This window comes from Sciurus vulgaris, assembly GCF_902686455.1.
Source record: "Sciurus vulgaris genome assembly, chromosome: 2".
NCBI lineage: Eukaryota > Metazoa > Chordata > Mammalia > Rodentia > Sciuridae > Sciurus > Sciurus vulgaris.
This window is the reverse complement of record NC_136462.1, coordinates 14,701,702-14,908,663: the sequence shown is the minus strand read 5'-3', so window position 1 is coordinate 14,908,663 and position 206,962 is coordinate 14,701,702. Positions and strand designations below refer to the sequence as shown.

Sequence of the window (206,962 nt, the reverse complement as noted above, 5' to 3'; positions counted from 1 at the left end):
GAGGAGACGTACAAATAACAAATTTCAGGGTATAGCCAACACTGGGGAAGACAGGGAGAACAAAATCAGAGAGGGTTATTTAGTGCATTTCTAGGGAACTTGTAAGGTCCTATTTCTTTATTATTTTTATTTAAATTGTATAAATAATTTATATGCCATTTGTATACACTTTACGTGTTAAATATGTAAAGAAAAGGGTACTTTATATACAAAGAAAAATAATATAGATGTATGAATTGTGTTTTATAGAAAAAAAAGATGGATGAATCTAAGAAAAGCAGAAGAAAATAAAGTTAACCCTTGAAAATAATTTTAAAAATTGTTGAAACAAACAAAACCAAAAAAATCTTAGGGAATCGGCCAGGCATGGTGGCACACCCCTGTATCGCAGCAGCTCTGGAGGCTGAGGCAGGAGGATTACATGTTTAAAGTCAGCCTCAGCAACACTGAGGCATTAAGCAACTCAGCGAGACCCTGTCTCTAAATAAAATACAAAATAGGGCTGGGGATGTGGCTCAGCGGTCGGGTGCCCCTGAGTACAATCCCCAGTACCAAAAAAAAAAAAAAAAAAACTTAAGGAAAGAGACCAGCAATGATCCCTTCCAGGAAAAACTACCATATGGGGCCTGAGTGTTCTAGGTGAGCTCAGTAACAGCTTGCCTAAGAAGATGACCAGGCTGGGAAAGAGAGAAGCCACTGCTGCAGCAAAGGAAGGCGGTCCGTGGGCCTAGCCAGGCCTCCTGACACAGGCCTCCACCCTGAACCATGTGGAAGTCCTGAGCAGGCACAGATCCATGTCTCACGTCTGGGTCTCCTGCTCTTTCCTTCTTCCCAGCCAGGTAAGGACCAGGACTTGGCCTGCCTTGACACGGTGACAGGGAGCTGCTGGAGAGAATGAACAGTTTGCCACATGCCAAGGTTTACAGGGATCAAGCCGAATCCTCACAGCCCCCAATGGAGCTGGTCTTATTAACCCTATCTTACTGATGGGAAAGGCAGGCTCAGAGAGGTAAAGCAACTGGCCGAGGTCACCTAGTCAGCTACAGGCAAGTTCCGATATTAGCTCAGATGTCAAATCATTGTACTTCAGGCAGGGCAGTGAATTCACCTTTGGGGGCTGGAGGGTGACATTCTGGTGAAAGAGGGCAGCTGAGACTGTCCTTCCAGGGGCTGGGACCCCCTCTTAGTCACCCAGAAGCCATGAGTGGTTCTCTGTCTTCACCCCTGGATCCCTGGGCGGCTCTGCACTCCAGCCACAGCATTCAGGCTTCTTGGTGCCCACAGAGCCCCTGGACGCTGGGCCAGGGGTGGGTCCTGACTCCCAAGCTGGGGAGGGTCTGAAAGTCTGCACTCCTCACATGTTCCAGGTGACGCACACGTGGCGGGTCCACAAATCAGGTAGCCAGAGCCTAGTCCTGGGCAGAAGCCCTGGCAGCCCCTCGGCCCCCAGGCCAGCTCTTTCTCACAGGGACTCACCAGGGCCTGGCTCAGAGCCAGCTACCACACATTTGGAGTTTCTAAAATAGAATGGATAAAATGGTGACTAGGGTGGGGAATGAGGCAGAAAACAGATTTCCCGGGTTCTGTTTCCAACTTGGCATTTGCCCTTTTCTTCCTTATTCATCTCTTGGCAAAACGTCTAAACCAGCTCACTTTGAAAGTGTCCACTGCTTGGAGTCCCTGATGGGAAGGGGTTGCAGAGTCCCCTCTCAGAGAAGCCAGAGCCTTAACCATGGCCACGAGGCCCCACAGGATCTGCCCCCTCAAGTTCCCTCCCTAGAACGCACTTCTCCAGCCCCCTCTGGTCTTACCTCGGGAGCTGCCTTCTCCATGTGCCTTCCTGGGCCACTCTGGTGAACCCTAGTTTACTATGTAACTAGTTGTCCCTGTGTCCCGCCCCTACCCTACTCCCAAAGCACCTTTTCCCTTCCCGCTTTATTCTTCTGACAGCACTCGCCACAACCAGGCAACCTACACACAAAACGATCCTATTCTGCATCCACACCCCTGCCCTTCCCCACGAGAAAGTGGGCTTCACACGGGATGGGTTCCGTCATTTTTGTCTGTCTTGCTCACTGGTACATCCCCAGGGCTTAGAACAGTGGATGGCCACAGCAGGGGCTCAATACTGGTCGAAGGAATGCATGACGGGCTCCTTTAATCTTCACAATCCCACAAGGTAAATCTGCTAATCCTCATTCTAAAACACGGAAACTGAGGTTCAAGTAGTTAGGTGATTTGAGCAAGGTCACAGTGTCAAGAAGCGGCAGGTGCAGGGCTCAGGCCCAGGCTGGCTGGTTCCAAAGACTGAGCTCCCTTCTGCCTGTGGCTGCCCTCAAGGTAACCGTCTTAGTTCCAGTAACATGACATGAACTTGCTTTCCTTATTCCAAGCAGCAATTGCTTTACCTTAAGGATTCTGACAAGTCTGCCCAGAACTTGTGCCACTGCATCTAAAGGGGTCTAAGGAAGAGCCAGGAGGCCTGGGGCCAGGAAGCAGTACCAACACCAGCCCAAGGGAGCCCCCATGGCCAAAGGAAGGTGTGTCAGCCACCCTCAGGCACCTGACACCTAAAGGAGACCACAATAACCCTGTTTGCCTTTCATTTTTTTTTTTTTTGTTCCTTTTCTTTTTTCTTTTCTTTTTTTTTTTTTTTTTTTTTTTTTTTTTTCCTGTGCAATCTCTTTGACCTTTTCAAGTCTTGGTGACCTTTTATCATCAAGGGCTACTGCTCACTATGTGAGCCTCTGGGACAAAAATCTATCTCCTATGAGTTTCCCAAATCTGAACCTGCACCCAGACCCATGAACCACAATGTCCTGCTGCTCACCCCACCCCACTCCACCCCACCCCAAGCGCTACTAATGAAACAGGCTCTGGAGAGGGAGCCCAGGCCAGCTGGGAGTATGAAGGCACGTAAGACAGGGCAATGCCACCAAAAGCCCATCTCCTCTCATTCCAGGGCCCTCCGTGGCTTGAGTGCCCACTTGTGCTCCCACTCGTCATTCTCAATCATGTTAACTTGCCTGTTTCTTTAAATCGCTTCTTACTACCTGAAGCTACCTTGCTTATTTACTCCCAAATGAGCAGACTCCCCAGAGGACAGTCAGCACACGGAGGCAGGGCTTGGTCAATGCTGTTCCCCATGGTTCTGTGACTGGCACAGGTGGGGCATGCGCGTATTGGTCAAGTGAATGAGCCAAAAGACCAGGAAGCAAGTGGATTGGGAGGAAAACAGGAAAGGAGAAGGGTGAGGAAAGCCAGTGACCCTAACGAGGAGGGCAAGGTCAAGCTGCCTTTGAGGCTCCAGGGACTGAACACTGGAGGAAGAGGTTCCCTACCAGGCCCACATAACTGACAAGTCAGTGTTTCCCACCAAGCTGAGCGCAGGAGGGATCTGGGTTTCTTCCACACCCAGCGCCATCACGGCCCCTTCATATACTCAGAACACACCCGCCCAAACTAAGGTACCATAGTTGAGAGTGTCCAAACCCAAGTTCTTATTCCAAGGCACTAATACCATACATGACAAACACAACCTATCCTTGAAAAAGAAATGGGACATCACCCTCCATTTCTGGGTAGTCTGAGGCAAGAAGGTTCAAAATGGTGCAGATATCCCTTCCTGGATGAGCAGCGACATTCATTCATTCATTCATTCACTTTCATGCTTTTGTTCAGCTACATGCATCTCTGGCTTTGGGAAGCCAGAGATGAAGCAGGACAAAACCTCTGCCCTCTTGTCAGTCTACTGGTGCCTGCGGTTTTGGCGGGTACTAAAAGACAAGTAAATATTAAAGATACTTGCTTCCAAAACAAATAAGGCCACGTGGAGCTGTGCTCTGGAATGGGATTTTGGCTGCAATTTTAATTCGATTAGTTGGAAGAACCGATTCAATCACCGGGGTCATGGACCAACTCCAGGCACCGGGCTCCTACCCAGTCCCCTGCTCTTCTAGGCACCAAGCCCCTCACCCACCCAACTCCATTTCCCAACATTCTAGCCTCTCTTGAGCAGGTTCTCTCTCCTGACTCCGCTGACTCAACTTCCCCCATATTCCTATATTACATTCCCACCCTGACTTCTCCAAGTCTGCATCCTCGGCATCCTACTCTGAACCCTAGGACATGCACCCCAACCTGTCACGGTCACCCCCCCATACGCTCCAAGTCTGAGCTTCCCCATGGGGCCCTGGATCACCATATGTTGACAACACCCTGGTTCTCGGGACCCCTGAGCGCACGGTACACACACTCTGGTGGCCCGCCATCGGCTCACGCGGTGACCTGAGGATGCGCCCCCGCATCACCTCCAACTTCTCAAAGCCCAGGCCCGGGTGGCCCCGGGTGCCGGCACCCGGCGACTCTGGAGCCGATGCGCCCAGACTCCGCCGACGCCCGCCCTGCGCGCCCAACTCCGGGCGCCGGCACGACCCCTCGCCCCACCCCGCGCGACCCCGGGACCCCAGCTGCCCGGGACCCCCCGCGCGCGTACCCCGGGCCTGCGCCGGCCGCCCGGCCGCGCCCCGCGCCCGCCGCGCCGGGGGGCCCGGCCCGGCCCGGCGGAGGCCGCGTTGCTCCCCGTAGCCCCGGCGGCGCACCCGCGCGTACCGTTGGCGATGAGCTTGGCCGACAGCTGCTTGACGAGCTCGGGGATCCGCTCCCACTGGCACTCGGAGCGGCAGCGCTCGATCTCCGTCTCCAGCCGCGAGCCCGCCTTCTTGGTCGCCATCGCGGCCTGGCCGGGCCCCGCCGCCCGCAGGCCCCGCAGGCCCCGCAGGCCCGCCGCCGCCGGGCGCCCCCTCGCCGCCGCCCGCTGCCGCCGCGGGCTCGGGCTCCGGCTCCCGGCTCGGCGGCGAAACGGGAGCGCCGGCCGGGGAAGGGGCGGGGAGGCGGGCGGCGGCGGCGGGCGCGGCGGGGCCCCGGGCGCCGCGAGGAGCGGCCCCTGCCGGCCAGGGCCGGAGCCGCAGCGCGGGCCGGGGTCGCGCGGGCCGGGGCGCAAGGAAGGGCGGGAGCCGGCCGAGGCCTGGCGGCCGGCGGGTGCGAGCGGGACCGCGCGGAGGAGGCGGCCCGGCCGGGCGCCCGGGGCCGGCCGCTGGGCGCGGAGAGGGTCACGAGCCGCACGCAGAGGCCGGCGGCCCCGGGACAGGGCCGCGCGCAGCGGCGGCCCGGGAAGGTCACGGCCGGGCTGCACCGGGGCGCCAGGGTCCCGGCCCCAGCGGGTGCGAGGCGAGGCCTGCCCGAGCCCGCGCGGCCATCTCGGTCACCCGGGGGCCCCTCTGTGCCCGCGCTGGCCTGTGCCCTTTACTGGGATGCCCGCTGCCCAGGCTGCCCTGGCCGCCATCCGGCCAGAGGTGGGCGGAGACTCCTCCCTCGGCACCTGCCGGAGGTTCCCCAGGGCCGGTCCGAACCGAGCCAGGAAGGGAGCACTAGGAGGAGATCGCCGCCACCGGTGGGCTTTCCTTGCCTCGACCCCTGTCGTCGGAGAGCCAGGGGCAGGTGTCTCAGCTGTGCGTTTATGCCACAATTACAGGGGGTCTTCCGCTATTTTAGGTGCGGGGATGCGGCCCTGAACGGAAAAGACCAAACTCCTGTCAGGGTGGAGCTGCCATTTCAGTTAGAGGAATGAAGAATTAAGCAAAATAAACTAGTAAGTTAGAAGGTTAAAACGGAGTGCTGGGGCTGGGGCTCAGTGGAGAGCCGCCTGACACGTGAAGGGCCCTGGGCCTTAGCCCCAGCACCTGCAATAAATAAATGAAAATAAGTTAAAGTTTAACAAATGGTTGTTTGAAAAAACAGAACAGAATCCAGTGGAGGATACAGAGTGAGGGGGTGAGAGCTGTGATTTTTTTTTTAATGGGATGGTCAGAGATGGCCTCATCACACTGATATTTGGCAGAGTCTTGCTAGAGCCATGAGGATATGGCCATGAGGACATGTGTGGGGGAAGAGGGTTCCAGGCAGGGGGAACAGCCAGTGCAAAGGTCTTGGGGTTACAGCATATTTCACGGTCTGGAGAAACAGCAGAGGCCAGGAGGGCTTCTCACCATCTGACATCTGGAGTGGAGAGGAGAGAAGGACAGGGAGTGAAGCAGCAGCTGAGCTCAGAGGTGGGGGGAGGAGTTGTAGTTCCTGTGCCCTGCGGGCTGTTATAAAGACTGTGGCTTTCACCCTGGTGAGGTGGGGCATCCAGGGAGAGCATTTAATAGAAGAGTGTTGTGCCTGTGGTTGCAGACTCGAGAATACTGCCAGCAGTTCAGGAGAGAGATGGTGCTGGTTGGACCAAGAAGTGAGGGTACTCGACTCCAAATACTGCAACTGCGGATGAAGCTGTTGCCTCCATCCCCTCTACCTACAGGTTCCTTTCTCATGCCATCCACAGCCCTGGGGCTTATGAAGAGCGACACTGCGGACCATGTGTTTCCAGTGGGGAACCTTGATAGAAACAGGATGTGAGACAGGAAGATCAGATGTTGTCCAGTGTGACCAGCACAACTTTCGGTTCCTCTGAGATGTTGGACGTTGCACTGATGACCTCAGACACTGGGGACAGCCCAGGGTACAGGGAAGTGGAAAGGTCAAGTTTCTGCAGGGACCCTTTGGCATCCTCTCCCTTTGCCTCCACCGAGAGAGCACCGGAAGGAAGGGAAGGGATGGAGAAGGCGTGTCATGGGAAGTGCTCCCCACCCAACTCCAGCTTAGAAGTCCGGCTCTCCAGATGTTGGCCTGGAATGTTCTCTTCTCTGGCTCAGGAGAGAAATTCCTGTGCAGTCTTCTCAGGTCAGAGGTCACTGAGAGGCCCTTCACCGTCTGACATCTGCTGTGTGAGCCCACAGCACTGCCTGTTTCCCTCTGTGGCAGCACTCCTGATGACAGGCACCAGGGACCAAGGCTTATGCTGCCTCGGTTGTCCCAATGCAAGGTAGATCATCAGCTTCCCCCTCTCCTCCCTCGCTAAGTCGCCTGCCCCATGAGGGCAGTGGCATTTGACCTCGTTCTCTGTTGCTCACCTAAAGCAGCAGCCCCTGGCTGGGCCACGGACAGGATGCAATAAAGGGGAATGGCTATTCTGCAGCTCTGTCCCCCATACCTAGCGCAGGACCTGGCATGATGAGTAAATGAGGCTGGGGAGCTCCAAGGTCTAGAATCAGCCTCCAGACGTCTTTCTTTAGTATTTAAGACAACAAATATATGTGACTTGCTGTGGTTTGGACATGGGTTGAATGTACACGCCTCAGGCTCCTGTGTCAAGAACTTCATTCCTGGTGTGGTGGTGCTGAGAGGTGGGGAGGCCTTTAAGAGGTAGAGGCTGGTAGGAGTTCTTAAGTCATTGTGGGGTGGCCTTCTGCAGGGATCAAGGTAGCTCTCTGTACCCTGAGCTTTTGTGAGTGTGAGAAAGGGAGCTGTTTGCAGATGAAGCCCACCCTGAAGCTCTCTGGCTTCCTGTGTGGCCATCTTTCCCTCTCACAGATGCTCATGTCAAACATAAGGTTCTCACCAGAGCCAGGCTAATGTGGGGGTCACGCTCTTGAATCTTCAGGACCGTAAGCTAAATAAGACTCTTTTCTTTATAAAGGTAGCCTGCCTCCAGTTTTTCATTATAGTTATGACCACATTCCAGGCTTCCACCTCACTGTGGGCTGACACCCATTTGCTTGAGTGCCCAGGTTGCTGGGTATAGGCTTGGGAGCAGAAGCTGACAAACATTGTCAGTATGACCCAACAGAGAGAAAGAACCTTCTGGACCTTCAACCCTGCCATCTCTGGGGTGATTCCCACCTCTGCCATGTTTTGGTCCTTGCCCGCCACTGGTGCTATTCTCGCAGCTGTCACGACAACCCTAGAGAGACACTAGTGGTCTGTGAAGAGAGATTTCCAGAATGGTTTTCCAGGTAGTAATTACCTGCAGGAGGCACTCAGGTAAATTCAGGAGTAGGAAGTCATTCATACTAATAATAGTAATTAAACCAGCATCTTTTTCTTCAGGAATTCAGGTATTACAGGTTTGACAAGGAAGTAAAAAATCCCAACCTGGAGGCAAATCCAGTGCTGAAACCCAGCAGTGCCTGGCAGGAAAGAAGCCAAACAGAGGAGACTTCAGGATAGATCAATGGGGAAGGATGGGTCGCCAGGAGCAGTGGAGATGGGCTGCATGGCCAGACCAAAGGTCAGTGCTAATGGGTAGCCTATGTGGTCTAGAAACCTCCCAAACCCCCAAAACCTCATCTCTCCAGAGCCTGGATCCAGCTAGGATAGGGGAAGAGGTAAGGGGGGAGGGAGAGGCTAGAGAGAGGTAGAGGGAGATTGTGGGTTGGGCTGGGGTAGAGGGAGCTCATGGGAAGGAGACACGGGGCCTCTGCCATTCCCTGGGCCTGGCCTGGTCTGAAGGCTCTTCAGCCAGATACCCACATGGTCCCTCCTCCCTTCCTTGAGGTTACTTACCCCAAGGCCAGGTCCTCAGGCCTTCCTGACCATCCCATCTAAACTCCTTCCCTGCTGTACCCTGACACTATGCCCTTACTATGCCATAGGTTTCTTCTTGTCCCCTTCTGCACTGTATGGATACAGCAGAGATTGTCTCCCCCCACCCCACCCCCACACACACTAGATCAGACTCTCCCTGAGGGCAGGGTTTTTGTATGGTTTTGTCCACTGCTGTGTCCCCAGCCTTGAAGACGGTGCCTGGCACACAGTAAGTGCTCAGTGAACATTTGGTGTGAATGAGTAGAAGGCAGGGCGTGGGCAGGCATGGGACAGGTGCCCTCCAGGTCCGAGCATCCCAGGGGAAACGCCCAAAGGGAAGCGGGAGTCCACTCACTGAAGTGGATGCTTTGGGCTTAAGCGGGAGTTGAAAACCCATAAATAGGAAGAGATGGGGGCCTCCATGTGCTAGCAGAGGGAGCAACTTCTTTTCATCTTCCACCTGGCCCTGCTGGGGCCGCAGCCCTGTCATCTGACTGCCAAAGCCAGGCAGACACTTTGTTTCCCTGGGAGGTGTGACCCCTTGGCAGCGGGTGCTGTGGGCTGTGCTGCCACATTGTCCGCAGGGAGCCTGGAAACCGTACCAGAGCTCGAAGGCCTGGGGCGTGAGTAATGAGGTCACTGTGCCTTTGGCTGGATTTTAATTATGTAATATTTGATGCACACAGAAGCATGTATAATTAAGAGGCTCCTATCGACCAAAACAATAGCTGAACATCAGCAAACTTCTGATTACACCAGAACTGGACTGCTTGTTACGGTACCCTTGCTTTGTTCTATCACTAAATGTGCTTAACACCTCTTATAATAATGCATGTCATGTGGAACCCCATACCTGCTTGTTTGGTTTTGCTTGTTCTGGAACTTTCGAAAATGGTGTCATGTCTGCAGCTTGCTTTTTTGCTCATTGAATTTGCCCTGTTGGTGCACATGGTGGCCCCTCCTTTCCTCTGGTGTGTCATATTCACTGCTGTGGCAATGTCACACCTGAATTATCCTTCCTGCAGCTTTATCAAGACACCAATGTCCACTCCCACTTGAAACCCACGCCAACTCCCATGTACACTGAAAACCACCCCCATTTCCAGACCCAGGAGACCCTGCTTCCAGCATCATGATACATGCAAAGCTGAAACCATTTGTGCTTAGTGGGTGCAAACTTGCAACCAGAGAGGAGAAAGCCTCAAGAAGGTTGCTGTCCTGTCCTGTTGCTGAGCCCAGCTTTCCAGGGGGGAGAATATCAACATGTCACAGTCTGTGTCCACTGCCAGGATGAGGCTGGACAGCCTCATCTCCATTCATGCCAACCTCCCTTTGGCTTTGGATCCCATAACAATCAAGTCGATTCTGGAAGCTTTGTGTTTTTCTCATACTCAGCATCCTGGGGACACTTTCTTGGTCTACCTTCCCCCAGAAAGGCAAAGAGTGAGATTATGACAAAATACCTACCTGTGAGTGTAAAGGAATATCAAAGTAGAGGTCAAAACTATTCAGACATGGGGGAGAAGGTTGTACTGCCAACAGGGAGGAGAGTGCTCCTAAGAGGGGCACTCAGACTGATTTGAGTTTCCTAGAAGCCCAGGCACAGAAGAAAATATACGGAAATTCGGTTTGACTGAATGACACAGCTAGGCTTGGGGGGAGGGCTCAATGGTAGAGTATGTAGTTGTCGTGCACAAGACCCTGGGGTTTGATCCCCAGCATAAGTGTGCATGCACACACACACACACAAACACACAGATGATGTTGATTCACACATCTGGAGTTTTAAAGAGAAATCAGGAACCAGGGAAACAGGAGCCAGGTTGTCCCTTGGAAGTTGTATTAGCAAACATTTTTGAAGTTTTCACTCCAAACACTTGACCACTAAAAGGAGTCTTGGTGACACAGAAGCTGCTTCTGTTAGGAATTGTAAGATCTTCCCCTGCACAAGGCCACTAGCATGCAAGCTTCCCATAGTTCAGTGGGACATTTATTGATCACCTCCTGTGGACCAGAGACAGTGTTAGGCTCTGGAGACACAATATTGTACAGAGTATGCCTCTATCCCTCAAGTCATTCCCAGTCTGGTAGGGGAAAGGAACAAAGTACGCAACAGATCTGCAGTTACTCAAGAGGAGCACTAGGACAGAAGTCTTCCTGGAAGAGGTAACCCCTGAGCTAAGCCTCCAAAATGGATTTCAGGTCTAGTCCTCTCACCAGCTCTCACCATTTAACGGGGTGGTTCTGAGTTCTTAAAAAACCCTGGACTCAAAATAGAGTCTCAGTGTTCACACACATCCAGCCCCAGATCACCCTGTCAATGAGAATAACCCCACAGCTTGGTCACTCTTCCTGCAACTCGCTGTCCCAAACAGTTCTGATGGAGGTATATATGACCCCACCAAGCACACAGCTTTCTATTGTGTAAATACCCCCACAATATTGAATGCTCCCAACACTAAAACAATGCTGATTACAGGGACCTTTCCCTGGGACTAGTAAGGTGTCTCATTCCTTGTGGCTCTTGGGGGTGGGGGGAGGGGTCTTCACCTGATAAGGAAGTTTCGGTCAAGCACTGCTCACCAATTGGTTGATGATGAGGTATATGCCAGTCTCCTCATCGGTCTAGGTTGTCCTGGGCTCCTGCCCATGCTCTGTCCTGTCAGAGTGACAGCTGGTAGGATGCGAGGAGACCCAGGTTACCCATTCTTGTTAGGTGGGGTCTCCCATCCAGCAGAATTCCTATTCTGAGTTCTCAGCAGCACACTGTGTGTACGTGTGTCTGAGACCTGGATTTGATTTTTCTCTCTTTAACGGACCTGCTGGGTGACCTTGTGAAAGTCATATCCCTTCTCTGGAGTCAATTAGTTCCCAGGTTAAAAGTGAGGAGGTGGTGGTTAGCAGCTCACAGTAAGGCCCAGCGAGAAAAATTCACCCACTGAGAAGCAGGAGAACACTCGTTAAGTACAATATTAAAATAAGTAGGAAGTTAACTGATCTGCCAGGTATTAAAGAAAGGCAGGGGCAAGATGAAGGCGCCGGCTCTACTCCACAGCACAGCCGTCGCAGGTCCGCGCAGGAAGCCAGCACTTTGGCTGGTTGCAAGGCAGACTCCGTTCTTTGTCAGAAAGCAGCATCCCCCTCGAAGGCACCCGTTGATGGCGAGCGGCCCTCAAACCCGCAGACCTGCATGCGGAACCCAGCTGCCCTCTGTCCACCCGGCTGGGCTCGCGCAGCTTTCCCAGCTCGGATGGAATGGGCGGGCCCAGTGCAGCGACGCCAGCCAATGAGAGAGTCTGCTGATGAGGTCATGGAGTTCCTCGGCACACCATTGGCGGCTCCTTCGCGGGACTCGGCGCCGGGGCGGACAGCGGGGCCAGGAGCGGGTCCTAGCTTTTTCTCCGCGTTTTTTCACCCGGGAATGGCGAGCGACCTGATGAATCAGACCCGGTCTCTTCCTTCAGAGAGGCATGAAAAATGTCCAGAACGAGGAGTTCTTACCCACCCAAGAGGCAGGGTCGATGTATCTGGGGGCAGCCCCCATTGAGTTTAGATAGATTTATTTTGCTTTGTTTTAATCCGAACATTGATTCATGAATCGCTTCAACCACTTAAAGACACTGAGTAAACTTCCACTGTTTGATCAATCTCTGACTTCCCCATGGAGACCCCCCCACACACACTCAATGTTGGGAACACCCAACACCAGCTTGGTTTTATAGATGGGGACCTGAGATCCAAGGGTCTTGACTGGGTTATGTGGCAGTGGGGACAACAGAGCTGAGCTCAGGGCTTTTGCAACCTCTTGGGACTCACCCCATGACTTTGGGTCACAGCCCGGGACTCTCCCGCCAGCATGGCAGTAGTCAACATGGGGCCTGTTGCCTCCTGTGGCAGGCTTTTAATAAATCAGTTTCATTTTCAAAATACTGCCCAGAATAGTCTGTGGTCAGCAGAAAGAAGCTGACAGCACTGTCTATTCTGGGACATTGTTTTCTGATGAGCTCCAGTGGAAGGAGTTGGTTTGAATGCTTCTTGCTGAGGGCATGACATTGGCCCTCACCCCACCCAAATGTCTTTTGAAAGGTGTATCTAGGTGTGACGGCCTCTCTTTTGCTGCAGTCTGAGGCCGAGAGGAAATAGAGGCCTAAGTACTGTGCACAGACTGGGTGACTGGCTGGCCAGGGAAAGCAGGTAGCGGAAGGCGCAGTGTGAGATGGTCCTATTGCAAGGGGCCAAGTGGCCATTTGTTATGTTTTATGACCTCCTGGTGAAGCCAGAATTGGGAACAGGTAGTTAGTGTAGAAATAGGGGATCGGGTCAAATCGAGGAAATGGAGGCCATAAAGTCATCTGCCTCTGGAAGTTGGAGACTGCCCCTGGAAGAATGGAATGTCAAGGGTCTCCAGAGCCCATTGATTACCAAATTTACCTGCCTTTATCAAGGACTGCAAACAAGGAGCTGCTAATTAATGCCCCCCCTGGGGGGGGGGGGCCCTTGCCTGCCTGAATCACCTTGGCCCTCCCCCTGCCCATGGTTTCTCACTTAATGCAAAACCAGGCCTAGTCACGTAGGCAGGAAGGAGAGATGAGGGGGGAGAGAACTGGAGAACAAAAGAGAATTTAACCTATAAAAGATGTAGGGTGCGCTCACTTCTTGGGATTCTAGAACATCAGCCATGGCCCCCTTCTCCCTGCCGGGAGAAGTCTGTATTATTACCTTTAAATAAAACCTGCTTAACATGCTTGCCTTGGCTGCTTCTCTAGTGTTCAATCTTCAACATTAGAAGGAGCAGAACTCGTCACCGGTAAACGGCGGTATCACTGGCATCTCCAACTTTCCAGCATGTGAGCCCCCGATGCCCCACCACCCAATGAGACAGAAGCCTCCTCCTGGAGAAGCTGAAAGAGCCAGGTGCTTGTTGTGCCAGACTTTCCAGAGAACACGTAGCCTCAGTGCATGAGGCCCACGCCCTCAGAGACCAGGTGCAGGAATGGGCAGCCGTTCTACTCTAGAGGCATCCCGGGCCACCATCGTTCTGAAGACTGCATGGGGGGCGAGGCAGGCAATGCGCCTGGGTGCTCCTGCCCAGCAGGGGGGCCAGCGCTTTATGTCCTTGCCAGTCCTGAACGCAGTGTTTCTGGATGTCAGGACTCTCAGTATGGGCCCCTTCCTCTCAGGGACCTTGAGTCCCTGTGATCAAGTCCTTTCACCTGAATCAGGCAGGGGTAAATTATTGGTGGCTTGTAGCAGACTGGACAGGTGGAGGAGGCTTCCTCTAGGAGAGACAGGCACCAGCTGGGCAGAAGAGGGTACAGGCGCCCCTGCAGAGGGACAGCATCAGGGTAGGGCGTGGGCCGAAGGTGAGGAAGAGCAGACGCGGTCTGGCCACTGCCGCACGGTTTTCCTTTAGACTGTCACAAGTTGGCAGCGGGAAGTGAGTCACAGCTGGGTCAGGCGGGGGCATCCTGCCACTCGGCTCCTCACAGGAGTTAGAGGGTCAGGGGAACTGAGCAGCTGCAGGGCTTTCTTGCAAGTCAGACTTCTTTCCTTTTGCTGCTTTCTGAGCTTTTTGCTCTAGAAACTGGGGTTTTGTCGCCCCCTCAGTGGAAAGGGAGGTTAGGTTTAGCAAAGAGAGAGGCAGGTTTTTCTGGTTTGATTACAAAGCCTCAGGGCGCCTCTCCTTTTGCCTAGAAAGCTGTCCTTCCTCTCCTACTGTTTTAACTAGGGCTAAAAACCTTCCTCCAATGAAAGATGGAGCTTAAGGTGCCCCCTGCTCTACCCCAGCGTGGCTCCCACATCCAGGCCTTCAGTGGACACAACCGATCCAGAGGGACTGGCCCTCACAGCTCTGCACCCTCAGCATGGAGTCAGTCTCAGGAAGAGGCTGATTTCCCATGTGGGAAAGCTCTGCCTGGATATCGGGACCTTTCCTGGGAGCCCAGTTTGGGAGAGCTCCTGGGGACTGAGGAAGAGGCCAAGGATGATGGGAAGTAAGCTGGGGCAGGGCAGGCCGTGACAGTCCTCTCCACCCTCCTCTCCAGTCTCCTTCCCACAGTGCCAACAGCACAGGGATGTACAGGCTCCTGCACCTCAGCCTCGTCAGAATCCCGAGAACAGGACAAAGCCAGCTGGAGAGACTGGGCTGCAGCTCTGTCACCTCCTCCCAAGCCATGGACCTCACACAGTGTGGTACACATGTGCATGTGGACAGGCCCAGAAGGCACCTCACACAGAGTCTGAGGAGCACAATCTGGAAAGAAGGTGAAGCAGGACAAAGCTCTCCAACAGCATTTCCATCCTGAGTGGACAGACCAGCGCCTGTCCCTCACACATTCTGCAGGGAACCCCCTGTCCTCACGCTGGCCGTGAAGCCTGGGGCACCATGGGCCTACCTGTACCTCTCCACAACCCCAGGATGCCCAGTGGCCAGGGCCTGGGCCTTAGCTGGTCCACAGCAGGTACTCAGTCCCAGAGCCCCCAGGGAAGGAGCAAGACATGGTTTCTAGCTTTTTCCTTTCATCATTTTTTGTTGCCCTTTGTGTTTTTACTATAACAAGTGCCCACAGTCCTTCCCCTGCTGGAGGTTTGGGTATATATTTACTTCTCCAAACAGACTAGGTCTGGGTCCCTTTAACTCCCTCACATCATAGGCACGTGGTTGGCACGCCATCCAGCTTTTGAATGAAGGAGCATTTACTGAATGGAAAGGTCATGCAGAGAGGCCCCCACCTCCTACAACACGCTTGGGTAGTATGCTTGAACTGTGTGATGGAAAAAGGTTTATTGAGATATAAAACACATAATGTACAGTTCCCAATGGAAAGTAGACAGTTCAAAAGTTGTCAGTATACAATTCCCAGTAGCAGCCAACCAACCAACAAAAACATTGTCAGTATATTCACGGAGTTGTGCAATCATCACCAGAACCAAATTTAGAGCATTTTGTAAACCCTGAAAGAAAACCCCATGGTCATTAACAGTTGCTCCCTCTTCCCCCGCCCCCCCCCACCCCCCAGGCCTAGGATTGTGTTACTCTGCCAACCATTTTTAAAAAAATGGACTTTGACAGCTGGCTTTTTGACTTAATTTTTTTCAAGTTTCCTCCATGTAGTCGCGTGCATCAGAACGTCATTCAGTTTTATGGCCAAATAATAAAAGATTCCATTATATGGATACCACATGGACTCGTCCTTTCATCAGCCGATCGATACTGGGTTGTTTCCACATTTTTGGTATGTGTGGTACTGATGCTGGGCATGGGGGGCTACTGCCTGATGACAACGGAAATGAAGTTGAGTCAGGGAAGACTCTCACCAGGGCTTCCATTTAGGAAGGGAGGGACAGCTCTGACAGAAGGATCCGCGGCTGGCCCCTGAGGGTAGGAAGGGAGCTCACTGCACTTGTTACCAGCAGGGGCAGGAATGCCGGTTGGCTTCAGGCGTACAGACTCCAGCATTACGCCCCATGCTGAAGATGAGCTACTGCAGCTATTCAGGGAACACATGCAGGGCACCCTGACCTCACCCATGCAAAGCCCGCACTGGTGGCGGGGTGGCCCACACCAAGCCTCCCAGCAGCTACTGGCAGGCACCAGTCCAGGCCCACAGGTACATTTGCACTGTGTTCCTCTGTGGCCCCTGTCTCCACATTGCCCTGAACATATGAAAAAAGAAAATTAGTTGTGGATGACATAATACCTTTGTTTTATTTATTTATTTATTTCTATGCAGTGCTGAGAATTGAACCCGGGGCCTCACACGTGCGAGGCAAGCGCTCCACCACTGAGCCACAACCCCAGCCCCGCCCTGTACACTTGTATACAAGCTTTTGCATAATCACAGTATCGTGTCTGTTAGGCAAGTACGCAGGAGTAGGCTTGCTGGGTCTCAGGGTAACTATACGTTTAAACTTTTGAGGACTTGGCAAACTGTTTTCCCAAACAGCTGCGCCATTTCACATTCTCCCCAGCACTATGTGAGAGACAGTTCCAGTTTCTCCCTCTGCTCTCACACAACAGCCAACACAGGAGACTTCTGTGACTCAAAAGGAGTGGGAGTTCTCCCCACCCGTAAGCGCACAATTCTGAGGTGGCCCCCAGCTGGGTTTCATCTAATGCAATTCAGTTAGGACACTATCCACCTGGAGATAGTATCAGATCCCACAGGTTGTGGGTTCAGTCCCCAAGACTGCCCCCACCAGGCACCAGGATCAAGCCCCGGGTAATTTGACCTGTGCTCTCGACCAACCATCCACAAATCAGGGTTGACAAGCCTGCCTCAGAGTCCATTCATTTGTTGACTGACTCTTAGAACTCAGGGAAGCACATTTACTGGTTTGTTTTAAGAGGTATTGCAAAGGACTTAATACATACAGGGCCATGTATGTGGGAGGAAGCTCCAAGTTCAGCTATCTAGAAGTTCCAGGAAGAACATTCTTCTGTCACTTGCCAACCATCAGTCAACTCATCGACATACAAAAAGACATTTACCACTTGGAAGAGTTCAAGAATTTTAGGTGCTGTTTGCCAGGAAACTGGGATGAAGACCAAATACATATTTCGTAATATCACACTCCATCTTCTGTATCTTTTTGATCCTAGCCATCCTAGCTATGTGAAGTGGTATTTCATTGTGGTTTTGATTTCCATTTTCTTGATGACTAATGACTTGGAGCAACTTTTCATGTGCCCGTTGGCCATCTGCCTATCTTTGGGTAAGTATTTTTGCTCATTTTAAAAAATTAATTAATTAATTTATACATGCCAGATATTAAACCCAGGGGTACTTTACCACTCAGTCCTTTTTAATATTTTATTTTGAGACAGGGTCTTGATGAGTTGCTTGGAGCCTCACTTAAATTGCTGAGGCTGACTTTCAACTCACAATCCTCCTGTCTCAGCCTCCCAAGCTGCTGGGATTATAGGCATGTGCCACTGCACATGGCTCTTTACACATTTTTAAACTGGGTAATTTATTTTTTATTATTGAGTTATGAGAGTTCTTTGTATTTCCTAGATACAAATCCCTGATTGGATATATGATTTGCAAATATCTGCTCCCTTTCTGTGGGTTATCTTTTCACCTTTTTGATAGTGTCCTTTGGAGTACATATATTAATTTTAATGAAGTTTAGTTTATCTAAATTTTTTTCTTCTGTCACCTATGCTTTTGGTGTCTTACTTAAGAAACTATCACCTACTCCAAATCATGACGATTCATGCCTATGTCCTCTAAGAGTTCTGCAGTATTGGTTTTTATGATTAGGTCTATGATCCATTCTGAAATATTTTTCTGTATGGTATGGGGTAAGGATCCAAATTCATTGTTTGACATGTGGATATCCAGTTCTTCCAAGCACATTTATTAAAAAGAGTACTCTTTCCCTTATTGAATAATCTTGATGTCTTTGTCAAAAATCCACTGATGTGGAGAACAGGCTCTGCTCTGCTCTGAGTTCTCCAAGTGTACAGAATGGTAGTTCTCAGGCTGTGCCTGACCCTTTGTTTCTCCATTTTGTGACACAGTAGTTTGCCATGAGCTACTCCATTTTGAGTTTAAGTGTTGAGGTGGAAGGACGCCACACCTTGGTTTGTATAAGTAAACAACTACCATCTGCCTGGCATAACCATAAGGCATAAACTGATAAACTAATCGTGCTAATAAGAATGACCACTGTGAATCTATGAGACTAACCCAAAGCACATGGATGCATGGATGTAGCAAACTCGAATCGGACATACCAGGTCCACAAGCTTACCAAACACCAAACCACCCAGTGAGGCAACCCCCTCACTCAAGACCCATGAAAGGAAGGACAGCCAGAGACTGATAGGGTGGCACCCTGACCCCCACACCTGCTCACGCCTTGCCCAGGAAAGTCAGCACAGCCATGAGCCTCTGAATCTCCAGCCTCAGACTTTAGCAGAGGGCAATTTCTCCAGGCTGCAACGACTACCAAATCAAGAAGCTGGTCATTTCAAGCTGACGCTCCAAACTGACACTGGGAAACTGCCTCCTTGGCCAAAAGAAGGGTCTGCCCGTGGACAGCTCTGAGCCCTGAACGAGTTCTTCAGCTGGTTCCAATCTTATCTGACCACCTACAGGGACTCTGCATTCATATCTGCCTTCCGCTTGGCTCTCAGCCCAGTCTTCTGAACCCTGGTGGCTGCCTTAATTCTTTCTTAGCTTTTCATTGCACAATGAATAATTGTGTCAAATGTGATGTGTGACTTCAGGGTTTTAAATATTAGAAATTAAAATTGGAATAAAAGAACTGTGACTGCCCGTCTTATGACTTGTCAGGTGACCCGCAAGTATTCAGTGAACTGCCACTGTTAAAAGTGGTGCAGCCTGTGAATTTAGAGTTATTCAATAAATTCTGACATTGTGGAAAGATACAAAGGTGATTTGTCTGTTAATGACATAGCTCGTTCATGACAATTGACCACAACTTTTGTGCATCTATGTGACTATGCTTATGTCAGTATCACACTGTCTGGACTGTTGTAGCTTTGTAAAAACCTTGAAATTGGGAAATATGAGTTCTTAATATTTTCTCCTTCTTTTCCTCCTCCTCCTTCTTCTCTTCCTCCTCCTCCTCCCCCTCCTCTTCCTCCTTTTTTTGGTACTGGAGATTGAACCCAGAGGTGCTTAACCACTGAGTCACATCCCCCGCCCTTTTAATTTAAAAAAAAAAAAAAAAATTTGTGGGGACAGGGTCTCACTAAGTTGCTTAGGGTCTTGCTAAGTTGCTGAGGCTGGCTTTGAACTTGCAATCCTCCTGCCTCAGCCTCCCAAGTTGCTGGGATTACAGGAGCACACCATATTTTTCTTCTTTTATATGATCATTTTGACTATTTGGGATTTCTTGCATTCCCATGTTAAAATTTGGATTGGTGTTTTAATTTCTGCAGACACTGGCAGCCATAATTTTGATTGGAATTGAGATGAGTCTGTCAATCCCAATCTGTTTGGGAATTGTTGACATTTTAGGAATATTAAGTCTTATCCTGTCTGCTCCGCTTTGTTCCTTGTCTGGAGCCATGTTGGAAAGAGGCCAAGAGCCAGATTTACTGTCCTGAGGCTTTTGGTTCCTGCAATCAGAGAAGACCTTCGATTCTTCTCTCAGAGACTCTTGGGAATCAGGGCTCAGCCCGCTTCTGGACCATCTCCTGCATGGTAGCCAGTCCTGGACCCCAGACTGGCTCTAATTTCCAGCACTGTCCTGCAAGACCTGACCAGAAAATGCTCCAGTTGAGGCCTCAGACACTTTACCACATTAACAAAGCCTCTCACAGGCCTGCTTTTATACTTACAGGCCATTGAACACAAACAAAAGGCTTCCATCCCAAAGCCTCACCCTTCCTTCCTCCTAAACGTCCTTTTTGTCCCAAAAGACTGGATAAATGCCTATTAACATGCCAAAATGTCTGAAGATAATACCTGAAGTCACTAATTGAGTAGGATCGTTCATAGTAAATGATTTTTATGTTCGTCAGAGTTGAAAAATTTTAGAGAACATGACCAGCACTCAGGGAGACTGATGGAACTGTCCAGAACCCAGACCAGGCTGAGAGATGCTGGCCTTGGGGCCGTGTATACTGAGAACAGAAGCAAGAGTGCCCTGAATACAGATATACAGAGGGTGTGGAAACCTCTGCTTTCTCAGTCAGATTAATAGAGATCTTAGCATCTCTCTCTCTTCCACCCTCCCCCAGCATATTTAGAATAGGGCACAGGGGGACCTGCCCAAGAGAACCTGTGGACAGATTCGGTTCCACAAGGCCCGTGTGCCTCTGAAGGCCCAAGAGTCCGCATGCAGCCCCTGAAACTAAACTTTGCACAGTCCACCAAAGTACCCTGCGGATCATCTGGGTTAAAATGCTAATCCTAGGCGGCCTCGTGTAACCATTTAGTGTGCTTAGGGTGGATCACCTCCAGTACCAGTTGTTCAGGAATGTTCTAGTTTAATGAAGAAATTGATGTGTGGATCTGTTCTCTCTGTAGCTGTTCCTCCTCTCCAGGTTGCATAACCAAGAATTGGCTGCTGTTTGCTGGTGGGACTAGGCCCATGTGGTCTTTTAAAAAGGCATTATGAAATATTCCAGTCATGCGCAAAGGTATTAGGAATACTGTAATAAACACCTGTGTGTTTTCACTAAGCTTAAGAAATAAGACACCAGAAATGTAGTTAGGGCCTCCAGTGAAAATCCTTCCTTAAAGAGCCCCAAAATCTAAATTGGGGTTTTGCAATTTGCTCATGTGAATCAACGGCAATTCAAGGTGATAGAAAATTAAGCACAGGCTGCTGTGTCTGATCTAGTAAGATGTGGGATAGTTATGACATTACTAATAATTATTATCACTCTGACTATAGTTTTTTACATCTCCAATGGGTCACCACCATTAATTGGAGAAGCCCTGCAGATTAAGCTGAGGACTCCCTGCACCCCTCCCCCTTTTTCTTTCTGGTACTGCAGATCGAGCCCAGGCGTGCTCTACCCCAGAGCTAGATCCCCAGCCCTTTTTATTTTTTATTTTGAGACAGTCTTGCTAAGTCACCCAGACTGGCCTTGAACTGGTGATCCTCCAGCCACAACAGCCCCTGGAGAAGCTGGGATCACAGGCATGTGCTCCAGGCTGAGCCAAGGCCCCTGTAGCCCTTTGTCATCCTAACAGTGCCACATTGCAGCAGGAAGGGGTGCAGCCCAGGTGTGAGGTTTGCTGAGGTCACGGACTTCCTTTCTGCATGTCATGCTGGTTCTCCTGCTCAGGACCCCCTGCTAAGCTGCATGGTATAGTACTGACCTTAGACTGCCCCTCATCTATCATAATCTATTCATAGCTATTATAATTTTGGAGCCCTTAAATATATTATGTAAACTTTATATTGTGGACTTATCCCAATAAATTTTCCAATCTTCTGCAGTCTGAGGGCCTATTGCTGAAAGTGACTTAAAGGTAGCCATAATATTATCTCTACTTTACAGATAAGGAAATGGGCCCAAAGATTTGATTTCCAGTGGCCTGAACTCATGTAGTATTGGGCAGGGATGAGGGGTTGGGGGGAAAGGTGAAATTTTAAGACAGTCTTTCCCCCAGTTCTTCTTCCACATGCTGATTCCTGTTTCTTGCCAGGCTGGCCCAGTCATTGTTTCTTCAGTGACTTATAGTTAAGCCAAACTGTCCAATGGAGGGTCTCAGGTCTGTTTCCTGTGGTTTCTTAATGTACATACCGGTACCAGCTGCAGCTTCAAAATATCACTGGGCACAATTTGGAAGGTACTGATGGGTGGTTTTGCTCAGCTGTATCACCTGTGAGTACGCACGTTTGAAAGGATAAATGGTTAATATTTTCTAGAAATATCCATGGATGCTTGGCGTATATTATCTTGACTCAATCTGGTTATGTGGCTCAGCATTCTTTGTGACCCAACATTTTACAAAGTAGATGGGTAACGAGGGCAGCAGCAAGTCAGAGCCACCCCTCTGGGTGACCAGGGGTCTGAGGTTAGCCCCGCCACCCCACACCCGTCTCGGTCCACGGCCTGGGGTTTTGCCTGGTTTTGCCCTGCGGATTACGTCTTTATAAATAGCCAAGCACATGCCTGGGTTAGCTGTTAATCCATGGGGCTGGCTCTGAGACTTCAGAATCATGTCTGCCTCAGTCGGAGCCGACACACACTGAGGAGCCCTCCCCACGCCACCCTGGGTTTACACTAGCCGAAGGGCCAGGACCCCTCCAGTTGTGCCAGAGCCCATGGCTCCTGGCAATTCTTTGTGGTGAAAGGAAATTCTTAACTGGGGCAGGAGATTTCAAGGCCCATGAAGAGGTAGGAGAATGGAACAGGAGTGGAGAGCAAGGACTCAGGAGGCAGGAGGGTGGCTGTGATTTCTAAGTTAGAGCCTGGTGCACAACTGTGATCCCAGCTACTCGGGAGGCTGAGGCAGGAGGATCATAAGTTCAAGGCCGGCCTCTGCCACTTAGTGAGACCCTGTATCAAAATAAAAAAGAGAAAGGGCTGCGGATGTAGCTCAGTGGTACTCAATCCCCAGTACCAAAAAATAAAGAATACAGAGCTGACAGTGCCAGCAGGATGGTGGCAGGAAGTTGAGAGTGAGGCCCAGATGCAACTGAAAGACCCTTGCGCTTTCTATTCTTGCCACTTAAAACGAAGCTCTAGAGAAAACGCCCTGCAGTTCAAACTTGATGCAAAACATAGACAAACAAGTACAGGCCCAGCTGCAGGGAGCCAAGGCTCAGCCAACGAGCGGACGGCACTGTACTCCTGGACGCCTAGCAGCCCCTGTTTGCTGGAGGACACATTTATCTTCCATTCCCCAATTTTTCTCTTAGTTGATTGAGCTCAAGATGGAAATGTCTCGAGGAGAGCTCCCAGGGCCCTGGCCCTACCCTGCCACTTGGGAAGCAGTGGGAAGGAGAAGGAGCAGCCTGGGAGGGCACTGAAAGATAGTCCTGTTTTGCCCCTGGCTGTTGACAGCTGTCTCCTCTGTGTTGCATTCATTTGCATGTGATGTAAAGCTGTGTCCCCAAGAGAAGTTAAAAAAAAAAAAAAAATACAGCTTTGACAAATACAGGGCAATGCCCAGGAGAGAAACAGCAAGGAGAGCACAGTGGAGGGGAGACCCAGAGGTGGGCCTGGCCCTCGCTGCCCAAGCCACGGGTGGACGGAGATGAGGAGGTGGGTGTGCAGTTGCTGTAACAAATCACCACAAACCTAGTGGCTGAAAACAACACAAAGGTATGCCTTTCGAGGTCTTTTTAAAATAGATATATTGAGATATAATTCAATTCACCCACGATTCAATGGTTCTTACTATATTCTCAGACAGGCAGACAGGTACAATCATCATCTCAGCCAATGTATCATAATTTTGTCACCAAAAATAAAAAAGACCCTGTATCCTGTAGTTATTGTTCCCATTCTCCCAAACCCCCAATCCTAAGCAACCACGAAATCTGGGTTCTGAGGGCCGGGGACAGTGGCATGCTTCCCTCCGAGTGACACCTGCCCTGTGAGCTATGTGCTTGGTGGGGTGAGGTGGGCAGTAGCCTTCGGTCTTCTTGGCCTATCTCCAGCAGCTCTGCCTGGAACTTGGGTCCTACACGCCAGGGCAAGGCAGTCGGGGCCCAGTGTTCTTGGTGCCCTGTGCCATCCCGAGGGGTTGCTGCGGGGAAGATGAGGGCTTCTCACCCCTCTCTGCTCTGGCCCAGAACTCAGCCTCAGCAGGAGGGGGGGGGGGTGGAGGTAGGGTGCCCTGCCTATGTCCCGCCTCTCCCGGAAGACGGTCCTCTGACTGCGCCTGGGGCGGGGAGCCTTTGCTCCAGGCTGCACGGTCTGGAGTGGAATCTTCTGAGCTGGGGGGTCAGAGTCCAGAATCAGTCTCACTGGTCAGTCGAGGTGTCAGCAGGCCTGGCTCTTCCTAGAGTGCTGGGGGGAGAGTGCATTGCCCTTTCAGCTTACAGACGCCACTTTGTCCTTAGGCTCGTGGTCTCTTCCACCATCTTCACAGCCAGGAGCGTCTGCTCTGAGCTCCCGACTCCCTCTTGTAAGGACCCCGTGACTACGTCAGCCCACCGGGATAATCCAGCATGGCCTTCTGCCTTGACATCCTTTCCTTAATCCCAGATGCAAGGTCCTTTCTCTAAGGAAGGTGGAATGTCCACAGGCTCTGGGATTTCAATGTGGACATCTTTGGGGACATTATTCTGTCTGCGACAGGGTAGGAAGCACAGAGACAAGTGGAGGCCTCCAGCTGAGAGGTGGGAACTTCACACTAAGGCCCTGTTGCTCATTCCCAGAACTAGGCAGGAGCAGCACAGGACATGGTGACAGGCGAAGCTCCCTGAGCTGAGCGTCCCTCCCCAGCACCCCTCCCTGCCCTGCTGGAGTTGGTGCTGGCCACTCTGTCAGCAGGCTCAGGCCTGGGTGCTCTCCCCTGGGCATGTAAAAACCACCCTGCTCATTAAACCCTGGCAGATATGGTTGTGCTAGGGACTCACACATCATCTTGCATCCAGGTAATTACTCATCGAGGAGTAGTATTTGCATTTTAGAGATGAAGAAACTGACTATCATCACACAGGTGGAGGAGTAAGGATCTGTGGGGCTTTTAAGATATATCTACTCTTTGGGGGGCTGTGGCTGTGGCTAGTGGTAGAGCAGTGGCCTAGCATGTGTGAAGCACTGGGTTCCAGCCTCAGCACCACATAAAAAAATTAATACATGAAATAAAGGTATTGTGTCCATCTACAACTAAATTTTTTTTTAATAAAGTATATCTACTATTTGAATCTTCAGTGTCTAATATTGTGCATTGACCTGCTGTCCTCTTAAAATTTGAGTTGGATGTGAAAGTTTGTTTTGCTTATAATAATGTAATTTATCCTGTTTTCAGATATGAAGATATGTTTTTTGAGGTTATGTATTAAAGATTTATCTTTATACTGCCATTTTTGTAATATAAGTTGATTGCTGGCTAAAAATAAATATGTCTCGAGATTAAAAAAAAAAAGATCTACAATTTCTTTGGTACTCCTCTCTTCAAAAGACGGAGCCTCGCCAGGCACAGTAGTGCAGACCTATAATCCCAGAGACTCAGGAGACTGATGCAGGAGGACCATAAGTTGGAGGCCAGTCTGAGCAACCTAGTCAACCCTGTCTCAAAATAAAATGAAAAGGGTCAGGAATGCAGCTTTGTGGTAGAGCATTCCTGGGTTTAATACCCAGTACCAACAAATAAATAGGTAAGAAAAATAAAAGATGGAGCCTAAGTTTCCTCCCCTAAGCGTGGTTATAATTGGTTGATGGCATCTAAATAACGTAATGTGGTGAGGGGCTGGTCTGTGAGGTCCACCATTCAGTCGAGCCCTCAAAGGATGGCAGCCCTGGCCAACGTCTCCATCCTGACAGCAGCCTGTGGGACTCTGGGCTGGAACCACCTGGGTAAGCTGCTCCTGAATCCATGACCCACTTGAACTGTGAAATAACAAATGCCTCTTATTTTAAGTCACTAAGCTTTGGAGGGTTATGCAGCAATACATCCCTAACACAGGTCCTGAGTCTGTGCTAGTCCATCAGCCAACAAGGCCTCCAGAATAAATTAGGTGACTGTTTCTTTGGGAAACTGAGAGAAGCTGGCCTTGAGGGATCTGTGGAGAGCTTCAGAGGACAACGTGTGAAGGATAAGTGGTCACTGGGGGGCGGAAGGAGGGTGGCCTGAGGAATGAAGATCAGGTGGGTGGGCGTCCTCACAGAGGTGGGAAGCAGGCCACCAAGAACTGTGGCAAGGCAGGCCCAGGTGTTCCCACCCCTCCTGCTCTGCTCAGGGTCTTTTCTCCTGGAAAAGTGATGGATGGAAAACCAGAGGAGACCATCAGAGCACAAGCCCTGGAAGGGTGGCTTCCCGCTGCTCTGAAGGTGCTCTTCAGAGTGGAGCAGGCGAGCGCCCTCCTGGAGCCCCGCCTTCCGTCGTCCACCCGCCATCTTGGTTCAAGCACAGTGGACTCCAGTCTTCTAAGATGTAAAATGACTGATGTGTACTTTTTTTTCTTTCTAGAACGTATTATTTATCTTATTTTATTTTTTAATTTGTTCCAACTAGTTATACATGACAGCAGAATACATTTTTTACTCATGTACACAAATGGATGTGTACTTTTGTATTTCAACAATCTTAGTTCCAAAAACCAACGCACTGCCCCAAGAAACCCCCCATGAATCCAGGTCAGATATCAGGTGTTTATTCAAGGACAGATTTATTCTTTTCTTAAAGCTTGAACAAGTACATCTTTATGCACACAGAAGTTGGTAAAAAGTAAGCCCTTACTGCTTTGTTAAAAATAAAACCCATACATAAAGCTTTCTGGTCAAATTCCCCAGGCAGGAAAATATCATATTTCTATAATACATTCACTTTTTCATTCAAGGGTGTTTTAAAGTCCACATAACTCATTTGGACTTGCTGAACCAGAAGTAAACTGACTTTAAGTCCATGAAGGGAAAAAGTACCTGCCTCTTTGTAACTGCTGAAGTTAAGTAGCTGTGGAATTTTGAACATTCTCAATAAATAGAATATAAAAATCAATTATTTATCAGGGACAGTTTATTTTTAATCAAAGGCTTATCAATTATCATTGGAATAAAGCATTCCAAGGATATTAAAACACCTGCATATCTACAGCAACAAAGGAAACATATTCCATGTACCTCTCCTAAGTAACCCCAGAAGAGGGAAGAAATTCATTATAAATTAATACCTGAAGATTCTAGCCCAGTTAGAATCAATCTACTTTAAAAATCTGCCATAAAGCATATAAATATAGAATTCAGGAAAGCAGGTAAAGAAAAACTACTACTTACTAAATGTTGGTGGTATCAAGCAAAAATTGTCATTGCCTCAGGGCAGGGACAGTTCATACTAATAGAAATAATGGAAGACAGCAGAGAAGAGGAAGAGATGAAATAAACCAATCGTTGATGTGAGAATAATTTTATTCCTTGTAATGTAAGAATGTCTCATATTCTTCTAGAATTAGGGGAAAAAAATGCAAATAAAATTAAGATTCATGCCAGTGGAGTGACTTTGTCAAAGGCTGGGCCCGGAAGGGCTTTCAAAGGGGTCAGAGACCTGTTCTAATTGCCACCCAAAATAAATCCAGCCCCATCTAGAGCACCACAGAATTGCACTTTGTAACACTGCTTTTTGCTTCTTTTTAAAAGACTTGGGGAGGCAGGAGGGGGCAGGGAGAGAGAGAACCTCACCGTGCCAGACAGACCGGGGACATCAGCGAAAGGTCAACGCAATTGACTTCTGCCAACAGCAGCGTCTACCCCACTGACGAGCACAGGTGCATTTTAACAGGAGAACCTGCGCCGGAGGAGGCGGCTTGGTGTCCCAAAACACAGAGGGTCCTTTCAGATTTGGAAACTTTAATTAGCTCCTGCTTATCAGGCAACTAACAGAATCAGCAACCAAAAGGCCATAAAAACACTTTCAGCTGTAGCCCTTGGAAATCAGAAACAAAGTTTTGATTAGAAATAAACAAGCACTCACATGTTTGGTGTTTTAAAAGGGTGCTGGGTACAGATCTTTTTTCTATCAATACATTCATCTGGGTGGCAAATCTTCAGCTGACAAGCCACCTTGGACGGCTATGAGCTGATGTGACTGGAGAAAAAATGATTTAATTAGTTAATTTGGTGGCTATGCACAGGTAATTGCTGCAAAGAGTTTGGGGACTCTGGCAGCTCATCTCAACACTGTTCCATAACCTGGTAGCCTGAACAGAAGCAAGGTCAAGCACAGCTCCCCTTAGGAGGGAGGCAGGAGTGTCACAGTGTGTGTGGTACACATTATTGTACTTTACTTGTTGCTGCTGATTTGGGGTCAGTTAGCAAAACCAGGTATGATCATTTCCCAACAATGGGTAGAGTTTAAACATCAAGGCTAGGTGATGTCCCACCATCTGTCCCACTGAAGGACAATCAACACACTGTTTCCCGGCCTTCTTACCCAGCAGTTGGTGTACGCTAGAACCTGAGTCTCCCTGAACCTAGTGCTGTAGGAGGAGCTACGCTGCTGGATGTTCTGGTGTCGTGACCAAACTCTCGGGTCCGGCGAGGGGCGAAGGGGGATTGGAAAATAAAGATTCACAGACACAGATCTTGAAGATTAAGCTGGGATCCGGTGGAGCTCTGCTCTCTGATGGAGACGCAGATCTGAAGAGTTAGGCCAGCAATCTTTATTCATATATGTCTCATTATCAGGTTAAAGACTATGCAACCATTATTCTTCGTATTCAGGAAAGTTACAGAGACTAGGCCATCTGCGTAGCTTTTCCACAGTTGCAATCCACAGTTCCAAAGTGCAGTAGTGTTAGGAGCTTTGTGCAGCTCTCAGGAAAGTCCATTGTTTAAAGTTACTGTAAGGTGGGCAGGAACAGGAGAAGCAGAGCTGGTGACACGTTGTGGTTGTCTAGCCAAAGAATTCCTTCCTTCTTGGGAGCTGTGTGCCTGAGGTGAAGGTCAGAGCTGGCAGGACTCTCGCACAGGTCTCATGCAGGGCTATGCCACAGCAGCTGAGCATCCTGTGCCCTTGCACGGAAACATTCCCAGGCACTGGGCCTGCCACATTTCATCAGAGATGCCCAATCCCAGTCGCTGCTCTCCCATCCTGTCACTGCTCTCCACATTCTGGCACTTCAACCTGCCCTGGGAAGGAATCTGCTCCCATCTCCAAGGGAGCTCCCAACCTGGATTCCTTTCCCAGAGGTGCTGGCCTGCTTCTCAGGCACTGACCTGGAATGAACCGCTTCTGCCCGTGTTGAGGACTGTTAAGTGAGTGACAGCAACCCATCTAGTTGCCATAGACAGGAACAGCCCACGTCGTGACTGTTCCATTTAAAAACACAAACGCCCCTCCCCCTTGGCTATCATAAACACCAAATGGAAGAGGACACATAAAGAAGAGAATATTTCCAGATTAAGAGAATGGGAAAAACAAAACCGAACCGGACAATATGACATTAACCAGGCCTTTTAAGTAAGGATGGCATTGAAAACAAAATTTAAAATGTTTACATCTTCTAAAATAACACATGGTTACTTCCAAGTATTAGGAAGCTCTAGAACAAACGATGCACTTCTGAGTAGTGAGAAGGCAGCCCCAGCTTTCCAAAAAAGTCTTCCTGGTGAGGTCACCAGGAAGGAGCCCCGCTTCCGCAGGAAACAGCTCTGGGTGAGCGCTAAGGCTCCTAAACGCTTAGATTCTCAGATATGCTAAAATACTGCTATGACTGTGATTTAATATGGCTATTTGTGTAGCCCCCAAAATAAATAAATAAATCTGACTTGAACAAGACATCTACAAATTAGCTGTGTGCATTGGTGTATTTCAAACCCACCACTCAGACCTACAATATACACTATACATTTTTACTAATACTATTTGATTATAATAAATGCAAAAGCTTCTCATTCTCATTTTAGAACTATTTTATTCTGTTTCTGCTTTAAAATGTTAGCCAATAGTTGCACACAGAACCAGGCAAAAACACTTTTTAAATTTACTACATAATAGAAAGTCTGCAGTATTGTATCAACTCTGTGTTCTGTCCATCCTTGTGATCAATGCACATGATCGAGTTTTCTTCCTCTCTTTTAACCGGCCTTCAGCATGCTGGTGAGGTAAGGAAGATCAGGTATAATTATCTCCATTTTTCGGATGAAGAGAGAGGCACAGAGAGGCTGAGCCAGCAGATCTGCAGTCATTCTGGAAATACAGTGCAAACTGCCTTCCAAACTCCTCTTTGCAAAGTCGTATTTTTTAAACGGAAATTTCACCTAAAATGGTTCCTGGGATCTATGGTTCAAAAACTACTAATGTTTAAATACCTTCAAAGGAAGCAAATACTTATGTACTAGTCCAATTGTGTGAAACCCACCATAAGATATAGTTCAAGCCAGGTGTAGTGGCACATCCCTGTAATTCCAGCAACATGCAAGAACCTCGAGCAACTTAACGTGAGACCCTGTCTCAAAAATAAAAAATCAGGGCTGGGGATGTGGCTCAGTGGTAAAGCACCCCTGGGTTTAATCCCTGGTACCAAAAAAAGAAAAAAAAAAAAAAGATATGATGTGAAAATACTTTCAACGTGGAAGAAGTTCCAAGTTTAATAGAAAAACAGCCTATTACATTTGTATACTGTTAGTACAGTTGGCTCAGGTGGCAATGGAGTACTGCTCATTTAGAGTTTGCCATGTGAGACGCAGACATGAGACTTTCATTTTCTCCATTGTTGAAAATACTTATCTTTAAACAAAAGTATATTTCAGTGAGCCTCTGCTGGGAGGAATATTATCAAGTCTGCAAAGCAAGACCAATGAGAGCAAGTCCAGAATGTCTGCAAAGGACTAACTACACTTGCTATTCTATACAGGAAGTGAGTTGTCTATCAAAGCAGAGGAGCGTTCGTTAGAATGCTTTGCTTAATTTGCCTTAATCCAATGTAGGCTTTGAAAAATTTCTCCAAATGAAAGAACTTCACCCAGGTCAGATGTTTTCCTGATAATTTCTACTGCAGAAACTTCTTAGGTTATCAGTCACAAAATAAAACAAACTCCAAAGCCTAGCAGAAAGAACAGACCAATCAAACTAAGGTTTCCCATCAACAAGTTTCATTAACCATAGTGTGGCTAATAAAGTAAGCAACACTTTAAGATGTCTAGACAAAATCAACCAAGCGGATAAACACACTCCTTAACTTCATCTTAAAAAAAACAGAAACAGAAGCAAAGCATCTACTATCCATGGGAGTTTTAAGTACTCAAAATCTAACACTAAATTCTCTGTATCAAATAAAAATCCTGTGTCTTTAAGGTTAAACTAAAATAGTCCTGTGACTCTGGAATATTATCACCTGTTACAGCTATATCAGGTCTTCAGGAAAACTATGAGATGTTATGAGATTGAATTATTTGAGCCCATATCTTTCTTTTTTTTTTTTTTTTTTTTCTTTTAGACAAAGTCTCACTATGTTGCCCAGGCTGGTCTCAAACTCTCCATTCTCCTGTTTTAACCTCCCCAGTTGCTGGGATTGCAAGTGTACGCCACTGCACCTAGCTAACCCATTAGCCATTCTTTTTGTTTAAAAAGAAACTAACATGGATTTCTCATACTCTTTCGGTGGACAGCATTTCAGCACAGGTGGGACTCGCTGGGAGGGTAGACAGTAAATTTAAGGAATGGGTTCTTATTAATTAGACGTTGTAAGGCCCCAAACATGTGTATACACATAAGCAGGTGCATCCATACGTTTCACAACACCAAACTACTACCTATGCAACTAGAAATCAGAATAATATTTTTTTCTTCAAACTAAGGTATGTATTTAGATAGACTATTAATGTAGCCTTATTTTAAGTAATTATAATGCACGGAGCCTGATTTGAAGCATCAAGACTTAATAATTTATAACTTAATAATTCCTAAATTAGCTACCAAATTTAAAACAAAAACCTCTTACTACAGAGCTATAACCAAACATTCAAAAAATTTCATGTGAAACCAGCACAAAACCTAATTTTCTGAAACACCTATATAATAAAGGTTACCTATTAACTCCAATAGTCCTCAATATTTGTCCTTTTAGGTTTCATAATATACATATGGCTTAAATAGCAACTTAAAATCTAATTAGAATTTTTAATAACATTTTTTGCTCAATGTATTCACCATTAGAAAAAAAGTTTTCTGGGTTTTTAGGTGAGCAAGGTTTGGTTATCCTGACATCAGAAAGTCAACACCCAGACTTAGAAGCAAGGACAACAAAATTAAAAAAAAAAAAAAAATCTGGAATATTTTCACAGTATAGACTTTAATCAAATATAAAAAATATATCAAAATCAAAGATATACATAAACTGACTTAACTACAAATGCATCTTTAACTTCCCAGTCCCCAAAAGATCTATCACTAACAATGTAACAAAATACTTACCTGAGTTAATACAGTTTTAGGTGCACTTTGTCTAAACATATTAAGGAAAAAATTTCAACAACTGTTACTATTAAAAATACTTTCAGGGCTGGGGAGATAGCTCAGTTGGTAGAGTGCTTGCCTTGCATGCACAAGGCCCTGGGTTCAATCGCCAGCACTAAAAAAAAAAAAAAAAAACCTTTAAAAATTTATAAAAAGTACTGATTTTATTGTACTGTGGTATATATCCTTCACATTAAGGTGGTGTATATCCTTCACATTAAGGTTTTATGTAAAGCAATTTGTAGTCTGATACGATTCAATTTCATTTGCTATAAAAGCAGTCTGAAGTTTTCAAAGCCTAATTGATTTTCTTCAGTATAGCTCTTCTTTGCTTTTGCTGGGGATAAATGCAGTTTCTTTGATAGAGCTATCCTTCAATCAGTGAATAAAAAGATTTACAAATTTGCCCTGTGTGGATAAAACTTTTGCACTTAATGCATATGCATATAAACTCTTCAGGAAAAAGATATTTTAAATATAACTTTGGTACTGGGAATTGAACTCAGGGGCACTTTACCACTGAGTCACATCCCCAGCCCTATTTTGTATTTTATTTAGAGACAGGGTCCCTCTGAGTTGCTTAGCACCTCACCGTTGCTGAGGCTGGCTTTGAACTCACAATCTTCCTATCTCAGCCTCCCAAGCCACTGGGAGTATAGGCATGTGCCACCGCGCCCAGCTTAACTATATCTTGAAGAGACAATATAGCCTGACTTTAGGAAAATGGAGAAATCATGAGTAGAATTAATTTTATGATATTTCAAAGGTATTGTTTGATTGAAAGACAACTGCTAGAAATGACTTCATGAATACATAAAATATTTCAGTTAGTTGAGCAGATAAGCTTGCTCCTGAGAGAATGTTAATCCAAGTGGGATAAGAGAGATTTTAGGAAAACACTCACCGAAGAAAAGCATGTCTTAAACAAGCCCCCAGTGGTCCTGTTAGTTCAGTAGGACAGAAAGGAAGGGATGAACCTTTAGATCATATGCAGGAAGAAGCTGGATGGGGGCACCATCAAAACACAGCACCTCCAAACCTATCGACAAGTTCCTCAGCATTGGGGGAAAAAGTGACCCAAAGGAGGTTCCTTCTGTGAGGCTGCAACTTTGGTGTTATTTGCAAGAAACAAAATTACTTTGTACCCAAGAACTTCATTTCTGCTTGAAAAGGTTTTCCACCCATGATATCAAGCATGCTTCAAACAGAATTACTGTCAAAGAACAAAGGGCTGGTGGGCTGGGGTTGTGGGGGGCTGGGGTTGTGGCTCAGTGGTACAGAGCTTGCCTAGCATGTGTGAGGCACTAGGTTGGATTCTCAGTGCCACATGTAAATAAGTGAATAATATAAAGCCCCATCAACATCTAAAAAATATTAAAAAAAGAACAGCAGGCTGGGATGGCATGCTTCGAACAGCAGAGTATTAGAAATGAGTTCCTCAAAAGATCTGTAACCTTCCTAGGGTAGTTCTTTTTTGTGTGTATAGTTTTTGGAAAGCTAAGATGACATTCATATACCATTAAATTTATCATCTCTTGCTGGGTTTGATGGGAAGCATAGTGATCCCAGCTACTTTGGAAGCTGAGGCAGGAGGATCATTTGAGCCCAGGAGCTCAAGGCCAGCCTGGGCAACACAGCTTGACCCCCTGATCTCAAAACAAACAAACAAACAAACAAACAAACAAACATTTTAAGTGTGTTCGTGGTTTTTCAGTATGTTTACAATGTTGCACAATTATTACCTCTGTGTAATTCCAGAACATTTTAATCCGCCCCATGCCCCATCACCTGTAGTCAGTCAGCAGTCATTTCCCACTTCCCACTCCTCATTTCCCACTCCCAGCAGCCTGTGGAAACTATGGGTCTTTTCTGTCTCTACAGTTCACCTGTTCTGGGCATTTCATATGAATGGCATAATGCCTTTGTGTCCAGCTTCTTTTAGTTTATCTGGTAGTTCCTGAGCCCGTCCCAAAGGGCTGTAATTCCAAGGACTCCAAACCAAAGGTGCTCCAGGTACTGGATCTGGGTATATTCTAGTATCACTGCAGTTTCCAGACATGATGACAGTTCTTTCCCTATCTTGATAATATGAAAGCAGATTATAATCAGAAGTACAGATTCTCTGCAATCTGTCTTTGGAGTACAAAAATGATCCAATGGACAAAGTTTCTGAAGTGGGAAAGAATATCAAAGGGGTAAAATTTTTGATTTGACTACAGTATTTTCATAGTGATATGTGTCTAGATTACATTTTCTCTTGCTAACAGTGATGTTTAAGATAGTCTGGAAGACTGAGGACACCAGCCATTTTATAGGATCTCAAAGCATCTAATAAGTGCTTAGTTGCCTGTGATATGTTTTTAAAGAACTGAGGTTAAGATGGGAAACCAGAGGTATGCTGATTCTTCACTAGTTCTCACGTTGGCATTCATGGAAAGACTTGATTTCAGAGCTGTTTATTTCCTATAAATCTGTTCCGAGAGCTTTTACTCAAATTGTACAATTGTGCTCCAAAGAGTTTTTCATGCACTGATCTTGTCTATATGATGCTGTGACTCACAGACGTGGAATTAGGCATGTGTTAGCTTTCAAAAGGTAGGACAAGGATGGGTGTATTGTGGGTAAAATGTGAACCGGGTGAAGCTTCATAACACTTTAAAAAAGACTAAAAATGTTGATATAAAGTTAGAAGATGGAATAATCTAAAAAGGTCTCTGTCCCTCATGTAACCCCACAGGAAAAGTCTGTGTTTAATTACTACAGTTTAATTATTAGTCTTTCTATAAACAATTGGCAGTAAGTCCCAAAGTGACGGAGACTTTGTTCTATCACCTGTATCTAGAACAGGACCTGGCATGAGTCAGGCGTGCAAAACTGTTCAATGAAAGAACAAATGCATGACATAGGAGAGGGACCTGGTGGCCTCTGAAAGGCACTTGGGACAACCATGTTATCTCTGCCAGAAGCCACTGTGGGGAAATCAACAATGATGACTGAAAAAGACTGCCACCAGATTTGTGCTTTGATACAATTAGAGTAACCTGTGACTAGGACTCCTCCCCCCGCCACCGAGAGCAAATGGAACAGAAACGTCTTTCACAGGCACCAGGGAGCAAACCAACAGGGCAGAATCCTCGGATCTCACCAAGGGCACCCGGCCAGGACTTCTACTTCTCCGAAGGCACTGCAAGCTCACAGCACCGGGAAAAGCTACCTGGCGGAAAGCAGCAACCCCACTTGGTTGAAGGGACAGAGGTTGGAGCAGGGGCTGTGACAGCAGCTAGGATGTGAGGCGAAGTCCCAGGGAGAGAACACCTCGGGAAGTAAACTCCAAAGTGTTGCTAGGACACCCAATCCGCAACATGCGCACACAGGGTGAGACCCCGAGAGAGCCCGCAGAACAGCAGCTGGGAGCCTCAAGACCTGGGCAGAGGGGTAGCGGCTCTTGGTGCTGAGAAGACCAAGGAGGACATTCGAGGCCACCAAGATGAAGTGGCTCTGATAAAATAATGCAGGCTTTCAGGTGAGAACCCAAAGAGGCCATGTGCTAGGGACAAGAGCAAAACTAGAACACGCAAAAGCCCTGACCAGGTCAGAACCCTCAAGAGGACTGCGGTGACCGGCCTGAGCTTCAGCTGCCCTGCTGAAGAAATCAGCCTTCCCAGGGAGGACCCAGCGTGCAGGCCTCTGCCACCTTCAATACAGGCGCCGGGAACCCAGCCAAACTGAGGAGGCACGCTGAGAAATCAAAGCGAAGACCGAAAACCAGGAGAAAATAGAGGAGAAACAAGCCACTGGCCGCAGTCAGACTTTGGACTTTCCAGACTAGTGTTTTAAAATCATTTTAATATGTTCAAGAAAATAGAGGAAAAGACAGAATTCAGGAGGGACTTGGAGTGTATAAAAGAGTGAATAAATACTTTAGAAGTGAAAATATATAAAATTAAATTTAAATTCATTAGACCTAGCAGAACAGAGAATGAGTTAGAAGACAGGTCAGTAAAATTTACTTACCTTTTTTTTTTTTTTTTAGGTATGGGGGAAATAATGACGGAAAACACGGGGAAAGCTAAGATAAAATGAAACACGGTGAAAGGTTTGGGATAATCCTAAGAAAGAAATGAACTAATTAAGAATTACTAATTAAGAATTCCAATTCTGTTCATCAACAGTAGATTGGATAAGTAAATGTGAAGTACTCATCTGATGGAATACTACACAGCAATAAAAGAACAGCCTACTGTTGCTAGTATGTGCAACAGGTAAATTTCACAGACACCATGTGGATCCAATAAAACCAGACACAGAAGACCTTCTAGGAAAGTCAAGAACAGAGTCAGAAGCCAGAAGAGCTTGAGTACTGCCTGGGAGCCTCATCTGAAGCTGGGTGATGGTGATATGGTGGGAATTCATTGAGCCATACCCGTAAGACCTGTGAACTTGATGTTAGATGCAATGAAAATGGAAAAAACATGATCACTACCTGTATGTAGTTTTGAGTATTCCACTTGGATTTGTCCCTTTGACCATGTTGATAGAGAAACAGAAAAGAGAGGGTTATCCCATGAGCCACCTAGAAGAAAAGGATCACCTTATAAAGCCTACAGAGACATGTTAAATAACTTGTTTTACTCACATAATGGACACAACTTTCCAAAGAAATTTATTTATATGGCCAATGAAACAGTGTTTCTGTAAAGCAGCCCAATGTTCACAGCAAATTTTATTTATATATATATATATATAGATATTTTAGATAGATCCTAACTTATTCATTTATTTATATGCGGTGCTGAGAATCGAACCCAGTGCCTCACACATGCTAGGCGAGTGCACTACCACTGAGCCACCACCCCAGCCCCTCTCAGTGAATGTTTAAAGCTCAAGTTATCAGGCTACTCTCTCCCAAAGCATCATCCCAAACCTTACCCTGCTCTGTCCCAATCAAGTCTTTATTTAGACGACCTTCACTATAATCTATAAATGTTAGTCAGTACATGGACACAGTAAGAAGCAGCGAGTGTAGGAATATATGAATGAATATGGACTCTTTTTCCCAAAGAGAAAAACAACGAGAGAAACAGCACAGGCGCTGAGTATGGAACTGCCAGGCAGGGGAGACGCCGGAAGGGCGTGGGGAGGAGCGGCGCTCTTCCATCTGAGGCTGGGCTATGTTTTTAATAATCACCCACACAGAACAGAAGGAAAACGACATTTTCATCTTTTTATCCTCCACTGGTCTTCTAGTAAGACAAGTTCTTATCTTTATGTACAGCTGTGAAAGAAGAGTTATATAGATTATTGCAGCTTAGATTATTTTCAGCAAGATTCAATTCCGTAACCTATGGACACATATTTTTGACAGAAAAGTACACCAGCTGTACATTTAAATGCCAATCTTAAAAAATTCCTCTAATTATATGTTTATGTGGTTCAGCCTCTTTTTAAAAATTCATGCCAGTGGAGATATTTTTCAAAACTTTAAAACTAAAAGCATTGACTTTTTATGAGATGCAATGTTTTTATATTCCCCTTCTTATTCAGTAAAAGACTGAGCATTATTACTGTACATTTAATTATTCCCTTTACACACATTTATAATCTCAGCAAGTCAGACAGCAGTGGAGTCCCTTAAATAAACTATTATGAATAACCCAGTACCTGTCACAGTCATGGGTCCTTAGTAACTATCACACATCCATTCCAACACAGCACAGCTCATTTTATACCAGCAGCCCCTTACAAAGTTAAATAAAACTGCAGTAACAGGGCTGGGGTGTATATGTTTTCTATGGGTAGAGTGCTTGGCCTGCATGCACTAGGCCCTGGGTTCAATTCCCAGTACCCAAAAAAACCCAAAAAACAAAAAAAATAACAAACAAAAAAACCCACTGCAGTTAAAAATGCCAAGTGCCTCAACTGGATTTTAAAACAAACAAACAAGAGAAACATTGATTTTCCAATCTATCTACAAGCAGAAGTGTCAGAAAATAAAGCCACAGTATTCCATGCATACAACTTCAATTTTCCTTCCAAGTCATGGAATTTCTTTTTTTGTTCTGTTTTCATCATCATCTTCTCTCTCCTTTTTAATACAGGAGGGCTTCAAAACAAATGAAAAGATAAAAATTGCTTACTGGGGGAGTGGCAAGAATACAACCAGATTTTTTTCAGCAGAGACAAATTTTATAGGGCCATAAAAATAAACATGTTATACAAAGGAAAAGAACAATGGAAACAAATAATGCTAGATATTACCCCAGGTGCCTGTGCTCTGGAGACCAGTTGCTATATTAAATACCAATTTTACTCATTTGAAATATTTAATGCTGTACATTGGCCAAGTTGCATTCTAACTAGGAAAATATTACAAAATGTTCTTCCACCTCTCTCAGCAGAAATTCACTAAGAAAATTAAGCCTGATGAATAAACTACCAAGGACTTCTTCTTTTAACTGAGGTCTCCTTCTGAAGGCACAGTGTCAGCTTTGTGCACATGGTCAGAAGTGATGGAGGGAAGGAAAGGGCCTGCGATCAACAGCACCTTCGTGCCTCAGAAGTGACCTTGACACACCTGGGAGCCACTTCTGCTTCTTACTCTTTTTCAGTCTAATTAGGAGAATGTGAAAATATTGGCACTTTATTTCACAAATCGATGAAGCAGCCCTGGGAGGAGGAGAAGCATTTGGAACAGTGATCAACTACTCAACTGCATGCGGCAGAGCCGGGCAAAGAGGAGGGCTTGGAAGAACACAGAAAGCCCCAAGGTTGGCCGAGCTGAAGGCAGGACTGAAGTGAGACTCAGCAGAAGTTCTGAAGAAGACGCCCCCTTGCAGACATGTTTTCTCCCCGGAGAAATAAGATTTAAAGAACTACTCTGAAGGAAAATATTCTCTCTAAAGAATGTCACAATTTAGAGAGAAGTTCACAAGATAGTGGAGAAAACCTTAATGTTGCTGTAGCTGCTTTTTTCTTTGAGCACATTATACTTAAAAATTATTTGCTACATCCTCTGTTAATTTTGGTTTATTAATTTCATTCTTGAGTTTTATGATGACTCATATTTAAATTCCAAATTTCATTAGAGTTTACCACATTCATTTTTGTGCCAGATCAAGTGACAATGGACACTCAAGTGAAGCTTTGTGAATTTTAAAGTACAATTCACTTTACTTTGTACATGTGGGGTGTAATTAAGTAAAGGCCAAAAATTGGGGTGTTACGTTATAAGAGGCCACACATCAGCATCTTAAGAAATTTCATTGTTGGGCTGGGGATGTGGCTCAATTGTAAAGCACTAGCCTAGCATGTGTGAGGCACTGGGTTCCATCCTCAGCACTGCACATAAATACATAAAAATAAATGTCCATCAACAACTAAAAAAAACATTTCAAAAGCCATATATTATTAAAAAAGGATACTTCAGTGCAATGATAATTCCTCCACAAGACAATTATTTTGACATAATGTAAGTGGCACATCACAATTTAACTTGCTTAGATTTTAAGAAGTATTATAAGTGTTACACACATACATCTATCTATTCATGCTATTACTATTGGTCGTTGGGAGAACACAGTAAGCCAAAAATTTAGAATAATTTAGAAATTTTCAACATTGCAAGGTACCTTGTTCTTAAGTAAATATGAGAGTAACAAGCTGGAGGCGTGGCGAACAGTAGCCAATAAATTGTAGACTTTTATGAAGGATCTTGAGTATATACTTAAAAAAACAAAGTAACCAAAGGAACTTCCTTATTTAAAAAAAAAAAAAAAAAAAAACCCAACAACAAACCAATCATCTATCCTGGTAGGATTCCTTAAAATAATTTATAATTAAAATGCAGTCATTTACATACTTATTCAAGAAATTAGCAGTAATCTAAAAACAATTAAAAGGCAGTTTTTCATGGGCAGATGAACTGTAATTCCCAGACAATCATGTTGAAATTAATTCAGAAGACTGATGTTCTATCCCAGTAGATCAGTGGTTTCTTACTTTATAGAGGCTTGGGAGAATTAGTGCATTTCAAAATAGCCAACTTCACTCATTCAGCCACAGGTCTGGCATGGTAATTACAGAAACTGGTCTTAACTTCTTTCCTTCATTACCTTCCTGTCCTTCCTTTCCTCTCAAAGTATTAGATGTACAGTTACAAAATACACGTCCTAGGAGGTATGACGGCATAAAGTACACACGATGCAATCCGCAGGGAAGAAGGGAGGGGTAGATTGGCTCTATCGCCCAATTAATGTCATAAGGAAAATTTAATATATATATATATTTTTAAGATCTACTTCTATTTGACTCAGTATCACCAGAGTCCTTTCATGGTACACTTTTATATAAAGTATTCCTTACCACTGAGTCTTGATGTCACCGGAGGGGAGCTCTGCGACCTGTGCTGCAGTGCAGCATGGGGCGCCATCTCTGGGGGCTGGAAGTCAGGGGAGGGATGATGCCGCCCGACAGGAGCACAGGCTGTGTGCTCTCCGAGGTCTTTTCCAAAGCCCTTCTGGATGACTGAGGCAGGCGCCTCAGCGGATGGAGAGCCCCATCCTTCTCCCCTCCGCCTACTCTGCCCGCCTTCGCTGGTCTCAGTGTCAATCAGGTCCTCCAGGAGAGGATGGAGGGGCAGAAATGAAAGCGAAGCGCGTCCACTCCAGCATCTGCTGTGAGCCAGTCGCGCCGGCAGGCTTAGGGTGTGCTGTTGGACCATTGTTCTGGATCATTTTCTTTTGCAAACACAGTCCCTTTAGTTTCTATTCTACATCTCCTATTTTCTACCAGGACTCATAGTTCAAAAAAATGACTTGAAGAGCTAACTTACGCATTTCCAAATATAAGTATGCCTGATATAAAAATAAATGGACCTTTCTTATGATAAATAAGTGCCTGATGGCATCGCATTTTGTAAATTAGCAATGGTTGGTAATAATTCACCACAAAATTTCCCATCATTACTAGGAATGACTGAATGGAGTATAAAACTTTCATCGACTCTGAGAATTATGTAGCCATTTGGGCCAATGAAAAGCGTAGTTATTCCCCAAAACCATCGTGGACAAAAATGTGAACAGGATAATACAATTTTTTGAAAATATTTTAATATTTGCCATTCTTGTTGCCTGTGCTATTAATATATACATTGATTTAGTAATAAATATGCTACTGATACAGAGTGCAATATTTTTAGTATTTAGAACTGGTTGAAATTAATGCTGTTATTACCTCGGGAAAGGGATAAATAAATATCATGCCCAAATTCCAAACCAATGATCAAGAGGATATCATCAACAAAAACTATAAAACATGTTGGGCATTCTCTTTTTAAGCATGATTCCTGTAAACATGGCAAAGATCACTTTTCTCAGTCCTGACATTTCATGAGATGGCTTTAAAAGAAAACATAACATACAAATCCTGTCACTTAATGATTTTTGCATAGGGAATGAATTAACTGTACTTTTAAATGCAGCAATCTTAATGAAATGTCTTCAGCGCATAGAACTTGTTTTCTGTATGAATTCAGAACTTTTGAGCAATAAAAGTGCTCTGCATAAGTTTATAAAATATGCTTTCTGGATTTAAAATTTAACAGAAAATTTTCAAAACAAGTCATAGGTATGATTCCAAAATATTATGTACATAATATCTGACTACAGGAGGAAGTGTCTCACTGTAGCACAACACAGTGTACAAATATGAAGCACAGTGTTGAGTGTAATTTCCCTTTAGTTTTTCCTCAGATTGGTGCATAAGTGGCTAATGACACATTATACAAAGCACCCCATTCTACTTGTTGCACACAAAGCAGAAGAGGGATGTAAGGACAAGTGTAAGTAGATAATGGAAAAAAAAAAAAACAGCAAAAATACAGTACATATGCTTCCAACAGTGCACTTTATAAAACAGATTGACTTATTCACACTCTTCTACAAAGTGCAATATTACTTAAAACAAAGGGACATGTACTTAATATTCTGCAATAATCTTTAAAATTAATTACCAGGAAAGGCCAGTGCAAAATTAAAAACATACATAGCTTAGCATGCATCTCATGAAGATCCCAAAGACAAAGCATGGGACCTCAAGTTCTAGTAACTTTTTTTTCTAACTTTTTAGAAAAAGATTAATAGCAAGTTATTATCATATATAACCATAAAATAAAAACAATAAGTTAAAATTTTCTCTCTCAAGAAATAAGTATATGCCACACATAAAATTCATTACAGAATATTTTGAAAACAGACCTTTCGCTCTGCTAAATCACTATCCAAAGGACACAAACCTCTTAAAAACCCACCTTGTCCATCAGGCATAGTGAAAGGCATCAAGTCTGACTGGCAGACATCTGAGAAACCCGTGACTTACGCAGTAGGCAGCGTCCGTCCAACCAGTCCCTAGATACCTTTAGGGGAACCTTTGCCTTTTCAAGAACTGTCCTGCTGGCATCATGCTCGGGTGCTAAGGGTATCACGTCTGCTCCATTCACAGTGGCATTCTCTGTTCAGTGCTCTTGCTCAAGGATAACCACACAGGTTTTCCTGAAGAAATTCACGAGGAGCAGATCCCAGTGAGACCAACGGGACAATCTTTAAAGCACAGACCACCACCTCGGGGTCATGCTGAGGGACAGCCAGGTGCCAGGGCCGCGGAGGTCACCCCTGCCATTGGAAGGCCACTCAGTCTGAGAACTGGAAGAGGCTCTCTGGGTTCGCGCTGTCGGCGGCGTGGCTGGGCTGCAGCGTCTTGGTGGGCGTGGTTTTCCCGTGGGAGTGGGAGGAGGAAGAGTGGGAGCTCTCGCTGGAGCTGCTGCGCGTCTCCGTGCTGGTGCTCGTCCTCTTCATTTTCCTCCTCTTAGCCAGCGGGGCCTTATCGACATTCTGAAGGCAAAACCCTTCTCTCTTATATTTGTTAAAGGCCTAGGGGGAGAAACAGGGAAGAAAAAAGTACCGACATTTTCAGAATGGATGGAACTGGAGAATAGCACGCTAAGCGAAATAAGCCGACCCCCAAACCAAAGGCCGAAGGCTGGGTTATGGGGATGCTGACGCAAAACAAGGGAGCAGGGAGGGGAAGAATGAAGTTCATGGGATTAGACAAAGGGGACAAAGGGAAGGGAGGCCGGAGGGGAACAGGAAGGACAGCAGAATTAATCGGACATAACTTTGCCAGCTTTGTATTTGAGTACATGACCAGGGTAACTCCATGTCGTGTACAACCAGGGGAACAGGATCCTGATTAGAATAAGTTATACTCCATGTATGTATAATATGCCAAAATACGTTCTACTGTCACTCATAACTAAAAAGAACAACAAAAAAAGTATCGACGTTTTTATAGTAGATAAGACAGCAGAAGACAACTTTCTGGGGCAACCATAGCTCTAAGCTATGAACAAAACTCTAAAAACTTTTAATACTCAAACCTGCCAGCAGGGGAGAGTAGTTCATGGGGAAAGAATTCTGAAGACGTCATTTGCATCAAACCAGCCAGGCAGTTCGAGTCAGGATTGTATTTATTTATTTATTTATTTGTGGTGCTGGGGTTTGAACTCAGGACCTTGTGCACGCCAGGCAAGGCTCTCTGTCACTGAACTGCACCTCCATTAATTTAATAAATCTCTTTAAGAAGTTAGCATTGAATCAATAAAGAACTCAAAAAACTCTACACCAAGAATGCAAATAATCCAATCAACAAATGGGCAAAGGAAATGAATACACATTTCACAGAAGAAGATCTACAAGCAATCAACAAACATATGGAAAATGTTCAACATCTCTAGTAATAAGAGAAACACAAATCAAAACCACCCTAAGATTCCATCTCACCCCAATTAGAATGGCGATTATCAAGAATACAAGCAATGGGGCTGGGGAGATAGCTCAGTTGGTAGGGTGCTTACCTTGCAAGCACAAGGCCCTGGGTTCGATCCCTAGCACCAAAAAAAAAAAAAAAAAAAAAAAAAAAGAATACAAAGAATACAAGCAACAACAGGTGTTGGCGAGGATGTGGGGAGAAAGGTACACTCATACATTGCTGGTGGGGCTGCAAATTAGTGCAGCCACTCTGGAAAGCAGCGTGGAAAGTCCTTAGAAAACTTGGAATGGACCCACCATTTGACCCAGCTATCCCACTCCTTGGCCTATACCCAAAGGACTTAAAATCAGCATACTACAGAGATACAGCCACATAAATGTTCATAGCTGCTCAATTCACAATAGCCAGATTGTGGAACCAACCTAGATGTCCTTCAATTGATGAATGGATAAAGAAACTGTGGTATATATGTACAATGGACTATTACTCAACCATAAAGAATGATAAAATTATGGCATTTGCAGGCAAATGGATGAAACTAGAGAACATCATGCTAAGTGAGATAAGCCAATCTCAAAAAAAACAAAGGTCGAATGATATCGCTAATAAGTGAATGAGGACACGTAGTGGGGGGAGGGAGGGGTTAGTGTTAGGGTTAGAGTTAGGGTTAGGGAGGGGGGCAAGAATGGAGGAAGGAAGGACTATATAGAGGGAAAAGAGGGGTGGGAGGGGTGGGGGAAGGGAAAAAATAACAGAATGAATCAAATAACATTACCCTATGTAAATTTATGATTACACAAATGGTATGCCTTTACGCCATGTACAAATAGAGAAACAACATGTATCCCATTTGTTTACAATAAAAAAAAAGAAGTTAGCATTACATCTCAGTGAGAAACCGCTGACTAACTAGAAAGTATTGAAGAACATTAGAAATCCAAAGCCACAATCCCCTCCATTACTTTTACTGGTTCCATGTCAAGACTGAAAATTCCAACCACAAAGTTCCAACACAGAGCCGATTCAATCCATTTAAGTCCTTGCTCTGCACACCCAGTGCAATGTCATTTGGCTTATCTTGGTCACTTAATACACACAGAGAATCAAAGTTCCACAAACATCATCCCATCCGGTCTTGACTTTTCTTAGCCTCAATTGTGAGCAATGAATGGTACAGGCACTTGACAAACTCACACATAATCATCACTGAGAAGATCTGGATCACCTGATATGAATGCTTGTAGCTATCCTCTCTACGTCCAACATTTTCTGCTTTATTACTTTTTAAATTTTATTATTATTTTTTTCAGTGCGAGCCATTAATAAGCAAGCACTCCACCTCTGAGTTACATCCCCAGTCCTTTTTATTTTGAGATAGGGTTTTGCTAAGTTACCCAGGTTGGCTTTGAACGTTTGATTTTCTTGCCTTAGTCTCTCAAATAGCTAGGCTTACAGGTGTACACTACTATGTCCAGTTATTACTTTTAAAATTCAATCCTAGTGCTGATGGCTCAACATAATCCCATCAGAGAAAAATTTTCTGCCTCTCTAACCCATTATTTCTTTTTTAAAAAATTTTTCAAACTTTTTTTTTACTCTTTATTTATTTTTATGTGATGCTAGGATCGAACCCAGTGCCTCACACATGCTAGGCAAGCACTCTACCACTGAGCCACAACCCCAGCCCCTCTACCCCATTATTTCTCAAGTTAATTATCTTGATACATTTGTATCTGTTTGATACAAGGGTACATAATGTGGTTATTATCAAGTAGAGTCAGCCTTTTAAGGATACAGTCTATACTTACACAATTAACTCACTTCAAATCCCTCAGTCCTAGACTACGACATGCACTATCAGGTTGCTGAATGAACAGACTTTTGCTTATGCCTTAGTTCCTAGTGTTTAGTTACTATTTTAAAACATGATTTTGTTTGGGGGGGGGAAGGCTTTTTAAAAAATCATGCATGTTGTTTAAGTTGTTTCCATTACTTATTAAAATCTTTCAGCTGTTCCAATATCAGACTACTGTCTCCTCTCACAAACTCATTCTGAACACCAAGTAAGTACTTTGTGGGTGCGCACTGACTCCGACCCCCCATGTAGATTCTATTCATGTGTTTATAGTATGAAGCAGTTTATAAAAATATGCCTAAAATTAAAAGGTAAATATACTGTGAATGTTATCAATGTAGTGCATGTCTCTGAGGCTACCAAATAAGAACATGTGGTTTTGGGTCTGGGGTTGCAGCTCAGTGATAGAGCTCTTGACTAGCATGTGCGAGGCACTGGGTTTGATCCTCAGTATCACATAAATAAATAAATAAATAAATAAACTAAAGGTATTGTGTCCATCTACAACTAAAAAAATTTTTTTTTAAAAGAAATGTGTTTACGATCCCTTTTCAAATCATCCACAGCGTGTGCAGTGCAGAACCTCACATGGAAGGTTGCTTTCACACAGGTGTGCACGGCAGCTCCTGAAGATCCCAGAATGTCTGGAGTCATCAGAGGATTCGAGGACAGCTGACTGCCATCTTGAAGCCATTCATTGTATCTCAAGTCAGACATTTTAAGTCTTTTGTTTGGATCAACTGTGAGAAGTCCTGTGGAAATAAAATATTTTAATTTTAAGGTTTGCCATTTTAAACATGGTTTAAAAATCTATCTTACACATAAATTTCAATTGTGTTCATATGACATGAACAAGTACTTCCTACATGAACAAGGTTTCCTACAAAGATAACTACTTTTTTTTTTTTTTGGTACTGAGGACTGTTGAATCGAGGGGTGCTAAACCACTGAACCACATCCCCAATAATTTTTATTTATTTTGAGACAGGGTCTTAGTAAGTTGTTTAGGGCCTCACTAAGTTGCTGAGGCTGGCTCTGAAGTTGTGATCCTCCTGCCTCAGCCACTCAAGTCACTGGGCTCATAAGCACGTGCCACTGTGTCTGGCAATAATGACATTTTTGTATATATTTAGATCTTCTAGCGGACACTGGATAATGTCACAGTAGCCTATTCTAGGAGACTGTAGGCTAACTAGCTTTTCAATCATAAAAGAAACCCCCAAAACAAAGACTCCCACTGATGACTTGGTAAGCTCCAATGAGGAGAGAACACCTAGATCTATGTCACTCATGTCCCCGACATTTACCAGCATCTGCTACAAGTCAGGGAGGGCAGGAAGGCTCTCATGACTCAAGGAGTGACTAGAAGACAGGGACAAAGAGCAAGCTAGTCCAACAGGTGTGCACAGGGACAGTAGCGAAACACAGGCCCAGTGCTGGAGGCGGGGCAGCCTGGAAGGATCCAGGAATCCAGTGCCTTAGGATGAGGAGAAGAGGGCAAGAGGAAGAGGGTGCTCCACTGTAAAGAAATGGAGACACCTGAGCGTCTCCTACAGCGGCAGAGGAAGCAGGTCCAGGTAATTAGCCAACATACCCGCGTGTAAGGGGTATGATTCCGCTTCAGTCACTATGCACCCCACAGGACACCACGTTTCATGAGATGCTTACCTTGGATCAAATCTTTAGCCTCTTGGGATACATTCTTCCAGGCTTCTCCTTCAAAGGAGAAATCTCCCTTCTTAATTTTCTTCATGATTTCCACTGCACTGGTGCACGTCAAACTTCTGTCATGAGACTGGAATGGAACCTGCCCTGACAACATTGTATACTACCACGGAAGAAAAGTAACAAAGCAGAATGATCGCAGCCCCTCCAGTAATCCTAGTACCAACTTAATCAGCACAACTCACCAGCTATTAGGACTAGCATTATTTGGTTTAAAAGATTACATGACTTCTATCACTGAAGTAAACACATATTTCAAAAACTTGTAAACAAAGTGGCATGAATTTGTATGATACTAAGATTTTAAACCATTTTTATTACTACAGTAGTACCCCTTTATCCAAAGGTATCAACTTGTAATTTTAGTTGATTATCCAGTAATCAACTTCTGTTAAGATTTTCTGTCTGCAGATATTTGCAAATGATGTGGCACAAAGCACAGAGACACATTTATACAAAGATATATAACTATACATGCATGTGTATGTAGAAATATCTCTATTCTTCTGTATATATGTATTATGTCTGTCCATAAACATATGTGTACCATAAATACATGGCGAGAGCACACACACACACACACACACACAAGGAAGAGTCACAGAAAGAAAAAGTAAATGCGGTGAAATGCTAGATGCTCATATTATTATTCTCTTATGTTCTCTAGTTTTGAAATTTTCAAAATAAAATTTTGGGAACAAAATAAAAAACAAAAAACAAAAACCAACGTCTCCAGAATAAAATACTCTAAGAAAATAGGTTTTAAATGGAATTATGTGCTATATCACAGGTATGTTGTATATCCTGTCCTACGTCTCCTAAATCCTTTGTGTTAATGAACTAAATTCATATATTGAAGCCCTTACCCTCAAAGCCACTGTACTTGGAGAACAGAGTTTTTTTTAAGGTAGTTAAGGAGAAATGAAATTATGTGACAGCGTCCTGATCCAACAGGATAAGTATTTTTAGAAGAACAGACACCAGAGAGCTCCGTGTAAGCACGCACCAGTGATAGGCTTTAGCAAGTACGTGGCAAGTAGGTAGCTGTCCGTAACCCAAGGGGAGGGCCAACTCTACTGGTACCTCAATCTTAGAATACCGAGGCTCCAGAACCACAAGAAAATAAATTTCTGCTGTTTAAGTCATCCAGTTTGCGGTATTTTGTGACAGCACAAACCTTAATATGCTGTGTAAGCTCTATTTTAATTAAGCCCTCAGACAGGGAGGGTGCATCCATGGCATATCCTGGGTCGTAATCAAAGCCACATGATATTACAGGATATATTTTCTTCTTTTTTTTTTTTTTTTTTTTTTGGAGTGCTGGGGATCGAACCCAGGGCCTTGTGCTTGCAAGACAAGCACTCTACCGACTGAGCTATCTCCCCAGCCCCAGGATATATTTTCTTAGAGTATTTATTTTACTTAGTGAGGGCAAAATGGTTTCTTTTCATAATAAAATACCCACATTCATATTTATTACACGCAAAATGCAAAAGGGTCATACATTTAAGGTAAATCAGGGGATTCCAAATAAATTTTGTGCTTGCTGTGGGATAATTCAGGCTTTGTATTTTAGATGTCTGGAGATATACGTTCCTTTACGCAAAGCTTTCTCTTTTCTTGACAGTTTAAAGTAGGTGTTAATTTTTTTCATTTTCATCTTGTATCTTTAAAAAGCAAGACTTAAATTTATAACCACAGTACCATTATTATGCTTAAAAAAATTAGCAGTCATTTCTTTGTGCAATCTCATTGTGTTATACTGTATATGTATTTTAATAACATTTGTATGAATTACATTTAGAATTTGAATTCAATAAACAGAATTTAGATTTTGCTTGCATCAGGATTCAAGTAAAATGTGAACATTGTTTCTGAAGTGTCTTTTAACCTGTAGGTTCCCAAATTATCTTTTCTTATAATTTATTGCTTAAGATGTGGACTTCCAAATGTTCTCTCATATGCAATACCAATGTACAACAAGGCAGGAGGGAAGAAGAGAACTTCATTGGATTAGACAAAGGGGAATGAAGGGAAGGGAGGGGGATGAGAATAGGAAAGACAGTGGAATGACATAACTTTTCTAGGTTCATATATGAATACATGACCAGTGTAACTCCACATCATGTACAACCATAAGAATGGGATCCTAATTAGAATAAGTCATACTCCACATATATATATAATGTCAATATATACTCTACTGTCATGTATATCTAAAAAGAAACAAATGAAAAAATTCTAACCCCCAAAATAATAAAAAATTAATAAAAATCAAACAAGTAACTAACCAAATAATCTCATTTCTGAGACACTAACACCTTCTAATCCAGAAACTATGAAAATTATCTGAATAAAGATATTCACTCAAGATTATTTATAACAGTTCATCAGAGCCAATTGGTACAAGCAATCAGACGATATGAGGAATAAGGGCACGGCAAATATTCCCTCATGGGAACGTTAGTAAGCCTTCCTAGCAAGATATGGATCAAATCTAGTATCATGTTAGGTGTGGGCACAATATACAATTGCAGTCATACTCAACTATAACTGTAAAAACATGGATATTAAAAGAAATGGGAACTATAAAAAAAATATGTTAGCTTCTAGAACTGCCCACAGTCTTGACATTTGGACTGTACTCTGGTATCACTTAGCCTGTTTCACATCCCCTGTTTTTCTTGAAATTTGGTAATCAGATCTAGGGGGCAGAACTGCCCATCCATGCCTTTATGGAAAGTTCCTTTCATAGAAGTAACACCTGGGCTCTACTATACCTGTCTGCATGTCTAAGACTCAAACCTTAAGAGCCTGCTGGTCATAATTGGCCTAGATTTAAATGGAAGCTTCTTTAACAATGGAAAAGAAAATTAATACTAAAAATAAAAGACTCTTTTTTATTTACATCAAATTTTTGAAGTCATTGCTACTAATGGAAATGTCATCAATTTAAGTCCATATAACTCCTCCAACCTAGAGTAGTTTTGTTTTCACAGTTGTTTATTTTTACTAAAATAATCCTATTCATAAGTGTTAGATTGAAAATGATAACTGATTTAAAAGTGCTCAGATGAAAATCACATAAAGCTTAAAATAAAGAACCATCCTGTAGGGACAAGTGGCTGCCATTGGAGGAGGACAAGTGACACCAAAATAAATCCCAGATGGAGTGCAGATTGAAGCATAAGAATAAAACAGAGAAATGTGAGGGTAAGTTAGGAGAATACTTCTAAAATCTTGGGTTGAGGGCAGGGATGGAGTGACAGTCTGACATCAAAGCCACATACCACACAGGGAAAGGCTGACATGGCTCAGTACACGGGGAAAAGACCTTCTCTATTTATAAACTCCTCTGAAAACAAAATTAAAATTCCTTATTACTATAAACAAAGTTTTCAAACAAAGGGTAATCCAGAAAAACATCTCCAATATTGATGGCAGACAAAGCATTAAAATCCTTAACAGACCTTTAGGATTAAGTAGGAAAAATCTCCCCACAGGCCAATGAGCAAAGCTCATAAAGAGCAATTCATAACTGAGAAAATACAAATGTCCAAATGCATGAAAAGATGCTGAGAGCGAATATTCATCAAAGAAATGCATGCTAATTATAAGAACAGTGGAATGTAATTTAAGATTGAAACTGAAAGCACCCAGCGTTCCTGCATACAGTTGATGGGAACATAACCTGGTGCATCTTCTAGCAGGGAATCTAGGCATCCATGTTAAAATAAAGATGCAACCCTCCCTAGGAATCCATTCTAAGGAAAAATGGGACAAATGCAAACATGATATATAAAGTACTTATTCCTATAGTTTATAATTACTGAAAAACAGGAAAAATGCTAAGTGGTTAAAGAAATTTCAGAGAATCAAACTACATGTATAATAGAAGCTCATTTGTTAAAAATTCCACATCCACATCCACATATAACAATATGGAAGATACACTGCAGCAGGGGGACAGAGGGCAAGGGGAGCTTGCTCAGCGTCATCTTTGAATGAAAAGGTTAGGAGCGATTTTCACTTTGTTTCTTGCATCTTTCTGTATTATTTCAAAATTTCCCTCTATGATCATGTATGATGAACTACCTGCAGAAAAAGTAATGCTATTTTGAGGTCAAAACATGCTCAGATTTTTTTCCAGCTTAATGTTCATTTTCTGATTATATCATCTAGGCACATTTTGTAAAAAGCAGGCTTACATGATTGCTACAAATTACCATAAGTATTTCTAGTTCAATCTATTAATTTGTTAATTTATCCTAAATGATTTTAATTACATTTTTAGTCTGAAATCTCACATAATTTTTAAAAGTGTTTTTGTATTAATGAGTCACCCTGCTATTTTCACATTATAACTGATATGTCTTATGAAAATACACTCATGCCTCTTTTAAAAAAATACCATATAATTCATTCATATGAAACAGGCAACTTAAACATTTCAAAATAAACCCAAATCTAACATTTTCTCTAATCCAAGTTTTAAGAAAGGGACATATTCTTTGATAGGCCTTCTAATTGGCTGTACAGAAAAGAAACCAATCGGCCATTTTTTTCCCCTCACGAATTGAAGAAAAACAGCAAAGAGAGAAAAGTGCAGAGGACACCTAAGACCTGACCAGGTTCAGTGGCTCTTCTGTGACACTCACCAAGATGACACCCAAGCTCCATAGGTCACAGGACTCATCGTAGCCGTTGTGATTCAAGAGTTCTGGGGCTGCATAATGAAGGGTGAAGCACGGGGTCTTCAGGGGCTGATTGTCAGGCGGCTTGAGGCGTGCAAACCCGAAATCGATAACTTTAATTTCCAAATTATCATTTTCATCAGTGAATAATAAATTCTGCAAGATACCAATACTTCAGTTGGTTTCTCATTGAAATGTCAGAGGATCTGCTGATCCTGTTCATGGAGCATTTCATGCAGAGGGAGAGTCTGACAGGGATGGCGTGGGGGCTGCATGTCAATGTACAGTTGCTCTCTTTTTTTATGCTTTTTTGTCTTATTTCCATTTTACAATGTTGGGAGAGACACTTTTCTACTGCATGTGTCTCTTTTCCTTTGGCTTGAGTCTGTCTGCCACTTCCTCTATGACCTCCTTTCCAAGCCCACCTCCCAACCCAGCCCCCTAGGGAATACCACCCTAACCATTCACCCAACTGAAATGAGAGCTTCTCATGTTTTCTCATCGCCTGGTTTGTTTTTTCTTCCTGGCACTTATCAACTCTGTATTTTCAGTTTAATGTTCTGATACACTAGACCATAATTTCATAAGGGTGGGGACTCTGTGTTCCTAGTCTTAAAGTAGGTGCTTTGGTAAATACAGGCCTTCCTCATTTGATTGTGCTTCATGTTATCGCTCTTGGTGGATACCTCATTCTTTTGTGTTTAAAAGTTTCGGGGCTTTTTTTTGTGTGTGCAGTACTAGAGACTGAACCCAGGTGCCCTCAACCACTAAGCCCTTTAAAAATTTTTAAATTTTGAGACAGGATCTTACCAAGTTGTCCAGGCTGGCTTGGCACTTGCCACCCTCCTGCCTCAGCCTCCTGAGTAGGTGGGATTACAGGTGTGCATTGTTGTGCCTGGCTCAGATAATGCAATTTTCAAAAAATACTTTTTAAGTTATTGATGGGCCTTTATTTTATTTAGTTATATGTGGTGCTGACAATTGAACTCAGGGCCTCACACATGCTAGGTAAGAGCTCTACCACTGAGCTACATTTCAGCCCAGATAATGCATTTTTAACAAAAGAAAGAAAGACCTGTGGCAGCCTTGGGTTGAACAAGTCTCTCAGCACTATTTTTACAACAGTGTGCTTACTTTGTGTCTTTGGGTAATTTTCACAATATTCCAAGCTTTTTCATTATTATTGTATCTGTTACACTGATCAGTCCTCTTTGATGCTGCTATTGTAACTGTCTGGGGGACACCATGAACTACCCATATAAGAAGATGAAGTTAATCAATAAATGTCCTGTGTATTCTGACTGTGCTGTTTCCTGTTTCTCTCCCTTTCCTCAGGCCTCTCTAGTCTCTGAAACACAATAACATTGAAATTAGGTCAATTAATAACCCTGCCATGGCCTCCAAGTGTTCAAGTGAATGGAAAGGTCATGTTTCTCACTTTAAATAAAAAACTAGAAATGATTAAGCTTGGTGAGGAAGACACGTTGAAAGCTGAGATAAGCTCAAAAGTAGGCTTCCTGGGCCAAACAGTCAGCGGGATGTGAATGCACAGAGAAAGTCCTTGAAGTAAATCAGAAGTGTGACACCAGTGCACACACAAACTAGAAAGTGAAACAGCCTTAATACCAACAGGGAGAAAGTTTTAGTGGTTTGGACAGATGATCGACTCAGCCACGACCCTCCCATAAGCCGAAGTCTCATCCAGAGCTGGACCCCAGCGCTCTTCCATGCTCTGAAGACTGAGAAGGCGAGGAAGCTACAGAGGACAAGCATGAAGCTGGAAGTCCTGTTTGTGAGGCTGAAGGAAAAGATCATGTCCATAGGATGAAAGTGCAAAGTCAAACAGCAGGTGCAGTAAGTCACCCAGAGGATCCTGCCCAAATCACTGACGAAGGCAGTGATGCCAAAAACCAGATTTTTAATGCAAACTACAGAGCCTGCTCTTGGAAGAAGATGCCACCTAGGACTCTCACAGCTGAAGAGAGGTTGATGCGTGGCTTCAGAGCTCAAAGCACAGGTGACTCTCTTTGGGGTTGACACAGCTGGTGGCTTGAAGTTGAAGCCACTGCTCATTTATCATGCTGAAAGTTCTGGGTCCTTAAACCTACTCTGCCTGTTCTCCACTTAAGGGACAATGAAGCTGAGTGACAGCACGTCTGTTTACAACACGGCTTACTGAACATCTTAAGCCCACTGTTGAGACCCACTGCTCAGAAAGAGATTCCTCTCAAAATGGTGCTGCCCATCGACGCCGCGTCTGGTCACCCAAGAGCCCTGATGGAGACGCACCGCGAGGTGGTCTCATGCCTATCAGCACACACCCGTCCTGCCTGGGGAACAAGGGGGATTTTGACTTTCGAGTCCCGTTATTTAAGAAACGGATTCTGTGAGGCTCCAGCTGCCATAGGTGGTGATTCCTCTGAGTGATCCGGGCAAAGCAGGCTGGAAACCTTCTGGAAAGGATTCACCGCTCTAGACTCCACTGAGTGCACTCAAACTCCTGGGAGGAGGACAGAACGTGAACCTGAAGAGGAGTTTGGGAGTCGATGCCACATCCTTGAACTTTGAGGGGCTCAAGACTGTGGAGGAAGTAACTGCAGATGTGGAGGAAATAGCAAGGGACTAGAACAGGAAGGGAGCCTGAAGACGTGGCCAAACCGCTGGGACTAGAACAGGAAGGGAGCCTGAAGACGTGACCAAACCGCTGGGACTAGAACAGGAAGGGAGCCTGAAGACGTGGCCAAACCGCTGGGACTAGAACAGGAAGGGAGCCTGAAGACGTGACCAAACCGCTGGGACTAGAACAGGAAGGGAGCCTGAAGATGTGACCAAACCGCTGGGACTAGAACAGGAAGGGAGCCTGAAGACGTGGCCAAACCGCGGCCCTCTCACGACACAACGTGAAGCACAGGAGCTGCTTCCTCTGGATGAGCGGAGAGAGTGGTTTCCGGAGCTGGAATTGGCTCCTGGCGAAGGTGCTGTGAACACCGTTGAAACGACAGCAAAGGGTTTAGAATAAGACACAGCGTGGCTGATAAAGCAGGGGCGGGCTCGAGAAGATGGACTCTGACTTTGAAAGAAGTTCTACTGTGGGCCAAACGCTGTCAAGCAGATCCCACACTACAGAGGAACGTTTCGAGAAAGGAAAAGTTAATCAGTACATCTAACTTCATTGTCATTTTATTTAAGAAACTGCCACAGTGACCTTAACCCTGATTGGCAACAGCTATCGATACCCAGGCAAAACCTTCCACCAGCAAAACTTGATAACTCACTAGTTTAGAAGGCAGTTAAAAATTTTAGCAATAAATTATTTTAAAATTGAGGTATGAATGTTGATTTTTCAGACACAATGCTATTGTACACTTAGTAGACTACAGTGTAGAATAAAAATAACTTTAATATATACTGGGAAACAAAACACCCTGTGATTTGCTTTATTGGGGTAGCCTGCAACCAAACCTCAATATCTCTGAGGTATGCCTATATTTGTTCACTGAATAAAGGTGTAAATAAAACAGTTATATGATATTTAGCTTAGTCTATTAAAGAAAACATGGTGGAGAAACAGGTTCTCCACAACTGTTAATTCAGAAACACTTTCTCCAAAACGGTTAATACTTAAACATATTTAAATGTTCAGATATGCCTCAAATATTCAGAAAACATGGTTATTTGGATCATTACTTCATTAAGTCTTCTACATTGTTAAGGCTTTACTATACCACTTTGGTGCTTGCCACCTGCTTAATAAATGCTGATTTTTCAGACACAATGCTATTGTACACTTAGTAGACTACAGCGTAGAATAAAAATAACTTTAATATACACTGGGAAACAAAACACCCTATGATTTGCTTTACTGGGGTAGCCTGCAACCAAACCTCAATATCTCTGATATTGTTCTAATATGCACATCAAGCTAGTACCTAAAGTGAGTGAATCTGACTCTACTATCTTTAGACATCCTAACAAAATCCACTGTGCCTTTATATTGGTTATATTCTTCCCAGTGCTAGAATGTCATTTGCTTTGCTAATGCTATTCCAGCTGAAAAAGGAGACGTGACAGAAACTTTCACTGATGCAAAGAAAAAGCTTTTAAACCTTTCACTTAGAAGTTGAAAATGAGTAAAGTGGGAATTAAGAAAAACAAAAAATGTAAAGTTCTCTTAAATCTTCTATCAAACAATGCTTAATCTTTGATTGTGACAAGTGAAGTCACAGTTGGGTGTGTGAATATTTGCTTGGGAAAAGTCTTTGGCAAACAACACCTGAGGCCCCCATAGCGCCAGGCACATGCTGCCCAGGGCAGCGAACGTATTGGCCCTCCTAACTGCACTTGCTTGCTGAGTCTCTGGAAGTGACTTGAGTTTATTCCATACTAAGATTGGCAAACGACCTCTCCATTTTAGTTTTAGAAGTGGAGAAAATGAGGGACTGTGGCGTTCACTTTAATTTGATGACTTTAATCCATTCCTCCTAGTCCTGAGCAGGTAGAACTGGAGCACCCTGCTCATCAACTCTCCCACAGCGTTAGAGACAGCTGTGCGTGGGGCGCGTGCAGGGGAGTGTGCGGGTGCGCGATCAGGAAGTAAGCGGCCAATGCCCTTTCAGCCTCATTCCAAGTTCTGCCTGGAACTAACGTGATAGATACAACTTTTCTTAATCTTCCAAGAAGATGGGACCAGTTTGAAAAACACAAAGCAGCCTATGAAGAATGTCAGCGGGCTTCTAAATTTATCTGATTCTCTCTCACCTAGAACTTAGGATTTTCTCTATGCAGAAATGAATGCTCCATCACCATCAACAAAAAGATATACAATCAGATCTTAAAATGCCACATTGGAAAGGGATTAAACTTTTGCTTTGGAAATAATATACTGTGCCATTTAAGAGTCCCAGTGAAAGCTACCTGATTATGAAGATGTTAGTTCAAAGGTACATTTTCATTATTTAAAAATCTAGTTTGATCTTAAGACTATAACTGGTAGAATGTCCTCAATAATCTGACAATTCTGTTTCATTCCAAATGAAAGAAAAAGGCTTATAAAAAATAAGAAAATTAAGCCAGTTGTGGTGGTGCATGCCTGTAACCCCAGCAGCTCAGGAGGCTGAGGCAGGAGGATCTCAAATTCAAAGCCAGCCTCAGCATCTTAGTGAGGCTGTAAGTAACTCAGTGAGACCCTATCTCTAAATAGAATATAAAATAGGGCTGGGGATGTGGCTCAGTGGTTAAGTACCCCCAGATTCATACCCCAGTATAAAAAAAAGTTATCTTTTTATTGAGGAATTAGGAAAGCAACTTTAAATTCTGCTGCAGAGGACCACTGCCTCATTTCAGACTCATGAGATGACAGATGGCCAGTTATCAAAGAATAAAACATGTGAAAATGAATTCTATACAGTCATGGAACAGATCTTCTTTTCCATTAAAAAAACTACATGCTTGTTCCCTGTCTATCAAGAAAACATTTAAGTGGTGTGCTTTCACATTTAAAAATAGACAGCTAATCTCCAATGTACAGAGTACCATATTTTCAGTGGGCGTTGTGTGGGAGGGAGAGAACCAGGATGAGGGGAGCAGAGGGGAGCCTACAGAGTGGCAAGTTCATCAAACACAATGCACTTCGGATTCATCACTAGTAATATGAATGATTAATAGAAGGTACACACAAGTGTAAATACATTAAAGGAACGATCAATTACAGTCACCCCTCCATGTTCACTGAGTTTTTTAAATTGTTTTTTAGTTGTTGATGGATCTTTATTTACTTATTTATATATATGTGGTGCTGAGCATCAAACCCAGTGCCTCACACATGCCAGGCAGGTGCTCCACCACTGAGCCCCAGCCCCAGCCCTGCACTGAGTTTTATAACTTTAGCTTCAATCATCCATGGATCAAGACTTAAAATAAAGTGCAGTGGTACTGAACATGGACAGACTTTTCTTGCCATGTCCACTAAACAGTATCATATAACTATTTGAATAGCACTTACATTGCATTGGGTGTTACAAACAATCTACAGGGGAATTAAGGTATACGGGAGGATGTGTATAACAACATGCAAACAACAGACCATTTTATATAAAGGACTTGAGCACCCCTGGAGTTTGGTGTCTATGGGAGTCCTGGGACTGACTAGTCCTCCACAGAGTCACAAGGATGACTGTATATTTATTTGAATGTACAGATTTCCATTTTTAAGATGGCCTCTTCCTCTAATGATGAAAGATACTTAAATAAAAGGCAAAAACAGTAGTTTTAGGGAAATATTCTTTTGTTGTTAACAAAAAAGAAACAACAAACACATTAATATTTTAAATATATTTGAAAATGCACCCTAATCACATGGATCTAAAAATAAAGATCTGTTTTAGAGAGGCAATATGTATAATTGTGCTCATGGCAAGGGATGATTCACTGTTCCTGTCTTATAAATTACTGGGTTTTATTTTTCAATTTTCATTATTGTTTTGTTGATTTTCAAAAAGGAGTTTTTGTATTTTTGTATTTTTGGTAAAAAGGGATTACTCTGAGTAAGAACCCTCTTTATTAACCTTTTAAAAGAAGAAATATTTTAAAAGCTGCTTCTTTTGCATTGCTACACAGTTCTATAAATATTACAGTCGGAGCACAAAAAGCCCATACAAAGATGGCATAACTTATTAAACCAAAACAATGCTTTATGTGTAAGTATGTACAATAGAATCATATGCACTCCCATTCAGGAACTAATCAGTTTGATCACAAATGGGAAAAATAAGTTTTTAAAATATATTCTTAAAAAACTCTGCAAAATGGAATACATACAGAAGGGATATTATTTTCTGTTACAAAAATTTTCCATTGCTATTTTTAGTCCACAATACTTGCAAAAAGTATTTTTTCCATGAAAGGTTCTCACACTTGCAAATATAACCTCAAGATGATCAGCTGGCCCAAAACCAAACAAACAACTCCCCAAAATCCCACACAAACCAAAACATCAAAAGGACAAATTTATTTCAGACTGACATAGAAAAGACACCCCCCCTTGCCCCTGATATTTTCAAGTATCTACTTAACAACTCTGGGGAAACAAACCCTCCAAATTCCACAACACTTGGGGGATATTTAATAGTGAATGTCAGATGAATTATAAAAACGATTGCACTGGTTTATACCTCGGGTTTCAGGTCGCGGTGCACCACTCCGACGTCATGCATGTGGCTGACAGCTGAAACAAGCTTCCGCATGATGTAGCTGGCTTCCGTCTCACTGAAGTGCTGCTTCTTCTTTATGCGTTCAAACAGTTCTCCCCCATTCAGCAGCTCCATCACCAGAAAAGTATGCAGCTACGAAAGAAAACAGAATAATGTGGAAATTTAATGAAATGGAGAAGTCTATTAGTGTATAAAACATTTATTGACTATTATCTATTATCAGTAAGTATAAGTAATCCCTTATTTAAATAATCACCAGCAAGCAATCTTTGAATTTTAGGGAAAAGATCTGAGGGATAATGTGGCTTTTTTAGAATTCTATTTTGGTAATGGAAAATTTCAAGTACTTCAGGGAAATCTTCATATATCCTTTCCTTGACTAATTCTGTCATTTGAATTCCATTCTAACCCAAGTAATGACAGTAATCTGAAGTCATCTGTTAAAAATAATCTAGAAGATTATCAACTAGGTTTGGTCAACTGTGCACATGAGGCCTGGCACGCCCATTTAATGACACATTTACCTCATAAGAAAGGTACAGTTTGATAATGTTAGGACACAAAAGACTAGCTTCAGGGTTCCTACTGATTTTGTGTTACAAGTATCCATACTCATTTTCTAGGTTTTTTTAAGTAACTGCTTTTGATCTCTACAGAAACATCTTAATTAACTACTTTATAAGTTACACATTTACATGCTCTGCATATATTTCAATAAAGATGAGAGGAAGGACTTACATCAGCTCTCAAACGAACACAAATGGTTTAGGAAAAAACACATCAGTATTCAGATTCAGGCACTATGTACAATAGCACTAATATCACTCAATAAATGCTGCCAGAATTAGCAAACTCATAAAAACTTCTCCATAAAAGTTGCAAGTATATTATTCTGAACATAATAGAAAATTTAAAGTATGTAAAGCACAGATCATAAAGTGAACTATACTGTCACCGTCAAAGGTTGAAGACCCAATCTCACTGCTACCCATCAGTTAGAAAGAAGACCATCTGGTTATGGGGGTGGTCTAGGCAACCACATCATCATCATGGGAAAATCTAAGGTATATTTCAACAACTACACGTTAGAATAATAATGTATTTACACTAGTATATATATGATTATATTATGAGATGATTTATATTCTAGTAACCCTTGAATATAAAAATAGCAAATAATTAACTTCAGACATAAACAGAGAATCATGAATGTGGTTTCTGAGATCCAACATCAGTCTGAAGTCAGAGATCAAATGTCCTGGCTGGGATACAGTTGGGGCACAGATGCAGAATCACTGAGGGAGATTCCTAAGGTCACCCATTGATTCCTTGATCGGTAGGTCTACATTAGCAGATGCTGTCCAGGCTCCATCTCTCCTCCTTGTGGTACTGGGGATTAAATCCAGGGCTTACCCTTGCCTAGGCACTCTAGCCTTAAGCTGTATTCCCAGCCTTTTCATAAATTTTATTTTGAGACAGGGTCTCACTAAACTGCTCAGGTGACCTTGAATTTATGACCTCTTACTTAGTCTCCTGAATAGCTGGGATTGCAGGTGTGCCCCACGCCTGACTCTTAGTTTCTTCTTGTGTAGCTCTAGTGGACGGGGGACTCACTCCCTATTCTAAAATGGAGTAACTCAATGACGTGGGAGGCAGTGGAGAAGCAGGGAGAGCAGTCCCCAAGTCACTGCTTCCAAGGGTTTCCTTTTCTGATTATGAGAACCAAAGAGCAAGTAGAGAGGATAATACCAATTTTGGGTGCTCACTGCCTGACATAAAAACCAGGCTCTTTCTGCCTTCTGTCACGCAGTAGAGTGAAACAATTAACAGCTTGCTGGGCTCTGATGTTGTACGGCTGGACTCAGATCCAGCCTTACCACTTACAAACTCCGACACCCTGTCAGTGAACTGGGAGTCTCTGTGTTCTCACCGCATGGAGTATGGTAAGGACTGACCAAGGTGATACATGTAGAGCACTTGGTGTGGTACCTGGGCCACAGGAAATACGTGATTAGAAATGGCAGCAATCATTACAGTTTTGATAATATGGCTGCTGCTTCCTGAGCTCACTGGGAGGTATCTTTCTTGCCCTGGGTACTTAGGGAATTTCAACGTAGTAGAAACCTGGGTCCTTGCTATTCTAGTCGTGGATGTCACAGATCACAATGAGGAGAGCCCCGAACAGCAGATCAGGTTCTGCCTACTAGATTTTCATTGGACTGTTGTACGATTTTGGTGCAAGTCTCATGATCCTTCAGAACCTCAGTGCCTTCCTTTGTAAAACCAGGGCAAACCATATTTGCGATGGTTTTAGCTGCTGTGCCTCTACGTTGTCTTGAGCAGGACTGTGTCATTCCACCTGGTCTCGGGAAAGAAGACTAATGGGGCAATTTCAGTCACGAGTTGGCAGGGGAAGGGGCTGAGAGGTGACACAAACCCAACACAGTGGTCCCTTCCCATTTCCCAGCTTTCTGTTGGACAGCAAGACTGGGAGTGGACAAGAGGGCAGCATGATCTAGGCTGGGGAGAGCAGAATTTGCCCTCTGAAGTGAGAAGCTGCAGGGAGCAGCCCTGCCCTTCTGCTTATGCTTGCCCTCCGGCTTGCAGGAAGTGGGCTCAAGGCTCTATGCTCTGCTCTAGAAGTGACAAGAAAGCTGAAGTACTGAGAAGCATGCACGGTGGTGGGCGCAGCTGCCCTGGCAACAAGTGCCCTGTGCTTGGGACAGTGCCCTGAGCTGCTGTCCCCATCCTCCTTCCCTGGCACAGGTGGTAATGACAGAGTGAGGAAAGCAACATGGCAGGAGGAACTGTTTTGGGAGTGGGTAAGAGCGTGTGTGGGGTGGGGTGGGGTGGTTTTTCTGCCCTTCCTAGTGGCCAGGTGATGCTCCATACCAATAAAACTGGTGAGAAATGGAACCTTCTATGTGAACTAGGACACAGGAGGAAAAAAAAAAAACACGTGAATACCTGATCATGAAAAACTTCATGCAACTTCACAATATTGGGGTGTCCTTCACAGAGCTTCAGAGCTGTTATTTCTTTCTGAGTATTGGCTTCCATCCTGCAAGATGAAATAGTTAGCATCTACATGATTCTTCAAGCAAGTTTTTATGGCAGTTTTGCTCCAACCCCAATTTTGTTTTTATTTACAGTGCGCTCAGAATACACATATCAAAGTATGAGAATGAGGTTTAATGAAGTTTCCATGAAAGTAATGAATCATACACCCCAGAAAAGTAGGACTTTTTCTGGAGAAAATTATTCTCTTTGAGTCAGAAAAGAGCTAGTCATGCAAAGAAATGGATGCTCTATTTGCCTGACAATTTGGTAATAAAAATAGACAGTCATGAGGGTAATAATCAGTTACTGAAACAACTAGCTGGCTCTTGAAGCTACCAGTAGCTTGCTAAACAATTTCAGAGAAAAGTACTTGAAACATACAACTAATAGAAATAGCATTAGCAGCTGAGATCACTAGGCAAGTTTGACTAAATGTATCACTGTCACAAGAAAGTTTCCCTGTAACAATCTCAAAAGCATATCAGATTATGATTTCTGTCTAAAATGGATTATTTATCAGAAAATATCTATTAGAACTAGAAGTACAATGTATCAACCAATGAGCCATGTAGTTAAGACTGTGGGTAGAAAACCTTAACACACTGTTCATTTCCTTTTCAATAAAAACCTCTTAATTTATAGAACCCACTGACTAGGATCAATACACATGAAAGACAGCTAGAAACGGTCATACCTTTTGCTGATTATTTTGACAGCAAATGCTTGGTTACTTTTTTTGTGCACACACTTTCGACAAATGGAAAAGCTTCCTTCTCCCAAGGGTTTGTCCTTCAGATCTAGGTCATAGTGTTGATAGAATGGAGAGTCCTGATGAGAAACCAACAACATTTAACTTAAGAAAAGGTTAGAAATACCAAGGGATAAGTAAAACCACAGAGCAATATAAAATTATTAACATTCATAAATCTGAATGGAATACATTTGTAATCTAAAATTCATTTTACTTTAACTTGTTTCTATTTTTATCTACAGCATTTACTTAATATACATCATTTTCTAGGGCAAATATTGCTCTCTCCTTTTATTCACGCATTTTCTAAAAGTGTTCTTCAGTCGATGAGTGATTCTGTTCAAGTGAGTGGACTGGAGAACTCTGGTCTCGCTGACCGCTGAGCAGCCACACCCACGCACCTTCATCATGGCACTCCTGGCCACGTTTGTCACGCCAGGACGCTCGACTCCCATCTGAAACTGAAGAGGATCTATGACGGCTGCATTGCGCTTGAACAGGATAGAAGGAGCGACAAAGGAATAGCCCTAGAAAAGAGAAGGGAAGGATAAGGACTGACAATCTGCAGGTTAGTGCAGACTAGAGGACTATGGATTTTTTCTTTAAAAATACTCAAATATTTATTGAGAGGACTCTAACTTTATTTGCAATCCAAAACGCAGGAGTATTTCAATTCACTACGAAAATGCTTTTCAGAAGGAGACAATGCCATCTTCTGGTAGAATTAAGCCAATTCAAAAAAGGTAGAAAAAGACTTCCTCCCTATCCCACCCTGAAATCTGACTCAGATCCATAATTGTTTTGCATTTGCTGATAGAAGTTTGCTTATAAACACAAATAACTTCTCAAGAAAGATATAATCAAGGCATTAAACAATGGTACCAGTACTACTGTGTTTCAAACTAGGACGATCACGAGGTTCCTTAAAATTTATTTCTAATTTGGCCATTATTTGACTCCTATTTATTCAGAATAACTAAATTTAAAATTGAATTTTGGAGGAGGCCAAATCCCATGTCAGAATGACGCGGTGAGCCAGAAGTGATATACCGATGGATGACTAATGTGCTCAAGCTGTAACACTGACTAGCCCATCAACAAACGTCTAAGTGCTCAGTCTGCTAAGAGCTCAGAATGAGCAGGACGCATTCTGGGTGGCCACATGGCCCCACTCCACAAGCAAGTACAGGAGTCAGGGAGGGAAGTGATGGTACCAATGAACAGGCAGAGTATTTTATCTTAAGTCCAATTCAGAACATTTTCTAAACGTAAGTCTCTTCTAAGAGTTGGAAAGTAGTTAAGATTATTCTCTGAAGATGAAGAATCAGATAACACTTGAACTAAAGAATATTTTACATAAATAGAGGGATAAATAGAGTATTGTGATTTTTATAAAAAAGCCTGAACAAAAATGAAATTTCAGGTAAGAAAGAGCTGATACTTATATAAAAAATAAACACACACTATCTGCTCTTGAGCAAATCATAAGCTTCAGTTAGCGATGTGAAATATCTCTGTACTTAATAATCTTGACTAGATTGGAGAACCCTGATTTTAAAATGCCAACAGAACTACTTTAATACGGGGAAACTGGTCTTTTCCTCCAAAGCTCACCCGGCCAGTGTACAGATAGCGCGCACCGCAAGCTTACCTGGAACAGTCGCTCAGAGCTCGGGGGCAGGGCTGCGGGAGAATAGGTGGGGTCCATTTCTGTGAACTCTTCAGCAAAGTTACTCACGTCTAATTCGTCTCGGATGACTGGCTTAAATGGTGCAGGCACTTTTTTGGCAGCTAAGTCATCCCAATTGATTTTCTAAAGAAAAAAGGAAAAAAATTGGTACAAAGTAGAAATCAACAAAGTCAAAATATATTTTCTATGAATAAAAAAATAGATTGGGATTTTAATTACTAGAGAGAGAGGCTTAAAATAAGAGGTTTCAAGTCAGTGATTTTTCTTTAATTGTTTTTTCAAGGAAGAGCCCATTTTCTTCTAACTGCTGCTGCTGAGTCCCAGCAGGCAATGTGGTATCTGAGTGAGCATGTGCCTTCCCTCCCCAGGAGCCCCACAGTGTCCTCTGGGGGCACCGAGACACCCTGCTCTACCCTGGGAGATACCAGAAAAATGACTTGTCTTGAGCCTCTGAGAAAGGAGTTAGGCTCCAAAGAAATGAACAGAAAATAAAACAAAACAATGCATTAGAGGGCTTCAAAATGTTCTCTTTATATGAATATTAACTCTGCGGAATACTCCAGTTCCCTATGCTTCTTTTCCTCCAGATTAAAAAGAAACTTATTTAAAAAAATGTTTTTAGTTGTTGATGTATCTTTTTATTTTATTTATTTTTATATGGTGCTGAGAATTGAACCCAGTGCCTCACACATGCTAGGCGAGTGCTCTACCACTGAGCCCCAGCCCCAGCCCTGAAACTATTTTTTAAAAGGCATGAACAGAAGTTTACTTAGGAGGTAGATACTGTGCTTGTAAGTTTGTATTGTAACACTCATGTGACCACTCTTCTCATCTGACTGTGTTCATACTGCCTCTCATCTCCCCCAAGGGAACATCTGAGTCCCCTTTCTGCCCTTGTCACACTTGCTAATTGACATGTTTTATATCATTCAAATTCAACCCCCTGCTGCTCCTTTATGCTCCTCTGTCACTTAAAACAACCTCAGATAATACACATTGAATTCTACAGATTCTCCTTTTACCTTATTTTTTCAAATCTTAGATGTTATCACTGATACTAAGGTAAACCACTGTTTTAAGTAATTAAGAAAAAAAGCATTATAGATCAGAATAGTAAGATGAGGTTTACTACAAGATGCACACTGATTTTAGTGATGATAAAGGTGAAACCTGTACCTCTTGCTTATGAAATTCATTAAGTTGAATCAATCATATAAAATGTCTTTTTGTTATGCTCCCTATGGAGGCAATGAAAATAAAATCATTAAGTTATAGCTCTTCTGGTTTTTAGCTAGAATGGGTTTTAGAGATCGATTAGTTCATCCTTCTTAAAAAATCTGGAGGGAAACCTAGGCCCAGAAATAAGAACTAACCCTTTTATACAATATGTGGTGGAAGAGTCAGCCTCTTGATTTTCAGTGAGGATTCTTCCCTTGGCGTGGCTGTCAGGTTTTCCACCATACACATGTGATTTGTACTGGCTATTGTACATACATTAAGAAACACTTCTAGAATAAAGGTATGATTTAAAGAAATACGTTGTTGGCAGGAGAATGCTGCAAAACTGATCCACCCTTGTTCCATTTCTGGAGAAGACGACCGTTTAGATGGTTACAAGTAGAGTTCTGGGGCCTGGGGAGATACCTCAGTCAGCAGAGTGCTTGCCTTGTAAGCACAAGGCCCTGGTTCAATCCCCAGCACCGCCCCCCCCCCCCCCAAAAAAAAAAAAAAAAAAAAAAAACCAAAACCAAGTAGAGTTCTGGTCTTTTCCGAAGCATTCCTACCATTTAAAAAGCCAAAGCAATTAAGTAATCTAAAATGATTATTCCAAGCTATCAAAAAAGAGAAATTCCTCTAATATGAAAGAAATGGCAACATTCACAAATACAGGAACGATGGAGAAAAAGATCCTAGGAAAATAGGATCAGGGATATTTTGCTTGAATTGTTTCTTGAATTTTATTCTATTGTTAATTCTGTGTCAAATTTATGAATAAGATATTTGAAATAGCTTTTCAAAGAATAACCTTTTCAAGTCACATGAACTTATGAAATGCATATTATGAGAAGTTCACTTCATTCTAAATGTATTTCTCACGATGCTAATGAATTTCTTTAAGGTGTACAATATTAAATGATTACACTAAGAAACTGAAATAATCATGCTCTTTTCTGAGCACTGAAATGCAGAGGCAGTCTTAATTTTCAGTGAATATTTTTCTATATTTAAAAAGCAATGAGGAACAATATGAAAGCTTACTTGACAGAGTAGTTTTTTCCTTATTTTGGTATGCTCTTTTCATTTGTTTGATAATATAAAAGCCCACAGAATAAAAAAATCTTGAATTGTTCTTTTAGACTATAAATATTTAGGCTATACTTGCTGATATGAGCCTAAGCCTTAAGCTCAGAGTTTTAGAAATCAAGGTACATCATCCAGGATTGACCATTTAGACTGAAACAACTAGCCAGTCAATTTAATTTTTTTCCCAGTTACTTAATATTTTGATGTTTTCCTGTAATAAACTGAGCAAACTACATTTTGCAGCTGGGATGGTCCTCTGTAGAATGGAATTGTTAGTTTTTTTTTTTGTTGTTGTTGTTTTTTAAGAAAGACACAGTCACAGAGACAAAGAATATAAATGAGTAACTGTATGTTGCAGATGTGTAGTTTTTTAATTTTTTAAGATTTCTCCTACGAACAGAGGAAGAGATAAAATCACCACATAAAGGTGAAGTACAGTGGCAATAATAGCTCCCGAACTGAGAAAAGAGCAAGAAATATAACAAGTGTCCTTAGTGCATATACCAGAATCTCAAGGGCATAAATGGAAACCACTACTTAGAAATTCTAATCCATTGGTATGGAGAAAATTGAATGCTATTGTAATTGGTCACTCCTGCTGCACCTGGGGAGGAAAAAGACCATTTAGAATTATGCAAGTAGAATTCTAGTCCTTTGTAAAGGACCTTTGTCATCTTTTTATTTTTAAGGTACCAATGTAGTGATAATAGGTAGAAAGTGACCCCTGAAGAGGGACTGTGTTCACTCCTCCCACCAAGAATGTCAAGCAGCCTGAACACAGTAGGGGTGAGAGTCCATCCATCTGCTCAGTAAACTTCACCTGAAAGAAGAGATGTTCCTTGATTTCATCCGCATCTCGAGGACCACATCCCAATCTCTTCTTGGGATCTTTCATCAGAAGACGCTGAATCAGGTCTTTAGCTAACGCGCTCATCTCCTGTGGATAAGGAGGCTCGCTTTTCAAGATCCTCCTGTAGGCAAATGAAAATTGCTGTTAAACAACCAGAGGATGGAGTCACAGTGATGACATTTTTAGCAAAAACAAGCATGTTCACTTTGAAGCTGAACTACATGAGAAAGATATTTTAAGATGAATCAATAGTATCTCAATAAAGTTGAAGAAATATTTTAAAATGAGATATCATAAAGTCAAATTTCTGAAACCCATAGATGGTTTTTCAGTATAAGTCAATCCTAAGGGAAGGCTACAAATCCAAACATTTTACTGGGGAAGATAAGAAAAAGGGCCTGGACTTTGGGACTAGAATAGACCCTGCACACAGAGACTGGACAGACTCTGATAAAGGACTTTACAACAGAAAGAACTAAACAAATTCAGGCAAGTGAATGCAGCTCTCAGATTCAAAATGAAGGAAGAATTGCCATCCTCTCCACTGGCCTTGAGTGCCAGCCACTGTGAGGGCCAGCAGGAATCCAGAGGGAAGCTGAGCAAGACGGACGAGGCAGAACCACCTGGACATGGGTCAGTTCTGATACCTGAATATGGGCCTGGGGTGGGGGCTTTGCATGGGCAGGAGCACCTGCCTCATTATTTGCTGCTGTAGAGCAGACAGGGCCTTTGAGGCAGCTAGAGCCCAGAGACAGTGAAGTCTATTATGGAAAATTAAAAAGAGATAGAGAGAGAGGGAGAGAGAGAGAGGGAGAGAGAGAGAGGGAGAGAGAGAGAGAGCAACAAAATTTCTCGAGGAGAAATTTATTCTGGTCACAGAAGAAATGAATCTAATTCAAGTGTACCTTTTCCCCTCATAAAGCAAGACCAACCATTTAATTAGAAAAATAAGGGAAGAGACTGATTGAAATGAAAACCTCAGCACAGCATGCATGAAGATGAAGTTACTCCATTATCTGCATGCACAGGATTCCTGTTGTGCATACTAACAACTATCATGGACAAAAGCAGATAATAAATGAGAGTATAGTGTGGGAAGAATTTGGACTTATGAGGCCAAACAAGAGATCCACACTGGCTCTGTTCCTTACTGGTTGTGTGACCTTGAGAAAGTGCAATTTGGTTTTCTAAACTGCAAAATGGGAATAACGGTAGTACTTGCCTAAAATGGGTATTACAAGTTGATATGTACAATGCCTATCACCACACCTTGCACAAAGCAAATGCCTGACACATGTGAGCTACTAACTGCTCTATTCCCTCATTCTAAGGTGCCCATAAAGAAAAAAGACATAGATGCTATATCAAGTACCTACTGAGAATCATTGAATGATAACTATATATATATATTTCCTTTGGGGGTACTGGGGATTGAACTCAGCGATGCTTTACCACTGAACCACATCCCCAGTCCTTTTTATATTTTATTTTGAGACAGGGTCTTGCTGAGTTTCTTAGGGCCTTGCTAAACTGGACTTGAACTTGCAATCCTCCTGCCTCAGCCTCCCAAGCTGCTGGAATTACAGGCATGAGCCACCTGCTGGAATTACAGGCATGAGCCACCATGACCAGCCGGAACTATAATTTTGACAAAAACTTACAACAGAGTTGTTAATATCAAAGTTAATTCTACTTCTAGCCCTCCATGCTGAGAACATAAGGAGATGTTAGTAGAACAAGGAAAGAAAGAAACAATCCCCTCTCCCTGATTCTTTCATATGTCCCCACTGTCCACTGCTGGAGGGTTTTCAGTAGGAGCAGAGACAATCCTCTCCTTAGATCAGATGGATACGAGAAGGAAATTAGAAAGTCTCTTTCTCAGGGAAGAACAAACACAGCCTTTCCCATTTTCTCCTTCACTGTACTTTTCGAAGGACAGAATTCCTTGTGTACAGGAGCAGCTAGAGATAAATGCACCATTGGTGATACTCAGTATTTCTGCATCTACTGCTTCTTAAACCTCGGGAAGGCTGCAGTCTGCACTGGGGGTCTATTCCAAACCCAGCACCAGGGAAAGCAGCAGCCAGGTCTCTGAAGACACACACAGGGAAATGTCCACTTTGGCGAGTTCACCCTTGAGAGGAGGCACACCTGAAAACAGGGACGGCTCTGCTGAGGTGCCACGCCCGGGAAGAGGAGCACACAGACACCATAGCTCAGGGCAGGGACTTGCTAGGTGCACAAACACTACTAGCCTGGAATCGAGGGGACGGCCTGTGCTGGGTGCAGAGGGCCAATGTCTTAGATTCTGATTAGGGAGGGAGCGGTTATGGCATGATATGAGGCGTCCCCCAAAGTTCCTGTTAATGCAGGAATATTTCGAGGTGAAGGGATTGGATTGTGGGTGCTGCAGCCTAGACAGTCCATCTGAGGCCTCACGGAAGGCAGGAGGCGGAGAAGGAGATGGTTCCCTCCCAGGCCTGTCTGGCACACGTGACTCAATCTGCATATGTACTCTTTTTGGGTCTCACTCAGCTGTCTCTTCTTCTTTAAAAGTTTTGCTTGCCCTTGGAGATTTTGAAGATGAAATTTTTGAAAACTTAAGTTTCTTCTAATTTCCTTCAAAATTGGCTTCAAATAAAACCTATTTTACTAGCAATTTGATTCCAAATATTTCTGGAGTAGCAAGCGTTGTAATCCAGCCTCTACCTGAGGCTGGCATTGGTGCCCCTGGTAACACACGTGCTTCTGTGTTACTCTTCTATCCACAATGGGCCTCGGGAGCCATGCACGCAGGCAGCCAGCAAGTAAGAGTTGCTGTGCTGAGCTTCCCATGCTGCCGTGGTCCTCACTCACTGCATGGTCTCATCACTCCTGGCTGAATGTCCTCGTGGGCTGGGAAGCATTGTCAAGGTGGCTGCAAGGGCAATGTACTGATTCCTGCCCCGTGTCCTTCTACAAAGCTGAATGATACTGGTGACAGATTCCAGTCTATTGTGACATATGACTGTGCATATTGATCTGAGCCCCAGGCTGCTGATGGCTCTGCAGAGTGGGCACTGGCAGAGGTGGGCTGACTGAGGAGGGTCTTGTGGGACAAGTGTCGTGTCAACACTAGATAGATCATTTGCAACAAGGTGGCATTTCTTGGCCACTGCTATCACTTCACTTCCTTTAGTGGGCTTGCCTTCCAAATTGGTACTAACCCAAAATTATTTATTTTCTTCCTTCAAAATGGATCTAGGAAACTCCAGAAATGAACGGCAATTATGTAGGCCCAAAAAAATCTTAGAGCCTCCTGTAGAATTAGAACAGGCTCTGAGTTGATACATCACATTCGACATTTCAGGTTATCATTTAACACATACAATGATCTCATTAAAAGCTGCTACTATTATTCCTGTTTGTAGAGGAGAAAATATTCCTTTCTAAAAAGCAGCAAATATAAATATTGCAAGAAGGTATTTTGGAACATGCATGATTCTAATATCGATTTGCAGGAATAAGCACGTGACACAGCTAGAAAAACTCTGAAAAAGGAAACTGGGGATGACATGTACTACAAAACAAAATCGTGAAAGTGAGGCAGTAGCAAAATAAGCCAACAGCCAAATGAAGTTACCAGAAGAGACTTTTAAAAAAATTATTTTGTAGTTTTAGATGGACAGAATGCCTTTATTTTTATGTGGTGCTGAGAATCGATCCCAGTGTCTCACACATGCCAGGCAAGCATGTGCCACTGAGCTACAGCTCCAGCCCCAGAAGAGACTTCTTGAAAGCACCCAGGCATTTATAAAAACGGCACTGTTCTTAAAAAGTAACCAGCTCATAGGAAAAGTCGTTCAACAAACACTTTGAGGACAGAGCTACATGGGAAGTAAACACGCCAGGGCAAGACCCTTGCCTTGCACCACAATCCCAAATAAATTCCAAATGGACTGACAAATGACAAGCAAAACCCCAAATTAAATGAAAAGAAATAAAATAAAATAAAGTCACATAAAAATGAATATAAAATTTCTTCCCATTTGCGAGAGTTCTGTTATCTGAAAACCCCTGTGGTAAAAGAAATTCACAAGTGACTAGCAAGAACTTAGGAAATGAGGGTTAAGGACACCAAGGTTCCAATGAAATCTGCGACGGGAGAGAGGCGGAGAGATGGCAGACAAACCACCAGCAAGACAGCGCGTGGCTCAGCCCACGTGAGCTTGGGACCTCCACTGTAAGCACGTTCAGAGAAAGCGGAGCTATGGAACTTGGTGTGTGTGTTTCTGTGGTCACTGAAACAGACCATAAAGAGCGACCTTGGAGAGGCATCACGACCTTGGGCACAGCTGCCCGCAAGACGGCAGTGCTCATGAGCACGACGGTCTTTGCCCCAGCGCAGCGCCTTGGGAGAGGCAGGCCTAAGCGTTCTTTCCAAGTTAACGGTCCTCCCGTCTTCTTTTACTCTATTTTATTTTTCTTCATGGCATTTATAGCATGTTACCTTCTTGAGTGGCTACTATTTATCACTCCCAACTAAAATGCAAGCCCAAGGGAGTAAGAATTCCCGACGGCTAATCCCCTGCTTCACCACTCACAGGCCTAGGATGCTGCTTGGCATACAGCAAGTTCTCAACAAACAGCTGGTGAATAAACAAATGTCTACTGCTTTCCATTTGCTACACCTCCTTCACTCAGGACCTTCCTTCTCAGTTTCAGTAAGATGCCTGCAAACGATGTCATCGCTTGTTTGCGGACAGTGTATGTTCCTGTGGCTTGTTTGTTTCTCTGTCTTCCATTTAGAAGTCTGCCATGTAGCTCAGTGGCACAGCGCTTGCCTAGAATGTGTGAGGCCCATTCGCCAACTTGCCAGTTGAATGACTTGATGCTGCTGGCTCCCAATTTCTGGTTCCCATGAGGTCCCAGAATTACAGAATTACTTAGACGCTGTTCTGGGTAAGCAAGAGCTTTCAGCAAACTTCACTCATTTTAAAGTTTTTGTCCAACACTAGAGAAATGCTTGTAGGGTATTGGCTCAGCAGTATGCAACAGAGTCACAGGGAACTTATATGTTCACAAAGAGTCCGTAATTAGAGAATGCTTATGAGATAAATCCAAGCAAAAACTGAGAAACATAAAATCAAGTATTATTATTGTCAGCTTTCTCTTTACTCATGTTTTGAGTTGTTATGAACATTACTTTTAGAATAGGAACAATAAAATAAACTTCATTTATAAGATCACAGATGCACTGACAGAACACAGCAAAACAAGGAGGCAAGAAAGTCTAGAACCTTCCATGCGAGTTCCCCCATCCAGTGCTGCCATGTGCTCTTGCCACCATCTGAAAGCCGTCCTGTTCCCCTGCAGCTCCAGCCCACGCTGCACCTCCATCCTGACGCCTGACAACCCGGTCCCCAAGGAACCACACTCCTTCAGGCTTCCACACCATTCTTCTTACCACTCGCACCTGTCAAAGCTCCCTGCCATTATGACTTTTCATGTGTTTCTTTCATATCTTCCCACATACTATGTAAGTTTGCTTAGAACAAGGAGTAAACCCTTTTATTTCTTTTCCTCCTTAGGAGTAAAAAACTACTCAAATACTCCACTGGTCAGAGCAATCAATTCCCCTTATGTGGGCCATTATTTTACAGTCCCTTAACTAAAACACCTGCTGGGTCAGGAAGAACCAGAAGCAGCAAACAAGTGTTCCCCGTGTGGCAGCACCAGACAACCTTCCGGTCACTTTGTACTTGACCCTAGTCCAGTCTCACAGGAGCTCCGAGTCTTGAGGCACGCTGTACCCAGTTTCCACATCTGCACAACAGCAGATGCTGCTCCCACCTGTCGGGATGTAAGGATTCCAGGCTGTAACTTGGTGGCTCTCAGCACAGAGGCCGGCACGCAGTGGTATGCTGGCGAATGGTGCTGTGCGTGCAGTTCCACAGGAGCGTGCCTCCCTCAAGCCACCAGACTGCCTGCCCCAAGGGATAGGGTCTCAGGCCATGGTTTCTCTGGGGTGTTAGGAGTTCTTCTTGGTCCTCATAACCTGTGTTTCCCCTGGCCACACCAGCTGGGTCATTAGAACAGTAAAATCAGATTCTGTGGCCCGAGCCCTACCCTGCTTTGGTGGAATCTGTGACTATTCTAGCAACTCCTAGAGGAGCCCAGGGCATGTCTCTGTGAGCTATAAATACAGTCATGCACTGTGTGGTGATGCTTCTGTCAACCAGGAAACACATATAACCGTGATCCCACAAGATTACACTGCCCACTGGTGGTGTAGCCATCTTGGTTTGTCTTAAGCACTCTGACGCTCACACGGTGAAAGATGCGCTTCTTGGCACATGGTGCCATCATTAAGTTTGTGCGTGGCTGTGCTCCCCATCACACTCCCTGGTACCTGTTTCCCTCTCCCACCCAGCACACTGCCCAGATCTCCTGCCCCCACCATGCAGGAAGTCATGAGAGAGGCACCTACTCCTGTCACCACCCCAAGAGAAAGCTGCTGCTCCTTACAAAGTTAACAGTACCAAAGACACATGCATGATCTGGCAGGCTGTGCTGAAAGGCTTTCTTTTCCTTTCATCTTGATTCTTCTTCCTAGAAGTGGTAGATACCACCCAGAATTGCACTTTCTCCCAATGGCCAAGGCTTCCTTAGTATGCCACGCTGGTGTGACTGGGTCCCGCTCAGATTTTCACACAGGTAGGTTATTGGTAGGATACTCAGAATCAAGGTGGCCTTAAAAAAATGCTGATAAAAGACTGTATAATAAAGACTTGAGATGATAAGAAATCCAAGGAAATAAATTTGATGTCATCTTAAAACAGGACAGAAAATAACGCTACCTATAATTATTCTACACTGTAAATCCAAAAGCCAGACATCTATAAACAGGAAAAATTGTAAAAATGTAAATGAGTAAATTCAAGGTGATAACTGACAAATCAACATGGACAAAATACAAAAACACAACAGAATTACTGTTTTAATTATGTATCCTGAGAAGGTAGCAACTCACACAAAATCAATATATTAATTAAATAAAGAGAAAGACTTCTTGGGAGAACAATAATAAAATCACTTTAACCTGGGTTGGTACTCTTATTCATAAAAGGGCCAATGGTAGATAAGACTTTAAAGATGGCCCCTACTGGTCACTCTGTCCTTATACTCACAGCCTCCTCAGTGTGTGCTGGACTGAGTGTCTTTATTATAAAGAAGACAGAAGGTTGTGCTCATGATCAGGTTATAAAACATTCCATCATTCTGGAAGACTCTTCCTTGCCTTCCCAACAAGCATAGTTTGATGCTGCCAAGGGAGAGAGGCCCATAGGGCAGGGAACCCAAGGTGTTCTTCAGCCAAGAGTTAGCAAGGAACTGAGGCCCCCAGGTTAACCACCCACAGTGAAATGAATCATGTTGCCAACAACCATGTGAACTCAGAAGCAGATCCTTTCCCACTTGAGCCTTGAAATAATCAAAGCCCAGGCTATGAGACCTTTAAGCAGAGGACAGAGCTGAGGCCTAGATTTCTGGCCATAGACACTATAAGAAATGTATGTTGTGGGGCTGGGGCTGGGGCTCAGTGGCAGAGCGCTTGCCTAGCATGTGAGGCACTAGGTTCAATCCTTAACGCCACACAAAAATAAATAAAATAAAGGCATTCTGTCCATCTACAACTACAAAAAAAAAAAAAAAAAAAAAAAAAAAAAAAAAAAAGAAAAGAAAAAGAAAGAAGTATATGTTGTGATTTTTAAGTCACTAAGTCTAAGTTTTGGGGTAACTGGTTACTTGGCAATGGATAATGGAAAACTAACACAGAGTGATGTGGCAAATATTTCATTCTATGCAAGCTGTATGATTTCTGTGGCAGTCATTCAACACTACTACTGCAGCACAAAAGCTGCCAGAGAAAATACACAAATGAATTAATATGACTGTGTTCAAATAAAACTTTATTGATGGTGAACACTGACATTTGAATTTCACACAATTTTCACATCATGAAATACTATTTTTCTTTTGATTTTTTTTTCCAATCATTTAAGAATATAAAAATCATTCTTAGCTCAGAGGATACAACTACAAAAACAAGATAACCCCCAGACAGACAACAGAATGAATCTGGCCTGCAGGCTATAGTATGCTGACCACTGACCTAGACAGTACTAACTAGAGCTCTTTTTAATGCTATTTTGATCACCCATCAGTCTTAGAAGTGGATTGGTCCCAGGACTCTCATGGGCACCAAAATCTGAGGATGCTCAAGCTCCTATATAAAATGACAGTATTTGCATATAACCTGTGCCTGCCTTCTGTACATTTTAAATCACCTCTGGGTTACTTATAATATCTAATACAATGTCAATGCTATGAAGACAGTTGTTACACTGTACTGTTTAGGGAAAGACAAGAAAAAAAGTCTGTACACATTCTATACTGGCACCTCTACAGTAGGCCTAAGCACATGGTAGGAGCACATGACTTGAGATGGACAATGCTCAAACAATGAATGCCAGTGACAGACTAAGAGCTGTGAAGGGGCAGGAAGCCACAGCAGGGTAGGCCCACACATCCCTCCATCTGCGTGGATTCAGCACAGCACTTGATGTGCAGCAAGTCCCCTTTACTATGTGGATCCTTCCCACACACCAGCAGCACATCCCCAGAAGGTCTACCCAGAAAGGCAATAAGAACCAGCAGGATACCCGAGTAAGTAACAAACTCCACACAGCTAGACTGATCCACAGTGGACAGGCTTCCTTGAAAACGCCTCCCGCAGGGCCACGCGACCCAGGGAGTCCCCCAGAGGAAAAGATCCTAACTGCAGGGAGAATGCTGGACTCTCATTCTAAGTTCTTACTATATTTTGAGATTTTGTATATCAGTGAAACGTTTTTATTTTGATTTTAGGCCACCTGTATACAACAATGGCAAGCAGTTAACATGGATAATACATTATTTTAAAGCATCTCAAATAAAAGACACAGGAAGTATGCAGAGTTCAGGGAAAATGATAATTAAAGAATGAAAGAATTCAATAACGAGAAAAAGTCTTAGCTAATCAAGACATCTGAAGACAAGGTAATGATACGTTTATCTAAATGATACATTTTTTAACAAGACTATGAAAGAGTTTATGCCAGGAAAGATAATCAGAATGATTATCTTGAAAGGAAAAGGTAGTGTAGGGTAATTCAGATGCTACACTGTTTGTATATTCCAGTCACACACACAAAAAAATCCCCCATAGGATCACAGGTTAACCACCAAGCGTTAAGCAAAATTATTAACATGATAAAGCAGATAATTAACTGTTTAAAAGGAAGAAATTCTATTTAAATGTTTGAAAAATCTACTTGCTCTTAAAGGTTTCAGACAATCTGATTCAGACTTTCTTTCTCTTCTCCAAACCAGAATGCCAACCAGTTGATATAAAGGGAATAAAAGCAATCTAAATTCTAACATCACTTGGTTCAGAATATTACTGCCACCATGAGCAGTATACTCCTCTCTAGGCCTACAGTGGAAAGGAAGATCATAAAAAGAAGCTGTGCTCGCACGTGGAATCAGAAAGATGGGAACTGGTCAGAGGAGCCTCTATTTAATGTTCTCACGATAAGGTCACCCTTTGCACCTGTACCCTGGTATGACTGAATGGCGTACGAATTTCAGGTCAATGGCCAAGGTTTTCTGTCATTTTGAGTATTTTCAAATGGCCCAAAATTCATTTAACAAAATTGTATTTTCATTTTTCATAAGAGGTTTTAACTCATATTTTTTAAAAAAGTATTTTTGCTCGCTTAACTTTGGTGTTAAGTAATTTGTAATACTGCTAAGTTATTTACATCCTAGCCTATTCTGGAAAAGGCACGTCTTAATTTTGAAAAATAGTCTCATTAAAGTTCAACTGATAAACAATAATACAAATCCCCACACACAGTGTACTGTTTGAAAAGCTCTGACCTATGTCAGTTCCCAGGCAACCTCTCTTCTTCCTGTCACTCCAGGCTGTATTCTGTATTGCCTAGTTTCCTTCACTGAGCATAACTGAGATTCATCAATAGTGTGTGTTAACAGGTCACACATTTTGATTGCTAAGGAGTACACTCCATTTGTATGGATACACCACAACTTGTTTATTACTTGTGTACTTGCTGCAGACCTTTGGCTTATTTCTACTTTTTGGTCATTACAAATAAAGTTACTGTAAACATCTACATACAAGTTTCTGTATGGACATTTTGTACCAAAGGATAATTTCCTTGGGTAATCACTCAGTAGTTGAATGGACAGATCACATGGTAGGTTGTGTTTCACTTCAAGAAACTGCCTGTTTTCTGAAGTCTCTTGCAGTGTGTGACAGTCCCAGTTCCTCCCCAGCTACCCCAGCACCAGGTGTGGCCAGTCTCTCCTCTAACTCCTGCGTGTGTGGTGGCATTCCACTGCAGTTTTGACTCACATTTCCCTAGAGACTGATGCTGATCACCTTCTCCTGTGCTTATTTGTCACACACAGATCATCTCTGGTGAAATGTCTTCTCAAAGCCTTTGCCTATTTTATATAATAAAGAGGTTGTTTGTTCCTTGAGTTTTCAGATTTCTTTCTATATTCTGGATAGCAGTCCTTTACCACATGTATGACTTAAATTTTTATCCTACTAAGTGGCTTATCTTTTCATTCTCTTAATAGTTTTGAAGAGAAGTATTTAATTCTGATGAAGTTATCAGTGTATCTTTTATGGACTATCTTTTTGTGTCACACCAAAGCAATTTTCACTTAATCCAGCATCACAGAGATTTTTTTCCTTTATGTTTTCCTTCAGAAACTTTGCAATTGTAGGTCTTACATTTAGATCTATGATCTATTTGGAGCCAATTTTTTTATATGGTATGAAGTATTGATTGAGGTTCATTCTTTTCCACTGGTACGGGTAGCCAATGGGTCTAGCACCATTTGTTGAAAGACTATTTTTCCTGATGAAGTGACTATGCACCTCTGTCAAAAATCAGTTGCCTGTATATGGGTGTTTCTATTCCTGGACCTTCTGCTATGTTCCATTTATCATCTGTCTCTCCTGATACCAACATCATAGTGTCTTAGTTACTGTAGCTTATGCTAAGCCTTGAAATCAATTTTGTTCTGTTTCTTCAAAGGTGATTTGGCTATTCTACGTCCTCTATTTCAATGTGAATATTTAGAATCAGGCTGTCAATATCTTTTAAAAATAAAAAAAGGGTCTGGGGTCATAGCTCAGTGGTAGAGCACTTGCCTAGCATGTGTGAAGCGCTGGGTTCTATCCTCAGCACCACATAAAAATAAATAAATAAAATAAAGGTACTGTGTCCATCTGTAACTAAAAATATTAAAAATTAAAAAAATAAAAAAGGACTGTTGGTCCTATGATTGTACTGAATCTACAGGTCAATTTGGAGAAAAATTTTACCTTTACTGAGTAGTTCCCTCATTGTATTTATCAGTGCTTGACTGGGTACTTCTGTGAGTCTCCAGACTTCCCTCTGGGCAGCTCTCTCTTCTGAGACACTCTGGCACCTGCAAACGCCAGCTGAACTCTCAGTTCCATCTCAGTTCCCCCAGGGTCGCCCTACCTGTCTTGCAGACTGGGAACTCTCTTAAGGAGTTAACTAGGGCAATCACAGGGCTCACCTCATTCATTTCCCATCTTTCAGGGGTCACTGTCCTTCACTGCCAGACACCCACGTCCTCAAAACTGATGTTTCACTTATTTTGCCTATTGTGAAAATTGTTTCAGGCAAGGAAGATAAAGGGGTCCCTGTTATTCCATCTTCATTGGAAGTGGAATCTCAATTTTTAATTTTTAGTGTCAAATCTGATTACAATATTATAAAATTCAAGTAAAAACAGGCCATAAACACAACTAGTAATTAGTGTAATGTTTATCTTGTTCACTCATTTGTTCATTATCCTGTTTAATTCCACAAATACTTATTTGAATTCCATACATAAGTAATGAGGATGAAAGTCAGACATGCCCCTTGCTCTCACTGTACTTTACATGCAGTGGGACAGACACACACTAATCCAACAACTGCAAACAAAAATACAATTGCAATATCTGCTAAGAATGAACACAACGGAATGATGTTATGAGAACCTGTAAGAGGGCACTTCTATGGTATTCTTTCTACTGAGCCTATATCCATGAGCTGAAAAAATGTCATCATTGTTTCTTTACATTAAAGTCACAGAAATTACATTATATATACAGTGGAAAATAGATCCATTGACCCACTAAGTCTCAATTTTTAATTCTGCAAATATTTCAATGAAATTGGCAAAGATGGATTAAAATAGGTTGGAAATACAATCTAGACCTTATATATTATTATATTAGTATTATATGACATAATTCCATGCTACATGCTATATATCATATAATCATATTATGAATTATACACTATACACTATTATGAATTATACACTATATTTAAGTCTTCATAGGTATTCCACATCTGAGACTATAAGACAATATACAATAGTATGATATACCTAGAGGTATAAGACAATATGCTAAATAATCTGAAGTACATAAAAATCATGACGTTATCCATCTGAGACTTAAGATCTAACCCAGCACATAAAATATAAAGAAATAAGAAGGCTACATATCTATATCCTTATATTGAATATAAACAAAAATTTACCACTTAAACATCATTTTGTCTATTCCTGGTTAAAAAATGTTTTTCATTAGCCTAACTGCAGAAATTTGATAAGCTTCTTTGAGAAAATAATAAATGTGTTTTATATTAAATCTTACCTAGATATCTCAGCTTGGGAATTTTTTTCTCCATCCACAGTGAAAGGAGATGCTCCAGTTAGTAATTCATACATTAGAACACCTAAACTCCACCAGTCAACTGCCTATAAAACAAAAATTTTTATGGAATTATCAACTACAATATATTTCATAAGAAAAAATAAAGCTATATATCTGAAAAATTTTTTTAACAAAAAGATTTTGTACATAACTTTCTGTGCAAGGATTGTTAAGTATGCATGTGCAAGAAAGACAGAGAACAAATACTCAGGTATACTAAACACAGAAAGTGTTTTAGTTATTTCCTAAGCTAGTTACAGTTTTACCTTAACTAATGAAAAAATTTAATCTGAAATGTTTTTAAAATTTTAAGAAGGTAAAATATTTGAATTTATTATAGGGAAAAAGCACCAATCTGCATTTTTATTAAGCATTCAGCTCCAAAGGGCCACAAGAAATTCCTTAGAATAGAGGAGAAAAAAATTTTTAAACTCATCCAATGGTGTTATTTTTTTCATGACCTCCTAAATCAAATTTTCTTAGAACCTATCACATAAATCTGAGAGTCTTCACCGATAGGAAGATTTAAAATAATAAAAAATAAAATGTATTCTAACGTGGAAACCTATTTATGAATGTATTTACCTAAATTGAGAGCACAGTGAATTATACATGGCTTAAAAATTTTCGATAAATTGAAAATTAGTTCTTTCATAATTAGGCATATCAAACTTCCAATAATTGTTGAATATATGAGCTCACACCAATGTGAGACACTAACTGGATGTCGAAGTTTCCAGGTCAGTTTCAGAGAGGTGACACAAAGTTTATAAGCCTAGAGTAACTTCTAAAGAAAATATAGAATACTGACATAAAATAGGATGGGGCAGCTGAAATCATGATTTACTAAATGCTCCTTCTCTATACCTGTCAAGGTGATGAGCATATCTACTAAATAGCTGTACTCTGGACCTTAAGTATGTAGAAATTCTAAAAGTAATATAAGATTTTCTTGTGTGAAAATTAGCTCCATTAGGTCTTAGGCAATAATTTTCATTTTTAATTTCTACCAAATTCCCCCAATAGCTTCCAAGAATACCATGAAGCAAGACACTGCACCAATGAACTCCACACACTCTCTCTCTCTCTTTCTATACACACACACACACACACACACACACACACACACATACACAAAGATATATATATAAAACGAAGGACCAAAAATAGAACATACCTTGTCATGTCCTGAATCTCCCCCTCTGACAATATCTGGTGCCATGTATTCAATAGTTCCACAAAAGGAATATGCTCTTTCAGTCTTGAATAAATAAACAAACAAAAAAGGGATGTGATTTCAAGCCAGCATGACAATATCCAAAGGAGAAAGATAATAATAATGTCGTGGCTGAGATTACTGCGGTATCTAAGCAGGGTTAGCCTCTGCCTGACAGGCCCTCTTCTCAGGACGGACCAACAGCCATACAGCATGAGACATGCATCACTTCTCAGACTTCTCATGCCAAACTCCACCATCATCCATCTGTGCATCCATGAACACATTCAACTCGTGCTTCTTCATTTTTTTTTTTTTTTTTTTTTGCGGGGGGGAGGAGAGACCTGTGGTCTATGCATATTTCAGGCACTGGTTTCCTTACTGTTCTTTCTTTAGGATTACAAACATTCCCAGTAAGATAACATGAAGCATGGAACTCTTTTATAGAGTGACAAGTTCCACACAGGTAAGACTAGAAAACACTAGGCAACTTGAAGGCAGAAAGACCAAATGCTAAGGAAGGGGATAGAGAACCTGAACGTGAAACTAGTAGGAAAAAAAATTCTTCTACCTCCTCATCTGGCACTGCTAATGGTATATGTATATTTACATGATGATGAACAAAACAGTCTCTAAAATAAAGATTGTCTCTTAAAGGTAGACAGGTAATTGTTTCACTTTTATAGAACTTTAAAAATTCAAAAGTGCTCATCGATCAGGCCTGAAAGTTAATTTTAATAACTTAAGTAATTTAAAAAATGATCAATGGACTCATCCCACCATAACAAACTAAATATTAATGCTGTTATACATGAATAAAAGGAAATAATATACAATCACATGATTATATCTGAAAAGTTTTACTCTTCTTCGACCAGCAAGGTTTCAGAAGCCCACATGGACAATGATGTGATACATTCACACACCCTGAAGAAAAATCTACCTCAAATCAATTTTGTGTAGGCTTCTTTGTGGTTTGCCACAGCAAACCAGAAATGACAATGCAGAGAGAGAATGATGTGTGCCATGTAATTCATGTCAACTATTCAACAACATGGTTCTTTTTTCCCTCCAAACTGGTTTATAAAAAGATGAGTTTTGAGGTATTGCTTTTCTAGATATTTATTTATATAGAAGACTGATGTTTTTAGTAAAGAAAAATTTCAATCCCATTTATAGATAGCTTCAAGTCACATTATTTTTAAAAGTATGCATATCTCCTGCTTAGTATGAGGCAGTGATTAAATTTTTTAAGATTAAAGACTCACAATAAAGTTACAAACTGTTTTGGTGCCGACACAGGGAGAGGCAAACAGACAAACAGAATTCAAGGAAGAGCCGAGAAACAGACTTAGAAGTGTGCCTGTGAAAGTGGTTATATGACAGAGCTGACTTCACAGCGCCAGAGAAAGGGTTAACTGCCTACTCAGTGAACACTTACGAAGAGACTGGGCTAGAAATATAAAAAATAAGATTCCCACCTTACTTTATACCCTGAACGTAAGACCTAGAAGTATAAAACTGCTAGAAGAAACTTCATAACATTGAATTTGGCAGATTTCTTGGATATGCTACCCAGAGCACAGTCCACAAAAGCAAAAATAGACAATTAAAAAATCAAAAGAAACAAAAGGAATGAAAAGGGAACCTAAAGAATGGGAGAAAGTATTTCTAAGTTTATATATATATATATATATATGAGATAAAGAGTAATACCCAGGATGAATAAAGGACTCCTAAAAACAACAAAAATAATCTGATTAAAAAATAAGCAAAGAGTTGAATAGGCATTTCTCCTAAGACAATGTACGAATGGCTAACAGAGTATGAAAAAATGTTCAACTTCACTAATCATTAGAGACACACGAATCAAAATCACGAGATATTAGGATGACCATTGTGACAAAAGAGCAAGTGTGGGCAAGGAAATGAAAAACCCAGAACCCTCGTGCATGTTGATGGGAAATCAAAATAGTGTGACTGCTATGGAAAACAGCAGGAGGTTCCTCAAAAAATTAAAAAAAGTTTGCCATATGACCATCGATCCCACTTTTGGGTATATATCCAAAGGAATTCAAAGCAGGATCTTGAAGAGACATTTGAAGACCCATATTTACTACGGCATTGTTTACAGCAACCCAAATGCCTACTAACAGATGAATAAATAAACAAAATGTGGTATATAAGTACCATGGAATATTATTTAGGCTCAATAAAGGAAGTCCTGTCACATGCTACAAGATGGATTAACCCTGACGACATTATCCTGAGTGAAATAAGTCAGTCAAAAAAGGTAACTACTGCATGATTCCACTTACAGGAGGTACCAAAACCAAATCAAACCAGATGCACAGAAACAGAAAGTAAGGACGGTGGCTGCCAAGGGCTGGGGAGAGGAAGAAGGGAGTTGTGTTCTGTGGGCACACAGTTTCAGTTGTGCAAAAGCAAACAGTTTTACAAATAATGCACAAAGCAGACAGCATTAATACTATGAAAAAATAACAAACCTGTAATAGAGAAAAACACAGAAACGAACTGAGGTATACCTCAGTAGGAAAATGGATAAACAAACTGGGTAACTCCTGTAAAAGAATATTATATAGCACTAAAATAAATAAACTGTTTCAACTTGGATAAATTTCAAAAATAAGTCAAACAAAAATAACTTGCAATAGGATATACCATTTTTTTCATATACAATATGCTGTTTTAAAATTTTTTCTAATTAGTTTTACATGACAGTAGACCACACTTCACATCATACATAAATGGAATACAACTTCTCATTCTTCTGGTTGTACACGATGTAGAATCACAACAGTTGTATAATCATATATGCAACTAGGGTCATAATGTCCAATTCATTCTACTATCCTTCCTACCCCCAGGACCCCTTCCTCTCCCTTCACTCCCCTCTGCCTAATCCAAAGTACTCTATTCTTCCCCGGCCCCCTGCCTATTGTGAATTAGCATTTTCATATCTGAGAAAACATTCGGCCTTTGGTTTTTTGGGATTGGCTTATTTTGCTTAGCATGATATTCACGTGTTTTTAAAACAATATAATATATATTATTTATGGATCCATACGCATGAAGGTAAACAAGATTAAGTTCAACCTACCACTCACTCTTCATCTGCACCTCTGCAGAAAACATACAATTAGATTGCCCAACGTCACTGTAAATTCACCATGGTGAACTTCAAGTGGGTCTTCAATGCTGAGCGGCAGAAACACTTGTTTCCTGAACCCATTAGTTTGCATCTTCTCTTTTGTCAAACTTCCAATGTCTCCATCTCCTTCCTTCCTCTCCGAGTAACAGAAGCAATCACCAGAAGTCCTTCACACTCGGCCTTCACTCACGACTCCCCACTGGCTTCCTGTTGTGCAGAGAAGCCACAGTCCCTGCTATGGTCTTCAATGCCCGTATGCTCTGCTCATGTGATCACCTCTAAGTCCTTATTCCCTACTACTCTCACTCTCACTCTGCATACCCACAATGGCCTCCTTGTTGTTCCTGGAACATTCCAGGCAAGATCCCACCTCGGGGCCTCAACACTGGCTGATTCTCCTACCTAGAAATCCCTCTCCTAAGGTGCCACCTGGCTCACCCTCTCACTTCCTTCATGCCCTTACTCAACTGTCACCTTCTTGATAAGGCACTTCTTAACCACTTGATTTCAAAGTGCAACCTCCTGTGTCTCCTGGCAACTTTTTACTTAAAATACTACATACATGTTTTACTTCCTTGCTCATTACTGTGTATTTTTTGTCAGTTCCGCTCATTAGATCCCAACACCGTCCAGAACAGTGCCTGGATCCCAGCAGACATTCAGTCAATCTCCCCACTTAGCTCCCCACTGATCAGTGGGGAAAACTGCAAAGTGTTTATAACTGAAAATGTGAATAGTGAGTACACAGATTCGGTTGTACACTTTTTTATTCTTTTCTTTTGTATGGCACTGGGGACTTAAACCAGGGGTCACTGAATTATGTCTCCAGTCTGTTTTTTAATTTTTTTTTTTTTTTTTTTTGAGACAGGGTCTTGTGCTAAGGTTCCAAGGCTAACCTCAAACTTGTGATCCTTCTGCCGTGGTCTCTGGAGTCACTGGGATTATAGGCATGTGCACTGCACTCAGCTATACTATGTTTTATTTTATTATACTTTACATATTTTATAATATAAAATTTTAAATTAAAAATTATAATATAAAAATGTAAACATTTATTAATCGTACTTACATAATAATATTATTCTAGGTTATCTTCTATTAAATTCTCCCAGGGCTAGATAGTCCCTGACACTTAGCACTGTTTTAAATCATTTTCCTTTTTTAGAAAAGAAAAAAATAATCCGACACACACCAGCCCTTGATGCGAGGGACCAATGGGCCCTCTAGTGGAGACTGGCAGCAACACAGCCGGGAGCCCCTTCTTCCCAGGCAGGCCCCACTGCTGGCCAGCCCCAAGGCAGCACTCTCCCTGGGGAGCCTGTTAGGCTAGTATTCATCAGGATAAAAACCAAAAAAATAAAAAATAAAAAAAAAACCATGATGCTACACATAGTTTTCAAGTAAATAAAACATTTAGCATTATTTAAATGAATGGGTATATAATACTGAGAAGTTTCCATGAAAATAATCCCAATTCACAAATTGTTTGCTCTGTGATGATCGACATTGAATGTGCTTTAAAAATGGTATTATGAAGGGACCTTACCAGAACCAAGTTTCTGCCAGAAGGAAAGCTACAAAGAGATCTGTGAAGTGACTTCAACCCCCACACCAGTCCTGTGGAGGGGAAAAGGTCTGCTGGTCTTTGGGGGGAGAAACCTCACAAACAATGGTTGAGGATAATGTGCTAGTGGCTAAATATTTTGTGATATTGTTTTGAGTTGAAGAAAAATTGGGGCCATAGGAAAATATTTTGGTTTCTAAGTCCCCTACTTTCCCAGTGCCTTCAAGTCAATGTTTACCTTAGAATATCTAAAATTTTGCTAGAGCCACTGATCTTGGTAAGTGCCTGGTAGGGCTTATTAACAGAGACCTAATAGGTTTTCAGGAACATATGAGAGAGAAGGGGGCAAAAAAGGACTACGTATCACTACGTCATCAGGAAAGAGGAGGCGACCACGGGCTGCCTCAGAGAAGGGGTGCCTCACTCCAGTGCAGGCTTTCTGAATCCTGACTCTGACCTGGGTGTCTTGAGACACATACATCATGAGAGCAGAAAGCCAGCAAACAGCATCATTAACTAGGCAGTTATTAGAGAAACATGTGCTTTAAAACTTTCCTATAAACAAGAAAATACAGGAATAATTATTTAAGATTCTCCACTGTATATTTTGATTTGTTCAAAGTAATCTGAAATCTTACTAGTATTTCTTACAAGCAGAAATTGATATTTATATGGTATTTTACATTTTAAAAAGTACTTTCATGAGAATTAATTATAATGGTATAACAATCCTATAAATCAGATCAGTATATTTTAAGTATTATTTTACAGATGAAGAAATTAGGACTCAGGGGTTAATAACCAAGTGACTTGTCCAATGTCAGTGCTAGGAGAAGGGAACAGAAAAAGACCCCTTGACATTACTATGTGTGTGTGTCCACTAAATGCCCCTTATGTAGTCAAAGAATTCATCAATAAGTAACGGTATCTAGATTGAGCAAAGATTATTTATTTTTCTCTTTCTAGAAAGAGAATATAGTCATAAATCCATAGATCATTTTCAGGTAAGTGTAAGTTCTAGGGAAATGGGTTATAATTATTTAGCTACCCTGGTTTTAAATGCAAGGGACACCAAGAAACTAATTGGAGTTTTGTTTATCTACTTGGAGATTTATGTTAATGACCATTACAAAAATTTTCAAATATTCAATGCTAAATTATGAAAACACAGAATGTATATATCATTTTCAAATATAGAGTAATAACATGTGAATGCCTCATTTGTGACATTATTTTATTATTTTATTATAAATAAGGCACAATTTTTCCAAAGCTATCCTCATCCTTTTTTTTTAAATTACATTTTAAGTCTTCAATGATAGAATCAGATATCCAATACAAGGCAGGTAGTCTGCCTAACAGCAAGAACTCAACAATGTTTGGTAAACTGTACTATCAAAAAAAAAAAAAAAAAAAAAAAAAAATCTTGGGCTTGGGTACAGCTCAGTGGTAGAGTGCTTGCCTAGCATGCATAAGGTCCTGGGTACGAATCCCAGTACCTCCCAATATTTAAAAGTGATTTCTTTTATTCTTAGAATCTCAAAAGATTTATCAAGTTTTATGATCAAGAAAAGAACATACCAGTAATAGTATCGAATTATACAAAGTGTGTATTGTTATTATATGAAAGATGTTAAGACTTCTAAAATAAATTTACTATATCTTGTACATAATATAGGTTAGCAAAGTATTATCTAGAAATAGTTATAAGAATATTTGACAGACACCTCTAGAATACAGGCTCACAAGAGCAAGGAATCTGTTATGTTCACCAAGGGTCCACAATAGTACTGGGCACACAGCAATATCCATAAAAATCTTCCAAATTATTAAAACAATGAGTACATAGAGATGATTATTGTACCATGTGCTGAAACATCAGACACACAAAAAGTAAATTCCTAAAAATGAGGAAAACAAATACATTCTCCAGAACAAATGAGGTCAGAATTCAAGCTCTCCAAAACTGGGATACACTGGAGAAGCCGAACCAAGCTGGGAAGCACAGCTCAGTGGGGTTGCTGAGTGAGGAGCCTGAGGAGCCCCTGCATACCCAAGAGGCTGCCTGGGGCCTGGGCCCAGAACAGAGGTCAGGGTCGGCCATAGTACTTGGAATCAGCAGCACGTAGGCAGAGAGGCAGCCAAACAAGGGGAGAGCAGCCAGGACTGAGCTGTGAGAGAGAGTCCAGTAGAGGAGGAAGAGCCTGGAAAAGACAGTGAGAGATGAACTCAGGGCCTTGTTGCCTCTCAGGGTTGAGGCGAAAGACAATCTCCAGTTCAACACTACGAGGCAATCAAGAAAGATGAGGAACAAAAATACTAAAATGGAGTCAACAGCAGAACTGGCCAGAACAATTTCAGTCAAGTGGGAGGGGCTGCAAGCCAAACTGGAGTGGATTAAGGGGTGATGACGTGTTAGTGGAGACGGTGGACAAATACTGACAGGAGAACAACAGGACGGTAGCTAGGAGGGATTCTGAGATTCACTTTTTCTTTTTCTTTCAGTCCATTCATCCATCCATCTCTCCACTTATTAAAGTGTTTAAGACAGTGGAAGTGGCAGGAAAGAAAGAACCCAAATGGAAGAGATGGAGAAGGCACTTAGAGGGAGACGCCGAAGTTGGAAACCCAGGAGGGACTGATATTTGAAACCAGAAAGGAATGTTAGCTAATCAAAACAGAAATGGTTTCATGGGCATGTGTAAAGGTAGAAAGGATCCAAGCAGGGAGAACTGCCCACCAGGTGCTGGGGGATCCAGAAGCAAAGGGCGATGAGATCAAGTTTTGGGGAACTTGGAAAAGGACAATTCCTACCTGATCACTGATAGTTAAAGCTGAAGTCTCATATGACACTGTGTCCTCTAGGCTTAGGAGAATGAGCTGGGAGTCTAAACTTTGAGCAGCCAGACACTTCATAGTTACATAAAACAGAGCTAAGTTGTATTCAGAGAAGTGAACCTACCAGTTACTTCTCTGTCAGTTTGAACCTCAATAGTTCACTTTTGCCCCCAAAGAATTAAGTGCTTAAAGATTATGGATTCTGTTTGGAACCTCCTTCATTCCTTTGAGAGGTGGCTGTTGACATGACCAGCAGAAAACATATTCTTCTCTTTTGAAGAATGACCTGGCTGCTTTAGTCACATAGGATTTCTGACTAACTGTATTACTGTAGTGAGACCTAACAACTTTGATCAGGTTTTTTTTGTTGTTGTTTGTTTGTTTGTTTGTTTAGTCTTGTTTTGGGTTCTAACATTTTGGTATTCCCTAGGGCTCAGGTCTGTTTTTCAGTGATCAGCCACACAGGTCTATAAATACTGATTCTTTTCATTGTTGTATTATCAGAATCTGGCCTAACATCCAACACATAGAAGGCCCTCAACAAATATCGATGGATTCAATGAGCAAATGAATAAATGGTTCCAGGGAGAGAAAAAAGTGACTACCCAGTGTCCTGGTGCAGAGGGAATATTATATGCGTCATGCCAAGGACCATTTTGACAGGCACTGGAGCTGTAGATTGCTTCTGGAAATAAGGTTTGAAAACCCATACCACTACAGAAGTGGCCAGTTATTATGGAATATAAATGTAAACTATGAACAAATTGTGACATCATCACAAACATGCGTCTGTGGCACAGTCTGGGCTTGTCAAGTCGCACAGGCTTTCCTGTAGTCCTGGTGGGGCTCATTCACTTTTTTTTTTTTTTTTTTGTAGTTCTGGGGATTGAACCCAAGGCCTTGTGCATGCAAGGCAAATATTCTACCAACTGAGCAATACCCCAGCCCTGATTCACTTTTAAAATCTCCAACTGATGGAACCTGTAATTTTTTGTTCTTGGTTTCTCAGACAGGAATCTTCTGTACCCCATCTGGGAAGCCACTGTACTCATGGACAAGTTGTGGAAAAAGCCCTGGGCACTGCTGTGTGTGTGTGTGTGTGTGTGTGTGTGTGTGACTTGTCGCTTCCTCCACTGTTTTTCTTAAGGTGTCTTCACCTTAGGTAGACACCATGTCCCTGGACCCAGAGTCTGTCTGTTTGAACTTTTCAGTATTCTCTCGATGAGGAAGTAAGTGGGGGCAGAGATAGGATCCGGGGTTACCTGTTTCATGCAGACTTTCAATGAGTGCTCCTGGGCCCTACGTTACCACCACCTCTAGTTTGAGGGATATCTGTGCCTCTAATTCCTGAGCATTTCTGGGGAGTCGGAAGTACCCAGGAGCAGGCTCTTATACCTCTCACCTTACTGGCTTAATTCAGCTGTTCTGCAGATGTACCAAAATATGGTTGCTAATATGTCCTTTCCCTTCTGAGTATACACCTACCTTATGCTTATGCTTTAGTAGAGTTTATTGAGGAAGCAAATGTGTAATCCAGTACATGTTATGAGGCTGCAACTGAAATTTTTACAAGAGAGTAAAAATGTTCTAAAACTCAAACTTGACAGTAAATTCCTCAAAATTTATCTAATTTATAGCTATGATTTTCTATCAAAGATAATTTATTGTTATTACCACATGAAGGCAGAGATCATCTGCATTTTATGTATCACTATATTGCATAATACAGTAGAGATGATCAATAAATATTAACTGAATAAATATAGATGATTCAAAATTAGGGTCTTGAGTTTTTATGATTTCACCACTTATTTCACTCACAGTTGCCTTGACAATATTTCAAAAAGCAATCAGAAATATATAATACAGATTTATTATCCTTCATCTAAAATTTTGGGAGGAAATTTATGCACATACATATGTATTTATGATAACTTGAGAAATTCATTTATGTTTACCCTATACAGCCTGAAGGTAATCACTCACAATGTTTTAATAATTTGTTGCATGAAACAAAGTTTGTGTACATCACAATTCAGAAGCCAAGGTGTGGCCTTTTGGCCATCTGTGATTGTCTGGTATCCCCATCATTCCCAGGAATTTTCATGTGACCAATGATCATTTTCTTATACTTATTTACACATAAGTGCCTAATAGTAAAAAATATGGCATGACCTTAATACTGTGAAAAACCACGTGTTCAGGGTTACTGAGCAGCAACAGCAGTGTCACTAGAACCTGTGTCGTCCACTAAGCAGTGGTGGCTTCAGTTTCTACCTGCAATGCTGGGTTTTGATGAAAAGATTACTGAGGACTTTATTTTATTTCTTGGTGAGAAGAAACATCAGAAACAGGAAGCAGGTTATCTAGGGAAGAGGATGCATTCTAAGATGTCTCTGCAGGGTCACCCGCCTCCCTGGCAGTGATGTGTCTTAGAAGTCTCCCTGGTTTTCTTGTTCTGTGAACACATACTGCTCTAGTCCCTCAGTAAGACCACTGCGCATTCTCCCCGTTCTCTCCATGTCCCTTTTTCTGCAGTGGTAACACTGTCTCCACTGTCACTATGACATGATCATCTTGATTCAGAACCATTTAAACGACTTTACATCTATCTGTCAATGAACAGTGAGGGCATCATTACTGACGCTGGTTGGGGCTCAGTGGTAGAGCGCTTGCCTACCACGTGTGAGGCCCTGGGTTCGATTCTCAGCACTGCATACAAATAAATAAAGAAAATAAAGGTCCATCAACAACTAAAAATTATATTTGAAAAACTGAAAAAAAAAAAAAAAAAAAACTTATTTGATATTTCTACCAGCCTACGAACAGGCTCTAAAGATACACTTTTTTTTTGGTCTGTGTACAGGCATTCAGACATCTATTTTCTTCTCACTTAACAGATGGAATCTTCAAAGTCACATCTTATTCAACATCACTGAATCCAGTTGCAGACCAGAAGCTGTGCCAGGCGTGCACACTGATGTCTGTAGTCACTGCGTTCTACTTGCTAGCAACAACACGTACAGCTCCTTCATGCTCAGCTCCTGCTGAGAACCTTCCACACTCACACTGCCGCTCACTGCTGCCAGCATGCTGTTTAAGAAAATGTTTTTATATTTATTCTTTAGTTACTTAAGGAATCTCTGGTCACATAGCTAAATTAATCAAGATACATTTAAGGAAAGGACTTGACATAAACATTATTTGTGATAAGTAGTTCGGCAGCAGGATGAACACAGAAGATTTTGCAGTCTTCATTCAGTCCAGCTTCCCTGCAATGAGCAGGAACTGCGGCACAAAACATGAAATCAATACAAAAAGAGGCCCCTAATGGTCTGTGGCTTTTTGCTGGCATAGCAGACCAGCAAGACCTTCCCTCCTTCAAACCTCAGTCCATCACACCACGTTTACACGATGTGTCCCTGCTTCAGTAGAAGGTCCTGGCACAGTTATTCTCTCCTGGGTATCCTTAATTCCTTTGGGGCTGTCTCATCAGCTGTAGCCAGTGACTTTCTGGGCAGTGACGCCCGAACAGTGACGTTTCCTCAGGCTTATAGACTTGTTGTAGTATCAGATTTTTCCCGGTGCTGACCTTGGCAAGCTTGTCCATGAATTTCTCTGATGCTTTGTGATGAGAAAAGATGCTTTATCACCACAAATCTTTAAAAATTTAATGCTGTGTCTCTTTTCAAATTTCTGCAACCAGCCTGTTGGAAGTTCACAGACAACTTCAGTTTTCAGTCCACTGGGATGGATCTCTGACTCACCACCAGCCTCCCATTAAAGGGCACACGTTCACTGCAATGCTAATGGATCCACTCAGTTAACACACAATTGAGATCATTTTTGCCTCTGTGCGGTGCTTTTCTATTTTTGTCAACTTCTTTTTGTCACTTAGAACAGAACTCAAACAGTTCATCCCTCCATTTCTTCAGGTGGTCATGCAGTGGCCACTGCAATCCTGTGTTCTTTGGTAAGACCTTTTGCTCTCACATTGCTATCTAGTTTCTCAGGCAGCTTGACTTCTGTGCTAGAGATAACAAATGTTTCCTCTTTTTCTTATCACCGTTACCCATACACATGTCTACAGCCCTTTTTGACATTTTCAATAATATCTTTATATCACAGAGCAGAGAATAAAAAAAAACACAGTGAATAATGAATGTAGTATGGATGGCATGTGGGGCACGAGGGGCACCTGCCCTTAGTGCGCGGGGCCTACACACGTGCCACATTATCCTCCGTGGGTGGTGGGCATATGTGAAAAGATATATCACCCCTGAAGAGGCTGAGACGGTCTCCTGTTCCTTAGGGACACTGAAGAACTACACTGTGTGCCTGGGTTCTGACTGTGACCCGTGACCTGTCACCAGAGGGCAAGAAGTTTTCACTTGTGGAATCATGTAGGTCCCCAAAAAGTTTTGGATTTTCAGATTAGGGATGCTCAGCCTGTTCCTAATTCAGGAGTCAAGAATGATGTATTATATAAAACAAAGTCCTTCATTACAAAATATTTATTATGATTTTGTACTCTGTGCAAATAATTTCCTGAATAGAAGCACAATCAGCATTCAAATTCACTTAGTTATCATGAATAATTAGTATTGTAAAAATAACATTTTTATTACAACTGCTATCAAATAATATTTAATACGAATGAATACGTATACATTAGCTACATTAGTTCATCCTGAGCAAAAACCAGCAAAATTATCAAAGAATGAAGTCCAGTACATCCTTCTCATTGTTGTCAATTGAATTCAAAGGGACATCACAGCATGTCCTGCTTGGTACGTTGTATATGCTTTGTTTTGTGATTCTTTATTGGCCACCATCTAAGCCATAATACTTCTAAAGGGTCAAAATGGTTAATATATTAGTTTTACTTTACATATTTCATGGGGAAAGGTACACATTGTTTTTCCTCAAACTGGAGAATTCTGATGCATTCATCACAGGTTTACAGCAATCTAACAGTAGTATGGTTCCACAGTAATTTTAAACTGAAAATCTTTATAGTCATTCCTTTGAGCAAAGCTGCATGGAAGTCCATAGTCCATAGGATAGGGTCCTATTAAATGTTTATTCTACAGCTAATAATCCTTGTTTACAGTTTGCTATTACTAACTTCAAATTAAAATATAATACTCACTTCATCAGCCACAAACTCCTTACTCAGACCAAAATCAGTCAGCACCACATGGCCATTAGAATCAAGTAGAATATTCTCAAGTTTAATGTCACGGTATATAATCCCCAACTGTAAAAACAAACAAACATGCATTTTAAAATAATTTCCAAAAAATTAGGACAGTCTTTTTATCAAATTAAAAAAAAAAAAAAAAAGGCATTTCCCTTTTCAGGATCCTGGGGCTCCTCCTGACTCTTGGTCAGGGCTATCTGCTGAGTTCCCTGGACCTGTGCAGCCAATCTTCATTCTCTCTGCAGTGAGGTTCTCCTCCTTTGGACCAGTTTCTTCAGGTCCTCCCTACTGACTGCAGATGATCCTCAGGTGCCTTCTTAGCTGCTCCTTGTCCATTACTTCCTAATGGCTTCAGAAGGCTTCCCCACTAACCAGACCCCTCACTGGTCCTTTCCTTCCTTTTTCATCCTATACCACCTATGCTTATATTGTACTTACCTATACGTGAATAATATTTTCTAGTCTAACTCAGTTTTTCACTTTTTGGTACAATTCCCAGTATCCAGCACAATGTCACATGTCAAACAGAGAGAATAACAGACTCTTAAACATAGAGGTTAAAGACCATAGGTTAATTTTAGTTTATCTTTAGTTCTAAATGTGCAAACAAAACAATTAAGTAACACTTATATAGTCATGCACTGCTTACTGACAGGGAGTTTCATTAGGAGGGCCTGGGAGTGTGTGAACCTTGCAGCATACTCACACAAGCCCAGGTGGTGGGGCCTACTCTACACCTAGACTTTATGACACAGCCTGCTGCTCCTAGGCCATGATGCACAAAACAAAACGCAAAATCAAAATAAGCTCAAGAGAAAATGATTGTATGGTAAACAAGAGATGTAGGAAGCTGAAGCCACTATAACACGGCATGCTGTTTCACAGAAAAGCCTTTTTTAAACAAGTAGGAGTACATTCTCAGTGGTCATTCATTATTGTTACCAAGGAGTTCAGTCCTCTAGTTAATTGTATGTTATACTTTCATACAACTGGCATGCCATGGCTTTGTTTCCACCTGCATCACTGAAGACACTTGAGTAATGAGGTGCATTATGACAGCTATGACGACACCAAGCGATAGGGACTTTTCAGCTCCACTAGGATCTTATGGAACCACTTTACGTATTGTCTGTTGTTGAAATGTTGTTATGTGGCACATCTCTCTGTTCTGTTTTGCATGTGAATTTTATAGTTTCAAGTATTACACATAAATATATCTACCTAAGGTACACAAGAGGTGTCTGATGTGCATGAATGCTCTATTTCATGTTTTCAGTTATGTCAGCCTCGATGAAATGTTTTTAAACTTAGAAATACTGCTTTCCTCAACAAAGTATATGAAAAAAAGCAGACTCTTCCTTAATAGCTCTCAAAATTGAAATCAAAATTACATAAAGAAAAATACTAGGCAATTTTCCTCCAGTTCTTCACTGTTTTACATGAAGGACAGGAAGGAAAACACCTGGAGTCTATATTGAGCAGATATTTCACATAGGCATTATTTGCATCTGACAAGTAGGTTTTTTTTTAAACAACTTTTTTGGAAAAGAGTTTTAGGAACAAATGATTTATTATTCTTTTTATTTTATCACTTTCAAGTAAACTCCCACTTTTGTCTCTTTCTGTGAAACCCATTATTAGTATCTACATAAAAATTAATTAATATTGTTGGTTTTGTGTTATATGAGTCTTTTAAGGTAGTAAAATAAAGATAAAATTAGCTGAGGTCTGATTTACTATATTATTTTATTCCATGTGAATTACATTTAGATCCAATATTCATTATGTTTCTATTTCCATGTTTCTTGCTACTGTTAAACAGTAAAATGAATGTTTGTGGATTTTCCCTTAATAAACAGAAGATGAACAGAATTAAAGTCCCACATAAATTGAAAACTGAATTTCCTAGCTTATTCAATGGGGCTTTGTGTTCTGTTTTTATGCTGGTATTTATGATAAATCTGCCATCATTTTTGTATCATTAAATATGATATCTAATCATAAATATCAAAGATCTTTGAATCCTATTCCTGGGTTTGATTTGTTTCTTGTACAAAAATGTGTTAACTACTTTAAATCACACACAAATAATAAGCAGAAAGCTCGTCACCATACTGAAAATTCTATCGAAGGAAGTACCCATGTCTGTCCAGCGACTTAGCTGGCCCCCACTCTCCGGCTCCTGCTGCCCCCTCCCAGGCTTCCACTTGTCTACTCATCTCATGATTACTGTTCTAGACCACCTTCTTCTGCCTGTCCTTCTTGGTTCTCTTCCTTTCCTGGACCCTGCCTTCTTACCTTAGGTCTTCCAGAATCTTCTCTCAGCCTCTCCTGTCTATTGCCTCCATCTTGCTGCCTGAATCTGCCTACCCCTTTAAAAACTTCCTCCTCCTTCCTCGCCTTTTCGCTTCAGTTCTCTCCTCCTTCCATGCTCTATAAGCAGTACTTCAGTCTCTGTCTGTCCTATGCGAGGGCAGGACCTGAATAGGACAAGACAAAGAAGAGTGGCTTCATGATGCCCCAGCACTGCCATAATTCAGTGGCTCAAGTCACACTGTCTTCTGGGGTCTCCACAGCCTCAGTAAAAATTACTTTCTAGATCTGAGGAAAAACACACAAGCCCCAGCTACATAATGACTATTTGCTTCTTACAGTAATGCTTCCTCATCATTAAAACAAAATTAAGTCAAAATTTCATGGATCAAGATGAATGGCATCTGTAATAACATAAAAAAGGTTCGAGTTGATTTGTCTAAGTTCAAACATGGTCATGGACACAGATTCGTTTCAGAGGATTTAGTAACAGTTCATGCTACATGTAGAAATGCAGGGCAGAAGTAGGAGAGTGGGCTTCAGGGACAAAACCACGGAAAAGACAGCGGTGTGAGACCGGGAGAGAGCTGATCCCCGACCCACGCAGGAAACACACCAACGAGACACAGGCGGAAATGCGATGGAGGAAGTCACAATGGAGGTAGTACAGATTATGACTTGTGGCTTCATTTCATAGGTCATTTTAAGAATTAAAAGCTTTATTCTAGTGATACTTATAATAAAACATTAAGATTTTTTTCACATGTTAAGTAAAGAAATCGTTCAGTTCTTCCCTCCTGATCTGCATCACAGCAACTACAATAGCAAAGGAGATTTTAGAAAGGAACTATGAGAAAGTGGTAATATTCTAGAAGTGTACTCTCAACCTCCACAACAGTGACATGTGAACACACTAGCTGCATCAGTACCTGTTCAAGGGGAAACTCCGGAGATGAAGCGTCTTACCTTATGCAGATGTTCCAGGGCAAGTACAATCTCTCCAACATAGATCTGCACCTCATGCTCTGTGAAACGCTCTCTTTGAGAAAGATGAGTAAAAAGTTCTCCACCATTTATATAATCTAAAAATGAAATATATTTTTTCTTTCTTTGACTTGTATTCATAAATAAAAGGAAGTATTTCCTTTTAATTACTTTGGATTAACCATAAGGCATTGATTTTAACAGACTGGTTTTTGTATGACTCTTAGTGTACAGTACACAGTTTCATTTAGAATATTTCTAAATTCATATAGTAATACAATTTTTATAAGATAGTAATTAAGTCAAATCAACTTTAAAAAGTATCACTATTAAAACTATTTCATAAAACATACATATTTCAATACATTTCCCAAATACAGCATATCAGAAACCTATTCCATCCCTGTACAACAGATATATAACTTACTCTGGAGTGCCAAACATCAGCCCTATGACAAACAAAGCAAAATACAAAACACAAACAAAATCCTAGCTTGTCAGCTGTGACAGTTGCCAGCCACTCTTTTTAAGACCTGTGCACAGAATCCCTACTTTCCAGAATTGTCTATGCACACTTTCAAAATGTGTATTAGGCAGCAGGTAGCCTTCCATTATTTCTTCCAGCCCCAGGGTAAAAGTAATACAACGTGGCTGACCCAAAGCAGCAGAACAGAAAATTCCATTTCCCTTTCAGCTTGCCCTACTTTTCCCAAGGGGAATAATGAAACAGAAAACAAAGTGCTTACAGTAAGAAATAAGTAAGGGGACTAATTTAGGAAACAAACTACACTGATAATTCGCTCTAATTAAGACATTTACTGAAAAACTGGTAAATGAATGTTTATTAGGTTAACAAGTAGAGATTAATGTTAGAAAGATACAAAGTCATACAGAATAATAAACCTGCAAAAAATTTTAAGCTATATTTTCATCAGACACTAACTGCTGCTACATTAACGTACATTTGTGTGTGAGAAACAAGTAACATCTAGAAAAGTCACAAATGCAGTATAAAGCATTTCTCCTGAAAAATCTGAAAAGCTTGTATCCCAAGTATATTCACTTATCAAGTTTACCACAGTTTGATAAAAGACAAAGAAAATTCTTCATGAACTCACAAATTTTTACTTTTATCTTATCCATTCCAGAAAGCAGATGCAACAGAATCACAGAATGCTAACTGCTAATTGTTTTGTAATACATTTTCAAAGCCCATGTCAGCTAAAAGCATTTCCCTTCTAAGGTGTCTGTATTTTGCCAAGGGGTTTTAATTATATCTGAACACAAAGCTAATTAATAAAAAGGTGTAAAAGAACATAGCATTCCTGTGAACTAACAATGAATTTTGTCTCCATTTACTTATTTACTTAAACCTAATACTGGTGTCAATGCATAAATGGTTTTCCTAGTCAGGCAAGGCACCCATCTACCCACTAACAAACTCCTACACAGTTGGAATGTTAATCATTTCATCTTCCGGGGCCACTCCAGCAGAGCTGATCACTTCCTCATAAGTGAAGACTTCCACCACTGCAATTAGGCTGCTGGGACACAGAAAGTGCTTTATATTCCATCTACTGGGAAAACTGAGAAAAAGTAACTATAAATGGAAAGAGACAGACCTATAACAACATCAAGTGACTTACTTTTAGAATAGATTAACCTTCTTCTTACTTTTAGAATAGATTAACCTTGGAGCCCAAGATAAAAACCTGAATTCATAAATTAAGTAATGTTGTTTTCTAGGTATGTGTTATATACTTTTACAAGGTGTCAGCAAACTCTACCCAGGGGGTCCAGGCTGTAACAGTGGCCAAGTGGATGCCAAGGCTGCCAAAGAGACTTAACAGCAGAAGCTATTATGGACATGGAGGGTCGTCAAGAGTAAGTGCTATAAGTAATGGCAGAAATGTGAGAAAAGCACTTGATACTCTGTCTTCATAATTCTGTGGTATATCTCATTATAGTTTTAATTTGCCAGTTTCCTAAATAATGTTACCTAGCATCTTTATATGTCTTATTGAATACTTCCATATCTTCTGTTGTAAAATATCTGCTCAAGTGGTTTTTCTCTCTGTGTGTGTGTGTGAGTGAGTGTCCTTGTGCCTATTTTGGTTTCTCTTTTCTTTGAGATATAGTTCATACACCATGAAATTCACCCACTTTCAGTGTAAAACTCAATGGTGTTTAATTTATTCAGAGCTGTGCAACTACTACCATAGTCAACTACAGAACATTTTTATTACCCACTACACCCCAGAAATTCTAATTCATCTGTCTTCTTTAGTTGTGCTCTTGATGCTATGTGTAAGAAATCATTTTCAAAACCAATGTCATAAAAATTTGCCCCCATGTTTTCTTCTAAGACTTTTATAGTTCTAATTCTTCTCTTTAATCTTTGATACATTTTGAGTTAACTTTTGTTTATGCTGGAAAGTATGGGTCCAATTTTCCAATTGCATGAAGCTATGCAGTTGTTTCAGCACCATTAGTTGAAAAGACCTTTCTTTCTTCTTTTGTCACTCTTGATGAAAAATCATTTAACTGTATAAGTGAGGATTTCTGAACTCATTTCACAGATCTATACTGATCTATATGTCTATTCTTACACCAGCGCCATGCTCTATTACTGCAGTTTTACAGTGAACTCTGAAATAGGAATGAAGTCTTCCAACTTCGTTCTCCCTTTTCAAAACATCTATAAACATATAGATGTTTTTGAGAAAGATTGTGTTAAATCTATAAATCGATATATGAAGTATTGCCATCCTAACAATAGTGTCTTTCAGTACATAAAGATGGGATGACTTTCCATTTATTTATTCTTTCAATCTTCCAACAATGTGTTGTTTTATAGTTTTGTTAAATTTATTCACAAGTGTTTTGTTCTTTTTGATTTTAAAGTAAATGGAAGTGTTTTCTTAATTTCATTTTCAGATTGTTCAATGCAAGTGTATAGAAACTCAATTTTTGCATGTTGATCTTATATGCACAATATAAATTTTCTTCCTTTCCTTCTGTGATCTTTTTTGTCTATGATGTTGAATGAAGTGATAAAAGGGAATATTCTTCCTTTAATTATTCTTTTAATGTTTGGTAACATTCACCAGTGAAGATGTTTGGGTCCTGGCTTTTCTTTGTATGTAGTTTTATTATAAGTAGTAGCAGTGGTAGTAACAGTAGCATAGTAGTCATAATAGTAATGATAATAACAACAGTTCAATATCTTTACTTGTCATAGGTCCACAGTTATATTTCTTCTTGAGTTCAAGTAGTTCATGTTCTTCTAGGAATTTCTTTATATAACATAATTTATCTAACATGAAACACTATGATAAAAACAAATTATCTGTATGTTGTTATACAGTTGTTCATAGTATTCTCTTACAATCCTCGTTAATTTTATAAGGTTTACAGGGATGTCCCCTCTTTCAAGATTTTACCAACTTAAACCTTTTTTCCTTTTTTGAGTAGGCAGTGTCTTCATTTTATCTCATCAAAATATTTTCTGATTAATTCCTTCTTTGGTACATTGCTTATTTAGTGATATGTTGTTTAAATTGCACATAACTGTGGATATTCCAAATTTCCTTTCTAATCCTATTATTTTATGGTGGAAGAATGTAACTCTTTATAATTTTAATCTTCTTGCATTTATTGACTTTTAAAAAATGGTCTGGTGTATGTTCTACCCTAGAGAATATCCCTATCCTAGAGAAAAATAAGTATTCTGCTGTTGTTATTTACCAAGTTATTCTATAGATGTCTGTTACATCTAAGTAGATTTTAGTATTAATCAACTCTTCTCTTTCCTTGTTGATCATTCTCTTACCTAACATTTTAATTCATGTAGTAAATTTTTACTGCATTTTCTTCAGTTATTTTCTTAGTGGCTGTACTATAACTTTCTATATAACATTAACTTAGAAACAGTATAAAATTTATACTAACTTAATTCCAGTGATATATTGGAAATTAATTCTATGTAGCTCTATTCTCTTCCTCCTCTTTGTTCTATTAATGTTAGACACAATGTACAACTACATCCATTGGCCTTCTTTTCTAGGGTTCCATATCCATGGATTTAACCAATTGCAAACAGAAAATATCCAGAAAAAAACTGTCTATATTGACCATGAGCAGACTTTATTTTTCTTGTTACCACTCCCTAAACAAAACAGTATAATGTAGCAATTATAATGTATTAGGTATTATAAGCAACCTAGAGATCACTTAAATTATAAAGGGATGTGTGCATAGTTCATATGCTAATAGAGTAATAGGGCTGCTCTTTTGAATGTGATTCTTGGCAAAATTACCTTTGCCTCCTTCCTTTGCTCTTTTGCAAATTGTTGCCCTTCCCTATTCCTTTTGAAAGAGTGTGCCCCTCTCTCTTTCGCCCTGCATTCTAAATTCTAAGATTAGGTAATTGCTAAATTGTCTATCTTTAGATTTACGGAAGCAAGAACATCTGGTGAACTTGGTAATGCCCCGCTATAGCATGGTGTTCAGTGCATCGACTAACACCCACCATATTAACTGCAGTGAAGTTTAACTTGCAGAAAGTCTCTTAATGTTAGACACAGTTCAACTATACACAGCTGGCCTGCTCTATCTGTGGATTCCACATCCACTGGTTCAACCAATAGCATACTGAAAATAGTAAGCAAAAATTTACTTATTTGTAAATTGCAGGAACTACCCCAAGAGGTTGAGGTCAAAGTAGTTTTGCACCCGAGTTCCCCAAGGTGAAGCTTGGAGGTTGACAGCTCCTCCATCTTCCAAGATGCTGGCCCTTGAATAAACCTGATTCCTTCAACTCATCTCCCACATATTGGCTTTTAAATGGTGAGCTGGTGGGACCTTATTCCAGTAACCAACCTACACCCTTTTATATAGGGACATGGACATCTTTTGTTCATGGACATCTTTTGCTCTAGTTTTCCTTTTTTTTTTTCTTTTTGCGGTGCTGGGGATTGAACCCGGGGCCTTTGCTTGCAAGGCAAGCACTCTACCCACTGAGCTATATCCCCAGCCCTCTAGTTTTCCTTTCTTAAAACAATTTTTTAAAATATATTTCAGTAGTTGATTAACCTTTATTTTATTCATTTATTTATATGCAGTGCTAAGAATTGAACCCAGTGCCTCACGTATGCTAGGCAAGCGCTCTACCACTGAGTCACAAATCCAGTCCTGATTTTCCTTTTTTGTTATTAATTTGAAGGCATTCTTATATATTTTAGATACAAATCCTTTTTGGGTATGTATATGGCAAATATTATCTCTGACTTTGCAACTTAAACATTTTAATTTTTTTTGTGTTCAGAGTGAAGTAGGGCTGGAATTTGCTTTTTTTCCACACTACCCAGTTATTTTACATACATATTTGGTTGTTCCAGGGCAATCTGAAGAAGAAATTTGTTTCACCTTTGAAACTGCTTTGGCACATATGTGAAAAACTGACTGACCACATAAATATGAGTCTATCCAGAATTTCGGTTATACTCTATTGATCCGTGTCATATCATACTATACTACTGTCTCAATTACTGCAACGTTGTAGTAGGTTTTGAAATCAGATTGTTTAATCAGATTGTTTAATTCCCTCTTTATTGTTTTATTATAGAGTCAGCTCTTCAATTTCTGTAGAAAGAAAAGGACTTGGGTTTTGATTTGGGCAATTTTACATTTATAGTTCCTTAGTGGGGGAACTGACCCCTTTAAGCAGCTTTCTGTTACTGTAACAAATACTTGAAATAAATGACTTACAAGGAGGAAAGGTTTATTTTGGTCCATGGTTTTAGAGGTTTTGGTTCATGGTCATTGAACCCTGTCACCTTTGGGCCTATGGTGGGGCAGCACATCATGGCAGGGAACATGCAATGGAGAACATTATTCACCCAGTGGTGGCCATAAAGTGAAAACAGAGGCAGAAGAGGGAATGGTAATAGTGAGGTAAGGTGTCCCAATACCGCACTTTAAGCACACACCCAATGATCTTAAACCTCCCACTAGGTCTCACCACTTCATGTTTTCACCACCTTCCACTAGCATTAGGCTGAGAACTAACCCTTTAACCCACGGGCTTTCGGGGATATTTAAATCCACACCACAGCACTAACATTTTAACAATATTGAATTTATCAACCACGAATATAGTAACTTTCTCCAATAAGCAGGTTTTCTTTAACTTCTCTCAGCAATGTATTCTAAAATAAAGTAAATTTATTCCTAAGTATTCTGTTTTTCAAAATATATACTATAAAGAATATTTGAAAAAAAAAGAATATTTGAAAAGTTTACATTCTAGTTATCTGATGTTAGATCAAAATATAATTGTACCTTTTTGGTTTTTATTTTGAAACAATTGTAAGTTTACAGAAAAGCTGTAAGTAAAGAACATAGAACTTTTTTCTTTTTAAATTTTATTTATTTATTTATTTTTTAGAACATTTTTCATGAACCATTTAAGTCCCTAACTTGGCAGCCCATTATTCACATATACTTGTTGAAGTTCTATTTCAAACCACAACACAATCATTACAAAGTAAGAAAATTAACATGAATATATCATTATCATCTGGGGCTGGGGTTGTGGCTCACTGATGGAGTGCTTGCCTAGCATATGTGAGGCGCTGGATTCGATCCTCAGCGCCACATAAAAATTTAATAATAAAATAAAGTTACTGTATCCGTTTACAACTAAAAAATATTTTTAAAAACATAGCATTATCATCTAATCCTCAGATCTAAACTCAAGTCTCTCAAGTTGTTCCCCAAATATCTTCATAGAAAATGGATCCAATTCAGAACCAAGCATTAACAACTATTTAGTTGACATATTTTGTTTAAATGGTAACAATTCCTTCATCTTTCCTTGACTTCCATAATCTTAACACTTCTGAAGACTCCTCACAATGTGAGTTTGTCTCCTGATGGCCACCACCATATTCAGGTGTGTAACTCTGGGAGGAAAATCATGAAAGTGACACTGTGTCCTTGTTGTGGCACATTCTATTATCAATGGCTTGACTGGGACCAATTGAGTAAGGTGTTGTCTTCTTGGTTCCTCTGCCATCCAGAGTACATATTTCACCTTGTGATTAAAAAGTAATCTGGGAGAGGCAGTTTGAAATTACATAATGGTTCCAAGCCTCGTCAAACATTCGGTTTATTTATTTATATCTGAGTGAATGCATGGTTTTCTATTTTATTCAAGTGGCTGAACTGTTCTACCATCACTCATTTTTATTCTGGGTATGTGCTTCTTACTGCTAAGGCATGGCACTGCTGTAATTTTGATGGAAACCTTATGGTATTTACATCCATGTACCCTGGGAGGAATTTTAACTCCAAACTCCATCTCCCTTGAGGTGAGGAGCTGCTGAGCCTTCCAGCTGTTGCTTTGTGTGGCTCCTGAGATTGTCCTCCCACACGTTCATGCAACTGCTAGGAGAAAATACCGACTCAACACTCCTAGTTCATTGGAACAGGTACTATCTTCCTTCACCAGACCCCAAAGCTCAAGAAATAAAATGTTGTAGGTTCCCCCTCCTCTACAACCTGCAACTACTCCATCCCCCTTACTCCAACTTCTGACTCTTCATCCAGGTAGGACTGCCATTTCAGGACTATATTTTTACTTCTTATTTTGCATATTCTTGGAGAGAAATATTTTCATCTTTAGAAAGGACGGTAATGCGGTCATTAAGAACACAGGTCTTTGATAGCAGGAAGTCCTAAAGGGTAGTCCTAGCTATACCCTTCATCAGTGGATGACTGAGCAAGTTACTTAATCTCTCTGAATCTAAATCCATACTTAAAAGAACCTTCCGAGAGTCTGTTCATTTCATCAATAGCTCTCTGAGCCTTTATTAAGTAAGTCACTCATTGAGGCACTGCATGTACAGCATTGAACAAACAGGTAAAATCTGAGTGAAGCTAGTGAAAAGACAGAATCATAAATAAACCAGACATCATTGGAAGGTCATGATTACGATGAAAAAATAACCCAGATAGAAGGTGGTAGGGAATACCAAGGTAGAGATGAGGAAGGATTCTAAATGAGAGTGGTCAGTACAGGCCTTACCAAGGTGACTTCTGAACAAATACTTTAGGCATATATATGAGCTAAGCAGATATTTTGGGGAAGAAGGTTCCAGGCAGAAGTTACCAACTAATGCAGAGACCCTGAGGAAGGAGCAGAACTGGTATATTCAAAGATCAGAGAGGAGGCCAGTATGGTTATAACAGAACAAAGGAGAGGAGGAGTCGAGGTCACAGAGATAACTGAATTAGGGCAGAGGGACAGGCTGGAAAGGGCCTGGCAGACCATTATTTGGTCTATTCTATATGCCATTATTGCATGACATGCTGTAATCAATGTGAATACAGGGGCCCTGGCCACTGTCAGGATTTCATCACCTACTCTGAATGAAATGGGAGTCTTTGGAAGGTTCTGGAGAGAGAGGAGATTGATGTGACTCGACTCCTTTTTTTTTTTACATGACTCCTAATGGGATCAATGGCTGTGGCTGCTGAGTTGAGAACCGTAAGGGTGGAAGCAGGAAGGTCACTGCAATCAGTAAGGGGAGAGAGGATGGTGGCTAGGAGGAAGCGACAGCTGTGGTGGAGGTAAGGGCAGCCCTGCCTGAGCGACTGGGGTGAAGCCGGTTCACCTGGGAGGGGAAAGCACTGGAAGGCAGGGTGGGGTTCACAGATGTGAGGAATGCACAGTGCTGACAAGAGCAGGGCAGCTGTCACTGTCGTCATGACCACAACTCAGAGTCACACATGCTAAGAGTGGTGAGACAGCTCTATAGGGACCCTCTCAGGAAGGAAGGAAGACTTCTGTGGCCAATTTTATAGTATGAAGAGGAGGTTCCATGAACCAGCCTGAAAGAGCTTCATGTAAATTCCTTGAAATTATGTGGCACTGTTTTGAGTACATGGATGCACATGTGCATTCTTCTAAGAGAGTTCACAACTTTTATAAAATCTCCAAGGATGGACTGGGAGACAGCTAAGTGGTAGAGCATGTGCTTAGCATGAGCGAGGTCCTAGGTTCAACACCTAGAACCATGTAAAAAATAACATTAGATTAAAAACATTTAATGTTTTTATTAGTACATTATAATATTGGGGTTCATTTTGACATAATTATACACGCATGGGATATAATCCACTTCAGTTCCTAGTACTTCCTTTTTCCTTCCCCTCCTCCCCCCCGTACCCCTTCCTCTACATCTTCCTTCTCTTCATAGTTTTTTTTTAAATTGGTGCTTTACAGATATACATAAAGGTGAAATTCACTGTGGTATGTTTATATGTGTACGTGCATAATTTGGTCAATTTCATTCTACTGTTCTTCCCTTTTCCCATTTCTCCTTCCTCCCCCCACCTATCCCCTTCATTTACTCCCCTGATCTCCCTTCTATTTTCATGGAATTCCCTGGCCCCCCCTTTTCCTCATTTTGTTATAGCTTTCACATATGAGAGAAAACATCCTACCTTTGCCTTTCTGAGTCTGGCTGATTTCACTTAACATGACGTTCTTTAGTTTCATCCACTTACCATAAAATAACATAATTTCACTCTTCTTTATGGCTGAATAAAATTCTACTGTGTATATATGTTGATGGGCATCTGGGATGGCTCCATAACTTGGCTACTGTAGCTCGCGTTTCAATAAACATTGATGTGCCTGTATTACACAGTATACTCATCCTAATTCTTTTGGATAAATACCAAGGAGGGAGATAGCTGGGTCATATGGTGGCTCCATTCCTAGTCTTTTGCAGAAACTCCATACTGCTTTCCAAAGTGGGTATACTAATTTGTAGTGTCAACAATGTACGAGTGTATCCTTCCCTGACATCTTTGTGAACTGTTGTTATTGTTTTATTCTTAATGATTGCCATTCTAACTGGAGTGAGATAAAATCTCCATGAGGTTTGGATTTGCAATTCCCTGATCACTGGAGGTGTTGAACATTTTTTCATAGACTGGCTGGTTATTTATTTATTTGTTATTACGTTTTTCTAGTTCTTTATATATTCTGGATATCAATCCTCTTGTCAGAGGAGTAAGGGCAAAGATCTTCTCCCATAAATGTAGGCTCTCTTCACATTCTTAATTGTGTCCTTTGCTGTGCAGAAGTTTTTTAATTTGATGCCACCCAATGATTGATTTTTTTGTTTTATTTCTTGAGCTTTAGGGACTGGTTAAGGAAGATGGCACCTGTTCCAATAAATTAGGAGTGTGGAGTCTATATTTTCTTCTGGCAGTTGCAAAGTTCCTAGTCTAATTCCTAGGTATTTGATTCACTTTGATCTAACTTTTGTGCAGGATTAGAGATAGGGATATAGTTTCAATCTTCTACATATGGATATCCAGTTTTACTAGCACCATTTGTTAAAAAGGCTATCTTTTCTTCTAATGTATGTTTTTGGCATCTTTGTTGTGTATCAGATGACTATTTATGTGGCCATATCTCTGTGTCTTCTATTCCATTCCACTGGTCTTCGTGTCTGTTTTGATGTCGATACCATGCTGTCTTTGTTATTATAGCTCTGTAGTACAATTTGAGATCGGGTATTATGATGTCTCCACCATCACTCTTCTTGTTCAGGATTGCTTTGGCTTTTCTGGGTCTTTTATTTTTTCTAAATGAATTTTAGGATTTTTTTAAAGTTCTGTTAAGAATGTCATTGGTATTTTGCTGGGGGTTGCACTAAATCTGTATAATGCTTTTGGTAGTATGGCTATTTTGACAATATTAATTCTGCATATCTAAGAACATGGAAGGTCTTACCTTCTTCTATCCACTTCAATTTCTTTCTTCCATGTTCTATAGTTTTCATTGTAGAGGTCTTTTACTTCCATGGTTAGATTTATTCCCAAGGTTTTTTTTTTTTGGCAGTTATTATGAATGGGACAGTTTTCCTGATTTCTTTTTCAGCACATTCATTAGGAAAGTGATATTCTCTGTACAACAAACTCAAGGTCAACATCAGACTGAACGGAGAAAAGCTGAAAACATGTACTCTAAAATAAGGAAAAAAACAAGGATGTTCACTCTTACCACTCATATTCAACACAGTTCTTAAAACTCTAGCTAGAGTAATCAAAAAAAATTAAAGGGATATACTAGGAAAAGAAGTCAAATTATCTCTGCTAGCTAATGATATTACCTTGTATCTAGAAGACCCAAGAAAACTCTACCAGAACATTTCTAGAGCTGATCAACAAATTCTGTTAAGTAGCAGGATAGAAGATCAACATAAAAAAAAATTCTTAAATAAGATTCTCCAAGGAATTTTTTAAGCCAAACCAACTACAAAGAGCACCTTAAATACAGTATAACTCTAAATGGAAAAGTTCTAATGAGTTTATTGACTAAGAAACCAGAGCTTGTTGACGGACAGCACGTGGGAACGTCTAGGAGCAAGCAGTCCACTACCACTCTTCCCTAAGTGCCACACAGACGTGGGATCATCGCAGTATTCACACCCAGGGTCACTCGTCCCTGAGTGCTGAGTTTACTTATCCCTGTCTTCACCCCTGCCAGGCACGGCTACCCTAGAGCTTAACTGTAATTAGAATTAGACAGGGGAGGCTGGAAGCTGAAGAAGAGTGAGTTGCAGCAAGGGCTTTTCATTTCCAATAAGCTCTGATGACAGAGGATATTCCAAAGCTGCATCTCTGGTAACTTTACACCTGTCTGTTCATCAGGAGCTGAAGCAAGTGTAGGGAAAGGTCAGGGCTCACCCTGGAAACTCATCAGGCAATGAAATAACCAAGGCAAAACAAGGAAAAGACTGTCTTGGATATTATCAAATTTGAGTTCAATTTTGAAGTTTTTATTCTCTCAAAAGAAGCAACAGAAGCAGAAATACAGGCAAATTCTGGGCCAGAGTCACCAGTGACTTCAAAAAATGGTCAGTAACACCATAAGCTGCTAGATTCTCACTGACATCAAGAAGATGAGTCTTCTCCACTTTATAATTCAAGGAAGCCATTGTCATACCTTTCCAGCTGAACACAAATTACACTGCTTCACATAAAAGATGTATTAAAAAGCTCAGGCTAAATGACCTGAGTGAAAGTTGCCTACAGCTAGAACTATTTAAGGTACAACCTGCCTGGTGGGTTTTTGACCCATGCCAACGCATGTAACCCTGAAGAGCTCATCTGAGAGAATGATGGACCATTTACATTTCTAGAAATTCCTTCTCAAGTTTTTGACATTTTTTTTCCCACAAGTTGCAACTTGATTATTTCTTTTAAATTTTAAACCAATGGTGTTTTTATTCTTTTTGCTATAGAAAAACTGTCAGAAATAGCATGAGGTTGCTCAGTTTTTATTGATATTCCTTAAGCTTTTTGCCTCTGTGGAAAGACAACAAAAATGGACTGAGTAGCACTGTCGATACACCCCTGGGTACTGATGTTTCTTATAGAAGCAGCATCTTCATAACCCCAGAGAGTCAGAGAGGGGGGGAAAGGACTGCTGAAAGAGAAGAACCAAGTAATATTACCAAGGGTTTGGGTTACCCTCCTTAAAATCTGAATCTTAACATACATCCACCACTGCTTCTGAGGCTAGACAAATGATAATATAACTACAGATACCAGGCGTTTATTCTGTGCCTGTTCTATTTCGGCATAATAAATTTGATCCTCATAAACAATGCTATTAAGTAGAAACTATTAAAATAATAAGCTGGGTATGGTGTTGCATGCCCAGAAGGTGGAAGCAGGAGGACCACAAGTTTAAGGCCAGCCTGAGCAACTTAGCAAGACCCTGTCTCAAAAAAAAAAAAAAAAAAAAAAACTTAAAAAGGACTGAGGATGTAGCTCAATGATAAAGTCCCTGGTTCAATTCCTGAACCAGGAAAGAAAAGAAAAGAAATAATAATAGTATAATCCTCAGAGAAAATATGACAATTGCTAGAGAAAAGTAACACTTGGGAGAGGTTAAATAAATGCTCCACAGCTGCACAGTTCACTAACTGGAAGAATAAGGACAGTGACTGGAAGCATCTGACTCCGCCGTGACTTCCCAGGCCCCTTGCGGTTGCTCTTCTCCCCTTCTGACACGACTGCACTGCGGTTATTAAAACACCCTCATCAGGCATTGGTCTTGCTAATCAATGTCAGAAAAAAATGCCTTCAAAGCAATAATTATGTCCTTTGACTCTTTAAATGACTTATAGCCAACATAAAAGATATTTTAAATACATATTTGGTCATATAATTTCACTATCTTAGGGATTTTTCCCAATTAAAGTTTTGAAGACTCATCAGAATATTACAGATCTTGAGAGCAGATGTTTGATTGGGTTCACACTGAGTTGTTGTTTTAATGGCTAGAGTAAACAGTTAGTTTAAACCTTTTCTAGAAATGTGCCAAACTAAAATTATGATTGACAGATTTCATGGCATAGAACTTAAGCAATTTATATAGTGTTGCTGTGTAATCCAGTTATTTTCTTGAGAAAAGGACTTGGCCTTGTCGGCAGAAATATCTACAACTTGCAGAAATCTCCTTAATTTTTACTAAGTTATTTTAATCCACTTGCCCATTAAAGCAGATGAATCTGAATTTATCAACAAAGAACTACATTCATGGTTCTTGCCAAAATTTAGAACCTCAAATGTTCTACAGACCAAATATCATCCAAAATTCAGTTGTGAAAAATAGTGCATACAAAGGGCAATACGGTACTCTACACCCTTCTGAATATACCCTTATGGCTCTGGACAAAGAGCAGCAAAACACCACAAACCTGGACAACACTGTTTTGGAAAAAACTACTCTGTCATCTTGTCCAAAGGCTTCTAGTAGGAAGCCTAAGTAGCGATATGAAAGTGCTATGTTTAGGAAGTCTGGTGAAAGCTGTCCATCACGTCATACAGTGGCTCCTAAAGGAAGCCCTATTAAGACAGTTTCTCCTAGGTCACAATGCTTCACTTAGGGACTTAAAAAAAAAAAAAAAACCTTCTCTTGATATCAAATTCTGAGAAAAATGCAAAGTTCAGTACAAGAAATCCCCATATGCTCATTATGAAGTTCACCAATTGTTTCCATTTTGCTTCTTTTGCCTTAGCATTATCTTTCTCTGTCCCGTTCTGTTTTCACATATGGCACAAACATTTCCTGACCCACATTCCTAACTACCTCAGCATGCATCCCCCAGGATGTGCTCTGACACACCCACAATATCATTATCAATATCAGAGCATTCAACTAGGATAAAAGTACTATTACCTAATCTATACTCCTTTTCAAGTTTTATCATTTGCCTAATAATGCTCTTTGCAGCTACTTTTTTTCAGTCCAGGATCTAGTTAAAGATCATACAATGCATTTGGAATGACATCATTTGTCTGGAACTTTCTTTCCTTCTTTCTTGATTTTGACACTTCTGAAGAAGAGAGGCCTGTTATTTTGTGGACCAACCTTGATTTGGGTTTTGTGTGGTTTCCTCACGATTAGATGCAGGTTGTAGATTCTTGGCTAATACTGATGGAATGATGTTACCCTTCTTAGAACAAATCAGGATTTCTTCTCTCCAACACTGGAGTTACTGGTCACATCAGTAGTGCAGAGTCATGAGAGTGGCATTTGCCAGGCTTCTCCACCATAAAGTCATTATGTTTTCCTTTGTATTTAACTGGCAAATTGGGGGATGATCAATTGAGACTATGTAACAAAATATCCTGCTCCTCAACCAAGGATTGCTCCCTCTTTCTGGCAGGAGCATGGTTGTTGAACTCCATCGCTCCCCTGCCTCTCAGTTGGCTTTCTCCCACGAGGAAGAGCTTTCCCTTCACCCCATTTATTGCTCTTTCCTTTCTAGCACAAGGAGATGTTCTAGTTTCATCTTGTACTCTTCTAGGCTTTATTTTAATACAGCCACCACTGATAGATCGTTATCACTTTACAGCAAAACACTTTACATAGATCATTCCACTTAAGCCAGACGACCGCAGGCAAGTGGGACAGCAAAGGGCCCGAGAGATTAAGTGCTGTGTCTAGGATTCTGCAGCTAGGAAACACTGAAACCCAGAGGTGAACTCAAGCTAGTACTCAAGTAAAAAACACGGAAATAAAAATGCAGGTTAGTAAAGGAGCAAGTAGATTTATTTAAATATGGCATTTGCAGGTAAATGCATGGAACTAGAGAATATTGTGCTAGTGAAATAAGTCACTCCCAAAAAACCAAAGACGTAATGTTTTCTGATAAGGGGATGTTGATCCACAGTGGGGGGTGGGTAGGGGAGAATAAAGGAACTTTGCATTGTATAAAGGGGGTGAGGGGAGGGTGGAGCAGTGGGAGGGGGAGGCTGGTAGATTGAGACAGACATTATCACCCTCTATACATGTATGATTACACTACTGGTGTGACTCTGCATTTAAAAGAATTGAAAAAAAAAAAAGAAAAAAAAAAAGGGAAAAAAAGTAGTTCAGCTTGGCTGGAGCCTGGGTATCAGAGCACAATAGTGGGAGTGTGGCTGGGAAAGACAGGCCGAGACTGGGTCAGACTGTTCTAAGAGCCTGACTGTGCAGTTGAGACTGTCTTGTCAAGTAAACAGAAGTCACTTGGAGATTTAAAGGAGTGGTGTTCCAATTATGACTATGCAGTAAGGAGACTAATTAGTAGTATCTTTAAAGGATGGACTGGAAAGGATTGAGAGAGGTGAAACAAATAGACATTACAACTATTTATGATTTTCAGCTATTAAAAATAAAGTTGCTTCTCCTGACACACCCAGGAAATCAATACCTGTGGCCTGAACTGTGTGCTGAAGTCACGTGGTTCCTCCACCTAATAGCCGTAAGGCCATGGGCACCTTTCACAGAGACCACAATCCATCCCGTGAGTGCTGCATATGAGGAGCGCATGAGATAGGTCTGAAAAACGCCAGGAGTGCTGCCCGATTACAAATACTGAAAAATCTAAAAATTACAGTAAGAAATATTGGCCATCTTCATCTCAAATGGCTCTGTGGTTCTAGACACAGGAATCTAGGATTTTCTGGCCTATAGATAACCTTGATTGAATAATAAAAATAAGAAAATAATGCCACAAGAAATGCCCTGGTGTGTGTGTGTGTGTGTGTGTGTGTGTGTGTGTGTGTGTGTGTGTGTGTACACACACTACATGGGCAGGTATAGAATGGTAGGACGCATTCCTAAAACTGGAATGGCGAGTTACAAAATACCTGCATATTAAATTTTGATAACTGCTGTCAATTTTTAAAAATATTTTTTAAGTTGTCAATGGATCTTTCAATTCATTTATTTATGTGTGGTGCTCAGTAATCAAACCCAGAGCCTCACATGTGCCAGGCATGCGATCTACCACTGAGCCACAACCCCAGGCCTCTGCCGTCAATTTTTGATAAGCACTTTGCTTAAAAAGGTTCAAGTCATTTATATCCCACCCAACAGTGAATGTATGTCTTTTAAAAAGTTCAAACTCTTGCTATTATCAATATCTTTAATATTTGTCAGTCTAATAGGAAATTCCAAGATATTTAAGGTTCAAAATAAAGGAGAGGAAAAGAAAATCTAAGAGTCTGCTGCAGCTGGACTGGATATATTTTCAGTGAGGTAGAAAAAAAATCACCTCTGCCAGAGAGGAAGACAGTGATGGGGCTGTGGGTCCAAGAAGCAAGAAAGGCTGGAAAGTTCCCATGCGGTTCATGAGAGAAGAATAAAACACCTGACAACCTTCCAGGAAGTTCTGTTAAGACCGTCAGCATGGATTTCATGCCAGACCCAAGAGACACATTTTGTTGACATAGAAGGAAAGCTTAGCAACCTGGTATTGGAAATAAGAGATCAAATGTGATCCAAGTTGACAGCAGCGTCAGGCAAGGGGGGAGATCAGAGAGTGAGCAATTTCAGGGTACCAGCAAGGCAGAGTCCAGTTGAGGAAGGGTGCACATGGAACTCAAAGGCAGAAGGGAGAGGAACAGGAAGGTAAGGCAGGGTTCGAGGAGGATTCAGGAGCTGCTTGGGTAATGAGAGAAAGGGGAGAAGGAAGATCATGGCCAGGGAACACATCTGGTTTGACCAAGGCGCAGTGTGGAGCTATACTTGTTTCAGAATGGCTAATGTGAAGTAAAAGGTCAAGGTGGTAGAGATCAAAGATGCCTGTCACGGAGTTGTACTGGTTATCAAGACTGCTACTAGAATTGTGGGAGGTGACAGAAGGAAACTGCTGGCAAAGGAAATCAAGCCTAATGAGCAAGTCGTTGGAAAGGCATGAATGTGTCCCAGGGGTCAGTAAATGACAGAACTGAGGGCAGGGGAGAGAAAGGTGCCCAGGAAAACCAGAACTCCATTGACAATTAACTACTGAAAATGACGTTTAGCCGCCATCACTTCATTGAGTGCAAGGAGCAGAATGGGAGGATGGTCTTCCGTGAAAGGGGCTGCTGGGAAGCAACACTGTTTGAGGACAGAGGTTTTATTTAGGACGAAAGGACAATAAAGCACGCTTGTTAGCGATTCAGGTGCCTGAGCACACAGGGTCACTCACGAAGCACAGGGAAAGGGTTGGTAGAAGATGAGGGACAGAGGATGTGTACATAGGAAAGAACGAAATAAATCAGTAAGTTAAAAAATCTCCAAAGTTCTAAAACAGCAGGTGCACACAAAATGAAGCTTTACAGTGAGTTCACTGTCACATTCATGCCTAATTACACACTTTATATTTTATTCTAAAAGCTGATTTAAATGTATTCTGACAGAAAGTCAAGTTGAAGTTTGGCACTGATGAGACAGGCTTTAAAGTCCTAGGGCAATTTTCCCACTTGCGCACACAGGGGCTGACACTAGCAAATATAAGGTACTAATATTCATTGCAAGAAATGAATAAATGTGCAATAGCCCAATTACTGGCGCTATGCTGCAAAGGAGTCGTAGGGTATATAGTTCATCTAAGGTTTCGCACTGATAAAATACAAAGAAATAATAAGGTGTTGTAATTGCTAAAAACTGCAACCGAAAGGGGCCAGTGGGCAGCGGAAAGGAAGGGGGAAGGAAAAGGGAACCTGTAGTGACACGGTAAGAAAATATTTCCTAACAGCCATGTTCTTATATTCTGATCCCTTCTCCTAAGAAAGTTCAGAATAAATCTTAAGACTTAGTCTGTTTATAACTGAAGAACAAAAGAGGGGCATTAATATTAATAGTCCATCTTCAAGACAATAAATGGACAGGGACAGAGTGCTTGCCTAGCAAGCACAAGGCCCTGAGTTCAATCCCCAGCACCACCAAAACAAAAAACAATAATTAGAAATAAATAGGGAATAAATCTGAATATATCCTCTGAAGATATCAAATTTCATCAATTGTGACTCTTCCAAAAAGCAGTGACCAATTTATAATTACATTGAAATTTATTTGTAGTCCTTAACAGTGGAATACCTCATGTGATCCTTGTATTGATGGTTGGTCCCTTGATTAAACTAAAGGGTATTTCTTTGTTATATGAATGATTATATCTCAATTCTTTCATATTTGTTAAATTGTGTTTTGCAAATAGAATGACTCATATTCTATAGCTGCAAATTATTAATATAAATGCTTCTAATTCCCATGTAATACTGTCATGAGGACTAAACGAGCTATCAAGGATAAAGGCTGGACCAGACATACAGTAGACACTTATTACGTGGCAACTAATAGCTATTGTTATTATTTTGTACACATCAATTATAATTTATAGGATAGAAAAATACTGTCGAGTTTAATTATTATGACTTAAATACAAAAATCAGATTTATGGTACCCAATATAAGCAGAAATTTAAGGCTTATAAATGCTTAATATATATATCAATTACTAGTGTTTAATTAGTTTTAGTTATTGCTAAAAGGGAAATTTTCTTATGTAATTGATTTTTTAGTACAAACCTCAAATTTTAAAATTGTGAAAAAATCTGATTTTTATTCTAGTGCAATTAATTTGTTTTTAAAGACTTTTGTATAGTGGTATTTGGGGTGCCAGATGAAGAATTTTGATACTGTCTCTCTAAACGGCATAAAAATAACACAGAAATCAAACAAATAAAGCGAACCGTGAAAATCACAAAAACTCTTCCACCCTCTCTAAATCCTGCATGTCACATCTTCCCTTTCTTCTTTCTTTTATGGCCAAACTTCTATAAAGGGTGGTCTATGTGGTGGACACTCCTTTCTCACCCAGTATTCACTTCAGAATGCTGCTGTAACAAATTACCTCAGACCTAGTGGTATAAACAATGTAAATTTATTATTTTACCATTTTGGACATTTGAAGTCTAGGGTAGACATCACTGTGCTAAAGCCAATGTCTGAGTGGGCTACATTTCTTCCAAAGGCTCTCTGGAGGCATCTGTGTCCTTGCTTTTCTAGGTTCTAGACAGAGGCTGCCCACATTCCTTGGCTCTGGGCCCCTTTCTCCACCTTCAAAGCCAGCAAAGGCAGTCGAAGGCGCCTCACACCGCATCTCCTGCTTCCCTCTTCTACTGTGAGAATGGTCACAACGGGCCTGCTCAGGCGATTCAGAGTAAACCTCCTAGCTCGCGGAATCTCTCTTCCAAGTATACCTTCTGCCAGTAATCCAGCACAGTGGCAGGGTCTGGGGATGAGGTTGTGGGCACCTTTGGGAGACCATTATTCTGCCTACCATTCCTCTATTCACTCCTTAACACACTACTGTACAACTTCACCTTCATAACACCGCTGTAGTCCAAGGTTAAAAATAACTTCATGTTTCCAAAATCCATGAATACTTTCCAGTACTCATATTACTTAATTTTTCAGATGCACTTTGCAAATCACGGAAAGAATAGATCCAGAAGAGCAAAATGAGACTGGTACAAGAACCGACCTGGTAGATGAGCATTGAGTGGATTTAGCCACTGAATTTTGGGGTAGTCTGTTATGTAGAAAAGGCTAACTAATACCGTAGTAACTTGTAGATCATGCTTAGAATTACTAAGTGACTGTTCAAGATCACACAGGAAGTGAAATTGCCACAATTTAAATCCAAATCCATTTGACTGAAGAATCTGAAGACCCACGTGCTCTGACCGCACCACCAGCTGCCCAGGACTCTGCTGCACTCACCTTGGCCTTTCTGGCAGTTTTCTAATGCTCCACACACTTCCCTGTCTTCGGGCCCTCACTCATGTTGGATGCATCCCTGTGCCTGGAATGTTCTTCCCTATCTCCTCCTTCTGCTCAGTTATGGATTATTCTTGCTCTTAGTCCCAGTTGAAATGTTACTTTTCCCAAGAAGGTCTTCTCTGATAACCCAGATTATATTTAGGACTTTCATTATACACTGTCATTAGTCCCTTTGTGTTTCCCTTCAAGTCCTTATTTCAATGGTGATCACTTAATGGTGTATTAATTTGTTAATGTCTGTCTCCCTTTTAAACTCAGAGGCCCCAAGGACAAGAATTTAGTAGCGTAGGTAGTTTGCTACTAGATGTGAACACCTGGCACAGAGTAACCAGGTAAATATTTGTAGAAGGAATAAAGAGTTTCAATCTGTCAATACCTTGATATATATTGTATCAAAAGGGGCAATATCCCAAAAAGGAAACCTACAAGTATCTGAAGCCATGTATTGTTTCACAGAGGGATCCAACATTTATTCTTCCATGGTTGAGTTACAATGAGTTTCTGAACTGGCTGAGTACAAGGCCCATGGACTGTGAGAAAGGGTTTCTAAAAGTCAGAGTGAAGTTTATATCTAGAGATGTCACAAATGAGAATGTTTAAGACTTCCTAATAAGCAGTAATTTTAGTATTATGACACATTCATATGTTCTTTCAGAAAGTAATTCAAAATTGTAATGTCATAATGCCAGACTGATTTTTCCCCCCGGGGCTGGGGACTGAATCCAGGTACTCTAGCACCGAGCTACATTCCCAGTCTTTTCTTCCTTCCTTTTTTCTTTTTTTTTAAAGTTGCCCAGGAAGGCCTTGAACTGGGATTCCTCCCTGCCGAGTAACTGGGATTACAGGTATGGGCCACCATGCCCAACCCTTTAAAAAAAAAAGTGTGCATAAGTACGTATGTATATGCATTTTTTTCTATGTTAACATAATGATGTTCTTTTAATTCAGGCTAGTCTTGTCATACGAGGGACACAATTTATATTTCATTTTAATGGTAACTAATTGTATACAGAAATTCAACAACAGCAAATAAATTTTACTTTTTGTTACACTGGTACCTCCTCCTTGGATTCAGAATAGTATGGTGTGTGTGTGTGTGTGTGTGTATTGATGGCAGAGAGTGGAAGAGAAAGAAGCAGCCTTTAAACCAGTACATTTGCTTTTTAGAAAATGAACTAATGCTGAGATTTCAAATAGAAGGTCTCCATAAAGTTTCTGAAGAGTCTAGTGATTCCCTCAGACAAAATTATTCATATAATTCTGACAATATCTTACTTATGGGTAAAAGGATACCCATTCTCAAAATTACTACTTTCTAAGCAGAGACTATTTATTAGATTGGCACATTTCAAAACAAAAAGACCAAGTGTTCGAAGGTACAACCTTTGCACCCGCACTATTAGCATCACTGGCGAGAAGCCCTGTATTACTGAACAGGAACAGGCACTGTGACTTCATTAGTTTCAGTTCAAGTCCTCTGCATGCACGTCTTGACTCAATGTCGAACCCAGAAATTTCTCTGCTGTGCTTCAGTCCCCTTGCTTCTACAAGCAGATGGAGAGATTGAAATCCAGTGACAGGGAATTCACTAAGGCTTGACATATCACAGAAACTGGACAAACGGCCTCCACTGCACTATTTGCCACTAAGGACGCAAAAGAACAACCAGGGAGTGAGCTGGTGAGCGTTCCTCAGGCTGCCTCTCACCATGCAGTCTCCTCCTGCAAGCCTGCTGGTGGGAGGGGATGTGGCAGCACTGACAGAGGGCTTTCTAGGAAAGTGTCTATTCTGCTTTCACTCTCCAAACGCCTGCTTAGGGCCCAGCTTTCACTGATCTCTGGTCTTCCAACCTCTCTATCTCAAGGTCTCTCACTTGGAACTTCTCTCATGGTTCCTAATGGTGGCGACACCTCCCAGCTCAGTGAAATCACTGCAAAGCTTTGAGAATATCCACCTACCAGCTTGTGGATTTTTCACATTTACTTAGAAGCCAGGAAGTTCCTTCAGTTACTGTCTGTTCTGTCACACGAGCAACTGCAGTGGATCATGAACATTCCGTTACCATCGCAGCGAGTCCTGTCACCCCTGCAGTTTCTGAGATGAAACGAATACTCAAAAGTGAAACTTCAATGTTTTACATACCTCTTTAATTCCTACTGAAAGAATGACTCATGATAATAGAACTGTCTGCAAGACTGGGTGGCATTCAGTATGGAGAATGATCCCTGGCATCACCTTTATAAATAACTTCGTGGCTTGCTTCTTTAATGCCTTATGAATTCTCCTGATCAATCTGACAGTTTAATACAGTCATAGATCAGCTAGTGTTTTGACAAAATCAACAGACTAGAGAACACCAAAAGAGAAGTTTTTTTCACAGATTATTTTCCACATAGAATTCCCTCCTACTGTTGTTGAAATAAATATGAGTCTTACATGAGAGAGAAAAGATGAAAATACTTTTACCTCACTTGTTGTGACCATGCACAGGTACCAAAAAATTGTAAAGGAGATGTGGTCTTCATGTTTTAAGATTTGGAAAGACAGAAAGAAACGTAAAGGAAAGCTCCATCACATTCATATGATGCCATCAGATACAAATTAAGACAGAGCCTAAAAACATAGATGATGTAGAACTAAAAAAATATGAATCTGACTTACAACAGATGGCTTTAGGTCAGGGGTCATATCGAGCCCACTGCCTTTTGGTAAATAACATTATACTGGAAACCGTTACCCTTATTTGAACTGTTATCTATGGTAAAAAGACCTTGAGGCCTAAGAAGCCTAAAATATTTACCATCTGGCCCTCTACTGGTCAGAAAAGTCCTATCCACTAAGTTAGAGGACCGAACGTAGAATGTAAGAGATGGAAGGCAAGAAGAGGAAGCAAAGCCTATCTTGGGAAACAGTCATCCATGCCCACTTCTGATAGAAATGCTAGTCTTTTGCAGAGGGAACAGGGCAGGATATGAGCACTGTGGGAAGGTGAGAAAATTCGAGAAGGCAGCAGTATATAAAATTAATGTACAAACTTGGTAAGTCAGCTGGAAGATATGGTGGAAGACCCCATTTAGAAAAGCAACAGAAGAGAGAACATCTGAGATTAACTTAACAAGATAGCAAAAAAAAAAAAAAAAAAAACACACTCCTCAAGGTCTCAGAAGTAGAACGTCAATAAGAGAAGACACACTATGTTCTTGAGGTAGAATGAGTAACATCATAAAAATGTTGATTCTGTCTAAATTAATTTTTTTAATTCAAAGCAATCAAAATAAAAAACACCCAACCAAGTTTTTTTTATTTATTTTTTCTACCAGAAAATTAGATTCTAAAGTTCACATTGAAAAATAAAAACCAACAGGCTGGGAGTAGGGGGCACACACCTATAATCCCATCAACTCTGGAGGCTGAGGCAGGAGGATTCCAAGTTCAAGGCCAGCCTCAGCAACTTGGCAAGGCCCTAAGCAACTTAGTGAGGTGCTGTCTCAGAGCACCTCACTGAGGGGAGATGTAGCTCAGTGGTAAACTGCCCCTGAGTTCAATCCTCAGTACCAAAATAAATAAATAAATAATCCAACCAACAGGAAGAGCCCTCCATCATGCTCTGAAAAATAATAATGAAAGACAACACGAGGAACAGGCCAAGCCTTCCCACAGACTAAAATACACTGTAAAGCCTTGGTAAATCAAAGCAATATGGTACCACACCTGAGTCAACAACCCAAACAGCACACAAAGTCAAGAAACAGACCCAAACAGCAGCACCTCAAGCCAGGGTCAACATGGACTTTTTACCCAACAGTGTTGGAGAAACTAAGCAGCTATTTGAAAAAGACTAAACTAGATCCTTAATTCATGTCAGTATCAAAGAAAAAAATCCATTTGAATTAAAGTCCTCCATGCAAAATATAAAACCATTGAAGTATTAACAGAAAAAAAAATCAGTGAGTTCCTTCATAAACTTAGAGGAGGTCTTTTAACTATGAATCAAAATCCATAAGCCATAAATATAAAAAGTAAATTCTGGGGCTGGGGTTGCGGTTCAGTGATAAAGCGCTCACCTAGTATGTGTGACACACTGGGTTCAATTCTCAGCTCCACATAAATAAAAGCAAATAAATAAAAATATTGTATTCATCTACAACAAACAATTTTTTAAAAGAATTCTGCTATACATACATTTAAATTTTTGCATGGATAACAACATAATAAATAAGCCAAAAAACTAATGGAAAAGGAGGAAATATTTACAATGCACATCAAAAAATGGTTACTCTTGCTAGGGGCTCTTAGAAATTAATGAAAAAAATGGGCAAAGGGTACAAATAGGCAATTGTCAGAAATAAGCCAACGGGTCATATGAAAAGAGGCTCAGCCTGGGAGAGGGATGGGGGAGATGGACAAAGCAAATGAACTCTACAGTGAGACAATACTCCTCACCTAAGAGACAGGCACATTAGATGTTTGATAACACACTCTGAGGAGGCACTCTCAGACAGTGCTTGTGGGGCTGTGAAACGGCACAACTTTGCAGGTGCGTGAATGCACACCCGTAATCCCAGCTCCTCAGGAAGCTGAGGGCAGACTGGGCAACTCAGTGAGAACCTGTCTCAAAATAAAAAATGAGGGCTGGGGATGTAGCTCAGAGATAGAGCACTTGCCTAGCATGTGTGAGGCCCTGGGTTCAATCCCTAGTTTTGCAAAAAAAAAAAATGAACAGGACCCAAGAACTTTATGAATTGATATGGAGTTCATGTTATTTTCTGTTATATTATAAACATGTTGTATTTTAAAATTATAAAGTATCAAAACATCACACAGAATATTTTCTAAGGGCAAAAATAAAACATTATAATGACAAAATCAGGCTATCATTTATGTAATGTAATTCTTACATCAAGAACTGTGAATAACTAGATAATAGTTTTCCTCTAATTTGATATTACACATAGTATACAATTTCATCTATGGTATATTCCAGCCCGAAATGTTTAACTTCAATCTATCAAGACTTTAGATTTAACTTCCCAATTATTAGAATTCAGCAGAAGCAAGAATAAAGTAAAAGACACCACAAGGACACAGCCAAATGCATATCCCTGGATTACACAAACCAGCTGCCCAGGCCTGGTGACCTGTACCTGCAGTTTCAGCACTTGAGAGAGTGAGGCAGGAGGATCACCAGAGCCCAGGTGTTTGAGACCAGCCTGGGCAACACGGTGAGACCCCATCTTGGAAAAACAAAACAAACAAACCACCAAAAAAACAACAGTAAGGACGATTCTATGACCATTAGTGAAGTGGGAATGCAGACTTGGTGGCAGATGACCACATCTTTGCAGTTCCCCTCATCAGGACGTGAACCCAGGCTGGTGGTGTTGGCAGGGAGGCTGTGTAAGCTCCAGGACTTGGCCTTGGGAAACCTTGCAGCCTCCACCTTGCCCTCTTGGCAGTCTTCACTGCTGCCCTCAGACTGCCAGCTATGAGGAAGCTGATCTACTGTCCTGGAGGCTGAGGGGTCATGAGGAGAGGTGAGGTGGCTCAGCAAACAGCCACCACCAACTGCCAGGCATGAACATGACTCCATCGTAGCCCTTCAGTCCAGCGAACTCTAAACATGACCTGAGTGAGCCCAGACCAAACCAGCCAGGGCTGCCCTATCCAGCCAACCACAGAATCATGAGAAATAAATCATGATTTAAATTTTAGGTGATTTGTTAAACACCTATAAATAATTTTTGTAATTGGGGATTGAAGGAGATGAAAATTTATTAGTTGGAAAGGTAGACATCGTTAACTGAAAAAACTAATCATAAATAATACATATAGGACATTCTTTTTTTTAATAATGTTTTTGTAATTTTTATACTTTTGTGTTATTTTTTAATTTGTTTACATTTATGTGGTGCTGAGGAGCAAACCCAGTGCCTCACGCATGCTAGGCAAGTGCTCTACCACTGAGCTACAGCCCCAGTCCAACATTCTCTTTTTGATAAATCATGCATGCATAAAGATTCACAAACAAAAAGATCTATTAGGATCTACACTAAATAGTAACAAAGGTATATACACAGATGCTTGGGTTATGACAGGGTTCTGTGCCAATAAACCCACAGTAAATTGAAAATATCATCATGTGGAAAACACAGTTAATATGTCTAACATTCTAAACAACCTGACTTGGCACACAGTGTACTATGGAGTCTGGCTGGTTGACCCTTGTGATCACGAGGTTAACGAGAAACAGGGGCTCACTACCACTGCCCAGCATTGAGAGAGAGAACTGGACCATGTATCACTAGACCAAGAAAAGATCAAAAGTCAAAAATCTGAAGTATGATTTAACCAAATTAATACTGCTTTTGCACCATCCTAGAGTTGAAAAGTGACAAGTCAAACCATCTTAAACCAGGGACGACTGTAATAAGGTAAACTCTCAGTAATGGAGATACACGTTTATTTTCCCATTTTTTCTTTTTCTATCGCTTCTGTATGTGTATGTATTATCTTTGCAGTAACAATATTTTTTCAAATATCAATTTTTTAAAAATTGATCCTTTTAAAAGGATCTATAATGTTTACCAGACTGTCAGATGAAGGTCAGCTGGGTTCCTAAGAAGCTAGACATGTAATTTCTTGCTCTAACCTCACAAAAAGTCCAAATGAAGTCAGTTATCAACTGTAACAGTTATCAATAGATATCAGACTGTTATGGGCTGAATGATATCTCCCCAAAGCTCCTCTATCGAAACGCCAATCCTTGATACCCCAGGATGTGACTGGATTTGAAGTTAAAATGAGGCCTCTAAGGAGGCGCTGTCACAGAAAGAGAAAACTGGGGCATGCAATGAGACTCCAAGGGCACCTGTGCCAAGAGAGATGGCCCTGTGAGGAGACAGCAGAGAGCAGCCCTCTGCAAGCCAAGGACTAGGCCTCAGAGGCACCAACCCTGCTGACACCTTAAGTTCCGGAACTTTAGCCTCCAGAACTGTGAGAAGATAATCTCTGCTGTCTAAGCCACCCAGTCTGTGAGATTTTGTTATGGCAGAAACTAAGTGTTGTAGCTGAATATTTGGAAAATTGACCTAATGTGCATCAGAGCACTGCAAATAATAACTAAACCATAAAAATAACCTTTAAAAGTTCTAAACTTAAAAGTTCTAAATTTCTGAAAGTTCTGTTCTAAATTTCTGAAAGATTTTCATCTTTAAAGTTGAACAACTAAACATGTACAAAAAGAAACTGTGTAAGTAAATCTGTGAGGACAGGGTGTGCTTTCTAATGTACTGCCACTTAGGGAACAAGCACATCGTCTAGTCCATATTCCACTCTTGAAATGGCACAGAAATGGGTCTCCTTGTTTTGTTGTATTTGTTTCTTTATGGGTCACTGACAAAGAGCAAAAATAATGAAAAGCTAACAGCTAAAAAGCAAAATGATCAAGGACTATTGCTTTTTAATCAGATACAAAATATTTCATCTCCTTTTAAATTAAAAACATGATTTACAAAAATGACACTACTCACAATACATAATGAAAAACATGCTGAGTCCAGTTATGATATGAGAACAAAAACAGACGGGAGAGGGAGAAGAGAGAAGAGAGAAGGAGGAGGAGGGCGACAGGCAGGCTGGGGTGCAGCCGCAGGGTCGTGGTACCTGGGCTTACAGTTCCTGGGCTTCCTAGCTCCTGACTCATGAGACCTTAACATGACTTAACTTTTAAGAATATTGTAAAGGGAAAAGCTGGAACAAGAGAGTCATTTCTTAAACAGCCCCCGATGACCCCTCAGCCTTCCTTGGAAACTCTCGTGGGTGAGGAACAGAAATAAACTGGTAGGGCTCGAAGCCCTCAAGCCCACGTTCAAGCACAGCTATTTATTTCTACTTATTTTCCATTTGAATTTCTGTTTTCATTCTGTTTTCCATGCAAAAAATGTTTGAAGCTACTGTATTAAAATGTTCTGTCCCTTAATAACACTGTTACTAATCATGTGGGTAAAGATACTGAAAAATACATAACAAAAAGAATCAGTTAATACGCACATGAGGCAGGGCCAAGGGCCACATGTGTTGACTCACTGGAACAATCAGCAGGTATCACATTAATGGGGACTCTGACAGGACAGGAGAAACTGCGCCATACAGAGAGAAGACTTAAGGTTGTTAGTTGATGGTACTCATTCCACAGGGAGCCTGAAGTCTAACTTCATGGTTGAAAAAGTGAATGCAAATTTAGGTATCATCAATAAAAGTATACTTTCCAAAATGAGAACATTTAATACAAAACCTGTTTGTACAACTAACAACAAAAGAACAGAGACCGTACTATTTGGCCAAGAGAAGAGAGACTTTGGAAGGAGTCAGGGCTGAATCCTAATCTTAATTTTCAAGCTTACACAAGATGTGTAACTTCAGGACATGCATCTTCCAGAACTCTGATGTGGACAGTGAGGGGATCTGGAGGTGCTGTGAGGGCCACTGGCACTATGGAGAATGGCTGTACGGTGGACGTCCAAGAGGCACTCCAGAAACAGCTCACACTTCTAGACAAAGAGACGATGGGAAATTCTGGCTCACCCAGACCTCACTACAGTTCCAGGAGGGACATGTGACGCTTACATGAAATCAGCACACCAGGAGACCTCGCTGAAACAGTCAATGATGGACAAGCATAAAGCCAGAAGCACTGCCATGTACTTTTTGCTGTTAGTAGGAAGAGAAAATAGTGCGACTTTTCTGAAAAGCACACTGGCAACGTGTGCTAAGTGAGGACTTTTCCAAAAGTCAGAAACAACGGTCCAACTCGGAAGGAATACTCAGAAGTTTCCTGTGCCTGTGGTAAACGGGAGTTGCAGGTGAGGGGCTGCTCCTTTATCTGCAGGCTTTCCATTAGGAAATGCAAAGCATCACTAGGACGTTTTCCCTTTCTTTTTAAAATTTCCTTCCTATTATTGGTTTCCATAATTGTCTCCCTGACAGCCCAAATCTACACACTTCTAAGAACTCTGAAAGCAGAAATCAAGGCCCACTTTGCGACTCAGCTCTCCAAATGGAACGGAAGCACACTGGCCAGAAGGGGGTCCTCCTAATGACACCACTGTTTCGTAAGATTACAATGCAGTGCGAGATTGAAGTGTCTAAACTTCTTCCCGCTGGGAAGTCTCAAATCCAGAGGAATCTGTGATGTTCAAGAAATGCACCACAAGGAGAAGAATGACAGTAAAAACACATCCTTGCTTCTAAGTCTGAAGTATGCGGCCCTTTGAGCAAGTTACAACTCAAGGCCTGAGGAAAATGTTCTCATAAAAAGTATGACACCTGACACTTACCTAAAATGAGATGAAGCTTGGTCTCTGTCTGGAAGGCATAGTGCAGCGTCACCAAGAACGGCGACTGTCGGATGTGCTCCAGGACTTGCCGTTCTGTCCTCGTGTGCTCTGTGGTTTTGGCCTTCTGAACGATGGTTGCCTTTTTCAAAACTTTCATGGCATACAGCTTTCCAGTATCATGACCGCTTATTTTACGCACTAGAAATACTTTTCCATAAGCTGAAAATGAAAAGAAAAAAATTAAAATGCTATATAGGCAGAATGGTAATTTATGGAAAATTTTATTTAATGCACACACAATACTCTTTAAAGGAAAAGTATCCTTGGTACTCTTTCAAACAGTTCTTTGATAGAATTCTTCAATTTCATACCTAATAAACTTCTAGGTCTAGCACTCAGTATTATATATCTGGTCAAAGCTGACAAAGTTATGCTTTTACTCTTTAAATGTTATTCTCTCCTCAATATTTTTAGCTGTAGGAAACTGTTATTATGGTCAGTTAACCACAATCCAATTCTGGAACAACTAGGGCACTTTAGACATCAGATAAAATCTCTAAATATATATATGTGTGTGTGTGTGTTACTGATATAGAGAAAGGATGGTAGCTCTTAAGAGAAATCTTATATGCAAACACACAAATCAAAGAACCCCAAATATTCCTAAATACTTACCAAAAAAAAACCCCACAAAAAAAAACATCCTAAAGAAACATAATCTGACATTATAAACAAAGAAGACCTCTAGAGTTAATAAACATACAAAAATCCTAAATTATAAGCAATAAAGAGAGAAGCTCCTTCATATCTCTGGGCGGAAATTCACGTCTTACTGGGTCAACCAGGCCACTTTTCATAAGTAAGGGCTCTCCTGGGCACAGTCAATATGTGATGCCACTCTTCCAGGTGCAGGGCCTGGGGCCCTGGGGGCACTGGGGCTCACAGGCAGAGCAGGTTTCTGTTTTTATCTCACTAGAGAATGGCAGAGGGTAGGAAGCCATGGAAGGAAGAGGGAGGAGAAAGGGCAAGTAAACAACAGCAAACCCAAGAGAGGAGAGTGGGATGTCCCCAATTCGTCCCCTCTCTAGTTAATCCTGTGAAAAATGCAAATGCCTCTTGGAATGGGTAAGCCCAGTTTTGACACAGACCACTGCTTCCATATCCTGTGTTCAAAACTCCAAAATTCTATCACAGTCCACCCGCTGGAATAAGAGAACTTTATAAGAAGTGCTCTTGTCCTCTGTATGCCATGTAGTTCAGCTTTGGGAACTGGATTCGCGCTGACACATGATACACCCTGCATCAGTGCTAGACATGTTAATCCCAAGGAGAAGCAGAGCCAGTACTTGTTATGGACGTGACTGAGCCAAGCTCTGTGCTAAACCCTTTCCACATACTGAATGGCTTAATCCTCACCACAGTCAGCAATCCTGCTTCACAGAGGAGGAAGTGGGTTCAGATAGCCAAGAACTGGCCAAGATTTGGGTAAGAAGGGGTAGAGCTGACTGAGAGCAAGCAGTGTGATTCCTGGGACTACCCTCCCAACTGTACTGAATAAAAGAATAATTCCTCTTGCATGCCAGGAACCTGGATTTTAATAAAACCAGTATCATAAGCATACTGAACATTTTGGAACATAGAGAAAGCTGACAACGGTTTGTGCCTTTTCTCATTGTAAATATATATGATAACTGTACGCTGAGACTTCAGAAAGGCAGAAGTAAACAAAATAAGAAATGACGACTTTTAGAACCCAACAAATCAACTTAAGTATAAAAGTGAAAAAAGTACATCTGTCCAGAAGCAAAGAAAGAAAGCTGGAAAATGCTCTTTTGGTACTATACTTCCCAACAAAGGAAGCCACTACATTATCTAGGGAGAAAGCCAAGTCCTCCAAGCAGCCGCCAAGCTTCTGTGCTCCTCGCATACGCAGGGTACCACCGGATCTCCTGTCCTCCCAGATTGCAGTCTCCAGAGTGCTAAAGTCCCTAGAACTTGTGGAGGCCATCTACCCTCTCAAATATGGCTGTTCTGCTTCTTCCTAGCACTTCACATTTGTCCTTCAGCCCAGATGTCGACCATGTGGCAGATGGCTGGGTGTTGGCACCTAACAACAGAGTACTCAGCAGCCACTTGAGATATATAACTTGTTCCAGTCTTAGAGTATCCCTACAGGTGGTGGGACAATGACATCCATTTCACAGATGAAGAAACTGAAGTGAGGAGAGTTGGCCCACATGCCCAGGATCACACCTGCCACTGAGCCCGTCTCCTGAGTGCCTCTCTTGGCTGAGCTCCAACTACCTCCCTTAAGTGAATGACTTCATCAGCAAAAGGAGCCAGACATTGAAGAGAGGTCCAGCCCAGCTGAAGTATTCTAGAAGGATGGATGCACGAGTGACTACTTTTAAGACAAGAAAGTTTTGCAAAGCAGTCTCATTTTATTGATGGGGGCTTTAAATGTTACAAAATGTTCTTTAATCTTCATCTGTTGGTCCTTCCCTACCCTCTGGACTTACAAAATACAATGTTAACCCTTCTTCCATAAGATCATTTAAAAATGTTTTTAAAAACTATCATGTCATCTCCTTACGCCTTATGCCAATCTCAAAGCAATAAGACTTTGAAACTTCTTGCCATTATTAGGAGGTTCATTGATGTGTTCTGTGGGTAGTGTAATTTTTTTTTCCTTGAATTCTTCTCTACTTCTTTGAAAATTATATTTTATTCCACATAAGCATGAGGTAGTACAGGGTGTTAATGACAATTAGTCAAACAATACAAAATCATCCTTATTACCATGTGTTTTAGTCAGCTTTTCCTTCACTTTGACCAAAGGATCTGACAAGAACAATGTAGAAGAGGAAAAGTTTATTTGGGGGCTCAGGGTCTTAGTCCGCAGATGGCCAACTTCATTGCTCTGGGCCGGAGGTGAGGCAGAACATCATGGCAGACAGGTGGGGTAGAGGAAAGTAGCTCAGGACTTGGCCTCCAAGAAGCAGAGAGAGCTCTGTTCATCAGGGTCAAAATATATATCCCAAAGGTATGTCCATAGTAACGTTCCTCCTCTAACCATACCCCACCTGCCTACAGTGACCACCCAGTTAATCCATTCAAGTGAATCAATGCCCTGATTAGGTTAAGGTTCTCCCAACTCCAGCATTTTACCTGTAAACTTCCTTACAATGTCTCATACATGAGCTTTTGGGGGACACTTTTTATCCATACTATAACACCAAGTTATACTCTACAAAATCTAACAGCATAGTTATCCTCCTTGCCAGCTGATGATGCCCAGAAGTTTCCCAATAATTTAAATTAAAGACCACATCTCAGCCAACACAATTATATTCATCTACCAGAAAATTTCAGGGGGCGGGGGGACTGTGAAGCTCCCAGATCCTCAGCTTTTACTTTTAAGAGTTGCCATAATTAACACTGAAGCTTCAGTACTGCTGAAATGAAATTCAGGGTGTCTTAAAACATTCCCAACAACCAATATTTCAAACAAGGAACTGATTTGGGAGTAGGCCGCACAACTAACACACAGTGGCCCCCAAAGGGACTTGTTTCTGAGGCACCCACAGGCTGCTTATCATATTGCCAAGGGGGAAGAAAATACATCCATCGTTGGAGAGACCTTGAAGCACACACCTCATGTGTTTAAGCTCATTTGCAGCTTGGAGTAGAGGGAGAAAGTGAAATAGTCCTGTTAACAGCCATCCTCCCTTCCAGAACTGCCTACATGTTTTTAATACTGTAAAAAAGACCACCAAACCTGGAATTAGTGGCAATATTATTTCCTTTATTTCTTTTTAATTTGCACCTAGATTACTGTCTGCTTTAAATGCAGCCAACTGCTGGTTTTTATTCATTCTATGTGAGCTGATGTTATTACATAATCCAATTTTGAAAACATCTTTTGGAAACTGCAAAGGCTACTGATGGCAAAAACTCTGCTGGCCAAGAAAAGATAAACAACAGCATTTCCTGCTTGGATGGAGCCCCTAGAAGGATGTTTGGCAGCACATCTGGATTTGCTACTGGGGGTGAAGAGACTGGCTTCATGCCTTAGCGTGACTTTCTAATTTCTGCATTAACATGCAATGATAGCAAATGCTGCACTAGAAATCTTTACAGAAGTCTTGTCCATTGCTGTGAATCTTACCAACTCCATTAGAACTAGGGCCTTTTCATGATACTTGGTCCAGAGCAAAAGAAGATGTGGAATTTACTAATCTTGCGGCTCTTGACTGAACTTGAAGTAGAAGTTCTACTTATTTTGAGATGGAGGGAAAGTACATTCTAAGAAAAAAAATAACAGGAAGAATCACTTCCTGTCTTAGCAGACATCTGTAACCAAATGAATAAGGTAAATCTTTCAATTCAAGGCCGTTCAGACATCATTTTGAATGCTGTAAAAAACCTTTAGCCAAGTAGCCATTTCATAAGATATAATTAGATCAAAAAAACTATATAAATTTCTCAAAACATTGTAGATATGCAAGTAACTTCTGTTCAAGTTGGAGTGTGGCTTTGTACTTCTATTCTGCTTGGTAGAAAAAGGAAATATTGACAAGCTTTGCTGATGATCTTAGTGGCTTAGCGTGACATGGAGAAAATTCTGGTTCCTTGGAGTAGTACTCTTCTTGGTTGCTTTTGCAAATTTGGGACTATTATTCCATTTGTCACAATTACCATTATGAATTAAGTTTTAGCAGTTTTTGCCATTATAGCAACAAAAACATTAAAAAAAAGCAAGAAACTCATGCTGCCATGTCAAAAAACACTACCGATTTCAACTTTAAGCCAAGCAAAAGTAGTCTTTTGTTGAAATTTACTTTGAGCACAACTAAGCTAATGTCTTCCATTTTATCTGGAAAATTTAAATTAAAAATGTTCAAGAAATAGTCTTTAATTTTTGCATTAAAATTATAATGAGGTCAATTTGTTAAAACCTATTTTTACAATCTGCCTAATGAAAGTAATCAATTTACAATGTAAGATAATTAAATGCATGTAAAACTTTGTAATTACACAGCATGTTTGCCTTCATTATTCTGGAGGAAGCAGTCATGGACCAAAAAGGTGAAGAAACATTGTTCAGAAGGCCCTGGTTTATGTTTTTAGAGTGCTCAACTGGGATATGGTGCTCTCACTAGGATCCAAATGATACAACCACCCTGAGACCACTGCTTTCTGTCAAAATTTTGTAAATGCTGTTTTAAAATGTATACACTGTGTGTGTGTGTGTGTGTACTGCTTACTAATCACATCATACTTTGGATTCATACCGAATTTATGATATAAACTACTGCACTTGAATTACTGCTTTAAAGGCAAAAAGCACAGAGATGTTCTCCCAAGACTAAGGAGTGCTCTCCTTTCCCTTCCTGGCTGCACAGGAAGGCTCACAGTGAGCTGGTCCACTCATGTGCTTCTGCCCTCATGCTCTGTACCAGTCACTGATACTTATTGTCCTACAGGCTTATACTTCTCGTACGAGTTATTCTATTACATAATGTAATTAGATATTACATAAGCCAATAAAATGTGAATGTGAAAGAAAAGAGAATAATGAGGTTGAATGCTTTGAAAGGATTAGATAAAAGCAAGGCACTTAAAAGAAAGGAACTGTTGAAAAATGAGGTGTGGGTGAAACAACTAAAAAAGGCCAAGGGGAAAATTGTGGAAATCTAAAAGGATTTTCTACTCAGATTACTTCAAATGTGTCCAGTTCTCACTCAAAAGAATCTGAAACTGTTCATTTTAGAGAGTGCCCTACAGGTGTGGTTTGTGTAAAATAAACCATTGTTAATGAATCTATTCTCAAAGTCTTAAGCCTATATGCCAAGATCGGCATGGAATGTGCATTTGTAAATCAAGGAAAAAATAGCATTCTCAAAATATGTATCTATCCTTCCTGAAATTATTCTCACTTGAACCTGCTTTCTTTGATTAACTCCAAGTACCCATTGTGTCCCTTGAGAGAATTCCTACTAACCACAGCTGAATTGGTCCTCTTGCCTTCCAGATGATTCGAATCTTGGTAAACAGCGCCAGGCTCATCAACCTTTCTAGCCATGTCTCCCAGCCTGCTTTCATCTTCAGTCTGATAAGCATGTCTTTTATGCTGACATCTAGCTTGATAAAAAAAAAATTACACCCTTTCTGATTCAAAAAACCTGGTTCCTATTGTTCTCATGATAAAGAGCATTCTTAACCTAAGTTTCTCAATTATCTGGCTTCTTCCCTCTACATGTCCCCGCGGTATCACTCAGTTAACTCCTTCAGACCTCTGTTCCACCATCCTTTCCCGACTTCCCAACTAGAATAATTCTTTCCCTGTTAGGCTCTCATACCCCTGTGCACTCCTCTATCATAGAAATAATCAGGAATGTAATTTTATATTTATTTGTGTGATTGCTTTATCATCTAACTTACACTAGGCTATGAATTTCACAAAATCATTGTTTCTGATCTTGCTCACTTTGTATCATTAGCAAGTAACTTTGGAACTGGAGCCTAGTAAAACTCAATGTTGAAGGCATAAAAAAAAAATAAGCAGGCAAACAAACAAGCAAGGATTAGAGAAAGAGCTGCACAGAGTACTACCTAATCCCCTCCTCTCAGCTGACTATTTTGACCTAAGGTCCAAGTTGGGTCTTTAGTAAAAAGAATCCAGAAATTCTGATCCATAGGGCAGAGCCACAGGTGGCTCTTTCGCTTTCAGGAAGGAACAATGAATTGGCATGAAGAAATTCCTTCTAATTTTGGTATTTAATCTGCTTGGCTATATTCCCTGACGAAAGTGAACTTAGGAAACCTAGCTACCACCATTTTAGAAGAAGAAAATATCTTAACGAAGTGACATCTATATACAGCCACTGCCTTGTAATCTGCCATAACTAGGTAAGAACTATTTATAATGCCTGGCCACATCCCTTCATCACATGGAATTTAACTTGGGGAAAGACTCCAACTTCCCCACACGTGAAGGGCCCTAGCTTGCAGCTGACAATCGACTCACCTGCCCATGCCCGCCCTGTTCCACCTGAGCCTCATTAACCCCACAAAAGAAATGCCAGAAATGGAATCAAGCAAGAAACATACTCTGGGAACTCTAAATTTCACTGGCTATGTCATTAGAAATTGGCATCTTTGTTGGATAGCTTCACGCCTGCCTCACCTACATGGGAAGTGATACTAGAGAAGTACATATCAATGTCCAGGAAAACCACTGAAAAGGATTATTAAGAAGGAGCTTCATTTCAGCATTACTGAAGCATGGTCTGTACAAAAAAACAAACATACGGAGTTCCACGTGAAACTGATCATAGCAACATACGTCTGAAGACTCGTGAAACATCTATTACACCTATAATCAAAAAGAACACTTACTGTGATCCTGGGGAATTCTCTAAAATGTACCCTCTGTTAGGACAGATCAACAAAAAGCACCTCACCTGGACAAATGCAGTAGCAAGATTCTACTCAGAAAGACTTTAGGAAATTGGAGTTTAATCTTTTGTGTGTCACTTTTTAAAGAAACTACATAAAAAAAGAAAATTATGAGTTTTCAAGAGTATTTGTTTTTTGGTCAAAGATCCTATCCTTATGATATTATTTAATGCCCATGACACAGCAGCTATTTGATAACTTCCAAACTTATTAAAAGTCTATACAACCTATTCTTATTTTTCAAACTATGGGCTGAGATCCATTGGTGAATGATGGTATCAATTCAGTAGGTCCAACAAGCATTTTCAAAAACTTAAATAGAATTGAATATACTACAAGTTTTCACGAAACTTGTTTCCTCTTTCTACACACATATTCATACACAAGTATATGTGAACATGAACAAATTAAGCACATGGGAGGGAAGAAGTAGAGATACAGAACAATGATGAAAAACAGAGGGCTGGGGTAGTTGCTCAGTGGTAGAGGTTTTGCCGAGCACACACAAGGCCCTGGGTCCAACACCCAGCACTGCAAAACAAACAAACTCTAGTGTCAGATTGCATGGGTTTAAACCCTAGATATGTTATTTACTAACTCTGTGACCTTGGGCAAAATATTAACATGTCTACATCTAAACTTTCTCATTAGGAATAGTAATAGTTTCTGCATGATGTGGTTTGGGAATCAAATAAGTTAACATAAGCATCTAGAATAAGGCCTGGCCAATAACAAACACTAATTAAGTATTAGTGAAAAAAAATGTGCATTTATATTTATAAATACATGAATATACCCAACTGAGTTGCAATAAAAAAATCTGATTCTTGCTATGGGTAATAGTCAAAAGTGCTTGAAAGCCACTGTTCAGAGGAATTTACACAGCCCTCATAAACAAATTACACAGGCTAAAGAATTTTCTCTCTTGCCTAAACTCTTAGTAACCTGGAGTTAAATTTAAGACTCCATAACAATGTCTGCCTCATCCCAGATGTCTCTAAGACCTATTTCACCCCCTTTAATCTGGATTTCCTCCTTCTTTCCTTCTTTCCCTCTCTCTTTCTCTTTCCTTTCCCTCCCTCCCTGACTTCCGATTCTTTTTTTTATCTTTGAAAACTCCCTTAATCTCTTTTTGAAATATGTCAACTTCAAAATACATTAAAAATAAAATGCACTTGGTTTTACATATTTATCAAACAGAGGCAGTGATTCTTAAATTACCTTATAAAACAGATATCTCAATTGCACCCTAGGGCTGGGGATGTATGTAACTCAGTGATAGGTAGAGCATTTGCCTAACCTACATCATTGGATTGATCCCTAGTACCACCACCAAAAAGTAAAAAGTCCTTTAATTGTACTCTAAATTTCAAAGATTAAAAAGTCTGTATTATGAAAAGTATTTTCATATTTCAACAATATTTCAATAAAATAAAAATGAAGAATTTATACCATTTAATATAACTTTCAAAATAGTTATTGTTTGGATTTGTAAAATCATAAAAACAAAATTTCTAAATTTAAAAAAAGAAGTCACATTTATTTATCCCTCCAAGCTTTGGAGATGTCTTTTTGGTTATCACTGGTAGACAGAGGCCTTTCTAGCCTCTTAAGAAGAAAGAAACTTGTTTCATAAATATTTATATAGGTACACAAAATACAAACATACCTATTTACAGAATATATAATATAAAAGTGTGTATACATATATGTAGTAATTTATTCAAACACACACACACATACACATATACATATAGTATGTATATATACACTAAGAGTCTGGAGTGATTCGTCACATCATGTGGAAATAAGAACACAAATACACTGTTTATGTAAATGCATACACACAAGTATAAACAACTGTATATTGATAAATATATAAATATGTAACAATATAAATAAGTAAAAAGAATGATTAAACATATATTCTTCTTCTAACATTAAGAAAAAACTATGAACCCACAACATGTTTGGATAAATAAACTGATGCCAAAAGTATAGACACAATAAAAACACAGGAAATTACAGGCAATAATTTTTCTGAAAGAGGCTGAGGGAGTCCATTTGTTTTAGGCATAAACACTCATATCCTCTTCAGATAAGAGATCATAATAAAAATGCCATTATTCTAGATTTAATTCAATTTTGGTTTTTTAAATTAACCAGGACCATCTGACTCACTTGCTTAACCATTTTAATGGTCAAAGACAATTACATAGCAAATCAGGAACACAAATGAGTACATTTGCTCATGGATGGTGACGGCTTCCGATAAGACTTAACCTGTAAGAAGGTTGAAAACAAAAACAATTAAGGAACTAACTACCCATCAATCCCATTTATACATACTGCATTAGCTAGAATAATTAAAGACAAATTTCACAATGCTCTTTCTTCTAGTATTTTTCAAGTTTCAGAGAAAGCTGAGACTACACACATTAACCAGCTTGCAGTTATGTGTATCTGTGTTGCTGTAGCCAACTCCTGATTGCTTCCACATGGAGGACCTGTAAGATTCATAGGTTGTTTCTCACTCCTGGTCCCAAGTGACTTGAAAACCAAAGTTATGGTTCAGCTAAGAAGAAGAAAAGTTGCAAAGAAACCATGTCTTACTGTGAGGTCTAAACTTAGGAGATAATTATTCACAGATCTGATTACCAGAAGGGCTTATTAAAAGAAAAACATAAGAAAAACAAGGAATCAAGGAAGACCAAGAAGCATATTCATAATTCATTCTTTGTATACATCTTAACAAACCAGTTACCTGCCTAACTAGACATCTGTCTTAACCGCAGTAGTCAATGAGCATCTGTAGTGGATGCTGGTAGTGCCCTGCCTGATCCCCTCTCCAGAATGGTGCATCTACACCCCAGCTGCCAGGAGGGCCAATGGTCCACGGTGACTCCCTTCTTTGGAGAAGGGCCTGATGTATGTAGGAGCCACCTCCCCTGGAAGGTTAGATGCCACCATTCCCTACCTCACCTCCACTCAAGCAGCCTGTGGCCAGTGACTAACATGGACACAAAAGGTCTGCTTCCTGACTCTTGCCCAAAACTTCCATGAGTTCAGACTGAACCTAGACCCCAGCTTAGACCACACGCTTGCCTAGGCTCTTCCTCTGCCTATTCTGTTCCCCCTCTCTCATTCTTCTGCCACACTCCTGCAATCAATTGCACATACTCAAATCCTACCCTCTGCTTCTAGCAAACAGGACCTAATACAACAACAACAAATAAAAATTATGTTTATACTTGGGAGCTAATATCAATACCTTCATATGGAATCATCTTTTGATTATAGCATAAACACCACAAGTACTTAACTTCCAGGATTTATATAAACACAGTAGGTTTACACTGAAGCACAAGGCATAGTGGGTATGCGCAGATGTAAAATTATAAATTTTCTGAATGATGATTTGACAATTTAATGAACATATGCTTTCAAATATACTTTTTAAATAGGAATACTTTCCAAACAAAAGAATAAAATGACAAATGATGACTAAGTCATCATACTATTTAAAAGTCTTTTTACATGACTCAGCCAAAGTTTGTTCCACCATGTCACCAAAAAGGGGCAGTGTTTAAGTTACCTAGGGCAATTTCTAGCACTCTCTAGTGGAAGATTACACAGAAGAAACAAATCTGAGAAGTCTGCTATATAGTTTCTGGTCTTATGCCTAGATCTCTGATTCATTTTAGGCTGAAGTTTGCACAGGGTGAGAGACAAGGTTCTAGTTTCATCTTCTGCATACAGACATCCAGCTTTCCCAGCACCATGTGCTAATTAGGATGGTCTTCTATGTATGTCTTTGGCACTTAGGGCAAGATCTGGATGACTATACCTGTGTGGGAGTCTGTCTGTCTTCTTCACATTGATCTGTGTGTGTTTTCTTTATGTCAGTGCCATGCTGGTTTTGTTACTATGGCTCTATACTATAATTTGAAACTGGGTATTATGATACCTCCAGCGTGCCTCTTTTTGCTCAGGATTGCTTTGGCTCTTCTGGGTCTTTTGTTCTCTTTGTGCCAATATAGGCACAGGCAATCATCTACTGAATGGGTTCCAATAGGAAGTAGTACCAAGAAGTGATAAATGAGATGGTATCCAATTAAAAAGCTTCTGCACAGCAAAGGAAACAGCATGAAAAGATGCCTACAGAAGAGAAGAAAGTCTTTGCCAGCTGCTCTTCTGACAGAGGATTAGTATCCAAAATACTTAAAGAACTCAAAAATCTCAGCACCATAAAACCAAATAACCCATTCATAAATAGGTTAATAACTGAATACACACATCTCAAAAGAAGTACAAACAGCTGAAAATTGTATGAAACAATGTTCAACATCTTTAGCCATCCAGGGAAATCCAAGTCTAAACTACACTGAGAATCCATCTCTGCCTAGAATGGTAATCATCAAGAAAAGAAATAACAATAAATGTTGGCGAGACTGTGGGGGGTAAGGGAACTCTTACCACTGTTGGTGGTGATGTAAATTAGTGCAACCACTAAGGAAATCACTAAGGAGGGGCCCCAAAAAGCTAAAAATGGAACTACAATATGACCTAACTATACCACTCCTTGATATTTATCCAAAAGAAATAAAGTTGGCATTCTTCAGAGATACATGCATACCCATTTTTATCACATCACAATTCGCAATGGCCAAGTTATAGAATCAGCCTAGGTGTCCATCAACAAATGACTGGATAAAGAAAATGTGATACATATACACAGGAGTTTGATTTTGTCCACATTGTTATTTGCAGGAAAATGGATGGAACTAGAGAGAATCATGTTACATGATTAAGCTAGACTCAAAGTCAATTATCAAATATTTTCTCTCATGTGTGGAAGAGGAGAAAAAAAGGACTTCATGAAAGAAAAAGGGAGACTGTTAGGGTAGAGGAAAGAGATCAGGCGGGGAATTGGGAGGACAAGGGGAGGCATTGGGGAGTGAAACTGAATTATGTTATAGGCAGGTACAAATACGCCATGATGAGACTCACTATTTTGTATGATTATTGTCTAAGTTGCTGTTAAAAAAAGAAAGATTTATTAAACAAACAAAGACTACCCTGTTAGGGAGTTTTTTTATTTTTTGTTTTTAATAGAGTCTGGGACCAAGGAGTAAAGACATACCACAGACTACATTACAAGGAGGACGCTCAAGCAGGAGTAAGCAGCCCAAGAAAAATCTCCACTGGATAGATCAGCATTTCCACAACTTGCAAGATCTGTTGTTGATTAGTTGAAAAAAAAAAATCCATGTAAAAAAAAAGTGATCTTCTCAAGGAACCAAGTTAGGCACAGATGGATACTGCTCATTAGACACTACTATAGGCAAGGCAGTTTAGAGTTCTACACTTTGCCAACCTGCAGTCCAAGGTTTTATACACTCAGAAGTAATTCTACATGAATGAGTACCAGACCTCAATTTTCAATTTGTGGGTTGCAGGTAACGTGTCTTTTAAAAATACTCACTACTCTCCCCCAAAACACCATGTGCTTCCCAATCAATACATGTGAACGAACGAATCCTGAGAGAAACTGGAATGAACTGAAAAGCTTTACATAGAAAAGTGGCATGATCAAATCTGCACTTCAGAAAGACTGCTCTGGTTGTGGTGTGAATAATGGATCAGCAAGGTCCAGCCTGAAACTGAGAAGACCTCTGGTGGTCACTGTTCCTAGGGCTGGACTTATTTTAGGTTTTACAATTAAACGTTGATTAAGAAATGACATTCAATTCTATAGTAATCTAATCTGAGAGCTCAGTAATGTACAGCGTCAGCTCTTTTAGAAGCTGGGTTACTTTCCCTCTCAATTTCAACCATAATAGCTAAAATGTATATGTTTTAATCAGTTTTTTTGCCACTGCGACCAAAAGACCTGACAAAAACAATTAGAGGAACAATTGGGGCTCACGGTTTCAGACGTCTCAGTCCATGGATGGCTGACTCCACTCCTCAAAGCTGAGATGAGGCAGAACCTTATGGTAGAAGTGGAGGAAAGCGGCTCAGGGTATGATAATCAGGAAGCAGAGAGTTCTCTCACCAAGGACAGAACATATACCCTAAAGGCATGCCTCCAGTGGCCCGCCTCCTCCAGCTACTTGGTACTTGCCTAAAGTTAAGACCCAGTTAATCCCTAGCAGAGGATGAATGCACTGATTAGGTTCAGGCCCTGGTAATCATTTCAGCTTGAAGCTTTCTTGCACTGTCTCGCCCATGAGCTCTGGGGGGCACCTCATACCGAAACCACAACAGTATAGTATTCACTATGTGTCGAGCAATCTGAACATTTTATTACTCAGTAAGACTATTCACCTATAAAACACCAAGATTGTTCTGAACCTAAGTGGTTGAGTAGTTAAGAGAAAAAAAAACAAAAAATAAGAAATATGATCTTTTCATTTGATATGTTACTTTTAAGGTAACATTCAAATCACCTTCTTAAAAATGATAATAAAATTTCAACTACCAACACCTCATTTCAAAGACTGTTTCACAGTTTTTATCAGAAATATCACTTTAGTTGAAATTACTCCCAGAGATGCTAACAAAGTAAGTAACTATATGAAATAACTAGTAATCTCTCCTTATAAGTTGTAAATAATTCTGTTTTTCTGATTTATGTTAAAAATTTACTAAGTAGTTCCCTATTGAATAAACAAACATGGCAGATGGTTATCGAGCAACTGGTATTTCCTATCCATTATCTCATTAATCTTACAACAACATTGAAAGATAGTATTACTAACCTAGACACAAAGGAATCTTGGCTCACAGAATTCATATGATTTCTTCAAGGAACTCAGATAGGCAATGATTGTGTCAGGACACAAACATGGTATTCTAGGTCATCCCCTATTCTCAAGGTCCCCACAACGCAGAAGACATCAAAATGGTGTAGTAAGTCAACTTGACTGCACCCTCCGACAGTCACATGTCAAAATTTGTGTTTTTCTTTTTAATCGTGGTAAGACAAGATCACATAACACCTCCAAAATACATGATCAGGTATGATCAGCAAAGAAAATTCATAGAAAAAGTAGTCTTTTAGCTGAGATCCTCAATTTCCACTTCATATGAGAACTACTGATAATACAAGAATATAAGAATAATGAGCTGTATAATAATATTTAGGTCAATGACAGATTGCAAATATGATGGTGGTCCTGTAAGGTTATAATGGAGCTGAAAAATTCCTATCATCTAGTATTTTTACAGTACCTTTTCTATGTTTAGGTACATTTAAACATGCAAATACCGTTGTACTGCATCTATCCACAGGACTCAGAACAGTACCATGCTGTTCCAGTTGGCAGCCTAGGAGCTAGGCGCACCATTTAGTCTGAGGGTGGAGGAGGCCAGCCCATCTAGGTTTATATATGTGCACTCTATGATGTGCACACGATGACAAAATCTTCTAAGGACACATTTTTTAGAACATAATCCTGTTAACAAGTGGCATGACTGCACTTGGACAGCTATCTCAAAGAAAACAAAATGGTGAAAAAGGAAGGCAGCAGAAAAGACAGGAAAAGAAAACAGAATCATGATTCCTACAAATACTTCCACATGAAAGAGAGAATTCTAAAAGAGGAACCAAAGCTATTTCTTGGCTTTGGGGTATCGATCTGAAAAATAATGCTAGAGGCAGAAGCAGAAGTGGTATCTGTGTTAGACTTTTACCACTCCCTGTGCTGGGCTAAGGCAAGGGGGCAGGGCAACAGGGCTGGAAAAACATACGCGGATCACCTTAAAGAGTTTACAATGTAGGAGAAAGCTGGTAGATCCGAAGGGAAATTCAGAGAACAACTCGGTGCCTAAATCTCTACAAAGGGCTCTCAGTGCAACGATTCAGAGAATGAAGCAATTTGGTGAGGATGTGGACAACTGGAAAAAGGAGGACTACGCCAGACAGGGGAAACGATAAGGCACAGCATCAGAGGAGAGCACACACGATAGGAGGGAGTAAAGGAAAATAAACCGCCTACAAAGGAGGCAGGCTAGCAGGGTGGCCCAGGAAAAAGACGGAAGCTAAAAGCCAAGCAAGAGTTTGGACTTGACTACGTTACTGGAAAAAAGACACTACAAGTTATTAAACAAGAGAATCGTACAATGATGTACTTAAGAAGCTGCATGTTATTTATAACAGTTTAAAATGCATAATACAGAGGAGAGTACCTGCAGAAAGCAGAACAGCTAAGAAACCCCTAGCAATAACCCATGCGTAAGCTAAAATGAGCAATGTCACTAGGAACAGAGGTGCAAAAATGAATCCAAGGGTCATTTTTATGGAAAAGTTATAAAACTTCATGAGAAACTGAACATAAAGAGGTCAAAATAGAGAAAAGCCAAAAAGTATGTCAAAGTTTCAAGCTGAGTAAAGTGACCAACAGATTACTAATGGTCTAAAGGAAACAAGAAAGAAGCTGAAAAAGAGAGAGCACTGCTTTGATGTTGACGAATATCACAGACATTTAATTAGATCAAAAAGTAATCTTTCATCTTTCATATTCAAATAGTCCACAAAGTCTTCAAAATATCTGACAAACAGCATTTTTTCTAGTTCACAATATGTAAAATTAACTCATCAGAAAAGTTCTTAGCTTCATTGCCAAAGAAAACCTTACATGACATACATAAAGACATCTGATGAGGCTTTTCTATTATTCTAAGTAGTGCTGAAAAAAATTACCTTAAAAAGGTAATGAAACTGAAAGATTAGTGATGAATTTTTGAATAAAACTGAGATTTTATTATATTCATAATAAAAGTTTCCACCTACTCCATTTAGTCATCAAAACTGTGATTTTAAATTCAGGAATATCTATAAATGACATTTCTTAGTTATTCCATCTTCTTATAAAAGCTACATATTGTCAGCTGATGGGAAGGAAAAGTGGCATCTGTGGCTAACAACAGACCTGTTACGGCTAAGTGAAGAAGCGTGAAGTGGACACACACAGGAAAACCATTACGACTAGACTGTGCCCCACTGTGTCAGTCAGCTTTCGTCATTGTGACCTAAATACCTGATAAGAACAACTTAGAGAAGGGAAAGTTTATTTGGGACTCATGGTTTCAAGGTTCAGTCCATGGTTAGCACAGTCCATTACTGAGGCAGAATGTCATGACCTAAGGGTGGAGCGGAGGAGAGAGGCTCAGCTCATGATGGCCAGAAAGCAGAGAGGAGAGGAGGAGCCAGAGGACCAAGATATAATTCCCATGAGCATGCCTCCGTGACCCACCTTCTCTAGCCTTGCTCCACCTGCCTACAGTTAACACCCTGTACAGCAGACCTTTCAAAGTATTAATCCATCAATAAGCTTATCCACTGAGGAGGGTCTGGCCCTCATCATCTAACCCTTTCACCTCTCAACATTGCTACACTGTCCCACACATGAGCTTTTGGGAGACACCTCACATCCAAACCACAACACTCACTGTTGACAAAATGTCTTGGCCTATAATCAAACAACTCAAAGGAAAAGTAGGCAAATGTGCTGAGAGAAATACACACAGGTTTTATTTTATAGATTTGATAATAAAAATTTCCTCCCTTGTACTTACATGTTTTTGGAATCTAGGTTACACTAGCCTCAAAATGAGATGGAAGAAATAATCTGTTCTCTGGAAAAGTTTGCAGAAGAATAAAATTATCTATGACTTTAATGTTGGTAAAACTCTACCAAGTAGTTTCCTAGTGAGGAGAGCTTTAATAACTGACCAAATTATTTTAACAGTTATAGCACTATGTGGGCTTTCTATTTCTTTCTCAATTAGCTTGGAAATTTACACATATTAAAATTGTGTGCATGTAGTTTTAGTCAGTATTTTTATCACCGTGACCAAAACACCTGACAAGAACAACTTAAGAGTAGGAAAAGTTTATTTGGGGTTCACGGACTCAGAGGTCTCAGTTCATAGATGGTAAACTCCATTGCTCTGGGCCCAAGTTGAGGCAGCACATCACGGAGGAAGGACCCAGCGGAGGAAAGTTGCTCAGCTCTGGGAAGAGTCAGGAAGGAGGGAGAGAGAGAGGAAGGGAGAAGGAGAGAAGGGGGAGAGGAAGAGACAGAGGCAGGGAGGGGAGGGGACACAGGAAGAACACTTACAGGGCACACCCTGACCCCCAGTGACCCGCCTCTTACAACTATGACCTAGTCAATCCATTCAGACTTGGATGGACCCATCAGGTTTTGGCTCTCATGATCTGATCATCTTGCCTCTGAATACTCCTGTATTAACGGGAGTTTTCAGGGGACAACTCACATCCAAACCATACCACATGGTTAGGCTAGTATCTCAGAACACTAATTCCTATCGCTTCCCCAAATTATATACTATTTTGTTCAATATTTCAGTTTTCCTTTTTTAATCTCACAAATTAGATGTTATTACTATGGTTTCGCATTGTTAATACCATTTACATTTTGTTTGTTCACCAATACACCAATACACCAGAAACATCCCTGGTATCACTTTTCTTCTCTCTAGAAGTACATTTAGAAAGTTTTCTAGTGTGGACTTACTGGTGGAAAATACACTCAGTTTTATATATATATAAAATATATATATTTATATTAGTTGTATATTATATATATATATATAATATATATATTTATATTAGTTGTAGGTGGACACAATACCTTTATTTTGTTTTTATGTGGTGCTGAGGATCAAATCCAGGGCCTCACACATGCTAGGTGAGTGCTCTACCACTGAGCCACAACCCGAGCCCCCACACTCAGTTTTTGAGTATCTGAAAATGTCTACTTTGCCCTCACTTATGGGAGTAGTTTTGTAGGGCATACAATTCCAGATCAACAGTTATTTCTCTGAGTATTTCATAGATATTATTCCACTCTTCTACAGCTCCCATGGCTGTTACTGAAAAGTCAACAGTTACAACTGTTGTCAACATTGTTGAATCACTGTTCTTCTACAAATAAGTCTTTACTTTTTGGCTTCTTTTGAGGTATTTCTACATCTCTTGTGTTTATCAGTTTCTCTCTGATGTATCTACATAAGAACTTATTTTTACTTATCTACCTAGGAGTTGATGTATTTCATAAATCAGTGAATTCATATGTTGATTAAACTAATTAATGAATGCTCAGCTGTTATACCTTTGAATAGTGCCTCTCCTCATTTTGTTAGTTCTTTTTAGGACTCTTATTAGACAAATGTTACATTCTCTACCATCTATGTTTAAACTTTTCTTTTATATATATCATCCCTTTGTCCTTTATCCTATGTTCTGTATATTTTCCTCAAATCTATCTTCCAATCCACTAATTCTCTCTTTAGCTATACCTCATCTGCTAGGGAACCATCCTTTGTTATAATTTGCATTATTTTATTTTCACATACAGAAGTAGTATTGGCCATTCAAGTAGTACTGGGTTCATCTGTGCAGTGAACAGACCTTTTCTGTAAAATCTGTCTAGTTTGTTTAAGCATGTCTTTCTCTTAATATTACCATTGAATCTCTTTGAGAAGTTAATTAAAGGATATAAAGTTTCAATTAGAGTGGAGGGAATAAGTTTCAGTCATCTACTGTACTATATAGTGATGATGATCAATTATAATATATTATATGGTTCAAGTTTTCTAAAAGAATAGATTTGCAACATTCCCACCATAAGAAAATGGTAAGTTGGTGAGGTAAGGACTACATTAGTTAATTAGCTTGAGTAAATTTTTATTCAATATATACATAGATCAAAACATTACACTGTAGCCCAGAAATATACACAATTATGTTAATTTTTCAAGTTAATAAAAATAAACATAAAAATTATCATTTCATATCAAATCATTTCAATGACCTCTTTGGATCTAATTCTCCTTTATTTCCACCCTTTTCATCCATAATGCCTTCCATCCTGAGTGTTTGCCAATTTTTGAAAGTAAGGACTATCTAAAAAACTTTGATACTTTTTTAAGGTCTTGGTAAGAATTAATTCCTACAGAGAGGATTCGTATTTGCTTTTGTGACACACCTGGGAACAATACCAATGCAGAACTACCTTAAGCTAAATCCGTACATTCTTGAGTTTTTTGTTTTACTTTGTTTTTAATCACACAGATGTGAATACATATGCAAGCTGCAGACCTGCATGATACCTGACTTATAGTTGTAAATACTCAGGAAAGGCTTTTATTTATCTGTTTCCTTCACCCAGAACAAACGCTGAGGTAGAAAAGTTTCCTCTCTATCCAACTTTTCTAGCAAGAGATTCCCCCCATCCCATCATTAAGTATTTTCTTCCTATAGTCCTTCAGTCGCAGCAGTGAAAAAGCTGACTAAATCAAGTGCATTACCACTGAGCTACATCTCCAGTCCTTTTTGGAGACTCAAAAAAAAAAAAAAAAAAAAAAAAAAAAGAAATCTCCAAAAAGGACTAGAGACAGGATCTTGCTAAGTTACCCAGGCTGGCCTCAAAGTTGCAATCCTCCTGCCTCAGTCTCCTGAATAGCTGGAATTACAGGCATATGCCACCATGCTTGCTTTCATTTTGTCTTTAATGAACAATAGTTATCTCTACCACTTGGGAGTCTTAGATGTTGTGTCCCATATCAAGCATGAAAATGGTAGACCCACAGAACTACTCCTAACTGAATGGCATATTTCCCCAGAACAATTCCCACCTTTTTCTTATTCCTGCCAGCTGATCTATGTGTTAGATCTATACAGTGAGGAGATTTTTGTTTCTTTCTTTAAAGATATTTTATCTAACACCTTAGGGGTATGATAATCAAAGGGGTTTTCTAAGATATCTAAGCTGTCATCTAACCAGAAGGTGAAACTAACTACTTCTGAATTTGGAATACAGTGCTATAAATACTAAACCGAGGAACAGAATTAGTTTCATGGTTCTAGTTACATGCTATAGAATTAAATTATGCAAACTGGTTAATATTACATTTTCACAGTGTACTTGAGAAAGTTTAATAGATACCCTATTTTTCTGCAAAGAAGTCAATCTACTACCATTGACTAAATACTGTATGACTTTAACCATATGTAGAATAAAACATATCAGTCTAAACTTTTAAAATTTATTTTTAAAGAAACTGCTATAAATCTATTTTAAAAATAAAATCATTAATAAAAGCAGCAGTAAAACTATGTAAACAGTAGCTGCATATGGTTAATTGTGATGATGTTTTTACTAAGTTTTACTTTTGTAAAAAAAAAATAAGAACTGACAACATTTCTAACACTTCAATATGGAAAAAAATATAAGTTCTAATCTCCAGATCACACAAAGACAAAGTAAACATTTAAAAAAAAAAAAAAAAAACAGTACTTTGCTCTCAAAATTCAAGGATCTTCATAGAAATCTTGTCCTGTATGGGATAAAAGTACTCATTCATCCGTTCATTCAATATTCACTGAGTGACTACTATGTATGAGGCACTACTCCTGAGAATTTACTCATTAAGAAAATTTCTATTCTATCCTATTTTCCTGGTGATTTATATTACTCAATTAGTGATAAATTCCAATGGAAAAAGTATGCCAAGTTTAGTGAATTTTTGTTTTGCCTTGGCAGCCAATTGTACCTTCCATCTAAAGAACTAGGAGCTATCCCACCAAGTTTTCCCCATAATGCCCAGGAGAACATAAGATGGGGCTCTGAGCACCAGCAAATGCTCAGGTAGGCATAAACCAGACATGGGTCAAACAAAGTCCACATGTCATCTGCCAGGATAAACAAGTTTCTCATAAGGGACTCCTTGGTCAGGGGTTGGACAACTAGGCATAAAGCTGAGTAAAAGAAGTCTCCTGTGAAAAGCACACTGTGAACACCACACTCAGCCCCCTTCATTTCCCATTAGGGTTGCTAGCTGCTCTGGTACTAGAATCCCAATTTAGCTGGAAGGTTCTCTAAACACCAAAAAACTACAAATGCTCCAGGCAATATAGATTATAATTTATTACATAAGCAATATTTTTGGCACAGATTTCTTACTGTCTCCCCAATTGTTAAACCAAATGTGGTAAAAAGAAGGATGAGATGAACGGTCTCATATGAAGAATTAATTCAAGCTGAAATAAATTTGAGAGGGAATTTATATAATCTGGAACTCAAAATATTTAAAATGTGCACAACTCCTTGTAAAACACCTGAAAATGGAAAACAAGTAAGTTGACCTGTACAGTTTAATCTTTAAGCAGGACAAGTAGCATTAATGAATTGTAGTCTTAAGAATTCACCTAAGCCTTTTCATATCCAGTAAGAAGTACTGAGAAGGATGTGGAGAAACTAGAATCCTCATATATTACTGGTACGAATGTGAAATGGTGCAGCTACTTGGTTACCATCTGAACCAGCAATTTACTCATAGTTATATACCCATAAGAAATGAAAACATGTGCACCCAAAACACTGTATATGAATGTTGATAGCGGGATTTATAAATAACAGCTAAAAAGTGGCAATACCCAAATTTTTATCAACTGAGTAGAAAAACAAAAAAATGTTGTATATTCAGACAACAAAAAATTCATCCATAAAAGGAATGCAGTACTGATACCTACTGCAGCATTACGAATCTGGGGAATGTGTTACATAATAAAAATACCACATACTGAATGATTCCACTTGAAGGAAAGGTCCAGAATAGGCAAAAATATAGGTATGGAAGGTAGGTTCATACCTATTTAGTAGTAGGGAGGATGGCGACCTTGGGAAGTAACAGCTAAAGGGTTCAAAACTGTTATAAAAAAGCTTTTTAGTTTGAATCTATCCCATTTATTTTATTTATTTATTTATTTTGCGGTACTGGGGATCAAACTCAGGCCCTTGTGCTTGCGAGGCAAGCACTCTACCAGCTGAGCTATCTCCCCAGCCCTTATCCCATTTATTGATTCCTGCTTTTATTTCTTGTGCTTTGGGAGTCATGTTAAGGAAGTCTGGTCCTAAGACGACATGATGAAGATTGGGTCTACTTTTTCTTCTCTTTGGTGTAGGGTCTCTGGTCTAATTCCTAGATGCTCTTCAATAGATGAATGCATAAAGAAACTGTGGTCTATATACACAATGGAATATTATTCAGTCATAAAGAAGAATAAAATTACGGCATTTGCAGGTAAATGGATGGAGCTGGAGAATATCATGCTAAGTGAAATAAATCAATCCCCAAAAACCAAAGACTGAATGATTTCTCTGAAAAGTGGATGATGATACACAACGAGGGTGAGTGGGGAGGGAGTAAGGGAAGAATGGAGGAAGGATGGATTGTGTAGAGGGAAATGAGGGGTGGAGAGGGGGCGGGGGAAGGCAAGACAATAGAATGAGACAAACATTACCCTATGTATGTGTATGAGTACACAAATGGTGAGACTCTACTTTGTGTGCAATCAGCGAAATGAAAGTTGTACCCCATTTGTGTACAATGAATCAAATAATAATAGTAATAATTTTAAAAACTTATAAAATTAGTTTTGGTGATGACTGTACAATTCTATGACTATAAACCCACTGAATCAAATACTTTAAATGGATGAACTATATGATATGTGAATTAAATCTCAATAAATTTGTTACAAAAACAAAAACAAAACTCATGCAAATAAAACACAGTGTGAATATAAACTGACACGTAAAGCTTTTGACAAGATATCACAAATACTACTTTTAAGGGAAATGAGTTACCACGGGTCTGTAACTTTCTTTCCCCTGGGAGAAGATGCTGCCTTTGAAAATAGAAAACAAAGGTAGACATGAAAAACATTATTTTGTTATATTTGAAATCATTACTTCTTAGGGCTAGAGAGTAGTGGGGCTACTTGTTTTATGGTTTTGTTGTTTTTTGTAGTGCTAGGGATTGAACCCAGCGCTTTGTACCAGCTAGGTGAGCACGAATCACTGCACTATATCCTAGTCTTCTTTAAAAGATTTATTTAGAGGCAGGACCTCACTAAGTTGCCCAGGCAGGCTGCAAACCTGTGGTCCTCTGTGCAGCCTTTCAGGCAGCTGGGATTATAGGTGTGTACCACCGCTCCTGGATGCCTGTTCATTTGTTTAATTTTGTTTTTAAATACACCTTTGTGAATGATCCAAAGGTAAGATGCACTAGAAAAATCTCCAAGTTGACAGGTACATCGCTCTTTCTACCAAGGCACTTACTTTAGGGATCGTTCACGGGCAGCTGTAGAGCTGGCTCTACACAACATGCTGACTGCTCAGGAGGTTCATGAAGATCTCAGGCAGCAAGACCCTAGGCATGAAAGGAACCAAAAGACCGCCGAACTTAAGCCTATGCATGAGGCTAGAGCAGTGGCGGGACTGACAGCGGGGGCCTAGGAGAAAGGCCCTGTCTCCTGCGTGAAGGTTTGCCGTTTTGGAAGGTGTGGACAGTATTCTTCAAAAAACAACTGAAGTCCATCGTCAGGGCCTGGGAGTCTAACAAAGTACTGAAGTCCCTGAGAGGGTGACGCTGACCTTCAATGGGGAAGAAAAACATCACTCTGTCCTTTGAGGCCCTCTGGCTCCTTCCACAGATAGGGCCCTTGGTCTGCTAAGGATGGAAACAGAGAACTAAGAGCCTCCTCTTCAATTCCACTGAAGGAAGAAGAGTGAGAATACCCAGCTCTCAGGGTGGTGGTGATGGCAGAGCTGAAGGGAAAGGTCACATGCAGACAAGGGCAGCCACGCAGCTGGCAGGGCCCAGTGCACCACGAAAATGTGCCTGCCTGGCCCCCGAATCACTAAGAAGTCCAAACATCGACAGCAGGACATGACTGCAGGGCTCTTCAAGAGATGCGGATCTCTTCAACCACAGAGCCTGACTCCTGAGTAGCAGAGCAGAGGCAGGCAGAGGCACGTGTAAAGCAGAAACAACATTGCCGCCCAGAGCCCACCACTGCTACCATTTTGGTCTTTATCCCTATTTTTCTACATATATAAATACAGACATTTATTTAATTATGGAAATGGGATATTGTACTTTCTTTCTGGTAGCCTACTTTTTAACTTACGGCTTTTTGGAGAGCTTTCCAAAATGTTAGTAAGTATAGATAGTTTCAATCCTATTCTATAGATGACAGAGCATACGAGTCCATGTTCCATTTATTCACTCCCCTACTGTTGGGTTTCTAAAGGGGCTTGGGTTTTTCATTACTATAAATGATGTATGTTGAGTATCAGCAGCACTGAGTCAAGACTAAATAAGTCAATCAATATAAGGCACTTCACAGAGTAGTTGGCATGTAATAAGCTCTCTGTAAGTGTTAGTGATTTTTTAAAATACTGACTTCTGTGTAAAGGTTGAACTAATTTATATTCCCAACACCAAGAAAAGAGATTCTTTAATTCTTGAAATTTTTGCCTTTTTATTTCTTTTGTGAGTGATCTGTTCATAATCCTTCCTTGTCCTGTCTGTCAGATTCCACAGGCTTCTAAAATTTTCACTGATTCTGCACTGGGATATCAATTCTATGTCGTAGGAATAACAAGTGATCTTTTTTCCTTACTTAAAAAAAAATAGAAGGAATAAAGTTACAACTTACCTCCAGTTCCCAGAACCTTCAGTAGCTCAAAATTTTCAATCCCCACCTTCTCTGCATGTCCTGTTAAATTAGCTAAAAAGAGAGATAGAAAGAGAAATAATTAAGGGGCTCAGCAACAGGACAGGGCCCATGGGGGCTTCTGATCTACCAGTAAAGTTCTACTTCTTGGCCTGGGTGATTAAAACAGGGATCACTGTATAATTTACTTGTTAAGTGGCATATTATGTTTTGTACAATTTTGTGTTTTACATTTCAATGAACTAGATGCTTGTACCAAAAGTTAACATAAAGTATTAGTAGACTCTCTAGGACCAATATAATCTGAAAATAAATAAAAATTCTAATACATATATACTAAAAAGAAAATTTGACAGATTTAGAAGATATATTTATTTATTCAGCAAATATTTACTGAGCATCCAAACGCCATCCTAAAGTCTAGCTTGGGTTCTAGGTCCACTTCTGCCACTAAGAATATGGGCACAAGTCAGGTGCACTGTCACCTGCACACACACAGCGTCTCAGCTCCCTCACCTTTGAAAAGCAAGCACTGGTCTCACTGCACACTAAGATTCCATTACCTCTCAAGTTCAAGGACTATGCTTAAAAATATAAATTCTCCAAAAACATATTCTATGCTCCACAAACTAGACTAGGTATCTTATAATGAGCACTTTCCACAGTACATTCCACTGAATTCTGGTCCTATCAATGAGAGGTTCACAGGTGCTGTGTTTGGGGAAGTGTGGGGAGCTGAGGACTCTGGGGGAGTCAATCTGGAAATGGCTGACCTTAACAAAGTTAAATACTTTCCTTACTGCTAAATGTCACAGATTCTGTACCACACATCTTCAAGACCGAGATACTGCATTTGTAAACTTATCTGATGATAAGATTCCTACTTATGGCAATATTATAAATATTATGTGAACTATCATTCTGTGGAAATGGTTAAGGCTGGATCCAGGGGTAGGAATGTAGCCCAGTGGTAGAGTGCTTGCCTAGCATGTGTGAGGCCCTGGGTTCAATCCTCTGCAACACACACACACAAAGACTTGATCCAAGTCCCAGTTCTACCACTTAAAAGCTGTGTGACTTTGAATAAGTTACTTCTCTGTGTCTCAGTTCCCAATAATATAAAATGGGGATAATAAAAATACCTACTCCCAAAGTGTACTGATGTCTGCAATTTACTTTGAAAAGCACTTAAAAAGTAAGATGGACTGATGGATAAATAAAGGTATGACCAGATATGTCATAAAGTAAATGTAACAGAATTTTAATTGGTCATGAGTTTAAGGGTATTCAATAGACAATTCTTTCAAATTGTATATTTTTAAATGACTATATTAAAATGATAGAAAACAAAATAACACCTACCTCACAAAGTTGTAATGAGGATTAAATAAATTCACACAGTGCCCGATGCATGCTAATCAGCATAGTGTGTCAGAAATTAATGCTATGGAACTGACTGCAACTTTAAGAGAATTAGACTCAAACAAGAACTTCTAGAATTAAAAATCTGGGAGACAGATAATGATGATTTTAGCTGCCAAGTTGTCTGAATTCTGTATCCACACTGGAAATTCACCCCTTGTCAGATCTACAGCTTGCCAATATTTTCTCCCATTCCATAGGTAATCTCGTCACTCTGCTGACGTTCCCTTTGCCTTACAGAAGCTTCTTAGTTTGGTACAACTCCATTTGTCAACTTTTGCTTTTGTAGCTTGCACACTAGAGATATAGCCAAAAAGTCCTTGCCCAGGCCAATATCCTGAAATGTTTCTCCTGTTTTCTTCTAGTTGTTTCGTGGTTTTTGGTCTCAGATTTAAGTCTTTGAGCCATTTTGAGCTGATATTTGTAACTGGTGAGAGACAGGGGTACAACCTGCTTATGTTATTACTAGTTGTAACATACTGTTTGGGACTTCTACAAGAAGTTTTGTTTATATGATATGATTTGCAAAGAAATTAAGAAAAGGGAAGAGAGAGACTCTTGTATCTGCTCACATATTTGCCATATTTGATGATCATTCTTTTCTGGGACCCAAAATTTCATCTGTTATCACTTCGCCTTAACCTTGAAGAACTTCCTTTGACTTTTCTTATAGTATAGGTGATAAATTCTCTGATATTTCTTTTATCCGAAAAAGTCTTTATTTACCTTCATTAAAGTTTTAAACTTTTGAAAAATACCCTTATTTATTTATTTTTACGTGCTAAGGATCAAACCCAGTGCCTCGCATATGCTAGGCAAGTGCTCTACCACTAAGCCACAACCCCAGCCCCCATTAAAATTTTCACTGATGTGTAATTCACATGCCATACATCTACCCTTTAAAAGCATACGATTCAGTGGTTTTTAATACATTCACAAGGTTGTGCTACCATCATTGCTAATTCCGGAGTCCCCGCTATTCCTAAAGGGAGAGTCCTTTGATGGATGATTTCTGATTAACAGGCTTGTTCTCTTTTTCTAGTACTACATTCTCTCTCAGCCTCCAGGGCAGCCGCAGTGCAGTGACTCACGGGCTCCTCTGATTGAAATGGATCCTTCTCTCACTGCTCTTCACCTTTGGCTTTCAACATTTTCCCAGTGATGTATCTTATACAGATTTCTCTGGGTTCATTCTGTCTGCTATTCTCTGAGTTATCTCTTATTTGTAAATTTCTCTTCTTCATCAATTTGGGAAATTCTGGTCTTAATTTTTCAAATATTTTTCTATCCCATTATCTTTTACATTCTTCAAGTTCACATGCTTCTTCCTCTGCATTTTTATTCAACTGTTGAATCCATCCAGTGAACTTTTGTATTCTATGCATTGTTTTCCATTTTTAGAACTTCCATATAGTTCTTTTTCATTGGTTTTGTGTGATTTCCCTATTTTTTTCCCTTCTGAGAGAGTATCATTTTGTTTCATTAAGGATACTGTAAGAGCATCTTTAAAATTCTTATCTGCTATTTCCAGTACCTCATCCACCCTGGGATAAGCCTTATCTGATTTTCTTTCCTCTTGGGATATGTTCCATTTTCATGATTATTAACATGTAGGGTAATTTTGGATTGTACCCTGAATAGTGTAAATGTTACTGTGAAATGCCTGGACTATTTTTCTCCAATGAGTGTTACTTCTTTTCTTTTAGTAAACAAATATCTTGGCTTGGCTTGACTTGAATTTTAAACTGTTTCTTGGGTGGCAGCTTCAATCCCAGTTGGGATTTCTTAACTTTAGCTCAGGTATTCAGCGTCTGCTATATTCAGGTTTAGTTCAAAGGTTAGTCAGAAATGTGCTGCACAAAATTTAAGGATACCTTCCTCCCCCTCTTCTCCCTCTGGGATTCTTCTCCTATCTTCACTTGTTAGGGTTACCTGGTTTCAGTTTTCTAGTTTCTCTGGCCAGAAAGACTGCTATTTTTCCACCCAGTCCCCAGTGTGCAACGTACTTAACCTGATGCAAAAGATCAGTGAAAAAGCAAAGCTACTTCTTGAAAGTTCCCCTCCTCTCCTCCTCCAACCGTGTATTCCACGCCAGAGCTATCTGCTCCTGTATATTCTCAGATGCTTTCAGATGCTTTTTGTATTAGGTGGAGGCTTTTATACTTGTTTTCTCAAAAGGCATCCTCCAGTAGTGGGTTTTATTCTGACATTACAAGAAGCAAAAGTCTTCTTGCAGTCAACATTATAATAGTAATTTCTTTCACTACCTCCACAAGTTAACTTAAAAGAATAAAAGCAAATGAAAATAGTGATAGGATATAGGTCCATCTCAGAGATCTTGAACTTAATATTCATAAATTTTTTTTTCTTTTACATTACATCCACTAGGTAAAGTAAGTGTCCACACATATGGAAGCAACTCAACAGGAAGCTCAACCATATTTAGGCATAGGAGTGTTTAACTGTAAATATTTTTTCACTGCATTAATGACAAAATACATAAGAGCAAATGGGGCCCAGGATATAGCTCGGTGGTGGAGTTTGTGCTTATTAGCATGTGAAAAGCCCTACCTAGGTTCCACCTGAAGCACACACACACACACACACACACACACACACACACAAAAGCAAACAAAAAACACATATTCAAGCATGTGAATCTAGGTGTCTAAATAGTTCTCATTTCTATGCTATTATTTTGTCATTATGATTAAAGCCTTTGAACATGAAAGTCTAAAAATAAACTGTATTTCTCTTAATTAAATTGTTAACCTAAGAACAAGAGCTCAAACTTTCCAGCAACAACACTAACATTTATTAGAACAAGTCTTAAAATATTTACACATTTTATGTCACCGCACAGGTGACATAAACATCACCAATGCAGAAAAATTTTCTGCACTGAGAGTCACTCACATGCCTTAGTTAAGTTCAAGATAGGCTGATCAGAAGATACGGAGCGGCCCTGACACCTGGAACACACCGCAGAACAGGTCTGTACTCCTAAGACAGAATTAAGGTTGGCCATTGTTTTTCTTCATACCCAAAAGGACATGATGGTAACTCACTGTGGCTGTAGGAGAAAAAGAGCTTTGCTCCTGAGCCTCTGCAGGCACGCACACCCTGCTCGACCCCCGCACGGTTTTCCCCAAAGGTGAGAGTGCGCTACTCTAACCACTCAAGCGTGCCCAGTTAGTGGTCAGTGGAGCCACTGCGTTACAAAATCAGCCTCCGCAAAGGCACTTGGTTTTTTCCCTCAGATTTCTGTCACGGCTTGACTCCTGGGGCAGACAGGCCATTCTCTCACACTTCTTCCCTCATCCACGTAGCAGTTGGCTAAGCAGGTTTAGGGCTGACTCGAGACCTGGGGCTATGGTTTTAATCTTTGTGTCTCCTCCCCACTCAAGTTCATCATGTTGAAATCCTAATCTCTAACGTGCTGATTTTGGAAATGGGGCCGGTGGGAGGCAATCAGGTCATGAAGGTGGAGTCCCAGGATGGGCTGGTGCCCTCATAAAAACTGTGAGACAGGAGGGAGCACACGATGAGAAGACAGCCATCTACAAAGCAGGAAGCAGGCCTTCACCAGAGACTGTAGCTACCAGAACCTTCAACTTGCACTTCAGCCTCTGGAACAGTGAGGAAGGCTGTGCAGTTCACACCACTCAGCCTGGGGTGCTTTGGCTAGAGAAGCCCGGACTAATAAGACACCCGGGTTCACTCACTGGTTTGTTCTCCCTCTGACCTTCTAAGCCACATGCCTGAACACGCTGGTCCCCAGATCATGATGAGAAGGGTTGGGAGGGGCCCACGAAGCCTCACTGAGGCCTCACCTGAACAACCTGTACCAGTGCACCTTTCATGAAGGGCTGGGAGCACACACAGCCCTTCCAAGGTGCGCTCTGCCTCCACTTGCTCTCAGCCCTGCAGACAGACCCCTGGGCTCCTCAGGGGAGAGCGCAGACTGGCGGGGCAGCGTCCTGCATTCCTGGATTTCTGGCTCTAATGCCATGATGGCACAAACCTTACCTTCAGCCTCTAAATCCTAACACAAAGACTGACTCCTTCCCACAGAAGCACTGCCACATGAAACCCTACACAAAAGCACAGAAATAAAGAATAGCATAGACTTCAAAAACTCAACACTGGAGCTGGCTGGCTGGCACGAGGCAGTGGGACCATGCCAGGGGTTTACCGGTGGCATCTACTCTGACAGCCACACCAAATGGGTTGTTAAATATTAATAACTTGGACAAAGACAATACTTAAGATCTTTTCAAGGTCTACTTTAAGCCTGTCTCTATTGTCTCTTCTTAGTCTCCTCTTGTCAAAAGCTTTTATAATTTTTTTACATTAATGAATTATTGAGTTTAATCATTCTGAAAAGAAAGATACAAACAAGTTCTCATGCTTTCACAAAGCAATTATAACCAATTTTTCTTCTTATTAAAATATTAGGAGCTGGGGATGTGGCCCAGTGGTAGAGTGCTTGTCTGGGGAGGCAGAGAAGGAGGGAGGGGGGAGAAAAAGAAGGAAGGAAAACACTGGAATCAGCCCACCAAAAATCTTTCCACTTGATGAGAGTTATTTTCCTATAATGCATATTCCTTGGTGAGGTGACCGCTTTTAAAACTGAATTTAATCCTTTCATAAGAAATCAACTGTGTTTTCTTAAATTTCAAAACTCAAATCAATTTCAATATTAAAATGATTCATTTAAAGACAGTTTGAACTATCAATAGTTCTTAAAGAATATCATAAAATAGCTATAAAATAATTGGTTCCTTACACAAGGATTGAACTTCAACCCCTCCTGTATTTAATAAATAATAATCGGTCTACATGCCCAGTAACAAAATTTGACTAATTTTTCAATTTTTACTGTAGTAAGATGTACAAAAAAATTGAATAAACGAACCGTTTGAACTGTATCACTGTCACTAACTGCACTCAACGTGCAACCCTCCCCACCAACCTTCTCTGCAACTTGTCATGTAAAACTAAAACTCTAGCCACTGAACAGCTTCCCATTTCCCCTGCTTCCAATCCCTGGCAACCAATCCTCGGGGTCTCCATGATTTTGACCAAGGTGAGGTTCTCACTGAAGAGGAATCGTGCAGTTTGGGGGCAGGGTTACTTCACTTGGCGTAATATCCTTAAGTTCCATTCACGCTGAGGCAAGGGTCAAAACCATCTTCCTTTTAAAGCTAAGTAATATTCCATTTTACGGATATGCCACTTTTGCTAATCCAGTCATTTGTCAAGGGACACCTGGGTTGCGTCCACGCTTCAACATTATGAATAATGCTGTTATGTACGTGGGTGTACAAATACCTCAATTCTTATGGTCACTGAAATCTTAGGGGAAGTGGAATTGTTGGACCAACTAAATGGTCATTATAGTTTTAATTTTCTGAAGAACTTCCATACTGATTCTCATAGATGTGTTTTTTACGTCCTTGCTAATACCTGCTATTTTCTATTTTCTTTTTTGAAGGTAGCCATCCCGATGGGTGTGAGGTACTGATTAGTCTAACTTTAAAAACAGCAAATTTAAGCTAAAAGGATAATTGGTATTTTTACTATGTTTAAATAACTTTGTTACTGTTTTTAAATTTTTTTAGTTGTAGATTGACATAATATCTTTATTTATTCATTTATTTTTATGTGGTGCTGAGGATCGAACCCAGTGCCTCACACGTGTGAGACAAGTACTCTCCACTCAGCCCCAGCTCATAGTTTGTTTTTTTGTTTTTTTGTTTTTTCCATTATAAAATAACCCAGGTTTGGGCTGGGGAGATAGCTCAGCTGGTAGAGTGCTTGCCTCACAAGCACAAGGCCCTGAGTTCGATCCCCAGTACCGCAAAAAAAAAAAAATAAAATAAAATAAAATAACCCAGGTTTGACTTTAACAAAAAGATAATATAGACAGGCCTGAAGCGGCCCTTGAAAATTCCCCATAACGCCAACACTCAATGAGAACTTATTGTTAGCCTTTGATATATGCTTCTTGGCATATTTTAGCAGTAAACTTATGATTAATAAATGATTTCTTAATCCAGCTTTCCAGATAATTATATTACCAAGTGTAATCTGTAATGCATATTATCTATGATTTTTTTTAAGTTGTGAAATGTTTAACTTGGAACTTCCCACTCTTACAGAGGAAAACAATCAGTGAAAACACATTTTTTCAATTCTGTTGCCATAGTTTCTGCTAAGCTGCACAAATGTAATTGCACAGGCCATGTGCTGAAATCATTTGATTAGATCCAATGATTCACTTATGTTAAAGCTAAGAAAAGGATTAATTTAAAAGCACTTTTATAATTGAAGAAGAATAAAGAGAATGATGCTTTAAGCCATTTCAAATTTGCTTCTTAGAAGGTGATTAAGGTACTTCTACACAAGATTGTATTTAATAAATTAATCTTTTATTAAACTTGACTATGTTTGAAATATAATTTAATAAATAGGCTTATGGAGCCTGTGGCCATGAATATCATCATTGCCTGAAGCTGGTCAAAGAAGTTCATTGAGAATATACATCCTCATTCACTCCTTTAACAAACAGTCACGAATGCCGACCAGGGCTGGGCCCAAGGTTAGGTGTAAAGGATATATACTGGCAAGAAGGTGAGGATGGCCAGGGAATGCTAGGCCTAAAGACTAGCTGCAGCAAAGGAATGGGTCGAAATAGCTATTTTCTTAGTAGAAAATAATAAGAGGACTGTTCTAATTCACTATATGATGTAATGTGGGAAAACATAAAAACATAACATAAAAAAGACACATGGAACTAGCTGATTCAAAACCTGGAATGCCAGACTCATTAATTTTAACTGAATCTGTAAGGAATAATTTCTCTTGATGTGATGAAAGTAATTTTTTAGAAAAATTACTCTGGCAATAGTGTGCTAGGAGGATAGAGGAAAAGGAAGACTGATGCTAAAAGACGATGAGGTCATTGCAATAAACTAAACGTGCTGCGATGGTCTGGTCTGAGGAGCGCTAGACTGAAGAGGAATGAACGAACTGAAGGATCACCGCAGCGGTCACTTAAAAAAAATGCACTAAATGGCTGTCTTGGGTGCTGAGACCACAAAAAGTGAACAGGAATCTGCTTTCAAAGATGAATTTTGAAATCCTGACCCATTTTTCCCCTATTCACCCTGAAAACTACACAACTAAAAAAGAAATTGAAGAAGACCTTAGAAGATGGAAAGCTCTCCTGCATTCTTGGCTAGGCAGAATTAATATTCTCAAAATGGCCATGACACCTAAAGCACTAAACAAATTTAATGCAATTCCTATGAAAAGTCCATTGATGGTCTTCATAGAAATAGAAAAAGCAGTCATAAAATTCATTTGGAAAAATAAGAGGCCTGGAATAGACAAAGGAATCCTTAGCAAGAAAAGTGAAGCAGGAGACATCACAATACCAGACCTTAAATTATACTACAGAGCGACAGTAACAAAAATGGCATGGTACTGGCACCAAAACAGACAAGAAGACCACTGGAACAGAACAGAAGACACAGGCAAACCCACAGTTCTCTCACACTAGACAAAGGTGCCATAAACATACATTGGAATAAAGATAGCCTTTTCAACAAATGGTGCTGGGAAAACTCAAAATCCATACGTAGTAGAAAGAAATTAGACCCCTATCTCTCCCCCTGCACAAAAGTCAACTCAAAGTGGATCAAGGACCTGGGCATTAGACCAGAGACCCTGTGCCTATTAGAAGAAAATGTAGGCCAAAATCTCCATCATGTCAGCTTAAGAACCACCTTCCTCAACAAGTCTCTTAAAGTGCAATCAAGAATCAATAAATGGAATGGTATCAAACTAAAAATCTTCTTTACAGCAAAGGGAACAATCAAGAATGTGAAGAGAGAGCCTACAGAATGGGAGAATATCTTTGCCACCTGCATTTCAAATAGAATATTAATCCCCAGGATATATAAAAAACTAAAAAACAAACAAACAAACAAAAAAAAAAACCAAAAAAAAATAAATAGCCAATCAATAAATGGACACAGGAACTAAACAGACACTTCACAGAAGAAATACAAATGGTCAAATAATATATGAAAAAATGCTCAACATCCCTAGCAATTAGAGAAATGCAAATTAAAACTACACTGAGATTTTATGTCACTCCAGTAGAATGGCAATTATCAAGAATACAAGTAACAATCAGTGTTGTCAAGGATGTGGGGGAAAAGGTTCACTCATACATTGCTGATGGGAACGAAAATTGATGCAAACACTCTGGAAAGCAGTATAGAGATTCCTTAGAAAACTTGAAATGGAACTAGCATTTGACCCAGCTATCCCACTCCTCAGCATATACCCAAAAGACTTAAACTCAGCATCCTATAGTGACATGGCCACATCAATGTTTATAACAGCCCAATTCACAATAGCTAAACTATGGAACCAACTTAGGTGCCCTTCAACTGATGAATGGATAAGAAAATGTGGCATACATACACAATGGAATATTACTCAGCCATAAAGAAGAATGAAATTATGGACTTTGCTCATAAATGGATGGAACTAGGGACTATTATGCTAAGTGAAATAAGCCCATCCCAAAAAACCAACAGTTGAATGTTCTCTGATATGTAGATACTATATATATATAAAATACATATAATATTTATATTATATATATAATATAATATATAGCATATTATATATATATAATAAGGGAGAGGTGAAGAATAGAAGTTTAGTAGATTAGATGAAGGGAAGGCAGGGTGGATGGGAATAGGAAAGACAATAGAATGAACTGGACATCACTTTCCTATGTTCATATGTGAATACATGACCAGTGAAACACCACATCATGTACAACCACCAGAATGGGGTCCTAATTAGAGTAAGCTATACTCCATGTATGTTTAATGGGTCGACACACCCTCTACTGTTATGTATATCAAAAAAGAGCTTAAAAAATGGTGGGGCCTCAGGCAGGTGAGGAGGCCCTGAGGGCGGAGCTCTCGTTACTGGAACCGGCGGCTCCTGCGAGTCTAAGGGCTGGACACGATGGCACACTCCTGAACCCACTACTCCTGTGAGGCAGGAGGACTGCAAGTGTGAGGGCGACCTCAGCAACTGGGTGAGACCCCGTCTAAAAATAGAAATGAAAAGTGCTAGGGAGACAGCTCAAGGCTGGGCGCCCTGATCCAACTCCCAGGGAAGGGAGGGGGGGCTTGTGGGAGCCTCCAGGCCTTGGGCGAGGTGAGGACACAGCCAGGAGGGGCAGGCTACCTACCAGAGCTCTCATCAGACCCCGAGGCTGCTGGTGCCTCGGTCCTGGACTTCCGGCCTCCAGAACTTTGAGAACTGAATTCCGTGGTCTGTGAGTTAGCCAGCCTGAGGTATTTTGTCGTGGTAGACCAAACGGACAAAAGTGCAAGAACTGCAGGTACCGTGATGACCAGGCTGCAGTCAGAACAGGAAGTCGAAAGGGGAAGGCAGACGGTCCCAGAAGGAGGCCGTGCAGGCAGCTCTCCATGCGCCACTGAAGTTCTGCAGAGACGCTACGCGCGGCAATAGGAGGGGGCAATGGCTGCGGCTTCCAGAGCCCCTTCAGGGGGCTATGCAAGAGCAACGAGCCCTGATCATGCGCGGCAGTACTAAGGAGAAAACAGTCAGACAGTCATCAGAAAACCACCTGCACGCTAAACTCAGGCAAAGACAGCGTGCCACTAAAACACAGCAGTCCCGATGGAGTGAAGGGCAACAGGAAGACGCAAGGCTGGAGACGGAGCCGTCCCAAGGCAGTTTGGTCAACAGTGATTTTCTTTAAAGAACCATTAATACTGGAAGGATAAGAGCAAAAGCCGGATTCAGAGCATAATCTATATTTTTAAAGTTTAAAAGGTGGAGGGCCATTTTAAAAAATAAAACAAATAGTCAAAACAAAAAAAATGAGTTATTTCTATGATGACTTATCATTAAACGTACATGGTATGACTGTCAAATAGGATAATGACCACAGAAAAGACCCAGCCCCGTTAGATTCTGAAGTCAAATAGCATTGGTGGGACCCAGGTATTCACGGCCATGATCCGGGGAGCAAGAAAAACTGTTCCCAGACCAGAACAACAAAATAGCTGAAAAAAAATTGGATTATCCATGAAAATATAACCTCATGGAGCTCATCGAACTCTTCAGTGGCTGCAACCCAAATCACATCCAGCCTTTCCGCAGATCATCTGAAACCCCTTCGTATCAATGCCAGGATATTATGGGCATCCAACTGCCCACAGTAAATTCAAACCCCAACCTAGAAGCCCATCAGCAGACAAAGCGAGAGCCTCAGTCTACACAGGCAGGCCAGGATGAGGACGGGAGGAAAACACCACCCTGCAGAAGAGAGAGGGGGAATGGGCCCGGAAAGAGCAGCAGAGGCCGGAGTGGGAACGAACCTCGTGAAACTCTTTTTTCCGACTTAGAAAGCAGACGGGAAGGGAGGCCCGTGAGCAGAGGGGCCACGGGGAGCAGGTCCTCCGGGCAGCGATGAATGATGGCATCCAGGGCAGAAAGGGAAGCACTGCGTGCAGAACAGCCCACCGCGGCAGGAGAAGCTTCGCAGCTGGTGAGGCTGAGACAGGCCCGAGGATGAGGTCAGCCCTGTGCAGACTCACCTTCAGGCTGGAAATCCCTGGACGCCGAGCAGAAGCACCTGAGGGAGGAACTGAAATGCCTGAAGAATGGACAGAACAGACTGGAAAAATGGTAAAACTAAAACAGCGATGACGGCAAACCACTCCCAAGTGGCAGTGTGGTCCTCACACTCCAGGGACAGCCTGACCAGTCAACTGAACACCAGGTCCCTGGAAGGAGCCCCCGTGTGGGAGAAGGCGCACCTGCCCCGCTCTCGGGTCGTGACTCAGCTGTCGGGACGGTCAGCCACCTCCGTTTTTTCTCATTCCTTGGGGCACTTGGGTCGGTCGTCTTTTGATTATAAAGACAGCTTTATGCATGAAATCAGGGCATGAAGAGAAAACCACACAGCACCGTGACCCAGCACCGAGGGGCCCTATTTGCAATGGCACTGCAGTAAGTACGCTGGGACTATGTCAATGACTTTCTGATGTTTTGGATTTTGAAAAAGGGAAAGCAATTATAAAAAGCAACAGTGTGAGATTTAGTTGTGGATGCAATAGTCAGTCTAGACATTTATCGCAGTTAAACTGAAACAGGTAAGCATGACTTACTGCGGTTCACAACCACCGTCACTTTCTAAAGTTCAAACTTTGTCCATTCAAAACCCTGTTCAGTGCTCAGATACTGAAACTTCTTTTCTCTTTGTTATATCAGTTCATCAATAAACAAGAAACAAAAATCCAAAAACAAAAAAAGGGAAACGAAGCCTAACGTGAATTGAAAGTTCCTGTTTCTGGTCAAGAAAGGAGTCTCGGCCTGGGGCCTTTATGCCCCACTCCTCAATAACCAGCTCCGCCTGCCCCGTGGCACAGCCTCACACTGAAGCAATCTCATGTGGCCTCTGACTCCCCAGTCCTGGTATGAAGAGAGCGGACGCTACAGATGGGCCAGCTTCAGCGGCCTGACGGACTGTTCCGACTTTCCAGTGGGCCCAAGGGATGACTCGTAGAAAGCGTTCTTCAGATCTCGAGTTCAGATCTTTCCCCAGGCTGGCGACGCATGGCATGATATGGCCTCCAGCCCCAGGTCCCGGTCAGCCAGCAACCGTGAGGAAAAGACCTCGGGCCGTGCTGTGCTGCCGAGCCGTGGAGTCAGTGGGGCAGGTGCACCGACGCACTTTCAAACACACACTGCTTAAAGCTTTCAACTTCAAGAGGGGTCTGCAGGACGGGACCCCGTAGTGAGTTGAGGAGCCTCTGCAGGAGGTTCTCCAGAGAAACAGGAACAGAAACAGGACCTCCCCACACCCCCCCACACACAGATGCATCTCTTTAAAAACAAAACAAAACAAAACTTATAAGAAACTGGCTCATGTGATCGTGGAGACCGATGGTCCAACACTGCAAATGAGCTGGCAGGCTGAAGGTGCTTGGTGGCTCCTGCTCCCAGGCTGAAGGCTGGCAAACTAGATACCTAAGAAAGCTCTGTTCAAGTCTGAGGACAGACAAAATAGCAAAATAGCAAATACAGACAGCTGCACAACCAGGCAGAGCTAATGTTGCAAATGAAGGCAGTGCTGGAGAATTCTTTCTTACTTGGGTGTAGACGGTTTTTTGTTCTCTTCAGGCCTTCAACTGATTACATAAGGCCCACCCACATGATGGAGGGCAATCGACCTTACTTGACATCTACCAATTTAAATGTTGATCTCACCCCAAAACAACCTTACAGAAACATCCAAAATGTTTGTTTGACCAAATATCTGAGCACTCCATTGGTTCAGCCAAGCTGACACACAAAATTAACCATCACAAGTCCATCCCTTGTCAACTATACATATCTCCTTTAAATGACACATAATCTCCAAATGAAGAGAAAAACGAGGCCATGATTCCTCTTAATGTGATCTGACTCTTCTGTGCAAAATGCAGGGATCTTTCTCCAGAGGAGGCAAAGTCCTTGGATGATGATCACTCTCCTCCTTGGTATCTGGTAACTTAAGTACCATGACACAAACTCTGTACACCTAACGGTACATGATAAGGAAATAAGAGAGAATAGAGAACAAAAACATTGTTCACTACTTATTAATATACACACAAATACATTCATAAAGAAATAAGGAAATATCCATGATACTCATTTCTGTAACTGGTCACATGATCCAGGCTGGTATTTATAAACAAACAACTTTCTTCCACTGCCCCACTCTGGACGTCTTTTGCCTTCAGCTGGCACCTGCTGGTGGGGTGACTCAGTCCTTTGCTCTTAAAACGTCGGGGCCATGAGTGTCTGGCCTGAACTGGGGAGCTGCGGTCCTCCACTGACTTTAGTCACAGGTTACAGTAGTGCTAAGAAACACACAAAGGAAAACGCAAGTACTCCAACAAGTACTTCCTGCCTTCACTGCACCCCAACTCCAGCGGAGGTGCTGCTGCTACTCATTCTCTTGGAAGACAAGGTCAGTCGCCCCAACGAGCACCATAGCTCCCTACTCTGCCTGTGGATTCAGAGGCAAAGTGGCCAGGTGGCAGGCTTAGCTTCCAGCTGAATGGGGTCACTGTCCTTTCTCCTGGTGAATGCGTTCCTGCCTTTGCAACTATGCTAAGTCAGCAGAGATGAAGCTGTGGGAACAGGAAGCAAATGGGACACTGGGGTAACAGTGAGTAGCACCACTCTAACTTCCACCGCTTGATTCCAGGACTTGTGACAGTGTCATTAATTGGATGCTGATTCAGAACACATGCCACCTTCTGGAGAGCCCCACTGCATGCATCCCTGGAAGGGACTGTCACCTCAATGGTGCTATAACTGAGTTTTCAAAAGACTATTCCAGTATTCTATCAAGACGACAGCTTCAAGATGGTAGAAAGCGTGTTACGTCCAGCCATTCTCCCACTATCATACTTGAGTCGCTGTGAGGCGAGTTCACTGACCATGGTGATGTGTGGGATAGGTGACAATGGATGAGGCGTCTGGTGAGGCACGCATCGCAGCCCAACAGAAGGCAACCCAGATCAGAGTGTCTCTTCCCGTGTCCCTTCCACGACGTACGCAGTCCCACATTACAAACTGGCAGTAGGCAGCTGTTCGTCACTCAAGGCACGGTGCCATCTCAGGACTCAGACCGGGCGCGGGACACAGGCTACAGCCAGGCTGGCCTTGATGAGTAGGAATTCATGCTCCTGAACTGATATAACTCTATTCTTGGCCATTTTGTTCGTGACCCTATTGAGCCATGAGAAGGGTGACTAGGGATGGAGGCTGACTGTTGTCCACGAACGAGTTATCCTTCATTTGATTTTCAATATCCTTCTCTATCAAGGTCATCCTTCGTAAGCAATGACGTGGGACAAAAATATCTTCCTGTTTTTGCCCATTTCCGCATATTTTTTTTCCTCAGATTTCCAAATTCCAACTGTGTTCCTTCCAAGTCCCTGACCATCCAACCAAACTCTTGGCTGTATTTCATAAATCAGCATATAACCTCAAGGTGGTCATTTCTCCTTCCAAGCAAAGTGAACAACCAAGTGCAATATCCAAGTCCTGCCCCCTGGAAGACTTCCCTCCACCACCCTTCAGGGGTCTCCAGAGAGGGCTGTAATGCTGCAGGTATTCCTTGCACATGGCGCCTGCATACCACGCAGAACCACTGTAAACTAGGCCCTAGTGTGCTCCTCCTCTGTCAACTGCTCATAAGGAACTCCCCGGGAGACCTTCCGCGCAGGCTGGAGGGAGAAGGCAGTGAGCAGGAGTGAGGAAGGGGCGTCTGGACCACTTCATGGAACTCTGCCCCAAGGCCTGCTTGACCCGATCTCACACATCCTGCTTCTGCTCCACGGTATCAAGTGCAGGTACGCATGCCTCACTTTACGGAGGGAAATGTGCTTCATTTTAGGTTGACCAATTTAAATATTAATCTCATCCAAAAAGACTCACAGAAATACCCAGAATAGTGTTGACCAAATACTTGGGCACCCTAGATTCAGAAAAGTAAGTAAAACAGTACTATATGCGTGTGTAGATGTGTGTGTGTATACGTACCAGCACGTGAATAAGAGGAAAAATAAATGGAGAGGTGGTTAAAAATTAGGGATTATGAACAAAGGGTTCTTCAGATTATAAATTAATCAAAAGGTATGTGAATACAAGTTGTCTATTATTTTTGTCATTTGGAATTTTTAAATCATTTTAAGATAGAATTTAAAAAACTAACTGGCAAAAAAAATTAAGGAAAAAGCTAACTGGCCAGTGTGCACTGTGATTATGTTTAGAGGCATAAAAGATCTGTGGCTTTTTATATGGCGACATAATTGTGCTGATTCCCGGTCATTAAATCAGCAGCACTGACGCACTGGTGTTGGGGCACAGGTTCACAGGCCTGCAGAAGTGGGGACAGGGGACACGGCTTCTGCGCCCTCCACAGCACTCCTTGGCTTTTGTCTTCTAGGTCGCAGAATTGGGGCCAGAGCACAGTGTGGCTGAGAGAACAGCTAAGCTGACACAGGAGAGGAAGGACGGAACAAGACAGGACGGATCGAGTTTCTCTGGTCCCCAGTTTGTACAGCATTAGATTATATAACTCACTGTGAGTTAAAATTAACATTTTTTAAAAGCAAAATTATTCTTGAGAAATGAATTGGCAGTAGCCCTATGAAAAGTTGGAGCTGTAAGCACAAATTATTACAAACTGATACGTGATTCAAGGCTGCTACATTTAAGTGCCAACAGAAATCAAACTGGCACTGTTAGCAGCATGTAGTCTGGATAACAGAAAAAGGGAAGGGTGTTGACAAAGTACTTTCTCACAACAGAACTGCAGTGGAAAGTGGGCTCTAACTTAGAAGGAACAAAGAGCTGCTATATTTTCTTACATCAAACTGAAATCTGATCCTTGAAAACATTACCTTGGACGATTCAATTTAAAAGTACTTCATATCTTACATGGAAAGTATAATTCAAAATATACAAACAAACATAAAAATAGGATCCATAGCCGTATGGAAACGGGCATGTATGCCTGCTGTAATGGTTTTCTTCTTGATCCTTCCCCAATTATCTAATTTTCCTTGCCAAAAGACTAAAGTATGACGTCCGCTGCAAATGAAGGGGAGGTACGAAGGATGCAAGGGGGCAAGCAGGTGGGTCTGTGCCCCCTCTCCATCCAGGCCTGAGGCATGACTGCCCTTGCGTGTTACGCAGTTAGTGATTTATAAGTGCACTAAAGAATCTTACTTTTAAAAATCTTACACTGCCCTTTTGATTTGCTATTTTGTTCCCTAAAATATCCTTCCCATTTTTGTGAAATGGCCAAAGAAACATGGCCAAGAAAGAGCTATGTGGACCATGGACTGTTCTCTTAAATTAAGTTGCATGGTTTATAATGACTGTAAACTTTCAAATAATTTGGCTATAATAAGATTGCTTATTGTCCACTGGCCATTTTCACTTGGAAATCCTGTGCATATTTCTCATACTTTTTAAATTTCATAACATTTATATTTACCAAATCTGAGAATAATAATATCTAATAATAATACTGAGAATAATAATACCTAATGTTTCTCTTTGTTCTTACTGAATAACACATTTAAGAATTTACTTTTTCCTCTTTCCCTACTTTCAGGACCCTGTATGGCTGTTACCATTTCTGGCCTCGACTGTCATATCCACCTATGAAGGCTCTGCTGTCCACCATCTCAATTCTTTCCTGGTTTACGTTCTACACTGAAGCTGTGGGTCTTTCTAAAGTATAGAACTGAACACCTTAATGCTCTGCTTAAAATCTTAACGGGCTCCCCAGTGCATACTCTTTCGAGTCAAGCACAAATTCCTGGCTGAGATGCTTCCTGCCTGATGTCCTGCCGTGCCGCCCTTTATCTGCGGGTTCATGCTCAGTGTATGTTCCCAGACGTGCCACCTTCTCTTCCATATGCTTCCCCTTCAGTACTCTGTTGACCTCTGACCCCTTAGTAGTGCTGTACCTTGGACTTGGTCACTTCCTGAGTGCCTTCCCTGGATCCTGAGGTGTTTAGGATCAATCCTGCTACTGCTTGGCACAATATCAGATACAGGTAAATATATAGGATGTTTGTTCAATTAGCAGACTGTGCAGTCACCTGTTGAATATGATGACAACACAAAACATTATCACAGTCAAGGATGCCAGAATTCCTTATATGGCAGGAACTACCAGGGGCAATGCCTCAATCTCAAGCTCTCTTAAGGTTGCGGTCCCTGTGAGTGTGGAGGTGAGCTTGAACCGAGGGTCGGAAGCAGTAGAGGGAAATGAAGATAGATTTGATGACTTTAATTCTATTAGGGAAGGGGAGAGAAAAGGATCCAGAAAAGTGATGTGAGGCCAGGGGAGAGGTTAGATAAAGATCCCCGTCTCCCTTGGCTGGACAACAGAGAGATAGATTATGCTCCTTTTTATCTTTTGCAACGAAGGGGATCAAACCTAGGGCCTCCTACACGGTTGCTGCTGCCCTGTGTACCACCCTGCTTTTCTGGAGTCTTCACTGAAGTTTAGAATGCCTTCTCCATGTGTTTGATTTTTACTTTTGTCTTTCACAGAAGTCAGTCAAGGACCTGGGTGGTATCTGGATAGGTGAGTGAGAAATGAGATGGTGGCCGAGTCACTGCAAGGGTTCTGAGAGGGCCTGTCCTCCTAGTAGTTAAAAGAACTCTCGACAGTTAGTGAGGAGCGACCTTTGGACTTATACAGGCCAAAGCACCATGGGATTTGAGTCCATTTATTCTAGATTATAAGGCAAGCCCCACCTAACAACTAGGATACATATACAATGAGAAAGACTGGAAATGAGCACAGAAAAATGAAATTAGAAACCAGATACAGTGGCACGTGTCTATAATTCCAGCTACTCAGGACACTGAGGCAGGAGGATCATTGAGCCCAAGAGTTCACAGCCAGCCTGGACAAGATATCAAGACTCCACCTCAATCAATCAGTCAATAAACATATACACACTGAATATCCACGCTTAGCAACACAGCACACTGCAGGGCTGATGGTGTCCCCCTGTGGTCACAGGGGCTGACTGGAAGCTGTGGCTCTTGGCTGCTGCTCAGCATCAATAAAGAGGATTGGCCTGTCCATCACTAGCCCAGGAAAAGATTAAAACTCAAAATTTAAAGTACAGTTCCATTTCACTTTCACATCAATCTAAAGTCAGAAATCAAAGTCAAACTATTGCAAGGAAGGAACCATCTGGACAGCCAAGAGCACTTTTTCCTTGAGAACAAAACATATTGCATTTATTCTGTCATGTCTCTAGTCTCATTTCATCTGGAAGAGTTTCTCAATTTTTGTCTTTTATGACTGACATTTTTTAAGAATAGAAGTCATTGTTTCTGTTTGTTCATATAAAATCCTCTGTTTTACATTTCCTCATGATTCAGGTTGTGCATGGCCAGGACTTAAGTGACATGTGCTTCTCCTGGTATCACAGCCAGCAGCATAGATTTCAGTCTGTCCCTCCCGGATCCTGCTAGTCTCGATCACCCAGTCCTGGTGCTGTCCGGTTCTCCACCGCAGAGGTACTAATATTCCCCTTGCAATAAGCAACCTGTGGGGAGACACTACAGGGCCATTAAAATACCTCGTTCCTCACCAAAATCTCCCATCAAAATTTAGCTTCCATTAATGATCCTTACCTAAACCAATCTTTACTATAATGGTTATTACAAAGAGTAACTTTTTGCAAGTTTATTAGTCAGCACCGTGCTTGGAGAAGTCTCCCTATCCCCACTTATCTATTGGACTACTCATGGATTATTGTTTTTTCAACAGTTTAAAATTGATTGATATGCTTAATTATTTTGATATACAAATTTCCCCACATTTGGTCAGTGAAAGCAGTTTCAAGCTGGTTTCTATATCCTGAAATGCCCCTTCTTTTCTTTTCTTTCTGCTTTCTTGAACACATGCTTTATTCCTCTTACAAGTATGCTTCATTCTTTTTATTGGAAAATGATATTAGAAACCAAGACCTGGCTACCGAGTAACTCATGGCTACTGGGGTATCTTGCCTTTGAGGCTCTTTCATGAACAGAACTGGGAAAGGTGTATTTAGGTCATGTATTTGTGTATATTTGAGCTTTTTTATCTTTATTTAAGCTGCTGTACACACACTTATGCTGCACATGGACTTCTGATGTATCTGCACAAAATACTGCCTCATTCATTGGTTATACCATTGTCTTACAATTTCCTCATGCAAAAAAAAAAAATATTTGGATGTAAAATTATTTGACCTTACACTTGTTTACTGGTTTAACCAGTAAGCATATGGACAACTCACCCAGAACAAATAAGAGCATGAGGAGTACAATGACCTACATCAATGATGAGGCCCAAATACTATGACATCACACCAATGAACTGTGAAGGATGTCAATGATGTCCATGTTTCCAGCTAGTGTAAAAGCCAACCCTGTCATCCATCACCAAGCCACTTGCCATCAATCTGTCTATCTCCCTATTTCTTCCCAACTAGAGCAACTAAAGGAAGGATACTTGGTAGCAGTTAAAGCAGAAAAAAGGGGTAAGCAGTCGAGGAATCAGGCTTAAATGCTTTCCGACTACCTTTCTACATTGGAAATAAATGCCTGAATTTGAAAATGTCTTGGGGGTTTGCCTGGTTTCTGAGTTCTGCTTCTGTGTGGCATATCTCATGGAACAAGATTTTTGCTGTGACCTCAAGTAAAACTGAAATTGAAACTGGGAACAAGCGTGTACTCAGCCTTAGGCTGTATGCATACTAATGCAAGATGAATTACAAATATTCATATATCCAATGTAATTTAGGTTTACGTATGGTCTTCTATGGATGTCATCCTCGCTTTAGTCTAAGCTCTAGAAACAAATGTGATCCAGTGCTGCCCAGCAGTCCTTTCCCCCAGTCATCTGGATGAAACTCACTGTCTGGCAGACCCCTCAGGAAGACTACCGGTGTGGAGCACTCTCTGAGTGCTTGTATGCTCAAAATTCTTCCTATGGTGTAATCCTCAAGGCCATTGGCTACATATAATCCTTGGTTTGTACTTTCTATCCTAAAGTTTCTTTTAAAAAAACAAAATGTTGCTCCAGTGTTGCTTTGGGGAAATCTGAGGCAACCAATTGTCTTGCCGTGGACAATCCGTTCACATCTTTTTGTCTGAAGCTCCAAGGATTTTAAAAATCTTTGGTTTAATAATATTACTAATACGAAAGTAGTACTAATAATGGTTATTACTCGGATATGTCTTAGAGTTATCACTATATTATCACCTTTTTTTTTTTTTTTTTTTTGGTACTGAGGATTGAACTCAGGGGTTCTTTACCACTAAGTTACATTCTCAGTCCTTTTCACTTTTTATTTTGAGACAAGGTCTGACCATGTTTCTGAGGGTTTCACTAAATTGCTGACCTTGAACTTGGAATCCTACCTCACCTCTAGAGTTGCTGGCATTACAGGTGTGTCCTGGCCATTGATTTTCCCCAGTACTCAACAGACCATTTCAATGTGTAGACTCAAGTCTTCTTTATTCTTGTAATTACATTTCCTATATAGCTTATTTTTGCTCTTTAATGACTCCTGCTATACAAATGTTACATCTGCTTTGCCTTTCTCCACTTCAAACGCTTTTTCTCTGAAAAATCATTTTTTCTTTCTGTACCTAATTTTAAAAAAATGGTTACACTGCTTTCCTTCAATGCCCTCATAACATTTTTGTTTGGATCTATTCTTATCTATTCTTTCTTGGGGGTTTTATAAATATAGTCATCATTTCTGATATAATTCTATCTTTTCCATCTCTTTTTCAGAATCCAATTCTCCTCCCACCCATTTCTTAGTTTTTAAAATCTGACTCATATTCCCTTCTAACACACACACACACACACGCGCACAAACACAAACACATGTATCTCCTAATGCTTGTCTGAGGGTATTTATTCCGTTTCCAGTGTGCATTCCTGTTTTTCTTCTGCATAATGATTGGATTTGGAAGACTATATTTTGATTTTCATTTGTTTTCTTTTTATAGTAGCTTTGTATTATTTTTCTATTTCTAACATTTAGTGTACAGGGTTCTAAGCATAAAAGGGTCATCCTTAAAAAAGGCTAGTGAGGCTTCCTTGGTGTGAACTGGTGCATGATTCTTCCTGTTTCTACAAGATCTGTAATCTTTTCTTTTTCTCCTTTCCCTTTCCTGACCACATCTGCAAGCTACAAGCAGCACTTCCTCAAGTCTTGGGCTGTCACTTTGGGTCCTCTTCACTTTCAAGCCCTCTGCCTTAGCCGAAGCTGTCAACTAAACAAGTCCCCAGGGACAGCTCAGTACTTTGGTTCATACTGTTGACACTTTCTCTTTCTGGGTGTTTTTTGTCTGTGCTTTTTGGATCCTTCTCTTTCTGTTTTTTTTCATGGTATCTCTCAAGACTCCTTGCCCTACTTCAAGCTTCAGGACGCTACAGCCAGAGCCCATGGAACTTGGTGCTGTTTATCTACTTACGAGCACTGTGAAGATTAAGGCATCACTGACTCAGCACCGCAGAAGGCATGGGTAACATGGGTTTTATTTGACTTTCTTGGTGATAGTATGTTGCAGGGTAGGGCACAGTGAACAGAAGTTTGGAATTAGACAACTGTCCAGACTAGAAAATCTGTCCTTACTCACTGTGTTAAAGTATCATTTGTGAAGTTTTAAACAAAAAACCATCGAAAATCCTAAAGACTGGAAGTTGCAGATTGCTCTAGGAGTCTCTGAACAGTGATCCAAAAATTAAAAATTTAACACCCTCCAAACCCATCTCCATCAAGCAGAATGTTTCCTTTTCTCTTTCTCCTAAAAAAAAAAAAAAAAAAAAAAAAAAAAAAAAAAAGGTGGACTCTTTTGCAGTTCCACAGTCTTAAGAAATTCCAAGAGGCTTCGAATAAGACTTTCCTCACAGGAGGTTGTAGCACTGAGAATCATCTAAGCTACACTGCAGTGACATTACCCCAAGATCTCGGAGCTTTAAACAAGGGGCTATTTCTCACTCATTCTACATGTCCGCTGCAGCTTGTCTGCAAGCTCTGTGCCAGGTCTCCTTCACAGGACACATGAGCACAGAGAACCCCCACCCAGAGTACTAGTACTATCATTTGCTAAAACAATGGGAATAAGTTTGTTAGTTTGTTTGTCGCGGGAGTTAATGGGGGAATTGAACCCAGTGGAAATACAAGCGTTTAAGAGAGTCAATGACAATCAAATGTACCAGCCCTGAAGACTCCCATTGTAATCTCTGCTCAACTACAACAGACCTATCTTGTACCTGAAGAAGAACCAGAAATCCTTTCCATAGAAGATTTAGCTTAAAGTTAAAATTTTCCTAAATATTTCTCTTAATACCAATATGGAAATATAATGCTTAGTATATGAAAGTTACACTGACTCAACATTAAAGTCAAAGAAAACACGTTCTAATAGAATGTAAATGACATGCAATAAGACCTATAAAATACGTGTAATATTTTTGTTGGCCAAATAATGCAATATAAAATGCTTTAGAGTTCCCAGAAAACAGTTAGTTATTGCCAAAGCAAGCAACTGCCAACTTTAAATTATAGAAGCTGACTATAACCATAAAGCACTTCAGAAGAAAATGTGCATGGTGTTTAATGAAGGGAACTACTAACACAGATATACGTAGGTTTATATTTGTATACAGAGATATTTCTCTATGTGAGGTTTAGAAGTCACTAATTACTTGTTTACTTAGCATAAATACATTAGAAATAATATCTGAAGGGGCACTAAACACAAAGGAAGATATTTACTTTTGTATTGAAAATAATTCTTAATTTGAACTATATATTTGGAAAGAGGAAAATTTTAAAATACCTATAATAGTCAGATAATACTATGTTGATTAGCATACACATTTTTTAAAAATTCAGGACATCCATAACAAAAAAAAAGAGCTAACCATAGAAAAAGATATATTCTTTGTGTTGTGTGCTTAAAAAAAAGAGATTTTAAAGAAATATAATTTTACAAATTGAATACCTATAGAGCTTTATGGGAAATTCCAAAAAATTCAATTTTGCTTTTCATATTTGCTTTTATTGCCTCCCATTTTAGACAACTTTTAATATGTAGATGAAAAATAGCTTTTAGCCAGATTTACATTTTAGTAAGGTATCTTTGATATTGAAACCGATCAACAATAATGGAAGAATTAAATGATATTAAGGTTTCGCACAGAAAAGGACTGCAAGTAGGTATCAGTGAAGGAAAAGACATATCTATAAAAATATCACCTTAACTGAAATTCAGAGTATACTTCAAAACACTCATTCCACAAAGGTGTAGCGGGCTCTGATCACATGTAGGCACTGTGTGGAACCATCTAGGACAGCAGGGACTCCAGAGTCACACGGCACAGGAGAGAACCCGGAGTCCTTTTCCTAGGTATGCATTCTCTGGTGAAATATTCAGCCTCTCTGGGCAGATGGATCCTCATCTGCAAAAAGAGGCAACAGTATGCCCCCTCTAAGATTTGTAATGGGGGACAAAAAGAGTTAAAATATTTAAAATTCTTAGGAAGTTCAGTGTCTGGCATAAACCAGATGTAAGGATTAAATAAAATAATGCATCTGTACTGCTCAGAACAGAGCCAGTTACTTAGTGAGTGCACGATGTTAATTACTGTTATAATTAAAGGAGTCATTTATTGGCTTCCAACTTCAAGATGGTAAGACTTTTCTATATCCACAAACAATACAGTAAACAAGAAACATTAGTATTTTTTTTTTTTTTTTTTTTTTTGGTGCTGGGGATCGAACCCAGGGCCTTGTGCTTACAAGGCAAGCACTCTACCAACTGAGCTATCTCCCCAGCCCGTAAACAAGAAACAGAAATACATTCAATAACCCACGAAGACATCAACAGTCCTACTCCACAATACGTGGGGGCAGAAGACATCTGAAAGAACGGTGAAGGTCTGCGCAGAAGGGGAAAGGTCAAATCCAAGGGCCTGCAGAGGAAGCTGTTCCAATGAGCAGGCTAAACCGCCACCCAGGAAGCCCCAGCAAGGCTCAGGGTATGAGTGACCACAGAAGCCAGAGGACTAGGAGGGAGGTGAGGGGTGGAAATGGGGGAACTATCTGGAAACACTTTAGGAAGTTTTATTTCTCAGATCCCCCAAGAACAAAGGATTAGTAACTTCAGGAGGAAAACAATCAGATTTGTGGTAACCGGGCATAGAGAGGGGCAAGGATGAGGGAAAAGAGTGAAAACACAGAATTCAGTATAAATCCACACAAACCTGCTGACTCCAGAAAACAGCCAGACTGATGTTTCCCAAGTACAAGTCTGGAGGATCTTCTCTGGGGAAACAACATTTCTGGGTAAAAGACTTACTGATAATGACATGGGAATTCCCAGTGAGAAATGCTACAGGTAGTGTAAGCCTCCAATTATACCAAGCCAAGTTATCATAAGTAATAAGGAAGATAGATATTCTAATATTCGAAAAAACTTTTTTCAATAATCTCCAGAAAAATGGTCTGAGGTTGTGACTCAGTGGTAGAGCACTTGCCTAGGATGTGCCAAGAGGCACTGGGTTTGACTCTCAGCACCACATAAAAAACAAATAAATAAAATAAAGATATTGTGTCCATCTACAACTAAACATAATTTTTTAAGTCCCCAGAAATTTTCCAGCATTCAAAGATGAACACTTTCTCAATCATCTACTGGAGGAAGCTCCACACATAATACTAAGAAAGAGGAGAGCCCTGGATTCCAGAATCAAGATTCAGTCTTTTCAATGAAAGTCCCATAATGACAGTCATGCAGGAGCTGAGACAGAAACCAACTTGATTGGAAGAGGGGCAGAGGGTTCTGGAAGGGATTTATTTAAGTTAAAAAAAAAAAAAAAATAGAGCTTGTGGGTTATCTAATCTACAGAAAACCACATTGAAAAAGATTTTTCAGAGCCATTAAAACATGGAAACTCTCAGAAACTAAGTGAATGAAAAGACTGGGGTAACGTTCCAGACAGAGTGATGCACACCTACAAATCCCAGAAGCTAGGGAGGCAGAGGCAGGAAGGTCACAAGTTCATAGCCAGTCTCAGCATCTCAATGAGGCCGGAAGCAACTCAGCAAGACCCTGTCTCTAAATAAAATATAAAAAGGGCTGGGAATGTGGTTAAGTGTCCCTGGGTTCAATCCCCAATACCCACCCGCAACCAAAAAAAAAAAAAAACAAAAAAAAAAAAAACAATCCAAAACAAAGATGGGGTAATTTAACTTCAGAGAGGAAAAAATTCACATAAGGAAGAAAACAGAAGCAAAGAATACTTGGTTCAGTGATCAATATTTATATAGAATTAAAGATTAAATGTGGATTGAACCAAAATTATAATACAACTTCATTAGGTAGACAGGCAAGGAAATAAAAGAGGTGTAAAACTGAGGTCTCAAGAGCTTTGAAATGCCACTTAAAATTGTTAAGACGATAGAAGAAGGAAATAGAAGCTGGGAATGGAAAAGCAGGTAAGGGTTAGGACTCCGTGTTTGGTTTGGTTTGGTATAAGCTCTGTGGCGCTGTTTGACTAAGTATCCACGTGTATTATTTTTGTAAATTTTTAAAGAATTAAACAGATTATTTATTGAGTACTCTTTGTAGCAGACACTACAGGAGGATCCACTGAACACCATTTTAACCATGTTCTCCCTTGTCTAGGGAAGTTGGAAAACCACATACTCAATTTTAAGGATAACCATATGACACAAAAAACATACATAGAAAAGTCTGCTGAAGATTTCAAATCCTAGATACAAAGGAAACACCTTATGAACCGAAAGCATCTTCCTTACCCCCACATTCCTATCTGATTGTGGACAGTGAACAATAAAGAAAGTCAAAACACACCAAGACTGCCAGAGCAAAAAGAGAATGAGCTGGGTGTAGGGGCGCTCGCCTGTCATCCCCGTGATGTGGGAGGCTGAGGTCCAAGGACAGCGAGCAGGAGGTCAGTTTCAGCAATTTAGAGAGGCCTTAAGTCAAGTTAGCAAGACCCTGTCTCAAAATAAAACAAAGTGCCCGGGGGGCGGGGGGGCTCATGAACAAAGCACGCCTGGATGAAATCCTCAGCACCAGAGAGAGCGCACACACGTACCTAGATTCTTCAGGGCATGAGCTGCTGGACTCCAGACTTCCTGTTATGTGGACATTTTAAAATCCTATTTATTTAAGCTATTGTATTGATTGAGTTTTCTATTATTTGCAGTCAAAAGGACAGTTAACTAAAATAAGCACTGGGATGCAAAGTTGAAGCAATGGTTTCTCCTCGAAAAGCTCATTATATACTAAAGTCAGTGTCACCCATGAAAAACCGTCATACTCCAGAAAGAATGTACTGCTGCCACACACGATGCCACAGGACTTCAGAGGCGGAGAGACGGAGCTGAGTGGGGCATCACCGAAGGCGTCAGTGGTCCTCAGCCATGCCTGCAGAACTGAGGGGGTGTTAACAGAAACATAAATTCCCACCGAAGGAACAGCACAAGGAAAACACAGCATCCCGAGAAAAGCAAAGGACTTCCCAGTCAACCAAGGATGGCCATCCAAAACTCAGACACAACGAAACAACAAAACTCCTACAGGAAGGCAAATGACAGAAGAAAAACAGGGGAAAGACACAAGCGAGCACTTTGTAAAAGAATCTGAAAATGTTCCAACTCATTAGTAATCAGGGAAATGTAATTTTAAAAATCACAAGATGACAGTAAGATTCACGTCTACCAGACTAGAAAAGATTTTTTAAAAATTGACAATAAAAACTGTTGGAGAGAATGAAGAACAACTAGATTACTTATATGCTGCTGTTTAACAGTATAAATTAATAAAACTATTTTGAGAAAAAAATTGGTGCTGTCCTGTGCTTTTGAAGTTGTATATGCCCCCCATGACCCTAGAGGATTTGATTCCGAGGTATATGTCTTAGAGAAGCTCATAAATATGCACCAGGAGAGAGAAAATTAAAAATATTCACAGCAATATTGTTTTTAATAGGAAAAAAATAACTCAAATATCCATTGACAATAGAAGGAACAAATTATAGTCTCCATACATGTAACAGAGTAAAATCATACTAATGATTTCGTAAATCACTATTATAAAATACATCTACATGGTGGCTGTGGCTCAGGGGTAGAGCACTTGCTGAGCATGTGTGAGGCACTGGGTTCCATCCTCAGCATCACATTTAAATAAATGAGTAAAATAAAGGTCCATCAACAACCAAAATAATTAAAATTTAAAAATAAATAAAATAAAATACATCTACATGAAATTAAGTGAATAAATCAAGAACATAAGACCATGCTGCATGCAACATAAAGAATCCCTATTAATCAAAATAATTTAATAGAATATTCATTTTTTTTAAATAAGTAGAAACTACATGAATGGGCAGTTTCACAAGAAGGGAAGACCAAATGGTCAATAAACATATTAAAACTATTGGTATTTAGGGAAATGCTAATTCAAAAAGAAATTATTCTATCAAATCACTAAAATTTTAAAGTCCTTGTAATACCAAGAGTTAGCAAACAAAGCAAAATGAAATCCTGTGTCCTGCTGGGGGGATGTGAGCTCTTACGATGGTTTGGAAAGCAATCTGGCAACGCTGACCAGAGTTGAAGGTGTGCAGACCCACAATTTAGTGAGTGTATTCCTAGGCATGGAAAAGTAAAAACCTAAGCATCTATCAGCAGGATAACAGATAAGGAAATCATGGTACAGTCATGCAATGAAACACTGCAGAGCAGTGAAAATTAACTAATAATTAAGTTGTCGATGCACACACTAACAGTTCTCACTTATAATGTTAGCAAGGAAAGACATTTATAATATGCATAAGCATATATTTGATGAGTATAACATCATTTATGTAAAGAGAAAAACATGCGAAACATTATTATGTACTATAGTTTGTACAATAATGGGTCAAAGTATAAAAACATAAACTGAGATTTTAAAAAAATAAATTCAGGATAATGGTTATGCTGGAAAGGAAGAGAAGGGAAAATGAGTCCAGGGAGGATGCCACTGTGTGGATCTTGAAGTCCGCAATGGCCCTGGTGTTGCAGGCTTCGTCACCTCTAGGAGGAAAAGCCTCATGGAAGGAAGTTAGGTAACTGGGGTGTATCCTTGAAAGGGACACTGGGTCTCCAGCCCTTTCTTTTTCTCTTTCTTTTCCTAACTACCATGAAGAAAACAAGCCTCCTCCACCACACTCCCACCACGATACACTACACCACCACAGGCCCAAAGCAACAGGGCCAATGACCATGCGTTGAAACCTCTGACACATGTGGCCAAATAAACCTTTCCTCCTTATAAGTTTATATCAGGTATTTTATCACAGTGACATAAAGCTGACTAATACAAAAGGATACAGAGCTTGCAACTAAGTTAATGATGCTAAGCTTAGACAAAGCTAGTTGATACATTTATGGGTGTATACTCTCTGCACCTATCAGAAAAGCTCCACACTTTAAAAATTGATCTCTGAGAAACAAAAAACAAAAAACAAAATAAATAAATAAATAAAGTAACAATTCATAAGGATTCAAAAATTGTTAGTTTCTTTTTCTTGGCATGCTTCCCTCACTCCCAACACCTTTACCTTTAACAGCACCACCATGTGAAAATGGATAGATTGTCAGATCAGCAGATAATGAATAAATAAAGGTGTGTTCCTCTCAGGCAGGGCAAAAAAAATCACTCATGGAGAAAGTGTTAGGTCAAAGCATGGGTTTCTGGAGTCAAAACATCTAGATTCACAGTTCTGTCACCTGAAAGATGGGTGAACTTGAACACAACCTCAGTTTCACCTTCTGAAACTTGAAGATGGTAATAGAACTCACTGCACAGGTAGCGCACTAGTTAATGAGAATTCACAGGCAAAGTACCTGAATGAATTATATAGCAGTACTAACAGTGATCATAACCAAGTGAGAGTAACCAAGGGATAGTACAGTAAACCTCATACCCTGGCTCAAAAGATCAGAGTGGTTTGTTCACAATCTTTTGAATAGCTTACAGACAATGCTAAAAATACCAGGGTCAAAATGTCTTCTAAGGGATGATGTCTATCTGCAAGAACAATGTTCCCAAAGAAATTACTCACAGTTCTAGTATCACGTGCCTCACTTCTTTTGAAGAGGGAAAAATTTAGTAGAATACACAATGGTACAGTTAAACAATTATCAAATAAATAGAACTAAAGGAGATTCTCTTTCAATTAAAAAATTGTTAAAAAGTATGTCTTTGTTGTATGGCAAACAAATATCAGCTGCATATCCCTTCTATATCTTTCCTTCTTCATTTCAGAACACAGGAAACGAAGAACTCTATTTTTTGAACAAACTCATGTATGAAGACAAATCTTCCTTCTGATCTATACATGAGCAAAATCAACAGGATACATCACTGACTAGTGTCTGCTATTTATAACAGAATCTTTCTAGAAGAAATTCCAAAGAAAGTCATTTTTTGAAGTCCTGTGAACTATAATATAGTTGCATACTGACCTCTTAATCTAATCTTCCAAAATCTTTTTGTCCAATATTTATGGCCAATAATACAAAATGGAGTATTATAAATAATAATTGGGTTAAGAAATAATCCTCACTTTTTAAAATATGAAAAATTGGAAAAACTGAAATCTCTAGCAATAGAATATTATTATGTAAAGAGTCTGATTTTTCATTTATTCAGTTTCCTTAAATACATACAACCATATTTTCAAATTCTTTATTTCAAAACCAGTTACAGAAAAATCACAGACCACATCTTTTCAGGATGCTAAAAAATGGTAATATAATTGAGCAGATTATGGAATTTTTGATACACCTACATCCAAAGTAAATCAGGTAAATTCAGCAGTATATATTTAAGAACCCACATTTGAGACTGGAGTTATACTTCAGTGGTAGAACACTTGCCTAGCATGTACAAGGTGCTGGGTTCAAATTCCAGAAACACAGACATACACCAAAAACAAAAAGCCAAATTTATCTTTTCCAAATGTATGTGAAATTTTAGCCATGTGACACACAAAATACATTTTAAATGGCAAAATGACAGAAAATCACTTATTCATTAAAATTATTAAAAACAAATTTTGCAGAAACCTTTACAAAGGAAAGAAAAAAGATTTCAGAGTTTCAACCACTTAACAATATTAAAGAAAAGGTATATGTAAAGGTCATCTTAATTTTCAAAAATCAATATTATAAATGATACAGGATAAAGTGGTAATCTTATTACCCTAAACTTTGGTATTATTATAATAAAAACCTGATCATTATGCAAATTTGTACCTATTTATACTTCTCTTAAAACTGAAGATCAATCTGATCCAAAAATATTCACACTATGCGTGGCTGATGGAGGTGACATTCATCAGCTGTCTCTATTCTCCTTTGAGTCAATTAATCCACTTAATGGGGATCGACCACATATCACAAAAAAGAAAAATTCATGGTTTGCTGTTCAGAGGCATTCACAATTTGATGGGAGAGGGAGAAAAATAAATACAATGCAATATGATAAAAGTAATTAGAAAAAGGTAAAATAGAAGAAAAAGAGCAGCAAAATCTGAACTTGAAAACTAGAAAATTATCAGAAGAGTCTTCAAGAAGAGAAGTTGTAATCTGAACAGAGACTTAAAAGTAGAAATTTCTGGGTTCCAAGGACAATGAAGGTTGCCTGGTTTCAAATCTTCCCCCTACCCTTAAGACAAAAACCACCACCAACATAAAACCAACAAAGAGAGCAAATAAAACCATGTATGACTATGCCTTCAACAGTACCAGGAGACAGAGGATGCTACCCCTTCAAATTACCTGTCATAGAAAAACAGACCAAATTCCAACAGAGAAGCCCCACCCCCAGCAGGTGTGAAGGCTCAGAGACAGGAAGGGACTTAGGAGACCCTGAAAATGAGCAGAGGGGCATGGAGCACTGAGACAAAGCAAGACAACATCTTCCCCAAAGGGTCTGATAGTAAAAGCCAAAATATTTTAAAAAATACAGGTCAGGACTTGATGCTTTAAAGCACCAGTCAGGCAGTAGAGAGAGTTAGCCTTGGAGAGCAGCTTCCAAGGGTGAACCAGACAGAAGAGTGGGTCCCCTTAAAAACATGGCAGCGAAGGGAAAGAAGGAAGAGGGGGAAATCGTGGAACCAATGGGAACAAAAGAGAAACAAGATATACCACCCCACCCTCCCCCAAAGCCACCCATGAAAGAAACTGCCCACAGGAAGGTGCTATGGGCCTCCAAGAAGAACCAACCAGCTGGCCAACAAAGCAGACCACATGGGGGACACCGTGCAGATGTGCATTAGGAACCAATCAAGGCTTTCCAGCAGCTGATGAGACCCTCCCCCTAAAAACAATGACAAAGACCACAAAGTTGAAGCAAACAGTGATACACTGTACTCCAAACTGAACTTAAAACCTTCAAAAGGCATTTAGGATATTAAAAAAAAAACAAGAACAGAAATGAGCAAATAAACAAAAAAGGTAGAAATGAAACAAGGGCTGACAGAACTCAGAATCAAGAAAAAGTACACAGTCATGGGGAGCGCAGCGCCACAGTGAAGGGCGAAGGAGAGGAAAGCAACCGACTGGCAAAGGGAAGAGCGCATACACGCTCAACTGGCAGACAGGGAACCGGCCCACCAGTGGGTAAGCAGGTATACCAGATCGCCGAGGACTCAGAGCGACAAGCCAGCTAAAGCCCGCTGATCTCATCTTCCACTGGGGAGGAGGCGGAATCAAAGAGGAAGAGCAAGGTCTGGTTCAGATGAACTCAGTACACTGGAATCCAAAGACAAGAGCCTACCTCTGCCTCCACCTTCAACCTCAGTGATGCCAGGGACCGGCAGAAAGCTGCACTCCCACTGCCCCAGGGTTCCCAAAGCCGATGGAGGTAATCCAACAGGAAACGGGAGCTGCAGCCTGGCCCCTGCCATGCCCACACTGTGATAGAGCAGATTGGCAATGGCATGTGGGAGCCGGAGCAGGGCCTAGTGCCATCACCAAGCTTGAGATGCAAAGGAAGCATGGCTGCTGCTTCACTTCTGCCCTCCAGTGTCACTCAAAATGTTGCTTGTGGTTGGTGCTAACCCAAAGCCTAGAACAGAGTTCTGGGAAACATACTCCGATTTAGCTCAGCGGACACAGTAAACCCATCACAGAAGGGACACAGCTATGCTACCCTTACAGTTAAATCCTGGGCCTGATTTTTTTTTTTTTTTAGCACAATCTGACTTATGCCACAGGATCTTTCCAAATGCTGCCATAAAAGCCCTCAGGATGCACTGATAACTAGCTAACTTGTTTTCAAGATTTCAAAAGTTAAAAGAGGTCAGTCAACTCATATAATCACCAATGTCCTCACACCACTCAGTTACGGGAGTTAATGCATAGCCCAGCTCTTCACCTTCCATTCAATATTCTAATACCCCATCAGGGTTTTTCAGCACCCACTGCCACCATCAATGGGGTCCAGTTTCACCAATTAGTAATATATGCCAATATCTCATCCAAGGGTACCCTTTCTAGAGCCACTTTAGGCATTACCTGTCACAGTCGGACACATGTGCAAGTGGCTTATGTGGAAGGTAATCCCAGGGAGAAGGACTAAGGAGAAATTGAGAGTAAAATAGGGAATTAGGAAAAACCAAAACAGGAATGCATTATCAACCCAATCTAGTCTGGACCTTCTGAAGAACTTACGGAATTTCCACCCTTGATCAACACACAGAAGTGGTTGTTATCAGCTCCCACACCCCATTAGTTGAAGGCTACTCCATTGGGACATTAACTCCCTAATGCTTCTGGGATGTTACATTTGTGCTTACTGAGCCTATGACCCCCAGGGTCCTAAGATCTGGAGCAGGAATCAAAGTCCCAGGGCAGAAAGTAGAAAATGTGCAGTTTGTGTGCTTGAAGGTAGCCGCCATCAACCTGAAATGAGTGGACACCAACACAGAACTATTTGTCACTGCTTCAGGGGGACTCCAGAGTGAGGCAGACAGGGTGGGAGGCTGTACCCAGAGGTATCAGATACAATATCCATCAAACAGATGTGTTGTGAGAATTAAATTAGACATATAGATGCTTGGCAGAGACACAGAGCTCAGCAAATGAGAGCCATTATTATTACGTTCCACACTAAATGAAGACTGGTAATGGCGACAGTGAGCAAGGAACAAATAGAGGAGATATGTTAGAGTTACAACTGACACAACTGGCAGAGTCAGTCAGTAAGCTAGGGAATGTGAGAGAGGAAACTTCTAGGATGTTTCCAGCTAGGTCCTAGCAAGAAGAGAAATGATAATGTCAGGGGGTTAAACAATAAACAAGGAAAACTAGAGGAAAAATCGAGACTGCAGTTTCCTGTGGTTGTCTCAATGTTCTGTGTTCCATGGGCTACTGGGAGTGACTGGACTCAAGAAGAGATCTCAGCTGAAAACAGACCTGGATAATAGCTGATGCCATGATAATACCCTGACCTCTCAGGAAGAGAAGGAATGGAGGACCGATATTTCAAAGAGAAGCAGAGAGACAGCAGGCAGTGGGCAGTGAGCAAGAAGAACCAGGGAGCAGAGCAGGGTCTGTCACTAGGCAGAGGGAGGCCAGTACCAACACTTGGGCCCTAGGTGCTCTAAAGAAGCTGAGTTATATTCAGCTGACACATTTCGCCAGACTAGGAAAGAGTAACTTCGGTGAGTTACTAACCGTTTTGGTGCAGTGACCGCCATGGAAGCCTGATGCTAAAGCACATCAAAGACTGGACAAAGAAGCAGAAAGAGGCGGCATAAACTGAGCTTTATGGAAACTCTGGTGGAAAGGCGAATGATTATGGTAACCAGAGGGCTTATCATTATTATCGTTATTATTATTATTGTTATTATTATTATTATTATTATTATTATTCTTTACAAGAAGACGCAAATGTGGATGTGGGAAAGAGAGCTTAAGAATCAGGGGAAGGGAGATTGCTCACTGTCAGGCGTCTATCATCCGCCATTTGCCTGCCTCTCGCCTTTCCATCACCTGCCTTACCCCTATCCATCACCCAACGCTCGAGGTTCACCTCCCGATTGTCAGACAGCTGCCAGCAGACTGACCGCAGACTGCCAGTGGAGAACCAGCTGCCTGCTGCTGCCTGGAAGTTCACTGTTACAGTACCTGCAGGTTTGATTACACGTGGCTCACACCATTTTGAGACAATAGCCAGGCCCCGTAGGACCCCTGGCCGGACTGACTGAGCCCCGTCTCCAGGATCCCTCAGCCCGACCGATCACTCCCTGCCTCTGGGGCCCTCACATCAACTGATGCTCCCTGCTGCCAGGACCCCCAGACCAACTGACTGCGCCCTATCACCGGGAACCCAGACCGATTGATTGCACCCGGCCTCCAGGATCCCACAACCATACCAAACACACTAGACCTCCAGGACCCCTGCCGGACCAACTGCATCCTGTCTGCAGGACCTCCAGCTGACCACGTCCACCCCTGAGCTGCAGCTCCCCATTTGCCAACACATTTGGAAGCCAGAGCAGCCATCTTGGATAATCCTGGAAGTTGGAGCTCCGATCTTTGGGTGGGGCAAATCCCAACCTGAGACGCCTGCTGGAGACTTGAAGCTCATGGTCAGGTACCTCTCATGCATCAGGCTACTGAACACTGGGAGGTTTCATTAGTATATGACTGTTATACAGTAGATTTTCTTTTTTCTCCTTTTTAAAAAAAAATATTTAAGTTTTTATTTCTTTACTTTTCTTGCTCTCTTTTCCTTTTGTTTACCTGTTCCCTCAGAGTCTCTTTCTCCTTTTTTGCATGCTAACATCCGATTTCTTTTGATTATACTCTCACCCTTTCTATTTTCTAGAACTTCTGTATATTCTTTTCTTATCCCATTAACAGCCATATTCTACATCCCTCTGCATCCTCTTTGTCCTCCATTAGAAACTTCAGACCTTATTGCAAACCTGTTTGTTTTACCGAAGATAACATTTGAACTCATTTTGTTTATTATGACAATTTTGTTATTGTCCCCATAGGGGCTATTTGGTCTAGGATTGCATAGTGTCTGATTTGAGCACTGCTAACATTGATCTCCCCTTAAAGAAAGGGTTTTGGAAACCTATAGGGCCACTATAAGCCTATAGGGGGAAATCTGCAATACCCCAGATCTGCACTGCTAGGGGGAAAGATACATGAACAACATGAAAAAACAAGGGAAGAAAATGATCCAAACAAATCTAGATTCTATAGTAGTAGAACCCAATGACAGTATGTTAGAAGAAATGTCAGAAAAGGACTTCAGATTATACATGATTAAGATGATTCGAGAAGCAAAGGATGAGATAAGAGAGCAAATGCAGGCAATGAATGATAATACCAATAAGCTGAAAGAGCACCTGCAGGAAGCAAAAGATCATTTCAACAAAGAGATAGAGATTCTCAAAAGAATCGGGGGAAGGGAAGGAGAGACAGTGAAGTCTGAGGAAGGGGAAGATTTCAAAATCAGTGCTGAGCACAACCTGACTTGATCCTATTTATTTCACACGCTCAGATTTATTTTTAATATACCAAATACAAAACATGTATTTAGCATCTCATTTCCTGGGACCAAACTAATAAGGTAGTAAAATAGCTTTTCTTAAAACCTTGTCTTTTCTTATTCCACACTACAAAACATAAGCTTCTCAGACTAATTTAGTTTCAGTCAAAAGGTGACAATTGTATGCAGTGAGAAGAAAAAAAAAAAAAAAAAAACTTTTTCTGCTATTTTTGCTTCCTTTTTGTCAGGGGGGAAATTATTTATAAAGCAAATCATTAGATAAGCTCGTTGGGTCTGGGTGGTATCCGGTGTAGCGCTGACAGCACACACCTTACTCTGAACTAAAAACCCTAACTCCTGTCCAGAGGGTCCAATCAGCCCCACGCTAGGGAAGGCATGAGAGGTGGAAAACAAGCCAAAGAGCGGGCACATTAGGTTCCTTTTAACTGCCAGCGGTAAGCTGTTCTGAAGCTGTTTCAGAGTGGTGGCTGGGCCTCAAAACCATGCCTCTGGACGGCATTCTGCTGGAGACAGAACAAAGTGATATTTATTTTCTGTGTACTTTTAAAACAATGAGGCCCACTTTTACCGCGGGAGCCACTACCTTAAAGACTCACTGCACCTCTGGTGTACAGAACAGCAGTGTTTACTTACCCAAGTGATTTTGGAATTACATCACTGAGCCAATGTGAAAACTGAGTCAATGAGAAAACAAATGCTTATAAAGTGGTAACAAATAGCCTTTTTTTCCAATACATGCACCAAATAAATTTAATTTAGATGAACTGAACTAAATATAAAACACATCAAAAAGAAGAAGCAGAACATTAAGCTTACTAAGAATTTTGGCATGATCCAGAGAACATGTTCGGGGAACTGACCTCTGTGGAAAGCACAGGGGCATTTCAATGGCGAGGCCTGCAAATCTTTCTATAAGCTGTTCTACAACAGTCTATAAATTTTTCTTGTACATTATGTAAGTTTTGCGGCAACTTTCTGGGTGTATCTAGGAATTTTTTTAAAGATCAGAATAACAATTCTTTAAAACAATGAAGCTATTCTTCTTGAAAAAGAATTGACTTTTCTTCAAAACTCACAGAAAAGAAAAAAAAAATCATGCCTTCAAAACTCCGTATCTTCCTGCCACCAAATCGACCAACGCAACTGTCTGCTCTCCTCCTCTCTCCCATCGTAAGAGGCAGTTCTTAACGCAGGCCAACCTCACACCCCGGCCCCATGGCACCGGATTCCACCCATCACGAGGACCTCAATATCATCACCCACCGGCTGTGTGCAGTGGACTGTGTTCCCCACCTCCAGCCCTGGCACCTCTCTCCTGGGCCCCCACGACACTCAACCTCCCTAGGTTGTCTCCAGCTTTCTCTCCTGACTCTTCCTTCTCCATATCCTTTCTTGGCAACTCTTTTTCTATCCCCTATACATTTTGGGGGTTTCTGGGCTCAGTTCTAAGTCCGCTTCCCTTCTTCAATCTCCCCTAAGGTGATCCCTTACTATTGTGGCTCGAAGTACCACTTACATGCCAATCATGCCAGGATTCTTATCTGGCCCACATCCCACTGATGGCATAAGCGCTGTGGTATAAATGGGACCCGGAGACAGCCTGCTTGGGTTTTAAAACCAATTCTTCTAACTTTCTTTCTCAGAAAGTTAGAAGAATACTAATAACAACAGTAATCACTGCATAGGGTTTGATCACTCTACAGAAGCCCCCACTCATCCCTCACCCCCTGTGAGGCCACCCTGTTAGGCTCCCTCATAGAACCTGCATATCTTCAGTTTATCACAACTGCAATTGTAGAGCGACTTATGTGATTATGGATTTAAGGCCTCTCTCAAGTATTATTCAGTGATGGCAGAAGCCATGTCTAATGTATTCCCTACTAAACAGCGCATTTAAGACAGTGTGCACACACAGTAGGAATTCAATGATACTTGGCAGATGAATAAAACTGTAACTATTTTGCCCAATTTATATATGGCAAAATTAGGTCCAAGTTATAAGTTTCATTTGTGTGTGGCCCCATTAGATTTGTTCCATTATAGCTCTAATTATGATGTTTCCTCATAAACAAATGACATAAGTATAAAGGAAAAGCAAGCATAAGATCATGAGAGTGTGTTCAAATATACTATAAAAATTCAGTGTTCATGCCCCCTCAACACAGCATCATATTTAGGAATAAAGCGCATCATTATTCTTATTACCTATTTTAAATAATTTTTCCACTTGGAAAAACACACACTCCTACTTGAGATTACTGCTGTGGTTAGAGGACACAGTGCTTCAGTGGACTGAACTTTCCAGCAACCATGGGATATTCCACTTATGTAGGAAAGTGCATAGTGCAAAGAGAGCCCTCTGCCCATCTCCACCTTGTTGCCTCTAGAGTTCTTTTAGGTATGCCTCTATTTTATTGATTTATCATCTTGTATTTTTTTCAAATATCGAAAGGGCTACTAATCAATCAGACCTCACTTTTTTCTCTTTAGAAGAAATGTAAAAATAGCATGAACATTATACAGATAGAAAGTAAAATGTGTTCCCATGTTTTCCATATTATTTATGGTACATATATATGTTTAAATATAACTGTACTTAATTTCATATTTAATAAATCCTTGCCTTGGTCTAGAAAAGACTGAAGGCAAATCATTAAGATTAGTTAAGAAGCCAGAAAATTAAGAATAAGAGCACAAAAGGCACCAGGAGGAGACTCAGGACACGTGCCCAATCACACTTTTACATGCTGTGGGCCTGAGACTGGAAGTTTTCATGCCACCAACTTGATAAACACAGTCTTCCCAGGGACCCACTTCAGAGTGTTCCTAAGAAAAACAGAACAGCTGGTCAGAACAACAAGCTGGGCTTGGCACAAAGTCAGAAAGGAGGCTTCCTTGGGGAGTCCTTGGAGAAACAGCACTGCCCTTCCCCCAGAAGGACACTCGCTGCCATTCTCTGTTAAAATAGTCATTTAAAGGACTGGCAGTGTCCTAGTCTGTTAGTCACCCATGCCTGGGGCAAAAACATCCCTTAGCTCATTCAATCTTAAGCAAGAGGTATTCATGTCCTATATTGCTGCTATAAAAGATGAACATAAACTTGATAATTTATTAATAACACAAATTTGTTTTCTTACAGTTCTGGAAATCAGAAGTCTGAAACTGGGTCTTATGGAACTAAAACCAAGGTCAGCAGAGCTGTGTTCCTTTTAGACACTGGGGGAAAAACTGCTGCTCCCAGCTTCTAGAAGCTGCCCACATTCCTCAGGTCCTGGCCCCTTCCAACAGTAGCATTACCCCATCTGTTTCCCTCGGCCTCCATCCCCATCTCCCCTTCTCTGACCCTGGCCCTTCTACCTTGCTTTTACCTGTGTGATTACACTGGCCTCACCTGGATAACCCAGGATACTCTCCCCATCTGCAAAAACACTTCTGCCACGAGATATTTAACATATTCACAGGGGTCCAGGAATTAGGATGTGGACATCTTTGGCAGGAGGAGAGAGGTCATTATTCAGCCTACCACAAAAAACTTCATTTACCTGTTTGCAGTTGCCTAAATTGTAAGGAAGGTGTGTCAGAGAAATCTACTTAACAGTAAGAGCCACAAACAGAAAACGGAATTCTAAATTTTTTAAATACAAGAGCTAATAACAGAATTCTTAGAACCAAGTTCACTTTCTATATTCCAAATAATCTGATACACAAAAATATTATGTACACAATTTTTGTCAACAACACATTGATTGTATAAGAAGCAGCACACCTACACAAGAACTCGAGTGTGAAATAACTGCAATACCACGGACTGCACTAAAACTTGAGAACTTTACCTTCCTATTGTCCCTGCAGTCACAGAGAAGAATGTCTAGCAAATATTTTTTAATTTGTTTTAATTAGTTATACAAGACAGTAGAATGTACATTGACAAATCATATATAATGGAGCATAATTTCTCATTCTTCTGGTTATACATGATGTAGTGAATATTTTTTTAAAGAAAGGAAAAAAAGTGAAATACCTCACTCAGAAATTTAGGAATGGGGGCTGGGGAGATAGCTCAGTTGGTAGAGTGCTTGCCTTGGAAGCACAAGGTCCTGGGTTCAATCCCCAGCACCACAAAAAAAAAAAAAAAAAAAAAAAAAAAAAAAAAATTAGGAATGTGTCAAGTCCAGAGAATTCAACTGACTTTCAGAGAAAGGAGCCTCACCTGAACTAAAAGGGACACTGCTGAAAACAAACACAATGAGGACAAGAATCTATTTTTGACCCTAGTCACTCAAACAAGATAAATGCAGGAATGGTCAAACCTTTGAGATACGCAGATCTGTAAGTCATGACGGAGCTCAAAAGCAGTAACTGTGACAACCTCTCCCCTCCCCTGCACTTGAGGATCGACCTCTCTTATCAGTGTCCTTAATTGTGAAGCTTCAACCAACATGTGACGCTATTAGTTAGACTTTCCCCAGGGGAGCTTTCACCAAGCATCAGTTTCCTGTTCACAGGGAAAAATTAGTCCTGCCCATCAAACCACCTCTATCTCCGGGAAGCTTGGGTTTCAAGGTGCTCTCTTGCTCTGGAGTAGAGGTTGGCATGGGTTCATGCAACTAGATTTATCATCTGAGGTCTTTCCCCCTACAAATACATCCAGAATGGAAAGGAAGAAGTAAGTCAACTTCTATTCACTTGACTCACTTTGACATAAAAGCTCAGATGCTACTCTCTTTGCCCAAATAAATCATTTTCTCGATCTCTGAAATTCATGATAGAAAATTAAAAGGGAATTATTTTGGGGGGGAGGTCTAGGGAATAAGCGAGGGTACTGTCGATAACCTATTCATATTTTCAACTTTCTCAATGTATCCTATAAGAATAAAGACAGAGCACAAGTCCTACCTACTCTTCTCAAAGTAAAGAAAGCATAAAACAGGAACAAGTACTTCAAAAACTTGCATCCACAAAAATATATTTGTATGTTTAGTATTAAAAGGAGAGCTGCATCATACACGTAACTAAGACTGTCACTGAAATCTGTGAATATCTTTCACTGTACATGATGACTGTATTTCTAAAGAACTAACTACAAATTAAATCCTTATAAATGGAGCCATACTCAAAAAGCACCAGGGAACCGTTGTTTATCAATGGAATTCTATATGAATTCTTTGATAAAACAGAATGGTCTTAAAAGTAGATCACTGCTCCTTTGTCTATTCCATAGAAATCCTTAGAACACCAGCTTTCACTCACTCTAACTCCTTTACTTTATGGAAAAGAAAATCTGAGCTCAGAAAGACTCAGTGACTTATTCCAGGTCCCACAGTAAGTTAGAAGCAGAATCAGAACTTTGGTCCAACTTTTGGACTTCTGTTAAAAGACACTAAATATGGATGCCAGAAACCAAACAGTAAGGAGAAGGAAGGGGTGGGGCAAGGGGAAGGAAAGAAAATTAGAGACAAGTATCTTTTATGAATATAGATACATAAATTCTCAACAACGTGCTAGCAGAAATATAAAAAGGATTACATACCAGGACCACAAAGAATTTATCCCAGGAATTCAAGGTTAGCTTAACATTCAAAAATCAATTCATATAATAAATCACACCAACAGAACAAAAAAATATAAAACCACATGATCATCTCAATAGGTGCATCTGATAAAGTCCAAAACCCTTTCATGACAAAACACCAACAAACTGGAAATAGAAGGAAACTTTCTCAATCTGATAAACAGCATCTATGGAAAAATCCCACAGCTAGCCTCACACTTGGTGATGGAAGACTAGTGCTTCCTCAGGGTCAGGAATAAGACAAGGATGTCTGTTCTTAAGGTGTTGGCAAGGGCAACTAAACAAGAAAACTAAGCAGAAAGCATCCAGATTAGAAAGGAAGAAGTGGAACAACCTCTACTCCCAGATGACATGATCTCATAAATTTAAAAAACGATCCTAAGGCACCCACTGAAAAACTACTAAAGTTAATAAATTCGTTCAGCAAGGTTGCAGGACACAAGGATCTCTAGACATTTGCAAAGAACAATCCAAAAAAGAAATTTAGAAAATAATTTCTTTTACAATAGTATCACTTGGGAATAAATTTAATAAAATAGTACAAACTCTCTGAAAACTACAGAACATTGTTGAAAGACATGAAAGAAGACCTTAATAAATGATATTCAAGTGCAATGATCAGAAAACTTAAGACAACAATATTCTCAAAACTGATCTGTGAGTTCAATGCAAACCCTGTCAGAACTTCACCCATTCCCAAACACACTTTATAAGACACACTAGTGTGGTCCTTGCTTAAAGAGGGACACACAGATCAACAGAACAGAATTGAGAATCTAAAATCAACAAACCATATATCTATCGATTAATTTTCAACAATGGTGCCAATACAATTAAATGGAAGAAAAACAGTCTTCCACAAATGGTGATGTGACAACTGGATATCCACTTCCAAAACAATGAACTGGATCATTACCTCACACCATACACAGCAGTTTACTCAAGATTCAGCATGGCTCTAATTCACAGATCCAAAATCATAAAAGAGCTAAAATCAAAAAACTCTGAGAAGAAAACAGAAGCACAAGTTCTCATGACCTTGAATTAGATAATGATTTTTTAAACACAGAAAAAATAGATTTCATTAAAATTAAGACTTTCAAACTTCTCAGGACACCATCAAAAAATGAAAAGGCAACTTACTTTATGAAAGAAAATATTTGCCCTCATATCTGACAAGGTACTTGCATCTAGAATAAAGAAATCTCAATAATAAAGACAAATCAGTCAATTAAAAAATGAGCAAAGGATTGGAATAAACATTTCTCCAAAAATATACAAATGGCCAGTAAATGCATGAAAAGATGTACCACATCATTAGAAAAATGAAAATCAAAACCATAATGAAATACTACTTCACTCCTCCTACAATGGCAAAAAGCAAACAGATGATAATAAACATTGACTGGGCTATGGAGAAACTGAGGCCTTCATGCATTGCTGGAGGGGACATAAAATGGAACAGTCACTTTGGAAAACTATTGTGGCAGTTTCTTACAGAGTTCAACCCAGTCTTCATGTGATCCTTCATTTCTCTTCTGTTGGTAATACACAGGAGAAATAAAGATACAGGTCCACACAAAAGTTTGTCTACAAATGTGAATAGCAACGTTATATACATAGCCAAAAGGTGAAACAACCCAAATGTCAATTAACTGAGGAATGGATTTAAAAATAAGGTACATCTAATATAATAAAATACAATTTGTCAATAAAATGTGGATGAATCTTGAAGATACAATGTTTAGCAAAAGAAGCTAGTTACAAAAGACCACAATTGTATAATTCTACTATGATAAAATTCATAACAGGCAAACATATAAAAACACAAAATAGATAAGTATGTTGCGTGAGGCTGGGGCTGGGTAGTGGGAATGTAGAGTGACAGGCATGAGGTTTCTTTTTAAGGTAATGGAAATGTTCTAAAATCAGATTGTAGCAATCACTGTATATTTCTAACTTTACTAAAATCCACTGAATTATACATTTAAAACAAGAGAGTTGCATGGTATATAGACGACATCCCAATAGAGCCGTTTAACAAAAAAGACATTGTGGCTTTCACCTTGCTCTTCCCCTCTTGGATGGCTTGTTCTGGGAGAAACTAGTTGCCATGTCATAAGAACACTCAAGCCACTCTATGGAGAGGTCCACGTGTCAAGGAATTGAAGAATCCTGCCAAAAACAAGTGAGTGAGCCCTCTTAGAAGGGAACAATCAGCCCCAGAGAAGTCTTCAGGTGAATGCAGTCCTGGCCAACACAGTGACAGTAACCTCCTGGTCAGAACCACCAAGCTAGGCAACTCTCAAACTCCTGACCCAAAGAAATCATGTTACTCCAAGCCTTTAGAAAATGTAGCAATTCATTATACCACAATAGACAACCCTCTTGTCAACCCTCTTCTGAGTGTTAAGGCTGTCTCTCCTAAGGAAAGGTCTGCCCACCAATTCTTTCTCTTCAGAGTGTAGTTTACCCATCCATGTCTGCCATAGTCACTATTACCTTAGCAGAACATGATCTCTTCCCCTGACCTTAGTTCAAAGAACCAAATGTGAACACCTGACCAAGGCCAAGACAATACTCTCCTTCCCTGAGACTTTTATAACTGAAGCTTTAAAAAGGGCCAGTGTCTTTCTAGTCCCTGAAGCTTTAAGATGTAAAACTTGGGAACTGTGGGCAGCATGATCTTTCCCATGTGGGAGAAGTTGGACAACCATACAGAAGGATGCAACTATCATATACACGTGAGCAGAGATTCAAGAGAGGGCAGGCAATCTACATCTCTGATTCCAGTGATGCCTGATGCAGCTGATGTCCTTCCAGTGGGGAGACCACATATGTCTTGTAACTCTAGCATCTAAAACAGCATCCAGTACATAATAAGCAATAAAATACTTATTGCGTAAATGGTAGGACAATCCAACAGTTCTGACTGTTTAAAAGATAAAAGTCTCAATCGCTCTTTGCAACTTTACATATCCCTCTATTATTATACTTATGACAATATATCCTAATTGCTCTTCTATACAGCCTTTTCCCTTACTGCCAAAGGGCAGAACATTTTCTTAGCCATTTTTGGTTCTGATACTATCTAGGCTGGAAGACAGAAAATGCTCAAGAAATTGATGTTTAACTCAATACTCCACATTCTTTAGTTTTTATTGTCACTGTCATAATTTATCAACCACCTAACATCTGCAAGGCACTGGGAATACAATACACTATTAGACTTGTTCTTTATTTTCATCCATCATTCGTTCATTCAACAAATGAGTAACTACAATATGCCAGGAGCTACAAATAGACAAAGGACGTGGTGTCTTACTTCAGGATCTTACCGTCTAATGCATATAAGTAAATGAATTATTATAGGACTGTTGTGAAATGTTACTGAAGAGATTCGCACAGGCCATTAGCATCAGGGATCACAAGGATTCCCGTATGCTCTCTTTGAGAAAAAGAAATACAGAAAAAGATAACAACTAGGCAATGTGACACAGGCTAATCATCAAATGATTTGCTTTCCAGTATACACTGAATTAATCCACACACCTTACAATAAGATATTGTTGTGGAGTGATTTCTAGGTTTACATTCAACCCACATTTTCTGAGTGTCCACTAAGTCTCATTCAGTTCTCTCATTTTGTAGATGAAAGAAGTGAGACTGAAATAGTGAAGTGACTTGCCCAAGTCTATACAGCTAGTAAGTGGCAGAGCTGGGATTTATTATGTCTTCCAACTCCATGTCCAGGAATGCTAGCTATTCAGTCTACACAACTGGAGCAATTCCCATGCCCTTACACTGACTTTTATTGATTTTTTTAATCTATCCTAAAGCATACAATATAGTGTTTTGCACAAAAAGGTAATCATCAACAACCAGATATGACTATACGCTTGACCGCAATTTGAGAAGGGACTACATCAGATCAAATTACTTTGGTGCCTATTATAGCATCATGTGCTAAGAGGAGCACAGTTGGCTCAAGATGAGTGACTCTTTCAAGTTATATTTTAACAGTGGTTTTGACCACTATGTCCGGTCAGTTGTTCCAGTGTTCAGTAATAAATCAAAATGACTGCTCATTTCCTTTGACAGTTAACAACACTAATGAATTCAGTATAATCTCATCATCCATCAGAAAAAATTTCTAAAATGCAAACTTGCTGATGATTCACAGTTAGTAGAGAAAGAGAAATCAAGCAGTACTCATTGTTTTCTACAAAACTAGCATTGTTTGCAAAATTCAGAAACTGAGCAGTTGGTTGACTACTAATAACAAGCAGGTTGCTCCTTAGTCGTAGAGCAAAAAGCTGCTTGTTGCATCATGGTCACTGGATGAGGAGCACAAGACTCCAAGTAGTTTTTGCTGTATTGTATGGTTCTGCACATATAAAGCAGTGAATTATTATGTAAGATAAGGAAAAAGTCTAAATCTTCACACAGAAAGTTCTAGACACTGAGTCTAGCACAAATCAGATATTAATACAACATAAACTGAGTAAATGACCTAATAGCCCTTTCAAAACCTCGGTTGTCCATAAAATCAAAAGAGAAAAATCAAGTCAACAGAACCTATAAAGGTTATGTTAGGAACTCAAAAATATTATAGGGTGACTGGTTCAAGATATTTAACAGATTGACAAGGTCCAAAACCACAATGTTTAAAAACGTTGAATTAAGAAAATAAATTTGACATCTCTTTTATATCAAGTGACCCAATGGCATCCAATGGAATACTAATCAGCAATCTCACCAGAAAAAAAAAACAAAAACTAAAAGAATTGTCCAACAGGGCCAACTTTATGATCTGTTCAAAGCAAAAACAAGGTGTATTAGGTGTACACCTGAAAACTACCATTAAAGCTTTGTGTCTACATAATAAAAGAATATTTCAATATGACAAAGAAGCAGTGTCAAAACCCTACATGCTCACAATGACATGTATTCATAATAACCAACGACTCTTAAAAATATGTTCTCTCTTCAGAAATGAAAACGCATCTCCAATAGGAGACTGAGCTCTAGAAATACAATTGTACCCAAACTGTACTGATTGGTCCAGATAAGCATTTTCCAAAATTATAAATCCGGACTCACACGATGAAAAAGTAATTTAACAAGTATAAAGCTCAGAACAACTCTAGTGAGCCCAAACATTAGAATGTGGGCTCAAAGGCTGCTCCTTGGTCCCTTTCACCTAGAGCTTTACAGAGCCTGCATCTCAAGAGACCTTTGAAACTCAAGGCCAAGTATAGTATTTCATGACAATTGCAAATAAAAGCACTCAATCCCAGGAGCCGGCGAAGCCTCTTTATCGCCCCTGTCTAGACTCGCTAAAGCGGGAGACACCCTCGGCGATGTGTCAGGACCACAGCCCTCCGGACGGTTCCTAATCCCCGCCGGGACCCCCTCAAGGGGAGCGGAGAGTGGAGAAGTGAGTCACGCTCCAAACCCAGGCGCCACTCACCTCGCGCTGGGGAAGGCGCACCTTTCGTCCTAGGCAGGATGCAGTGACAGATGTGTCACCTGAGCGGGAAGGGGGGCGCGAAGGCATCCTCGGAGACCAGCGCCGCAGGCAGCGGTCCACAGCCTCCAGGGCCCCGCCGCCCCGCGCCCGCCGCCGCCTTCCGAGCTCGGGAAAACTTTCGGCCGCCTCTCCCGGGCGCGCGCCCACCTCCCGGGACGTCCCGGGACCCCCGGCTCCCGCCCCGCCGACCAGTCCCGCCCCCGGCCCGCGCCCCCAGCCCGCGCAGGGCCCCGCCGGAGCCCAGGGCGCGCCCCCGCGCCGGGCCCGGCCGGCAGAGGGCGGGGTCGCTCACCGGTCCGCAGCTCGTGCTTGACAGTTAGGAGCTGCTCGCCGCCGTCGCCGCCGTCCCCGCTGGTGCCCGCCGCGGCGCCGCCGCTGCCGCCCTCCTCCATCTTCTCCTTTTTCCGATCCCGCGGGTCGCTCCGAGGGAAACCCGGGAGACAGCGGACGCCCGTCCCCGCACAGCCCTTGCTGCAGCCCCAGGAGCCGGGGTGAGGCGGCTGCACAACTCGGACGCAAGGACGAGTCTTTCCCGCTCTGGCCGCACGGCTCGCTCCTCCGCCTCCTCCCCCTTCGGCGGGCACCGCTAGTACCGCGCAACCTAGCCGCCCCCTGCTCCACCGCCTCCTCCTCCAGGCCGCTCCGCCCACAGCCAACAAGATACAGGAGCCATTCGAGCCGTCATCGCTTATTGGGCGCACGGCGCGCGCGTCTGCCGGCGCCGGCTTCCATTGGGCAATCTGCTCTGACGTTTCACGAGACGCCCCGCCTCACTCCGCGAATTGTTGTTGCTTGGCGGGGAGGCAGGAGAGGGAGAAGCGCGGCCACTCGGATTGGCAAGACCCTAGGATCTGCCCCGCCCACTTCCTTGGTGCGCACGCGCAGCCAACACCTTCCCTTCCCTGACCTGCCTCGAACAGTCACACCCCTTATTCCCCAGCCTCGATCTGTTAGTAAACAGTGTCTAGTAGTCAGGAGCCTCTCGGGGTCTGTGATTGGCTGCTGCTCTAAGAGGCGGGGAGGGATGATTGAAGCTTATGGTCCGCCAATCACCGTGGACAGAGGAGGAACGTGGGGAAATCGGTTGTCATCCACGTGTTTGCAGGACACATCAAAGGGTCCCAGACTGCAAGCCGCAGGTGTGTGACTGCCTGGAGGAAGGCGTGTACAAAGGTGTTTCTCATTCTAGTGAACCCTAAACAAGTTAAGCGAACTTTATACTTAAATAAAGGTGGTTCTTGGTACAAAAATTTATAGTCCAGTTCCCCTTGAGAAATTTTGAAAAAAAATTTTTTTTCAATTTTACCGAGTCTTCCAGGGCGCCAAAAGGACACAGAGATTAATAGAGTACAATTCCTGCCCCTAAGCAACTTTCAATAGAACGTGAGAAACCGACAATTTGTGAATATACACAGGAAATCATAACGCTGAATTTGAAATAAAACAATCGTACAGTACAAAACGTTAAAGAAAAGCACAGATGGCAGTAATTATTCTCAGAGGAGGGACTGGGAAAGATTTTAGGGCAAGTTGGTGTTTGAGATAACCAACTGCCAGCAGCAGACATTTCATACAGAAAGGGTAACTGTGAGCGTAGACCTGGCATAGAGAAGGCAAGGGTGGGAGAAGTGATTGATAAGGCTAGGTGGAAGTATGATGTAAGAGAAACAGCTGGAATGGCAAGGTAGTATGGTAATGGAAAATCCTCAGTACTATGCCAAACTGCAGGTTTTATTTAGAACACAATGGGAAACCTCAAATAGTAGTTATGATATCAAAATTGTTCTCATGGGACTTAGCTTTGGTTATAGTGAAATGAATGGACTTCAAGAGGAGAGAGACAGCAGGGAAAGAATACTGTTGCAAGGATAGACTTAACGGGGTGTGATTTCTGGTAGCAGACATGGGAATTGAAAAGGAGACGCATAAAGATGTATACTTGAACATAATTCACATAAAAGTGGCCTTTTATACTAAACACTGGTTAGATCAGGAGCCAGCAAATCTTTTCTGTTAAGAGTCAGACTGCAAATATCTTAAACTTTGTGGGTCATATGTTCTCATTTATAACTGCTCAATGTAGCTGGAAAGTCATATGTATGTTTACTAAATAAGCACGTTTACTAAATAAACATACATATGGCTGTGTTTCGATAAGACTTTTTTATGGACATTGAAATTTGAATTTCATGTAATTTTACCATGTTCCAGTGTATTATTCTTCTTTTAGTTCATTTTTAACCATTTAAAAATTTAAAAAGCATTCTTAGCTCATGGGCCATATAAAAATAAAAAAACAAAAACAAAACAAACAAACAACAACAACAAAAAAAACAGGCAGTGAGGCCTATAGTTCGTAGTTGACAGACTCCTGCATAAGAGTGCCATGGAGTAATCCCAGCGGCTCGGGAGGCTGAGACAGGAGGATTATGAGTTCAAAGCCAGTCTCAGCAACAGTGAGGCACTAAGCAACTCAGTGAGATCCTGTTTCTAAATAAAATACAAAATAGGGCTGGGTTGTGGGTCCCTGAGTTCAATCCTCAGTACCCCTCCCCCCAGAAAAAGAGAACCGTGAAAAAGAATGCAGAGAAACCTTGGGCCCCGCAGATTGCTGTCACAGCTCCCTGAGTTTACCTTCCCAGAACATTGACCACATCACACTTCATAAGCCATGACTGTTTACGTGTGCTGTTTGGAGCCAGGCAATGACTGTATGCAATTGTTCATTTATTTGTTCACTCAACAACTTTGTACCCCAGTTATATGCCATATTCTGTGATAGCTGTTAGGGATACAATGAGAGCAGAACAGACCCAGTCCTTGCACTTATACAGCCTACAGTCTAAGGACAGAAATACATATTAAATAATCACATGAAGAAAGGTAAATTTTCCATTGTAATCATGCCATAAAGGAAAATTGTAGCATAATACAAAGAATATATCAGGAATGCCTAATTTAGATTGGAGTTACTGGAAACCTTTTAGTAAGGAAATAGTAATTAAGCTGAGTCTTTAAAGATGTGAGGATCAACCAGGATGTGGCACAAAGGGGCCTGAATGCTCACCCATCTCATTTCCTCTTCCTGCACAGACAGGAAGACCCTCAGCTTTATTCCCCACCCCCCCTTTTTCTATTTTGCCTCCTTTTTCAGTTAGGTTACGATCATATGACCACGATCTGGCTGGTGGGGTGTGCGCAGACACTATGTACACCATTTTCAGGTGGAGCCAGAAAACTCCATGGTAATCACTCAAACTCTCTTTTATTTACATAGAAACCGAAAAGACCACATTCTGTGTGTGAGGGTGCCACAATTCAGAAGAGCCCTAAACTCCTGAGTTTCTACTTGACCTGCATCAGACTGTGTGACAAGACTGTGTGACATAAATAAGTCTTTTCAGGTGTAAGCTCTGAGATGTTAGGATGACTTGCTCCCAAAGCATCATCTAGCCTACACCACTGATTTTACAGGTGAATTGTTGAGGGAAAGATGATTTTAGGGAGATGTCCTGAGACAGGCAAAGAGCATTCTGCATTTCAGAGATTTAGAGAAAGCCAATGGATCTTTAACACATAAGAGAGAGACAGGCAGACTGGATCAGGAGGTGTGTGATTGGTCTTATTAATATGTGTGGACCTTATCTTGTGGGAAGTGATGGAAGGAATTTAAACATGGGAGTAATATAGTTGGGTGGTATTTCCAAAAGGTCAGTGTGTGAAGACTGAACAGGAGGAGCAAGAAGTAATACCAGGAGACCAGTTAGGAGACCCTCAAGGTAGTCTGGGAAAAAGATGAGCATGTGTGCGGTAGAGATGGAGAGAAAAGGAACTGCGTTTCTGGGCCTATGTTTTGGACTTCATGAAGGATTGGATTTGGTGATGATGAAAGAGGAGGCATCTAAAATTATACCAGAACTTTTAGCATGAGTGACCGAGAGAATGGAAGAAGATGGTTGAACAATTTCATGAGATGTGGCGGGCGAGACCCGGGACCGGGATTACTCCACATGCATCCAAAGATGGCGACTGGCAGAGAGCCGAACGGTGAGCTGGATGCGCCTTGAGAAAAACAGGAAGCATTTACCATTGGCTGTATGATAATTAGTTCAGCCGCCTAGCGCGTGGACAGATGTATCTTACACGTATGCTTGGGCTCTGTGATCGCTTGACCTTTAATAGGATTGGATGCACATATCTGGTTACAATTGCATATGCATGAGACTGCTTATATATTGAGGGTGTTTTCTGAATAAAGGGAAGCTGCTTCATGAACTTCTGAAGTGTACGCGTTGTCCCATTGATTGGCGGCAAGCGGCAATGAGAAGGGCAGATTAAAGGAAGAGCACATAGAAGTGATATCAAGAGTTGAATTTTGAGACATCCATTACCAATATTAATTATGAAGAGGTCTGCATCTGGAACGCTGAAGACAGACCTAGGACAGAGATATAAATTCAGGAATCATGGGCATGTAGATGGCATTTGAGGCCAGAGTTATGATTGAGATTACCTGGGGAGAAACTGAGGCAGGAAGAGAAGAGGAGCCCAGGACTGAAGCCTAAGGAATTTCAACACTGAGAAGTTGAAAGGAGAAGGTGGAGCCCAGGGTGGAGGAGGAAAGCCTGGAGAATTTTTTTTTTTTTTTTTTAATCTCAGAAACCCAAAGTGTTGTAGAAAGTAAGGAGTGGTCAGTTGTGTCAAATACCCTGAGAGGTCATTTTAGATGGGGTCTGGAAAGATCCAACAAATTTACCAACTTGGTGCCGTGGGTGATAGGTGTGTGTAGACATCTTTTTTCAAGGAGTTTGCCTAGAAGGAAAGTAAAGAAGGTTCTAGCTGGAGAGATCCAGGAAGTTCCCTGGTCTTGCTCTTTTTATTTGGCTTTTTATTTTCAAGTAGTTTTAAAATTGCAGAAGAGTTTCAAAACTTAATAAGCATAGTAAAGCAGAAAAAAAGTAGTGTGCACATACATAGGAGGAGTTGTTCACAGATGCAAGCACTGTGCTGAGCAATGGGGAGATGGAAAGGGATTCGAGGTAGTGGAAACAGTCTGGGGAAATGAGTAGTGAGCCAGCTTGGGTAATTGTCTCTACCTCTGGGGGCTAAAGCGAAGTTAGAAAGTCAGAACCGGGATTGGTAAGTGCCTTTCTCTTGCAACTTATGTTTCCCCCTGGGGGTTGGAGATTAGCAGCTGGGCAACAACCTGGCTGAAATGAATGACCCTGAGGCCCACATGAACTGAGCAGGCATTTAAGCTAAAGGTGAACGGCTAAGCTGGGAGAAAAATGGAGGCCAGAAGCTGAAACTAGCAGAGATGAGTTTCCAGCTTCAGCTGTGCATGGAATTCCCACCTGGCATGTGAAAGGGGTAGGGGCGAGAGAAGAAAAGAAAGGGAAAGTGTGATTTAATTGACCTGGGGTGGGGCCTAGACTTTGGTATTTTTTTTTTTAACTCCCAACTGAGTGTATTGCACAACCAAGTTTATAATGCCCAACTCTGTTGTGCAGGCGTTAGAGCACAGTAAATAAGAGCCAGTTGGAATTTTGAAGAAACAGCAATCTATCACAGGTAGTGACAGTGCTAAATAAGTAGGAAGAAAAATTATAAATCAGAGACCAAATAAAATGACTGGGTGGCAATTCAACCACTGAGCGACAGGAAGGGATGGTGTGGAGTCAAGGGAGGAAAACGTCCTTGACAGGGGATGAGACAGTGAACCAAGGTTTGGATGTGCCACCTGGGATTGAGGAAGACATCACTTGCTCCCTCCAGCCTGAGAAATGGACACATAGATGGAACAGGGCTGGGAAAAGGAAGTGGTTCAGGGGAAAATCAGGTTTCTGCTAAGACTGAGAAGCATAACAGAGGAAAAGGGGAAAAAACAAAACTGGAAATCTGTTTGTTCCCCTCAGAAACCGACTTCTCTAGCTTGTGTCAGAGTGTGGGTCCCTGCTCAGCCCCCTGGGTTGTGGGTCTGTGACTTTGGCACCATTCTGTGTAGCCTTGCTGATCCCTGACTGCAGCCCCTTCTTTGGGGTTGGGGCTGAGCAGAGCGCGAGAGGCCTGGGTGGCTGTGAGCCACTAGGACTTGAGAAATCTCATCTTTCAGGCAATGTGAGCCCCTCGCCTTTGGATGCCCAAGAACTGGGAAACGCTAGCGGCCCAGCACACCATCCCCTCCCGCTGCAAGTAGCTCTGTGAGAGGACTCAGTGTACTCTCAGACGAGAAAGCATCTTTCAAAAACTCAAACACTACGTTATCAATGTCTTGATACTGTTTTGACCCTGTCAGATCCCTCACTGGGTGAAATGGATCCAGTAAGTTTAAGGGACTTGCTGCAGCATATGGAGACCAACACAGTTAAGGGGCGTCAAGTTCACACTTGGTGAAGACATCCATCCACTGCAAGTTTGCATGTTGCCACCACGCTGGCGTCAAGATGTTGGGAAGGTACACCTACTTGACT

The 206,962-nt window shown here is 41.0% G+C and overlaps 2 protein-coding genes and 2 long non-coding RNA genes across 20 annotated transcripts in view; 1 reads left to right on the top strand and 3 right to left on the bottom strand.

The window, feature by feature from the left end:
- Positions 1–4,747, bottom strand: part of TTC7B (tetratricopeptide repeat domain 7B) — a 233,159-nt gene extending 228,412 nt beyond the window's left edge. For all 9 annotated transcript variants that reach the window (XM_079129545.1, XM_079129548.1, XM_079129541.1 and 6 more), the window contains exon 1: positions 4,612–4,747. In XM_079129545.1, coding sequence (XP_078985671.1) covers positions 4,612–4,732 — 121 coding nt within the window. In that variant the 5' untranslated portion in view covers positions 4,733–4,747. The remainder of the gene's footprint in view (positions 1–4,611) is intronic.
- An 810-nt stretch (positions 4,748–5,557) lies between these two features.
- LOC306655181 lies at positions 5,558–9,759 on the top strand. Of its 2 annotated transcripts, none has more exons than XR_013762222.1 (3): positions 5,558–5,650; positions 6,359–6,922; positions 7,987–9,759. It is a non-coding gene; the product is annotated as an uncharacterized lncRNA (long non-coding RNA). The 2 variants fall into 2 exon arrangements; XR_013762223.1 differs by having other exon boundaries at positions 6,359–8,167; positions 9,489–9,759.
- Positions 9,760–9,774: 15 nt separating this feature from the next.
- LOC306655182 lies at positions 9,775–14,501 on the bottom strand. Its single transcript, XR_013762224.1, has 3 exons — positions 13,288–14,501; positions 11,047–12,730; positions 9,775–10,467 (listed from the first exon to the last, which is right to left on the bottom strand). It is a non-coding gene; the product is annotated as an uncharacterized lncRNA (long non-coding RNA).
- Positions 14,502–40,373: 25,872 nt separating this feature from the next.
- On the bottom strand, positions 40,374–201,114 carry RPS6KA5 (ribosomal protein S6 kinase A5). Of its 8 annotated transcripts, none has more exons than XM_079129551.1 (17): positions 200,785–201,114; positions 152,656–152,727; positions 127,659–127,877; positions 98,116–98,231; positions 94,786–94,893; positions 82,021–82,104; positions 80,784–80,887; positions 67,958–68,108; positions 64,795–64,956; positions 63,545–63,670; positions 63,087–63,220; positions 62,300–62,393; positions 59,294–59,464; positions 52,089–52,208; positions 47,374–47,533; positions 46,294–46,457; positions 40,374–42,952 (listed from the first exon to the last, which is right to left on the bottom strand). In XM_079129551.1, the coding sequence occupies exons 1-17, from the start codon at positions 200,882–200,884 to the stop codon at positions 42,713–42,715; spliced, it is 2,325 nt and encodes a 774-aa protein (XP_078985677.1). In that variant the 5' UTR covers positions 200,885–201,114; the 3' UTR covers positions 40,374–42,712. The 8 variants fall into 8 exon arrangements, with proteins under 8 accessions (XP_078985677.1, XP_078985681.1, XP_078985678.1 ...); XM_079129555.1 differs by having other exon boundaries at positions 52,089–52,280; positions 200,785–200,969; XM_079129552.1 differs by lacking the exon at positions 200,785–201,114 and adding an exon at positions 200,433–200,613 and having other exon boundaries at positions 52,089–52,280.
- Positions 201,115–206,962: the final 5,848 nt, after the last annotated feature.

What these genes read in the sequence shown, in the direction of transcription:
- RPS6KA5 (XM_079129555.1), bottom strand. Translation starts at nt 200,884, where the DNA reads ATGGAGGAGGGCGGCAGCGGCGGCGCCGCGGCGGGCACCAGCGGGGAC. An exon ending in TCCCAAGCTGAGATATCTAG is followed by an intron (nt 68,109 to 80,783) that starts GTAAGATTTAAT and finishes ATTTGCCTACAG; the next exon opens with GAGGATCTTGAAAAGCGAGC. An exon ending in GCTCTGAGCGACTGTTCCAG is followed by an intron (nt 63,671 to 64,794) that starts GTAAGCTTGCGG and finishes TCTCTTTTCTAG; the next exon opens with GGCTATTCCTTTGTCGCTCC.